Below are 288358 nucleotides of genomic sequence, written 5' to 3'. Positions count from 1 at the left end.
TCGTTAATAATTTATCTTCTGTATTTGTTTTAACTTGTTTTTTCGTTAAAAACTTGTTTTTCGCCCTCTTTCGTTATCCTTCTATTTTCTATCTCTTTGTTCATTTAAATCATCAACTGAACATACTGAACGTATTTTATAATCTTACTTTCTAGATATGTCTCTTAATACGGAACATGGTTGTCATCTCCTGATTACTTTGCGCTGTCATATTTTAATGACAGTGGCAATAATGGAGACAGGGCAAAATTAATTTATGTAAAGAAATGAGCTTATAATAGATTTATTTTATTTCAACAAATTTTCTCTTGGGGTACTAATTCTAATTATTATATTCATTATATTCTTACATATATACCAAGTTTATTTATAATCATTTTTTCGTATCTAACCTACAAATCTCCACCTAAGTTGTCTCGATATTTTAATTTTCAATATTTTATTGTACCTACTTAATTAATAATATGCATGTCGTAGTGATTAAGTCATTTTAACCAGTAATGATCCATTAATAATTTCATTTATTTTACCCCTTGCTATAGCTAGTTTTTAAATATTTTTTGGCAAGGTACTTTATCTTTTTCTTTATGTCAAACTGACACACATTTTTTCTTCTAGTTTTTAGATAGACATCACTTTTCCCCCTTCGGGAGCCTCCAGCCTTCATCACCGGTGATGCCACTATAAGGCCGACAACATGACAAGATGCATCTCTACTAGACTGCAGCGACCAACACCACCAACATTGTAGCTGCAGGGGCCTGAGGCCCTAACATCTGCCCAGGTCTACAAGTCAACAACGGCACCATTCGACATTAAGAAGTTACAATCGAACCAATACCAAAAGCCATATATAGTGTAATGTATAAATTGGCAAGAATTGTTTTTGGCAAGAATTTGAATATATGTATTTGTTATTACATTTAATAAGTCATATTTTGTTATTAGACCGGGCAGTATCGTCGCCCCGCTAGCGCAATTATTCCGATTCGATTTTTTTGCACAAACTTACTCAAAAAGAGGTCCTTATATCCACAGGGTGCCGGGCGGTGCCGTGGTCGAAAAATTTTTTAAACAATTTTTTTTAAACAAATGCACAAAAATAATTTTTTTATTTCAAACAATTTTTTTTAGATAATTTGGATCATTCTGAGCAAAAAAGGTCTCCTGTCATTTTTCTCTAGAATTGATTGTTGTCGAGTTATACGCGATTAAAAATTTGAAAAATGCGAAAATGGCGATTTTCAAAGCTTCATAACTCGATTAAAAATGATTATAATGAAATAAAAGAAGTGACAAAATCAAGATTCAAATACCTTCTTCAGCGTCCTGAAGAGATTTTTGTCATTATTTTATTACAAAGCTGTTATTTTTAGTTATTAAAAATTAGCGGTATAGTCAAACTGTATCGTCGCCCCCGTTAGCGGAACTATTTCGATTAGATTTTTTTGCACAAACTTACTCAAAAAGAGGTCTTTATAACATATTCACAGGGTGCCGGGCGGTGCCGTGGTCGAAAAATGTTTTAAACAATTTTGTTTAAACAAATTCACAAAAATAATATTTTTATTTCCAACAATTTTTTTTTAGATAATTTGGGTCATTCTGAGCAAAAAAGGTCACCCATCATTTTTCTCTAAAATTTACTGTTGTCGAGTTATACGCGATTAAAAATTTGAAAAATGCGAAAATGGCCATTTTCAAGGCTTCATAACTCGATTAAAAATGATTATTATGAAATTCAAAAAGTGACAAAATCAAGATTCAAATACATTATTTAGCGTCCTGAAGAGATTTTTGTCATTATTTTATTACAAAGCTGTTATTTTTAGTTATTAACAATTAGCGCTATAGTCTAACTGTATCGTCGCCCCAGTTAGCGGAACTATTTCGATTAGATTTTTTTGCACAAACTTACTCAAAAAGAGGTCTTTATAACATATCCACAGGGTGCCGGGCGGTGCCGTGGTCGAAAACTGTTTTAAACAATTTTTTTTAAACAAATTCACAAAAATAATTTTTTCATTTCCAATAATTTTTTTTTAGATAAATTGGGTCATTGTGAGTAAAAAACGTATCTGGTTATTTTTCTCTAAACTTGACTGTTGTCGAGTTATGCGCGAATAAAAATTTGAAAAATGCGAAAATTGCCATTTTCAAGGCTTCATAACTCGATTAAAAATGATTATTATGAAATTCAAAAAGTGACAATCAATTTTAGAGAAAAATTACAAGAGACATTTTTTGCTCAGAATGACCCAAGTTATCTAAAAAAAATTGTTGGAAATGAAAAAATTATTTTTGTGAATTTGTTTAAAAAAAATTGTTTAAAAAATTTTTCGACCACAGCACCGCAAGGCACCCTGTGGATATGTTATGAGGACCCCTTTTTGAGTAAGTTTGTGCAAAAAATCTGATCGAAATTGTTCCGCTAACGGGGGCGACGATACAGTTAGACTATAGCGCTAATTGTTAATAACTAAAAATAACAGCTTTGTAATAAATTAATGACAAAAATCTCTTCAGAACGCTGAAGAAGGTATTTGAATCTTGATTTTGTCACTTTTTGAATTTCATAATAATCATTTTTGATCGAGTTATGAAGCCTTGAAAATGGCATTTTCGCATTTTTCAAAATTTAATCGCGTATAACTCGACAACAGTCAATTTTAGAGAAAAATAACAAGAGACCTTTTTTGCTCAGAATGACCCAAGTTATCTAAAAAAAATTGTTGGAAATAAAAAAAAAATTTTTGTGAATTCGTTTAAAAAAAATTTTTTTTTTAATTTTTCGACCACGGCACCGCCCGGCACCCTGCGGATATGTTATAAGGACCTCTTTTTGAGTAAGTTTGTGCAAAAAAATCTAATTGAAATAGTTCCGTTAACGGGGGCGACGATACAGTTGCACTATAGCGCTAATTGTTAATAACTAAAAATATCGGCTTTGTAATAAATTAATGACAAAAATCTCTTCAGAACTCTGAAGAAGGTATTTAAATCTTGATTCTTTCACTTTTTGAATTTCATAATAATCATTTTTGATCGAGTTATGAAGCCTTGAAAATGGCTATTTTCGCATTTTTCAAATTTTTAATCGCGTATAACTCGACAACAGTCAATTTTAGAGAAAAATGACAAGAGACCTTTTTTGCTCAGAATGACCCAGATTATCTAAAAAAAATTGTTGGAAATAAAAAAATTATTTTTGTGAATTTTTTTAGAAAAAAATTGTTTAAAAAATTTTTCGACCACGGCACCGCCCGGCACCCTGTGGATATGTTATAAGGACCTCTTTTTGAGTAAGTGTGCAAAAAAATCGAATCGGAATAATTGCGCTAGCGGGGGCGACGATACTGCCCGGTCTATATATCTTTATTGAACAATAAACATGATTAGTTAAAATATTGTTTTGTTTGCTTTCAATCCATTTCTTCATTGTTCATATTTTTGATGAGGACAAGACGAACACACACCTTGGGAGACTGAGCTAGGCTAGGGTCAACGATAGCTATCATGGATGACTGAAGTATTATTATTCAATATTATTTTGATTATCTGGGGTAGTTTATCGTATCGCTTCACTTTGGCGCCCAACGTATCGTTTCAAGTTTTTTAAGATTTTCGTCAATATTTGTAAACCTAAGCGGTTTAGCGTGAACAATGTTCTATACAAAAACCTTTTACATTAAATTTGAAATGAAAAAGGTCCTATATGTTATAATCCTTCTAAAATGAACGGTTCCAAAGTTACGGAGGGTTGTACAGCTGGTTCAAAAAAAAACTGATACGACTCTTAAAGCGTATTTTGTAGAAAATTGAGCAGTGTACTTTCTTCTTCTTCTTCTTTTTGTTTTTGGTCTCGCTGCAATGCAATTACCAGCACGATTTATAGGCGATCTTGATGTAGTCTGGCTCTAAGCCACATCAAAATCGCTGACGATGTTCTTGTAAAAAGCTTTTGATGAGGTGTGATATAGTGAATATATTAATTATATTTAATTTATTATATTTTGAAGGATAAATACTTATTATTTACATACTGTCACTGTTACTGCCAAATCTTAAAATTGGTCAGATAACTTGAACCTCAAAAAATGGCTGTTTGTTTGTTTATTTTATTATTTGTCTGTCATAATAAATATAATATAATGTCAGATCAATCATACACTGCTCAAAATGATCAAATCTTACTGAGTCGTATCAGCTTTTTAAGGAACCAGCTGTACATGTAGACATTATTGTAATTTTTAGATTTTTCCGTAAATTAAAGCTGAACATAAAAAATAATGGATTTTATGAAACATCCATATTGTGCAATAATATTTTTATCCAATGCAATAAAGGATAAAATACACAACAGATGGTTAGCAGCGTATTATTTGAAATAGCTACTGGGACCAGCGCTGCTGTCAGACAAGCTGTGGTCGCCGTCAACAGCTAGCCTCTGTAACTAGGTCGATGACAATAACGCCACCAACCACCACGGTACGGTATGTTTAAACAGAAACACTCTATTACATCGGATGGTGTGCGCAGTAAGGAGTGATGAGAGACTTGAGGAAATATTTTAATATGTACTATGTGTATGTCCAACTTTGTTCGACGAAGCTGGTTTGATGAGAAAGGAAGCAAATTTTCATGTCAAAGAATCATCACGTACTCTAGATTTCGCGAAATTGGCATACATCATTAATGAATATCACCTTCTTCATCGTGTTGTCTGACGACGCCCAGCTCTCTTCAAACTACAGAGATTTGCGAGCAATACAGAGATTAATTATTTATATGGGAAATAAGCCACAATTAAAATGAAAAAATTTATTTTATTAACGTTTCGACGCCCAAATCGGGTGCCGTTGTCAAAATACAAAATATTACTAAAATAAACAAAAGTGTTGTTCCTAAGCAAAAAAATTCTTCTAATAATTTATTTAATGTCACTCATTTATATTGGCAATTCAGACATATATTATACATTTTAAAGTAGAAGACTTTAAAATGATATTGCCGATATTTATGAGTTGCGTTCCTGGGACGACTTACTGAAAGATAGTTCATTCGATTACATGAAATCAACCCCAACTCAAGAATATCCGTCATAAAAAATTATAGCATGTGATCTGTCTTTAAAAAGACAACCAAATGCAACGACAGTAAAATTCTCGTGTTAGAGACTTCATAGTAAATCACAAGGGAAAACCAGGAAAAACCCTGTGATACTATCCCGACATCGTAAGTATTTGGTTTTACATTAATTTACTCTCAAGAAATTATACCAAATTCTGACTTGTAATATGTTTAAATTATAAATAATATTAATAATACTAGATATATAAGTAATACTAAAATATAAAATATGTACTAGCTCGATATTATTGACTTACTAATCTTGGTATTTTCTTTCTATCGACTTCCTCTTTCAGTATGGGTAACCATATCCTACTGCATTCTATCGAGGAATTTGCGACACAATTGGTTTCATTTAGCATAATTAGAGCCGCTTCTTTGATTTTTCTCTTTTTACTATCTGATTCTTTCAGGACTATACTTGAATCTCTCCACTGAACTCTATGTTCATTATCCCATGCGTGTTGACATATTTGAGATCTCTCAAATTCTCTATTTTTAGTATAAGATTGATGTTCACTTATTCTAACGTCTAATGGTCTTGATGTCTCACCTAAATAAAATTGTTCGCATTCACAAGGTATTTTATAAATGCAATTCTTTGTTCTTTCTTGATCATTGTTAGGTTTAGTTTTAAATAGAATAGATTTCAATGTGTTTGTTGTTTTGAATGTTGTTGAAATGTTGAATTTATTTCCTATTGTTTTAAGTTTCTCGGATAGTCCTTTTATATATGGTATTGATATATTCCTCGTATTATTTCTGGTGAATGTTGTAGGATCCCGTTCTAAGTTGTTCTGTTCCATTCGATCCAATCTTGACAATTCCTTATTTCGAGGGTTTAGTGTCAAACAACGTTATCTACATTTTTTGTGAAATTGAGATATATCTATAATCGAGTTCACCGTTTTCGAATTCATATAGTAACAAAAACCTGTATCTCTGTCTGCAGCAGATTACAAAATACGTTAAACGTTAACTACCAATTGTGAAAAAATTGTTCATATCAAAAACATCGAAGAGGTGATAACGTTATTTCACAGTGAATTTCGTGATACATCAAAAACAGTTATCGACTGTTAACGTTTATTGACACTAATATTTTAAGCTGTAATTGTAGACAGCGTTATTATTATAATTCGTATTTGTTTGAAAAACGTCATTTTGATACTGGATAGCTAAATACATTTGTTTATTTTCGATATTGTTCGATTCTACCATCTGATTACTCATTACATGATTACATGATTACAATAATCTGATTACTCATTACATTTTTAGTTTTGCCGAAGTTAAAAGAAAACATATATGTTATTTTTTATTGCCGGTTACGTATATATTTGTCGTAATTATTTAATATTTTGATTTTGTCAGTGTTTAACAGAAAAATGTCCAGTCGTAGCACAAAACTTTGACTGACACGAAGCACTAGCGGGTCGTGGATCCTCTGAAGTAGCCTCTTGCCTTACAAATACAGTGAAAAATGAAGTTACTAGGAAAGGCTTCGCTTTTGTGTCTGAAAGTTGTTCGGGCCAAAATGTTTCTGTTTGCTGTTAAAACACTAAATATTTCAAAAATCGACCAGTTATTTTTTGAGCCCGGATATTCCCAAATGAAACGTGATATGGTCCATGCCCACATCGAAAACGCGAGTAAAGGCTTGGAAATTTATGATCCATCGGGATGGTATAGGTACAGTGATTAAAATGGCTTTAAAGAAATCAAAATAGGAAGTAGTTAAAATAGATCAGGAAAACATTTTGAATTTTAAAGAACTTCAAATTCAAATGATTAAAAATGAAAGAACTGACATTGAAGGAAATGTTGGCAAATGGTTGAACATAGTTTGGCTACAACATACATATTATAAAAGAAGACACTGCACACAGTTATTTCAAATATAATTTTAAATCAGACAACTTTACGAAATTAAAAATACAGAGAAGGCAACTTCGAACATTTTCAATTAAAAACTTGTGCCAAGAAGAAAATATGACAAACCGTTAACGATTAATAATAAAAAATTAAAAGGTTTAGTAGAACTCTGTGAGCAAAAATTAAAGACCAATATCACTTCTTTTACTAGAATCTTCAAGGAAGGGGTGATGATCATAATGAAAATGTTTCAGAAGATGAAGACGTTTAAAGATGGTACCTATAAGTATTTAGACATTTCATAAGTTTAATATTTGTGTGTTATTACAAAAATAAAGTTTTTTATTTAAATACACTTATAACATTTTTTATAATACAGGGTTAGTGCTGCATTAGATATCCTGAAAATTTTGAAAATATCAGCGAATTTAAGTTAAAGGATATCCTGAAAAAAGAGGAAATATCAGTGAAATTTTCTCAACATTTTAGGGAAATTACATTTTAATATTTTCACCCAGCAGTGCTAACCCTGTAGTAAAACTATTATTATCAGGTGCGAAGTTAACGGTTACAAAAAATATATATATCGGTAATATCAAAAAGCGTTATCAGGTCATTATTAGAAAAAAATTCTATTTTTTTTCTCTGTACAATAACAATAAACTGTAATAATTTTTACCACATGTCAAAGAAACCATAATAATACTATACAAATTTACAGATTTCTATTGTAATGTATTTTGCCTCCGTAATCACAAATTTGTTGGCTGATATTAAGTTTCAACACAGTTTTTCGCATTTTCTGCCACTTTATGTTTTTGTAATTAACGTTGTTTGATACTAAACCCTCCATTTATAAACGATAAAGGGTAATAATTTTTTAATAAAACAGATGTTAACAATTGTTTTTCTGCTAAAAAGGAAGTTTCGTTAGAACAAGTAATTTTGGCTCTATCATATAAGGATTTAATGATTCCCTTTTTAACGTTGATGTTGTGATTTGACTTGTAATTGAGATATCTGTTGGTGTGTGTTGGTTTTCTATACACTTGAGTCTCATATCCAATATCCTTCTTTGAGATCAAAACATCGAGGAAAGGTAGGCTGTTATTGTATTCCTTTTCCATTGTAAATTTTATTGTCTCTTCTTGATCGTTTATAATATTCAGGAACGTATCCAACAATTCTGATCTATGAGGCCATATTGAAAACACATCATCTACATATCTCCACCATACTGTGGGTTTTAAATTTTGTTTAGAAATAATATTAGTTTCGAAATCCTCCATAAATATATTAGCCAATAATGGAGATAAAGAAGAGCCCATTGCTAGACCAAAATTTTGTTTATAGAATTCATTGTTTAGTTGAAAATAGGTATTATTGGTACATAATGTCAATAACTCCATTATACCTAGCTGATACATTTAGTCTTGTCCCAGTTGCCAATGTATTATCATTCTCTAATTTCGTTTTGATTATGTTTAAAGTTTTATCTAATGGTACATTTGTAAATAAACTGTTTATGTCAAAACTTACTAAAATATTATTTGGATTAAATTCAATAGTTGATAATTTGTTTAAAAAATGTTTTGTATTTTTTATAAAAGTGTCATCATTATTAGCAAATGGTTTTAGAATGTTTAATAAGAATTTTGATAGTTCACTACAAGGAGAATTGATGGTACTACAAATGGGTCTAGGTGGTATGTTCGCTTTATGAATTTTCGGCACTCCATAAAAATGTGGTGTCTTACTGTAGTGAGGTGTCATTAATTTTCTTTGATAGTATGTTAGATCATTTTAAAATTTGAATAAAGTTCTATATATTTTGTTTTTCAGTGTCTTCGTTTAGTTTTTTATTTTTTAGCAGAAAAACAATTGTTAACATCTGTTTTATTAAAAAATGATTATCCTTTATCGTTTATAAATAAGGAATTGTCAAGATTGGATCGAATGAAACAGAACAACTTAGAACGGGATGCTACAACATTCACCAGAAATAATACGAGGAAAATATCAATACCATATATAAAAGGACTATCCGAGAAACTTAAAACAATAGGAAATAAATTCAACATTTCAACAACATTCAAAACAACAAACACATTGAGATCTATTCTATCTAAAACTAAACCTAACAATGATCAAGAAAGAACAAAGAATTGCATTTATAAAATACCTTGTGAATGCGAACAATTTTATTTAGGTGAGACATCAAGACCATTAGACTTTAGAATAAGTGAACATCAATCTTATATTAAAAATAGAGAATTTGAGAGATCTCAAATATGTCAACACGCATGGGATAATGAACATAGAGTTCAGTGGAGAGATTCAAGTATAGTCCTGAAAGAATCAGATAGTAAAAAGAGAAAAATCAAAGAAGCGGCTCTAATTATGCTAAATGAAACCAATTGTGTCGCAAATTCCTCGGTAGAATGCAGTAGGATGTGGTTACCCATACTGAAAGAGGAAGTCGATAGAAAGAAAATACCAAGATTAGTAAGTCAATAATATCGAGCTAGTACATATTTTATATTTTAGTATTACTTATATATCTAGTATTATTAATATCATTTATAATTTAAACATGTTACAAGTCAGAATTTGGTATAATTTTTTGAGAGTAAATTAATGTAAAACCAAATACTTACGATGTCGGGATAGTATCACAGGGTTTTTCCTGGTTTTCCCTTGTGATTTACGATGAAGTCTCTAAGACGAGAATTTTACTGTCGTTGCATTTGGTTGTCTTTTTAAAGACAGATCACATGCTATAATTTTTTATGACGGATATTCTTGAGTTGGGGTTGATTTCATGTAATCGAATGAACTATCTTTCAGTAAGTCGTCCCAGGAACGCAACTCATAAATATCGGCAATATCATTTTAAAGTCTTCTACTTTAATATGTCTGAATTGCCAATGTCTAATATATGTCTGAATTGCCAATATAAATGAGTGAGATTAAATAAATTATTAGAAGAATTTTTTTGCTTAGGAACAACACTTTTGTTTATTTTAGTAATATTTTGTATTTTGACAACGGCACCCGATTTGCGCGTCGAAACGTTAATAAAATAATTTTTTTCATTTTAATTGTGGCTTATTTCCCATATAAATAATTAATCATAAAAATGCCACAAGGAAATAGCTTCAGAACAACAATACAGAGATCATGTAATTACCCATTACGGAACAGCGACTGTTGTATTTGATGGATACCAGCAAGGAAATATTAAGATGAAAAGCATCTACTCAGGCCATGTTCTAGCACTGAAGTAAAAGTTGAAGACTTAATTCATTTAAATATAAACCAAAGTGAATTTTTAGCTAACGCTAACAACAAAATGGGCTTTATTTCATTTGTTACAGCGCAGTTGGAATGATTTGGTTGCAGAGTTCATCAAGCATCGGGTGACGCTGACATATTAATAGATTTAACAGCTATTGATGAAGCTTAGAAAGACTGTCTTGATCTTATGAATTCAGCCGGAAATGTTTACACTATTGCTGACATTCAGCGAGTCATTGGGAATATGAAAGATGTACTCCTTGCAATATACTACTTTAAAAGATGTAACACGGTATCCGCTATCTACAAGAAGGGGAAAATTACACTGTATAGGAAAGCCCAAACTAACGACGATTTCATCTACGATTTCATCATAGAAAACTTCTAGTCTTCAATGACCCCAAAGCCGACTCCAGTGCAGTAGCTAAAGCCGGAAAGCATTTTCTTTTTGCGATATTTGATGGAACATGGAAGATCTAAATTGTTTTCACAACCAGTCTTACTTAAAGGCTATTGCAAATCAGCCTATACACTCTTTGCTTAAGTTGGCTGCACAATCCCCCACTTCAGGAGTTACCAGCCAGCATTAGTTCAGAAGCTACCACCAGGTACAGCACTGGCTGAAGGAGAAGAAAAATCAGCTCCAGTCGGTTTGAAAGAAGAGTAACGAACACGTGAGACCAATTACAACAGTAAGTGCTGCAGCTCCCGAGGGAGAAATTACTTTCCCTCATAGTATGTACTTGCAAAGAAGAATGCATCCGTAACTATGAGTGTCGAAAGAGTGGTCTAAACTGTTCAAGAATACTTAGAAATTTCTCAGGCCTAGAATTTAATAATAGGGACACAACCATCATAAACTAAGATGTAGAATACGAGAATGTTGAATTTTAAGACGACTGAAACTGATGATTAAGTTTACTTGAAACTCATTATAATCATAATTATTATACAAGAAATATTTTTGGTATTTAAAATTATTTTGTTTGAATGTACTGTTGGAAAGATAGTCATACGACACTGTCCTTAGAAAGTTCAGAGTGGGTTTCTCCGTACCACAGATTTATATGGTCTATGCCTGTAGAAGCCTCTTGAAGGTGGTGAGGCTGACGTTCTTTCATGGGCTTATCAGTAACACACCACCGGCCACTAAAATAGCAAATTATATTTATAAAACACAATCCTGTTAAAACAAATAGTTTCTTCAGTAATAATAATATAATTTGGCCAAAAAATAAAAAAAAAATATGTAAAACCTCCACTTAACACCCTCCGTAACTCCGAAACCGTTGATTTTAGAATTATGCATTAGACTTTTTTTGTATAAAACATTGTTCACACTAAACCGCATAGTTTTAGAAATATTGATGAAAAACGTAAAAAACTACTAATTTACCGACTTCTCCCCGAACTCCTCCCCAAACCCGACGCTCAAAATGGTGTAACTTTTTACTGAACAATATGTGGACCGTATAGAATAATTCGGTTTTGGAGGAAAACTGTCACTTTGGATGTCTGGGATATGCCTTTTTTTATCAATTTTATTATACTATGATCTAATTTTGTAGTTATAAAAATAATCCCAAACTGTTCCTTTCATGGAACGCCATTGAAAGAAAGTATTGGTTGTAGATTCAAGTGACCGCAGTTCCAGAAAATTTATCTGCCTCTTGTTGAATCAGTTATTTTCCCGAAAGCTTTCCAGAAAGAAAGCAATTTAGGGTGGCAGCCGGCAACCACCCCTGCATTGAAAATAAACCGAATTTAGTACCTACTCACAACGGACACGTTTAATTTACCCCTTCGGCTTATTGACAGTCCAAACGGAAACTAGTTGAAGGGCTTTAAGTTATTAAACTAGTTAAATACTAGTCATTTCTATTATAGAGGGTAGCGAAAAAGTATGGAAACATGGTAATTTTTCTGAAACCAATGAATATATAGGGTGTAACAAAAAGGCAGGTCCTAAATAAAATTAAATCACATATTCTGGGAGCAAAAATAGTTCGATTGAACCTAACTCAACTTAGTACAAATATGCACGTAAAAAAGTTACACCCCTTTGAAGTTACAAAATGAAAATCTATTTTTGCCAATGTATCGAAAACTATTAGTGATATTTTATTGAGAATGCACATGTGGCATTTCTGTGGCAGGAACATCTTAAAAAAATAACAGTGAAATTTGTACACCCCATAAAAATTTTATGAGTGTTTTGTTCTTTTACACCCCTCAAACTTTTGTGTACGTTCCAATTAAATTATTATTGTGATAACATCAGTTAAACACAATGATTTTAAAACTTTCTTGCCTCTTAGCATATTTTCGATAAGCCAGTTTTTATCGAGATATTTCGAACATTTTTGTAAAATGCATACATATATTTGCATAAAACACATATTTTTAATCATTATGACAACTTATTTATGATTTATATTTTTTAGGTATACATATTTTGAAACATATTAAAAAAGAAGCCATATCTCGATAAAAAATACCTTATCTAAAAAACACTCAGAACCACAAAAATTTTAAAGACATTGTGTTTAACCCGGCATTGCACACAACTTTTTCCTTTGTAAATTACACACGCTGTAGTTCCTTCTAGTCTCCTAATTATCCTTCCTCTACAATCGAATAGAGTCGTCTGCTCAGATGGTGGTTCAGTAAGTAGTGTACAAAGCATTATTTTATTTTTTTATTTACATTATTTAAAAAAAATGTCAAAAATGAATTTTTTGAAATGTCACTTATAAGTGTTAAATTTGCAAAAATTATTGTAAAAATAGATAAAACACATTAAAAAAGTAATGATTATGCTCATAAAAAACGAAGTCCCACCAGAGAAGTCCCATTGAAAACGTTTTGCAATCATTTCTTGAATTTTATGAGAAATTTTCGTAGGTCCGAAAAACAGCATGTAATAGTAACTAAATTAGTGAGAAAAGGAGCCCAAATTTCGAGACAGATGAACGAAAAAAACTTTATTTGATTCCTTTTTGTAAATTTTAAAATTAATTAGTGTTGTTTAAGATAATCAAAATTGAACCCTCACGCACAAGTTGTACGCGTACCACTTCAGTGAGGAACTGAGTTTATTATATGTATAATTTATTTTCTACGAATAAACTCCATTATTATTATTATTATGAATCTAAAATCGAGAATTTTAGAACTTGGCCTGTTATAGGAATCACAAGAGAAGAATAAAGGTAATATGTTGTACAAATTCAAAATTTATATTGAAATAATAAAATTAATATTATTTCTACATTTTTAGATCAAAATGATCAAGCGCATCAACAGTCACATTGTACATAAAGCTATTCATTATCATTCTTATCATTAGTTAATAAATAGTATATTGTACAACAAGAGAGAAAAAATACCTATTTCTCACGAGCGCAGAAGTTTGTTGGCACGAGCCGAGGCACGAGGCGAGTGCCGCAAATCAAGCGAGAGAGAAATATGTCATTTTCTCTCGTGTTGTACACTGTAGTTTTTCTATGGATGCGTTTTTGTTAAGAGTTAAAACTTCAAAATTAAATAATTTAGGTGCTTTTAGGTATATTATATGCCTAAATTGAAATAAAATACATATATACACATAGGTATTTAATATTCTTAATATTTATATATTTAGCATTATAATTCACAGTTGAACAGTGTTATAAAAGGTAATTTTTGATCAGTTTTGACAAGTGTCAACACATTTTGTTTGACAAAAATAATTGTGTTTGTATTGTGCATGTTACCATGGAAATGGCGATCATATGTATCTAAACGGGCAGTGAACCCTTGAGAAAAAATATTTCTCACTGAAATGGCCGACTTTTCTCACTGCCTGAGAAATTGTTCGTTTTGAATGTATGTAAGTAGTGAGAGAAGTTGCATATTTTATAGCATCCATAGAAAAAAAAAAGTTTAAAATCTTTATTAAAAATTTTATTTCGTAAAAAATGGCAAAAGTTGAATATGTGAGACAATATCTCACGCGCGACCACTCACGTGAAAACCAACCTAGCGACCAGTGCCGGGTTAACTAATGGTACCACCACAATAATATAATTTGGACGTACACAAAAGTTTGGAGTGGTTTAAGGAAACAAAATTTCCATAAAATTTTTATTGGGTGTACAAATTTCACTGCTATTTTTGAAGTTATACTTCTTTAGGCGCGATTTCATTGAAGGTGAAATTTTATTGATCTGCGCGCATGCGCACAGCGACAGTATGGTATTAGTCGTTATACGGGCTCTGATTGGGTGTTGAAATGATCTGTCAATATTTGTTCAATATGGAGGTTATCGGTAAACAAAAGTATTGTATATATTAGTTTTGATTGTTGTGAGGACGGAAATAAAATCAAATTTATAATTATAGTGACTTTTTAAATAGTTTTGAAAAGCCACAGGTACGTAATTCTAAATGTTTCAGTTGTATTCCAATAAAAAATTATCTTCATACCTATCTATTTGGAAAATGTAAAAAAATAATGTAGTTACCTATTAGTAGGCAATGCTTTAATTTATATAATCTGATTACGAACAAACTTTCTACAAATCTTCATCTAATATATCGTTTTCAAAAGACAAAAATCAAACTAATAATTTCATTAAATTCATATAAAGAAAATGTCAAAAAGTTTATGGTGTAAACGTTTAGTTTGTGTATATTCCCACATGACGTATTAGCGAAGGTGGTGCAGTTTGAAATCGCTTTAACTTTCGTACGGCGGAATAGACCTGAAGTGGGTTCAAGTGCCAAGCAAGTTGTTATTTTTTATTTTTTTTATAGATTTTATGATTGTAAGTACAGTAGAACCCCGCAAATCCGAACTAATTGGGGACAGCCTGTTCGGATTCCGAAAAGTTCGGATTATCCGAAAGTTAGCCTTAACTAGTAGTTCAAAGCTTTCATTGTGATTGAGTAGCCAAACGTTCTCGCAAGAGTGTGGACAATATTTTTGGACTCACGTTGACTACGAGAGAACCAAAGTAAGTTTGTGTTTAACCTTTATAAACACTTTATAAACCTATATATTAAAGTATAATATTTATTTTTAAGAAATTTTAAATGTCAAAGTCCTAGTAATCCTACATTGTCCAATTTTCTGGCTTTACTCTGTATAATAAACATGTTTAAGTTTGTGTCTTGAATTTTTAAATTTTTTTCACTTTCCGTTGGTTCGGATTTGCCGAAAGTTCGGATTCGCGGGGTTCGGATTTACGGGGTTCTACTGTATATTATTATATAATTTTTTCAGAAAATACGTATTTAATTAAAATTTTTGGCAACAATTATTGTTCAGAAATCATTTGTGGCATTTTTCAATGTGTTTGTGTGTGTTTTATTCTATTATTTTTTTAATTTTTGGTATTGTTTTAATAAAAATTTTTGGAAAGTAGTAGAGAAACTGTTTAAAGTATATTGATTTCGTTGAAATCATATAATAGAAGTATAACTTCTTACGTGCGTACAAAGTACACACATAATTTTTTTAAGAGGTTTCTGCCCTAATATTGCCAAGTGTTCATTTTCAATAATAAATCTCTAATAATTTTGGATATATTGGAAAAAAATATTTTCATTTTATAATATCAAAGGGTTGTAAGTTTTTTTATGAGGACGTTATTTGTACTAAGGTAAGTTAATCGAACAATCAAACTATTTTTGGTCCCAGAATGTGTCATTTAATTTATTACCTGCCTTTTTGTTACACCCTGTATATTTATGAAATTCTAGGATCATTATTGAAATTATGATATTCTGCATTTTATAGAGAACATTTCAAAATATGACGTCAGCGTTTGGAGTATCGCCGCCATCTTGATTTTTTTAATGAGACACTAGGTCAAGTGATACATTATAGAAAAGCTTAGTTGTTGTATTTTTTAGGAATACCAAAAAAATACCATATTATGACATATGAACAAATATATTATATCTTAATCTCTATATCTCTATTATATCTCTCTATAGAAAATCTAAAACTAAAACCAGTTGTAGGCACTGACAAAATGTCAAAAAACATTTATCAATTTTAATCTTGAAAGACCTCCTATAAATACATCAACGGTTTCTAAAAGTTTTAATACATTTAATGAAACCGGTAATGTACAAGATCGCCCAAAGTCTGACAGACCAAAAACTGCAACTAATGAAGTGTGTAGAGGCTATCTAGACGTTCAAGAAAATCCTAAAATTCGTGTACAGGGTGTTTGGTAAAGAATGGGCCATAGCTTAACCTTAAATTCCTGAAGTTGATAATACCGAAATACTGTCAAACTTAAACTTTGACACACTTTAACAAAGTTAAACAACACAAAGTTTGGTAAGCGGGGTTTTTTGGGACAAGAAATCTAAATTCGTCACCAAAAATTATGTATTACCCAGAGGACGCCACATATCTCTTTCAGTGCTCATTTAATAGGTTCAATTATTTTATTACCCACTCTACATACTTTTTTAATCAAAACTTTTAGTCTCTTAATATTTTTACTTAAAAAAGGTATACTACATTCATCTTGCTAAACTCATCCGTGTTCGAAATAAACGCATTTTAAATCTGCGAGGTAGCATAATTTTTTGCATAATATCACTGTAGTTACACCCGAAAAACAACTTAAAACCATAAAAATTTACAAAAATGTATTGCAGATTTCTTCAACTGGAATTTGCGATGCAATGACATAAATACGGGAACTGGCACAATTATTATTGTTTCAAGTTGATTTTTCGGGTGCAACTAGAATAAGAATAAAAAACCGCTAAACGCCGTAAAAATAAGTGGCGCATACAATATTCCAGCTGCAAAAGAGCTGATATGAATATTACTTGTCGCGAAAATGTATTCTCATTTTGATGGAAAATAAAATTCTAGTTTTATTTTGAAAAATTTGTTCAATAATATTTGCTAAATTTGAAGTAAAACGCGCCACATATGAGTAACTTTGATACAGTTTGCATTTTGGGGCTCTTTTGTGGCGCGCTCTACTTCAAATTTAGCAAATATTATGGAAACCAACTTTTAAAATAAAACTAAAATTTTATTTTCCATCAAAATGAAAATACATTTTCGGGCCACGTAATATTCATATCAGCTTTTTGTAGCTGGAATATTGTATGCGCCACTTATTTTTACGGCGTTTAGCGGTTTTTTATTCTTGTACCAGGAGTTATTCAAAGTTTTTTATAAATTAAATGTATGAAGTTGAATGTAACGTTTTTCGATTACACGTTAAGAGTTATAAATGGTCCCCTTTGTCGCATTCTCTCACAAATGATCTAGTAGTTACGACACTAAACTTGTGATAAGTCAATCCGAGATAAGACATCGTAATATCAAACTTAGTGTCGTAACCACTACAAATACATAAACCATTTCGGCGATAATGGTTAAATGGTTTATACCTTTGGAGCTCGATAGCTCTTGAATGGCTTAGCCGATTTTGATCATTAAACATGAGTTTGAAACGTATTGACAAGTAGGGTCTAATGCATCTAAGGTCAAGTATGATAACTAAAAGTATTACAAGAATTATTGAGCTTAAAAACCCGTTTTCCCTTAAGAAATTGATTTGATCATATTTATGAAGCCTATAACTTAAAAATTCGAATTTTCTCAAATATAAGGTATACACAGTTAGACGCGTCGAGAGTAATTCTACAAACGCTCAATTATTGGCGCAATTCGTAGGTTGAAATTTTGAGTAATTGTCGAAAAACCAAAATTTTCATAGTCTAATTTTTCAGTTTTTCGGCTATACTGAGCCATGTTTAGATATGATCTTGACCGATTAGGCACCACATGAAAGATTAAATCAACGCTATTGATTTGGTATATTTGCAGTTTTCTGGTTTCTCCATGAACCTAAGATATAAACGATCAAAAAATGTGCCATTTTGTATCTACTTAGCCCTATAGCTGGCTTGTGGTTGGTCAAAAGTCATACTTCTGAGCTTGGTAACTTTTGAATAGTATAACCGATTTTCAAAATTAAACATGCATTGGAAAGGTAATGATCAGTACTAAAATATAATTTAATAAACATAGTTTAGTAGTTTGTACAATACTTATACTTCCTGCCAAGTATGAAATGGATACGCCGAATAGTTTTAAAATGCTGAGCAAAAATACTTTTTAAATTTTTAGATAAAACACCCTCTAACTCAGTAAGGAACCGCATTTTATTTAAGTGTTTTAGGTTAAATCTTCGTATTTTGTGCTAAGGTTTCTCCAGTTAGTATATGGATAATTATTAATGAAACACCCTGTATATAGTGTCGCATGTAGGGGTATTGTGCGCCACTGGCGAGAACTGCCGTTCTCTGGTAATGATATAATTCAAAAAATGATGTTGTATCGCAGATTTAAAATGCGTTTATCTTGAAAACAGTTGAGTTTCGCGAGATGAATGTAGTACACCTTTTTTAAGTAAAAATATTAAGAGAATAAAAGTTTTGATTCAAAAAGTATGTAGAGTGTGGGATAAAAAAAATTTAACGTATTAAGTAAACACTGAAAGACGTATGTGGCGCCCTCTGCGGATATATCACTTTTGGTGGCGAATTTAGATTTCTCATCCCAAAAAACCCCCGCTCACCAAATTTCGTGTTATTACCCCATGCTTGTCAGGAAATATCCAAGAATAAATAAAATAAAAGTTTAACTTAGACACCCAGTATTTTGTTTATTATCAACTTTCGTACTAAAGTAAGTTAGCTTAAATCGACCTATTTTAAACTCATAAATCTAAGGTTCTGCTATGGCTCATTCGTTACCAAACACCCTGTATATAGTATTTTTACTACAAAAGCGATATTACGTAGGTCAAAATTTTTGACGTAGGCGAACTGTCAAAATATTAGAATGTGACTTTTCATTATTGCCATGTTTATAATAAACATGGCAATAATGAAAAGTCACATTATAATGTTTTGACAGTTCTCTTACGTCAAAAATTTTGACCTACGTAATATCGCTTTTGTAGTAAAAATACTATACGTATAAACTATCTAGAAATCATAGTATTTGCAGTAAAACAGTAAAAAATATTTTACAACAAAATAAATTTCACTTTTATAAAATTCAAAACCACCAAGAAATATCAGAAGTTGATTTTGACCGATAATTAGAGTTTTTTAAAATAGTTTTAAATAAATGTTTGGTAATCTACAATAAAATTGTAAGAAATATTGAAATGAGAAAAACGGTAAGTAAATTCTTTCTCAACGTAATTAAGTTTAGTGAATGAGTATTTATTTTAACTCCATTTTACTTAACTAAGTATAATATATTAGTCAATCTAGTAGTCAAATACGATTAGAAGACCTTTCAAATAAGTATCCCGTGACCTCAGTTTAAATTTAAAAAAATCTTTCGAATACGTCATTACGCCTAAACTGATGACGTCCTGTCGATTACATAATATATAGCAATTTATGGCCATTCAAATATTAAAAGAGTAAACATTAAAATAAAGTAAGCAAGTACATAGATAAGGAAAATTATTGGCAAAAGCTCAAATAACTCAACATCAATTATTTAATAACATTATGGATTTCCATTTCCTCAGGTAGCTTTACCTCCTTGGCAGCGTTATTTGCCTTCTTGTAGATAGCAGGGTCTTCTAACAATATGACTTCTGTAGTGATCCTTTCCCAACTTAACATATTCCTTGACTACCTGGGCTACACTGTACTGAAGATGAACCAATAATTCCGAAATACATATATACAGTTGCCCTCCAGTTAAACCTTATATTTTAGTATTGTAGTGAAATGATATTTTATGGTACTTTTTTATTTCTTAAGCATTTCCTATACCTAACTGCTTTAATTTGTGCTTAATTGTTAATTGCACCAACAATCTTAACTACGTAGGTATTTTGGTAGCTTAACCATTATTGACAATTTTAAGCATCAGTCTAGATTAATATGTATTTATGTCTGAAAAATTATTTGTGATTGAATATTTTCACGGTCAACCCAATAAAATTTCACGTATTTTTTGTTGAAATTAATGTTTGCCTTAAATCACCAATAACTCACAAATTAAAGTGGTTAGGTGTAGGGAATGAATGCGTAAGAAATAAAAAAGTACCGTAAAATGTGATTCCGTTATGTTGAAACTTCATTAAATAAACTAATTTATTTTGCTTTATTATGCCCTTAAAATTATATCACATATACACGCTTAAGAGGAAACAGTAGATTGAAGAAACGCGTTCCAAGACTGCGACTGTAATTTTGAATATTTTTTCGAGATATTTGGCACACGTATACGTAATATAATAAAGAATGGCGGTACAGAGCCCAATTTAAAAAATATATTAATATGTGGAAATTACTCTGTAATTAAATACAATATTAAAAAAACGAGCCTGTACCGCCATTAAGAAGAACAAAAAAATACACTTTCTTCAAATAAACTTTTTTATCCGATGCCTAGATTTTGTGTCATTTTGGAGATACTAATGAACTAAAAAATTTTAGTAGTTCCAAAATAACACAAAATCTAGGCATAAGAAAAAAATTTATTTGAAGAAAGTGTATTTTTTTTTCTTCTTAATTGCGGTACAGGCTCGTTTTTTTAATATTGTACTTAATTACAGAGTAATTTCCACATATTAATATATTTTTTAAATTGGGCTCTGTACCGCCATCCTTTGTTATATTACGAATACGTGTGCCAAATATCTCTAAAAAATATTCAAAATTATAGCCGTAATCTTGCAACGCGTTATTGCTACCTGTTGATAGCTACTGTATCACCTTAAGGCCTTCTACAAAAATGAATAAAAAAATGACAGTGACTTTATCACGAAAAAATATTTGTCAACTTGACACACATTTAAAAACGAACATTTTCTTTTTCATTATTGTGATATACTAGGTTCAGGTTATTCGTATTTCGCGCGGTGTCACTGCCCATTTTGACATCAGTGATCATCCCACTACACTGTAGTAGTATGAAAGGCAATTTTGTAACCTATATCGACCTCTTTTATGTTACTTCAACTGTACAATAAAACTAGTCTGTTAAATGTCCGGCTTTTATTTAAAGTTGTAACGTCTCGAGCACGTGTGTGTGTTAGCAGAATAGCTAGGGCTAATACAGTACAATTATATATTATATAAAAAACCAATACAGAATTAAAAACTTCGAGATGTATTCTGGTATAAAATCGTTTATTTAAAACTATAAAATCTGATGGATTGCAAAACGTTTTCGTTCTATACAGAACATCTTCAGTGCATCCTGCCGAGTAGTTTGAAACTAGCACACTGTAAATAGTGTTAACCTCATCGTATATAGTTTACATAATATAATATATTAAAATTTTATGACTACAAGTCGATGTTGATAGATAAAGTGGAACACATGCTAAAAGGCGGCCATGGTTCCCTGCTCGAAGATGCTAGGTACTTGCCAATTCAATGGGCACAGACCAACTGGAGTGCCAGTCCAGTTGGTATATTATTGAATAGAGAATTACATACTATTTCAAATGAGCTATTACATAACCCTAATTCTCATTTAAAAAAATCATCGATTACGTCATCACGCCCAGATGGATGATGTCACTAGTATGATATGTATGCCAAAAAATCGTAATTTAAAAATAAAAATCGACCTGTTTCGTGATTTTTCCTTAAAGTCTCCGGTTTACGAAATAATGAATTTATGCGTTACTTTATGGACGCACTGTATAATCGTGGCGTACATTGTCGACCACCGGAAACAACAAATAATAAACTGTAAATTACGATCTTCCCAGAAATACGATTATAACGAAACTAAAACCAAATTGTAAAGCACATTCCAGTGATAGGTTAAAGAGATAAATAAGGTCAAAAATTAAATTTTTAAATATATTTGCAGTAGAATTCTTATATCTGGCGTACAAAATACGCCGGCGCGTGTAGTTAAAAGTTAAGGAATAAAGAAGTTCTTTTTCTTCAACTAAGAGATGGAGAAACGCTTTGGGAATCAAAACCAAAGCGGACGTTCTCCACATTCTTCTTTTTTTAGTGTCTATTCGTTTCAAATATTGGCGATCATTCTGGCTATAATTATTTTATTAACTGATGATTTAAGTAGATTAGTTGTTGTTGTGGAGAACCATTTCCTCAGGTTCCCCATTTTAACCATGATATTCTTTTTCTTCCAATTCCTCGCTTTCCGAATACTTTACCTTAAAAGATTACCTTCAGTAATCTGTATTTAGTGCAGTTTCTCATGTGCCCAAGATATTCTAACTTTCTCCTTTTAATGGTATACATCACCTCTCATTCTTTGCCCACTCTTCGTAATACGGTCTCGTTGGTTATCTTGTCCACATTACACGTGGATATATTCTGCACATTACAGTACTAAAATACAGGGTGTTCTGTTTAAAAATACTCATTCCGAATTTCGATCAACCCTGAATACTAAAATTAAAAATTTAGCTATAATAACAATCCTTAACAATAGTAGACTGTATTAAAAATCATTTGAACATAGAGTTTTTGATGTCAAACTACTACAATTTTACAGGGTCTGAATATTGCTACGAAATTAAGAAAATAAACTTAATTATCTTTTAAACTACCCTGTATAACATTACAAAACATCGTATTTTAAAAATGAAGACATCGTGGAGAATCCATAAATGCAAAAATATACAGGGTATCCGATTAACAAAAAAACGAAATATATATTCCGGGTATAACCGGAAAGTTGAAAGAAGCTGAAAGTATTTTTATTAAATAGGCCACTCTTCAAAACCCCTTCATTTCAATTTTCATTATTCTGTTGCGTTTGGTTCTCGAGATATTTTTAATAGGCCGTTTATCTGCCTCACCCTGTATATAGATACATATATCTGTATTTATTATAACATATATTCAAATTCACACCGGCTACTCAGTAAAGTTTATAATAGTTTCCAGCTAATCCTTAACCACACTTGGAGTGTATCAATTTGAATTTACAAAATGAAGTTTCGTATGTCGAATTCAACCTGGCAAAGTTTGCAACCTGTAATCATGCCGGGCTGGAACTATTAGAGCACTCTAACTTCAGTTGTTTGAATATTTGATTCAAACCGCAGAATTCTCTTTTACTTTCAAAACTATTCCTGGAGCATGCGATGGAGATTTTGAGCATTAATTGACAATAATTTTCCTACATAATTATTGTCAAATAAATAAAATATAATAAAGACATACTAATATTCTGAGAGTTTCATTAATATGTACCTTATTTTAGAAAGTAAAAGAACTTGGTGGTTAGAAGTCGAACAAGTCAGACAGTTTAAATACTTGGGTCGACTGCTAAACGAGAGTTAAGACTCTGTGACTGAAATAGTCCAGAGAAATAAGGTTTTTACTCTCCAAGACCGCTTGACCGATGTTTATGAAATTATATATTATTATGTATATTCGGTAGGTCTTAGAATCGGTCGTAATCTATTTTTCATGTCCCTGAGTGATAAGGGAAGTTCCCCCTAACATTTTGTAATGTTAGGCAGGGCTGTGTGTACATAACGTACTCTATAAGACAACGAGTACATACAAATTAAAAATATTATGATCAAAATCCATCAACAAGTTCCAGCGATATTAATTGCAGCATATGTTTGCAGAATCAGTTTTTTGAGTGCACGTATTTTAGTAATTCCGCTCCACCGATCACGAACTAATTCCGTTCGGACGCCATTTTTAAAGCTTTATTGACCACTCTGTTCAGGTACAAAGTTTACTCAAACTTTTACACATAACCTATATATCTTCAACTTCAAAATGGCTCTAGTTAGGTTGCTTAATTTTTATTAACAAAGTAGCCGTCAGTTAAATAAAAAAAGTGGCTAACTTTGACCGTAATTAACCTAGGTGAAAAGTTTTTTTTGAAAATTCGTATAAAAATACCAATTTTTCAAATTCTACTGTAGTTTTAGCTTTCAGTCAATATTAACAAAGTTATTCAAATTGTTTATAAGCCAAAAATGACTCTATTTTAGTAAAATGTTTTCTGAGTGATAAAAATAACTTTTTATTGATTTTTTTAAATGCGTTGAAAACATAACTATTCTTATTTCATGTTGTTTTCACAGAATTGCTGTATCATTATTATTTTCTGAACAGTAACATTGCGAAAAAAAAAGCTCTTTGGGAAAAACAAAGTGAATAAAATTTAAACTAATTGACGCATCGTCTTAAAATTTGTTGTGCATTGTATGGACTGCTTGACTCGACTTTTCATGCAATATGAAAGTCCTAAATTCATTCTCGCAAAAGTTATAGCAAATTTTTTATTTTCGAAATTTTAGTTTTATTTTGCAATATCCGAAGCAACAAATAATCGGACCAAAATTCAAAAAACTCTATTTTAAACCTTGGCTCATCTTTTTTTTTTTTTTTTTTTTTTTTTGGAGGTCGTCTGACATATGTCTCCGATGGCACTGCAGCCTCATGGGCTTATTGTGCCAACCATCCTACCTTTTATGTCACCCAATCCACAAGCTTGGTTCCACGTACCAAATTGTACATCCCTAGCATGGGTTGGGTGGCATATTCTGCTGGACTTAATTTTGGTTGTCCATAAATAGCCTGCCTTTTGTGATCCAAAGCCTCACACTCGTACAGTACATGATGTGCTGTTTCAGTTCCCCTATTGCACAGTCTGCAGTTAAGGTTCCCTTCGTACAGCCCAATTCTATTCAGGTGTCCTTTTAGGGCACAGTGACCCGTGAGAAGACCTGTAATTATGCGGAGCTGACTCCTATGTAATTTTATTAGTTCCTCAGCTCTCCGTTTTGAGGGTTCCCTTATTAAGGGCCTCCCGTGTCGCTGACCAGGTACGTTCCCCCAGTATTCTTTGTGTTTGTTTTTGACCCATTCCCTGACTTGTCCCCTAATTATTGTTTTAGGTACTCCTAGAGCAGGTTCTGGGCCAAAATATAAAGTTGATGAACCGTTCCTTGCCAGCTCATCTGCTTTCTCATTACCGTCTATCCCGGTGTGTCCTGGCACCCAGAATAGAGTTACACTATTTCTTTCGGCCAGTTCTTCCAGTTCTTGCCGGCATTCCCATACCAGCCTTGACGTCACTTTCGGGCTCATTAGTGCCTTCAGTGATGCTTGGCTGTCTGTGAGTATATTGATCCGTCTATTTTCATAGGCCCTCAAGTTGTTCATTGCGACACACTGCAGAATTGCGTACATTTCCGCTTGAAACACAGTTGTGTATGTTCCTAGTGAGAAACTGAGTCCTACATTCTCTGTTTCACTAAAAATACCGGCTCCAGTGCCTTCATCGGTTTTTGATCCGTCTGTATACCAGATCGATCCTCTGATTTTGCTACTGATGCTGTTCCATTCCCTTCGGTCATTGATTTCTATTCCGAAGTTCCTATTAAATGTGTATTTTGGTACCATGTGGTCAGTGTATGTATCAGATATACTTACCCCACCATAGTTCCAAATCTGATTATGGCCAAGGTTCTCGTATTTATCCCTTGGTTTTCCTTGCAGCCTGTATGCTCCCATCCTCGCTTCCCCTTTGATAAATATATCAAGAGGGGGTAGGTCTAACAGGGTTTCCAGTGCCGCCGTCGGTGTTGTTTTTATTGCTCCCGTTATTCCCAAGCATGCAAGTCTTTGTATCCTGCTTATCTTGTTTATAGCGGTTCTTTGCTGCATCTTTGTCCACCATACCAAGGATGCATATGTTATCATGGGTCTCACTATCGTTGTATATGTCCAGTACGCCATTTTCGGACAGAGTCCCCATGTTTTTCCATGTGTGCGTCTGGTCAGCATTAATGTCGCCTCCGCTCTTTTAATTACTCTTTCAAGCTGTCGGTTCCAGGTAAGTTCTGGGTCCAGTATAACCCCTAGATACTTTACCTCTTTAGACAGCTCCAATTGTTCACCATTAAGGATCAGAGGCCCTAAGTCCTCCAGCTTCCTTCTTCTGGTGAACGCAATTGTGACTGTTTTGGAAGGACTGACTCTCAGCCCTTCTTCCTCAGTCCATTTGGTGACAATATTAAGGGCCTGTTGCATGCGTTCCCTTACTATGTTTTGGAATTTTCCCTGAACAAGGACTACCAAGTCGTCTGCATAGCCCAGGGTTTCATGACCGTTCAATTCCAGGGACTCAAGCAAATCGTCCATGACAAGGTTCCATATTAGCGGGGACAGAACACCTCCCTGCGGACACCCTCGTCGGACCTGGGCGATAATGCTCTCCCCTAGAATGGACGTATATACGAGTCTCTGTTGTAGCATGTGGTCTATCCACTTGCAACAAATTTCATCGATCCCTTTTCTCCTCGATGCTCTTGAGATTGTTTCTAAGGATATGTTATTGAACGCTCCTTCTATGTCCAAAAAGGTCGCTAATAGTACCTCTTTGTGCTTGAGAGCATATTCAGCTTTTTCTACAAGCTGATGTAATGCTGTCTCTGTTGACATTCCTGCTCTATATGCATACTGGTTCTTATGTATCGGTCTGTTTTCCAATACGCCATCCCGTATATGCCTATCTAGCAGTTTTTCTAGCGTCTTAAGCAGAAAAGACATAAGACTTATTGGTCTCAGAGACTTTGCCCCATCCTGTCCAGTTTTTCCAGGTTTTGGTATAAAAGTTACTCTGATCATTCTCCATGCCTTTGGAATATATCCTAGAGCTAAACTGCTCCGAAGCACTGTACATATTCTATTTGCCAGAAGGTCGGATCCCTTCTGCAACAGTACTGGATAAATCCCATCTAATCCTGGCGATTTATAAGGTTCGAATGAGTGTAGTGCCCATTTTACTTTTTCCCCAGTTACTACTTTCTTTGCTGCCTGCCATTTCTCCTTGGATGCCCACAGAGGGGTATCTAGTTCTGATTTCTGGCAGTTCTCCAAAGTTAAGTCTGTAACTTGGGAACCGGGGAAGTGGACTTTCAGCAGTTCTCTAATAGTTCCTTCCCCTGTTTCTGTGTACTCTCCGTTTTCTGTTTGGAGAGTATATATCGGGCTCTGAGGTCCTTTTGAGAGAATCTTATGGAGTCTGGCGTATTCTGGAGTTCTTTCTATATCCTCACAGTACCTTCTCCATGATTCTCTTTTCTGCTTCCTCAGAGTTTTATTGTACTCAGTTAGGGCCTTTCTGTATTCATCCCAACTGATATTCTTGTTCATTGCGTTGTTGAATTTTTTACGAACTTTCCTTCTTAATTCTTTAAGTCCCTCATTCCACCAGGGCACTTTCCTGTTGGATTCCTTATTGATTGAAGGACAGTTGTCATTATACGCCGAGATGATTGTGTCTTGCAGCTGCTCCACAACCATTTCGAGGTCTGTTGTATTTCTTATCGTATCCTTAGTCTGTTTTAAACTATATTCCAGGTCTGCTTTATAAGCCTCCCAGTTAGTTTTCCTAGGGTTACGATAGGTTTCTAGGGTACATGTTTTTTCCCCTACTTCAAATTGTATGTGTCTGTGATCCGAGCAACTCGCATCATCAGACACACGCCAATTTGTAATTTTATTGCTAACGTAGTTGGTGGCTATCGTTATGTCTATGACCTCCTTTCGAGCCCTAGTCACAAAAGTCGGTTTATTACCTGAATTTATTATGTTCAGCTCGTTTTCCATGACAAATTCGAGTATAGATTCACCTCTTACATTCGTGTTCGTACTTCCCCACGTTGTATGATGTGCATTAGCATCACAGCCGATGATCAGCTGGGTTCTGGATCCCCTGCAGTCTCTTACCAGCTGCTCCACTTCCTTAGTTGGAGGAGAACCAGGTGCATCATATGGAAGGTACGCCGATGCGAGCGTAATCGCTCTTGACACCCTTCCCTTCCCCGGCCTTATCTTGACTGCCGTCAAGTCTCTAAAACAAAAATTTGTTAACGGCAGTATGTTAAATTTCTTTTTGATAATAATGCAGGTTCGAGGGACCTCGGAGGTTCTGTCATATATGAGTTCCCCTCCAACTCCCCCTAACCCCATAATATTTCCCCTGTTCACCCAGGGTTCCTGAATAAGGGCCACATCGAATTCCCTTTTTGCAGCCGTAAGGGCAGCCGAAGCAGCCTTACTGTGCTGCAAGTTAATTTGAAGGATTCTGATTCTCCCCTCCATCTTTTGCTCCAAGGACTCTAAAGATGACCATTCCGAGTCTGTAATAAGCTCGGAAACGGTTCCTCTCGAGGGCCCTGAAGGACACTTCGTCTATAGAGAAGGCCAGGAGTACTCCTTCCTTCTCTACTTTTTTATTTAGAAGGAGCCACCCTCCCACTCTTAATTCTGGGTTCTGTAGCCCCAGTCGTGTTCGGATAACTCCCTCTTCTTGTGTCTGGCCTGGTATAAACACAAGAACTTTGGGTCTTTTGGGAAGATCTTTGGATTCGACAGCCGTCAAATCCGCGTTCTCCCACAAACGGCCCAGCCGTTCCACTGCACCTACCAGCCAGTTTTTGGTGTGTTCATTAGCGGGGGTAATCCATAAGACGCCTCCGCTAAAGGTAGTTCTGGCGAACTGCAGTGGATTACTGCTCCCCGAAGGAGCTTCATCCATTGCATCCGCAATCCTACTCTGGATCAGGTCAGCTTGAGCCTGATCCAGTGTTACCTCCGGATGTCGTCGATCTATGATCGCCATCCTGAGTCTTTGTGCGGCCTCTGTATAAGAGTCAGCAGGTCTGGGAGCCTGCTTCGTCTTTTTGGAGACCTGGGGTGGTGTAGCAGAGTACTCTCGGGGTCTCTTCTTACTTTCTTTATCGGGTCCTTTGTCTGTCCCGATAGCAGGTCTAGAAGAGCCCTCTTTCCTCTGCATCCTTTTCCGTGGTCGTTGTTCCCACGTCCCTTCTGCCATTTTTCTTTCCTTTGTCTGTTTCCTCTTCTGAGCCCCAGACAAACGTTTTTTGTCTGACAGGTCCATTCTTTCAGCCCCTGTCGTGATTGTATCAGCGGTTCCTTGAGTTCCCGCTGATGCTTCACTGTCGTGTTCTATTGTGTCCACGACAGTGCTTGAGCTGGAGGACTCGTCCGAGTCCGAGATCACTCCAGCCTCTTTTTTTTTATTTTGTTTTTGTTGGTCCATGTTTTATCCCACGAGTAGCTAGGGAAGTTTTGGTCACCTGTGCCAGAGCCCCGCATTAACACAGGAAGGCTAATAAAACCAGGGATTCGCCCATTTCCCGGAGTTCGCATAATAGCGGCTTAGCAACCCCTAAGTCCCGTAGGAGCATCCTCTACTACGCCAAACCTTCGGCTTATGCTGTTCCACCTTAGCTTGAGGGGATTTTTATTGTGGTTACCTTCCACTTGGCCGGCCGGTTAAGGCAAGCCCCCACACCTGGCAAACATTTCCTCAACAACCACCCGTCTGCCAGGCACGGTATGATAGCAGTCATTCACTCTCTCATGGAAGGGCTCATGTGTCGCACGATTTGAGCTGATACCAGGTCCTTCCTCCCGCGACACACGGGTCCTCGTCATTCATCCTCTCAAAGCACAGGTCAGCTGCCTCCCCTAAACTGTGCTACCACATGATCCGCGGTGCCTATTCTGTGGAAGCCCACATTATTTAGCAATCTTACCAGCGAGTGTGCGAGGAGCGTCATGCTCTCCGACAAGTCCGGAACTTCATGTCGCACCTCCCCCTCTCACTGGCTCACCCTATCAGCCATTGGGACGCGCCAGATGGGTCGTGGTCAACCCCCCGTGGGTTTGCAATCCGCAGGAGGAGGGAACTAGTCCCAACTACCGCAGACTACAATCCCCGGCTGGGGGTTCATCTTGGCTCATCTACTAAAAGAAAAATATTATAAATAAGATATTTAATTACCCTATTTTTACCTGTAGCTGGTCTAAACGAAAAAACTCTCATTTTTGACTCTTATTTGTTAATAACTAAAATTCTCGCCCGAGCTGTGACGGGCATTTTTGTATTTATAATGTATTAGGTATATAGTACGCAAAAAACCCATTTGCAACCTGGCTGCTGAAGTGTCCCAAACATGGTATATTTTTGCCTTATTTCCCTGGTGTAAAATAAAGAGAAGAAGATAACAAGCCAGAAATGATTTTTTTAAACACCGTTAATTTCTGACTGATCGCAAGTAGGATTTTAACTAGAGATATAAGATGCTAAAGTGTTTGACGTTTGACCTGTTCTCTTGTACGGAATGGAAGCATGGATGTTAATGGTCAGCCCCATTAACAAACTTATAAGTTTTTGTAATGTGGTTCATGCGCCCAATGTTTAGAATATCATGAACGGGTAGTCAAAAAAGCTTACCTAAAATAAAGGCCAACTACGACAAAAGAGGAATACGATAATTATAAGGTAATTATATTATATAAGAAGTATATTAACAAATATATTATATATAAGAAATTTATTATACTTATATAAGAAATATATTATATAAGAAACGAAACACATTCACTCGCAAGAAAAATAAAAAATGATTACTGTGAACGGTTTTTGAAAAAAATGAAACATGTTTGTCTGCAAAAGAAAATATCGTTGGCTTACTGCAAAAATCCGTTAAGTCCATGTTTGGTCAATTTTCGGGTTTGTTCATAGAGAATATTGGAAAGAGAGAACTTATCAACTGGTACAACCCGTTTAGTAAAAGCACTTATCTAAACGTTAATACTGTGTGACCAAAATATACTATTCTACATTCATAATCAAGATGCAGTAGAAGTAAACAAACCGAGACACGGTCACTGTTACAAGGAGCACTCCTGGATCATGATTTACAATGTATAAAATTTGTAATTCCATCATATGTGATTTACAATGTATACACATTTTAAATCATGATTCAGAAGTGCCCCTTGTAACAGTTAACGTGTCTCGGTTTGTTTACTTCTACTGCATCTTGAGTGTGAATATAGAGTAACTATCTTATAACACAATCATATACAAGCAATATACTTTAAGTTGCTTTAAATGGATTTTATTTTAATTATTTTTATAACCAAAAAAAAAATTCTTGTACAAAATTACTTTATGTTTATTTGGTTTACATTGTAAAATAATAGCGACCTAGAATGCAAAAGCTATTACAAAAATCAGTTAAGAGCACATAGCCGATATTGCAGAAATATATTTAACAAAATGATGCAATGGTTATACATTCTACTATAAAAAAAATGCAGCCAGGTGTATCAATTTGCTAAATACTACCCTAAAACTTGCAACTAAAATTTTGCAAGAACTAATGAATCAGAGGATACGTTTAGCAGATGAAAAACAGGGTTTTTGTACTGGAAGATCGTATACAGATGCAATATTCGTCATAAAGCAAATTACTGAGAAATCTTTAGAATACAATGGACCAGCACCTCTATGTCTGATTAGCTTAAAGAAAGCATTTGATAGGGTGAGACTTATGATATGTTCGTTAAATATATTTTATTTAATGATACTGACAATCAACAAAACTGAATTAACCTAAGTACATAGCATAAATTTAAATATATATTAACTAAAACTATAATATTCCTTCACCTCCCTCTTTAGTGTTTTGCTATCAGAAACACTTTTTAAGAAATCTTCTGTTTCTTATAAGAAGTCTACCACTTGGCGTTTTTATGATGTATTTTCTGTTTTCTCCTATTTCGATTATTTCACCTATCCTGTTCCATAGTTTATTTATCTTATCTTGAATCCTTACTTTAGTACCTATTTTAATTGGATCTAAATGTTTAGCATGTTGGTTATAATACACAACTGCTTTTTCTTTTTCCATTTCTCGGTGTTCCATGTCTTTGACTTTCGTGTGCCACTTCTTTGAAAAAGCTTATAATAAATGGGTACTAAGGATCGTATTGGATGTCCATATGAAATCTCGGCTGGTGAGTGGAAATCAGATTTTGGGGTATTACACCCTCCAAGTAAACCAGAACAGAATTTATGTTCGTCAAGGTTGCCATTTACCATGCATTTTTATATCAAATGCTTCATAGCTTTTACTCCAGCTTCTGCATGACCCATACTCTGAGGATAGTGTGGACTAGACGTGCAATGTAGAAAATTCCATTTCTTAAGGAAATAATTAAATTCGAAAGAATTAAATTGTGACTCATTGTCCGAGGGTAATCGTACGGGCATACCGGTGTCTGCAAAGATTTTCCTTAAGTCTTTAATTATTCCCGCACTATTTGGATCTCGGTTACCATAATGGCATACTAGTGGCCACCCAGATAATCTATCTACGTATACTAAATATTTTTTTCCATAACAAGAAAAAAGATCTGCTGAGACATCTTGAAATGGCAGTGATGGTAGAGGATCGCTCAAATAAGTTTCTTTAGGTAGCGAAGCCTAATAATCTGACATGCTTCACACATCTCTAATCTCTATGGTATTTTTTATGGCATTATTCATATTCGGCCAGTAAACTGTTTGTCGGGCTCGTCGTTTTGTACGTTCTATCCCTTAAAGAGAGTCATGTAGCCTCTCTAGGATCATTTTTCTAGCAGATAGGGGAATGATAATTTGGCAGTCTTTTAAAATTAGTCCATCATCACAACTAAACTCGTTTCTAATGTTCCAGTAAGGTGTCAGTGAAGGATGAACTTCTTTTTTTACCTCAGTAAACCCATTTTTGATTGAATCTTTTAGCATTTGGTATACTTTATCATTTTCTGATACCTTAATTAAGTCAGTTAATAACGAATCTTGCAGATGTGAGTTTTTTATTAGTTCTTCAGTACCATCAACTAGAGCAATTTGTTGAATATTAAAGGATTTCAGCTGTGTAGCTGCTTCTTCTCCCTCTAACTCGTCTTCACATGGAACATCTAATGGTGCTCTTGAGAGTGCGTCTGGGATTCCATGGTCTTTGCCTTTCGTCCACTCAGCTACAAAATTATACCCTGTTAATTTTTCTTTTAGACGTTGTAGCCTTGGATTTTCAATCATGTCCAGGGTGTAACTATTTAATATCGGTAAGAGCGGTTTGTGATCTGTTACAATCTTAAATTCATTCAAACCTAGCAAATATAGCCTACACTTCTTTACTGCCCATACTATAGAAAGAAGTTCTATCTCGATCATAGCATATCGGGTTTCTGTATCTGACAGAAATCTTGACCCACACTGTATAAGCTTCCAGTTTTCGTCGTGTTTTTGCAGAAGCACATAATCAAGGCCATTTGATCGAGAAGCATCTGTATGAAGCGCGGTTGGTAATAATGGACTGAAGTGTGCTAAGATTGGAGGTTTAGTCAAAGCCTCACGAATTTTATCAAAAGCTTCATCATGTACTGAACACCAAACAAAATGGTTTTTTGTTTTTAATAAGTCTCTTAATGATGATGCCAGCTTAGATATTTTGCTAGAAAAATTTCCCAGCTGATTTGCCATAACCATAAATGAGCGTAATTCAGTTAAACATGTTGATGTTGGAAAATTTTGGATGGCACATATTTTTTGTGATCTGCTTCTATTCCATTTCTTCCTACGATGTATCCGACATATTCAACTTCTTTCTGGGGAAAAACAAACTTATCAGGGTTAAGAGTTATCTTTTTTCTCTACATGTATCAAGAAGTTTTATAATTCTATTGCAGTGTTCACGAAATATTTCACTGTATATTAGAATGTCTTCTACGACCTTCTCCAAATTCTTAAAGCCTGCTAAGGCCTCATCACCTCTACGAAAGAATTCATCTCCAGAACTTGCAAGACCCATTGAGCTCTTAAAAACATATATCGTCCCCAAAGAGTAAGAAATGTAGTGAGCTTTTGGCTTTCCTCATCGAGTAACACTTGCCAATAACCACTAGTAGTATCTAGCGTACTGAAGTACTGTGGATAGCCGGATATGTTCGAAACTGCTTCACAGGGGTACTTAAAAGGATGGACTGGTCGTTGTATGAAAAAATTGAGCTTAGTAAAGTCTACACATACTTTTATTTTATCATTTTGCTTCTGTACAATTACTAAGGGACTAACGAAAGCTGAAGGTACCTCATCAGCTGGTTTAATGATGTTTTTCTTAACTAGGCTATCTAATTCAGCTTTTGCATAAGCTCTTCAAGCAAATGGAATCCTTCTAGAACAGGTTACAGTATACGGACACTATTTTCTTTCAAATAGATATGCATTGGCGTACTATTCATAGGTTGCAAGATGTCGTTTAAGTTAAATATATCTTTGTACATGCCTAAAATTTTATTTCTTATGTCTTCGCAAATTGCTAATGAAGGATTTTCAGGAATTTCATTAACATTGAAAGAAGTAACACTGAAGATTGGCTTTGGGAACTCTGAATGGATTATACCCAAATGGATCATGGACATTCTGTCGATTAACAGCTCTTTAACTCCACTACAAATGTATAGTGTGATGTTAACAGAACGATTTTCATAGATTATTTGACACTGCAAACTTCCAATTACGTTAAGTTTCGATCTGTCTGCGGATTCCAGGGCCAAAGTAGAGCATTTTAAATCAGAGCTTGTATATTTAAGCAAACGCATAAGCTCTTCACCTGCCGCACAGAATTCTGCGCCTGTGTCAGGGGTGGCTTTATAAGAAAATGTTATGTTTTTGTTTAAAATTGAATTTATTTTTACTTTAAGTTGTCGGTTTCTAGCTTTATTAGTAGCATAATCGATAGATGTAATTTTTAAACACCATATATTGACAGGTTCTTCTATGGATCCAGTTGCAATATCTACGGAACGAATCTCTTTTGATAAACAGAATTTTGTATAATGCCCCTTTCTGTTACATTTTTTACAAGTTGCATTGCTAGCTGGGCACTTGTAATTATTGTGCTTTGAAAAACCGCACTTTAAGCATTTCTTTTTATTTAAATTGCTACTAGGCTGATTAACTTTTATTTTTGCAATGATTTGGTTGCACATATTTTCTTTAGTTAAGGCTGCTTCTTCAGCTTCGCATAATTTGATAATGTCTTTAATCTTTGATGAATCTGGGAGAGTTTTGCATTTTTTTCTCATTTTAGCATCAAAAAGTGACTCTATGACATGATCGGCTAGAAACTGATCGTAACAACTTGAGCATGGATCTGTAAGTTTGAAAAATTTGACTTTTTCTCTAAAAAAAGAGGAAAAAATTCTCCTTGCTCTTGCTTTCTGTTCATGAAGTGACTTCTTCTAAAGCGACCCTACTCCTTCTTTTTAGAATATTCTTCCAATTTATTTAGTAGATTTATGTAATTTGAGCCAGTTTCTTTATCAAATTTTATTACTAACCGGACCATATCTGATATATCTTGATTGAAATATGATTCAAGAAGAGCTAATAATTTCTTATTGGGAGCATCTTCTACGTTTTGAAAGGACATATAATTCTCAAATTTTCGTCTCCAGTCCTTGAACTGTAAGTAAGTTTAGCTTTCTACCAATTTTTCAGGACCAGCCATGGCATTTGATAAAGGTACTTAAGTTGTATTTTATACTGTTAGTCAACGTTTTTGAACTCTCAGCCTCTTTTACTATTGAAGATGTTGCTGCGGGGTTATCAGTCGAGACAACAGTAGTTTTTGATAAAAGTACTTGCATCATATCTTGCAAAGATTTGATGCTATCTTGTGTGGAACTTACAAAATGTTCGAGATTTGTAATCCGATCATTAGAACTCTTTTCTTCATTAAAAGACATACTGGTTTTGGTCTATCTTTTTGGCATCTTCTATTTTGTATGTTTTAGAACTGCGCCATGATATGTTCGTTAAATATATTTTATTTAATGACACTGACAATCAACAAAACTAAACTAACCTAAGTACATTGTATAAATCTAAATATACAGGGTGTCCCGAAAAGAATGGTCATAAATTATATCACAGATTCTGAGGTCAAAAATATGTTGATTGAACTTCACTTACTTATATACAATAGTGCACACAAAAAAAGGTACAGCCCTTTGAAGTTACAAAATGAAAATCGATTTTTTTTCATATATCGAAGACCCTTCGAGATTTTTCATTGAAAATGGACATGTGGCATTTTTATGGCAGCAAAATCTTAAAAAAAAATTAAAGTGAAATTTGTGCACCCCTTAAAATTTTTAGGGGGTTTTGTTCCTTTAAACCCCCCAAACTTTTGTGTACGTTCCAATTAAATTATTATTGTGACACCATTAGTTAAACAAAATGTTTTTAAAACTTTTTTGCCTCTTAGTACTTTTTTGATAAGCCAGTGTTTATCGAGCTATTTTGAATATTTTTCGAATCCACCATATATTTGTATATGGTTAAGTAGGATTATAGAGACCTGTTAATAATCTGAAAATGTATTTATAATTTACATTTTTAGGTATATTTTGAAAAAGAAGCCATATCTCGATAAAAGGTGATTTGTCAAAAAAAGACTAAGAGGCAAAAAAGTTTTAAAAACACTGTGTTTAACTAATGGTATCACAATAATAGTGCAATTGGAACGTACACAAACATGTGGGGGGTTTAAAGGAACAAAACCCCCATAAAATTTTTATGTAAATATATTTAAAAAGAAGCCGCATCTCGATAAAAACTTGCTTATTGAAAAAATACTAAAAGGCAAAAAAGTTTTAAGAACGTTGTGTTTAACTAACTATACCACAATAATGAATTAATTGGAACGTATACAAAAGTACTGGGGGGTTTAAGGGAACAAATCCCCATAAAATTTTTATGGGGTGGACAAACTTCACTATAATTTTGTTTTAAGATGTTACTGCTATAAGAATGTGTTTTGGCTTTTAGGAAAACCAAATGGAAAAAATTTAATAATAATAACTTACCGACATTTTTTCTTAGATTTTCGTCGTGTTGTTAAATGTTGAAGCACTGTTTTCGGTGGCATTAAGGAAAATGAAGGATGGGATAAAAGAAGGGAACTTACCGAAAATATGTTGTCTGGTATCGTCAATTTGTCTCACGGAAAACACACACAAAATCAAATTAAAATTGTCAAAGTGTACTATATGTTCCGACCGTATGTCTGTTAACGACTGACTGACTTAACATAAAGGACAGAAGATTATGCTTACTTAGAACTGTGTTGCCACGACATTCCCGAATTAAAATAAATGAAATATATATTCATATTGGCGCAAACATAGCCCCCCCCCCCTGAAAAACCCATTTTTCAGCCAAATCTGTATGCAATTTGTGCCGAAAACACAATAAAAAAACTAGTCCCAAATAAATGCTCAAAGGACCAGGCATAAATTAATATACCAAAATTTTCAGAGTTAATTACCGTAACTCAAAAAAAAATAATCGAAAAAATAAATAAATTCTAATGAAAAATACCTATAACTATATACAAAAGATATTACTGTAAATTTATTGATTCGGAAGAGGGCATAACTTAAAAACTGGTCGTGTAAATGTCCCTTTCGAAGTTTTTACAGTAACATTTCTAACAACTCCGTCTTTACCCGGATGAACCTCAGTAACAATGGCCAACGGCCAACAAAGTGTAGGTACATTGTCTACCTTTAAAATAAACCGTTCCGATTTTAACATTAGGCAAATCTATATTCCATTTTTCTCTAGTTTGTAAGGTAGTCAAATATTCCAAACGCCACCTTTTCCAGAAATCTTGCACCATTCGATCGATTAACTGGAACCTATCTAACCGGTTTATATTTAAATCTGTTAAATCGTCGGCCGGCAAACTTCCTAACGGTGTTAAATTTAAAAAATGTGATGGAGTTAATACCGATATTTGAGATGAATCAGTTGGTCGACGACAAAGAGGTCTCGAATTTAAGATTGCCTCTATTTGAATTAATAGAGTATTTAACTCTTCATATGTTAACAACTGATCCCCTATGACCTTACAGAGATGCGACTTAGCGCTCTTTACATTACTTTCCCAAAGACTCCCGTGACTCGGACTTTGTGGACTTATAAATTTCCATTCCACACCGTTCAAATTTAATTCACATAACAGTGCATTTTGATATTCTTCCGAACTAGCAAACCGATTAATTTCACTTAAAACCGTTTTCGCACAAACAAAAGATGATCCCTGATCAGAATACAAAACCTTGCATGGGCCCCTTCTTGCTAAAAGTCTTTTAAGTGCTTGCATAAAATGTGGTGTGCTTAAAGAACTCACCAATTCTAAATGAACCGCTTTTGTGCTTAAACAAACCGCTAATAAACAATACGATTTATGAACCGCCGCATTACGTTTTTTACCTAATGTAATATTTATTGGCCCAAAATAGTCAACCCCTACGTGTAAAAAGGGTTTAGTAGCAGTAACCCTCGATACTGGTAAATCTGCCATGAGCGGTGTAAAAATTTTCGGTTTATTTCTAAAACAACGATTGCATTTAAAAACCCGATTTCTTATAAGATTTCTTGCCCCAAGAATCCAATACTTTTGATGCAATAAAGCTTCAAGCAAATATGCCCCCGTATGCATATAAATTATATGATAAAAATCAACAATCCGTTCAACTAACGTTTCTTTTCCCGGTAAAATTAGTGGATGTTTTCCCGAAAAACTAAGGGATGAATTATTAAGTCGTCCCCCCACCATAAGTAAACCGTCTTGTAAAAATGGCCGTAATTTCTTAAGCTGTGTTTTACATTGTTTGTTTTCTTTTATCATTTTTATTTCAGTTTCAAAATGTTTTAACTGAATTAACTGAATTAAATAACATTCTGCTGTTCTTAGCGCAGTAGCCGTAATTAATTTTTGCACAGGAATTAATTTTAACAACATTAAAACCCGAACCGTAATCCGTAAAATTTTATGCCAGCTAGAATGACGTTCAACCAATTCAAGTAAGGGATGAATTTTTTCACCCTGCTTCTCCTCCTCAATAACCAAAACCTTAACCTCCGAAATATCCGATTCTAATATTGAAGAAGGCCAGTCCGATTCCCGTAATTTTATCCAACTAGGACCTTGTAACCAAAGTTCATGATTTATTAATTGTGAGGGTGTCAACCCTCTTGACAAGCAGTCCGCGGGATTATTTTTACCTTCAATATGTTGCCATGCAATATTAGGAAGGTTTTCTTTAATTTGCTGCACTCGATTAGCTACAAAAATATCTTTGGTATTTGCCGAAGTTAACCAACTCACCACCGTGGTCGAATCAGAATACGCAACTAGTTGTGAAATATGAGTAAGTTTGCTATAATTTTCAAATATTAATTTCAGCAAAGATGATAACAACAAAGCCGCGCATAATTCTAGCTTCGGAATGGTCATGGTCTTTTTTAAAGGTGCACATCTCGATTTTGCAGCAACCAGTCTCACATTCACTTCACCGCTAGAATTTACAACCCTTAAATAAACTACCCCACCGTAACCGTCTTGACTTGCATCCGCAAACCCCAAAATCATAATCGGAACATCCCTCATGGCTCCTACATGTCTAGGGACCTCAAATTTTGAAAAATCTTGCCATTCATTGCATACCTTTTTCCATGATTTTTTAATCGTTTCCGGGGGTGAGTCATCCCAACCCAATTTTAGTTGCCATAACTCCCTGATCATTAACTTTAAATGCAAAATAAATGGAGCAATCAGACCAATAGGATCATAACATTTTGCAGTAAGAGATAAAATCTTACGTTTTGTACAATTTTTATCGGGGGTGGTTAACCTATAGTTCAAAACATCCCTCTGCGGATCCCATTGCATCCCTAAAACTTTAGTCTCCGATTTAAATGTAACCGAATTTTGTAAACGTTTTTCCAGCGGAATTTCTGATAACAAATTTTCCAAATTAGTCGACCATTTAACTAAGTCAAAACAACCACCTTTGAAGAGCTTTACCGATTGATTATATAATTCTTTAGCTTCAATTTCGTCCGGAACACTCGTTAAAAAATCATCCATATATAGCCCCGAAGAAATATATTTTTTAGCTAAAGGATAATCTTTGCCATCTTCATTTATCAATTGCTGAACCGTCCGTAGCGCTAAAAAAGGTGACGACCTTAAACCGAACGCAACTACCGTAAATTCATACGTTTTTATTTCCTCGTTTGGATCAAATCTCCATAATATTCTTTGAAACCGCCAGTGATCTTGTACTAATTTTATTTGTAAAAACATCTTTTTTAAATCCGAACTCAATGCTACTGGAAAAAGCCGAAAATTTATTAATAAAGTGCATATGTCCGCCTGCAGTTTAGGCCCGCTATGCAATAAATCATTCAAGGAGACATCACTGTCTGAAGGGCAAGATGCATCCAATACGATACGTATAGGTGTACTTAAACTCTCTAATTTTATTACAGGGTGATGACTAATATAATAGGATAAGTCACAATCTTCTTTTTCCAATAATTTTAAGTATCCTTGATCCAAAAAATCCTGCATAATTTTATTGTAATCCGCACGCAAGCTGTCCGATTTTGTTAACCGTTTTTCCAAGGTTTTTAACCGATTTTCCGCCGAAACCCTTGAATTTCCCAAATTTTTTGGTGAACTTTTAAAAGGTAATGCAACAGTAAACCGGCCCGATATATCCCTGGAAACCGTGGTTTTATAAATATTTTCACATTCTATAGCGTCTAAATCCGGAATTTCCCGTTTTGGAACCTGCTCTAATTCCCAAAATTTTGTCAAAATTTGTTCAATCGATGTTTCTTCCCTTAAAGTGAGCAAATTTATGGGAGTGGAATATTCCGTATCCAACTGACCTATAATAACATACCCGAACGTTGTTTCTAAAGCCGCCCCTAAACCTGAAGAACTCAAAATCCGATTACCGCCGAAAAGAATAGGAAAAAACTGCGCACCGATTATGCCATCGATTGATTTAGGTTCAAAAAACTTATCGTCCGCTAATTGTAAATTTTTAAATTCCGATAAAGTTTGCAAATTTAATTTCGTTTTTGGCAATTTATCTGTAATATGATCAATAACTAAAGCTTGAACATCGTATTTTTTAGTCTGATCAAAACGCGAAGCGATAATAATGTCCGTTACTCCCCTTACCGACTGAGAGTTTTGTCCCAAACCTTGTACCGAAGAATTAATTTTTGTATATATCTAAGACCTAGTTTTTTACAACATTCCGTGGTCAAAAGATTACACTGACTACCGTTGTCCAAAATAAACCGCGCCGTTGCATTTTGTAAAGGACTATTTAACACACATACCGTTACCGTTGCTAATAGAACCGTTTTTTCCTGATTTCTACTCAAAAAACTAGAATTTTGAAACGCACAGTTAACTGAACCCGAATTGTGGTTATTGGAACCCGTTTCTGGAATACCGACACCAGAATTTGGTTGATTATTTTGATTATTTTCCTTCGCACCCCTTATTTCCGGTTTTCCTGCGCATAAAAGAAAATGATGATTCTTGGCACACTGGGCACACGGTCTTTTTAAGCACTGTCTTACACCATGTGACTGGGAAAAACACAGAAAGCATAAATTATTATTTTTTACCAAATCGTACCTTTGTGTAGGATTCATAGCCTTAAATTTATCACACCTACCCAAAAATTGTGACGATTTTTTACATAAAACACAAAAAGGCATTCTGTTATTGTTTTTACTCTCATGCTGGCTTACAAAAAATGATTTTGAATTTTTATTTTTATGATAGCCACCGGAGCTAGCCTCTTGTGAGTCACTATTATGCAAAATTTTTGTTTGATCCTTAACAAATTTAATTAAATCCGTGTAAGTAGGAATAACCGTTCGGCGCATGTGATTTTCAAAAGATTTTACCGTTTCCCTGTCCAGTTTTGAGAGTGCATGATAAAGTAAAATAAAATCCGTTCAATCAGGGACATCCAACTTTTTTAAGGCATTAACCGAGGCGTCAAAGATTTCTAAAAAACTGTTTAGATTTTTTTCAGATTCCGATTGCAAGGATTTAAAATTAAAAATTTGTTGTAAATAAGTGTTTGCTAACAACCTTTTATTATATTTTTCTAAAAGTGCTTTCCATAACGTGTCATAATTATCCCCAGAAGTAGCTATTCCCGCACAAATACTAAGGGCCGATCCCTTTAAATGTGAAACCAAAAGCCGAGCCTTATCTGCATCCGTCAGCTGGAAATTATCGTGTACCAATGGTTTGTAAATCGAATAAAAAGTTTCCCATTCCTTTGGTTCTCCGTGGAAATCTGGAATAGTGATTTTTGGCAAAAGACTGTGTACATTACACTGTTGTTGTGTACTTTGCTGTAAAGTTGGATTTACAATATTGGTGCTTGGGTTTAATTTTGTATAAGCCGCCCTTGCTTCACAACACATTTCGTTAATAACAGACATCACCTGAAAATCTGGTTTATAGTTTTCATCAACGTCAAACCCGACTGCGTTGATTTCATCCAAAATTTTGAGAATTTCTGTCCTTGTCGAATCCATCGACTGATACAAGTTTGTGAATTTTTTAATGGTGTTATCCGTAGTTAAGTTTTTCGATAAGTCATATAAAGTCTGAATGATTGTATAAAGCGTTTCTTTTTTAGCCGTTAATATTTTAAATTGCCTTTCGTAAGTAGTCATTGTTACTGAAATCAATCCGCAAAATCAGAAAAAAAACAAAGTCTACTTTAAGAAAACTGTAGCATATAACAAACCAGGTCTGAGTATAAATTTTGAATAAAATTAATTAATTATAGAGATTTGTTAAAAAACAAGCCTTCCGGGCAGTTATTATGCAAACTCTTTATTTTGTTTAGAACCGTGAATCATATTTAGTATTTGTTTACAAAATAATTTTTATTCATACATCCGAATTTTTCCGTAACCGATTGAGTCGAAAAGTATTCACGTTTGACAACACCGCAAATATTTAAAAACCTAACTTCTTTCACGCCCGAAGCCCAAGTTGTTCCGAAAAACAAAAACGATACAAATACAAAATCAGCAAAAAGTTGTCACAGAGTTTTTTTTTTCGATACGTGCCGACATTAAATTTTACCGAACAATTTGTTTCTAAATAAGAATATTATTATTTAATAATACAAAACTAAGCAAAGCAAGCTGTAAACCTACGCTGAATATCCGAGCTCGAAATTGACCAATTATGTTTTGGCTTTTAGGAAAACCAAATGGAAAAAATTTAATAATAATAACTTACCGAGATTTTCTTAGATTTTCTTCGTGTTGTTAAATGTTGAAGCACTATTTTCGGTGGCATTAAGGAAAATGAAGGATGGGATAAAAGAAGGGAACTTACCGAAAATATGTTGTCTGGTATCGTCAATTTGTCTCACTGAAAACACACACAAAATCAAATTAAAATTGTCAAAGTGTACTATATGTTCCGACCGTATGTCTGTTAACGACTGACTGACTTAACATAAAGGACAGAAGATTATGCTTACTTAGAACTGTGTTGCCAAGACATTCCCGAATTAAAATAAATGAAATATATATTCATATTGGCGCAAACAGAATGATACATGTCAATTTTCAATAAATAATCTCCAATAGTTTTCGATATATTGAAAAAAATCGATTTTCATTTTGTAACTTCAAAGGGCTGTAACTTTTTTTTATGAGCACATTTGTACTAAGGTAAGTTTGGTTCAATCGAAATATTTTGACCGTAGAATGTGTGCTATAATTTATGACCAATCTTTTCGGGACACCCTGTATATTAACTCTAACAATATTCCTACAACTTAAATATGAAATCCATCTTCTGTATAATCTTCTGTCCCCTTAGATATCATAAAGCCTATTAAAAACATTATACAAAACAACAAAATGGAAGACAGAATAGATGGAAAACTTATATAACCTATAGATATGGACAGCGGAATAAGACAGGGAGACTCATTGAGTCCTATGCTCTTTAATTTAATCATGGATGTAATCATCAAAAGCATCAACAAAGGAAGAAGATAGAGAGGATACAGACGATGCAATATTGATAGCGTAAGATAAAGATAGTCCACAGATCTAACATAACTGCAAAAGAATTCGATACGATAATTTAATCTTAGAAAATAAAACAATAATATTCAGTAAAGAACTAAATGTAAAATATAAATTGATAGTTATTATTTATTATAATAATACCCCTTCTACCATATAATGGTGTAGGGTTACAACTTTAACCGGTCAATTGCTCGAATGTAATTGCTCGAAATCAATTGCTCGAAATCAATTGCTCGAAAACGAATTGCTTGACATGAAAATTGCTCGAAATACAAATTGCTCGAATAAAAAAGAAAATAATATATCTGAATATTTATTCATAATAATACAAAATATAGACATAATAGTGGTATTTTAAATAGGACAAATTATGTGATATTCAACGAATATAATCGTATATTAATTACAAGATTAAAAAACCGCTAAACGTCGTAAAATATTCCAGCTACAAAAGATCTGATATGAATATTAGGTGGCGCGAAAATGTATTTTCATTTTGATGCAAAACAAAATTCTAGTTTTATTTTAAAAGGTTTTTCCATTATATTTGCTAAATTTGAAGTAAAGCGCGCCAAAAAAAAAATAACTTTAAAACAGTTTGAAATTTGAAACTCTTTTGTGGCTCGTTTACTTCAAATTTAGCAAATATTTTGGAAAAATCTTTTAAAATGAAACTAGAATTTTGTTTTGCATCAAAATGAAAATACATTTTCGCGCCCCGTAAATATTCATATCAGATCTTTTGTAGCTGGAATATTGTATGCGCCACTCATTTTTACGGCGTTTAGCGGTTTTTTATTCTTGTATCAGGAGTTTTTCAAAGTTATTTATAAATTAAATGTATGAAGTTGAATGTAATGTTTCTCGATTATACGTTAAGCTTTATAAATCTTTATAAGCTTTATAGGTCTTCGTCGCATTATCTCCCAAATGATCTAGTGTCCATCGAAAGTACAATAGATTTTTTTCTATTCGAAACAGATTGAAAAAAAAATATTGAGATGGCCGGTAAATTAACTCGGATTGCCCGTTGCCAGATCAAATTTAGCGTCGTAATCACGACAACTACATAGACCATTTCGTAAATAATCGTTAATTTGATTATACATTTATAGCTCGATAACTTCTAAACGGGTTAACCGATTTTGATCACTAAACATGAGTTTGAAACGTAATGACAAGTAGTATCTGAAGCATCTAAGGTCAAGTATAATAACTGAAGGTATTATAGGATTTATTGAGTTTGAAAAACCGTTTTTTCCATTGGAAATAGATTTGTTCATATGTATGAAGCCTATAACTAAAAATTCAAATTTTACTGGATATGAGACATACACCGTTAGATTCGTCTAGAGCCCTTCTATAAACGCTCAGTTATTTGCGCAATTCGTTGGTTGAAATTTTGAGTAATTGTCGAAAAACCAAAATTTTCAAAGTTTAGTTTTTCACATTTTCGGCTATACTGAACCGTGTGTATGTCTGATCCTGACGGCTTATAAACACCATTTGAAAGCTTAACTCAACACTATTGATTTGGTTTATTTGCTGTTCTCTTGTCTCTTCTTAAACCGAAAGTATATACTCCCAAAAATATGCCGTCTTGTACTTACCAAGCCCTATAGCTGGCTTATAGGTGGTCAAAAGTCACAAACTACACCGGTTCTGAATTGGCCATCACCCCCTCTTCAAACACAGAAAAAAACTCAGATTGGTTTAACTTTTCCACATACATACATACATACATTATACATATCCACAAATATTTTCCCCTTTTTAAATAAAAATTGAGTCATATTTTCTGAGCTCGGTAACTTTTGAATGGTGTAATGATCAGTACTATCAAAGGCCGTAAAGGTCGGACTTAAATTTTCGAAATTTTTTGGGAGTTTTGGGAACGAGAACGAAAAACAGACCCTAAATAGAAAGGGCCGTAAAATCCACAGCCTTTGACCAAAATGGATAGTTGATATATGGATGGGTGAGTCTTTTCCTGAACTTTAAGATGGGAGCTACCCCAATTTTTAGTTCAGTCAGATTTAGGAAATCGACAATTGCTGTATATATAGTGTCTTGTGTAGGGGGCTGTGCGCCACTGGCGAAAACTGCCACTCTCTGGTAATTTGTTCTGAAAAAATATTTCTTACAAATAGGAAAAAGGTCAAGGAGAAAAAGAGAAACTAGAGAAGGTTTTTTTAGGAAAAACAATAATGTAAAATGGATCATTAGCTGCACACAAAAAAATTTCTGGATTATTGAAGTCTTGACCTTGACAAAAATGTATGTGACAATTTCACATTACAGACACACGAGTGTAGAATTTAAATACAGAATAGATATGACCTCTTTAAAATAATTATTGGTTATTTATTAATGATGTTAGAAGACTTAAAAAGAAATTTTTGACTTAATTTTAACCAAAAATGAAGACTATTAGAATTTTCTCTGAATGAATTATCTGTAGATATTGGATGTGCAAATTGGATTATTTCTAACATTAATTTCGAAATTCATATGTTTGGTTATGTTAAAAAAATATTAGAAAAAGAATATAGAATTTTCCTGGACGGAATCTTAAATAAACATCGATTAATCTATATAAAATCCAAATTGAAATTGATTTGAGTCCAACAATGAGAATCCAATATTTTACAAAAACAATATAAGCAGTACCATATAAAAACCTGACTATATAAAAAGTGAATAATTACCGCGAATAAACTCCTAGTGGACTGCCATTTTCCCTGGTTCAAGACACAGCTGGGTACTATAATATTATTTATATAACGAAAAACTGAGAACCTGTAGACAAAACTTAATTAATTTCTGGAGATATTCTCCGCCATTTTGGGTACTGGTACTACACTATTCCGGCTCACGAGTCAAGTGACGAGCGAAATGTGCTTCTCCGCCAAGGTAAACGTCAAATTCTCTCAGAACACGAAAGAATATTCACCAATACCAACCCACGAAACTAACAGGTAGTTCTAGTGTGTTGAGGTATGGCGTCATTTTACAAATCAAATAGTGAGACCACACATAATTAGATGTAGCATCGTTGCGAGAAATTTTTAACTATAAAAGATAATAACAAGGAATGGTTAATTACGCGGAAATTAGAGAAATTAATTAAGAGATCAAGAGAAAATAATCATAAAAATAATTAACGAGCTAATTTCGTAACGTGAACCGTTACAAAATGAAACATGAAGGTGGAAGAATCAATAATGAAAATGAGTACAAATTTTGTTTATGTTTTTTGGTAAAAAAATTCTTCCAATAATTAACCCTTTAACCCTTTGCGGACCGAATTAAGTATTAAACAAAAAACTGCAAAATTATTACAAGTTAGGGATACAGTGATACAAAAGATAACGTCAAGTGTCAATTGAATTTTTTTTATATAAGGGGTGGTTTAGTTTGGAGGTGGTTCCATGGTGGAACCACTGGTACTGATTAGTACTATCTCAATTTTTATAAAATGATAATAAATATTCATAAAGGAGGTAAGTTCACTTTATTTTTTATGATATTCTAAAAAACAATTGATTTTTTCAGATAAACATAGTCCCACCTTACATACAGTGCAATGCCACCTCGTTCGATGAGGTTGGTTTCTTATACTGCATCGAGCACATCTTACTTTGGTTCCATGTATTGGCATATGCTCCGATTTGTTGGTGCGTATTTCAATAGGAACGCAGATTTTAAATTTATTTACCTCAGAACCGGACGATTTTCTTCCTTTCTGCTAACTGCTAACCAAAATTCTTTTAGAGAAAGTGTTGATGCACCTCCAGATCGTTCTTTAAAAATAATGAAGGCATTAACAACCGTTAAGTCAACCAGGATTTCCTGGCTGAAAAATCTACGAACGTGGTTCAACACAACCACTACAAATCTTTTCAGAGCAGCAGTGTGCAAAGTGCAGATTGCCATGATGGTCGCCAACATCCGAAACGGATAGGCACTACAAGAAGAAGAAGTCAACAAAATGCCAGAATATTCTAGGCCACCATTTCTTGGATTTGCGGTTAATTTCGTAACAAGATTTGATCATATCTGACTTGTCCACATAACCCATATGCTCGTTGTAATCTTGGACCAAATTTTGGCAAGTAACATTTTCTTTGGAGCCATCCTTTTGTTTTCTTGAAATAAGTTTAACATCAGTAGGATCATGAAAATTACTCATAAAATAAACTGCTCTGTTATCCATCCATTTCACAGCAAGTACACCAACATCACTTATCTTCCATTGAGTGTCTTCCCTTTCCATGGTTTTGTCCTCTAGAAAATTACATTCTGACAAATATTTAGTATTAGCTTTTACTGTTCCACATCCATATATATACTTGGATCTAAGTTGTTCCAAAAGATCATACGAAGTAAAATAATTGTCATTAAATATTTTATGGCATTTTCCAGCAAGACTGCTTGTGAGGTCTTTTACAACCCGTGCACCTAAGCCTTTTTCAGGTAAGTTGTTAACTTTACCAGTGTAGATTTGAAATTCTGAAACAAAACCAGATTCATTAGCACGAATCCAAACTTTGTAGCCCCGTTTTACAGGCTTCTTAGGCATATACTGGCGTAAAATGCTTCTACCTTTGAATCTAATCATTGACTCATCTACTGACTGGCATTCACTTGGCTTATAATATCGAATGAAATTGTCAGATAACCTATCGAGCATTGGTCGCACTTTATACAATTTGTCGTAGCCAACTTCACCTTTTTTCGGTTCAAGACTGTTATCATTTAAATGAATATGTCCCAGTAACCAACTGAATCGATTGCGAGACATATAAGATGCAATAAAACCATCACGTAGATCTGTCCTCGAAGACCAGTAATCCTTGTAGCTTGGTAAATGCTTTATTCCCATCAGAATGTTTATCCCCAGGAAACACTTCATTTCTTCGCGATTAGTGGGAGTAAATTTGTTAGCATTTCCCTGATTCATTTGGGTTGCATAGAGATCTGTTTGAAACACTAATATATCTAACAGCTCCTCTGAAAATAACAACATGAACAACTCCAACGGATCTTCAAGTAAATCCGGTATGTCAGGACCCACTTCTTCAACAAAAGATGAAGGTGTCTTGTAATAAGTTTGAATATTTTCTGACCATTTGACAATCTCATTTTTCTTTGCATGTACATTATTATTTTTTTTCCTTGCAGTTTGTTTTTGTTTTGTAAGCTTTCTTTTCCTTTTCCCAAAAACAGATAGCGGCGTACAATCATCCGAATCACTGAAAACACTTTCGTTATTTTCTTTTTCATGTTCACCTTCATCAACCATTTGATTCATTTCTTCCAATAAATGTTGAGTGCCCGGGATGCCGTTATCTGGTTCACTATTTCCAAGATCCTCAACATCAGAATCAATATCTGACGATTCTGACTCTCCGTCAGATGGTATTTCCTCAATCAAAGCAAATACACCATCATTACCCATAGCTTCTAAATTATTTATTGTCCATTGTTTTCTTTCTGTAATAAAAATGAAAAAAATGTTCAGGAACTGTAAAGTCTTTCAAATCCCGTATCAATATATTACCCCTCCCCAACCTTTAGTCCTACAAGCCATCCTGCAAGGAAAAATATTTGGAAAGCGAGGTCCAGGAAGAAGAAGAACATCCTGGTTAAAATAAATATTGCCATGATGATCGCCAACATTCGTCACGGATAGGCACATCAAAAAGAAGAAGAACCTTTAGTTTAATTTTTAGACAGCCACGGTACACAAAGTATTTAGACCTTCTGCCTTCGTTGTCTGTCCCAAAATAAAAAACAACAACAAAAAATAATAAAAAGTACTTGTGGGTCCATACGGAACCACACCTTTTAGACGACTTGAAAATATAAAATATACAAAAATATCAGAATAAATTGTATACGATCTCTTTAAAACCATCAAAATTACCTAATTTAGCTGTTCTTACCTGCCATTATCAATTTGTTTACGTTCAGTAGAAATTTTAGTAGTTGGCGCGCAAAATAGCGAAAAACGTGTCACATCAATCACCTACTAGAACACACTAAAGCGCTCCAAAACCAGGGCCCGGATTACGTACACTCTATACGCATCGTATCCGCCATGTTTTCCCATAAGGCGCTACAGTAAAACATGGCGGATACGATGCGTATCGAGTGTACGTAATCCGGGCCCTGATCGTATGCATGGCCGATAGTGTAAGAGAGAGGATTAAAGAATTTGTCTGTGGTTCCGGCCGACGCTTACCGGGACAGTAGGATAAAAATTCTTGAAATTGTGGTTCCACTATGGGACCACTGGCCCACAAAGGGGGCAGAACTATTGTTTTTGTAAAACTATACTTTTGAATGGTAAAAGTAGTTCATTATGCATCGTTAATAAGACAAAAAATGTTTAAAAAAAAATTTTCTGTGCCAGAAGGGCTGGAAAGGGTGGTAGATATAGCTACCAGTGTGCATTTTGACAAACAACTAATACTTAGTGGGCAATAAGTATATATAACGACCAGTAAAAACAATTACAAAAATTTATAAAAAAAATACTTTATTTTGAAAATTTAATAAAACTAAATGCAGTAATATTTTAAATTTATTATCTAAGAACTTTCTATCTACTATGGTAGGGTGCAAAACAGTCTTTTCATAGAGCAACGTTACAAACTTGACAAATCAAATTGCTGCGCGTTTGTTTTTTTTTAGATGAAGCACAAAGGGCACAGCGCCTATAAGTTCCTTTAGTGGATAAGTGTGAACCACCATTCAAAGTTGAGTTTGATGGTGGTCCAGATTTTTTTCTGAAAGTAAAAGTGCTAATAAAATTATCAGCTAATTCACTGCGGAACTGTTACGCAGTCATAGGCTTACACTTGAGTTTTTTTTTTCAGAGTCTCCTTATATAAAATATAGCTGTTTACTATTGCTGCGTCTAAAAGGTAGATAATTTGTTGCTTGAGGTAATGTTAACAGTTGTTAATCCTCGTCGTCTTCACCAGAAAAAATATTTTTAGGAAATAACCTTGCCAGCTTGTTGTGCTTGAAACCAAATCCGTCATCTGGATCAAACTGAGGATCTTGATCGGAATTATCAAAATCTTCGTTTCCGCTAGAATTATTTGTCTTTCTTGTAAGAGTACATTGGCGCATCCTTTTCAAGTGCTGTACTGAAGTACTGGAACATGTCGGCTAGCTGTCGATACTTAGTCCATTTGGTGAGACCGCCCCCGTCTGGAAAAATTTCTGATTCGGTTTCTTTGTGGATTCCTATTCAAAAATGTCCCCTTTAAACAAATCTGAAGGGTGCCGGGCGGAATTTTTGGGCAGAAATTGTTTAAACAATTTTTTTAAACAAATACAAAAGATCACGTTTTTTTGCTCCGGAACATATATTTTTGACTTTTGTGGGTCAATCTGAACAATAAAGGTATAGTTTTCGAGTTATAGTCGATTTAAAATCTGAAAAATGCGAAAACACGCATTTTCGAGGCTTAAAAACTCATATTCAAATTAGTATTTTTGAGGTTGTCAGATACCTAAATTGAAGACTAAATATTCAGCTTCAAGATTCTGAAGAGTGATCGCGTCTAACTTTAATTTATACCGTTGGTTTTTAATTGTTAAATATGCGTGTTTATCCGATTTTTTTGCCAATGCGGCGCGCTCCGTTTCAAAAACTTCCTATTTTCCACCGAAAAATATTTTTTCTAGATTCTTTGGGACATTCTAAATGAAATAAGTTTCTTGACATTTTTCTCAAAAGTTAATAGTTTTAAAGTTATAGGCGATTTAAAATCCGAAAATGCGTGTTTTTGTCATCTTTCGGATTTTAAATCGCTTATAACTTAAAAACTTATAACTTAAGATATTTATTTCATTTAGAATATCACAAAGAATCTACAAAAATATTTTTCGAAGGAAAATAGGAGATTTTTGAAATTGAGCGCGCCGCAACGGCAAAAAAATCGGATAAACACGCCTATTTAACAATTAAAAAACAACGGTGTAAGTTAAAGTTAGTCGCAATCAGTCTTTGGAATCTTGAAGCTGAATGATCAGTCTTCAATCTAAGTATCTGGCAACCTCAAAAATACTAATTTAAATATGAGTTTTTAAGCCTCAAAAATGCGTATTTTCGCATTTTTCAGATTTTAAATCGCCTATAACTTCAAAACTATCAATTTTTGAGAAAAATTACAAGATACCTTTCTTGTTTAGATTGACCCAAAAAATGTAAAAATATATGTTTTAGAGCAAAAAAACATGATCTTTTGTATTTGTTTAAAAAAATTGTTTAAACAATTGCTGCCCAAAAATTCCGCCCGGCACCCTTCAGATTTGTTTAAAGGGGATATTTTTGAATAAAAAATCCACAAAGAAACCGAATCAGAAATTTTTTTTAGACGGGAGCGGTCTCACCACATGGACTAACTAGTAGTCGAGGATTGTGACGGAGTTCTGGAAATTGAGCTTGTCTCAGGGAAATTGTCATGTCGTCCGCATCCTCATCGCCATTATATTCGGAAAGACAATACTCTTCATCACTTAGATGGTCTACTATACTGGAGTTCAGACATCTAAAAAAACATAGGAGTAATGTACTGGAAAAATCTAACCAAACCTAAATAATGTACTGGAAAAATTGTAATGACAAATAGGTCTAATAAATAATCTAAAGTCTTATAGAACCTTGTCTAGCAAATAAATACTAAACTTTGCTTTAATGTATCCGTAAAAATTTTATATTAGTATTGGGCGTAAACTACGATCTCGAGATTTTTTGGTTTAGTATGTGAAAAAATAAACTCTTATTTGGTACAATCCTCAAAATGAGTAATAGCTATTTGTATAACAAGGGAGGAAAGTGTAACTTTTCCTCCCGAGAATGAAGTTTACTGCCCGACGCGTAGCGGAGGGCAGTAATCATTCAAGGGAGGAAAAGGCACTTTACTCCCATGTTATACATATGATTTTTCCACCTTCCTCAAATAACAAGTCATTTTTTCATTTTTACTTAATTTATTTATGTAACTAACCAACAAAATTTATTAGAACTAAAACAACAAGTAGGTACAATATAACTGTCAACTGTCAAATATAAGTCAAATTATTAATGTAAACATTGTTAAATCAAAATAACAATTTACTGTTTTTTACCATTCTGCAAAATACAGGATGTTTTATAAATAAACGTTAAAATGTATAGATACTTTGTAATAGAAAATAGATATTATACAGGGCGTCAATAAGTTATATTTCATGAATGAAATACCATGACGTCACTTTTACTTTTCCTCCCTAGGGAGGAAAAGTACAACTTTGCTCCCTAAAATCAGGTCCGAAAAAGTATACTTTCGGTAGAGGTAGGTGGAAATAGCTATTTGTATAACAAGGGAGGAAAGTGCTACTTTTCCTCCCGAGAATGAAGTTTACTCTCCTCCGCTACGCGTCGGGCAGTAATCATTCAAGGGAGGAAAAGGCACTTTACTCCCATGTTATACATATGGTTTTTCCACCTTCCTCAAATAACAAGTCATTTTTTCATTTTTACTTAATTTATTTATGTAACTAACCAACAAAATTTATTAGAACTAAAACTAACAAGTACGTACAATATAACTGTCAACTGTCAAATATAAGTCAAGTTAATAATGTAAATTTTGTTAAATCAAAATAACAATTTACTGTTTTTTACCATTCTGCAAAATACAGAGTGTTTTATAAATAAACGTTAAAATGTATAGAAACTTACGTAATAGAAAATAGATATTGTACAGGGCGTCAATAAGTTACATTTCATGAATGAAATACCATGACGTCACTTTTACTTTCCTCCCTAGGGAGGAAAAATATTTTCCTCCCTAGGGAGGAAAAGTACAACTTTGCTCCCTACAATCAGGTCCGGAAAAGTATACTTTCAGTAGAGGTAGGTGGAAAAAATATTTTCCTATCGCTAATGTCAAAGAACAAGATTTTTACAGAAATTTGTTGCCACAATGTTGTTTAATAACTGGCATAAGTTTCAAAACGAAAAAATAAAAATTGTTTGTATGCCGGTATAAATAAAAACAATGAATTTTGGGGTTACAATTCTCATAAAACATATTTATTATTGCAATAACTGTCCCAGTGCTTTTAAAGAATTATCTGCTAGTTAAAAATAATGAAAAAAGTACACTTGACACTTACCTTCAATTTTTGTCGAAGTAGTTTATTCCAAATGACACTTGTGCAAAAAACAAAAATAAAATTGAACGATTTTTTACGTAGACTTTTGTAGAAAGGGGCACTGGTAGCTTATTATAACAGTTTTGTGAAAAGCACGTGGTTGCCACGCCGCATACAGGTTTTCGGTATTCACACCTACCAGCAAGCATTCAGTGTATCGACTTCGCCTATAAAAATTGTTTTCATCGCCACTCTGACGACAAATTACGCCGTAATAGCTTATGGTATATATAGCTACCATAGAGCGTTAAAGGGTTAAGTTAAATTTGAATTCTTGTAATCGAATGAACTATTTTTCAATAAACTCGTCCGTGGAACGCAACTCATAAATAATATTAGCAATATCATTTCAAAGTCGTATACTTGAAAATGTATAATATTATGTCTGAGTTGTCAATATGAATGTGACAGATTAAATTAAATTATTAGGATTTTTTTACCAAGCAACCTAAACACGATTTGTTTAACTTATTTATATTTTGTATTTCGCTAACGCTTTCCGAATGGAAGTCGAAATGTCAATAAATTATTTTCAACTTAAATTGTGGCTCATTTATCAAGTAAAATAGTAAAATGCATAAGATGTCACAAAGAAATAGCTTCAGAAAAATATCTTTTATAGCTCAACAAACATTTAAACAATTAACGTATTAAAATGTGAAGAATAAGTTATTAGGGATTTTCAATAAATTTTCTATTAAGGATATTCCGAAGTAGAAAAACAAAATTGTTACTAAGAGCGTAGATAAATTTTGACTAAGTAGAGCAAGAACGAAGAAACGTTTTTTAGATTCCACCTTTTTCCTTAAAATGAAACATTATATTCAATTAGGCCGTAACAGCCCCCAGTGCTAAAGTAAACTGTCTCCCAAAGTGATGGGTAACTATTACGGGAAATGTGTTTGCTAATTCTAACTGACTGACACACATGTATTTTGCGACGCGTCTAAAAGGTCCTGGTTAAATATGAGACTCACTTTCACGCTAATGCTAAATCCTTTTACCTAAAAAACTTTCAAGGGAGAGTCCGACATATGTAGGATTTGTGTAGAGTGTCAAAAGTTGGGGCATAACCAAGACGTGGTTAGGTGCTCTTTTGTACATAATAAATGATAATGTGTTTTACTAAGGACATTACTCTTTAATTTTAAATAGAATATTATTTTGCGTAGGTAATACTTTATGTAATAATACTTTATTTGATACATATAAGGATAATACTTACATTAGAAAAAATTTTATATATTTAAAAAATTTTTGTGTTGGATACCCTATTGTAAAAAACCTCATACTATTGGTGCGGTTTGGATATAAATATATACAGAGTGGAGCATTAGTGGGAGGAAGTCAAATTAGTCGTTTGACAGGGCCATCCGTTTTGACAGGGTGATATACACTATACACATTAAAAAGATCTTAAAAATCTTCGTAAAAACATGAATTAGCAGCAGTTAAAAAAGTAAATTATAAGCAGAAATTGCCAATTTTTAATTATTTAAACAATTAGACCTGGATCCCGCGTAACAAAAAAAAGTTGAATAATAGTAAGCTAAAAATCTTTTAATAGCTTAATGGTGTCTAATCAGACAAACTTTGATATATGAGAACACTGGAACAGGGGAAGTTTTAATTGTGGAACAGTTTAAAAATTTGTAACGTCAAATTACGAAAACGTCCCATGTATTTTGTCGGACAGAACATCCAATTGATTTGTTACCCTTTCATTAAACTCTCATGCAAATATCAGACTGCTATTACTAACCAACATGATTCTTGTCATTTGACATATTCTTCGTGTTCCACTCATTAAAATGCCCAGTTGGTGATAAACACCAGTCTGATTTTTGCATGAGAGTTTAATGAAATGGTAACAAATCAATTGGAAGTTCAGTTCGATAAAATACATGGAACGTTTTCGTAGTCTAACGTTCCAAATTTTTAACCTGTTCCACAATTAAAACTTCTCCTGTTCTAGTGTTCCCATACATCAAAGTTAATCCGACTAGACACCGTTCTATTAACAAATTTTCAGCTTGCTACTAATCAACTTTTTTTTGGTACGCGGGATCCAGGTCTAAATGATCCCCTCATATGAATCATATACCTTCTTGGAAATATCATTTGTTTTGACCTAAACTTTGATAAAAAATTGATTCCAACCTGTACGGAATTTACATGTCTCTCTCGTTCCATCCCTCCTTGTGGAGTATTGGACGCTTATGCGTTTCTTGGCCAAAAGTGTAAGATTTCTGTCTGGCCAGGACAGCGCATCTTCTTTTGTTTTTATTCTCTGGATAAATTGTGAACTAATTCCCTCCACTCTCTTCTATCTTTTGCTCTCTTTTTGACTTCGCCCCATCTTAGTCCAATTTTTTCGAGTTCTCTCGTGGTTGTTCTTTTCCAGCTGCTGTCTGGTCTGCCCCTCATTCTTTTCCCCTCTGGTTGGTATTAAAGTGCTTGTCTTGCTATGCTGCTTTGGTCTTTCCTCAAAGTGTGGCCGATCCATTTCCATTTTTTTTCCTTAACTGTAGTAGATATGTTAGTTTGCTTTGTCCTTTCCCATAATTCTGTATTAGTTATTTTGTTTGGCCAGTATATTTTCAGGATTTTTCTTAGAGATTTGTTTACAAATGTTTGTAGTTTTTTAGTTGTATTTTCATCCTGTTTCCATGTTTCTGCTCCATAGAGCAGTATACTTTTTATGCAACTATTAAAGATTTTAATTTTTGTTGTTTCTGATATTTCGTTTGTTTGCCAAATTCTATCTAAAGCGTTGAATGCGTGTTGCGCCTTTGTTATTCTCGTCTGTATATCCTTTTTGCTCCCCCCCGCTCCTTTCCATGATCGATCCCAGATATGTGAACTTGTCTACCTCTTCTACTTCTTTACCGTTTATCATTATTTTATTATTTGGATGGTTATTATTTTTTAGAAGTTTAGTTTTTTCTGTGTTTATTCGAAGTCCGATCGTGTCGGAGTACTGTGCCAATTTGTCAATTTTTACTTGCATATGATTTCGGTGTTCAGTTATCAGGCAGATGTGATCTGCAAATTCTAGATCTTCTAACTGTTTGAAAAGGTTCCACCTGATGCCTGTTCGATCGTCGATTACTTTTCTCATTACCCGATCTATCATAATAAGGAATAGGGTAGGGGATAGTACACAACCCTGTTTGACTCCACTTTCTATGGATATTTCTTCTGTTACTTCACCTGAATATTCTAGTTTGGCTTTGTATCCTTCGTAGAAGAGTTTAACAAAGTTTATGATTTTTAGTGGTATCCCATATTAATCTAAGGATTTTCCACATCTGTGCCCTATTCACACGGTCAAAAGCCTTTTCGAAGTCGATAAAACTCACATCTATATCTTTGTTCCATTCATTTGTTTGTTCCAAGATAATTCTAAGGGTGCAGATGTGATCAATAGTGGAATTGTTGGAACGGAAGCCTGCTTGTTTGTTTTTCAGTTTTTTATCTAGTTCCGGCTTCAATCTTTCCAATATGATTTTGGTCAGTACTTTGGATGTGGCACTTAGTAGTGTTATTGCACGCCAATTGCTGCATTTGCTCAGGTATCCTTTTTTGTGTATTTTTATAATAAATCCCTCTTTCCACTCCTTTGGCAATTCTTCGTCCGTCCATATTTTATTCAAAAGTGTAGCATCTCTACTGACTGCTCGGTGTCTGCTTTTATTATGTCAATGGGTATATTGTCGATTACTGCGGCGTTGCGATTTTTTAGTAGTTTTAGGGTGTTTCCAATTTCATCCCTTGTAATTTCTCCAGTATTCACTTCTGGCTCTGGTGCTTCTACTTCATCTTCTATGATTTGAGTTATTTCATGCTTAGCATATATCTCTTCGAAGTATTCCTTCCATCTTTGTATTATTTCTTTCTCATTTTATATTCTATTTACTTGTTTATCCTTCGTTCTATATTTCGTTGTGATTTTCCTGTTAAGTTTCGTATGATTGTATATTGTGTTCGTAAGTCGTTTTCTTTCGCTGCTTCTTCTGATATATTTAGCATCTAATTTATATAGTTTCTTTTATCTTTTCTGGCTTGTTTTTTTACTTCTGCGTTTTTTGCCTTGTATTTCCTTTCAAGTGCCCTCTCTTCTTCCGATCCTTCCTTTTGTAGAATACGGAATTTACATGTAGTGTAATTTTATTTTATCGGTCTATAAACCATCTACAAATTCTCAAATAACTGAAGAAGGTCCAAAAAATAACCAAAGAAGAGGTTATTCATTCAGTACAAGCTCATAAAGACGGAAAAGCCACCCGTCCAGACAATATCAATGTCGAAATATTTAAGCATGGACTTAGTAATGACGCGACAGTTGTATTCAATAAGATATATATTTTTATTGATGTGCCTATCCGTGACGAATGTTGGCGATCATCATGCCAGTCTTTACCTTATCTTCAGCAACTCGGAAAAGCGGCACAGATGTTGTGTTGAACCAGGTTCTGAGGTTCTTTAACCAGGATGTTCTTCTTCTTCCTGGACCTCGCTTTCCAAATATTTTTCCTTGCAGGATGGCTTGTAGGAGGCCATACCTGGATTCATTTCGCACAATGTGTCCAAAGTATTCCAACTTTCGAGATTTGATAGTGGTCAGTACCTCTCGATTCTTCCCCATTCTTCTAAGGACCTCCTCATTTGTGACACGATCAGTCCATGGGATTTTAAGAATTCTCCGATATAGCCACATTTCAAATTCTTCCAACTTTCGGCACATATCCTCGTTCAAGGTCCATGATTCAACACCATAAAAAAGGACAGAGAAGACGTAACATCTCAACATTTTTACTTTTATACCAAGAGAAAGGTTGTGGCTCTTGAAAAACATGCAAATACGATTGAAGATTGATCTAGCTATTCCAATTCGCGCTCTTATCTCTTGGTTGTTGGTCCATTCTTCATTTATTATGGTGCCAAGGTAGCTGTAGTGCCTCACTCTTTCTACAAGGGTTTGGTTGATATAGAGTTGACCTTCTGTTATCTTTTTCTTGCTGACGGTCATAAGCCTTGTTTTCTTTACGTTTATATTGAGTCTATTATAGTCTATTTTGACTATAATACGTGATTTTGTTCATGAGGACTTGTAGGTCTTCTAGCTTGTCCGCAAATACTATGGTGTCATCTGCATACCTGATGTTATTTAGCCGGTACCCGTTTAGAAGAATACCTTTTTCAGTTTTGTGCAAAGCTTCGATAACTATTTTTTTCAGAGCAAAGATTGAAAATTAGGAGGGGGAAAATGCAGCCCTGCCTCACTCCACGCATGATTTTCACATATTCGGTGTGTTCACCGTTAACTCTGAGTTTTGCACTCTGATTTCAGTAAAGGTTTCTAATTATTTTCAGATCTTGGGTATTAACTCCTGCTTCTTTTAGTATTTGCATCATCTTGGCGTGTTGTACTCGATCAAACGCCTTCTCGTAATCAACCAGGCATGCGTATACGTCGCAATTGGCGTCTCTGCACCTCTGGAATAAGACTTGTATTGAAAACAAAGTCTCTCTCGTACCAACAGCATTTATGAACCCGAACTGGTTGGGCGAAATTTGACTTTCATATAGCTGTAAATTCTCGTATGGATTACCTTTAGGAACAATTTTAGGAGATGACTCATCAGACTTATCTTACGGTATTTTTCGAATTTTTTGGCTCCTCGTTTTTTTGGAAGTGCAATAAACTCAGACTTCAGCCATTCTATTGGTATTTCTCCAGAGTTGTGTATGTTATTGAATAAATATCTTTGTGATTATTTCTATTAATTCGTTGTCCATCAGTTTAAGTAGTTCTGCTTGTATGTTATCGGGACCTGCTGCTTTGCCATCCTTTAGCTGTGTTATGGCAGAATAAACTTCCTGCTGTAATATTCTTGGTCCGTCATTTACCTCTTCTTCTAACCTAACTCAAAGGTGTTATCTCTTTGGTCTTCAAATAGTTTTTCTAGATATTCTTTCCACGTTCTAATTTTCTCTGTTTGTTTAAGATGATGTTTCCATCAGAATCAGTTAGATTTCCTATGTACATTGTGACTATCGTACTTTGACTGTAGAGTCTCAATTTCTTGGCATCTCTCCATCTCTCCATTAATAAGATATATGACATAGGTAAAATACCATCAAACTGGTTAAAATCAATATTGGTGACATTACCAAAAAATCAAATTCTTCACAATGCGATGATTACCGAATATTAAACTTGATGTCTAATGTCCTTAAAACTTCTCTCAGAATCATCCATACACGAATTGACAAGAATTGTGAGCTCCATATGAGTGATACTCAATTCGGATTTCGAAACGGATTGGGAACACCAGAAGCTCTTTTTTCCGTAAATGTGTTAACATAACAACGATGCAGAGACATGAATGTAGATGTGTATGCATATTTTATTGTTTATCAAAAAGCATTTGGCTACTTTAACCATCAAAAGATGATCGAAATTATAAGAACAACTGGAATTGACGTACAAGACCTGAGAGTTATCTCCTAGAATAGAACACACAATATCCGAAGATATACAAATCCGACGAGGAATGTGATAGTCTATATTCAGAGAAGCATAAGACGAGGTCCAAGGTGAAATAAAGATTAACGGAAGCAGCATAGACATCAGGTACGCTGATGATTCCATTCTAATAACAAGCAATGCACAAGAACTAAACATAATAAATGCGATAGTTCGTCATAGCGAAATGTTTGGTTTCCACTTAAACGTTTCCAAAACTTAAATTTTAGTATTCTCAAAGACACCAATAAACGTACATTTGTATGCTAAGGGACAAAAAATAATAGAGCAGTAACGTGCATAAAATATTTGGAAGCAAATGTCAATAGGAGTGTAACCAAAAAAAAGAAATCCTATCATGAATCCAACAAGCGAGAAAAGCACTTTTGATCGGAATGGTCCTAAGTGTTTTCTGTCTTGCTGTGTGGTTGTGAAAGGTGGACAGAAAGAAAAATACAATACTTGGCCCATGTGTTGAGAGGGGAAAGATATGAACTACTTCAACTTACATTGGAAGCAAAGTAGAGGGCAAAAGATCAGCAGCAGGACGCCAGAACTCGTGGCTGAAGGACCTAAGAAGATGGGTTGACCGTTCATCCGCAGAAATTTTTCTTGTAGCAGTTTCCAAAGCTACAATTGCCATTTTGGTCGCCAACCTTCAATAGGAGACGGCGCAATAAGAAGAACATGTTAAGTATTTAATCATAATACACTGATCCAAACCAAAAAGGAGCCCCTTATAAAGATTTTCTTAGTTTTAAACTAATTCTTCTTATTGTTTTTATTGAATTATTTCTAAGGCTTTTCTTCATGAATATAGCAAAGTTTTGTTACTGAACCATAAATTTTTTTGCGAAAAAGTAATAAAAATGATAAATCTGAAAAAGTTTATTTATTCTTTTAAATAACAGCGTTACTAAAAATTATTTTAAAACAAAATAATAGCGTGTATCTACGAGCAAAAAAGAAAGGAAAGCAACAAAGTAATAAGACAACATAAGAGAAAATTCATGGAAAGTCAGTTGGAGGAAATTGAGGCGGAAAGTAAGACTCAGAACACCAAGAAATTCTACACAAAAATCAGAGAAGAGAACAGAGGTTTCAAACCAAAAGTAAATGGAGTTAAAAATAAACAAGGGCAAATAGTAACACAAGATCAACCATATATGGAAGTCTGCATGGAACACTTCAAGGAGTTACTGGCAGAAAATCAAACAGAAGAGATTACAGAAATGGAGGAAGAGTGGGAAAATAATAAAACGATTGAGCCAAAACTCGAAGAAGTAATTGAAATAATTAAGAATAACAAAAACGAAAGAGCACCCGGGAAAGATAACATAAACAGCGGACTCATAAAACTAGGAGGGAAACCGTTGCATAGGGAAATATACCAACTGATAGCAAACATCTGGAAAGAAGAAAAAATGCCAAAATAATGACAAAAAGACCAAATAATAACGATACATAAAAAGGGAAACCAACAAGATTGTCAAAATTACAGGGGAATAACATTACTGAATACAGTATAATATAAGGTATTGTCAACCATAATACAAAGAAGATTACAGGCAGCAGCGGACAATAAGATAGGTCAATATCAATGTAGATTCAGGAAAGGAAAATCAAAAATAGATGCGATATACATACTAAAACAAATAATGGAGAACGCGAACGAAGCTAACATAAACTTAGAAATACTTTTCGTAGATTTTAGACAAGCTTTTGATTCCATCAAACGAAACCAACTATTGTAAATATTAAAAACGCTACAGGTACCGCTTAAATTAAGAAAACTTATAAAAATGACGATGAGCCATACCAGAGCGAGTGTAAAAACGCAAATAGGGGAAACAGAAGAGTTCGAAACAAATAAAGGAGTGAGGCAGGGTGATAGTTTATCCACAACACTATTCAACATGGCAATAGAATATTTATTACCAGAAAAATGAACAAAGGTACTCTCAGAAATAGAGGAGGTCAAATTGTAGAATATGCCGATGACGTTGTGATAATGGCAAAGAGAAGATATATATTGACGCAAATGGTAGAGGAACTCATTCAAGAAAGAAAAACAGTGGGTCTGAGTATTAACGAAAACAAAACAAAAATGTTAAGATTAGGAAAAAATCCTACTAATAGAGAGGTCAAACTGCGAAGATACAAATTTGAAGAAATAAGTAAATATAAGTACCTAGGGATCATGCTGTCAAGTGATGGAACAAGAGAAATCGAAATAAAAGAGAAAACATTAGCAATAAATAGAGCATTCCAAGACAACAACAGAATGATAAGAAGCAAAATATTAGCAAAAACAACTAAATTAAGGCTCTATGAAACGTTAATTAGACCGACATTAATGTATGGAGCAGAAGTGATGACAATGACCAAGAGAGACGATGAAAATTTGAGAAGAACTGAGAGAAAAATAATTCGGGCAATATTAGGACCAATAAAAACAGCAGAGGGTGAATACAGGAGTCGAAGAAATAACGAAATGAATGAGGAATTGATGGGGCAAGATATAGTCAGGAGAATAAAGAGACAAATATTGAGATGGCTTGGGCATGTATGGAGAGCAGGAGAAGATGCAATAATAAACATAGTGACAAAATGGTCTCCGGCCGGAAGGAGACGAAGAGGAAGACCGAGGTACAAATGGCTGGAAGAGGTGAAGCGAGATCTAGAGAGCATGGGAGTTAGAAATGCAGAAGAAAAAGCAAGATACAGAAGGAGCTGGAACCGGATATGTAATACAGTTTAAGAAAGAGAAGAATGGCGGACTGATCCACCTAGAAAACATAGATCTAGAGAGCCTGTAAAGGCGGCGCTACCCCCACGGGTGTGTTTTAGCCAATATATATTATATAATAGCGTGTATCATCATAATCATATCTTTTTCCTATATCAGCCTTTTTTTCTTATTTCATATCTTGCGCGTATGCGATCCTCTAACTCGTCGAACTTCTGCACAACGTCCAGGCATACTTTCAGTCACATTTCGAATAGTTTCTTCATCTAGTTGTTCCCGTTATTCCACTAGAACTTCTGCGACATTTTGTATGTTTTTTAGTGAATGACGATCGTTCAAGCGTTTCCGGATTTTATCCCAGATGTGTTCAATGGGATTTAAATCGGGACTCATCGCTGGTCACTACATATCCTGAAAATTATGGGCAGTCAAATAATGTACTATCCTGGTCACGTGCAGTCTCGCATTATCTTGCTGAAGGATAAATTCTAGATCCATATTTTTGGCAAATGGGAAAATTTGTGATTCAATAACTTCGTTAATGTACCGCTCTGCCATCATCGTCCCTCGCCGAATAACTGCTAGGTCAGAGCGGTTTAAAGTTATCCTACTCGGAACTATTATTGAACATTCGCCAAAAGGCTGGTTTTCTTAAATTGTGGGATCCAAAAACCGCTCGCCTGACCTTCTCCTAACTCTAATACGTCCATCAACATGATTTAACCTTCGGATGACCAAGCGGAGGAAATTGTGACCCCAGCGTATGTTTTTCTTTAATAAATTCAAAAGTATTTTCAATTTTTAACTCATTATTTTTTATTTGACTTTAATATCATTCTAGATATCCTCATATTTTGAAATAAAAAAATCCATATATTTTACGAATAAAAAATATATTCTGAAGTTGATGTTTAGTAAAATACTGTCTATTATGTGTAATTCCAAGTAGTTTTAGGCTAATGACGTCGACTTTGCAAAGTAACAAGACACTTACTCAACCTACACACTACACATGACACTAATATTCATGTTGTGACTGGCTGAATGACATAAAGTCCATGCCATAAAAAAAACTTCATTTTTTTGTTAATAGTCATTTTTGACATTTTTGACCTGGGGTCGTTTCCCCCCCCCCCCCCCCAACCCCTTGGTCATCCGTGTAACAAAAAAAGGTTGGTCATCGGAAGGTTAATAGAAATCTGGACTCATCAGTACCTACACATTACGTTATTCCATTGTGCTATGGTCCAATTCAAGTGAAACGTACGCCGATATGTGTAGTATATAGTATACAGTATACAAAATGTATATTAGACCAGGGCGCATCTGTAAAAATATTAGTACATTTGGACGTTGAAAGGTGACTCTTTTTTTTGCAGAAATTGGTTGAAAATAACTCAAATGATAATATTTGAGTTATCCTCCCTCTCAAAAAGGTCCAGAACATTGTTTAAATAATCAAAATATCAAAAAATTAAGGAAAATTCGAATTTTTTCTTCGTTTTTGATTATAGCTTTAAAAGTATTCATTTTCGAGAAAAGTTGTACTAACATAAAAGTTGCGTACTTAAATTTCCTACAAAGAAAATTAGATAGAAATTTAAAAAATAGTCACCCTTGTTGCAAAATAGCAATAATTGCGAAAAAAACATACAAAAACAAGTATTCGCATTGTACGTTTTTCAGCCATTTATGCTACACTTAGGACCGTCATATTTCACCTAGAAAAACTTTGTAATACGGAAAAACAATACTGTAAATTTCATTAGGTTCGGTTTAATAGATTTTTCAAAATAAATTTTACAATCCAGCTTTCGCAAAAAAAATTAATTTCTTCAAAATGTTACAGGACTAAAAATAAAGCAGATAGCAAGTTGAATTTTTTTTTTTCATATAGAAGTGTACTGTACCTTTCATTTGCAATTTGTAAAATTAAAATCGGTTAACTACCACGGCGTCAGGATTTTTTTTAAATAAACATTAATTATTGGTGCTACGCGCAGGACAGCGGATAGTTTGCTCTGATTGGGCATTCCAATGACTTTTGATAATAATTGATACATTTTAATTTTTATTACATTTCGATATAAATAAATAAATTTGTTTATTGCAAAATAAAAACAAATACTCTCTCCTTTGAAATAACACTTTTTTAGCAAAAACTTTCTTTGTTCATATATTTTAACTTAGAGAATAAAAGTTTAATATTTTTAAACATACGCAATTGTTTAAATAATTTTTCACAAACAATAATAAAATTAGTTTGATTTTGGTGGAATTAAAATATTAAAATACAACAAAATATAGAGTAAGAAAATAATATATTAGATAAAGATTAGAAGAAATTAGAAGAAAGAAACACCGCTGTCCTGCGCGTAGCACAAAAAACTAATGTTTATTTAAAAAATTTCCTGACAGCATGGTAATTAATCGATTTTAATCTTACAAATTGAAAATAAAATGTACAGTTCACTTCTATAAGCAAAAAAAATTCAACTTGCTATCTGCTTTATTTTTAGTCCTGCAACATTTTAAATAAATGAATTTTTTTTGCGAAAGCTGGATTGCAAATTTTATTTTGCAAAATCTGTGAAACCGATCTTAATGAAATTTGCAGTGTTGTTTTACTATATTATAAAGTTTTTTTGGGTAAAATATGAAGGTCCTAAGTATAGCATAAATGGTTGAAAAACGTAAAATGCGAATACTTGTTTTTGTATGGTTTTTTCGCAATTATTGCTATTTTGCAACAAGGGTGACTATTTTTTAAATTTTTAACTAATTCTGTATTGCAGGAAATTTAATTACGCAACTTTTATGTTAGTACAACTTTTCTCAGAAATGAATGGTTTTAAAGTTATAATCAAAAAACCCACAAAAAAATCAAATTTTTCCTTCATATTTTGACATTTTGATTATTTAAACAATGTTCCGGACCATTTTGAGTGGGAGGATAACTCACATATTATTATTTGAGTTCTTCTCAACCAATTTCTGCAAAAAAATTGAGTCACCTCTCAACGTCCATCTCAAAACAGATGCGCCCTGGACTATATACACATCGACGTTCGTTTGTAAAATCTACATACAAAATGAATCGTACCGCATGGGAAAAGTTATAGCGGACGGACTATAATATATTATGTTCTTCTGTCAACAAGCGTCTGTAAACTCTACGATGTGCAGGGGTTAACGGAGGTACTCTAGTTGGCCTTCTTGCATTCGACCCATGTTCATAAAGCTGATTACATATAGTTTGATTATTTTTTACTTTTTTAATCGTAATTTCCACCAACTCATTTTGTAGCGTTCGCGCAGTACTTCACGATCTCTGACGGTCCAGAGTTGTAAAAGTCGATACTCTTTAGTAGGTGTGGATCACGCGTAGCAAAAAAAAGTAGCTAGATAACAGCAAGCTGAAAATTGGTTACTTGCGTAACGGTGTCTAGTCGGACAAGCTTTGATGTATGGGAACACTGGAACAGGGAAAGGTTTAATTGTGGAACGTGATTTTAATACCACGTATAGAAATAAAAATTGCAAGAGGTGCGTTTATGAAACTTAGATCTATTCTGAGCAACTCTCAGCTGAACTTACAACTAAAAATCAAGTTCCTAAAATGTTATGCGTATCTTGTATTACTATATGGATGTGAAACCTGGATCACGAAGGTTAACCTGATGAACAAATTAGAAGCCTTTGAGATGTGGTCGTATCGTAGAATGCTCAGAATATCTTAGGTTCAACGCATTTCAAACAGAGAAGTCTTAAACAGAGTAGGTCAAGGCGAAGGTGACTTAATGAAGATGATAAAAAAGAGAAAACTTGAATATCTGGGGCATATAATGAGAGGTAGCAGATACAGGATGCTGCCGTTAATACTGAATGGAAAGATCGACGGAAAAAGAGGAATTGGTCGAAAGAAATATTCATGGCTCCGAAACCTTCGTCAATGGACTGGCTTACCAGCAGATCAATTGTTACATGCCGCACAAGATCCGACATCGGCAAATTGTTATGGAAGCTACCCACGCCTAAAAATTTGGGCACGGTACTTAAAGAAGAAGAAGAAGTGATTTTAATTGTGGAACGTGTCATCCTGACAAGTTTATGATTGTGAAAACAAGCAGATTGTTTATAAGTTTATTCAACAGCAAAATTTATATAATATAAGAAAAAGTGTTTGCCCGACAGATATGTTAGGCATTTTAATAAGGCCGACACGTAGAATATGTCAAATTGATGATAAGAATTTTAATGGTGGTAAATAGAAGTCTGATTTTTTCATCAGAATTTAATGAAATAATAACAAATCAATTGGACGTTCTGTCCGACAAAATACATGGGACGTTTTCGTAGTCTGACGTTAGAAACCTGTAACCTGTTCCCCAATTAAACCTTCCCCTATTTTAATGTTCCCGTATATCAAAGTTTGTCCGACTAGACACCGTTAAGCTATTAACGCGCTGACGGACACAACGTCCATAGACGTCTAATTTTCATTGATGTAATGTGACACAATGTCTATAGACGTTGCATATTTCCTATTCTACTTTGCAAAATACATATAGTGTCACAACACTTGCTTATACATTTGACGCACTGTCCGTCAACGTGTTAACAAATTTTGAGCCTGTTATTAATCAACTTTTGCACGCTGCGTATCAGGATGTGGTCTAATACCTCCATACATTTTATGTGTGGTCCAGACACTATATTTCTGCTGTACGACGTCTTGAGTAACCTTATTCAATTAAAGTTATCGCCCTAGCAATTTGAATTTCTGTGAGATACATTCTGCGTCTTCGGAGCCTTCCAATCACATCAAGATCCATCATTAATTATCAACAACTTTAACCACAATATCGACAGAAATTCAATAACAGAATAAATGTGATTCCAAGGTATTATTAAGTTTTGTTTTTTATTGAATACAAGAGAAGTAAAGATAAGACACTTGTTTGTTTCTTTCATTTATAAAAACTATATATGTGTCTAAATGGTACTACTAAAAAGCGCACACAATAGCACAAACTATATAATGTGTCTATATTAGTGCACAAAAAATTACAGAAGAAGATACAGAGCAGTGAGATACAGATTTCCGTGAGAGTTGTGTATATATATCTAAGACTAAATAAGAAGAGATACAATCTAAAAATAATAAATAATTCAGGCGTACACCCCCCTCCCGGCCGGAAAAAGGACGCACAAAAGTTGGTAATCGGAGATTTTGGAATAGGAGTAAGAAACGAAAGAGGCGAAATGCTTTCAAACTTTCTACCACAACACAAACTGTATGTAATGAACACTTTTTTTTAAGAAGAAACAGAATAGGAAATGAACGTGGGTTAGTCCAGATGGAAAGACTAAAAGCGAATATCATTATAATAACAAATACCGAATTATTCAAGATGTATCTGTACTCAACCAACTTTCAGTAGGAAGCGATCACAGACCAGTAAGACCCAGAGTAACGGCAAACCTACAAAAAGAAAGAGCAACGATAATAAACAGTTGACCAAATCGGCCAAAAGAATGCATAAAAATATAGCCGAAACTTTACAGAGAAATATTCCCAACCCCTAAGTATCAGCAGAAATTAGAAAACATTTAATTATGATTACGAGAAATCTTTTGATTCTGTGGAGTTGGAAACAATACTGGAAGCCCTAAAGCAAAGCCGAATAGATTACAGGTACACGTCACTAAGCAAAAACATCTATACGAAGATACAGAAAAATTCAGGTTAAGTCGAGGAGTGTGACAAGGAGACAATGTTTCACCAAAATTCTTCACAGCAGTCCTATACTAAATTTACAATCAAGATGCAGTCGAATTAAATAAACCAAGACACGTTAAATGCTACTAGGAGCACTCCCAAATCATAATTTACAAGGTATAATTAATATACCTATATATTTAATATAGCTCATTTTGAAGGTCTTTTGAAGCACTACAAAAGGTATTGGTAGCATTATACATCTTAAATCTACCGTTTCTCTGTTACTTCAAGTTGAACACACCAATTTGAGAATGTACCAAAAAACAAACTTTTTCCACCTACCATATCTCTTTTTGTATTATAACTAGAAGATTTATGAAGGAACGAGCCTCTTTGTTTTTTAATAAGTTACAAAAATATTTTATATATATTTTTTAAGTAGATGCATAGTTATTAAGATCGCAAAAAACCGTTCGAAAAGTTGTTATGTTTTAAAGAAAATAACCAATTTTCAACCACGAATAACTCAAAGAGCATTGAGTTGTTAAAAAAATATATAGAACGGGTTTTGCTTAGAATTAGGTTCTCTAGCTACTTCCGTAGTTATTTTAACCAAAAAATTCTCCACGCCCGAGAAGGGGTGGGAACCAACCCCAAGATAAAAGCGCACATCGGCATAGGGTAGACTTTGAATTAGGAGACAAGTAAAGGCTATTCCCAAAATGTCATTAAAATCCATGCAGTAGGATAGAATTCGGAGGTACAGTTGAACCTCGATAACTCGGATTATTCGGGATCGCGCCCGATCCGGGTTGTCGAAAATCCGGGTTAGCCGGAGAATATGGTAAAAATTAATAAAATATGGTATACTTACAGATAAACTCCGTTAGAATTGAAATAACATGAAATATAATATAAGTATGCACAGTACCTACACATCCAAATTACTAAAAATACGCAAACACAAACCTAAGCAAACGGAAGCGAACAATACAATACTGCCGTGCTTAGCTTAAAAGTGGTATCTCCAATTTTGTGCCAAATGGAGTTATGATGTTATACATATAAACCTTTACATTCTACATTATTTTTCTTAACTTAAAAGTTGTAAAAGCTTATAAAAATAAAAATATATTGTTAAAAAAATTGTGGTATGTACAACAAAACAGCGCAGTAATAGTCTTAAACGTGGTATCTACTATTCCTTAGCTAGTAAGTGGTATGTTCTCAAAATTCTGTACATACCACTTTTAAGTCAAGTAATTGACCAGCGTATGAATGCGCGCCTAAAAATGCAATGTTTGTTTTCATTTGATTTAAATCAAAGCAACAAATGTGTTAGTGTTTCATTCCACATAGTAAATTTGCTTATTATAGTTTTGTTTTTACCTAGAAATGGGCACAATTTAGGTAAGTGTAGTTCTGGGAAAAAAGTACAAGTACGCAAACAAGTACTGTATTCATACAGTCACAATCGGAACGATGTTTTGTTATTATGTATTAAGAACAGTGGAAACTAAGACCATTGATTAAAAAGAATTTTTTAAATACTCTTTCTTAACAATACTAACACAATTTGAAATAAAAAATAAAGAAATACTACAGACAGGTGCCTGTTGTTTCTGCCGGCGTGTGCCATGAGTCATTTTTACTATCGTATAGTTCAAATTACACAAATACACATTATCTCTCAAATATTATATTACATACATACATTTTTATTGTTGAAATGTTTATCTGATAATTAACTATTTTTATGGGAAATAAGCCACAATTAAATTGAAAAAATAATTTTATTAACATTTCGACGCCCAGATCGGGTGTCGTTGTCAAAATAGAAAATATGTACTGAAAATCAAAAAGTTTATCTGATGAAAATCGGTCCGGGTTAGCCGGACTTCCGGGTTATCGGGGGCCGACTTATCGGGGTTCCACGGTAATATCCTATTTTTGCTCCCATTGACTAGTTAACGTAAAAGGCTCGGAAAGGTCGATTTTTAAAATAATCATAGTATATTTGTATATTATATGGGAAAGTGCATCACGTGATACCTCAGATAAAAGCTTTTGAAACTGTGATTTCAGAAATTATAATACTTTGGTTCGAAAATTTACAGAATTTAAATTATGAGAAAAAGAAGTTTAATACGTACCTACCTTTCAACAGTTTAATGATTTTTTGTTCGTTTGAGTTAATTTTTGTATTAGTCTAGTAAAATAAAATTACACTACATGTAAATCAAAATGTAAATTCGTACAGGTTGAAACAAATTTTATATCAAAGTTTAGGTGGGTACAAAAGATATTTTCAAGAAAGTATCCAAATCACACAAGGGGATCATTGTTTAAATAATTAAAAAGGGGTCATTTTTGCAAAAAAATTACTTTTTTATCTGCTGAGGTCATTAAATTGCTAATGAAGGTCTATAGGATTATTTTCTGCAAAGCTGAAGGGTAAATCTTTCCCATAAGTCTTACTAAATTAAATTTGACCCCCTATTTATTTAAATAATAATACATAAAACTTTAAAAACAAATTTGCAAAAAATGATTTTTAGCGTTTTAAATAAGCACTATAAAATATCATGTTTTACAGGATAAGTTGTACTAGTTATCAATATTAAGCAAAAAAAAATTGGTCGAAAAATATTTAATATTTTTTGAGATATTGAATGTGTTTATTAAATGTTACTATATTTTCAATTGCAAAAACGCGGTTGTTGCCAAAGAAATATTCACCTGTATTAAATCTTATTATTTTTATTTTTACGTATATTTTCGGTAAATGTATTGATAAATTCAAATTTCAATTAAACTGCCCCCTAAAATTGCATTTGAATATAATTCAAATTTGTTTATAATTTTTATTTAATAACGTCGTGGTGATTAAATATTTTAAAATGCCGTTTCGATAATTGGGTTCCTGGGAATTTTTCACTAATTAACAAACTTTTTTGTCTTTTTTTCCTCTTCTTTTTTTTTCTTGGCATTGTATTACTACGGGCTCTTTTTGGGGTAATTTTCATTAAGAATGTCGAATCTCTAAGTTGTAGATTCTAGACCTAAAAATATCAAGATTGGTCTAAAATCACTTAAATAAAATGTGGCTACTTACTGAGCTACAGGGTGTTTTATTTAAAAATTTAAAAATTATTTTTACCAAGTACTTTCAAACTATTTGACGTATCCTTATCATACTTTACAGAAAGTGTGGGTACTATACAGTCTACTAAATTGTGATAAATAAAAGTTTCTAGCTACCACCAGAGGCGTACGACAGGGGCCAGTTAATGGTTGACCTTTCCCAAATTCTACGCCACTGAGGGAATTACTATTTTAGCGAAATTTTTTGAAATACTTTCTATGTAAATAATATACTCTTTACTGGTAATGATTAAGTCATTAGTTTTCGAGCTATTGGACGTCAAAAATGAAACGGCATAGTTATTTTGATTCATTTATTCATTCACTTTCAACTTCCAATATTTCTCACACTGATGACTTTATCAATACCAATAAAGTTATTTACATACAAAGTACTGGAGAATCGAAAAATTTCGCTACAATAGTAATTCACTCAGTGGCGTAGAATTTGGGAAGGGTCAATCATTCACTATCCCCTGTCGTACGCCTCTGGCACTAGCTAGAAACGTTTATTAATCACAATTTAATAGGGTGTATAATAGCCACACTTACTGCCAAGTATGATAAGGATACATCAAATAGTTTTCAAGTACTTGGTAACAATAATTTTTAAATTTTTAAATAAATCACTCTGTAACTCAGTAAGTAGCCACATTTTATTTAAAAGATTTTAGTTAAATGTTAATATTTTTAGGTCTAGAATCTACAACTCAAAAATTCGACATTCTTAATAAAATTTAACCCTAAAATGGCCCGTAGTAATATAACTCCAAGAAGAAAAAGAAGAAGAAAAAACGACAAAAAAATTTTGTTAATTAGTAAAAAAATCCCAGGAACCCAATGATGGAAACGGCATTTCAAAATACTAAATCCCGCGACGTAATAAAAAAAAAAACAAATTATAAACAAATTTGAATAATTTTCAAATGCCATTTTAGGGGGGAGTTTAACAGAAATTTGAATTTATCAATACATTTATCGAAAATATACATAAAAATAAAAATAATGAGATCTTAAGCAGGTGAATATTTCTTTGGCAACAACCGCGTTTTTGCAATTGAAAATATAGTAACATTTAATAAACAAATTCAATATTTCAAAAAATATTAAATATTTGTCGACCAATTTTTTTTTGCTTAATATTGGTAACATAGCACAACTTAGTCTGTAAAATAAGATATTTTATAGTGCTTATTTAAAATGCTAAAAATATTTTTTTGCAAATTTGTTTTTAAAGTTTTATATATAATTATTTTAATAAATAGGGGGTCAAATTTAATTTAGTAAGTATTATGAGAAATATTTACACTTCAACTTTGCAGAAAAAAATCCTATAGACCTTCATTGGTAATTGAATGACCTCAGCAGTTAAAAAAGTAATTTTTTTGCAAAAATTACCACTTTTTAATTATTTAAACAATGATCCCCTTGCATGATTTGGATACTTTCTTGAAAATATCTTTTGTACCCACCTAAACTTTGATATAAAATTTGTTTTAACCTGTACGAATTTACATATTGACTTTTTTTTATTTTATTAGGCTATATAGCAATGTTTACCAATTATAGTTTAGTTGCTATGCAACGAAAGAAGATCATTAGGTAAGTTTTTTGACCATATCTAGAGGTACGTAAGTATGTAGGTACATTGAAATTCTTTCTCGCATAATTTAGATTCTTTAAATTCTCGAACCAAAGTATTATACATTTTGAAAATCAGTATTTAAAAAAGCTTTTAAATGAGGTGTCACATGATGCACTTTCCCATTTAAAAAAATCAAATTTATGGAGGGATCGCGTAAAATTCGAAATATTGATGCCATATAATATGATTATTTTAAAAATCGATCTGTCCGACGTTTTGCTTATGTGATAAAAATAAATAAGTTATTAGGGAAGATAACACTTATTCCAGCGCACTGTATTTAAGTTCCTACCTAATGCAATGGACAATTTCTCAAATTAAGTTAGTGGCTTCTTTTTCGTTATAATAATCTAACAACATATTATTTTTATCCTTTTGGGTTATTAGTAAACTTTAGATACGCAAATATCTCTTAGGTATAAAATGCATTAGCAGCATGCTTCCGAATATGCCTGCAGCGAGCGCAGATGTGTAGAAGACCCCGGAAACTTCTCGTGTTAACTGAAGTAAAACATGGCCTACTATGCATGTCTTGGAAACTTACGTTTTATGGCAAAAGTGGCCAAATGTTACATCCTTTATTTGTTTAAGCCATTATCATTTATTTTTGAAAAATGAAACATTTCTTAAAGGGGTGAATAGTGAAGTTATTCTTGTGCGTATGGTTAAAGTGGATTGTACATACACCACGTACACATAGTTTTAAAAGTTATGCATCACATAAAATGATGCTCATTTTTGTAGTTCATTTGTTAGTAAACAAATTAACGGATTCCGCAATTTCTTTGTTATTTTATATTTTTCTTTGGTATTTACACATTTAAGCAAATATTTACTCAAACTTTTTCTTGAAGTTATACCGCGTGGAAGAAAAGAAAAGTTTGAAACTTCCTGCAAGCCTGTAAGTAGCAGGTAGAACAAGGTGCGAGTGTGGGTATATATCGAAACCGTATTGTAGTTTTATGTTTTGTGAATATTTTTTTAATGTCCCAGATATCCTCAGGAACAAAGAAAATATACTGTTTTTCTTAATATGTTTTTCAACTGAAACAAAATTTTCCATACAAAATGAAAGTTACTAACACTTTAAAAACAAAAAGGGACATACCGTAAACAGTTCTCATCGACACCTATAAAAGTTACTTGTCGACCAGTTAGGCGGTATGCACAGCGCAACATAAGAGAGACGAAACTGTTTAATGGAGGCTCTGTGATGTTTTGGAGTAAAATTTCCTTAAGGGGCTATCCTAGTGTAAAAGTACGAAATTCATATACTTTTTTGGTAATTTGTAAAATAAAAAGTACTATACCAATTGTTTTGAAAATTTTCATGAGCATTTATTAAAAAAAGAAACATGTAAAACAATTTTTATAAAAAAAAAACATTGAAAATTAAACGATTTATGCGCCATATACTGGCACCGTGAAAATAAAAACATGGCTCCACTGCTGCAGTGATTTGGACCTTAGACCATAAAAACTGATAGACACGCCGTAATACTATTCACTCGTCTCGAGGAGTGAAGCCAACATAAAACGATTCACACAGCTGTGTGTAACGTCAGTTTACGGCAGAAAACGTTAGAGATTAAAAGTGTTTATAGGCATTGTGAATTAAAATAAAGTATATTTTCGACATCCTGTAACAAATCTCAAAATATGTATTATTTGACCCTCCACATATGTTAAGACTTATTTGCAATACTTAAGGTTATTTAGGTCAACAAGCATGTTCATGCTTTTAAGACTTTTTTTACGTTCATTTCATTGTAAGTAAACTGAAATTGTAAATTATTGTAATAACTATTGATTTGAATAAACGTATATTATATTACAAAATTTTGTTGACGGGAATAATAAAGCGATTAAATGGAAATATTTGCAAGAATTAGTAGACATTCAACAAAAGGAAGGCCTTCATCTTGCAACTAGGATAACCCGAAGGCATTTTAATTGGTATAAGGAAAAAATGAAGGTGAAATTAGCTGCCCAAACATTCAGCCAAAAAGTTGCTAAGGCAATACATTATTTGAGAAATAAAAGCTCAAAAGAATTTGTACGTAGCGAAGCTACTCAAAATTTCATTGAACGTATCAATGGTATTTGTCATATTTTAAATAGCCGAAATTGATTGGCAAAACACCTGAAATCCAGTTTACAGCAGCACAATAAACAAGCGATCGATTTTTCAAAAAATTGAAGAATCTATAAAATAGCTTAGATCACTTAAATGTTCCAACAATGGTGAACCACTATAATATCCAAACCAAAGAAAAACGGGTTTTATTGGTATGATCATTAGTTTAAAGTCACTAATGGTAATTTAAAAAAATTACTTCGAGGGTATGGATGGAGGTCTGAAGTTCTTTCGGCCTATAAACTTTCTCAAGATCACTTAGAAGTTTTCTTTATTTCTATTAGGAGTCATGGAGGTTACAACAACAACCCAACGGCAAAACAATTTAAAGCTGCATATAAAAGACTCTTAATGCACACAAGTGTTACAGGATCTACCCAGGTTAATTGTATAGGACAGACATCTTCCATAATTTTAGCAATGAGCACAGCAAATACTGTGAAAATGAAAACAGATGATCATCAACTCATTGACAACTTTATAACTAATGAAAATAATAGGGAAACAATAACTAGTAACCATGATTATACTGTAAATAATTTAAGTTTTTCAAAAACATTGTCATCATATGTTTTTTATGTTGTTGACTATATCGCTGGGTTTGTAGTTAAGAAAGTTGAGAAAACAACCTTCTAAAGACGTCATTCGTATTTGCAAAATTGCTGAAAGCGAAATTAGATTTATGATTTATGTACAATTCAAAAAAATTGAACGATTCTAAATTAATGAGAAGATATGTACATACAAAGAACATATGTTTGATCATGATTTTGAAAGAAACCATTTGTTTAATCTAATAAAGATAATTTGTTTCCTTTAGATTGCAACATTGCAACAAGTTTCCATTGCAACATCAGATTGTACCACGAAGGTGAAAAACTAAATAATGTAATAAGAGTTAGAAGTAATTTAACAAAAGCTATTTTGTTTTGTGGTCAATAAATTAATAGATTCCCTACATATTTTTTCACCTAATCTGAAACTTCCACCCAAAAGAAAATTACTCTCCTTCAAATGTATTTTTGATTATCAAACAAGAAGAGATATACCAACGATATAATGTACCTACTTTTAAATAAAACATTTATTTTTACAAAATTACTGTAAGTCAAAAATATTTATTAATTACTTTGCTCAATTATTTATCTTCCATATTTTTTACAAAATATTGAAGTTATATTAAAATAAATCTAAAATTGGGTAATTTTATTAGTGCTTTGCTAAGGATCCAAACGAGTTCTTGCCGTATTGTGACGTCACTTTTGCGGAAGGTGTTTGCTTCAACGGTTCGGTACAAGGCGTGTCTATCAGTTTTTATGGTCTAAGATTTGGACTAATAGAGATCCTGAAACATAAAATTTCAAAGTTATTATTGAAACATAAGTTATTTTTTATACCATCAACTAGGGGTTTTTTGATCGGAAAAAAAATTTGCGGGTTTTGAAATTGAAAATGTTTTAGCTAATTTTAAAAATATTTTTCAACACTTGGTCATTTTTCAAAATTTTAATATTTTTCAAAATTCCTAGTTGATGGTATAAGAAATAACTGTGAAACTTTATTTTTCAGGATCTCTATTAGTCCCAATCACTGCAGCAGTGGAGCGATGTTTTTATTTTCACGGTGCCAGTGGATGGTGCATAAATCGTTGAATTTTCAATATTTTGTTATGAAAATTTTTTTTGTATGTACTTCTTTTTATAAAAAATGGTCATCAAAATTTTGGAAACAATTCGTACAGTACTTTTTATTTTAGAAATTCCCAAAAAATGTATATGAATTTCGTACTTTTACTCTAGGATAGCCCCTTAAGAGTAAGTTACGGATTTGGTGTCTTTACTTGGAGATTGTTTAAATAGCGAAAGGTACTTCTTTTTTTTAAGGTGCCATGCATTTCTGCGTAGGCGTTCACCGTACATTGTTTTGGAAGTTGAGACGTTCGATACCGTAAAATGGGGTGAATAGAAACCTTTCTCAACTTTGAACATAAATATCGTAAAGTATTATGAGATGTAAGAAATCGAACCGATTGAAGATGCCACAGAAGAAGAAAAAGATGAATTATACGAACAATTGGAAAGAGAATATGATAAATTACCAGGGTTTGATACCAAAATAATAATGGGAGACTGCAACGCCAAAGTCGGAAGAGAGAATATATACGAGCATATAATAGGGAAATATAGTAAGCATGAGGTGTCGAACGATAATGGCCAAAGAATAATAGGCTTTGCAACAGCAAGGCTAATGGTGATAAGAAGCACACAATTACGCCGAAAAGATATATATAAAGGAACGTGGATTTCCCCTGATAAAAAGACAGTAAATCAGATAGACCATATTTTAATAGAGAAGAAACATGCAAACAATGTAATAAATGTAAAGAGCATGAGAGGAGCAAACTGTAACTCGAACCACTACTTGGTGAGAGCAGAGTACAAAATCGAGCATAACATAAAGGAAAACAATAAAACAAAAGAAAAAATTGGAAAACAATTCAATATAGGACTACTAAAAGATAACAACACACAGAAGAAGTATGAACAGGGAATAACCAACAGACTAATCAGGGAACAAGAAACGTCAAACCCAGACAAACAATGGGGAAATATAAAAGAAGCAATCTTGAACACAAATAAAGCAATCCTAGCGAAAACCAAAAGAAAACACAAAACAAAAGATTGGTATGATGAAGAATGTGAAGAAGTAGCAGAAGCAATAAGAAAGGTAAGACGCAAAAATCTCACAAATGGCGAAGAAAACACTAGAGAAGAATACAGAGAATTGAGAAAAATCATGAAAAGAAAATGTAGAAGCAAACAGAGAAAATACAACGAGAACAAACTGAAGGAAATAGAAGAAAAATTTCAAAAAAAAGAAATAAGATCATTCTACCAGGAAGCAAAAAAAAATGAAAAGAGGATATCAAAAAAACAACCCATATATGAGAGATGATAAAGGGATGTTGATAAATGAGCCGGAAAAAATAATGGGAAACTGGCAAAACTATTTCACAGAACTGCTAAATAAAAGCGAAGTACAAAATGAAACAAACCATGAAATTGAAGATGATCAGATAGAAATAGAAATACCCACAGAACAAGAAATAAAGAACGAAATAAGGAGCTTGAAAAATAACAAAAGCCCAGGAATAACAGAAATATCGGCGGAAATGATAAAATCAGGAGGGAAAAGACTACAGAAAGAGATATATGACCTGATAAAAAGAATATGGGAAGGATTTTTATGACCTATACATAAAAAAGGTGATAGAATGCTATGCGAAAACTACAGAAGCATCGCACTATTAGAAATAGTTTACAAAATCTTGGCACAAAGTATAAGAAAAAGGCTAAGTCAATATTCGGAAAAAAATACTGGGAGAATACCAGGCAGGTTTTAGAAACAACAAATCAACGACTGACCAAATATTTGCCTTAAAAGAAATACAGACCACCTGTTACGAACGTGAAACAATACTATATGTTTTATTCATAGACTTTAAGCAGGCTTACGACACAGTAAACAGACAGCAGCTGTACGAACTGATGAAAGAATTGGGGATACCAAGTAAAATTGTCAGGATGGTAAAGATGACGATGGAAAACACAACAAACGAAATAGCTTGGAAAGGGTATATATCCAAAAAGTTTGAAACCAAGGAAGGATTACGACAAGGAGATCCACTATCAACAACGGCATTCAATCTAACATTGGAAGGAATAATCAGGAAAAGGAGAATAAACATGCAAGAAACTATATTTAAAAACGGCCACCAATGCATAGCATTTGCAGATGATCTGATGCTATTAGCAACAAGCAAAAAAGAACTACAAAAGTTAATGAAAAACATAATAACAGAAGCCAAAAAATTCGGACTTAAAGTAAATGAAGAGAAGACAAATTATATGATCATGGGAGAGATCCAAAAAGAAAAAGAGAATAACATCATAGTACAAATAGATGGAGAAATAACATACTCGTTCATAAGAGCCAAAGAAATTATTTACCTGGGAGCCAAAATCGATGAAAATGGTCATGAAGAATGGGAGATAAAGGCAAGAATAGTCAAGGGAAATAAAAAATATGAAGCATTACGCACATTATTGAAATCCAAATATGTATCAAGAAAAACAAAAATAAGAATTTATAAGACTGTTATCAGACCTGCAGTAACATACGCATGCGAAACATGGGTGCTCAAAAAGTCAGAAACAGACCTTTTAGAAAGATGGGAGAGAAAAATGCAAAGAGCAATATATGGAGATGGGAAAATAGAAGGTCAGTGGAGAAGAAGAACCAATAAAGAATTGGAAGAACTATATCAAGAGCCAACGATCACGACGACGATCAAAGCACAGAGAATACGATACTTGTGGCACATCTAGAGAATGGAAAGTAAACGAATGTCAAAAATGGTACTTTCACGAAGACCAATACAAAAGAGGAGGAAAGGCAGGCCAAGGAAAAGATGGAAGGACAGTGTGTATGAAGACTTGAAGAAAAGTAACATTGAGAGATGGAAAGAACTAGCATTGGACAGAAGGAGATGGAGCGAGGTGGTGAAGGAGTGTATGAAAAGACTGAAGTGTAACTAAATAAAATTTATAAGTTTTATAAGTTATGTAAGTTATATTAAATTATTTATTATATTATTTATGTAACCAGAAATGTAAACATTTTAGCCTTAGGCCTACAAGGCCTGTTGCGCTTAATAAATAATAAGAAATCGAAGCCTACCTTGGTTTATCGGACATGCAGTCCTCTACAAACCTCCACCATTGTTTTTTCTCTTAAGTACAAGGACAAAAATTACAACATGCTGTTTCCGTTCCCCACATTGAGTAGGGTGAGTAGAAACAGACACGGTTTTCCAAGTATAATATTTCAACTGCCGAACCTGTGGGGCTTATAGAAACAGTCAGCACTGTCATGGGGTGAAAAAAAAACAACACTTCTTTTGATAAAAAAATGTATGTATTGTAAATATCAAATTATAAATGACCAAATATCAAATTACAAACGACAAAATAAAACATTGCTGGTCAAGTTAATTTAATTAACCTACTTATGGTAAAGTTACTGAGATTATCAAGGAAATTAATGGTAGGGAAGCAAAGTATGCTAAATGTGCAGTCACTCGAGCGTTTTGAAGACCTATTGGGTTGTGAAGAGTAGGTCCTAAAACTAAAAAAAGCTAAATAACGTTTTCCATTTTAGTGGGGACTTGTCCATTTTTAATTTAGTTTTCCATTCAAAACAATCGTTTTTTAGATTATAGCTCCATCTCTCCATAATTCGAAAAAATGTCTCGAATAAAAGTTACTTATTTTTACGTAAGGAATCCCAATTTGCGATAAAAAATGGGGGCTCTCATTTAAGATTTTAAAGTAACCCCCCACCCCACCTCTGTGGGGGGTCGTGTTTGGTGCCATTCGATAGATTTTAGTCACGGAAGGTTAATCCATCTGTGTGGGAAATCATAAAACAAGACACAGCACATAGTTCTAAATTATAATTTCTGCAGTAATACCCCATTTACTTCCCTTTTGTTTGCTTTTCTATCCATTTTTTTGTAGTAAATAGTGAAGGTCCTACATGGAGCAGCTTTTTTTTTCGTAGGTGGTACATATTCTGGAAAATGGCGCTCTGTCAGTCTATTAAAGGTCTAGCTTGATTGCTAGGTCGTCGTTTCTCCGTCCTGTGGTGGAACTTTTCAATACTTTTTAGATTTATTACCTGGCAAAATTTAAAGTCCTTAAGTTTTTTACTTTTGGCATTGGCCACCACTTTTCTTATAAAAAAAAACATTCCACACCACTATATCTTTTAAATGAAAGAATACGTTTTATTATATTTCCCCCCTCTTTCTAGAGATGGATTAGGATGAGAATGATTATGGAGGTGTTGATTTAGCCTATCAACACCACTCATTGTGTCATTGGCTTTTTGCTAGATTTTTTCCTCTGTCTTTTGTTTGTTCGTTGATATACTAAAGTACAGTTACGGTTAAAAATAACAATAAATTCGTCATGAATTGGTCAGAAACGGTCATAAAACAATTGAATGGCGTTGTATGTACTACGATAGAACGTGTGAGATACAAATTTGCCGGCAAGCCGATAGATGTTAAGGAACGTCTCCATACGATGGTGCTACGTGCTCGGTGTAGCTGCCCAAATGGATACGGCATGCGCTCCCCTACATATAAACCGCAAAACGGTTGAATCGAAGAGGGTGAGCGCCGAGAGGCTACACCGAGCACGGAGCACCCTCGTATGGATACGTATCTTTAGACATGGGATAATGCATTAAATGATTAACTACAGTAAAAATGGTAACTATGCATATCTATGCCAAAGTGGCAAAATGTTAGCTCAAACATGCATATATATATAAATGTGTATGGGAATGATTGTTACAAAGAGCACAAATTGTAATAGATAAGGAACCCAGTCCGGAAACTGAACTCAGGAGAGGAGTTAAGCAGGGATGTATCATGTCTCCACTACTCTTTAATGTCTAAAGTGAAGCCATTTTTGAACAACCATTGCTATCTCAAAGTGAAGGAATAATAATTAACGGAAGATCTGTTAACAACATAACAAATATGCAGATGACACAGAGTAACTATGGCAAGCTCTGCTGAACAACTTCAACTACTACTAAAACAGACAAACAGTTTCTGTGAAGAATATAGACTCAAAATTAATATAACAAAGACCAAATACATAATAATAACTAAGAAAACAAACATACAAACAAGCGTACATTTGGGAAATGTACCGATAGAAATAGTATATTAAGTATGGAGAACGGTAAGGGTTTTGTGCCGATCGAAGACAATTGATCTGAGATCGGTTACCCTTAACGTTCGACATGCTTTTAACGTTTTTTGCACGATTGATACCATTATAAATTATAAAATTAAACATTTTCGTCATATTGACTAGTTTCATTCATTTTATCAAGATAGATACTTTGGTTGTTAGGTAGTAACTAGGGTGCATAACAACAATGGAGAATTGAGTTTTTATTTAGTTGTCAATAATTTTAAGTACAATTTTGATTATTATAAATTAAAATATGAGCGAAAGTGAATTTAAAGAAATTGAACGGGCTTGGGAAGAAAAGTGTTCCGCAATTATTCCCGAAAAATCCAAAATCCGTTATCAAAATACCTACCAAAGTTTTAAAAAATGGTGCGAAGGCAAGAATTTAAGAATCAAAGAAAAGGCTCTATTGGCATATTTCGTTCAAAGACATATGCAGTTGAAAGCGGCTGGAAGCCTCTGGGTAGAATATTCAATGATTAAATCCACCGTTTTTCTTTATGATGGCATTGATATTTCCAAGTTTTCAACTATGATCGCGTATTTGAAGAGAAAAAATGTTGGCTATAGGCCCAAGAAAGCGAGCATTTTTACACAGGAGCAATTTGAAAAATTTCTGATGGAAGCACCGGATGAAGAATTTCTAGTTCACAAGGTAATATAAGCTAGATTAGGTAAAAGAAATACTCTGATGAAGATTTTTTCATAATTTGTAGGTCGCAATGATATTGGGAATATCTGGTGCCTGCAGAAGAGAAGAATTATATAATATTACTATGAATGACATCCAACAAATCGATGGTTTAATGATTGTAAAAGTACCCAATACAAAAACGAACATCCAGCGTACTTTTACAGTCGTTAATAAACCAGACGATAAAATTCCATATTTAGAAATTCTGCAAAAGTATATAAAACTTCGTCCATTACAAGTAAAATCAAATCATTTGTTCTTAAGATACGCCAAAGGAAAATGTTGTGCTCAAGTAATAGGGAAAGAGACAATCGGGGGCTGGCCTTCTCAAATTGCCAAATTCTTAAATTTGCCTAATCCCGAGAACTATTATACTGGCCATTCGTTCAGGAGGACATCAGCAACGCTTTTGGCTAATAAAGGTGTTGATGTCCTCGGATTAAAGCGTCATGGAGGTTGGCGTTCTGACAGTGGCAGAAAGCTATGTAGAAGATTCTCTTCAAAATAAAATAGATTTTGCCGAAAAAATATTGTGCAATACTAGTAATACTACTAATGTATGCGATTCTGCAGGAGTTTCTGTTAGAAGTGAAACCACAGCCCAAACAAGTGGGATTTCATTAAATAATTTAACAAATTGTACCATAAGTTTCAATATTAATAAATAATTCGTTAGTTTTCTTTATTCTTTCAAAAAATAAATTAAAATTAAGAGATTTTTTAACTCGACGGTAAGTGAATTACTTACCGTCGAGTTGGAGTGCTTACCGTCGAGTTGGATTACTTACCGTCGAGTTGCTAGTAAATGTCACCTACTGACGTAAAATCTGTTACGGTAAACAGTCAAAAATGATCAATCGTGTAAAAAGGTTGATAAATACAAATACATAGGAACCTGTATTTCAGAGAAAAATGATCAAACAACAGAAATAAGGACAAGGATAGATATAGCAAGAAATGCGTTCGTAAAAATTAAAACAATTCTCTGCAACAAAGATCTTGGATTGGAACTGAGAGTAAGAGCTTTGAGATGCTACGTGTTCTCGATATTGCAATATGGACTTGAAAGCTGGACATTGAAGTAAGAACACATAAATAAGTTACAGTCATTTGAAATTTGGCGTTACAGAGGGGTGCTTAGAATAGCGTGGATACAGAAGAAAACGAACACATAAGTATTGAGATAAATGGGCAAAGAATGCGAAATAGTTAACACAATAAAAAATAAGCAAGTTACAATATCTGGGACACGTAATGAGGATACAGCGATATGAAATACTAAGACTAAGACTCATAACACAGGAAAAGATAAGAGGTGGAATGAGTATAGGAAGAAGGAGAGAGCCATGGTTGAGGAATTTAAGGGACTGGTTTGAATGCAGTTCTATAGAACTCTTCAGAGCAGCGGTAGTTAAAGTAAAAATAGTGATGATGATATCCAAGCTCCGATTGGGAGACGGCACTTAAAGAAGAAGAACAATAATCTAATGTTAAATATGAAATGTCAAATTAGAATTTCCCTCGTTATTAAGCTTTTAGTTTTTTATAATAGAATTGTTAGTAATTGATTAATTTTTCTCTTATCGAAAATCTTTTCTCAGTTTTATTTTATTGAGAACTTCTTCTTGTTACTCTTTTATACAGACAGTACTGCCTGTTTTTATTCAACGGTACCTTTTATTCTGCCCCTAAATTGTCGTTGCATCTTTTCTTTGCGCGTTCTATACTTTTTTTGCCTAACGGTGACTTGTCCTTGGCTATTCTTAATATCCTTGACACCGACATCCTGCTTATGTGTGGATTCCTCTCTTCGTTTCTGTATTTACCCAGGTATTTATATTGTCAACTCCACATAATATGCGTCTGTCTGATTTCCTCACTTCTTTCCCTGTCTTATAGTTCTTTTCCAGCAATAGGGAACTTGCATAAAATTTTAAATTCGAAAAAAATATTATAAATCACAACAGAACATAATTCAAAATATACATCTAAGAAAACGAAGTTGGTTTTTTCTTTCGTTGGGACCGTAAAGACGATTCTAAATTCAATTTATGGCAGCCAGCCCAAAACGCGTCGTGACGTCATGTGATTATAATATTTACACTCCGCACCAACAAAGTAAACAAAATTGTATATAATTTTAAATGAGATGTTCCGTGGTGTGGTTAAGTTGCGTGCGATAACCTTATTGTCCACGGAAACAAATAAAAAAATAATAATAAATGTAAAAACAACAAACTGTCTGTCAATATTATGTTTATTTATTTCGGTAAAAAGAGCGTAAATATGTCTCGAAAGAGATTTTGTTTTTCTTTGCGAGTGTGGGGTTGTGACCGACCGGGGAGCCAGCTGTGACTGAAATGAACTTCAAACAGTAGTTTGTCATTATGTGGTTTTAAGAAGTTGATGGTTCGAATGCATTTAAAAAGTGATTTATTGACATAAAGAGGCTAGCTGGTCTGATATGGTAATTTATTAAATGTGAAATTTTTGTTTCCCATACATAAACTGAACCTGCCTTTATAAGCAGTGGACATTTAAAGAGAGACATTATAACCGTCAGTAGAAAATACAATGATGTGACGTCACAAGTGTTTTTGATCGTTTGAAATGGTTTAAATACATAGAAGATTTTAATTTGTAGTTCTAAGATTATGAGGTTTTAAGGCGTGAAATTTTGAAAATACTATTTTTAAACGAAGCTGAACATTATTATGTAATAAAACAAAAATGTGCAAGTTCCCTATCCTTTTTAAGATCATCATTTCGTTGGTATCCAAATGTCTTTGTGTTTTGCTTGTGTCTGGTCTTGTTTCGGCTGTGTAAATTATAACGGGCCTAATAACTAACTTATAAATTCTGGCCTTTTTTCCACTTTTACGTGTTTGTTTTCCAAATTTTGTGGTTTTGCATCCAGCCGTTCTACTGGCTTTAGTCATTTGGTCTTTTACCTCTTTTTCGATATTGTTGTCGGCTGATAGATCAACTCCCAGGTAAGTCATTACTTGTTGTGTAATTTGATTGTCAATTTGCATCTTATTGGTTCTTTGGGTATTACCAAGCTTTTTGTTTTTTGGGATGATATTTTCATATTGATTTTTTTGCATTAATATTGAATTCGTGCAGTAATATTTTATCAAAATAGAGCCGCGCCAGCAATAAACTCTCAAGCTTTCAGTCGCAATTTGAAACATTGAAATCGGTTAACTGGGACAAACTAGGAAATTTTTTTAAATTGTGGTGATGAGAGTGGCCACTCTGTGCACAAAGCAGATTAAATTTTTGCTGCGCGCGCATGTGGCTACTCCTCACCGTCATAACTTTAAAAGATTCGCTAGGTTCTCCTAGTTGATTGATTTAATTTTTCAAAGTCCTTTTGAAAGATGGAGCGTTTTTTTATATATGAAAAAAAATAAAAATCTTTTATAGGTATATTTATACAAAAATAGACCCTTTCGAGCTATATTGCAGAACTTTTTCGGAATAACAATTCCATCATCAGTGCTACTTACGAGATATACATGGTTACGAGGTATGTGATATTTGAACTTTTACTTGATTTACATCACGGATATGCAGTACTCCCAAGTAGGTGATTTTCTGACCCTCAGGGGGCTTTTCTAAAATTTTAAATAGCAACTGATTTGTATGGATACGTATGTATATAATAATGTATATCAGTCATAAAGGATTTTTAATACATTTTCACTCCCTTAACCCTCTTTGTTTTCATCGTATACATTTTTATACGTCTGGGTTTAACGGTTTAAATCTGTATTGTGTTCTTATAGACCAGGGCGGATCTGTAAAAATATTAGTACATTTGGACGTTGAGAGGTGACTCAAATTTTTTTGCAGAAATTGCTTGAAAATAAATCAAATAATAATATTTGAGTTATCCTCCCTATCAAAAAGGTCCGGAACATTGTTTAAATAAACAAAATGTCAAAAAATTAAGGAAAAATTCGATTTTTTTCTTGGTTTTTTGATTATAACTTTAAAAGTATTCATTTCCGAGAAAAGTTGTACTGACATAAAAGTTGCGTAATTAAATTTCCTATAATATAGAATTAGTTAAAAATTTAAGAAATACTCACAATTGTTGCAAAATAGCAATAATTTTGAAAAAAACATACAAAAACAAGTATTCGCATTTTACGATTTATGCTACACATTTATGCTACACTTAGGACCTCATATTTCACCTTGAAAAATTTTATGATACAGTAAAACAATACTGTAAATTTCATTAAGCTCGGTTCAATAAATTTTGCAAAATAAATTTTGCAATCCAGCTTTCGTAAAAAAAATTCATTTTTTCAAAATGTTACAGGACTGAAAATAAAGCAGATAGCAAGTTGAAAATTTTTTTGCACATAGAAGTGTACTGTACCATTCATTTGCAATTTTGCAAAATTAAAATCGCTTAACACCACGGCGTCAGGAATTTTTTTAAATAAGCATTAATTATTGGTGCTACGCGCAGGACAGCGGATAGGTTGCTCTGATTGGGCATTTCAATGACCTTCTATAATGATTGATACATTTTAATTTTTATGACATTTTGATATAAATAAATAAATTTGTTTATTGCAAAATAAAAACACATACTCTATCCTTTGAAATAACACTTTTATTAGCAAAAACTTTGTTTGTTCATATATTTGAACTTAAATAATAAAAGTTTATTATTTTTAAACATATTCAATTGTTTAAACAATATTTCACAAACAATAATAAAATTAGTTTGATTTTTGTGGAATTAAAATATTAAAATACAACAAAATATAGAGTAAGAAAGTAATATATTAGATAAAGATTAGAAGAAATTTTGGTGGAAATCAACCTGTGTGAATCGAACAGAGCTGTCCTGCGCGTAGCACCAAAAATTATTGTTTATTTCAAAAATTTTCTGACGCCGTGGTAATTAATCGATTTTAATTTTGAAAATTGCAAATGAAAGATAGAGTACATTTGTATAAGCAAAAAGAATTCAACTTGCTATCTGCTTTACTTTCAGTCCTGTAACATTTTGAAAAAATGAATTTTTTTTTGCGAAAGCTGTATTGCAAAATTTATTTTGCAGAATCTATTGAGCCGATCTTAATGAAATTTACAGTATTGTTTTACTGTATCATAAAGTTTTTCAGGGAGAAATATGAAGCTCCTAAGTGTAGCATAAATGGTTGAAAAACGTAAAATGCGAATACTTGTTTTTGTATGGTTTTTTCGCAATTATTGCTATTTCGCAACTAGGGTTACTATTTTTTAAATTTTTAACCAATTCTATATTGTAGCAAATTGAATTACGCAACTTTTATGTTAGTACAACTTTTCTCGGAAATGAATACTTTTAAAGTTATAATCAAAAAACAAAGAAAAAAATCGAATTTTTCCTTCAATTTTTGACATTTTGATTATTTAAACAATGTTCCGGACCTTTTTGAGAGGGAGGATAACCCAAATATTATTATTTGATTTATTTTCAAGCAATTTCTGCAAAAAAATTTGAGTCACCTCTCAACGTCCATCTCAAAACAGATCCGCCCTGAACTATTATGAAAATAAACTTTTTTTTGTGTATGTTTGTTGCTAGTAAGAGTAACATGTAATAATTAATGAATGAAAATAGCATTTTAATTAAACAAACCAATTCAATTATACTATTTAGGTGAAAGCATATTTAGTCGTATAACAGATTAATCCAGATGTTATTTGTGTTATTTGATGGCTTTGTTGGTAATGTGTGAAGGAAGGAAATCAATATGGCTTTAATACATTATCAGCGGGTTATTTGTAGAGAATGCTTTCAGTAAGTTGAAATAGTCGATGTGAAAAATTTATTTAATTAAATTATTGTATTTGTTTTGTATTGGTGTTTACTTATTGATTTGTGATGTACCAATTTTAGGAGCGAATGGAATTTTTATAGAAGAGATGCAATTTAAATTATTGTTAAATATCGCAACATTTATATGAAGTAGGTAGCTGGATAAGACAGGGAGATATTTTCTTTAATTTAGTCATGGATGATCAATAGTGTCATCAAAGGAACATGAGGGTAATGTGAAACAAAATATAATAGTACAAGATGGTTTTTCTTCTTTTCGATTCAGAGGGGTGCACAATAGAGTTCATCGAAAAACTAAAAATTGGAAATGTTATATCTAATAGCGTGAAAAAGTTGCTAGTGTTATTTTTTAACATATTAGTATTTTTAATTTTTTTCTAAGTGAATTTTCTGCACCCCCAACGACCTTGAATTTTATTAAATATCTGATTTTAATGGAAATTTGAATTTATATTATTTGGAATAAGATTTGTGCTAACTCGATCTAAGATCAATTAAAGAAAACCTAAAATGTTGTCAATAACAAATTTAAACGATATTTAAAGTTTTATTTGTTTTTTCAGTCTCCCCAACCCCTTTGAAATGTCCCATTTCATGAGTCCGTGCGTGTAATTTTCACTTATGTTTGGTGCGATGCCTTACTTTTTTATTATTGTTGTTTGTAAATTAAAGATTTTTAAAATAGATAAACCAGGACCATTGGGAATAAAATCAAAATGTGCTGTGGACCGCCCCATTTTTGGGCAACCACCAAATATACCTGAAAATGTTTTACCGCAATACAAACAAGCGATGAAGTTTTTTGCTTGCAACAGGATAAAAAAGTCAGCAAAACAGAGCCAGTATTTTCTGGTATTGCCGAATATGTTGCAATTAAATTGGAGGAAATATGGAAAAATGCTTTAATTCCAATAATTTAACATACAAGAATTAGTCAGCTTTTAAAAGCCTATCATGACAAATACATGAAATTATGAAACCATTTTAGAACAGGCAAAACAGTGAATTTTACAAAAATAAAATTCAATGCTATAAGAACAAAAGTAACACTACACGTTTCGATCTTGCAGCATGCAAATGTGACACTCTGACTAATTGTCTTTGTAGTAAATCTCAAAAAGTGGCTCTGGATGAGCGCGAATTTCTATTAAATCTAAGAGGTCCCAGAAAAATGGTGATAAGCTCGATTGATAGGGAAAACAAAAACAAATATAATCAGAGAAATCAAAGGTAAAAGAAGAAAGTTACCGACGCAAAGACAAAACTTTAGCTCAAGTAAAAAACAGTACCAAGTTTTATGGTCAATCGATCGTGGAAGAACACATATTACACTTGTGCATGAGCCAGGGTGCAAATATTTCGGATATGGGTATCCGCTGTCTGGTATATCAGAAAGTATCAAATTTAGCTATTGCATGTGACGAAATAGTCGTAAATACTGGCGTTAAGGGTAATGTAATTCGGCTGTTAGAAAAACATCTTAAAAAACCGCTTCAGTGGTTTGTATGTCTGCGACATTCAAATGATCTACCCCTTGGACATCAAAGAAGTTTGCCAGTAACCAAATCAAAAAACGTGAGGGTCTTCAAACTTTCTCCTATAAAAATATTGATTCAAAAGACTGCTTTGATTTAATTAACTAACAAGAATATCACCTTACAGAACCACCTATATTCTCTAGATTTTCGAGTAAAAATCTGCGAGATTTTATTAAGAATCCTAACAAGACCCTTTTAACATTGAGATTGAGAAATATCACTGCCACAAACAATGTGTAGAACGATGTGTCAAGCTTGTGACACGAGCTCCTCTAGCAGTTTTTGGAGCGTATTCAAGGGATGGATTTATAAAAACTCGAATTGATTCCAGAAAAACTATGCCTCACTTTAATGCTAAATCGGAAGACATCTTCGAATAGAATGCTTTTACCATATTTTTTTGTAATATTTATATACGTAATTTTGTAATTTGCTTTATATTTATTTTAGTATTAAAAAACTTGGGTGACGTCATGGAGACGGATAAGTTAGGGTATTTCGTTATAAAAAGAATGTTTTAGTATACTTTTCTTAAGTAAAATTTTTAATTGATTTGTGAAACCAGAAAATATTTTCCAATTTAAACCGAATTTATTTATTCAAGTTCTATAAGGTATTACATTTCCCTTACAAAAGAAATTCGCATATTAACGTATTTTTTCTAATTTTTAGTTGCCGTGGGGGGCAGAAAAATTTTTTTTAGTTCAACGCAATTTTACTAAAATTCTTAATAGTGTGTTAGGAAAATTTTGTGAACTATTACATTTTCGTTTCGAAATAAATTTTTTTTTCGTCTGATATTTTTTTTTAAATGTTTAATTGTCTTGAGGCGGCAGAAGATATTTTCTAATTTCAAAAAAATTTTACCAAAATGCTAAACAGTTTACTGGCAACTTTGGTTAGGTATTACTTTTCCATCGCAAAAAAATTTTTTTTCGCCTTTTTCGATGCACGTTAGTGCACAATCCCTGGAAAGCTCTTTCTGCCATTGCAGGCTTCCTCAACAGAGCTGGCGTGTACACCTCTGAAGCGAAAACCAGCTAGCGCATCTATTTAAGGGAAATTTTAAAGATCATTGAAATCCCCATTGGGACGCAATCCAGCGACATCTCTTAAACAAACTGAAAAGTCTCACATGCAGATTTCACCATTGTAATAAAATTAAAATGGTAAATAGTTATTTAAATCTCAAACTTTTTTGTTGAAATTTCTTTCTGGTACATCCTGAATATGCGACTTTTATCATTTATAAGACAGCAGAGGACGAATATAGAAAACAAAAAGGACTCTACTAATTGCAGTCACATTCCGTTTTCATTCTTCTAGGAAAAGGACACAAAGAAACTTCCTAGTACTCAAATCTGAAATATAATAATAATATCGTATGCCTTTTTGCCAGGTAGATCATTTCGGTCAGGTTCTGTTTAAAGTAGATGGTGTCGATGATCACACTAGCCCTGGGGGACCGAATGCTTAACGTACCCTCCGAAGCACGGTGAATGGCTCGTATCATTTTTAGAAATGAAAATGTCGTTGTTTTTGTCGTAGTAGTGTACATTTAAAATCGCGACATCTTGCCGCCATCTTGATTTTAAAGGAGAGCCGTGTTTGTTCAATATCTACGCTATTTTCAACTTTTCGACAAAAAGTGTAAGAACTGAAAATTATTGAAAATGCGGTTTTCTATAATTTCTTTTATTGTGATTTTTTTCGTGCGGTCGATATTTTCTCAGTTTTGGGGGAAAATTGACAGTTAGAGCATAATTATTGCACTATCTTGTTTATTATCAGTTGATGTCAAAAATGTACCTATACGCTGTGAGCTCGTACGTAGAAGGGATATTTACAAATTCGCGAGAGTAGTAGTGACAAGTCTGTAAACGATTACTGGAAATTTGACATAAATGTCAAAGTGATTAATTTAAAATTAAAATTAAAAACATTAATTATAAAAAATATTAGTTTGTCAAAGCTGTGGTATATATTTTTACCTTAAATATACTTACGTTTTAAATACTGAATTTAAGTTTTTTTAATGTTCCGTAATATCTAATTATAAATTAATATATTAATCTTAGCGCCATCTACACGATAATTGTGAAAGTATCCGAAGTAAGAAATTCATATTTTATCAATAGAACGTCAAAATGATTAGCAAAATCTTAAAAAAATCGATTACAATTTAATTACTTTTTTGCGTTGTAAATATTAAGCCATAACAATTAAATAATAAATTTAAAAATTACCAGTGAAAGTTGATTAGTAATCCGCTAGGAGCGACACCAGCGAAGCTCACAACGTATACATATACAAAAATAGAAAGAATGAAATTTTATACAAATTTAATATCTTTCATTTTTTGCTAAAATAAATAGATATTTAAAGTACCTAGTGTGTATATGGTAAAAGCGCCAAGGTAAGATCTGATTGGTTTTATAGCAACTGTTTTTATTCAATATCTTCGCCATTTTCAAAATTAGGACAACAAGTGTACGAAATTGTTGCAATTACAATTTACTGCAATTCATTTCTTACAGATTTGTTCATGCGGTCGATATTTTCCGAGTTAAGGGAAAAATAGTGACTAATAATAACGATTGAATTATCTTATTTATTATTAACTTTGTGACTTAAACGAATAACAAAAATAAAGAGAATGAAATTTTATACGATTTTAATTTCTTGCATTTTTTGAGCTATGATCAACATTTAAATACCTACGTGTATGACAACCATAACGACACGCAAGCGATTAACGAACAATAGACGCTGACGTCATCAGCAGCACACCATAAGCAGAAACGAACCGAAAAGCTTAAATGTTGATTTTAGCAAAAGAATTAAAGACATCAAAATTATATAAAATATAATTCTCCCCATTTTTGTTTACGTATAATTATGACGTAAAGTTAATAATAAACGACAAGTTCAATAATTATGGTTCCCCAACCCTTCCACTATTTCGCTCTTAACTCGAAAAATGTTGACCGCACAAAAAAAATTTTAAAGGGAAATTATAGAAAATTGTATTTGAAACAATTTCAGTTCCTACCATTTTTGTCGAAAACTTGAAAATGGCGGATATATTGAGCAACAGCGTTTCTCCTTTAAAATCCAGATGGCGGCTAATGCAACGGCGTGTAAAGGTTTATCAACATCCAAAATGGAGGTCAAGACATATTCATTTAATTCTTAAATGTACTAGAAACAAAACTAAAACATACACATTTGTTTACATTTTAGTAGGTGACCTAGATTTGCTAGAAGCACCAGTCGAAAATAATGCATAGTCAACTAATTCATATTGTCGTATGTCATGGTCAAGCTGAATCCGCAATATAAACAAACTACATGTTACAAGTTTGTTTATATACTTATACATAAAGGCACCGTGATTCATTCTAATTGATTCGTTAATTAAATATCATTCTTAATCCAGATGCACTCGCAGATGGTTTTACTTTAAGCACACCAACTTGTTACTGATAATAATTAGTAGTGTTCAATAAATAAACTATGGACAAATAGTGTATTCCTAACAACCAACCCTCTTTTCAGAGTAACTACCCCATTACGACAACGTATTCTTTTATATGGCGACCTGAGTGACGAACTGGACTTCTGAGGTAGGGAGAAACCAGAAAGATGGCAACAAAAAATTGGAAGAGACGAAAAAAATGGGTAGATGGAGTATGAGATAGTTTTGGAGAGGCGTAGCCGCAGGTTAGATGACGTAAGGAACGAGTTTTGGAGAAATGGGAGCCACGCCCAACGTCAAGAGGACCAGACTTCATGGACAATTAATAGTGGACAATGACAATAGTGTACGCGTGAGTAACTTTTGAGCTATTTTTTTCATTGCATACAGTCTCACATACACGAAATTTTTTTTTTCATTAATATAACTTAAATGTGTAAAATATCTTGGAAATTATTAGAATTAATTTTTATTGAAAATCGATAAATTATTACAAGTTTTCGTTTTTTAAATTTTAGAGGTATATTCAATAATCTAGTTTATAGTTTATATTTTTCATTGTACATACAGATAATTATTGATACTAAGTTTATTTTTTAATGAAAACAAATGCATTTTGTTTATAATTCTAATAGAGAGAATATCAAAGCATTATTTGCAGTCTAAAATTACATAATACTTTTAATTTAAGGAAACGCTATATCAGGCTTTTATTTTGCGTAAAGTATATTATATTGTTGTTAGTTACCTGACCCTGAACGAGTCAGAAATAGATACATCAGGAATTTGCTGAATAGAGTTTTACGCATCACATAAGACATACAAAATTATTGAAATTATACACTAGGAAAGGTGAATTAGAAATATTTTTAATGGAATTACGATAATGAAGAATTTTGAGAATATATTGAAATAATATTATTGAGAATTTAAGAAACGGCAAAGAAATAAACGGTTTAAAGAAGAAAAAGGAAATACAAACATAATGGACGAGAATAAGTTTCACGGAAAATATGAGTTCCGATATATGGGACCGATGAATCAAGATTTAGAGAATTTTTTTTACCAATAACAAGACAAAGAAACACTAAACACGAAAATTAAAAATATGACTATGGAAAAGAAATTAAATTGTTTATATACAAGAATTTTTATACAATGAATTTATGAAGAAATGATAAAATTATGTAAAAGTAATGATGTAAGAAGAAAAATGAAGACTTATAAGTTATAATGACGTAAGGAAGTTTATATATTAACAAGAAAATCCCATTGGAGGGAAAAGGCCAAAAAAAAGATTGACAAATAAGACCTATCATAATATCATAATGATAGACATGTTATTAAGATTAAGGTAAAGAAGATTTAATGACAAAGATATGGAAAACGGAATAATTGAAGAGACTTTTGTACAGTAAAAAGTACTATTTAAGAAGAATACTTTGTATTGCTTCAGGTAACATAGAGACAATTAGTATAATATAAAGTTACTTTAAATTTTTATTATGTAAACTAACTTTAAATTTCTATAATGCTAATATACTTATTTAAGTCAAATGAGGTCATGTAAGACTGTATTTCAATCAGATAAATAGAGACTTTTTCGTTGTGACGGTATATAAAGTGACTAATTGCGCGAACTAAGTGAGAAAAAACTATTATTGAGTAGATAGCAAAAACTCACATTATGTATTGAGCTTTTCTAGTTCGTAATTTTTAGGTAAATTTTATAGGTAGTACGTGCACGTAGTATAGGGCCCTAGCTAAGAAAACTAACCCTAGCTAGATAGATGTTAGATAGATAGGTGTTAGATGTTAGATAGATAGATAGGATTGAAAAAGAATAGTCCTAGCTAGAGAGAATAATGTTAAGTAAATAGATTTTTCGTGATTTTTATATAAAATATAGTCTATTTTTATTACCACTTTCTTTCAAATTTTTATTGAATGTGGAAGTTTTGATACCGACAATAAGATTTTTGATTTTACGTTTTTAATATCGGTTGAATCAAGTAGACCATTGATTTTTTTTCAATATATTAGAACCAAAATTAAGTAAAGACAATTCAGGGAGAAAAATGACTCTTGTCAAGAAAAAGGTACAAAATGAACATCAGAAAATTTTAGCATGCTCATTTCGTGTTTTGAAGCTAACCGACTCTCATCAAGACTGAGCAGTTCGGATCAGACAGGAATTTAGGGATGCAAAATGTAGAAGATTTTTTTTAAAGTGCACAACTATCCATTTTGTCTTTTTGGAACAAACCTTCCCACGACTAAGGACGTGGAGAAAGGACCGGAAGCAAATACAAGGATTTAAAGCTGCGAAAATCCCGCCGAGTAGGTAAGGGTTAGAAAAGGAAGAATATGTGAAGTAAATACGAGTTTAATGAAGAAATATGAAGAAGAAGAAATATGTTTAATAGTACACTATGAAGAAAGTACTAAGTATAAAGAAAATTAAAATATGTATTGTAAAGTACCAGACAAGAAGAAGAGGAAAAAAGGAGAAATTTTTTTAATTGAAGAATATGTAAAAGGTCAGAAAATCAAATAATTATTTTAAAAGTGAAAGAAGTAAAATTAAAAAGTAAGTTCAAATGTAAGAATTAAAGCTATAATTTTATTTTAAATCGGGAAAAGGTAAAATATACATTACAATTTCTGAGTGTAGCATTTCGCGAGATATAAGGAAGTAATAAGTAAGAATAGATGATGTTTGATGGCAATTTTTGTTATAGGGTAATAAGCTGTATATTTTTGTAGATAATACTATATTTGTATTTTGTATTTGTATATATTTGTATAAATCTTTTAAAGTAATCAGTTGGTGGAGCAAAACAATTTTCTTCCTTGCATGTAGTCAGAAAATTTCCCGAAGGGAATGGATGTAAAGGTTTATCAACATCCAAAATTGAGATCAAGACATATTCATTTAATTCTTAAATGTACTAGAAACAAAACCAAAACATACACATTTGTTTACATTTTAGTAGGTGACCTAGATTTGTTAGAAGCACCGGTCGATAATAATGCATAGTCAACTAATTCATATTGTCGTATGTCATGGTCAAGCTGAATCGGCAATATAAACAAACTACATGTTACAAGTTTGTTTATATACTTATACATGAAGGCACCGTGATTCATTCTAATTGATTCGTAAATAAATATCATTCTTAATCCAGATGCACTCGCAGATGGTTCTACTTTAAGCACACCAACTTGTTACTGATAATAATTAGTAGTGTTCAATAAATAAACTATGGACAAATAGTGTATTCCTAACAACCAACCCTCTTCTCAGAGTAACTACCCCATTACGACAACGTATTCTTTTATAGGCGGAATTCAGTCACGATTTTAAATTTACACTAATATTGACCTCAAAGGTTAGAATTAAAAAATTTGGGGCAGCTCAAAAACGATATTAAATTCAATATCTATATTCCCCCCGTTCTACTATTTTCCCCTTATCGAAAAATATCGATATAACGAAAAAATTGTTAGAAAAAATTGTTAAAAAAATTGTAAGAGATTGCATTTGGAACAAAGAAGTAAAAGTACTCTGTTACGCAGAAGACGCAATATTCAGCCGTGTGATGAATCACTCACGTTAAATATAACGTAAAGTTATCCTGTAGTTAAGTTATAATCCTCGAATTGGTGTGATGTATCATATTTAACTTAACTACTTGCGTTATTTCTTGGCAGTTCTTGAGTTATGTGATATATCAACTGTCACTTTATAACGCGACGTTAAACCTCTAGTTATGAGATAACTCTGTAGTTAGGTTAAGGATTGTAAGGTTAGGTTTATATTTTGACTTGTCATTTGGAGAACATCAAGTGAATTTAGAAGCTAATAATTTAATAATTAAGAATCGAAAAGTAATAAAATTTTAAAAATTATACAAAAATCAAATCGAGAGATATAAGATGAAATTTTATTAACATAGAGATCTTATTTTTAGTAGGCATTTTTCTTTCTATCCAGAGTTGCCAGATGAGATTATATAAATCCCCCACTTGTAAACTGAAATTGACTCAAATTTAAGCTCAAATCACCCAAATTTAAATTTTTGCCGCATTTTAATAAATCAGTTGTCAAATGGAGAGAACAGTAAACCAAAATTATACTACTTATCAACGATGGGCCTGGAAATAATTCATAGTTCATATATCGTCTTCGATTATATGGGAGTATAATATACAGTTTTATGTACATTCGCAAATTTAATTTCTTTTTCTTTTTCTTCCTCTTTATAAGCAATTCTGCTTGTTCATTGGCGGATTGATACCTCTATGGAAGGTTGTCACTCCATCTTTTGCGCGGTCGGCCGATACTTCTTCTGCCGATTGGTGATTTATCTCGTGCTATTTTGACCTCACTTGTCTCCCCCATTCTGGTTATGTGGTCGTTCCATTCTTTTTTTCTATTTAGTGTCCATTCGTTTATACACTGTACGTTACATTGTCTTCTAATATCTTCGCTCCTCTTTCGATCTCTCAGTGTATTTCCTATAATTCTTCTCAGTACTCTCATCTCTGCCGTTTCCAGTAGTCTTTGTGTTGTGGCTGTATCGTGTCTTGTTTCTGATGCATATGTCATTATTGGTCTTACACTGGCTTTATAAATTTTTGACTTCATCTCAGTGTTAATATGTCGGTTTCGCCATATAGTGTTATTAAGGCATCCTGCCAATCTATTTGCTTTTTGTACTTGATTTCTTACTTCTTTGTCTAGGTCTCCGTAACTTGACAATGTAATTTCAAGGTATTTTACTTCCATTACTTGTTCAATACTGATACCATCAATTTTTATTTTGCATCTGATTGGTTCTTTACTGATTACTATTGTTTTGGTTTTCTGAGATGAAATTGTCATATTGAATTCTTTTGCTTTTTATAATTAGTGTAAAAGTCAAACTGGATGTCAAACCTCTGAACGTGATAGCGATCTACGCACCTGAGAACAACAGGGACGCCACCATAAGAGAAAACTTCTATGAACACCTTCAGACTGTAATAAACGTGATCCCAAATGATGAATATATAATCATTATGGGTGACTTTAATGCCCGTGTTGGCAATGACACAGTTCCGGGAATAAAACAGCGATATAATGAAAATATCAGAAATGAAAACGGAGACCTTCTGACGGACCTCTGCAGCATAAATGAAATACGAATTAACAATACATTTTTCCCTCACAAAGAACAATACAAATACACTTTTGAAAACACTAGAGGACAAAGATCTATGATAGACTATATTCTGTCGAATAGAGAGTTACACCCGTTCCTAATCTTGGATGTAAGAGCACTAACATCAGCAGAAATAGGAAGCGATCATAAATTGGTATTGTGCAAAATCACAATGAAAACACATATATGTGATAACAAAACAGCAGAATACACCACCAAGATTAAAGTCGAAAGCTTACAGGATGACTCCACAAGATACCTATTTCAAAAAAGACTAACGGAAAAAAGCAGCAACATGTATATCACAGAAAGTGACGGAGTCGAAGAAAGCTGGGCAAAAATTAAGTCCAATATCTTAGCCTCAGCCAAGGAAGTTCTTGGTGAAATGAAACATTAATAAAAATAAATCGCTTCCAAGACGAAAAACTCCATGGTTTTATACGGAAGTGAAGGAAAAATGTAAAGAGAAGAAAAAAGGTTGCCTAGAATACATGTCAACTAAAACACAAGAGGCATACGATAATTATAAGACTATAAGAAACGAAACACATTCAGTAGTAAGAAGAATAAAAAATTATCACTGGGAACGTTTTTCAAAAGAAATGGAACATGATTTTTATGGTCTCCAAAAGGAAATATGGCGCTTTATAAGAGGTCAAAGAACGGAGGTAAAGGAACTAATAGAACCAAAACACATACAGTGCGGTGGAATAAGTGTTGTCCCCCCCCCTGTTAACTTGTTTATTTTAAGAATATAAGCAAAACGCTTGGACAGGTTGATTTTTAAACTAACCATAGTATATTATAGCATCAACGTTTCGAACTTTACGCGATACCTCTTCAGGTGACAGGCATAATTTGATTTTTTTAAATGGTAAAGTACATCATGTGACACTTCATTTAACAGCTTTTAAAATACTGATTTCAAAAATGTATAATACTTTTATCCTTTTTGAGATCGCAGGCCCAATATTTCGGTCGAACTCTTTTTAAACGCTTTTTTTTTTTTCGAATTCTGAGAAAACTAATAAGTATTTTTGAAAAATTTAAACGCAGAATGAAAGATTAGATTTTTACCGAGGGCTGACAGTCCCTTAGAATAAACAAAAAGTTTCTTTTGAATGATATATTTGAAATTAAAAATCACACTAAATTTTCTCTTTTTTCCACCACTGTGACTTATTAAAATAAACATTATAGGAGTTCCTAGGGACTTTGGACCATCGAGAATACTGTAATATTTCATTCTGCGTTTAAATTTTTCAAAAATATTTATTAACAGAATACCAAGAAAAACGGAAACTAATTAACCTTCCGATGACCAACCTTTTTTTGTTACACGGATGACCAAGGGGAGGAAAATGACCCCAGGTCAAAAATATCAAAAATATTAACAAAAAATAAAGTTTTTTTTTAATTTTTTTTTAAATTTTTTTTATGGCATGGACTTTATGTCATCAGTCAGTCACAACATGAGTATTAGTGTCATGTGTAGTGTGTATGTTGATTAAGTGTCTTGTTACTTTGCAAAGTCGACGTCATTAGCGTAAAACTACTTGGAATTACACATAATAGACGCTATTTTACTAAACATCAACTTCAGAATATATTTTTTATTCGTAAAATATAGGCAATTTTTTTAATTCAAAATATGAGGATATCTAGAGTGATGTTAAAGTCAAATAAAAAAATAATGAGTTTTTTTTTTCTTTGGAGTTGTATGACTACGGGCCCTTCAAGGCTCATTCGCCGATTCACCAATTTTGCTCATTTATTTTACAATATATTTTCCTATACCTATGTACTTAACATTTTCTTTCCTACTTATTCTACATGCTTTATAAGGAATGACCACTGGTCAGTGGGAATACCACATCAGGCAAAAACACAGGTTTACTTATATATTATAATAGATTTTAATTTCGGTCTTTACGTTAGTTAGTTTATAATTAATTCTTATATTTTTAATATGTTCTATAAATAATTGCATTAATGAGTTAAATAATGAGTTAAAAATTGAAAATACTTTTGCATTTATTAAATAAAAACATACGCTGGGGTCACAATTTCCCCCGCTTGGTGATCCGAAGGTTAAACAAAAAATGAAGGTAGCTAAAGAAAAATGGATGGAGGATAAATGCAAGGAATTAGAAAAGTTGAATGAAAAACATGATACGTTTAATATGTTTACAAAAGTTAGAGAAATAGCTGGTCTTTACCATAAGAAAACTCCACATACTATAACCGATTCGTCGGGAAAAATGATAATAGACGAACACGAAATTCGAACTACCTGGTATAATTATATAAATGAACTGTATAATGTTGATAGACCCGAAGAACTGGAGACTTTAGATGAAGGTGAAGGACCAGAAATACTAAAATCAGAAATACAACATGGTATAAAATTGGCAAAAAAAAAACAAGAAAGCCGTTGGTCTTGACAATATACCCACAGAAATGTTAAAGCTCATAATTGAGGAAAACATTGGAATACTAGTCAAACTTTTCAATGATGTTTGACTGGTTAAAGTTCGAATTCATAACCCTACCAAAAAAACAACGTCCGAAAAACTGTAGCGATTATAGAATGTTAAGCCTTATGAGCCACACCTTGAAATTCTTTCTACGTATCCTCCACAGTAGGATCAGAGATATTTGAAGAAGACCAGGATGAAACACAATTTGCCTTCAGAAATGGACTGGGAACCCGGGACGCACTCTTTGCACTAAATGTGTTATTGCAGACATGCCGAGATCAAAGGAAAGACGTCCTTGCTGTATTTATTGACTATGAGAAGGCCTTTGATCGAGTACAACATCACAAATTAATTGAAATATTAAAGAATAAAGGAGTTGATAGTCAAGATGTACGAATCATAGAAAAATTATACTGGCGTCAAACAGCGAGAGCTTGCATAAGTGTCAGGTGTCAGACAGGGTTGTATACTGTCCCCACTGTTATTCAATTTATATTCAGATAGAATATTTGAGGAAGCGCTGCATAATTTGGAATGGGGTGTGAAAGTTAATGGAATTCTGATAAATACAATCAGATATGCAAACGACAGTTATTTTAAGTGATGATATGAATGGACTACAACACCTTTTAAATGCCGTTGACACAGTGGGCGTTTGGAGAGTTTGGCCTAAATATAAACTGTTCAAAAACAAAATATATGGTATTTATCCGTTTGGCCCATCAAGATTCACGGAGTACCCAGTTTTAAATATCTTGGTTGCCATATTACTGAACAACTAGATCCAGATAAAGAGATAAAATGTAGAATAGAGATAGCCCGCACGACATTTTTAAAAATGAGGTCATTATTCTGTAATGATACCTTGTAACTTCAACTTCGAAAGCGCATGATTAAATGCTACATTTAGTCAGTCCCTTGTATGGTGTCGAAGTTTGGAGGCCTTTGAAATGTGGCTGCACAGACGTATTCTGAAAATACCATGGACGGCTATGCTGACAAATAATGTGGCAGTCCTTAAGAGAGCAAATGCTACCCGCGAGCTGCTTGATAACATCAAATACAGAAAGATGGCCTATTTTGGACACGTAGTAAGGGGAGACCGGTATAATATTCTTCAACTAATTATGATTGGTAAAATCGAAGGACGCAGAGGAATTGGTAGAAAGTAGGCCTCTTGGTTGAAGAATATCCGGGAGTGATGAATATCCGGGAGTGAATATAAAGAAAGCAGAACACCCATTCAGAATAGCTCGAGACAGAGACAGTTTCGCCATGTTAATCGCCAACGTCAAGGCGACTTGATAGGGCACGTTAAGAAGAAGAAGTTTAAAGTATGTATTATCTGGTCAACAAAATATGCAAAGACGTACATATACAACCTTTAATTAAAAACCTTAAAGATATTCAAATTCTCATTTGGGTTTTGAATATTTTCCTTTTGTTCTCATTTCTTGATGGAGCAGTATTCGTTTTTACGACTGGTGGGTTGCGAATCGCCCTCTACATCTTTTCCTGGCTTGGGACCGACTGTGGTAACCGCGCAGAGCTACTTGATCTACCATGCAATTACCCCAGGCCGTGGGGTAATAAAGTGAAGGTAGAATTTACAAAACAGTCGTAAGAACAATAATGACATACGCGGCAGAAACACCACCTGACACAGAGAGGACAAAAATAATGCTAGAAACAACAGAGATGGACAATCATCGGAAAATCAATGATAAGACAGTATGGGATAGCTAGAAGTACAGATATACGACGGAGATACAAGGTGAAAAACATTAATACCTGGGTAAGAAACAGACAAGTGGAACGGGACGATCACATAAGCCAGATGACAACAAATAGAGGAGTAAAGACAGCGAAAGAGTGTTCCCAATATAGGAAGACGATCAGAAAAAGGTATAAAAAAGGTACTAAAATGGTATAAAAATGAAATTTGGTAGGTTTTAAAAGTGTAATACGACCTGAGTGCGCGCTAGTGGAGAATATAGATTTCTTAGTTGCATGTCAAAAAATGCGCAATATGTATCTCTTAAAATCAACCAAATTTCATTTGAATATCTCAACCTATTTTAGAACAATAAATAAATCGTCAGTGTGTAAGAAAAAAGTGTCGACATTCCGTATCTCGGAAACGAAGCATTTGCAGACATATGTTTATAAAATAAACTGTCATCATATTTTCATGCAGAATTACCCCTTAAAGTTTGTCGCACTTATTTAGAAACACTTTAAATTAATGAATGGATGGCTAGTTGTTAAAATACCCAACTTTTTATTATCCAACATAAGCAAACGAATCAAAAAACAGAATGTTAAAAAAACGTGAGGCTATAGTTGGGTTTTAATTTCAGTATTTTATAAATGCTAGAATATTCCACAGTGTGTGGTGAACATTGAGAAAAAACACAGTTGGATTGGTACACCCGGTATATAGTAAAAATTTACCTTTCTAGCAACAATATTATTAGAGCGATATTGCTAAAGATTAAGGCTATAACATATTAAAAAGTCACTAAATCGGAAAACAGGTTTAGGAAATTCGAGACATCAAAAATGGCCCAGTTTTAAGGTGGTGCGTTAATTTCTTGGAGTAGTGTATAATTCTCGGTTTGGTATTCGATACTTAAGGTATTGGATATTAACGAGTCTAATATAACGAGTAGTTACTTTTTCGACATCATTAAACTTCATTCCCAATTGAGCTTTCCTTCGAATTAAATGTTTTTATCTAATTCTTAATATTATATATACACCGTTATTAGGCGTCAATGCCCTTCGGTAGGGATCTATGGAGGAGTATCACCAAGCCGTAAACCCTTATCCCTTGCCGTACCGCTTCTCCATAGACCGATCAGACACCAGTTTATTCCAGACCAAGTCAAAGATTCTATAGAATTTTATACTACGACGTTGGCCTTTTTATTTTTCAATAGCCGGGCTGGGGCTCGAACCTCGATAAATCCGCTAGATTTGTCGATCGAATGCGCCTCATCCCACCGAGCCGTTTGACCGAAGTCATAGATCTAAAAGCAAATTTGATGAATATTTCGAAATAATTCATGCATCCCAAATTGTTTTGTGTAAAAGGTTCAAAACCTAACCGGTGTCAGTTGTGTAGACATTTATTAATTTGGTCTGTCTTTATTATGGCCATGTTAATTCAAGCTTAAAATGTACCTACTAACTGCTAGACCTGCAAGACTCTGGCTGCTAGACCAAGACCGGGAACGCAATACCAAAACCATTCCAGTACCAAGACCAAGGGAACGCAATACCAAAACGCAATACCAGCACCAAGACCAAGACGAGGTGTATTGGCGCAAGACTAAGACCAAGTCTCGTCTTGTTCTTGAATTTGGGCAACACTTATATATCAATTATTTTAAATATGGTATGTATTGAAAAAATGTTGTATATGTCGCAAGTAGAACTTAAATGGTTGAAGGTACTTTATTTTTTATAAAATAGAAAGTGATTATACTTTTATTATCTACTTAAAGTTTTTTACTAGTATAATAAAGAATCAAAGGTCAATGTTATTTGTGTTATTTATGTAAATTATAATTAAAAATAATTACTTTTAATTACATTAATATTTGAACATATATTACTTTTTCCTGTCCACTGCTCATTGCAATGATATAATTATTAAAATAGTGCATATTCGCAATAGAGTTGAAGAAATGCAATAGAGTTTGGCAACTACCACTGTGACAGTGGTATAAAAATATAATGTGTATTATATAGGTTTCTATCGCTAAATTTCCCTCCTCTACTAGTTTCATCTCTTCTTATCTCACAACGTATAATGGTTTCTACCTTTTGCGTTATTTTGCCGGTTATTAGCGTGCCCATCTAGATGATAAAATTGTATTAGGATCTTCAAAAAAGACAGATGAAGATAACGTAAACATATTTTATATAAATGATAATTTCTTGTATTGAGAGGTTCGCGCGTGCGAATCTTTTCGCTGTGAGCCGATCACCCGTGTTGAGCTGCCCCCCCTCGCCCACTTGTAAAAATAAAAACAAATAGCCCTGATTTATGAGCTATTTATCAGCTCTCATATTCCGCAAATTAAAAATTTTGAGCTCGTTCCACTGAGCAGGAATTTAATATTATAGTGGGGGGGGCTGTGTCACCCCTTAACTACTTAAAAATAGGTATATTAAATCGATTTTGCGGCAAAATTAAGAGCTATTTATGAGCTCTTGAAATGATATAGTTTCGATTTTTGAGCTCCTCCCCTTCACCCCCAAACAACCCTTTAATTGATTTAACTTAACGACGTTCTACACCTTCGGCAAAGAATTAAGGATTTGCATGACATTTTAGTATGTTATAGTTTACTTTAAACTAAAAACTCAGACTTTATTTTTTTAAAATTGTTTTACCGTGCCGTTTAATTACTATTAAAGGTCAAAGTTAATACCTTTAATTAATTAAAGGAAGTTAATAACTTTTTACACAAATTTACGATTTTTAATTATTTGTGCTTAAATTAAAGGCTTTTTGTAAGGAATAACATATTAAAAAATAAGGATTGTTTACCGTACCATTTATTTTTAATTTATTTATTATAACTAATTCCGTAATTTATTCCGTAATTTCCGTAATTTATTATAATTTATTTTTATAAAGTATTCAATACTGAAACATATGATTTGAGTATTCTGCTAAAATGCATTGTTACCAACTTTCGCTTGTATATAAGTTTCCCCCCTTTCCTCTGAGAGGCATACCCTGCAACGAAGGTGTAGAACGTCGTTAAGAGAAAAATGCTGAGAAAACTTAAAATATATCGTATTGCGGATATACACACACCGGCAAAATTAGCCGAACACCTTAAAAATGGGACATGTTTGATGTCTTGAATTTCCTAAACCACTGGTCCGATTTGAATGACTCTTTTAGTATGTTATAGCCTTATTATTTAAGAATATCGTTGTAATAATATTGTTGCTAGACAGGTAAATAACATTTTATACCGGGTGTACCAATCATACTGTGTTTTTTTCTCAAAGTTTGGAACACCCTGTGGAATATTCTAAAACATGTAAAATATTAAAATTAATACTTAATTATAGACTTAGGCTTTCTTAACATTTTCCTTTTTGATTCATTTACTTATGTGAGATAATAAAAAAGTTATGTGCTTTAACAACTATCCATGTTTTTCATCAATAAATCCTCATAGTAGGGGAGGAAAGTATACTAAATTTGCAGTTACTCGAGCGTTATGGGGACCTACTGGATTGTGAAGAGTATGTGCTAAAATTAGAAAAAGGTTAAATTAAGTTTTCCATAAAGTGGGGGACTTTTCATTTTTTAATTTAATTTATCATTTGAAACAATCATTTTTCTCCGATTATAGAGCGCTATCTGTCCATAATTCGAAAAAATGTGTCGAATAAAAGTTGCTTATTTTTACGTAAAGAATCCAAATCTGCAATAAAAATTGGGACTCCTATTTAAGATTTTAAATAAAATCCCCCACCCCACCTCCGTGGGGGGCTCGTGACACCCCACGGAGGGGGTGGGGGGTAAATTAAAATTTTTAAATACGAACCCTGCGATATTTCGCGAAATGAACATCAGATCGTAAAACTGCAAAATACACCAATTCATTATTTTTCAAAAATCAACCGAATGGCACCAAACACGACCACCCACGGAGATGGGGTGGGGGTGTTACTTTAAAATCTTAAATAGGAGCCCCCAATTTTTATTGCAGATTTGGATCCTTGACGTAAAAATAAGCAACTTTTATTCGCAACATTTTTTCCAATTATGGATAGATGATGCTATAATCGGAAAAAAATTATATTAAAAAATGGAGAGTCCCACACTTTATGGAAAACTTAACTTAAATTTTTTTGGTTTTAGCATCCACTCTTCACTAATCGAATAGGTCCCCATAACGCTCGAGTAACTGCAAATTTAGCATACTTTCCTCCCCTACTATGAGGATTTATTGATAAAAAGCATGGTTAGTTGTTAAAGCACATAACTTTTTTATTTTCCAACACAAATGAATCAAAAACGAAAATGTTAAGAAAGCCTAAGTCTACAATCTAGTTTTAATTTTAATCTTTTATATATGCTACAATATTCCACAGGGTGTTCCGAACTTTAAGAAAAAACACAGTAATATTGTAACACCCGGTATAAAATGACATTTACCTGTCTAGCAACGATATTATTACACCAATATTCTTAACTAATAAAGCTATAACATACTAATAGTCGAGGAAATGAAGCATTTTGGCTCGCAATTTTTTCGTCCAGCATGGATTTACTTGAAATTTTCACAGAAGGTAGGAAATAGTCCACGGATCATTTTCTATATCATGCTGCTGTACGCTAAAACTTTAGTGGTAGTTGCCACCCCATCTCGGGGGTGGAAATTTTTCATTACATTTTAACCATGTTAATCTATGTAAAAAGTAATTTTAAGAAAAAAATGTTTTTTACATTTTCTTCGTAAAACTAATATTTTTCGAGTTATTCGTGGTTGAAAGTAACAGTTTTTCGACGGAAAAATCGACTTTTTAGAGGGTTTTTTGAGAATAACTCGAAAAATATTTATTTAATCAAAAAAATTGTAGATACCAAAATTGTATCTTTTAGTAACACAAACGAAACTGTTTTTCTATAATATTTTTACAGCCAATACAAACCGAGATACGGCATGTCAAAATTAGCTTTTTTCGTCAAATGCATAATTTGAAATAATCAAAGTCAAATAACGGGAAAACTTTGCATTTTTACAGAAAAACTTACATAATGTTTTTTCAAGTATATAATAAGATCTTTCAAAAAAAAATAATAAAAAGTTTCTAGCATAAAAATTGAACAACCTATGATCAAAAAAGGAGTCGGTACCTGTTTTTCTCTACGAAAAAAACAGTGAAAACAACCCCTAACTACCCTTGTAACTAAAAATTGATCTTCGCCTTTCTGTAATTCCTTTTATATTTATATTATCAATACACCCAAGAAGTTTGGCCTATTTAAAAGGTCTAATTTTAGAAAAATTGGAGTTTAAAAAAAAAATTGATTTTTTGAAATTTTGCATTTTTTATCATTTTCTTCAAAATATCTCCGAAAATACTGGAGATACGAAAAAAATGATAGACTACCAAATTGTAAATTTTTTAGAGCTAAAATTTTCTTATGCATAGATTTTCATTACAGTGAACAGTTAACGAGATATAGCTGTTTAAAACATCTATTTACGAGCAAACATCCCCTTATTCGAGCCATTTAAACCCACCTCAATTAAAAATTAAGGAATCTTACGGAATTTAATTTACACAGTCTTATTACTCTTCAAAAATCCTACAAAACTATTATTGAAAAAACTTTTTATCGCCAAAAATGAAGGAGCTATGTTTATAAAACTAATTTTTTTTTTTTCGAAAAATTCAAATAGTCCCCTTATAGAGCATTTTCAATGTACCTATATAATACCACAGAGCCGGTTCGTATACTGGATGACTAAAAAACTATTTGTATGTGTATTTTTTTTTTTTTTTTTTTTTTTATTGAGAAATTCGCATCAACCCGAGGGTTATTAGCGAGGAGCAGATTTACAATATTAAATATTATATATTTACAAAATTAATAGCTTTTAAATAGTTTAACATATTTGTGAACAAACAATTTGCACCAAGTGCTTTCTCTAAGTTTGTTGGAATACCGTAAATTCTTCTTGCTGTGGAGAAAACTGGACAGTCTACAATTATATGTTTTACCGAGAGTTTAACGTTACACTGATCACATTTCGGTTCAGGTTCTTTTGTTATTAAGAACTTGTGTGTGGCACTGGTATGGCCTAACCTAAGGCGGGTTATTGTCACTTGATCCCTTCTTTTGGTGGGGAAACATGTCCATGGTTTAATGTTCGGTTTAATATTCCAAAGATTGGACACTGAAAATTGCCACCGGTTTTGCCACTCACTTAGGATACGCGATTTGATAACACTTGAAACATCACTAGTTGTCACATATTGCACGATAGTAGAGTCAGCTGAGTTGACGGCTTCACGCGCACACTTATCTGCTTCTTCATTGCCTCTTATACCAATATGTGACGGGATCCAGATGAAGATTACCTCCTTATTACGATTTTGTATCTCGATCAGATTTTGTTTTATTTTTCCCAGAATGTAATTCTCTGGGTATATTTTTCCTATGGATTGTAGTGAGCTTAGTGAATCAGTCAAAACGATGTATTTCTGATTTGGTGAGGATATAATATATGTCAGTGCCCCGTATATGGCATATAATTCTGCATTAAAAGTACTGCAGTGTATTGGCAACTTATATTTTTGGCACATATTAGAGGATATAACTGCTGCTCCCACGCCATCTGTTGATTTTGAAGCATCTGTATATATTTGAGAGAAGTTTGTATACTTTGATAATAAGTTTTGCAGATTTTGATGTATTATACTATGGTTAGTAGTATGTTTGTCCAATGAAGTTAAGGTGGTAATTATTTTTGGTACTCCCAAATTCCATGGCGTAGCAGGTTCAAAACTAACAGGATAGCAAGGAGGTAAGGTGGTGTTAAGAGATGAGAGATCCATTTTGATTCGGTGGTAGAAAGGTTTGTGTAGACGTGGTTTATTGGAGAAAAATGTTGATAATCGGTTAAGGTGATCATATTTGAAGGTGTGGTTATTAGGATTTGCATTTGATTTTATTGCATAGGTTAACTTTAAGTACATTCTTCTGTAATACAGTGATGGTTCAGCTGCTTCACAATACAGGCTTTCTATTGGTGTGGTTCTGAAAGCTCCCAAGACAATGCGGAGTGCAGTATTGTGGATTGAATCTAAAATTTTAAGAGAAGACTCAGTAGCCGATGAATATGCTATCGCGCCATAGTCTAATTTAGATCTGATTAGAGTTCTGTAGAGAGAGAGCATAGTTTGTCTATCTGCTCCCCAGTCTTTTTTTGACAATGATTTAATGATATTAAGTCTTCCTTGGCATTCGATTGCCAGTTTCTTAATATGTTCTTTCCAATTTAGATGTTGGTCGAATGTCATTCCTAAAAATTTTACAGTATTTTTCCGAACTAACGAATTGTTATATAGTGAGAGTGAAGGGTGATTAGGGCAGCTTTTCTTTGAGAATAATATAAATTGTGTTTTTTCTGTAGAAAATTGAAACCCACAACTTTGCGACCATTTCTCTAGTTGATGTAAGAACGTTTGTAGCATATTCGTGATGTTTTCCATATTTTGACTTCTCGCATAGATAACAAGGTCGTCTGCGTATAAGAGACCTTTCAGTGGTAAGTTCATATTGGTTAGGACATCATTTATTGCTACTAAAAAAAGTGTAGGGCTTAACACTGATCCTTGTGGAATACCATTCTCTAGTTTTGTTTTTGGTGATAGCATACCATTAGTTTTAAGTTGGAATGATCTATTGGTAAGGAAATTGTTAATGAACGCTAGGCAGTGTCCCCTGATATTTAAATTATGTAGTTTCTTGACTATTAGGTGTTTCCAAGTGACATCATAGGCTCCCCCGATGTCAAAAAATATAGCGACGCATTTTTGATTGACAGCAAAAGCTTCAAGTATGTCATTTTCTAATGCTAAAATATTGTCTATTGTTGATCGATTTCTACGAAAACCACTTTGATTTGGAATGATTAGGTTTCGATTCTCAAGAGTCCATAAAAGCCTTTTATTTACAATTTTTTCCATTAATTTACCCATAGCACATGTCAAAGATATTGGTCTATATGAATTTGGATTACTTTTTGGATTGTTTGGTTTTAAAATTGGTATAATAATAGATTCTGACCATTTTGGTGGAAATTTATGTTGAGTCCAGATTAAATTAAATAACCTTAGTAAGTACTGGTGAGCGTTTGAAGGTAGATTTTTTATAAATTTTACCGGAATATCATCAGGTCCCGCTGCCGAATCTTTAAATGAGTTAAGGGCTTCGTTGTATTCTTCCATTAAAAAAGGAGAGTTTATAGGACTTTTATCTATCTCATCGAAGTTAATTAGATTACGTTCTTCATGTTGCTTAAGTGTAATAAAGCTTCGGTTATACTGGGTATTACTAGATCTGTGTTTATAAGTGTTAGCCATTTCTTCTGCGATTTCGTTGTCGGAGGTAATAACCTTATCTTGAATATTTAGTGAGTTGATTTTTAAATTTAAACTTTTTCCCGATATTCGTTTTATCTTCTTCCATATGTCACTCATAGGAGTAGAGCTGTTTATTTTAGAAACATAATCAATCCAGGATTGACGTTTAGCTGTCTTTATTGTCAATCTAGTTATGGCTCGAGTTCTCTTATATTCTAGTTGGTTTTCAAGTGATTTATTTCTTTTATATTTATTAAAGGCAGTTTTACTTTCTCTAATGACCTTTTTACAAGACTCGTTCCACCATGGAACTGGTGTTGAATGTTTCGTTGGAGCTGTTTTACCGATTGAGTTTTCAGCTGCCTTAATAATTATTTGGGTCAAATTGTCTAGACATTCTTCGACATTAATTATTGTTGTCGAGCACTTGTTTATATATGATTCTATCTGTTGGGCGAAATGCTTCCAATCGGCTTTATCTATTTTCCATTTGGGAGAGAAATGGGTTGTGCGTTTATGTTGATTGTTTTCTATAATTAATGGATAATGGTCACTGTTGTATGTGTACTGCATTGGATACCAAGACAAATGTGGGTAAAGATCACTGTCACATATTGTTAGATCAAGTGGTGTAGCTTCTCCAGTTCTTATATTAAATCTAGTCGGGCTTCCGTCATTTAAGAGAGACAAATTAAGATGATCTATAATTTCTTCAATGGCGGTACCCCGTTGATCTTTATATGCTGATCCCCAGATGTGATTATATGCGTTTAGGTCACCCAAAATGATTCGAGGAGTAGGAATTTGTTTAAAAAGATCTTCTAGTTCGTTTCTGGAAATTACTGCTCCAGGAGGTAGATATATGTTGCAAATGTTTATATTAGTTTTCCCAATAACGGTGACAGCAATGGCCTCTAAGTTAGTATTTAGAGGTATTCTTATCGAGTCATATGAATTATTAATTAAAATTGATACACCGCCACTAGCAATGTTTTGGTTAAGTCTTATTTGATTATGACAAACATAGTTTCTTAAGATTATATTTTGATTTGGTTTAAAATTGGTCTCTTGTAAACATACAAAATCTGGATTTTGTTCTGAAAGAATGATCTGTAGCATAGGTAAATTATTGAAATAGCCATTTATATTCCACTGTATTAATTTATTAAACTCCATTTTAATTTATTAAATTTATTTATTGATTTGTTTGTGAGGAGTCACTTTCTGTATCGGATACTAGGTCCTGTGGGATTTGCATCTGTAAGTGTTTTAGAAGAATTTTCCTTAATTTGGTATTTCGGGTCTTTGTAGATCTGTCTTGAGTATAGTGATATATTTTGTTTAACATATCGATGAGAGCTGTAAAGTTATCTGTATAGTTTTCAACGGTAATAAGTGGATCGGGTGAACTCTTTATGTTTTCGAATAGGTCTGTTATCTGAACATAGCTTAGAACAAATGGTGGCGACTGCTGGTTTATGAATGCTTCTAGAGATTTTCCTTTATTTTGTTTTTTCTTTTTCTTGGGATTAAGTGCTATTTCTGCTGGATTGGTAAACATCGGTTTATCAGTGGTATCATTAGGAGGCGGGGGAGGACTTAAGGTATCGTCAATCGTTCTTTTTGAACTATTTTGTGAAGACTCAATATTCATATGTAAGGTAGTTGATTCGCTCTCAGTTTCTTTGGGGTTCAGTTGATTGTTTGTAGTTGGGTTAGCTGATTGAATTGAAACAGATGCTGGTGTGATGGTTGATATTTCTGGAGGATTTAATATTGGGTTTTTTTCTGCTGTGGTTGGAGCAATAGGATTTGGTTTTGGATTGATAGGTTCTGGTATGCTGGTTGGCATTTCTGGAGGAGTGAATGTTGGAATGTTTTCTACTGAGGTCGAAGCGATAGGATTTGAGTTTGGATTGATAGGGTTTTTGCAGTTAGTTGCCGTATGACCATTTTGTTTACAGTTGTAACATGTCAAGTTGCCACTCGATAAGAATATTCTGTATGAAGTATTATCGTAGTTGATTAAAAACGATTCTGGAATTGTGAGGTCTGTTGGGCTGATAAAGATTTGCCTTCTGAAGCTCATTATATGACTAAATTCAGGTAACGGTGCACCAATTTTTAAAAAGGACATTGTAGATTGAATAACAAGTCCCATGGACTCGAGTTCTTTAATTAATACATCATGAGGAATTGATGGACAAACATTAGAGAGAATAATTCTTTCGGAAGGAGTTATATACCTTCGAGCTTGTATAATCTGATTGTTAACCACAATGTTGCCGTTATTTTCAGTCATGAATTTTTCTACGATATTTTCAGATGATAAATACAAACATATTCTATTGTTTGATAATCTAGAGCAGAATAGTATATTTTTTGGATGGATGATTTTTCCCAGCGGGAGGAGGTAATCTTGTATTTTCGCATCTTCAATGGAATTAAAAATGATTGCCTGGCGCTTAGAGGGATGTTTTTGTTGAATAAGGGCGGTAGAGTAACTTCTTGGTGTAGAATTATCCATTTGAGAATTTCCTGGTAAATTTATTTCACCGCTTTGTGACATCTTGATCGATTTTTAAACATTTCTAATTACGGACCTGTCCCCGGCTGGGAAAAAAGCCGAGTGGACACACAGGTCGATGGCAATTAAATGTTTTTGTTTAACGTCAAGCAGATTTCGATATAAAAATTTACAATAATGTTAAATACTAATTAGATGTTTTCTGTGGAAATTACAGTAAAACTGTACTTACAAATTTGGAAAGTTGAGATTCAATTGATCACTAATAACTTCACCAAGTTTGGTTAAATTTTGAAAACTTATTCTCACTTAAATTGATATATTTTGTAGAGCCAAAATAAACACACCGTTCCGACATACAGTCAGGATCGGCCTTGTGTATTTTTATATATTTGTAAATTCGTATTTTTGTGTAAATAAATGTTTTTGTAATTCTTTAATTCTACTTTTTTCTGTATAGATCTATTAAATTGTCTACTTATAAAAATTGCAATGTTATTAAGGGTGGTTTTTAAGGGTTGAAATATTATGATATTATATCCTAAAGCATAAAACAATCATTATTTAACCAGTCAAAACCAAATTTTACCTATATTAAAGTTTAAAATGTTTTTATATAATTTTTGACAATAAGGGTAGTTTACACCCCTAAAAATAATCAACGCCCTTGAGCATGATATAGAATATGAAGTACAGGGTAATATCATCCTAACCCCAAATTTTTATGTAAATTGATGCCATCCTAAATTATTCTTTTAGGATAAGTAAACTTTTCATATATAGCTCCAACAAGGGTGGTTTTAAGGGTTGAGATATTGTGATATTATATCTTAAAGCACAAAACAATCATTATGTAACTAATAAGAAGCAAATGTTATTGTCAACATTAAACTTTAAAATGTTATTTTATAATTTTTTACAATTAGGGGTGGTTTTCACCCTTAAAAAACCAAAAGCGTACAACGGCTCAATATAGAAAATGAACTAGAGAGTGAAATGAGCCTAATCCCAAATTATTGTACAAATCGATGCTGGACGAAAAAATTGCGAGGTTTTGCCATTTTTCCAGCTTCATTTCCTCGACTATAAAAGAATTACTCAAATCGGAAAACGGGTTTAGGAAATTCGAGACATCAAACATGTCCCATTTTTAAGGTGTTCGGCTAATTTTGCCGGTGTGTGTGTAATTCCTATAGCTTATTCTAAGAATAAACTATTAAGTCACGTGCATTTCGATTATTGAGCTACAACACCTTCGCAAGATATATCCGCAATACGATATATTTTAAGTTTTCTCAGCATTTTTCTCTTAAGTTAAATCAATTAAAGGGTTGTTTGAGGGTGAAGGGGATGAACTCAAAAATCGAAACTATATCATTTCAAGAGCTCATAAATAGCTCGTAATTCTGCCGCAAAAATCGATTCAATATTCCTATTTTCAAGTAGTTGGTTGGGCTGACTCAGCTCCCCCCCACTAAAATATTAAATTCCTGCTCAGTGGAACGAGCTCAAAATTTTTAATTTGCGGAATATGAGAGGTCATAAATAGCTCATAAATCAGGGCTATTTGTTTTTTAATTTTTGCAAGTGGGGGGGGGGGGCAGCTTAACACGGGTGAGCCGATCTTGTGCCTCAGAGCGCTTTGTTAATATACAGTAGCGCCACGTTACTAGATACATGGGTAGGTACCTAAATCCTACGATTATGGGCTAATCTGATCCGTTCTCAGATCTGACTTTCATCTCTGTCATGTTACTGTCAAGAAACTATTCAAAATAATTGTTTTTCCATACAAAAAATACATTGTTACTCTGCTTTAAAATAACTTTTTCTATTCTCATACTATAATATATCAATTATGATGTCACTGCCTGTATCATAATGAACTTCATTATGATACAGATTTATATTACGATACAGATTTTTAACCAATAAAATCGCGATATGGCATCCGCGATAAAGGTGGTACACGCGCAGCACGGTTGTTAGACATTACTAATAATCGTGCACGCGCAGTGACTAATTGCGGGTCTAATACATACGGTTCAACAGTTCTCAATATATTAACAAATTGTCAAACTGACAAACTACTTAATTTGTTTGCGTTACAAAATTAATAAATTTGAATATATTTTTTGTTGTGAATGATCTTAGAGAGAAATCGTGTATACAACTTGCATTTAATTATCATTATGAAGCTCGTACTCTATACGAAACTCGCCTATCCCTCATACTCGCTTCATAATGACCATCATTAAATGCTCGTTGCATAATATGCTATTATTTAAACACCAAGAATATTCCAATACTTTAAAACTTTTACAACTTTAACAAAATGACAACTATAAGCGTCAAATAGAGCTGATCTGACGTTCTAAACGTTACTAGACTTAAAAGTATAAGCATTGCAACAATAAAGTATATGCTCCCACAGCAGATAAATCGGATGAAGAACTCGAACAGTTTTATAACGAATTACAACAAGCTTTAGAAGTAACCAAGTCTAGAGACGTTACAATAGTAATGGGAGATCTAAATGCAAAAGTCGGTAGAGGAAGTCAAGATGATTTTATTGGAAACTTTGGACTGGGAACTCGTAACGAGAGAGGAGGAAGATTGGCTCAATTCTGCCAAGAGACCGATTTTATTGTCACGAATACTTATTATGATCTGTCGACCAGGAGACTCTATACATGGAAATCACCAGTAGACAACCAACATAACGTCATCCATCAGAAACCAAATTGACTACCTTCTCATCTGCAAACGATACCTAAATTCCATAAAATCAGTAAAATCATACCCTGGAGCTGATGTGAGATCAGATCACAATCCAGTTGTAGGAAGGTTTAGAATTAATCTAAAGAAGCCTGTGGTTAAAACTAAAGTAGAGACGATGCAAGTAGCTCGTTTGAGAGATCCATCAACAAATGAGCAAGTCACAATAAAAATTAAAGAAGAGCTCACCAAAATAGAAATTATTCCTACTGAAGATGCGAACAGGAAATGGCACATGTTAAAAGATGCTCTTACCCGTACGTGTGAGACAACACTAACACCTAAACTAATTAAGAATAAAAATGAATGGATGACCGAGGAGATTCTAGATCTCATGGAAGCTAGGCGATCTTATAAAACCAAAGACAAAAACATGTATAATATTATACACACAGAAATAAGGAGAAAGATCAGAGAGGCAAAGGAAAGATGGTATAGTGACAGATGCGCAGAGATTGAACAGTTGGTAGAGAAACATGATAACTTAAACCTTCATAAGAAAATTAAATAACAGGCACCAATATTAAGAAAAAATCAAACATACTGCTGGATAAAAACGGCAAAATAATTATAGACGTCGGTGAAAGGCTTAAAATATGGCAGGAATATATTCAAGAGCTATTTAAAGACGAACGGAATGAGTACTAAAGCAGGATAAGTTCGACAACGGCCCAGACATAACAGAAGATGAGGTATTAGAAGCGATAAAGCGAACAAAGTACAACAAGGCAACAGGTCCTGACCAAATACCTGTAGACATAATACGGTTAATAAAAGAACAGCAAATTGGAATATTGGTCGACTTATTTAATACAATATACAGTACAGGAATCATTCCCAGAGATTGGCTGCTGTCAACGTACATAACACTTGCAAAAAAAACCAAATGCAAAAAAATGCCAAGACCACCGGATAATAAGTTTAATGAGTCATAAACTCAAAATATTTTTAAAAATTAACACCGAAAAATACATAACAAACTTGAGCAGGACATAAGCGACACTCAATTTGGATTTAGAAATGCAATGGGAACGAGGGAAGCCCTGTTCGCTGTAAATGTACTTGTGCAAAGGTGCATGGATGTTAATCAGCCAGTATATATGTGTTTCTTGGATTACAACAAAGCCTTCGATAAGGTCAGACATGACCACCTTATCGAATTACTTGAAAAGAAAAACTTAGATATGAGGGACATCAGGATCATTAGTGCTATCTATTATAATCAGATCGCTGTGGTAAAAGAGATCAACGCCTTTTTAAATGAAATACAGATTGAGAGGGGCGTCAGACAGGGCTGTGTCCTGTCTCCTATTTTGTTCAATTTGTATTCAGAGGAAATAATCCAGGAAGCACTAGAAGACCTAACCACGGGAATAAAAGTAAATGGCCGACCAATTAATAATATACGGTTTGCCGACGACACTATTTTATTAGCCGAATGTCTTGAGGATTTACACCAAATGGTTGACAGAGTGGTAGAAGTCAGCCAAGAAGACGGACTGTCCCTAAACACAAAAAAGACACAATTTATTGTAATCACAAAAGCTCAACAGCGCCAAAAAAGCATAACAATACATGGAGAACAAATTCAAAAGGTTGAAAAATATAAATATTTGGGTACAATAATTAATGAAACTAATGAGTACACAGTCGAGATTAAAGCAAGAATAGGACAGTCAAGAAATGCTTTCAACAAACTGAAAAAAGTACTCTGTAGCAGGGACATTACAATTTCTTTAAAGATAAGACTTCTGAGATGCTAGGTGTTCTCCGTATTATTCTATGGGTTGGAGGCTTGGACATTAAAGAAGGATGTTTCAGACAGATTAGAAGCCTTCAAGTTATGGGCTTACAGAAGAATATTAAGAATAAGTTGGGTGGATAGAGTCACGAATATCGAGGTGTTGAGAAGAATGGGAAAAGATAAAGAAGTTTTAAATACAATTAAAGTCAGAAAACTGCAATATCTGCGACATTTTATGAGGGGCGAGCATTATAACTTGTTACAATTAATAATACAAGGAAGAATACAGGGTAGAAGGAGTCGCGGAAGAAGACGCATCTACTGGTTAAACAATTTGAGAGCTTGGTTTAATTGCACTTCTGCTGATCTCTTTAGAGCAGCGGTATCGAAAGTGCAAATTGCCGTGATGGTTGCCAAACTTCTTAGAGGAGATGGCACATGAAGAAGAAGAAGATTGCAACAATCGAAGTGTCCAGGAATGTAATAGATCCATATCCCTATGTGTCCAGTAGGGTGGCGGTTACTGTATATTTGTATCTTGGCCATAAAATAAACATACGAACATTTTGCTAAGATCGAAATATCTCTTTTGAGATCTTCTATCATTACTGTTAATTCAAGTATAAAAGTTTATTGCTCAAGTTTGCATCCTTATATACAAATTAATGTATAAAAGCATTAAGAAAATTATAAATTCAAACGGGTATATAGATAAGGTACTTTAGTAAACTTTAGTGGAAAGGCTATGAATTATGCTTTCAAATGAGGCTTTGTAAACATCATGTGTAAAAGCCGAGTTACGATCGAAAAAGCTTCTAAAAATACTTATTTTGCAATTTGCAGTTTGCATTTTGAACTAATTTGATAATATCTTGAGTTGTAATTATTTGACTTAAGTATAGTAAAGCTCCATTTTCTTTGTTTTTTATTAAGGAACAAATTTTAGTGAAAAAATTTTCTTTTATATATTTTAGTTCACGAGCTAGGGCCTCATAAAAAAATTATAAAAAATTAAATTGTTTATAACAATTTTTTGACCAGTCGGGTCGAAATCCACCCTCGGAGTTGGTAATCAGCAGCTGAAAATACATTAGAAATACTTGGATTTACTCATCAGAATTGAAAAGGCCACGGTGAGCTAGCTGTCGCCTAGACTAGATGTCATTGTGCAAAAAATAAAATTATTAACGTTTATTAATAATTACTGCAGCAATAATGGTTTTTTGCAATTATGTTTGTCAACTATTTATGTATTTCAATTTCCAAACTTAGGGGAGTCAATAGAGAACGAAAATATGCATTTTTTCGGAAAAATTCAAACAAGCTTATATTTTTCTAAAACTTTTTTTGTTAGTTTATATAGGTACTGTTAAGGTAAAAAGTTCTACTAACGGATTTAGCTGCTAATTGTTTATTATTGTTTAAAGACTAACAATTTGTATAAATGATTTTAAAAACATCGTTGAATTCATCATTTTACTTTAATAAAACATGTTTCTGTTTTATTTTTGATTATCCTGATTCCGAATATGGCATTACATTTTGAAAATTCAAAAATTTTTAGCTCTTTTACAGTATGTCTGCGTAACTAGGAACCATATGAAAAACTTTTAAAAACATAAAAACATACAGGAACATAAATTGTTCTGCATAGTCTAAAATCTAAAAGTCAACCACCAGATATCAAATTTTATCAATTTTATACGAGGTATATCAAAAATATGAATTTCGTTAGAAAATAATGTATACCAAATATACAGAATACCAAAAATTGTTATTATGAAAAGTTGTTTTTAATTAAAAACTATGTTTTAAAATACAATTACATCCTTATTATTAAAGAAAAATTTCTCAAATTACGGATACCCAACATTATTTTATTACAACTATGATAACTATTTTATTACCAATTTTACGAAACAAAGTTATTCTTCATAAAATAGGTACTCCACCTGGTCTAAAATCTAAGATGCAGCTATAAGTTAAGTACCTTTATATTTCACAATATTTCAATTAAAAGGATGTAATTGAATACTGAAACATAGTTTTTAATTCCAAACAACTTTTCTTAATAAAAATTTCCGATATTGTGAAATATATAGGTACTTTACTCTTGAGCGAAATTCATAATTTTTGACATACCTCGTATAAAATTAATAAAATTTGGCATCTGATCGTTGCATCTTACATGCAACTATACGATGCAAAGTATTTTATAAACAGTAACTTTTTCGTAAAACTGATAATAAAAAAGTTATCAATAGGTTCCAAGTTAGTCAGACATACCTACTGTATAAGAGCTCAAAAACTTTTTTTTAATATATATTATTTTTTAAGCTTGTTAATCAAATGTATTTTCGGTAAGTTGTACAAAAAAGTTTTGATGACTTTGTACAGACATTTTTTTAACTGATATTTTTCGGTTTTTTATTACATTTTTTTATCATTCTCAATTTTCTCAAAAAGAGTTTGCTTATTTTTGTCTAAAGTAAAATAATATAGTGAATTTCAAAGAAGGGAGGCGGTCCGACAAGTACTTAGCCTTCGAGAGAAAAACGAAAATTTTGGAAAAGTGGTGATATATTTTTGAACATAATTTCCTTTTTGCTCGATACACTTGACCCAGTAATGCTCCACCTTCTTTAACCCGTCTTAAAGTACCTTTTCCCGAGTTCTGCAAAGTAGGCTTCCGTGACAGTGATGAATTCCTGATTCGACTTAAATTTCTGCCCGTCGAGTGACTTTTTTAAGTTTGAAAATAAAGAGAAGTCATACAGGAACAAATCTGGAGAATACGTTGGATGGAACAGCAGTTTATATCCCAATTCGACCAATTTGGCTATGGCGATGGTGAAGGAGTGAGTCGAAGCGTTGTCATGGTGGAAAAATATTGTTTTCTTCGCCAATTGGGGCTATTTTTCCTGAAATTTGGAGTCAAATCGGGAAAATAATGTGGCATAGTTAAGTCTCGTGACCGTTTTGCCCTTTTCCATAAAGTAAATATAGATCACACCTTGTGAATTCCACAAAATGGTGGCCATCACCTTTCCGGCCGATTGGACAGTTTTCGCCCTCCTCGGAGCACGTTCGCAGGATGACGTCCAGTGTATCGACTGTTTTTTGGTCTTTGGTGTGTCCCAGTGGAACCATGTTTCGTCTACGTTTATGAAAGAACGTAGAAACTCATTTGTATTACTCTTGAACAGCATCGGATACTGCTGTCAAGTGATCTCATGGTTGCGTCTATTGTTCGGAGTTAAAAAATGCGGCAGCCATTGCGCCGACAGCTTTTTAGGTTCAAAATTTCATTAATGATATAACCAACGAGATCTTTTAAGATGCCTACTGTCTCAGCTATCCCACACAACTTCGGTCGGCGGTCTGCCAATACGAGATCGTGAATTTTCTTCACGTTAACTTTGACAGCTTCCATCGAAGGAGAAGAGTCACCGTTTATATCATTCAAGCGCTTTTTGATTTTGCTGCAGAATTTCCCTTCTAAAAACAAGAGTCGTATCACCGACTGGTATTGCTCTTTTTTGATTTTTCTAAAATCCCCAAACACCAAAATACGCCGTCCACAAGCATATATTACACGATGGTAGATTTCTCTTGCGATAGTGGCGCGCCATCGGACGGAGAGGCTAAGTACTTATCGGATCACCCAGACATCGTATGATTTAAAAAAAGCACCTATAAAATTGTAATATATCTTTTGAAATATGAGTAATACCCTCTTAAAGTGGTAGTGATTCTGTAAAACTACGAAGTTTTCAAAAACTACATATTTTTTGAGACGTCGTCGTATCATTTGCATTCAATTTTTAGACTTTTTTAATGTAAAATCATTTATTAGTATGTTTGAAAAGTAAGTTGTGCAAATTTGAGAGTTATATAAGTAAAATTGTATTAGTTACACTAGTCCTGTCGCCAGGGGGGTACAACGGCCTCCTGTATTCAGATGAACTTAACCAAGTTTTTTTATGTATTTTGACCTGTAGAACACGAATTTTTTGGGTAACAGTTGATCCGCATGTCGATAAGATTGTTATAAACCAAGAAGTTGAGGAATCACATAAGAGCGATTTCTCGCAAAACAAAACATTTTTTTGTATTTTTTCGGCCATTCTAACCAAAAAATGTTCCTACAAATTTTTTCGTAGGATGCATAGTTTTCGAGATAAACGCGGTTGAACTTTAAAAAAATCGAAAAATTGCAATTTTTGAACCCAAATAGCCTTTGATTAAAAAATAAAATAGCAATTCTGCTTACCGCATTTGAAAGTTCAAGTCAAATTATATCGGTTTTAATTATTTGTATCGCTAAAAATTTATTATTTTATTGTTAAAAAAAGCTATAAACCCCTAGTGCTTGAGTGATGTTTTCAATGATTTCTCATTTAAAATCGACCGAGTAGGTAGAAGAGGTAAAAGTGCGAGCGGGGCTATTTCTACGTAGCATGCATTAAAACGCATGTATTAGGCACGGGAAACACTATGTGTTTATAGCTTTTTTTAACAATCAAAAAATAAATTTTTAGCAATGCAAATATTCAAAACAGATATTATTTGACTCAAACTTTTAAAGGCGGTAAGCAGAATTGCTATTTTATTTTTTATTCAAAGGTTATTCGGGTTCAAAAATTGCAATTTTTCGATTTTTTGAAAGTTCAACCGCGTTTATCTCGAAAACTATGCATCCTACGAAAAAACTTGTATTAACATTTTTTGGTTAGAATGACCCAAAAAATACAAAAAAAATGTTTTGTTTTGCGAGAAATCGCTGTTATGTAATTCCTCAACTTCTTTGTTTATAACAATCTTATCGACATCCGGATCAACTGTTACCCAAAAAATTCGTGTTCTACGAGCCAAAATACATAAAAAAAACTTGGGTAAGTCCATCTGAATTAAGAAGGCCGTTGTAACCCCCCTGGCGACAGGACTACATGTTTAAATCATTTTTAAACAAAATTCATGTATACCCCATTCCACGAATATACGACCTCTTGGATTATTATTCGACAACAAATATTTTACTGTGCAAAATATAAAGAACGTAAGTAAATTGCAAATTATATTGTTGTATATTGGAGTAATTATTAGAGCAAAATACTTTCGTACTTCTTATTTTGCACACTAAAATATTCGTTGTCGCGATAATCCAAAACAGTCGTATATTCGTGGAAGACACCATAAGTCACACTTTCCGCCCACACCGTACTTACGCCCATATATTTTATTTATTTTTATTATAATATACCTCATAGATAGCTTTAATTTTCTTCTTTCATGTCCACTTTGTAAAAATTCATTTGATCCATTAGTTAAAGAATTATATTAAACTAACTCAATCGTGCGATTCGCCGAACTCTAGTATACAGTGCGCCAATGTTTGTGAGAAGAGTGACTTTAGCGCTATAAATTAAAACATTATAGAAACTATAGATTGAGTTTTAGAAAAATCTTTATATAAGATTTTTTTTGTGTAAAATTTTCTGAATTTTTCAATGGTCCAATGGTTCCAATTTTTACGATCTTCTCAGTCTCCGTCTGCTAATCCTTTCTTTGCTATGGATTCGTTGATTTCATTTTTTTATGATTTTCTCGGTCGTCCTCTTCCTCTTGATCCTCTTGGGATCCACTCTGAAACCTTCTTAATCCATATGTTTTCTGCTCTGCGTACGTGGCCGTACTATTGTACTGTTCTCTCATCTACACAGGGTGTCCCAGACTAATTGATCCAGGCTCTTAAACGAATAGAGATTTTCGAATGGGACAAAAACTGATTTATTCCATTTGTAACACATTTTAATATGGCGTAGAAAAAATCATCCCTTAAATATTCATTCCTTAGTTACAATCCCTAACTTTAATTTTTTTAATAGCACCCTGTACAATTTTTTATTTTGTTTGCCTATGACCCAAATTTCTGCTGCATAAGTTATAATTGCATGAAATGCGACAAATATAGAACTATTTCTCTTATATCACATGCCAGTAAAATAGTGCTACATATAATCAATGATAGATTAAAAACATTCCTTCAGAGAGAAATTCCACAAGTCAAACTGGATTTACCAAAGGCAGAGGTACTCGAGAACACCTGTTGAATATAAGACAGATAATCGAAAAATCCAGGGAATTCAATATTCACTGTACATATGTTTTATAGATTATCGTATGGCGTTCGACAGGGTCAAGTGGAGACACTTATGGCGAATACTAAAAGAAGTAGGCGTACCACAATACCTTATTTCGCTTATAACTGAACTACATAAACACATTCCTTGATCAGTTAAAGTGCTTGACACACTTTCAAACGAATTTTACCCAGAACGGTGTGTTAGACAGGGATGTATACTATCTCCACAATTATTCAATATATATGGGGAACATATTATGAGAATAACACTTGAAGGATGAGAAAAAGTCATCTCAATAAGTGGTCATAAAATAAACAACCTACGTTTCGCAGATGACACAGCCCTTCTTGCAATTAGTCAAGCAGAGCGGATTGATCTTATACGACTGGTTGAAAACGAAAGCCAAATATTTGGTCTGCAATTAAACATATCAAAGACAAAGATCATGATAGTGAATAGACTGCATAACAATCATCCACACAGAACCAAAATTAACCGGTTTGAGGTTTGTGATCTCTACTTATATCTAGGATCATTAATCACAAACACATGGTCACTATAGGAAGAAATAAATCGTAGATGTGATCTAGCAAAAGAAGCCACAGCAAAAATGACCACAATATGGAAGGACTGTCAAATTTCAAGAGCGTTAAAAATGAGGTTACTCAACTGCTTAATATTCCCAATAGTCCAGTCGGGTTAGACGAATAACAGGCCTAACCTTGCATTAGGAGCTGCCCCAAATTTTATTTTTCTAATCTTTAGGGAGGGTCAATATTAGTATAAATTTAAAATCTCGACTGAATTCCACCGTTGCGTTAGCTGCCATCTTGATTTAAAACGAGAACCGTTTTTGCTCAATATCTCCGCCATTTTTAATTTTTTGACAAAAAGTGTAGAAACTGAAATTGTTGAAAATGCGATTTTCTATAATTTAATTTATTATAATTTTTTTCGTGCGGTCGATATTTTCCGAGTTATGAGGGGAAAATAGTGAGAGTTGGAGCATAATTATTGAATTATTGAATTAACTCGTTTATTATTAGTTTTAAAACAAATATGTACCTATACAAAAATGAAGGGAATTCAATTCTACACAATTTTGGTCTCTTTAATTTTTTTGCTAAAATTAATATTTAAGGTAGTACGTATACGGTAATAGCGCGAGCGTAAGACCGGATTGATTTTATAGCAATTGTTTTTGTTCAATATCTACGCCATTTTCAACTAGAATTGTTCAAAATATAATTTCCTACAATTTCTTTTTAACAGTTTTTCTCATGCGGTTGATATTTTCCGAGTTACATGGGAAATAGTAAAAAGTGGTGGGGGAGCATAATTATTGAACTGAATTTTGTTTCCGAGCTGCCCCAAATTTTATAATTCTATCCTTTTGGAGAGATCAATAGTAGTGTAAATTTAAAATCTCGACTGAATTCCGCGGTTGCATTAGCCGCGGAATTAGAATTTTATAATTCTATCCTTTTGGAGAGATCAATAGTAGTGTAAATTTAAAATCTCGACTGAATTCCGCGGTTGCATTAGCCGCCATATTGATTTTAAATGAGAACTGTTGTTGCTTAATATCTCCGCTATTTTCAACTTTTCGACATAAACGGTGGGAAAGAAAATTGTTGGAAATGCAATTTCCTACAATTTTTTTGGCACAATTTTTTTATACGATCAATATTCTCCGAGTTAAGGGGGAAAATAATGAAAGCGGAGGGGAGGCATAATTATTGAATTGTCTCATTTATTATTAACTTTACGATATAATTGTACATATACAAAAATAAAGAGAATTATATTTTATACAGTTTTTGAAACTTCCAATGAAACATCAACCAAACTAAATATATAAAAGACATACAAAGACATTATATGTATTAAGTTTCTTTAATTTAATAACTAGCGGGTTTTATTGATTGAATTTGTCTGTCGATATTTTAAGTTTTATGTCAGCTAATATATCGTGATGTTTCATCAATTTTTTTTTAAATTTTGGACCCTGTTGGGGGGAATTTTCCCATTTCCCCCCTTGTAGACCCGCCACTGGTTCTCTCGAAAAATTGTAGTAAATCGTAATTGCAACAGTTTCAGTTCTTACACTTTTTGTCGAAAAGTTGAAAATGGCGGAGATATTGAACAAAAACAATTGCTACAAAATCAATCAGGTCTTACGCTCGCACTTTTACCACATACGTACTACCTTAAATATTGATTTTATCAAAAAAATGAACGGCATCAAAATTATACAAAATTTAATTCTCTTCAGTTTTGTGTAGGTATATATTTGTTGTAAAACTAATAATAAGCGAGATAATTTAATAATTCAATAATTAGGCTACAACTGTCATTATTTTCCCCTCATAACTCGGAAAATATCGACCGCACGAAAAAAATTATAATATATGAAATTATAGAAAATTGCATTGGCAACAATTTCAGTTTGTACACTTTTTGTCAAAAAATTGAAAATGGCGGAGATATTAAGCAAAAACGGTTCTCGTTTAAAATCAAGATGGCGGCTAACACAACGGCGGAATTCAGTCGAGATTTTAAATTTATACTAATATTGACCCTCCCTAAAAATTAGAAAAATAAAATTTGGGGCAGCTCCTAATGCAAGGTCAAATGCTATCCCGACTGGGCTACAATACGACCTACGGATATGAATCTTGGACCCTGAGAAATTCGGAAAAAGAAAGATAGATGCCACTGAAATGTTCTATTGGAGACGAATGCTACGAATTCTTTGGACCGACCAACTAAAAATCACCCCAGTAAGGTGCATCTCCAACAATTAAAATACTTTGGACATGTTATAAGAGCAAACACAGAAAACATGGAAAGACTCATTATACAGGGAAAGGTGGAAGGCCGATTATCACGAAGAAAATCCCTTACAAGATGGATCCACCAAATTACAGGGATATGCAAAAGACTTATGCATGAGAAAAGAAATGACCAGAGACAGAAATCTTTGAAGACGGACAATACACGACATCACGTCGACCACTACACTCTCCTTCCTCGGGGGGATCATGATTGAAGAGAGAGATGTCAGGATACTTGGTGTTATTCTTTAGTATATCATTTTTTTTTAGTTTGCTTTGATATCTCTATTCCAGACACACTACGGTGTTGTCTTATTCATGATCTTGTTTGTCTCAATCTATTTTTTTATGTCGTCTTCTGTTGTTCTGTTTTTGGGTATTGTAAAACGTACATATTTAAATAACGATTTTTGAAGTGGAAATGGAAAACTAAACTTATTTTCAAGTAAGATTGTGGCTTTTTCCCAACAAAAATAATACACTGGAATATCGTATATTCTATCTAATTTAATTGTAATGTTTTTTTTTGTAAATTTCCTTATTTGCAAACGTGCGCAACGCTACTGCTTCTATCAGTGTGATAAAAAATATTTAAATACTGCAAGTATAATAATAAGTATCAGTAAGTACGTCGTGACATCAAAAGCAAATTTCTAATTTTAGTTCAGTCCAGTCTAATTAAGAAATTAACACTAATATGGTTGCTGAGGAAAATAGTTTTGTGCTTTATGGTCCAAAGACTGATATTCCTATACCAGAAGGATTATTGGGAAATTTTTTGTACAACTTAAAGACTGGCGAAAAATAACGGGGTAGGTTAATAACTACTTTTCCCATAGAAATAGAAAGGCAGTTGGTTGACCATTTAAAAATGATAGAGTCAAGGTTCTTTGGATTAACGAGACGGGATGTTTTAGAGTCAGACTATAATATAGCAACCAAAAATATGGTTGAACATCAGTTTAATAATCAGAAAGAGGCCACAGGAAATGACTGGTTACGAGAATTTCGCAAAAGAAATTCAGTTATAACACTGCTTAAACCGAAGCCACATCTGCAGCAAGGGCACAGGCTTTTAATAAACCTCAAATGGTTAAGTTGTTTAAAGTTTTAGACGACACTTTGAAAAGGGGAAATATTGATCCCATGAAGATATATAATGCAGACAAATCTGCATTATCTACCGTACAACGCCCGCAGAAAGTGTTTGCTACAGCCGATCGCAAACGATTCTTACGTGACAGTTATTTGTTGTATGTGCACTAACGGGAGGTATATTCAATCTACTTTAATATTTCCACGAAAAAATATGAAAAAGGAATTGGCTGACCATACACCAACAGGATTTTTAGTAGTGATATAGGTAGTGACCATTATCTACTACAAGGAGTATTCAAGAAAAACAACAAAGTCGAGGACCGAAAACAGATACAAAACAAAAACTATAGCGGAAGAATAAGAACCTATAAGCTGAGAAACTTGCAAACAAGAAATGAGTTTATAGAAAAAACAGTTTGCAAGGATTGAAAAGAGAAGACAAAGTAGAAATGTGGAAGAAAAGTGGATCAGATTTAAGGCAATACTATTAGAAACAGCAGGGCAAGTTTGCGGGTATACCAGAAGAAATAATCATAAAAAGCAGACAAGCTGGTGGAACAACGATATTAAAAAAGAAGTCAGAGAAAAGAAAAGGCTATGGAAAATGTACATACAAAAAAGAAATCAAGAGGCATACGATAAATACAAGGAACAGCGCAACAAAGTTAAAGTAAGGATAAAACAAGAAAAGCAGAACGCCTGGGAAGAATTTGGAAGGACTATGGAAGAAAATAGTACCCAAAATACAAAATTATTTTATAGAGTATTAAAGAATATGAGAAGTAAAACGGAAATTAAACTACAGCAGATAAAAGATAGAACTGGAAATATAATAACTGAGGATGAGCCCATTATAGAAAAGTGGAGAGAATATTTCAAGGAACTTTTAAACAATGAAAATACAACAGCAGAGAATCGCACACAGATAACAGACGAAACACCTGAAAGAGGGCAATAAGACGTTTATGAAACTAAAATAAAGATGGAAGAAGTTGAAGATGCACTAGAAAAACTAAAAGTTGGTAAAGCAGCAGGGATCGACGGAATAGATGCTGAATTATTGAAATATCTTGGACAACAGGGTTAACAAGAATTACATGACCTACTAAATTTAGCGTGGACAAACAAAAAAATCCCAGAGGATTGGAACATTTCAATAATACTGCCTATACACAAAAAGGGAGACACGAAAGAGTGCAGTAATTATAGGAGTATATCACTTCTCTGCTCAGCGCTGAAAATCTACGAAATTATCCTAGAAAAGAAACTACGAGAAATAGTTGAGCCTCGACTGGCGGATATACAAAGTGGATTTAGACCATCACACAGCGTACAAGATCATAATATTCACACTACAGCAAATTACTGAAAAAACACTGTTAAAAATCGATACACTGTACCTGGCGATTTTAGATATGAAAAAGGCGTTTGACATGGTCAATAGAGAAGGAATATGGCAAAGCGTGATAAACAAGGAAGTAGATGAAGAATTTGTAAGTGTAATAAAGAGTTTGTATGTCAACACAAAAAACCAGGTCAGGACAAGTAACTTATGATTTTATGATTAGATTTAGATTTTTATGTATTCTCCATGAGACTGGCTGGATGACGGGTTCAGTACAGTTACAATGGTTAGTTACATCATTTCCAAAAATATGCCAAGGCATCCAGTAGATGATCTAAACGGGTGTCACTACAGATATAGGGAATTCTGTGTGTTAGAGAGAGAGGTATGTGATGTCACAGCTGATATAGGAAAGTATGTGTGTTAGAGAGAGAAACATGGTATCTCTGCTGCTATTGGTCCGATTTAAACGTACGACGGCTCGTTGGAATGGGCGGGAGATAACGAATACAAAAAAACATGGCGGCATAGTGTCAAAAGGGCGCTTTCCGATGTGACGACGTCCGATGGGGCGCGTTCCGATGTGACGGCGTTCTAGCGCTGATCGATCGGTGCGCGATACCAGATGTGCGATCGGTACCTTAAGTTTTCGCGGAACGCGAAGCAGATGCGCGGTCGGTACCTTAAGTTTTTCGCGGATCTCGTAGATACGAAGCGCGCGGTAATTTTGGAATTTAAATAAAACAACAACATAATGCAATTTTTTTATTAAAAGAACTTAAAAGGAACACAGCGGCGCAGCGGTGCGCGATACCAGATGTGCGATCGGTACCTTAATTTTTCGCGGAACGCGAAGCAGATGCGCGGTCGGTACCTTAAGTTTTTCGCGGATCTCGTAGATACGAAGCGCGCGGCTGGTAATTTTGGAATTTAAATAAAACAACAACATAATGCAATTTTTTTATTAAAAGAACTAAAAAGGAACACAGCACGTCAACGCGTCACGTAAAAACGTCACATCAAAACGTCACGTAGGCTTGTGAAATGTCACGTGAAAACGTCACGTCAAAGCACGTCACGTAAAACGTCACGTCAAAGCACGTGAAAACGTCACGTCAAAACACGTCACGTAAAACGTCACGTCAAAGCACGTCACGTAAAACGTCACGTCAAAGCACGTAAAAACGTCACGTCAAACGTCACGTGGGCTCGTGAAATGTCGCGTAGGCCTTATTGTCATGGGGAGCTCAGTCGCAAGAACTTATTGTCACAGCGCGACGTGAGGTAGTAACATCATGTCTTTGAATGAGTATAGACGTAAATTAGCAGAATTTAGAGAAAAACTGACACAGTTAAGAAGTCAGGTTTTATTTTATGAGGATAAAAATAAGGTTATAAAACAAATAGAGAACCTAACACTGGGAAGCAGCATAGACTGGACACCTAAGGAATTTAGCCAGCAGCTGCGACAAGAATATTCAAGTGCTGCGGATTACTTATTTAGGGAAACTCCAACAAGGCGAATTCATCCAATTACTATTAATGATGTTATCGACGCCGGCGCCAACAACGATGAACAAAGAAAGCATGAAAAGTGAAATAGATAATGTTTTTGCAATGACTTGTGTAATATTAGCTTCAGTGTTTATTTTAATTATAAAGATTATATTTAAAATTGTTAAGAGAAAATTTGAATCATCATGTAATATAAGACTTGAACAATAAATAAGGCGTTTAAATAAAAAACCCATAACTCTAAAAAATATTTAGTTGAAAATAATGAAAATAAATGTTAGCAGATAATTTACATATCGCATAGGAAATAGCGGTTGAGGGTCTAATCGCATTACTATGCAATTTTCGTTATCATACCCACATTTTGTTATTGAGTTATATTTCTTATCATGTGCATAGAAAATGTTGGAATTTTTAAAACCAATGACAATGATAAAACTGAATATAATTTTGCACACGCACACTTTCTACAACACGTCATAGGGTGGGGCACGCAACCGTATAAATTTCAAAATGCACCTCAGGACGGTCTATTCCATAGTCTATTCCTTACTGTTAGTGTACTGTTGTGGTTCAACTAGTTTTGCAAGGTAAGTGTTCTCTTAATTATTTTTTGTTAAATATTTTTTATTTTTCTTGTTTGATTTTGAATAAAACTTAATGTTTTCTGCTCTGCTATTTATAAAATCTCTTCATTCCAGCTGAGATTTATTATTTCGACATTAAATAATTATCTAATTGTCGACATTTTGAATGACATTTATTTTTTATTTTCTCGTAATTATTCGTTGTTAAAATCTTTTCGGTTTTTCAAGTTTTTGGTTAGCTATTTATATATTATTTTAGCACCTGATTGTCTACAAGACCTCATGTCAGCATGACAATTATTTTTTATTTTCTCGTAATTATTCTTTGTTAAATCTGTTCGGTTTTTTCAAGTTTTTGGTCAGCTATTTATAAAATTCCTTCATTTCAGATGAGATTTATTATTTTAGCACCTGATTGTCTACAAAAAAGACATGCTAGCATGACAATTATTTTTTTATTTTCTCGTAATTATTCGTTGTTAAATCTGTTCGGTTTTTTGGTTAGCTATTTATAAAATTCCTTTATTCCAGATGAGATTTATTATTTTAGCACCTGATTGTCTACAAGACTTCATGCCAGCATGGCAATTATTCTTTTTTATTTTCTCGTAATTATTCTTTGTTAAATCTGTTCTGTTTTTCTTTGATTTTTTTAATTAATGTTTTCTACTCTGCTATTTATCCCTTTATTCCAGATGATAGTTATTATTTCGACATCTGATTGTCTACAAACAAAAAAGACTTAATGTTAGCATGCTGAATGTCAATTATTCGTCATTCTTCGTAATTATTCTTTGTTAAATCTTTTCGTGTTTTGATTTTGAATACAACTCAATGTTTTTTGCTTGGTTATTTATATCACTCCTTCATTTCAGATGGATTTATCAAAAATTAATGCCTCATCTGTCGTAGCGAGGAAACCCGTGAAGAAACTCAAAGAATTACCGATCGACATTCCAGTACCCATTACGGGAGCCAAAATTGTGAAGACAAAGTTTGGGCAAGCTGTTCTGTTAGATTTGGGGGAAGAGGTGGTGTTTCTACCGCCTAGAGTCACAGATACCTACAGCCCCGTCATTGAGGAGTTTTCGAGCGGGAAGTATTCGATAGTTTATCACGGCCTGGTGGACTGCGGCCAACAGTACCAGCCCATGACATCATTTAAAATTATCTAAGCGAAAATACTGAAAGAGAGAGGTAAGCAATATGGATATTGTTAAACAATGTAAAAATTTACTGTTATTCATCAAAAGAATCAGAAAGATAGTTTTTGATAAATTCACAGCTAAAGACAAAGAAATTTGGGTGAAACGCTTAACGAAACAAATCAAAACTTGTAATAAAGTAATAAAAAAACGCACTTTGCCTATAGGTACAATTAGAAAACTGCAAACGCATGTAGGACATTTTAAACATTTTAAACAGATTATTTTCAATAGACATGTCGGTATGGGGCTAGACAACAAACTAAAACATAGAGTTAAATGGGAAAATGTAGTTTCCGCGTTTAAAAGTCGAATTAAAACTGGAGTTATAGTTAATTTATGGCATAAGGACTTAGCACATTTCCTAAATGATTGTTATATTATTTTTAAAAATAAAATCAGAAAAATTTTAAAAGCAGATAAAGTTGTTAAAGTTAATGTTTGTTTTTGTGGAGAATTTATTAAAAAATCGGGGGAGGAGGAAATTGTAAATTTTAAATATTTTAATACAAAAAATGCTGTACTAGACGTATCTACCGATACAGAGCGGTGGTTTTTTGAGAATGTTAAAGATAAAATAAATCTTAAATTATCCGAGTTTCAGGAAAGGGACTCCGGTTTTGCATTAAATAGAATTGTATCTTTAGAAGTAAATATTAATCGATATGAAATTGGAAATGGTTCCTCGTATATTAAACTTCCTGAGAGTATTCAAAAAAAGCGTGCTTGTATTAATGTAAAAAATTCTGATCAAGCATGTTTTTATTGGGCAATAGTTAGTGCCCTCTATCCAGCTAAAGCACATAAAGAACTCCCATCCTCATACCCATGGTACAGTACAGTACTAAAAACAGAAGACCTAGAGGCACCAATGCCGTTACATCAAATTTCAAAATTTGAAAAATTAAATAATATATCAGTCAATGTATTTGCTTTAGAATTAATAGAAAATAATGAAAAGTCATTTTTCACAGTATATCCAGCTAGATTAACTAAAACAGTCGTTGCCAAACATGTAAATCTTCTTTTAATTCAGAATCACTATTTTCCTAAATTAAACGATTATGAAGCACCTCCAGTGGATAATGATAATTCAGAAATTAAGTACCACTACTGCCACATTACGGATATGTCTAAATTAGTTGCTGGTCAATTAAATAAAAGAAAGGCCAAATTATTTCTTTGCAATAGATGCTTAAATTATTTTTCAACTGAAGGGAAATTGTCGGAACATGAAAAAATGTGTGCAGATATGAATAATTGTAAAATGTCTTTTCCTAAATATGATGCTGTTAGTTTTAAAAATTATACTTATAAACAAACAACGCCATTTGTCATATATGCAGATTTTGAGTGCATGTTAGAAAAAGTTACAGACCTCCAAACATCCTGTTGTACTAAAAAATATCAAAAACATATTCCGTATAGTGCTGGATACTATGTAAAATGTAGCTATGATGAAAAGTTGTCTTTTTTTAAGAGTTATAGAGGCATTGACTGCATGGAGTGGTTTGCTAATGAATTACCAAATTTAGCTCAAAGTATTCATTCGAAAATTAAGAAAATTATACCAATGCAGGAAAACCCGAGTACCAGTAAAGCCACAAGGTGTCACATATGCGAAAAATGTTTTTCTCCTACAGATATCATTGTTAAAGACCACGACCATTTTACGGGGGAGTTCAGAAATTTCGCCCACCAAGCCTGTAATTTAAATTTCAAAAAATTGTTTGTCGTCCCAGTTATTTTTCACAATATGAGTGGCTACGACAGTCATTTTATAATTTCAGAGTTAAGCAAAAAAGGAGATATTAGTCTACTTCCAGTCAATAAAGAAAAATACATTTCATTTACACTTAACGATGCTGTTACTAATATAAAATTTCGATTTATTGATTCATTAAGATTTTTAGGAGCCTCTTTAGATGAATTGGTCTCAACATTAAATAAAAATGACTTTAAAATTTGCAAGCGAGAATTTAGCAGGTTAAGTGACGATGAATTTAAATTAATAACTAAAAAAGGGGTATTTTGCTATGATTTTATTGATTCTTGGGAAAAATTAAACATTACCGATTTACCTCCAATAGAGGCATTTTATAATAAGCTAAACGATACGAATCTTACAGATGAGAAGTATGCTCATGCTAAAATAGTTTGGGATACCTTTAACATTGAAAATTTAGGTCAATATTCAGATTTGTACTTAAAAACCGATATTGTGCTTTTAGCAGATGTTTTTGAAACTTTCCGCAAAAAATGTTTTATTACTTATGGGTTAGATCCAGCCTGGTACTACACAATGCCCGGTTATTCTTGGGATTGTATGTTGAAATACGTGGGGTGTAACCTCGAGTTATTGCGTGACGTTGACATGATACTATTTATGGAGAAAGCAATTCGTGGAGGAATTTCAGTATGTAGCGGTAGAATGTCGGAGGCCAATAATAAGTACATGTCTAATTATGACCCCGCACAGCCCTCAAAATACTTAATGTATTTTGATGTCAATAATTTATATGGGTGGGCTATGGGAGAACCCTTACCCTACGGAGGGTTCGAATGGATGGATGCCAAAGACATTGATGTTATGTCTGTACCTGATGACTCTCCCGTAGGGTACATGTTACAAGTTGACTTGGACTATCCTCGCCAATTACATGATCTGCACTCAGATTTTCCATTCGCTGCCGAACACCGCAAAGCTTTGGGTTCAAATCATACTAAACTAATGACAACACTTTATAATAAAAAAGAATATATCGTTCATTATAGAAATTTAAAACAAATGCTGGCTAATGGGTTAGTTTTAAAAAAGATTCATAAAATTTTGAAATTTAAGCAGTCTGCGTGGCTGCGACCCTACATAGAATTAAATACTCGACTTAGAGCTGCAGCTACGAACGATTTTGGAAGAAATTTATACAAATTGGCCAATAATAGTGTATTTGGAAAGACTATGGAGAATATAAGGAAACATAGAATAGTAAAACTAGTCAGATCATGGAATGGGCGATATGGTGCTAAAAATTTAATTTCTAGTGCCAGGTTTCATAGCAGAAAGATATTTAATGAAAATTTAGTAGCTATAGAACTGATTAAATCAGATCTAGTTTTTAATAAACCCTTATACATTGGCATGACTGTTTTAGATATATCAAAATTATGTATGTACCAATTTCATTACGACTATATGCTTCCAAAATTGGGCTCAGATAAATGTAATTTAATGTATATGGATACCGATAGCTTTATTTATGAACTGTACTGTCATGATGCATATGAGGAAGTAATAAAACAAGATCTATCAAAATTTGATACATCCGATTACGCTGTAGATAATATCTATAATATTCCTCGCGTAAATAAAAAAGTTTTAGGAGTAATGAAAGATGAAAATAAAGGAGAAATTATGACAAAATTTGTGGGATTACGATCAAAAATGTATACTTTTAAAGTTCAATCTGGTCGAATCACTAAAAAAGCAAAAGGGACTAAATATAATATAGTAAAAAATGTTATAAAATTCGATGATTATGTAAACTGTTTAAATGATTTTAAGGAACAAACTGCTACTCAACACTCCATTCGGTCATATAGCCATAACGTCTATAGTATAGAACAAACAAAAATTGCGCTAAGTCCTTATGACGATAAAAGATATTTAATTCCAAATAGTTTTAGAACCCTACCATTGGGACATTACAGTATTTTAGAATAGATTTTTTTTTGTAGATGAATGTTCCATCATTGACCGACCTGTCTATCAAAAAAATCTGTGAAACAACAGTATCAGCATCATATTTCATCGAGCAGTCCCCCTTGCCGTGGACATTAACAAAAATAATATTAAAAAAATTTCCTTTATATAAATGGGAAACGATGATAAGCAGTGCTAAAAATGATCCTATTCCTTCATATAAAGGAATAGAATTTATTGCTTGCTCTAAACACATACCGTCACATTTAAGAAATGTCGTATTAGGAAAGTCAGATTGGGGGAGTATATTTGAAGATGAACACTCCAGTTATTGTGTATGGGCTAATGGATATTATCTTAAGCAGCATCGCCTAAACGTATGTAAATCATGTTTTTTTGCATTCAAAAATGCTCATGAGACCTTAAATAAATTTTTACTGGTGCGTTACGACCATACTCACGAAGTTTATGATGCTGATGATATCGTTGAATGCGTATATCAGCAACCATATTATTGGTGCAATAGTTGCTTTACTCAAGTTTTATTCGATTTAAAAGATTACGAGTCTTGCGTTAATGCATTACATGAAATGCCTAGAAATAACAGGTTTGATGATTCTGAACCAGAAGTCTGAAGTAGGCAGTAATATTGATTCTTTTTTAAGGAACAAACTGCTACTCAACACTCCATTCGGTCATATAGCCATAACGTCTATAGTATAGAACAAACAAAAATTGCGCTAAGTCCTTATGACGATAAAAGATATTTAATTCCAAATAGTTTTAGAACCCTACCATTGGGACATTACAGTATTTTAGAATAGATTTTTATTGCAGAAGAACGTTGAAATGTCTCACAGATGTGTTACACCAGACCTATGGACCCCCGCTAATCTGCAACAAATAGCAGCCAATAAAATTTATTGGGATGTAGTTGATGCTAATACAAAGACATTTACGCTTCCAAGTGGAGAGCAACATCCTCTCCCTCAAGATGTGATTGGTATTGAACGATGGTACAGCAAGCAAGGATGTACCGCGAATTTTAAGATTCCCAAGCAAATACGATTCAGTTTAAACGTAAATTGTATAAGAGAATTAAAACTACAAATTGTGAAGAACTGTGAAAAAGTGATGTCATGCGGGTGTCGAAGATGCGGGGCTCCCTATGGATTCCCCCCAATTTACAAAAAATAGCGAATACAATCCTAAGTAAATTGTCTAAGAGAATTAAAACTACAAATTGCAAATATATAAAAATTGATTTTTGAGACGAATTATGTTCATAAGCTACTATCTCTCTTTTGTACTAAACGCATAACAATATCCACGTGCTATCTCTCTCTTTCTTGTATATATATTGTAAAATAGTTTGTAATATAGATATATTATGGTAAAATAAAAACTCTAAATTGATATTTTTTTTTTATTTATTCAAATCATTAATTACCCTAATTTTATAAAAATAAATGAACTCCCTAAGAGCATTGTTTGTCATATCATCTGACATTATAGAACAAAAAGCATACAATATTTGCAAGGGGTTTAAACTATCTGCAGCATTTTTACAAAAATCTAAAACATTATAATAATATTCACAAAAGTTCAAATTTTCTAACAACTGCATACGAGGCGATAGCACACTAGTGTTAAGTTCAACAATTTGCTTCACTTCTTCTTCATCCATATAGTACTCCACACCATGCTTCTTAACAATAATGAATTTACAATCATCGTAAACTATCGGGGTAACAGTGCAGTATTCTTCGCATGGAAAAGTTGGGTGCATGAGGTCATCAGTTGATTGGAAAAAATCAATTAGTTGTTGTGTAATGATTGAAATAAAGGAATACCATTCGTATGCGCTGAGTGATATTCTGGTTGGTTTATATTGCTGAGATAAAATCACTGCAGGCGAAAATGATCTTGCAGGGCTTATACCACATTGTACTTCATAGCCCGATAACGTGTATTTTGTTGCAAGCAGGTAGAAAACTTCTGATTTGGCGGCAGCCTCATAATTTTCCAAAGCTCTATCTAATTCTTGATTATAGTCTTCGTTGCTAGGCATATCGATGCTAAATTCACAACCACCTGAGGAATACCCACTATCTTGAGAGCCACCTGAAGAATACCCACTATCTTGAGAGCTCATGTTCACTTGTACTGACATTGATACTGAAGCATGAGTTCTTTTATATTCCCCTACTCCTTGTGGTAAAAACAACCTCTTTGCAAAAAATGTATTGCTACGCGGCGGATTAAAAGATAGATCCTCCTAAACTACGTCATTAACGTTAATCCAGCTGTTATGTTTGCTGTCCATACCGAGCCATTTCACATACATCTTATTGCCTTTTCGTCTAAGTACTTTTTCAACCAAGTAAATGTCAGGGTTTAATGTTTTCTGTAATTCTTCTTCGTAAAACCCCCCGCTAATCGGTATACCGTGCATGTCTTCAAGCAAATACGTTATAGGATTTGTTATCTTAACTTTTACAATTTTAAATAATTCCGTCGTCCAATTGGGCGTGTAGGCCTTTTCAAATAAATGTTTTGTCTTTGAGACACGCACAATGTCACCAATTTTATATTTTCTTGGACCAGCAATTTTTAAATGACTATAACTCTTGTTTAAAATAGCTTTTTCGTTGGATTTGTTGACCTGAGATGGTTTGTATCCCGTTTTACTGTGCCTTGTATTGTTGTATTCCTCGGTAATTACAGGTAGAGCTTCTAACCATTTGTATGATCCATGTAAACTGAAATACTTGTACAACTTTGCTTTTAACGTTCTAATGACTCTTTCACAAATGGCGGCTTTTTTAATCGTGTAGGTGCTGTAATGATTAATTTCGTGTTTTTTCATTAAATTTTGAAATTTTCTGTTATAAAATTCTGTTCCCTGATCGGATTGGAGGTTCTTCGGAAGTCGTCGAGTATGGGCGAGAATATCCGAAAATGCTTGAGTAATTTCCTCGCCAGTCTTGGTCTTTAGAGGGCGTGTCCACACATATTTTGAAAAACAATCAATTACGACTAGTATTAGTTTAAAATTTTTATTTTGGTGTGCGTAAGGACGCATTTCGGCCAAATCCATTTGCCACAAGTCATCGATTCCTTTGATTATTGTTCGTCGACGAGGATAGATTTTTCGTGCTGGTTTATGCAATTCGTTCACCACCTGTTTCTTTTCTGTAGACATTTTCTTATTAACGACTTCCAGCATCTACATCTACAACATGTGTGCGCAATAGATCAATATTACGTACTATATCCTGTAATGTTTGCTCCACTTGTTTTAACCTCTGTTCCATCTTCATATCGTGCATCGTATGGTTTGCAAGTGTTTCTGCAGCTTCTTTTATGCTTTTATCCGCATCCTTTTTTAGTGTATTCACATCATCTTTGATTATTTTTTTCAATTTTTGCTCGAGAAGTGGAACTGTGGTTTTATGAAGCTCTTCTCTTACTTGATTTAGTTCGATCGCTAAATGTGGAACTGTGGTTTTATGAATTTCTTTTTGTACTTCGTTTAGTCCGACGGCTAAATCCTGTATATCATTAGTTTTTTGTTGCAACAACTTATTTATATTGTTCTCCGTATCCTTTTTTAGTGTATTCATAGCATCTGCGATTATTTTTTGTAGCTTTTGCTCGAGCAGTGGAACTTCTTTTCTTACTTCGTTTAGTCCGATTGTTAAATCTTTTATATTAATGGATTTTTGATCTAATATCGCATCATGGGCTTTAATTATTGGAAAGTATACGCTACGCATCTCATTTATTAGATTATCAACGTATTTTTTCGTTGCAGCATCACTATATTCTGATGGGTCCTTAACATTACAAATTTTCACATTTTCGGCATTAATGTTTCCGGCAGGAGTATGTGGAAATGTAACTCGTACTGCCTTTTGGGTGATACTGTTACGAGAGTGATGACCGAATTTGTCGACACTCATAATGGAAATGATGCCATCATTCTCAGTTACTCTATTATATTGGCTTCTTTTAGTTCATTGATGATAGCCACGATTTCGTTGTCGTGAGATGTGTTGCCGGCGTCTTTCGAAGCCACCAAGAGTTTAAGACGATCAACTAACTCATTGACGTCATCCCAATAAATATACTCTAAGGGTGCAGCGTTGTATGTTAAACGAGAGTCATCCAACCCCGTTCCTTTGACCGTAGATGAAGATGCTGACCGAGCTGTTTTCGTTCTGTGGTCGAGTTCTTTTTGTGATCGAGTTGCATGCTTTTTCATTGTTGCATCAGATGGTTTGAATAGAGGTTTAATAATAGAATGATATTTTTCTCCGCTGGAACCTTTAAGGCGTCCTAAGGTATCCAGATGAATCTCTGTGTTAATCAGCAGTGTTTTATACTTTTGTAAATCCTCATCATTATACTGTTCTGGGTTTGGGTTGGCATAAAATAAAAGGTGATATAGGCCTGGCGTACCACTTAACCTACGTTCTTCAAAATCCCGTTCTCGAATTATTACTATGTCTCCATTGTCTTTGTCAAAGTTTATTCGACGTTTTCCCAATATCCAGCCACTAATACTATCGTAAAATGGACCATAGTTTTTATCGATTTTATCGTCTTTTATCAAATATTCTTTTATGTACTTGTGACTTATTGGAGGATAGTGGTCGATATATTCGTCTGTGGCGTCCATCGGAATCTCGTTAGAACCGGAGATTGGCTCTTGAATGTTTTCATCAGGTGCCTCGGGTGCATCAAGAAATACATCCTCATCCTCCTCCTTTTTCACCTCTTCTTTTTTAACATGTCCAAACTTGTTAGTGATAGTATGATGTAACGTTTTTGATGATTGAGCAATATCCTTGAGAGGCTTCGATATTGGTTTAAAAAGTTTATTTAGTGACTCATCTTGCTCTGTTCTACCTAACTTCAATGCCAAATATTTTTTGCGAATTGATCTAGCCAATTCGGTAACTTTCTTCTTGCGAAGGGCAATGGCGACCGTATCATCTGGCATTTTGCTGGCGACTAAACAAACACCTTACAATTTTATATATTTATCAAATCCTTTGCGATATCGTCCATTGTTGAGAGCAAAATCTTTCATAATTACCACAGTACCATACCTATCTCTCCAACATTCTGAACACATTTTTTTAAATTCATCAAATGACATGTCTGGCGATACGTGTTCATCAAATATATGTTTCAAATTTATCTCGTCTTGCTTGAACAGCACAATCATGTTACAATTGTCTCTTATTAGCTGCTTAGGTATTTTTGAATATGTTTGGCATAAGTAAGCCGCATCGATATCTTTATGTCTGCACATGGAATAATACTCACGAATCTTGTGTTGGCCATCACATGCGACATCGTCAAATAAAAACACAGAGTTTGGTTGAGCTTTGTTGGGATCAATAATTTCTTCATTGTCTTTAAATGGAAAATACCCTACACCTTTGACTTGCGCTAATGCATCTCGCAATAGTTGGTATTTCGGTTGAAAGAGGGATTTTGAATAAACATAGACATTTTTAAACTTGACGCCATTTGGACTAAATAAAAGTGATAGCATGGCGTTAGTTTTTCCACATCCACTTGGACCACAAATAATGGCTCTGAATGAGTTTGGTAATAATTTTCCATGTTTACTGTTGGTTGCTTTCTGTACAATATCCAGATTATCAATTGGTAACGTCTGCTCTTGTTGAATGACTCTCATCGTGTGTTAAACATAGTAAAAATATGAACAATATATTACCAATGTCACCAAATGCATGACCATCAGTCCAATGTTGGTGTTCAAAGGGGAAGGTCTTTTGAACTCTCTAATTAATAAACTTCCAGTTGAGCTTCATATTCCTGGTTATCAGTATTGTGGACCTGGAACAAAACTAAAAAAACGTCTTGCACGCGGAGATCCGGGAATTAATCCTTTAGACGCAGCTTGTAAACAACACGATATCGCTTATTCGCATCATACATCTCTCGAAGAACGTCACAAGGCCGATAAAGAATTGGAAGATAGGGCTTGGGAGCGATTCAAGTCTAAGGACGCTAGCTTTGGCGAAAAAAGTGCTGCTTTACTTGTAACCGGTGGAATGAAAACGAAAAGAAAGTTGGGAATGGGATGTCCTCGTCGTCGTGGAAGAAAGGGACGTTATTCTTTCAATCGGGATGTGGTACCTAAAATTGCAAAGTCCATGAAGAGAGGAGCATCGTTAAGAGATACTGCTTTGACAGCTGTACGAATAGCAAAATCGGTAATTAAAAAACTTGGTGGACGAAAAACAGTTGATCTTCCACGAGTGTTGCCACTAAAATCTGGAGGTTTCCTACCCCTCATACCCCTATTTGCAGGTCTTTCTGCATTGGGGGCTTTAGCCGGTGGTGCAGCAGGGGTGGCGAAGACTGTGGTTGACGCAAAGAACGCCCAAAAGAAATTGGAAGAGGATATGCGCCATAATAAGGCGATGGAACACATCGGCTCAGGTCTGTACTTGCGTAAGAAACCAAGAGGCGGATTCGGTTTGTATCTGAAAAAAAACTTCCAATAAAGCTACCCAATCGTCCGCTGTACGACTTAGAGATTGCGCATTACGCGAAAACACTTAAAATCCCACATTTTCGAGGTGTTTTCATGAATGACACTCTGCCTAGACACGGTCCTCGAAAACGTGAATGCGCAATAGTTAATCTAGATGCATCATCACACAGCGGAACACATTGGGTAGCATATAGAAAGATAAACAACGACGTAGAGTATTTCGATTCATTTGGTAATTTGAAGCCGACCAAAGAACTTGTTAAATATCTAGGTACACATACAAAAATTTTCTATAATAACCATCAGTATCAAACCTACAATCAAATCATTTGTGGACATTTATGCCTAAAGTTTTTATATAATGGAGCATATTAAAGGCATGGAACTGCTTCTGGACCATATGTTTCACAAAAAACGTTTTGAAGGATTCAGTGAAGAAGAACTAAAATTAATACCGCTAGATTATATTATACGAACTGTAGAACCTATAGAATTGTTATATATATGGCATAAATTGCCTGGGGAATATCGACAAGAATTTAACTTGCAGATACTACTTCCCTGCTTCGTGCATTACAACAGACCTGATTGGAGGACTCATTGTGATGGCCCACCCGGTTCTCAAGCATCTTGTCATTTATGTAAACTTGCTTTAGAACAAATAAAAAAAATGTGAATAAATTTGTTTTTTTACTGTATATAAACCTATTAATCTCTTGACCTGAATCAGTCATCATGTCGCAGTTGTTGAGAGTAAACAGCACGAATAACATATTCTCGTTTCAACCTCCCACACCGATCGTATTAGATCCGAAAAAAGATTACGAAATAGCTCTTCGATTTTTCCATTCTTACAACAGTATACCAAACATCGAAAATTGCAAGTTTTATTACTACGATGTCAATAACCGAGTGCAACATTTTGATTTCCCCGATGGATGTTATGAAATTATCGATATTGAGGAATACATACAAAAGAAATTGGGGGCTGCCAATACATCTAAACCTGACATGATATTTAGTCTAAAACCTAACCACAATACGTTGCAGTGCGAAATCTTCAGTCAATTTAAAATTTCATTTCAACCAAATGACAGTCTTGGTACAATATTAGGGTTTTCTCCCGTAATACTAAATCCTAGACAGACACATTCTTCAGATCTACCTGTTAGGATTATTAAAGTATCTAGCATACGCTTTGAATGCAACATTAGTACCGGAGCCTTTGACGGTAACAGACCTGCTCACACGCTCTACGAATTTGTCATACAATCAAATCCTGGGTACGCAATTGACGAAACCCCTCACAATTTGTTGTATTTACCTGTTGTGCCACAGCGTGAAATTACCAATATCACTGTGTTGGCTGTCGATCAAGAAGGACGACCTGTGAACTTTAGAGGAGAAGAGAGCACATTGGTGCTGGAACTTAGATCAAAAAGCAGATGGGATTAGTAATAGAACAATCTACCCAGAGAACGCCATTAGTTGTGCAACCATCTCAGCAGCAATATCTTAAACAATCTACCTACAGAACACCATTAGTTGTGCAACCATCTAAGCAGCAACATCTTACGTCCGCAAACAAATTGTTTTTACAAACGTTGGGTTTTAAACTGAAAAAATGACTACAATGTATGGAAAGAGAGCGCGTTCAAACAACATCACAATGCCTCCAATATTTGATATTTATCGTAAGCCAATATTTGATGAATCGATTCGAAAGGCTGAATACCGAACTTATGCACCATTCATCAAATCATTCAACTGCAATGATATTGTCGAATTTAGCATTAATCAAGTTGACTCGTTTTTTGCAATGAGCGAAACCTTGTTATGCATTAAAGGATCACTCGAAATAACTGGAAATGGTGGCGTCAAACTAGCAAATAATGTGGGTGCCTTCCTTTTCGATTCGTGTACGTACAGCGAAAGCGCAAGGGAGATGGAAACAGTGCGGGATCCTGGCATCGTAAGTGCTGTACGTGCCATGACATGTTATACGCAAGAAGATTCTAATTATATGGTTATGGCTGGATGGAATTACCCTAAGGATCCAATTCTAAACGCTGCAGATCATTCATTCAGCATACAGATGCCTCTTAAGCATGTTTTCAACATTTTTAATGATTATCCATTGATTACGTGTGGTCGTCAAACAATAAGACTAGTTCGAGCTCGAAATGATAACGATTGCATAGTTATTACAGAAAAACAAAACGCTGACAAAACTACAACTGTTACAACCGCTAAGATTAACATTACCAATATTGAGCTTAGAGTGAAGCACATATTCCCCAATGATGATATTAAATTGGAACTCATGAAATCTATTCAACAAGATCAACCTATAGTTATTCCGTTTAGAAAGTGGGAATTACATGAATTACCTGCTATTACGAGAGGTGCCAGACGTGAAGTTTGGGCTGTTAAAACTAGCACATCAGTTGAAAGACCTCGTTATGTCATTGTTTTCTTTCAAACCAACAAACGCGACAAGATTACAGCTGATCCTACTTTATTTGACAATGTCAACATCCAAAGTATTAGATTATCGTTAAATGGAGAATACTGGCCAAACGAGAGAATGCAATTGGATTTTAGCAAAACCGATTACAATGAAGCCTATTTTAACTATACCGAATTTTATCCTAGCTACATACATTCCCAACAAAAACTACCTCTACTCGATTTCTCAGCTTTTAAGAATCGTGCATTGTTCGTTATCGATTGTTCGAAACAAGAAGAAAGCATGAAAGCATCCACCGTTGACGTAAAACTCGATATTGAAGCGAATAACGGTTTTCCCGACAATACCAAGGCCTATTGTATTATTATTCACGACTGTGTAATGGAGTACTTCCCTCTCACCGAAATTGTAAAAAGTCTAAATTAGATGCATGAGGTGTCAGTAGTACACGAGCAATCATCATGAGAATAGCATTCGTAGATATTCAGGGATTCGTTGTGGATGGGTGGTTTGTTCCTAAAGAACTTTCCATTGAAATAGGTTATAAACGAAGTCATTACATCTTTTTGCCTCCGAAACCATTCAATGCGCTAAGTAATGTGGATAAGAAGACCGCATCATACGTGGAGAAGAATCTGCTAGGCATCCGGTACTCTGATGGAGAAGTTGAACTATCTGAAATAAATAAGATACTGCAAACCGAGTTGTTATATACAGCTGACTGTATCTACGTTCGAGGGAAACAAAAAGCAGAATATTTGGATAAGAAACGCCACGTTTTTGGAATTTTTCCTCATATTATTGATGTTTGCAAGTTCGATGGTACGCCTCGTGCTGCTGGAAATCTTGGTTTTACTGCAAACCCCCCATGTCATGCCGCTGGATTATTTTCATGTGCAGAAACAAATGTGAATCGCCTGCGTGACTGGTTTGTCAATAAAATAATGCCAATGTAATTTTTCTGTGTACAAAATAAATATTTTTTAAAGTTATGGGTTTTTTATTTAAACGCCTTATTTATTGATCAAGTCTTATATTACATGATGATTCAACCATGACAATAAGGCCTACGCGACATTTCACGAGCCCACGTGACGTTTTGACGTGACGTTTTTACGTGCTTTGACGTGACGTTTTACGTGACGTGCTTTGACGTGACGTTTTACGTGACGTGCTTTGACGTGACGTTTTCACGTGCTTTGACGTGACGTTTTACGTGACGTGCTTTGACGTGACGTTTTCACGTGACATTTCACAAGCCTACGTGACGTTTTGATGTGACGTTTTTACGTGACGCGTTGACGTGCTGTGTTCCTTTTTAGTTCTTTTAATAAAAAAATTGCATTATGTTGTTGTTTTATTTAAATTCCAAAATTACCAGCCGCGCGCTTCGTATCTACGAGATCCGCGAAAAACTTAAGGTACCGACCGCGCATCTGCTTCGCGTTCCGCGAAAAATTAAGGTACCGATCGCACATCTGGTATCGCGCACCGCTGCGCCGCTGTGTTCCTTTTAAGTTCTTTTAATAAAAAAATTGCATTATGTTGTTGTTTTATTTAAATTCCAAAATTACCGCGCGCTTCGTATCTACGAGATCCGCGAAAAACTTAAGGTACCGACCGCGCATCTGCTTCGCGTTCCGCGAAAACTTAAGGTACCGATCGCACATCTGGTATCGCGCACCGATCGATCAGCGCTAGAACGCCGTCACATCGGAACGCGCCCCATCGGACGTCGTCACATCGGAAAGCGCCCTTTTGACACTATGCCGCCATGTTTTTTTGTATTCGTTATCTCCCGCCCATTCCAACGAGCCGTCGTACGTTTAAATCGGACCAATAGCAGCAGAGATACCATGTTTCTCTCTCTAACACACATACTTTCCTATATCAGCTGTGACATCACATACCTCTCTCTCTAACACACAGAATTCCCTATATCTGTAGTGACACCCGTTTAGATCATCTACTGCATCCCCCACCGAGAAGGTTATGTTAATCGCGGATGGACATTCAAGTCATAAATATCTTGATGTTCTTCTATACGCCAAAGAAAATTGCATTGTACTTTAATGTTTGCCGGCTCACTGTACACATCAGATGCAACCTCTCGATGTAGCATCATTTGGTCCACTTAAAACTTATTATGACCAAGAACTAACCAAATGGCTCAAAGTCACCCTGTTCGAGTTATAACTCTGTTCCAAATTGGTGGTCTGTTAAATAAAGTGTATGGAAAAGTAACTACTGTCCAGAATGTTGCTCATGGATTTGCCAAAAGTGGCATATACCCAGCATCTGAACGTAAAAATATTGTAGTTGATAATAGTGTCCAACCAGCTGCAAAAGTTCATGATAATAATGAACAACCTGGACCTTCCTCTTCTACCATAGAGGTTCCTAATATAGCGACAGTTCAGTCAAACTTGCAAAATCCAACAAGTGGAATTTTACTAGTGATACTCCGTCAGATTTAAGTCCAGTTCCAGTCGGACCATTTGTTTAAGACCAGGGAAATGTTAAGGCACTTCTGTCCTAAACTCAACTCCAAATTTAGTGGAAGCAAAAGAAAAAATCAAACCGAAACTAGAGATTCCTGCAAAAAAAAATAGCTGTAACAAGGACAATTTTGATAAAATGTGAGTCGGAAACCGACAAAGATGATGATGCTGATTGCATTTATTGTAAATAACTGTACAAGTTATCTGAAAAAAATGAGCTGTGGCTATGCTGTTGTTCGTGTCAACAGTGGGCACATGCTAATTGTGCCGGACTAGAGAAGAATACAAAAATGTTTGTTTGCAAAGTTCGTACCGACTGAAAAATATTAATCGCTATTGATGTGTCATTTTGCCCCCCAGTTGAGATAAAATGAACTTTTCTTGTTTATTGTTATATGTTTGGGCAACAGTTTATATTTTGCCCTACTATGTTAAAAACTTGCCTGAAATGTTTCAAATGCTTTAGTTTGTGTTGCGTTTAAAAAATGCTTTGTTTAAAAAAAATGTTTCTTTAAATATAATTTTCAATTTTTTTTAATGTGTGTCATTTTGTACACCGCTCCCCCATTGTTCTTTATAGTCTAGGCGCCAGAAAGGTCACCGTGTCCTTTTCAATTCTGATGGACAAACTCAACGGTTTCTTATATATTTTTGGCTGCTTATTACGAATTTCGAGGGTGGATTTCGATTCGAGTGTTTAAAAAATTGTTATAAACAATTTAATTGTTTATAAATTGTTAATAAGGCTCTAGCTCATAAACTAAAAGAGGTAAAAAAGAATGTTTTAAATAAAATTTGTTCATTATTAAAAAACGAAGAAAAAAACGTTTACTAAACTTAAATCCAACAGTTAGAACTCAAAATATTGTAAAATTAGTGCACAATGCAAATTGCAAATTGCAAAATAAGTATTTTTCGAAGCTTTATCAACCGTAACTCAGCTTCTTCGCATTTAAATGAGCCTTAGAAGGTCTCATTTTAAAGCTTTATGAATAGGCTTCCAAACAAAGTTTGTTAAATTACTTTTTCTTCAATTGTTTTAAAGTTATATCCATTTAAAAATATAATTTTCCTAAAAAAATTGTACATTAATTTGTTTATAAGGGTTTTAAGTAAATTTGAGCTGTAAATATTTAGACTTTAATTAACAATAATGATAGAAGAACTGAGAAGGAATATTTTGAGCTTTTAAAATGTTTGTAAGTTTATTTTTGGTTAAGATATCGATATTTTAATGGCGCGCTATCAGGTGCAAAATCGGCTCACAGTCAAGTATGTAAGTATTTTTCGACGCTTTATCGATCGTAACTAGGCTTCTACGCATGCAAATGAGCCAATATATGATATCCATATAAAAAAGCATCGAGTTCTTTTACAGCATCATCATTGCATATAAAACGACCATTTATGTTGTGGCGGCATACACACAATTGATGTGCCTTGATGATGTTGCAAAAGAACTAGATTCACTTTATATGGATGTCATATAGATAATTAGACTCTGAAGCCCCAGAAAGTTTTAATTTTCTGCCTACAAGAACAGACTTAGTACCACCATGTAACTGTAAAAATTGCTCTAAGAACTTATTTAGATGTAAAAAAGCTGAGATTCTCTGTATATCTCGATGCAGATGCATGAAAGGTGATGTTTGTAAAAATAGTATTAATAAATAATATCAACCTACTTTTTAGTTATATTTCTGAAATATTAATTTTTAGTGTTTTTCTCTCATTTAGTACAAAAAATAGAAGACAAAGTAAATAGAATGAAAGGTGATACGAGGTAGAATATGATGATTTAATTACATATAAGAATTATATAATAAAATTTTATTATAATCTTCAAAAATGAAAAATGAAGATAATATATATATATATATATATATATATATATATATATATATATATATATACATACAAAATGTACATAGTAATTATAATTTGCATCGAGAAGTTAGCGCGTGCACCTTTACGCGGTGAGCCGATCTCGCGCCTCAGAGCGCGCTATTAAAATATCGATATCTTGGCCAAAAATAAACATAAGAACATTTTCTTAAGCTCAAAATGTTCTTTTTGAGTTCTTCTATCATTATTGTTAATTAAAGTATAAATGTTTATAGCTCAAATTTGCTTGAAACCCTTATAAACAAGTTAATGTACAATTTTTTTAAGAAAATTTTAACTTCAAACTGATATAACTTTAAGACCAATGAAGACAAGGTAATTTAACAAACTTTGTTTGGAAGCATATTCATTAACTTTAAAATGAGACCTTCTAAGGATTATTTGCATGCGTAGAAGACGAGTTACAATGGATTAAGCTTTAAAAATACTTATTTTGAAATTTGCAATTTGCAGTGTGCACTAATTTTACAATATCTTTAGTTATAATTGTTGGATTTAAGTTTAGTAAACGTTTTTTTCTTTGTTTTTGATTAACGAATAAATTTTATTTAATACATTATTTTTTTATCTCTTTTAGTTTATGACCCAGAGCCTTATAAACAATTTATAAACAATTAAATTGTTTATAACCATTTTTTGACCACTCGGATCGAATTCCACCCTCGAAATTTGTAATCAGCAGCCAAAAATCCATAAGAAACCGTTGAGTTTGTCTATCAGAATTGAAAAGGACACGGTGACCTCTATTTGGCGCCTAGACTATTATTGGTCTTTAGTTTTTCTGTATTTCCATAATATGATACATATTATATTTATTGAATCTTAGTCACTACCTACTTTACGCCTCTTGATTCCATTTGGAACATAGGGCCTTTCCAGTCCCCCTCCAGTCATCTCTCATGTTAACCCGTTGTCTTCTAGCTCTCTGGTAATATTTCTTTTCCAGGATGTTCTTGGTCTGCCTTGTTTTTATTTTCCAGTTGTTTGGTAATCCAGGGCTTCTTTGGTTATATCCTCTTTATTTTTCCTTAATGTGTGTCCAATAAACTTCCATTTGCGTCTATTTATCGTTTTGGCTATTAGCTCTTGATTAGTTTTTCTCCAAAGTTCCTTGTTACTTATCAGATTTGGCCAATATATTTGCAATATTCGTCTGAGACATCTAATAACAAATTTTTGAACCTTTTGTATAATCTTTTTCTCTAGTTTCGAAGTTTCTGCTGCATATAGCAAAATAATCTTTACATTTGTATTAAATATCCTAATTTTGGTTTTGATTGTTAGTTTATTGGACTCCCATGTTTTCTTCAGCCTATAGAACGCGGTCAGGGCTTTAGTTGCCTTCCATTAATTTCTTCTTGTATTTAACCGCTAGCGTCAATTATGCTTCCCAGATAGCAAAACTTCTGTACATTTTCTACTTCTTCTCCTTCAATGAATATCCCCATTTCTCTTTCCGTATTATCTTCATAAGTTTGGTTTTTCTTGTTTTAATCTCTCATCCTCTTTTTCTGTCTTTAGACCAGTAAGGATCTGCGAAAAACGTCTATTTTTGGATGTGAGAGGTGGCATTCGGATTTTTGCAGATAAAGTTAGGTGACACCTTCAGTAATAATAATTGACTTATTAGCCCAGTAAATGAACAGGAAATACGGCGATACCGTGTAATTTTAAGGGGCCGCACCGAATTGCAGGAAAATTAGGATTTAGGCTCTACTGACCCTCCACTTCAAAGTTGAATTTGTGTCGTCGGTTGCTTTTTATTTTTTAGGGGAGGAAACCACCCCTATTATAAAAAAATCGTATAATTGTAAATTAAAGCGGGTAATTGATTCAAATCATATTTTAACAAAATGAAGGAATGTCAATTAACATGAAATAACATAGTTTAAGATTTTGTCACAGTTTAACCCTTAAATTTCACCCCCTAGAATAGTTACAATTCAAACAAACAATGTAATTGAATACCATGTCGTTACTGATTTGCATTCAAATTTGGATTTAGGTTATATATACCTTTTATTTCAAAATGTGAATACTGCCGTTAGTTGATTTTAATTTTTTAGGGGTGAAAACTACCCCTACGATAAAAAAAATCATATAATTGTAAATTCAAGCAATTTGGAATTATCTAATTATACGGTCACATTAAACTTAGATTCCTTTACTGATTAAATTTTTTGCCACATAATTTCTACCGTTATAAAAATGACCCCTTGAGAAGAAATTCGAATAGTTACATTGTGTATACAGTGTGGGCCAAAGAAAACAGTCCACCTCGATATTTGGCAGTATTTATTAGATTTTAACGAAATGAAGAAACAGGTTGATTTTTGATCTAATGGGGACACATTTTTACGGTACATACATCTGTCATTTGTCAACCCCCTCCCTTCCACTTCCCCCACCCCTTATCTTTACATAGGGAATAGGACTCGTGTGGTAGCGCATTTGAAAGGTTATTCAACTCTCCATTCAGTAATGTAAACATTAACATAATTACGGAGTTCAATTGCTTGAACTATACATTATAAATTCGATGACTAAAATGGTACTACCAATATTTATGTGTTGCGTTGCTTCGACAACTTTATTGGAAGATAGTCCTTTCCTCTGTAAATCAACTTTAACTTTTGTAGTAAAAATTGTAGTATTTGATCAAAATTCTCGTGTTAGTGATCTCATAATAAGTCACGAGGGAAAAACCAGGAAAATAAACCTTATTATACTAACCCTGCATGGTAAGTATTTGGCCTTACATTTAGTTTACTCTCAAAATTCACTACAAACTCTGATTTTATATGTAAGTTATTTTAAAATATAAATGTATCCTAATATGTTATGGACTTACAACGAAATTACAAAAACCATGGATAAATATCTTTTAAACTATCTCATATAATAGTACAAAATCCTTTATTTTAAGAGAAAAGACATCAAGGAGAATCCAAAAATGCAAAAATATACAGAGTATTCCATTTAAAAAAACATAAGTTTGTGTCATCCTGTCAATACGAGTGGCCTTGTATATTTGAAAATATATTTAGGGTATGGTCCTATCTGTACCCCGACTTTATCTAAATAACTTTTTTCGTAGCTCTTACTACAAACGAGTAATTGGACTTTCTCGCACTAATGCCCCATCCTGTATGTTGTTGGTATTTTACTCATAACTAGGTTACTTTTTAAGCTATAAAGTGCTAAAAAAACCAATTTGTAGGTTTTTCTAAGAGCAATAAGAGTACGTAAATATATTTTTTTAATTCCTTATTTTTTAAAAGAGTTTGAGTTAAAAGGGCTTGAACGAGTTACTAATCACCAGTGTATGCAAATTTTGAACAGCCATATCTTACCCAATTTTTATCTTACATAACATTTAAAAAAAACGGAGTGTTTATGCAAGTAAAAACTATATTTTTTTACTGTTTGAGATTTTTCGTAACACTAATACTTTTGAAGTTATTTTGAAAAGGGTGTAATTTTTCCAAAATTAAAAAAAAGTTTTTTTAATATAAAACCAAATTTTTCCAAAAATAAGCACTTCAAACCGGTCAAACCTACAGATCGTATTAGGAATATATATATTAAATAAATGGTAAAGCAGTAACGATTAATTTCATTTAGCATGTTAAATAGGGGGAGATTTTCACGACTTATTATATATAAAAAAAACGGGCCAACTTTATTTTTTATTTTGAGCGCAACTCGCATAATTTTGATGCTACAAACTTTTATGAAAAATAAAAATAAATATATTTTTAGACGCTTTAAAAGAGTATTTATGAGTTTTCTGCGAAAAGTGCTTCATTTTTTGGTTACTTCAACTTGAAACATTCGATTCGGAATTTTACGAGTAAGAACGTATTTTTCATGATATACAACTTTGCTTCTTCTGGGTTTATAGTCCACGTGAATATACCAATTTATTCCTTTTTTTACAGGCTACATTTTTTCTAAGAATATTTTTTTCGATGAAGTTCTTAGTTTTTTAGTTATTTGCGAAACACTGCCAGAAAACGTGTTTTTTTTGTTGAAAAATGCACATTTTCACTCGCAAATAACTCGAAAAGTATTAAAGTAGTTAAAAAACCTTATAGAACCAAAGTTGCTTAGAATTAGTCAATTTATCCATTTTCAGACTTATTTTAAACATATGTTTTTTCACCCCCGAGAAGGGGTAAATTTCACCCTGCAAGTAAAAGCAACCAACGGCGCAATTTCAACTTTGAAATATAGGGTAAGTAGAACCTAAATCCAAATTTTCAAGCAAATCCGTCTTGCCCCTGAAAATTACACGCCAAACCGGTCATTTACTGGGCTACATGCTCCTTCTCAAATATGCCCGGAACATTAATAAAAAAATTAAAATATTTAAAAATTTCGAAAAACATCGATTTTTTCTGCTTTCTTTGCTTATAACTTTAAAACGATTCGTTTTGGAACGAAGTCGTAGAGAAATAAAATAAAGATAATTGAATTTTGTATGATATACGAGTGGTAAAAAATGTTTTAAGATATTACCTTTTCTGCAATATAGCAATAAATACAAAATAAGGGGGCAAAATAAGTCTGTTGCTATTCAATATTTTTTAACCACTTTGGTGGCACTTAGAACCTTAGCAATTCGCTTAGGAAATTCTTTGTAACATACTTAAATCGTGTACCAAATTTCATTAAAATCGACCTAATAAATTTTGCATAATAAATTTGCAATCTAAATGTTTTTAAAAAAGTTCAAATTTTTTAAAATCTTTCTGAACAAAAAGTAGACCATTTAGAAGTTGGCTAATTTTTTTACATATAAAGAAGTGCTCTACCTATCTAATACACTTTACAGAATTAAAATCGGATTATTTAAGGGGCCCCAGCAATGTTTTAAATTTATAAACAATTTTTTGGCTTATAGAAAAATATCTTTGTTTAATACTAAAAAAATTTATTTTTAGCAATGCAAATAATTAAAACCGGTATAATTTGACTTAAACTTTTAAATGCTGTCAGCAGAATTGCTATTTTATTTTTTAATCAAACGTTATTGTATAATCTAAATTGCAATTTCTCGATTTTTTGAAAGTTCCATCGCGTTTATCTCGAAAACTATGCATCCTTCGAAAAAATTTGTAAGAACATTTTTTGCTTAGAATTACCCAAGAAATACAAAAAAATGTTTTGTTTTGCAAAAAATCGATTTTATGTAATTCCTCAAGTTCTTTGTTTATAACAATCTTATCGACATCCGGATCAACTGTTACCCAAAAAATTTCGTGTTCTTCGAGTCAAAATACATAAAAAAAACTTGGGCAAGTCCATCTAAATAAAGGAGTCCGTAGCACCCCCTCCTGGCCACAGCACTAATTTGTTTATAAGCCAAAAAATTGTTTATAACTTTAAAACATTGCTGATGCTGCTTAAATAATCCGATTTCAATTCTGTAAAGAGCATTAGATAGGTGGAGTACTTTTTTATATGTAAAAAAATTGACAAATCTTTGCATGTTCTAGTTTTTGTTGTGCAAGAGTTTAAAAAATTTTAATTTTTTAAAAAAAGTTTAGATTTCAAAATTATTATGCAAAATCTAGTAAGTCAATTTTAATGAAATTTGGTGTACGGTTTTAGCACAATACAGAAATTTTCTAAGCGAATTAGGAAGGTTCCAAATGTAACGTAAGTGATGGAAATTCATTGAATAAAGACAGGCTTGTTTTGCCCCCTTATTGTATATTTATTGCTATTTTGAAGCAAGGGTGACAAATTAAGACATTTTTATTGTCTTTGTTTTATTTCTATAGCACTTTGTTCTAAAATGAATAGTTTTTAAGTTATAAGCATAAGTAGAAAAAAAACCTAATTTTTTGAAATTTTCAAATATTTTTTTTATTAATGTTCCGGGCATACTTGAAAAGGAACATAAATCAATTATTATTAAAGAAGTTATCACCTAACTCTATCCGCAAAAATCTGAATGCCACGTTTCACATCCACCTAAAAACATATCCTTACTATTCTACTTCTTTTGTCACCTTTTCTGTTTTTTTTTTCTGATATGTTGTCTTTTTTAGGACACCAGACATATATTATCCGCAAAGTCTAGATCTTCAAGCTGACCGAAAACCTTCCACCTAATGCCTGTTTTATTTTTCGTTTCTTCCTTCATGAACCAATCTATTGAATCTACTGCCTTCTAAATTAAATCTACATTCCTTATTTACAAACGTGCGCAACGCTACTGCTCCTATCAACGTGATAAAAAATATTTAAACACTTTAAGTATAATAATATCAGTAAGTACGTCGTGACATCAAAAACAAATTTGTAGTTTTAGTGCAGTCAAGACTAATTAAGAAACTAACGCTAATATGGTTGCCGAGGAAAATAGTTTTGTGCTTTATGGTCCAAAGACTGATATTCCCATACCGGAAGGATTATTGGGAAACTTTATGTACAACTCATTACTAAACACGGATGTCAATCATTATTGTATGGTAAGTGATTATTGATAATACGATAGCGATAACTAGCATTAAAAAGTTTGTGAATAAATAAAACACAGTTTGAAAAAAATAATAATCCAAGGTACATCGTCCTTTTTGGAAGATGATTAAGTAAGAAAGATTAAAAATGGTCTTAACTGCTTTGTTTTAGCGAGTTTATCACTTTTTGAAAAATTTTAGAGTGATAACATATTTACGTTGTCGGACTAACGAAATGCGGCTATAAATTTATCGGACAAGAGATGGACAATCTTTTTTAATTAAATTTAAGTACTTTAAATTGAAAATTAAGAGTTTTGTAATAACAAAACTACCGCGCTAGAGTGACATCTTGTGGGTATCAGACTCTACAAGTTTGTTATTACAAAACTCTTAATTTTCATTTTAAAATACTTACATTTAGTTAAAAAAGATTGTCGATCTTTTGTCCGACAAATTTACAGCCGCGTTTAGTTAGTCCGACAACGTAAATATGTTAATGATGCGGGACGCGGAAACGCGTCCAACTTGCACTCTAAAAGTTTTCAAAAAGTGGTAGACTCGCTCAAACTAAGCAGTTAAGACCATTTTTAAGACATTTGTAATCATGTTCCAAAAAGGAGCATGTACTTACTTACTTACTTACTTACTCCGTGGCGTTACAACCCTTCGTGGGTTTTAGCCGACTCGACAACATGCCTCCACTGTTTTCTGTCTTGAGCAACCTCCATCCAATTCTCCACCCCCATCATAGTGCTTAGGTCTCCTGCTATATTATCTCGCCACCGGAGTCGAGGGCGTCCGCGTGGTCTCCTTCCAGTTGGGACTTCCTCCCACACGAGTCTTACTGTTCTTTGGTCAGAATGTCTTCTGAGGTGTCCTGCCCATTGGAGTTTTCTGGACTCCATTTTTTTTATGATGTTGGCGTCTGGGTAAAGTTCTTCGAGCTCTTTGTTAGTTCTTATCCTATATTGTCCTGATGCTTCATCCAGCACAGGACCAAAGATCTTCCTTAGGATTTTTCTTTCCCAAACACATAGTCTCTCTTCGTTTGCCTTTGTTATCATCCACGTTTCGCTTCCATACATCACAACGGGTCGTATGATTGTTTTATAGACCTGTATGGACTATAACAACTGTTTGTAACTCAAAATGTTTTGTCTAAAGACTTAAACATAATAATATTCTAGGGGGTCTGGGCGCCAGATAGGGGTCACCGTCACCATGGCCTTTTCAATTCTGGTATAATACAGGTTTTTATGTACATTTTAAGTTTTCAAATTTCGAGGGTAAATTTCGATCCGAGTGGTCAAAAAATTGTAAACAATTTAATTGTTTGTAAATTGTTCATAAGACTCTAGCTCGCAAACTAAACCAGGCAAACACAATTTTTGAATAAAAATTTAAAATCCAATTTTATCTTTATTCAAGGAAAAAATTTTATTTGAAAAAATTTCAAATTCATTTAGTTTTCGAGCTAGAGGTTTACAAACAATGTATAAACAATAATTAAATTGTTTATAACAACTTTCTGACCACTCGGCTCGAAATCCACCATGGAAATTCGTATTGAGCAGTCAAAGATACATTGATAATAAGTATTGAAATGTTTGTAAATAAATAAAAAATACTGTTTGATAAAAATAACAAGTGTTTGTCAATAAATTGATTAAAATGTTTTGTCTAAAAATAATAATAATATAGGCGCCAAATAGGTGTCCCCGTGGACTATTAAATTTTTTTCAAAGTTTGGTTTATATATTTTTGGCTTCTGACTACGAATTTCGAGAGTGGATTTCTATCCGAGTGGTAAAAAAATTGTAAACAATTGCAAACAATTTAATTGCTAATACATTTTTTATAACGCTTTAGCTCGTAAACTGGACGAGATAAACAAAAACTTTTTAATAAAATTTAAACGCCATTTTCCTTATTATTATTTAAGGAAGAAATTTTATTTGAAAATGTTTTAAACTTCTTCTAGTTTACGAGCTGGAGTCTTATAAACAATTTATTTGTTTATAACAATTTTTTGACCACTTGGTTCAAAATCCAACCTCGAAACTCGTAATCAAAAACGGTTCACACACAGATATGGTGTCGGGATAATACCTACTAAACCAAAATATTGACGGGAGTTTGTTACGTTGATTTTGAAAAAACATTTGACAAAGTACACTCAAAAAAATTTAGTTCGTAATATTGATTAACAGTGATTATTGAATCGTATTTCGTTGTAACAACATTTTAATTTTTTGTTTCAACGAACATTTAGACATTGATCAGTGTATTTGGTTATTGTCACAATGATTGAATAATAATTGTGAAAATAACTACAGTACATTAATCAACAACACTTATTCTATTCAGACAATAAGTTAGTTTCGATTATTTAATAAATAATGGTAATTCTGACAGCAAACCACTTTCTCCATTTCGTAGATGATAAGCAATTACCTTGGTTTATCGTGACAATGTACAGATTTCATTAAAACAATGTACAAATCTTGTTATTGTACAGTAATATTTGATTATTCCATAGATGTAAACTGCTTGTTGTGACAACGAATGCATTAATCAATCTACTACTGCCTTTAATAACCACAATCAATGCGTTCATGGTAACAATAAACGAAGTTATTGAAAGAATAAATGTTTTGCTTGACCATTTGAAATGTAACGGCTTTTTCTTATCGTTCTTTGTTAAACAATGCTGTTACCTCTGCCAAAGTGCCGAATAATTTCATTTCGTTTGTGTAGTCCGTACTGGAAGGAAGTTTTCGTGTGTCTAATATCGTACTTTTTTTTTCAAATTCTGAGAAAACTAATTAGTATTTTTGAAAAATTTAAACGCAGAATAAAATATTACATTATTATCGAGGGTCTGAAGTCCCTGAGAACTTCTATAATGACTATTTTAATAAGTCACAGGTTTGAAAAAGAGAAAATTTAGTATGATTTTTATTTCAAATATACCGTTCAAAAGAAACTTTTTGTTTATTCTAAGGGACTTTAAGCCCTCGGTAATAATGTAATATTTTATTCTGCATTTAAATTTTTCAAAAATATTTATTAGTTTTTTCAGGATTCCAAAAAAATGAATGCGTTTAAAAAGAATTCGATCAAAATTTTGCACCTGCTCTCTCCAAAAGGAATAAAGTGTTATACATTTTTGGGATCACTCTTTCAACCGCTTTTAAATAAGCTGTCACGTGATGTACTTTCCCATTAAAAAAAAAACAAAGCTGTGGCTGTCGCCTGAAGAGGGATCGCTTAAAGTTCGAAACATTGATGTTATAATATATATATATATATATATATATATATATATATATATATATATATATATATATATATATATATATATATATCCAGCTCTTTCTGGGTCGGCCTCTTTTTCTCTTTCCATGTGGTGACCAATCTAGAATCTGTTTTGGCAGACGGTGTTCTGGCATTCTCTGCACATGTCCATACCACTTTAGTTGTTGTACTCTTATATCTTCGACAATCGTTTGTGTGACTCCCATAATCTCTCGTATACGTTCGTTATTAATTCTTTCGAGTTTTGATTTTCCTGTGGCACGTCTCCAGTAGTCCATCTCCGTGGCTTGTAGTGTTCTTTCAGTAGTTGTCTTTAACTGCCACACGTCACTTCCATACATTACTATGCTCTTTATAATAGTGTTGTATATTCGATGTTTATTTTTTTTGGATATATGTTGATCCCAAATAATACTATTTAGTTGAGATATGGCCCTTCTACCTTGAGTGTTTCGTTTTTTTATAGCCTGATCTGATTTGCCGTCGTCCGTGATTTCTACTCCTAAATAAGAATATTTATTGTTGTACTTAATGTGTTGTCCGTCGTTTAAAACTAGATTCTGTTCGTTACCACCGATGTTCATGTACATTGTTTTCTCTATGTTAACTTCTAATCCCCATTTTATGTACTCTTCGATTAATTTCCGAGTCATGTATTCCAGATCGTCATATTCGTTGGCAATCACAATTTGATCATCAGCAAAACATAGAGTGTACAGGTTGTTATTATTTAATTGTATACCCATGCCGCTGCACTTCCGCTTCCAAAGTTTTAATGCTTGTTCCAGATATATTTTGAAAAGTGTCGGCGATAGGCAGCATCCCTGCTTCAGTCCTTTGTCTACTACAAAACCTTTGGAAACATTCGTTCCTATTTTAACTTTGGCGTCGGCGTTATCATATAATTTTTCCACTGCTGTTATGAGATGTGAGTTGATGTTCGTTTGTCTTAGAGTGTTCCATAACTTGTTTTGGGGATGCTATCGTAGGCCTTTTTTAGATATTATAATATACTTTGATTATTTTAAAAATCGACCTGTCCGAGCGTTTTGCTTGTGAGCTAAAAATAAATAAGTTAATAAGGGAGCATCACTTTTTCCAGCGCACTGTGTAAGAGAAATCATATGAGAAATCACACAGTGTAAAGTCCATAAGGTTTAGGACAAAAAAAGGGGGATTTGCAAAATTATTATTAATCAATTACTATCATACATTGAGCTAATGCGTTCAGAAATTATCAATATAAAATACGTTCATAGTAGGAATGAACGAAACTGATTGTAGGGATGAATAGAATTGCTTGTAAGAATAACCGTATTTATTGTGGGAATGAGCGAAATTGATTGGAAGAATAAACGGAAATAATTGTAGAAATAAACGAAATACGTTAGGAGAAATATCACTGTAATTGACACAACGAATAGTCTTCGTCGGTCAATTAACGACGTTGTTGTTTCAATGAATATGAATAGTGTTCGTTGGCTCAGTGAACAGTGTTCGTAATATTAATAAATGGATGTTCATCCATTCAATAAACGTAATACATTGGATCAACTAACGAAAATAATGAATTGATGAACATCGCTTTGTTGTTCCAATGAAACCAAGAATTGGACGAATTTTAAGTATTGCTTTTGTGGTCTGAATTAACATTTTTATTAATATTACGTACCTTTTTCGTTGAGTGTAAGACATGAAAAATTAGTCCAAATTCTAAAGGAAAAAAAAAACATGGACAAAAGAGATGTACGAATAATAACACACCTCTACTAAAATCAAAGAGCACAAATTTTAGTAGATAACTAAACCAGTTCAGAAATTTAAATCGGGAGAGCAGTTAGGCAGGGATGTATTATGTCTCCCTTACTATTTAATGTATACAGTGAAGCCATTTTTGATGAAGCACTATTATCTCAAATTGAAGGAATAATAATTAACGGAAGATCTATTAACAACAAAAAATATGCAGGTTTCTGTGAAATATATGGACTAAAAATGAATATAAAAAAGACCAAATACATGATAATTACTAAGAAAACAAATATACAAACAAACATACATTTTGGGAATGTACCGATAGAAAGAGTCTTCTTCTTAAAGTTCCCTCTCCAATCGGAGGTTGGATATAATAATGGCTATGGTCACTTTGTTGGCTGCTGCTCTGAACAGTTATAGTGAACTACAGTTAAACCCTGCTCTAAGTTTCCTCAGCCAGGAGATGCGTCTTCTTCCTATGCTTCTTCTTCCTTGGATCCTTCCTTGCATAATAATTCTCAGCAACTCATATTTTTTTCCTCTGCTAATGTGACCCAAATATTCCACTTATCTAGTTTTTATACTCTTCATAACTTCTAACTCCTTATTTAAACGTCGTAGCACTTCAACATTGGTAATCCTTTGAACCCACTGAATTTTCAATATTCTTCTGTAACACCACATTTCGAACGCTTCTATTCTACTTATGTGCTGTCTCTTCAATGTCCAAACTTCCATTCCGTATAGCAATATATAAAATATGCAGCATATTAGAGCCCTCAATCTGAGAGGCAACTGAAGGTCTTTGTTTGTAAGTAGTGTCTTCATTTTATAAAAAATGCTTGCCTTGCAGTTTCAATTCGAACTTTAATTTCTTGGCTTTGGTCATTTTTGTCATCAACCTAGGTTTCCAGATATTTGTATGTCTTCACTTTTTCTATTTGGGTTTGCTCTGTCATTAACCTTTCATTTCCATATTCTGTTTTTGAGACAATCATAAATTTAGTTATTTTCTTGTTAATTTTTAGTAAATCGAATGCAATAATCGTTAATTCTATTTAGCAATTCTTGTAGCGACTCCAGGGTGTCTGCTATTATAAAGGTGTCATCAGCGAATCTTATGTTATGTATTTACTATTCTTCCGTTTATAGAGATTCCATCATTTAGCTCCGCTATCGCTTCCTGAAATATGGGTTCACTGTACAGGTTAAACAGTAGCGGCGGCAGAACACAACCCTGTCTTACTCTTCTCTTTATTTCAGTATTCTCGGTTTCTTGTTCTTCTATCTTTATATTGACATTTTGATTCCAATACAGATTGATGATAATTCGTAAATCTCGTCTGTCTATATCTCTGTTTTTCAATAATTCTATTAGTTTTTTATGTCGGACCCTCTCAAACGCTTTTTCGAAGTCGATGAAACAGGAATAAATATCCAGGTTCATATCTAAGCATCTTTGAGAGAGGACATTAAACGCAAACAATGCCTCTCTTGTTCCAATGCCTCTCTTGTTCCAATGCGGAACCCAAATTGGGTATCATCCATATCATATTCTAGGTTTCTGTATAATCTTCCATGAATCACCTTCAGAAATATTTTGAGGGTATGGCTTATTAGTGATATTGCCCTATAGTCCGAACAATCTTTGGCATATATTATTTTTGGTATTGTTACAAAGGTGGATACCAACCATTTCTGAGGGATTTTTCCGGTTTTATATACTTCATTAAACAGATCCAGTAGTACAGTTAGAGTTTCATCGTCTAGACATTTCAGTAATTCCGCAGGTATTTCGTCTGGATCTATAGTTTTTCCGTTTTTTGCGTTTCGTATTGCTTGTTCGATTTCCTCCATAATGATCTCTGGTCCCGTTTCGCTGTCGACTTCTTTAGGTTCTTGTCTATTATCCTCAAACAGATCTGTTATGTATGTCTTCCACTTTTTAAATTTTTCTTTGACTTCTATAATAATTTTTCCATTTATGTTTTTAAGAAGGCCATCTTTCTTTTTTCGCTGTGTATTTGTGATTTCCTTTATTTTCTTGTGCATGTTAAAGGTATCATACTTTTTAGAATATTCTTCTATTTCACTACATTGATTTGCCAGCCAGCTAGATTTGGCCTCTTTTATTCTTTCCTATTAATCTCTGTATTTAATTGTATTTTGCCTTACTCCTGCCTTTATGTTTCCTTTTTCCTCCATTAGATCTAGGATTTCTGAAGTCATCCATCTCTGTTTTTTTTATTATTTTTGTGGGCAATATCTTCTTTCATGCCTCTACTAACGTTTCGTTTATCATGTTCCATTTGCCATTAGCATATGTTGTTTTTATCACGTCTTGTTTGATTTTCTTTAAGTTATCATTTATTTCTTGTGTTAACCTCTGACGTACAGGTTCTTCTTTTATATTTGAGACATCTAATCGTGATATATTTGTTTGTTTTTAAATCTTTTCCAGTTTTATCTTCATTACGCCTACTAATGGATTATGATCTGAATTTTTGTCAGCTCCGGGGTATGTTGTATGTATGTATATAGAAAGAGTAGAAAAATACAAATACCTAGGTACCAGGATTTCAGACAATAATGATCAAACAACGGAAATTAGGGGTAGGATAGAAATAGCAAGAAATGTATTTGTAAAAATGAAAACAATTTTCTTCAACACAGACCTTAGATTAGAACTGAGAGTAAGAGCTTTGAGATACTACGTGTTTTCAATACTGCAATATGGAATTGAAAGCTGGACATTGAAGCAAGAACACATAAATAAGCTACAGTCGTTTGAAATGTGGTGTTACAGGAGGATGTTTAGAATAGCATGGACACAGAAAAAAACTAACACCGAAGGATTGCAAAAAATGGACAAAAAATACGAGATTACAACGACGATAAAAATAAGAAAGTTACAATATCTAGGACACGTAATAAGGGGACAACGATATGAACTACTAAGACTCATCATGCAGCGAGAGATAAGAGGAGGAAGGAGTATAGGAAGAAGGAGAGTGTCATGGTTGAAGAATTTAAGGGACTGGTTTAAGTGCAGTTCAATAGAACCCTTCAGAGCAGCGGTAGATAGAGTAAAGGTAAATAATTGATGGATTCGACCGTTACTTGATGGAAGTTCATTTTATCTAACAATAAAACACTGAAAACGTTTGTTTTCTATACTTCCACAAAATTTATTATAAATAAGTGACTACAGCTGTTTCGGCAGAGTGCCTTTCTCAAGTGATAGGTATAGTTTACAATGTGTTTGCCTTTTTAAGTCTTCAACTGAAGAGGTTGAGGAGTGGGGAGCTGTTTCTCTCGAGTTGGTCATTCAGAATTATATCTGTATTTTTCAGTTTATTAATTTCCATAGATTCTAAAAAAAGATAGCTTAAGGCCTTTATTTTGAATATGCAGAATTTGAAACCCTTCATTGAAAGAATGATTATGATCTAGAAGGTGAAGTGCGTATGTAGAAGTGTCTGTTTTTCTATTGTTGAATGCCCTTTTGTGTTCTGCTATCCGTTTGTCAAAAGTTCTGCCAGTTTGACCGATGTACGTTTTCGGACAGTCACCACAGTCAGTCTATGTATGAGTTCTCCGTAGAACAAACATGAGTTTTCCGTATATCATAAACCTACCCATACTGACACAACTATACACAATTCATCATCTCATCCTACACAACACAAATTAGCAGCCTACCATAGCATGATACATAGACTGACAGAAATTCCCATGACAAAAAATAACTTCGAGATAGAACTAAACATCATTAAACAAATAGCAGTAAACAACGGCTATAACGAACAAACAGTTAACAAAATTTTAAACCAAAAACTCCATAAGAAAGCCCTGAAATTAGTGTATCCACCGCCACAGAAAGAACCCAGTACCTTCTGCTCTCTCACATATACTGGCAAGATAACAACAAAAATAGCCAAATACATAAAAAAGAAAGGACTAACACCAGCTTTCAGAACTAACAACAACTTAAGCAAATATATTAAGAACAATAAAAGCCGGAAGAGAAAGCAACTACAGAGGGGTGTGTACAAACTAACTTGTGGTGACTGTCCGAAAACGTACATCGGTCAAACTGGCAGAACTTTTGACAAACGGATAGCAGAACACAAACGGGCATTTAACAATAGAAAAACAGACACTTCTACATACGCACTTCACCTTCTAGATCATAATCATTCTTTCAATGAAGAGTTTCAAATTCTGCATATTCAAAATAAAGGCCTTAAGCTATCTTTTTTAGAATCTATGAAAATTAATAAACTGAAAAATACAGATATAATTCTGAATGACCAACTCGAGACAAACAGCTCCCCACTCCTCAACCTCTTCAGTTGAAGACTTAAAAAGGCAAACACATTGTAAACTATATCACTTGAGAAAGGCACTCTGCCGAAACAGCTGTAGTCACTTAGTTATAATAAATTTTGTGGAAGTATAGAAAACAAACGTTTTCAGTGTTTTATTGTTAGAGTAAAGGTAGTGATAATGATATCCAACCTCCAGTTAGGAGACGGCACTTAACGAAGTACATATTTGGTTATACCTTATTCACATTTTGTCCTTTCTCCTCTCTACCGATAAAACTTTACTCCGCCCAGTATATCTGGTGTAGTATAGTAGACGTACTGAAAACCAAATTTAACTTAATTTTAATTGTTAAAACCATATTACTCCATAGCAATTTCCGTATGCCACTGATCTTTCAACCAGGTTTAATCTTACTGCTAATTAAAAGAATCAAATTCACAATTGAAGGAAATAGTATATCTAAACAAAAACATAAAGCTTATATAGACTCTTAATTTTATAGTATATGGAAATTCTATCATAAAATAAGGTAATATTAATACAATAAAACAGTAATTTATTTTTTGTCGTTAAACATAAAATATACCAAGTACATCAAGTTATTAAAAAGAGTCCTGTAGTAAGTACGCATTACCATTAAAATGAGATAGTTCCCGGGATTTGGCTGTGTACCAATAGTTAAAAAACTTATATATCGAAGTAAAAACTCCAGTTGTGATTGGTATATTTAATACAATTACATTTTAAAAATATAAATGGATACATATTCAGTGAACTTTGACGAACTTGCTAAATAGCCCCAAATTGAACTTATCAGTCCAACTTCAGTTAACTTTGAGGTACCTACTTACTTGCTAAATAGCCCTAGAATCAAACAGTGATTGGGTTTAAATCACTAGTTAGATTATACAACTAAACAAAAAATTCTACCCGACTTGAAGCCGATGAAACGCTGGTTTCAAAGTCAAAAAGCCGACGCCGAGTCGGTGTAACTAAACCCAATGGCGGAGGTTCCTAATCCATGATGTTAATCTGCGGCTGTCGCCGCGCTTTCCCTCTATCTTTCCATGGATAATTACATGTAGCATTTCATATTTCGGATTTTTCATCACGTGCACAAAGTGATCTAGTTTTCTTTTTTTTTTATGATATTCAGTACTTCTCTTTCTTTATTTAGCCGCTGCATTACCGCTTGATTTATTACTCTGTCCATCCACGATATCCTAAATATTCTGCGGTAAGCCCACATTTCAAAGGCCTTAATCATCTTGCACATTGTTTCCGTGAGGGTCCATGCTTCCATTCCATAGAACAAAATTCTGAACATATAGGGCGTAATAAACGTATTCTTAGCTTGATTTTTAGCTCTCTGTTGGTTAATACCTTTTGCATTTTCCTAAATGATGTTCTCGCTTGCTCTATTCTGTATTTATTTCCTGTAATAAGTCCCATTTTTCATTCACCCAGCAGCCTATATACTTGAATGCTTGTACTCTACGCACCATGTCTCCATTTATTCTAATAATTGCCAAGTTATTAGCTATATTTTTGTTTTAGCTGATGATCACCCATTAAGTTTTCTTCATATTTTTAGACCCCTTTTTTGGCTAGGGTTCGTCACTGAATGTAGGAGTGCCTGCAAACCATCTCTGTCTATTACTAGAAGAACTGTATCATCAGCGTATCTCAGATTATTGATGAATATTTCTTTGGAAATTATTTTCTCTGTTCTGTCTTCCACTGCTTCTCTGAAATTTTTTTGCATACAAATTAAACAGAAGCGGGGAGAGCACGCAACTTTGTCTAACTCCTCTAAGAAGAGGAATTTCTTCAGATGCCTGCTTGAAAATTCTGATGTCCGATGTTTGATTACAGTAAAAATTGGCTATTATTCCAATTTCTCGTCCATCCAGGCCTATCCCTTTCAGTGTAGCCATTAACTTATCGTGTTGGACAGTATCGAATGCTTTCTCATAGTCAACAAAGCAGCCATATATGTCGTTATTTACATCCCGACATCTCTGTGTAAGAACCTGAATGCTAAACAGCGCCTCTCTTGGCGTTGAGTATAGTATTCGGGTATATGCTTAGAGACTCTATGAGGCGCAAGCAAATATGTAACAAAAATGTGGAAAATTGGATTTACGCACATTACGAACAATACCATAAACATACATAACGAATCAAAATATCCATTAAAAGAACACTTGACACATTTGACACGTATCCAGTGGTCATAATTATAATGTAAAAATAAAATATTTTGTACATACTTTACCAGCAGACACTTCGTTGCTCTGCAATTAATTAATCGTATCGAATTTTTTTAAATTCTGTCACTTTAGCTGATAAAAATATAATAAGTTTAGCAAATCTACTGTTAAGGACATCCACTCAATAATTTTTTTTCTTAATAATTTGTAGGAATCTACCCACAAATTTTATCGGCCTAAGACCAAACATCGTGTTGCTGAGTGTGCGATGAAATCATTGGAATGGAATCCTAAATTCTAACAAAATTTGCTGAAAGAACGCGGCTAATATTCAAAATTAAGTAACGAGTAGTTACTTTTTCGACATCGTTAAACTTCATTGCCAATTGAGCTTTACTTCAAGTCTAATGTAATAATTATTGTTTTTTATCTAATCCTTGTTGTTCTCCTCTATATGTTTAGATATTTATTAATTTGGTCGGTCGTTACTATGGCTATGTTAATTCAAGATTTAAATGTACCTACTCTGTTACGTTGTTCCAAGATCCAAAATATCGTTTAATAAATAGCAATAGGCTAATGGGTAACTGCGAGACTTGTAACACTGTTTCTGCAAGACCGAGACCAATACCAGGTGTATTTGCGCAAGACCATGACCAAGACTGTCTATCTCTCGTCTTGTTTTTGCATTTGGGCAAAAATATTTTTGAGTATTTTTTTAATTCAAAAAGAATGTATTTGTTTATCTGTGGCAACAGTGTAATTACAATATGCAGTCAATAAAAATGGTATTAGGTTAGTCAAAAGTAAAGATTCATTTAATGAAGAATGGGTCATTATTAGTTGCAACGGGCTTAGCTAAACAATCCCACAAAACCGCTGTGAGTTTTTATGTTCTTTTTGATGAATCATAATAATAACTGTGCGAAATATTTATGGGTATATTTATGGATATTGAGTGCGCCTTTAGTTACGCTACTTTTGATTCAACATGTAATGCTGCTGAATAGCATGGGGTTGGTCGAAGCTTGGTCAGGTGGATATGGGCATTGCTTCCTCAAACGCATATAGCTGCGTACCGGAACGGTTGTTGTGTTCGGGCGTCGGCATATCGTGGTGTTGCCCTCAGGGAGAAGTTGTGTCGCCCCTACTGTGGTGCCTAGTAGCTGACGTCCTTTTTCAGCAACTGTTCCGAACAATGTATGTATATACAAGCTTACGCTGATGACGTAGTTTTACTTTAACTGATTGAGGGGCTCTTCCAGGAAACGCGATATATAAATATGTGTCAAATATAGTCAATATTAAGGACTAGATTTAAAAACGGGGTACACCACTGGAAGCCTGGAAGACATCAATTGTAAGCCCTATTACGTACTGTTGTCTATTATCTACCTAAAGATTTAGGTTGAGATTGTCTAAATTGTGATAAAATTCGGGTTAATAACGAAACGTATTGGATATCTCTTTTGTTCTTGGATAAATAATTTGAACTCATATGTATATTAAAATAAACAATAAGTATATTTTAAAAAATAGCTTAAAATGTGGTAAATATTATATCCTTAATTCATTATCTAGTCTTATCTAAAACACGAAGTAATAAATAAAAATAAAACTTTTCCGGACCTTTAATGAACTGTATATAATTGGCTATCATGCCAATGGTTTAATGATTTTTAACGCAAGAGCATAAAGTTCAATGTCTTTAATTAAATATTTTGTTGTTTACGGTTATCAGCTGTAAATGGAACTACACATAATAATTTAAATATTTTTCACTAGAAAATAGATAGTCTAATATTCGATATAAGGCCAACCTTCACCGATCTGTTTAATTTTATTTATACCTAAAAATTATTTGATAATATTTGTAATTTGGTATGTTAAAAATTATAAGCAAACAAGGGATGCCCGATATAATTTGGTCCCGACTATTTATGAATTATTAATAAAAAAATGAATAACCATTTTCAATTTCGTTGCAAAACGAAAATACAGCCGAACCATATTCTAGTCCAATCAGAGAGGGCAGCAAGCACCTCTACCGGTTTCGAAACTTATGAGTCTCTCATCAGGAGGCACATATGCTGCTCTCCCTGATCCAACCAAAACAAACCCCAGCGTGCAGTCCCGGATTGCAACTTACGAAATGGCATAGATGCCCTAGCGGCAACTGCTAGCAAAAAGGCTAAGTTTTCACTCTAATGTCATGAAAAACAACATAATGCTATTCCACACCCCACCAGAATAAAAACCATGGGATTAATTAATAATTAAAAAATAATAAGTTTTTTATAAGATGTAAAAAAAATCGATAAGGGTAGATATTATTTTAGATTTTTTAAATTATTAGAAATAAAAACGGTCTTTTGTAATTTTTTCAAGTTGATAGTTTTTGAGTTATACACAATTTAAAACTGACAAATAAAACCAAAGATGACGATTTTCAATGCTCAAAAATATAAGTAAAAAATATAATTTTAATCAAGTTTAGAATAAGTTAGAACCGTATTCTATCAGCTCTCGATAAGTATTTTGGACATAATATTTCATTTTACAACGTTTTTTTAGTTGTTAATACATCCCGGTCGCCCGTCTTCCCATAAGGATTTTTCTCTCGTTCACAATTAAAAAAAATATATTTTAGAATAAAACATGGCAAACATTATTATTGGAATCTGATACATAGAAATAAGTTTCAACTCGAATTTACCTACTTAATGATTACAAAAATAATATTTTTTACTTATGTTTGTAAGCCTTGAAAATTGTTATTTTTGTTTTTTTTTAGTTTTAAATGGTTTATACCTCGAATACGATCAACTTAGGAGAAAAAATACAAATGACCTTTTTTGTTTCGAATGATCCAAAAAATCTAAACTAATATATATCCGGATCGTAAAAATGTTTTATACATAAATACATTTGTAATATACATTACATAAAATATACATTATAAAATACATTTTTGTAATGTAACATCTATACATTAAAAATATAAACATAATCTCGGACCTCACACATTATATAGGTCACTTGTCCACTTGCAGGGGCTGTTCAAATGCCACATATTGGTTAATTCCAGACAGCAATATACCGTTGCACTAACCGTGAGTAAGGGACCAAGTCAAGTTGTCTCATTATTCACTAATAGATACACTGATATAGGCAGTACCAAAAGGAATATATTAACATATCCCTTTTTACACTAAATTTTATCTATTATTTTTTAAGTGGCTCTTTTGGAACAATCAATTTAACTTCCAATTTTAGCTACATTGACTTATCCCCTTTTACCCACAAATAAAACATCCATTGTTTAACACATATTTCAATTAATCCCGTTTTCGTCAAAAACTGACTTGTCCCCTTTTTCACGTCCAACAGCGTAATGTAAAAAAAAAATCGATAAATGCAGGTGACATTTTAGATTTTTGGGATCATTAGAAATAAAAACGGTCTTTTGTAATTTTTTCAAGTTGTTAGTTTTCGAGTTATACACAATTTAAAACTGACAAAGAAAACCAAAGATGACGATTTTCAAGGCTCAAAAATATAAGTAAAAAATATCATTTTAGTTAAGTTTAGAATGAGCTAAAACCGTATTTTATCAACTCTTGATAATAAGTATTTTGGACATAATATATTTAATTTTAAAACGTTTCTTTAGTTGTTAATACAGCCCGGTCGCGAATTTACAAAAGCTATACTAATTCAGTCATGGGGCCGACTGAATTCGAGTAGGTTTTGAATGCAGAATATTAGTTACATATTCTATACTCTATACTATTACGGTCTACAAATTAACTGTATTGGTGTAAGATTTGTAAGCGATTTTTTATTATTATTGAGTAAATTTCGATACTGTTTCAGTCATGTAAGTAAAATTAATCAAGTATTTACTTGTTGAAAATTAAAATGAATTATATAAATTATGAATAATATTATGATTGTTATTATATTATAATTATAATATTTATGTCCCTGTAAGTTGGAACCACATCGAAAACTTTTTTAATATTGATTTTACGAAAAAAAATTATTCTTCATAAATAAAAAGTTCTGCGTGGTTTAAAACATAAGATACAATCATCTGATATCAAGTTTTATCAGTGGGATACGAGGAATGTCAAAAAATATGAATTTATCTCAAGAGTAAAGTACTTTTATATATTTCGCAAGACTGAAAATTGTTATTACGAAGATTTGTTTGGACTTAAAAATAATGTTCTAATATGCAATTACATTCCTCTAATTGAAAGAAAAATTGAAATTATTTCTCAAATTACAGATACCCAACATCATTTTTAATTATGATAACTCCAATATTAGTTTTACGAAAAAAAGTTATTCCTTTTAAAAAGTTTTGTATCGACTGGAAACTAAGATTCAACCATAATTTATCAATTTTATACGAGGTTTGTCAAGCATTTCAATTAAAAAGATGTAATTGTGTACTCATACTTGATTTTTAATTCTGAACAACTTTTTTTAATACAATTTTTTAATATTGTGCAAAATAAAGGTACTTTATTCTTGAGCGAAATTCATTTTTTGACATATCCCATATAAAATTGATAAAATATGAAATATTATGATTGGCGCTTATTTTGTAGAATGTGGAAAACTTTTTATTAGGAATAACTTTTTTGGTAAAATTAATAAGTTCGGAGTTATAATACTTAAATCAAAATGATGTTTTGTATCTTCAAAAAAAATTTTCAATTATTAGAAGAATGTAATTGCGCATTAGAACATAATTTTTAATTCCAAACAACTTTCGATAATTCCTAACAATTTTCAATATTGTGGAATACAAAGGTGCTTTACTCTTGAGAGAAAATTATATTTTTCGACATATCTCGTATACTATATTAATAAAATTTGATATCTGATGATTGTATCTTAGGCTTTATATAAACGTATAAATCTTTATTTATACGGCCATGACTGAAACAGTATAGACATTTACTCAATATTAATCAACAATTTCGCTTACAAATCCTACACCAATACAGTTAATTTGTGGACCGTAATAGTATAGAATATGTAACTAATATTCTGCATACAAAACCTACTCGAATTCAGTCGCCCCCATGACTGAATTAGTATAGCTTTTGTAAATTGGCAGCCCGGAAGCCCGTCTTCCCACAAGGAACCTTCCCTCATTTGCAATTAAAAAAATATATTTTAGAATAAAACATGGCAAACGTTATTATTGGAACCTGATAGAATTAGGTTTTAACTCGAATTTAGGTACTTACTAATTGCAAAAATAATATTTTTTACTTATTATGTTTTTAAGCTTAGAAAATTAATATTTATGGTTTTTTTTTTTAGTTTTAAAATGGTTTGTACCTCGAATATTATCAACTTACGAGAAAAAATACAAAAGACCTTTTTTGTTTCGAATGATCCAAAAAATCTAATATCTATCCGGATCGTAAAAATGTCTTAAGATTTATAGTCCAGGTAATGAAGCTTAAAATAGGACAAATCCTCGCAATTTTTACAGAATGGATCGATTTGCTTGAAAATTTGAGAATAAGTAGTGGATAGTCCAAGGATCAAAATCTATATGATGCTCAATGGCGCTTTTACCATGGGGGTGGTTGCCACCCCATCTCAGGGGTGGAAATTTTTTATTATATTTTGACTACAAAAGTTAGTAAAAACATTCATTCTAAGCAAAAAATGTTCTATACTTTTTTTTGATAAAATTAATAGTTTTCGATTTATTCGCTATCGAAAGTGTTAGTTCTATATCGAAAAAATCAATGTTTATAATAAGTTTTCTGCTAATAACTCAAAAAGTTTTCGTTTTATCAAAACAAATTTTCTTAACAAAAATGTACCTTATAAAAAAATAAACAAAACTGGTTTTTAATTTTCTTTAAAACCTATAGTAATCGAGCTATACTTTATTATATGTTAGCTGTTCTTCGTCAAATGGTAAATATTGTAGTTTCAAAGTCAAAAAACCGGAAAACTGTGCATTTTTCGATAATAGCTTGTTTAAACTAATTTAAAGTTTTTAAAAATATCTATCTCCATATATAAAAAAGTCTCTAGCTCAAAAATTAAGTGACTTATATTGAAAAGAATGTCAGTCTCTATTTTTGTTTCAGCGAAAAAATGATCGGAAGCAACCCCTAATCACCACCCTAATTAAAAACAGTCATCGACCTTATTTTGTCTTCTTTATTTATGTATTATTAATAGGTTATAGAAGTTTGACCAGCTTAGAATAATTAGTTCTTAAAAAAATGGAGTAAAAACGAATAACGAATTTTTGTAGTTTGGAAATAAATGACCATTTCTTCAGAATAGATAGATTTCCTATCAGAGATACGAAAAAATGTTTAAAAATAAAATTGTAGCTTATTTATTTCCAAACAATTTCGTTTACAAAAAATTTTTCTACGGCAAAAATTGAGTGAGCTAGTGACAATTGAAATTTGTAAGAACATGCAAAAACCATCTTTACCAACCCTTTCAAAGTCACCTCTTTTTGCGACTGAGGATTTAAAAAAATATATTAACACTCTTATAGATCTTGTAAAAGCCTAGCAAATTCTTTTTTAACAAAGTTTCTAAGATAAAAAATAAAAAAGTTACGGTTGAAAAATCAATATATTTTTTTGAAAAAAAAAAGGAGAAATTCAATTGGAAGCATAATAATGTAAGTTAGCCGCGTTTTTAGTCATTGACCTCATTTATTCTTCTGTACTAATGTATTATTAATAGATTCTAGAAGTTTGACTGGCTTAGAATGATTAGTTTTTAAAAAACTGGAGTTAAAAGCGAATAACGAATTTTTGTAGTTTGGTAAAAAATGCCATTTTCTTAGAATAGAAAGATTAGCATCAGAGATACGAAAAAATGTTTAAATATGAAATTGTAGGTTATTTAATTCCCAAGAACTTGGTTTAAAAAAAATTTTTTTTACGGCAAAAATTGAGTGAATCGTAAATGAGTATACCATCGAAAAACATTGATATTTTAGATATAAAACTAACATTTTCGATAGCGGATAAATCTATTACTATTAATTTTATCAAAAAAATGTATAGAACGTTTTTTGTTTAGAATTAATGTTGTTACCAAATTTTGTGGTCAAAATATAATGAAAATTTTCCACCCCCGAGATGTCGTAGCAACCACGCCCATGGTAAAAGCGCCTTTCGGCGTCATATATATATATATATATATATATATATATATATATATATATATATATATATATATATATATATATATATATATATATATATATATATATATATATAAATATATATATATATATATATATATGTATAGATTTTGATCCTTGGACTATCCACTACTTATTCTCAAATTTTCAAGCAAATCGATCCATTCTGTAAAAATTGCGAGGTGAAAAGCTTCGGTTCCTAGACTATTATAAAAAAAACAATTTTTTAATTATTAATTCATTAGAGTTTGATCAAAATTATATCGGACATTCGACATCCCTTGTTTTTTGAAGAAGACATGAAACGAAGTATAGTTGAAGACAGCATAGCGGGCAAGATGTCCAGAGGACGATCTCCAGCACGATGGTCGTATCAAATAAAGCAGATAACTGGTTACTCATTCAGAAGCAAATTGCACATTCATTCAGAAGCACAGGAGAGAGACGATTTGACAGAAATAGTTAATCTGCCCAAGACTTATGGAATGAAGTTTCTTTTTCTATACTGAAACTATTAATATATTAAATAATATATAAATTATTTTTATAAATAGCCTGTACAATGTTAAATTACAGAACATGTTATGGCTGACGTAAAAAAAAGGAAATACTAATGAAGGGTACCCCCGTTAAGATAGGCAAAATGCCCTTACTCCCAGAATTAAATTTTTTCATTTTTTTACGTTCTATGCGATTAAAAAATGAGATAACGCTGAATTTTAGCTCGCCACCCTCCTTACCCTTCCTGCACAGCGAAAAACGTAAATTTTTAGATTTTATTCCATTTCCTCTACCGGAACGGTAATGGAAATAAAAACCTTGGAATTACATGGTCAAACACATGTACAAGTACAAAGAGCAAATAGACTGGCGGATGTCTTAGTAAGATTATATTATGGCGAAACAGACATAGTAACACTGAGAAGAACTTATAAAGCCAGTGTAAGACCAATAATGACATATGCATCAGAAACAGGACCCGATACAACCACAACACAAAGACTACTGGAAACGGCAGAGATGAGAGTACTAAGAAGAATTACAGGATATACGCTGAGAGGGCGAAAGAGGATTCCATAGAGATATCATTGAACAAGCAGAATTGCTTATAAAGAAGAAGAAAAATAAGAAGATACAAGTATTTCATTTCTTAAACAATTCTTTTACTTTTATTATCATTAGACGGCAATCACCATTTGGAATTATTTTTTCTTATCTATCTGCTTATCAAAATTATATCAATGAAATGATCCTTTTAACATTAGATATAATAGCGGGAAGCCTTAGAATGTTAAAGAAACATTGTGAATAGTTTAACAATAATGTCTGAATCGGCCTAGTGAATTGTGAAGTTTACCAAGAGTCAAATGGATGTAAACTTTATCTACAAGAATAACAAACCTGGATTTTAATTGTTATACACATAATATGAAATGTTTATTATTTCTTATCTTGGAATGCGTCAGTTTTGATGTGGAAGATTTGATTAAAATAATTACTGATAGTAGTTAGCAGAAAAATATACCGAAATATGTAATATATACAGGGTGGCCGTACAAAAACAAAATAGAAGTATTATCAGGAAATACCACAACATTTTTGAAAACCTCACTGACAGGTCAATTTTTGGTTAAAGGGGGACACATTTTCCCGGTATTTTTAATTATTTTTAAAGTACCGGTCCAGCACTTTTATAGTAAATTATTTGATTAGATCCAGTAAATTATTTAATTAGATACAGTAAATTATTTGATTTATTAGCAAAGTAAATAAATTTAGAAATCAATATTTTAGCTAGGACCGAAAAAAATTAATGAGCTGAAAACACGTAGTGTCTCGGCTCTTGATATTTTGCCTATTACCAGTGAAACTACTAGTTTTTAATTATAGTTAAAATGATCAAACTAACTTTAAACTGTAAGTTTTTTACCACATATATTATTTAATTGTATATTTGCGTATTTAAACCAGTTGTGTTAGTTTATTGTACAGTTATTATAAATAGACACAAGTTTATTTATTATAAACAATTTACCAGTTTGTTTTTTGCGGGAAACGAAAGTAATTAGTTTCGGTAGTACTGAAAATACCGTATCAATATGTCATCAGAATATCCCAGCGAATAAATCTTATTATACCGCAGCTGCACAGCAAAATTTCTTCCCAGAAGAAGAAAACGCAATACTTTTAACGCAATTAATAATACACCACTTCAAGATTACCTTATTTTTTTAGGTAATTTAATAAATCCCAAAAATATCTTATTCTCGTTTTATCTATCTAATAATCGAATATGCATGTATTTAAGTAGCAAGCAAGCTGTTGAGGATTTTATGACAAACTATGGTTCTATAGAGGTACATAGGGAAATAGTCAGGGCCAGAAGGCTCATAACGCCTGCAGAAAGAATAGTGCTATCAAATATTTCTATAAGTATCCCACACGAAGTAATCATCCAAGAATTAAAACATCTTGGCCTAAATTTAGTTTCTCCAATCTCTTTCTTAACGATCAGTGCCTCTCTTCCAGAATATAGCCATATAAAAAGTTTTAGAAGGCAAGTGTTTATTAGTCCGCATAGCACGACCATCCCAGATTCAATTCTTCTAAATTATGATAATACTAGTTATAGAATACTCATTTCGCAGGATAGTATGACATGCTATATCTGTAACCAAATAGGTCACATTGCTAGTAACTGTTCGAGCAATAAAAGTTCTTCTTCTCAGCCTTCAGCACCCTTAGCACCCCCTACTGTTCAATCTTCTGACTCTCCTACCAATGCTGGTAATCACTTAGACCAAACTCCTAATAATGATCAAAATAAAAATACCGAAATATTTCCACAAGTATCCACACAAAAAACCTCTAACTCTACATCAGTGGAAATTATACAGCCCGTTTCTGAACCAACCGAAGATTTAAAAACTAACGAAAATAATCCACTGAAATCTTCTGCTACAGCCAAAAATATAGAGATAATTTCACAAATTTCACTAGCGATCACGAAAGAATCACCCTGTCCCTCTACCAAACGAACCATAGAGAAAATATTATCTCCACCTGTCGAAAATATTGTTGATAATCAAACATTTCTTCTTCCTGCTCAGCCTCATAAAACCAAAACTCAAAAGAATAAAAAACCTAAACACTCATTACCTATCCCCGAATCGCTTGAATCTTTTCTAAGTAAACAATCAACACCGTCTATTTTAAGCTATGACCAATTAATGATGCTTATTGAAAATATTCAAGGCAGCCAATATTCTATCGAAATTGTTAAGGAATTCACATCTGATTTCCTTGGCCTCATAAATTTGCTTACCGTTTCTTATCAATATATTCCAGACAGAGCTACAAAACATCGCTTTACAAGGCTAAAAACCCTACTGCTACGTTTTCTCAGTCAAAACGCTACTACTGAGAGTGAACTCTCTTCAACTGAAACATAACGTTCAACTCAATTTTACAGTGGAATATTGATGGATTTTTCGAGTTTTTTGACTCCAAACTAGTTAATGATCCTCCCCCTTGATCCACCAATGTTCCATTATGTAATATTAGCCTAAGCTGCTATTCTTCTTCTTTTGCCCTTTAATTCGTCCAATTTTGAACATAGGCTTCCCCCAGTTTCCTCCATTCGCTTCTGTTTAGTGATTTCTGTTTCCAGTACGTTACTCCTATCTTTTTAATGTCGTCTCCCCATCTCATCTGGGGTCGGCCTCTTGGTCTCTTTCCTGTCCATGGTCTCCATTGTTGTATCGTGCTATTCCACCTATTGTCCGTTTGTCTAGCGTTATGACCTGCGAAACTCCATTTTAGCATGGCTATATGTTGGCCTGCGTCTTTGACTTTTGTTCTATTTCTGACCCAGTTGTTTTGCTTGTTGTCTGTCAATTTTACTCCTAACATTGCTCTCTCCATGGCTCTTTGTGTCTTCATTATTTTATCCATGTTTGCCTTGGTCAAGGTCCATGTTTGGCATGCGTATGTGAGAATTGGGAGTATGCACTGGTCAAACACTCTTGTTTTAAAGTATTGTTGTATTTTTTTATTCTTTATAACCCATTTTAATTTTCCAAATCCTGCCCAGGCCAATCTGACCGTACTTTTTACCTCCGATGTTTGGTTTTCCTTATTTATTTTTACCATCTGTCCCACATATATATAACCATTAACCGCTTCTATTGTGGTGTCGTTTAGTATTACGTTTCTATTGTCTTGTGTGTTTGTCATTGTTTTTGTTTTGGCAAAATTCATTTTTAGACCTATTTGTTCGGATTTATTTGCTAGTTCGGTTAGCATGGTTTGTAGTTCTTCAAAACTTGATGCTATGACTACTACATCGTCTGAATATCTTAGGTGGTTTAGTTTCTTTCCATTTATGTTTATTCCCATGTTTGTCCATTCCATTGTTTTGAAAACATCTTCCAGTGCTAATGTAAATAGTTTAGGAGAAATAACATCTCCCTGTGGCACTCCTCTATTAATTGGTATGGGTTTTGTGGTTTCTTCCAATTGTACTGTCATTGTTGCTTTCTTATATATATTATGTATTAGCATTCTGTATCTGGAATCTATTCTACAGTTGTTTATAGCTTTTTCTATTGGCCACATTTCCACGCTGTCAGATGCTTTTTCGTAGTCAACGAACGCTAAGTGCAGATCTATATGGTATTCGTTAGCTTTTTATATTAGTGTCCTAATTGTTAGAAGATGGTCAGTGGTGCTATATCCCTTTCGGAATCCTGCCTGCTCTACTGGTTGATACGAGTCCAATTTGTGTGTTAGCCTGTTGTTGATAATCCTTATGAATAGTTTATACGTTTGTGACAGCAGTGAGATGGGTCTGTAATTTTTTATGTCCTTTCTGTCGCCTTTCTTAAATAGCAGGATTGTAAGACTTTCGTTCCATTCTTCGGGTATTTTTCCTTTATGTAGACACTGATTAAACAGATTTCTTAATGTTTGTAAGATTTCTTCTTTCCCTTCTTTCAACATTTCAGCAAGGATTCCATCTGGTCCTGGTGCTTTGTTGTTCTTTAATTGTGATAGTGCTGCTTCTATTTCATAATTTTCTATTTTTGGTAATGTTTCTGAGTTTATATTCGTGATTGTTTTCTTGATATATTCCTGAGTGTTGAAGTTTGCGTCTTTTTTTGAGGTGTATAGTTCTTTATAAAACCTTTCTACTTCTTCTGATATCTTATCTTTTCTCCTCTCTTCCCGTCCTGTTTCATCCTTTATTGAAATGAGTAGTGGTTTCCCTAAATTTGGTCGTAAGCATTTTAGGCCCTTATTTCTCTCAATTACTTTCTCGATTTCATTTGCAGTGTGTTTTCTTAGATCCTCTCTGGTTTTTCTCCTAATAAGTTTGTTCAGTTCTACGTATTCTACTGTGTTTCTTTTGTTTTCGCTTATTACTTTTCGTCTACTTTCCATTAATTTAACTGTCCCGCTACTTAATCTATTTTCTTTTGTTGTTAGTTTTTTGGCAGTTTTCATTCCCGCTTCAAGAGTTTTTCTTTCATTTCTTCATTAATCTTATTAATTTCTGACTCTTCGTTTGCTACTTGTTGTTTATAGTTTTCCCTTAAAGTCTGTCTATATTCTTCTGCGTTTTGTCTTATTCTGCTATGGTCAATAGCCGTTGGTTTTCTTCTAGGTTTCTGCGTCTCTAGTTTGCTTATTTCTATTTTGGCTCGTAGTATGCGGTGGTCGCTGCCAGTTGAGAATTTATTAAGTGCAGTTACGTCTTCGAAGATTTGTTTATTTTGGCAGAGGAAGTAGTCTATTTCATTTTTTGTCACCCCATTTGGGAGACCCATGTCCATTTTCGGTTTGGCTTCTTATTAAAGTATGTATTTATTGCATGAAGGTTTTGTTGTTCCAAATATTCTAGTAGTCTTTCACCCCTAATATTCCTTGATCCAAGTCCGTAGTTTCCTATTTTGTTTTCTGAATCTTCCATTTTCTTTCCGATTTTTGCGTTAAAATCTCCCATAACGATTGTTGTTTTTATATTTTTGTCTTCCATTGCTGTGGTGATGTCATCATAAAAGTTATCAATTTCTTCCTCATCATATGTTGTTGTTGGAGCATATACTTCTATTTGTTTCATTCTTGTCTTCCTGTTAATTTCTAGTATGATATATCCTAATCTATCTGATATGCTCTTATACTCGATTAGGTTTTGTTTAATTTTCTCTTTGATCAAAAATCCTATTCCTCCATATGTTTCGTCCTCCTTTCCTTTGTAATAGAGGCGATTTCCTGATTCTAGTTCTATACACATTTCTCCTCTTCTTTTGACCTCTGACAATCCTACAATGTCCCATTTGATTATAGTTAATTCCTCTTCGACTTCGTACAGCTTTTCATCTTGAGCCATGGATCTGATATTATATGTCGCTATGTGTATTCTGTTGCATTCCTTCTTTTTCCGTTTTCTCTGATTCGTTCTTGTCGAGCTTTTACCTCCCCAGAATCCATGAGGCAGATCGGTTTCCCGATGTGGGACTCCGGATTTCCCCTACCCACCTGGGGTCCATTTCCGCTTTGTTGCAAGTTCGGCATTGTTATAATAAAGCTGCTATAATAAATAAAGCTGCTATAATAAAGCAGAAATACCTTCCTTACTCATTAAATCACATCTTTCAAATATATTGGAACCCTACCAGAACTTCTGTCATATATTTACAGATACTTCGAAGAACAATGAAGGAGTTGGTACGGTTTTCGTTACCAATTCAAATTAGCACTTACTTCGACTTTCTCCGCATTGCAATATATACACAGCCGAATTATTCGCTTTCTACAGAGCACTGAGTTTTCTAACGACAATAACATAAACTAGAGTAGTGATTATTTCTGATTCGCTTAGTGCGTTAACATCGGTACAAAAGATATATCCAAATCATCTAATTGAAAAAATGATCAAGATTGAGATTCACTTATCTCAACAAAATGGTAGAATATTCAACTTCATTTGGATTCCTTCCCACGTGGACATTAGTGGAAATGAAGATGCAGACTCAAGTGCGCGTAGTGCAGTGACTAGTGCGGATTCAGAAACGATATTAAATGTGCCCCTAATGAGTTGAAAGTGTTGTTAAAACAATAGGTGTTAAATGACTGGCTCTATGAATGGCAAAATTCAAATTCAAAACTCAGGCAAATTAAAGACACAGTAAAAAAAGTCAAACCAGTTTATAAAAGTTGTTATGAGTAAGCAGTTTTCAACGGCCTACGACTAGGCCATACCAGGCTTACTCACTCATATTTGTTCTCAAGATCTGAACCACCTATTTGTGAATCGTGTAACACACAACTAACTGTCAAACATATTCTCACTAAATGTCAAAAATATACACAAGAACCTATTGATTTTAATATCGTGTCAAATATGTCAGTTCTGGGTGACAATAATAAAGAACCAAAAAATTTAATTGACTTTTTAAAAACAATTGGTGTATTCAATAAAATCTAACAAGTTTTTGTAGATACTGTATGTAACCTTACCTTTGTACTATACTTATATTGTACCACATTTTTGTTTAACCATGTATTGTTCCGTCGCTAATAACCATGTAAGAACATAACAAGTAAGTCGAGGTGGATGTGTAGGTCGCGGTAGATGCCGCTAGTTAAGTCGTGATCGAAGTCGACAGCACGTAGCAAGGAGGTCACCTGCGCTGTCAGTCGAGCTAGAACCACTATCAACTGAAGTAGTTTAATGAAATTTGAATGACAAAAAGACTGTGCTTTTGCGATGTTGTGTCAGTCAAGTGATCATAGTGATGAAATGACACCTGTAAATAATCAGATCCTCCTTCATATTGCAAAAATTTACTGAATTTAATTACTTTAGAAATTCAAAAATAAACTGAATACAAAAAAGGGAATACATTATAAATGGTATCATCTCATATAGCGCAGTTAATGACAACTTGGCTTCGAACGGACCAATCACAGAAAAGCATCCTTGTAAGCCGCGCAGTAGACATCCATGTAAAACAAACTCATTTTATTTTCAAAAGCATCGATGTAAACCTCCTAGATGGCATCGCGCTAAACCTCCACCGCGACTTACTTGCTCTGTTCTCTTTGATTCAGTACAATGTGTTTGTTTTACATGGATGTCGACATCGACAGCGACCTCCACATCTAGCTCCACCTCGATTTACTTGTTATGTTCTTACCCTTAGGTGGATGCGACTTTTTCTTAATAAAAAAAAAAGAATTTTAGTTCGTTACGTATTTCTTAGTTGACTGAATGGAAATACTAATGACCTCCGGCATCCAAATAATAAAGGTTTGGTCGATACGTTTTTCTACATTCCGAAGCATTTCCGGAGTGATTCGTTGACAATTCATTGGCGTTAATCTTCTTCACCACCCTTAAAGATACGGGTGGTGTTGTATTAATTTTAATTTTTAGGTATCCTCACAAAAAAATCCAATAGAGACAAACCTGGTGACTGAAATGCCATTCACTGCTTCCGTCCCTGAATTAAGACACGTTGTTTATTCCCCGTTTAGGCCTAGGCTTCTTCTTCAGGGTACGGAGTGTCCCTTTTCGGAGCGTGGGGGTGGCATTCATGTGTAATACAAGTGGAGGAGCAAATGTGCTAGTGGAGTTGGGGCTTTATAAGGTGGTTGGAGTTATTGTTAGCGCAGAAGCTAAGGGTAAAGTGAAAGTAGAGAGAATGTTGTGAACAACCTTTTAGACAGAACAGCGGAGGATAATTGTTACTTGTTTTATTGGAACGGCTCATGGATTCAGCGTTTAGGGATGCAGCTTGTTATTATTTGTATGTATTAGGAATGTATGTTCTTGTATGTCGTAGTACTCATCAGGAAGTTCGTTTCTGGCCAATTATATAAGATTAACTGAAGGAAATGAAACTTTGTTCTTGGGTATCATGATGAGTCTATTTCCGCGCCTATTGCAAGGGGTTTTTAGGATGTTTTTGTCTCTAATCCAAAAGTTTGTTTTCGTCCCTCCCAATCGAATGTGGAGCAAAATTTTGGTTTAAATATTGTCCTGTTGAAAAACCAAACAATCTTCATCATATTATTGGCCATTCTATTGTTTTTCTCTCTGCTGCACTGATGACTTTTTTTTGCCTTTTTGTGAAGTGTTCTTAGTATCCGCTGAAGACTGTCTGTATATGTCTTTGACCGCTATACTGCCCTGTTAAGCATAAGAGTCGTATCTCCATATTTAAATATTTTGAGAAAATAAGGAAAAACCTCTTGTCTTTCTGCCATCCTAAGTACTAATATGATTTAAATTGTAATAACCTTAATGTATACATTTTTTAACGTAGAATTTTAAATACAAACTTGTTTTTTACAATCTAAGAGTTTAAAACATGTTTTTGTTAGTTACGACAAATTTGCCTAACAATCAGCAACTAAAATAGTAATGATGATTAGTTTAGCAAATCGTAAGTGACCATCTCTATAGAAAAACTACACTTAACAAAGGTTAAAATGTATATTATAACTTAAATTTTTTCATATAAATGTTTTACAAAAATATATATTTAATGCTCATGAGACGCTGAGCTGTAACTTACTAGTAAACTATACTGTTTAACTTAAACAACGTTTTACATAACTAAAAACAACTAAAAAACATTATTATAATTTGTATTTGTAACTAAAACGAAAACTCTAACTTATATCCAATAAATACAGAGCAATATTATGTCAACTGAAATTTTGATTATGATTAGTAATTTATTCATCTTCAGTTACAGGATTTTCGGATACCGGCAAATCATTCCAAAAGTTCATTCTGGTAATGGGAATAATTCCACGAAGTCGGTTTATAAGAGTGTCCTTCCTATTTTGACTTATGCCGCGATAGTCGATCTTGCTTTTAGGCTTTTCCAAAGCATTCTTTTGGTGCTTTGCTACTAAAAAATTCAATACTATAGCCTCTTGTTCATTAAATGTGCATTTGTACGACAATGACTGATTTCCTCTTTCAAAATCAACCTGTACCATATTGTTTAAATATGGTCGAGGATTTATTCTGCTTAATTTATACTTTTGTCTTCCCAGTTGAAAAAATTGTTAATTTTCATTTCAATTAATTTCACTTTGGACGAGTTAGCTTTTTGAACAGCATCTTTATAATCTTCGAAATCAAACACCTTTTTCATTTGCTTTAGGGTCTTTTCTACCTGGTGGTGAAATGAGTCTGCCGACAGAAATGTATGTCCCGGTTCAAAAAATTTTAGAGATAAAGATTTTAAAGCGACGTCAGATGAATTTACCAGATACACACAGAAACTAAAGAAAGCCCAGTTTTTATTTTGGGCTGCACAGTTGTCCAACCACAAAATAACATTTTCCACGTCTCTGTTATCCAGAAAAAAAGCATAGAAGGCACTAATAATGTCTTCTTTGGATCGTCCCGATATGGCTTCATGCCAAACTACTCCTGTGGGGAATTGCTTGTGTTTTCTTCCTATTGGAACAATACTTTCATTGAATGCTATAATACGAGGTACGAAAATCACCTCCTTAAACATTTCGCACCGCGGCAGCATAATGACCTAAAAAAATATTACTTTGGGGGAAGAAAACAATATAATGTGATTAAGGCTGTCACGACTAATATTAAGAAACATGTTATCGAAACGTCGCGTCAGGAAGAAATTCCAATTTTCTGTAACTAGCATCGGAGATGGTAGTTGCAGTAAATTGGAATTTACTGCAACTTCTAAAGTAGCCGCCAGCCGCCCATAAGCCCAAAAAATACGTTAAACATTATAATATTTTCTTACCTTCTGAAGATCTGCTGAACATGCCAATGTGTTGGGATTATCCGCTTCTGCATCAATTTGATATTGGTGTCGAGCTGAGTTTGCCTTTTCAATATGTTTATTCCATGAATCACACTCGGCGCAATCATTTTCAATATTTTCGGGACTATGGTTGGTGTTATTTTTATGGTTTTTGAATGCTGTACAAGAAAAGCACTCTTCATGTGCAAGTGCAGCGAATGAAATGTTCATTTTACTGACGACTTCCCTATATAAATAATAGGAAAAATTAATTGTTGGATGTTTCTGCTTGAAGTCCTTGTACATAATTACTATGGTGATATCACTTGGAAGGTATCTCCTATTTGGAGCGTGCTTCCTCCAGTAGTGTGAAATTGTAGGCTTGAACGACTCTATATGCTCTCTGATTATAGAGCGATCTATCTTTTTTGAGGAACTAGCGGTAACTCTTTGGGATTTTTTTGCCTTTAACTGAGATGTAGTAGTGGAAGAGCATGCACTTCTGATAATTCGATCATTGTTTGTCAAATATCCAAGGGTGGCCAAGAAAAATATTTTACATACTTCCTGTATTTTACCGTTATCATCTTTGAGCCTATAGGTAAAACTCATTGACCGTCTTGAATTTAAAGATACTTTTCTTTTCGCATTCTTCTTTTCCGTCATATTTAACACAAAAGTTTTTTGCTCTAAATTCGTTAATTACCAAAAACTTAAATGTATATTTGCACGTTGTGCTTCTGAAATTTTTTTAGTACAGCATTTTTTGCACTTGCTTCCACATGGATCTTTCAGTAAAAACTTATTTTTCTTGTCTTCTAATTTTTGTTTTTTTCTACTCTGTAAAGACATACTAAATCTTCTTCGTTTACGTAGCTGTCCAGATTTTGTATATAAACTGGCTTTTCGATTTTCGGATTGCTCAATTGCAGCGTCAATCATGTTATCGACAATTTCGTTAACGAAGTCGATAACATTATACTGGTTATTGTTATTTGAATTTGTATTTATAGTGTTTTCAGGACAAATAACTATGTTTTGTTGGATAATAATCGAAGGACGTCTAGGTTCCTCATTTTCTGATTCTGAAGTTGATGAACTAGGCGACGATGGAATCACAAAATCTAGATAATTTTTTCGCAATTTTTTGTTAAGCGGGTTTTAGCATTCTTTTCTTTAAATTCCTTTAATTTACTGACCAGTTCTTTATTCTGCTTTGCTAGCTGTAATATTCGCCTAGATCTGCTATTAAAATTAGGAGCCATTGCCCTAAAAAAGGCTAGTTTACCAAACGAAAAGGCTACGAGTAAAAAAATAATTTCCAAGAAAATAAGTGTTGGTATAGATCAAAATATATTCAAAATGGTTTTTCTAGTTATAAAGTGTCTGACATTAAATAATTGGTCACTAAATAATATGTTTTTTATTTTTTATGACAACATAGATCACAAGTATGGTAGCTACTAATTTACGTCAAAAAAATGTTCATACTGTGATATTATTTCTTGTTTTACATTGTAATTACAGTTAAAAAAAACATATCTTTTTGAAATGAAACCCCGTATCTCCATAAATTGCCAATTTATATAAGAAAATCATTAAACACAGTAGTAATTATAATAATTCCAAATATTCTAATATACACAAAGCTTTAAAGAGTTTTTAGCTTCTTCTGTAACATTTACAATTTTGGAGTTATGAGGTATTCGCGTAAGGCCGACGAAAGGACTAGCTATTTGGAATAACAATAAATTTACAATTTATTCACCTTCTTTTAAAGTCCTCCAAAGTCTGGGTATCACTTTAACACTATAAGGATAACGTTTATTTATTTCTAAGAGAACAATACCCACTGTCCCAACAGAAGCAACAAATGGCAAACAAATAGATTTTTTAGGTTATGTCAAGCGTCAAAATACTAGATTGCCCGCCAAAGCCGGTGTTAAATCAATTTGACGTATCTACTTCATTGTTAAGTAAATGTGTCGCATGTACGCTGTGTTAGGTTTATTTGTCGCATTTAAACTGCAAATACGACATATATACCTAAAAATATGCAGTTTGGACAATTTTGCTTAACAAAGTGAGCATAATTTCACATACGACAAACAAATAATATGGTTTAATTGGCCAGTAATGAATGTTTTACGACATTTTGATCTAAAAATAGATGTAAAACTTTAATATGATGTGAAATACCAGAAAATTTCAAAATTACCAAAAAGTGCAGATACGACTCTTATGCTTAACAGGGCAGTATAAGGTATATAATACCAAACGAGTATTAGCTAAGCGCGGAACCTGCGTACGTATTTAATAGTCTAGTAAAATAAAATTACACTACATGTAAATCAAAATGTAAATTCGTACAGGTTGAAACAAATTTTATATCAAAGTTTAGGTGGGTTCAAAAGATATTTTCAAGAAAGTATCCAAATCGTACAAGGGGTTCATTGTTTAAATAATTAAAAAGGGGTCATTTTGCAAAAAAAAAAACTTTTTTAACTGCTGAGGTAATTCGTTTATTAATGAAGGTCTACGGGATTTTCTTCTGCAAAGTTGAAGGGTGAATCTTTCACATAAGACTTACTAAATTAAATTTGACCCCCTATTTACTTAAATAATTGTATATAAAATTTCGCTAAAATAGTAATTCACTCAGTGGCGTAGAATTTGGGAAGTGTCAATCATTCACTATCCCCTGTCGTACGCCTCTGGCACTAGCCAGAAACGTTTATTAATCACAATTTATTAGGGTGTATAATAGCCACACTTTCTGCCAAGTATGATAAGGATATGTTAAATAGTTTTAAAGTACTTGGTAACAATAATTTTTAAATTTTTAAATAAAACACCCTGGAACTCAGTAAGTAGCCACATTCTATTTAAGACATTTTAATTAGTTCTTAATACTTTTAGGTATAGAATCTACAACTCAGAGATTAGGCATTCTTAATAAAATTTAACCCTAAAAGGGCCCGTAGTAATATAACTCCAAGAAAAAAAAGAAGAAAAAAAAACGACAAAAAATTTTGTTAATTAGTAAAAAATTCCCAGGAACCTAATTATTGAAACGGCATTTCAAAATATTTAATCCCCGCGACGGTATTAAAAAAAATTATAAACAAATTTGAATAATTTTCAAATACCATTTTAGGGGGGAGTTTAATTGAAATATGAATTTATCAATACATTTCTCGAAAATACACATAAAAATAAAGATAATGAGATCTTAAGCAGGTGAATATTTTTTTGGCAACAAGCGCGTTTTTGCAATTGAAAATATAGTAACATTTAATAAACAAATTCAATATCTCAAAAAATATTAAATATTTTTCGACTAATTTTTTTTTTGCCTAATACTGGTAACATAGTGCAACTAAGTCTGTAAAATAAGATATTTTATAGTGCTTATTTAAAGAGCTAAAAATATTTTTTTGCGAATTTGTTTTTAAAATTTTATATACAATTATTTAAATAAATAGGGGGTCAAATTTAATTTAGTAAGTCTTATGTGAAAGATTCACCCTTTAACTTTGCAGAAGAAAATCCCGTAGACCTTCATTAATAAACGAATTACCTCAGCAGTTAAATTTTTTTTTGCAAAAATGACCCCTTTTTAATTATTTAAACAATGATCCCCTTGTATGATTTGGATACTTTCTTGAAAATATCTTTTGTACCCACCTAAACTTTGATATAAAATTTGTTTTAACCTGTACGAATTTACATTTTGACTTTTTTATATTTTATTAGGCTATAATTCCTTAAACAAATTTTTACTGTAATTATCAGAACATTAGTATTAAAAATAAACTTGACTAGTTTTTTATATTATTATTAATTTCTTTTTTATAGAAAGTTAGTTCTGCTTGGTCGGATATCAAAACTAACTTCTTCCATATATTCCACGTGGTTAACAACAACAAGTAAACTTTTATGTAAAAGTCTACCGTTATCTAAACTACTAAATGACTACTGTTATCTACTAAACAATTATTTCCTATTTTATATTATGAATTGATAACTTTTAAATTGGTTTATCACTAGGTTGTTACGTTTTATATTAACGATGCAGTTAATTTTTTTTTATTATTACTCCATTTTAATCAGTTAAAGTTATGACTTTCTTAGATTATGACATGTAGGTAAGAAATCCAGAAAAAACTTTCCTTTCTAAATTATCAACTAATGTATAGATAGAACTACTAGTAAAATAAATTAGCACTTAAAATAGTTCTAATTTTTCTAAAATCTATTTGGTAAGTCAGTTGGTTTATAATGCTTTGGTTTATAATGCTTCGGTCTGCGAACTTCACCCTCCGTGTTTAATAATTCACTCGCGAATTTATTTGGATGCGCACTATTCTTCATACTTTTCTCCTTCGATGCTGGAAACTTTTAGGTCGCTCTCTAATATTGCGTTGGGAACGTACCATGGAGCGTCTACTATGGTTCTTAATGCCTTATTTTGAAAACGTTGTATGATTTCCAAGTTAGAGTTGCTGGCTGAGCCCCATAGCTGTATGCCATAGTTCCATATGGGTTTAAGTATGGCTTATGGGTTTAAGTACAACCTTATGCAATAGACCATTTTAAAGGTATATGACTTCTATTTCTAATAAGTTTACCACTGCGTATACCTAGAAATTCGTAGAAAAAGGTTATAGCACAATGTTTGCGAAATAATGGAGAAAATGGCCCAAAAATGCTGTAAACGGCAAACTTTAAAAAATCCTATTTCGGAAACTATAAATCCTAGAGACCTATTAGACCGGTCTAGTTAGACTCAAAAATAGGAGTGAGGCTACAATAATTACCATCAAGCTGAAAATTGGCAGGATTGTTCAAAATACCATCATAAATGAAATCTAAAAAGTCCTCATAAATCCGACCCCTGCTAAAAAATTTACGCGGGGTCAAAGGTCACAAATATGGTTTTTAGCGATTTTCAGCGAAACGGTAAGTTTTATCGTAAAATTAGTTATAACAAAAGATGTAGATTAGATAATTGTCCATAAAAAATATCTTAATAGTTTTTTTTCTAAGAGGCACTGTTTTTGAGATACAACGATTCAAAGAGTTGACAGACTTCTAATCGTCATAATATATATATGTATTAGTACACCAGGTATATACATCACTGAAGCTGTAATACAAGTAAACATAATATTCTACGGTAAACTTAACTTATATTACACATAATAATATTAGATTATAAATATGATAATGTTTCTACTATACAGCTTGCGGTCTACCGAGGGATGCAATCCATAAGCTGTATTATATTACAGTGCCAACAAAAAAATCTTTACAAAGTGAATGTAACGCGAAAATAATAAGAATTATTTGAATTTTACGGCTTAATCCTAACAAAAATACACAACAAATGACAAAGTATTAACTTATAATAATTCTTTTTATTTATGCGCCTTAGTTCAATTTGCAAAGATGGGTTTTGTCGGAATAAACACGTTCGTCAGCTAATCTAATCACCCTACCTATTCTCTTCTCAGAAGGGTTTGAACATAATAATGAAAGACAACTTTCTAGGCAAAATGTTTATTGCTAAGTACTAATAAATACTTATGCAAATTACACCGTAATTTTCCTGGGTGGCGAAATCCTTCAGGTAGATGACACCCTCGAGGTATTAATTAGTCTTGAGTACTACTCCGGAGTGAAAATACGTGTTAAACCTATATTTTGTTATCGTGTATTTCGTGTTATTTTCATTGTTATAACAAAAATGTCAGAATATTGTTTTATTTGCGCGTATCATTTGACGTAATGATAATTGAAACAGCCATAGAGCAATTCAATTTAACAAATACAACTATTGTTGTAGGTGAAGATGTAGACTTGCTCGTATTATTCACTGGTAGAACTCCAATCAAAAATACTATCTTTTTTTAAAACCTGAAAAAGCTCAACACCAATCGGAAATATATTCATCGAAAAGTTTATCTACTGTAACAAAAGAGAAATCTTGGCCGACCGCCGTATAACAGTAAACACCTCGAGAATGACATCATCGAATGATCTAAGCCTCGGCGGAAAGGAGGAGGAACTTCTCGAACGTACGACCCGTAGGCGGAACACGCTGATAGCTAGAGATGGGCGTCGATTGTTCCAGAATAACAACTGGGTATAAATACGGGTATATTTGTAAATAAAGTTTAGTCTTAAGCTAAAGTTTGTAAAGTAAACTTGTATAAATAAATAATAAAGTCGTATATAAATACCCGAACGCTCGTTTATTACAGTTGGTGTCAGGTGTGGGGTAAACTTAGTGCGATATAAATAAGTGAATTACAGAGAGACTTTAAAAGACTTTTGAACTTTATTCGTCGGGAATAACCGGAGTGCGTTAATTGTTCGATATTCGGAAAGACTTTAAAAGACTTTTGGACTTTATTCGTCGGGAATAGTTAAAGTGCGTTGACTGTTCGGTATTCGGAAAGACTGTTAAAAGACATTTTGGAAAGTACGTGTGTGCCGACCAAAGGTGTTGCTACAAGAACTTACAGTAAAACAGCTCCGTGAACAGCTAGAGGAACGGGATCTGGACAGCAGTGGGCTCAAGATAGTCCTACAAGCACGACTCGAGGATGTCCTCACGAAGAACGGAGAAGACCCAAAGACGTTCCACTTCCAGTCAGCAGAACAAGCAATCTTATCGAAATTAAAAACTGTTTCTGAAACGATCGATGAAACTTCTAGAAAAAGCGACGAGAAATTCGAAAACGTTGCTAAAAGATTCGACGAGACTTCTCAAAAGATTGATGAAACTTTTAAAGAGGTCTGTAGACAAAACAACGAAAAACTTGAAGAAGTTTGTAAACAGAACAATGAGAAATTTGAAGAAATTTCTAGAACATTCGATAAGATACAGAAAAGTGTAGACGACAATAAAGAAACGTTAGAAGAGAAGATCAAACAACTAGAGACTATGGTAACCAATACGAAAGTTCTACCTTCAGTTAATGCAGTAGTTTTGGCCGTAGAAGAGAAGATCAAAGAATTAGAAAGCATGATAACCGATACAAAAGTGCAACGGTCAGTTAATGCAGTAGCTTTAGATCCTGTAGTGAAAGATGAACTACCGAGAGACGAAATGTCGCATAATATGAGCTTCAAATTACCACCATTTGATGGAAAGTCCTCTTGGTCCATATACCTTAGACAATTCGAAGCTATTGCGACCGCCAATCATTGGACCGAACAGGAAAAGGCTGTTTCCTTGACTGCTGCTTTGCGAGGTGATGCTGCAGATATATTAAGATCAATTCCTAAGGGTCAAGAAAATTGTTACCAGACCTTGTTCACTCGTCTAGAAAAACGCTATGGAGATGCCCATCTACAACAAGTATACAAAGCACAACTGCGAAGTAGAAGTCAACGAGCAAGTGAGAATCTGCAAGAATTTGAAGCAGATGTGGCTCGTGTGGTGCGGTTAGCTTATCCAGAGGTGCCAGACAGCGTTTTAGAAGAAATTGCAGTAGATACCTTCGTCAATGGGCTGAAAGATAATGAACTACAGAAAGCTTTACGACTAGCAAGGCCGAAAGTTTTAGATGAAGCACTTGCTATTGCATTGGAACACGAAACGGCTAGTCAAACTTCACGAGGCCATAGAGTAAGAACCATTGAAGAAAGTGACGAACACAACGATGAACGTCTGGAGGAAATGATACGGAGAGTATTAAGTAATCAGATGCCAAAGAGACGCGAGTCTAGATGTTGGAATTGTGGAAACGTAGGCCACATTCGTCGTAATTGTAAGAAGATCGTACAGCCGTCGGAAAACTAGAGCGGGTCGACACCAAGGGGCAACTGCCGACCTCGAGAACTACAGCCCCCATAATAACTGTCAACCTTACGTCCTCCGGTGGAATCCACAACTTATACATCGAAGGTCGTATCAGTAATAGATGTAGATCATTTTTGGTGGATACAGGTGCAACGAGAACTATCGAACGTCCAGATGTAGTACGAGACCATAATAAATTATAACCTGCAACAGTAAAGCTTAGAACAGCGACTGGTGAGCTAATTAATACATATGGCGAGGCTAATATGTCAGTATCCATTGGCCAGACCACAGTTGAACATCAAGTATTAATTGCCGAGATCTCCGACGAATTCATATTGGGGATGGACGTACTAAGGAAAGTGGGGGCAATATTGGATTTTCAAAATGGAGTTCTCAAGATCAATGGTGAAGAGTTGCCCTTTCACGACGACAAAGAAGATGTCATCCGCTTACTTACTACATGCGACGTAACCATACCCGGTAATAGTGAGAAAATTCTGATGACCATGCTTGATGGACACTGCCGAGAGGGAAGTTTAAGGATGGTCGAAGATGTGGATAATGTCGAGTTCCTAACGGCGAAAACTTTGGTAAAAGTTCGAGATGTGATCCCTGTAAGAGTTATGAATTTAAGGGAAACTGCTATCAAGTTAAGTAGAGGAGCTTTGATCGGGCAGTGTGTTCCCGTGGCTTCAATTTGCTCTGTGAATACCAATGAGAAATCATCGAAGGCGAAGTATCCAAAGGAGCTTGTTGAGATGATTATTGAAAGATGCCAAGATCTTGATCATGAACGAACGGAAAAAGTGACGTCTATACTGATAGAGTATCAAGATGTTTTTGCTATTGACACGAAGGATAAGGGCAAAACAAGCATAGTAACGCATAAAATAAATACCGGAGACGCTCAGCCAATCAGACAACGGCCTAGACGACTTCCATTTGCGAAAAGAGATGAAGCCGAAGAGATTATTAAGGATATGGACAAACAAGGGGTAATTGAACCATCTAACAGTCCATGGACATCACCAGTAGTTCTGGTAAAGAAGAAAGATGGTTCAACGCGTTTTTGTATCGACTACCGCCAGCTCAATGCGGTAACAAAAAAAGATAGTTATCCTTTGCCCAGAATAGACGATACATTGGATACTCTCTCCGGTTCTCGTTGGTTTTCCACACTCGATTTAAAAAGTGGATATTGGCAAGTAGACATGGAGCCAGCCGATCGGGAGAAAACCGCATTTTCAATAGGATCAGGGCTTTGGCAGTTTACGGCTATGCCGTTTGGTTTATGTAATGCCCCTGCCACATTTGAAAGATTAATGGAGGCAGTTTTAAGAGGTCTAACATGGAAAACATTCCTGGTTTACTTGGATGATGTAATTGTGGTTGGAAGGTCCTTTGAGGAACATGCCAAGAATCTAATAGAAGTCTTTCAACGATTAAGGGCAGCGAACTTGAAGTTAAGTCCGAAGAAATGTCACATGTTTCGACGAGAAGTTAAGTATTTGGGACATATTGTATCGAGTAATGGTGTAACAGCTGATCCTGAAAAGATTGAAGTAATTAAAGATTGGCAAGTACCAAAAGATAAACATGAAATTAGAAGTTTCCTTGGCCTATGTACATATTACCGACGATTTGTCAAAGGATTTGCCAATATCTCCAAGCCCCTAACAAAGTTGACGGAGGAGGGCAAAGAATATACATGGAGTGAGGAGTGTCAAAAAGCTTTCGAACAACTACAAAGGGCTCTGATCAGTGCACCGATATTAAGCTACCCGGGACAGGCAGGAAAATTTGTTTTGGATACCGATGCTAGCAACAGTGCCATAGGAGCTGTTCTCTCACAAATCCAGGATGGACAGGAAAAAGTCATCGCTTATTTCAGCAAAGTCCTGTCGAAACCAGAAAGAAACTATTGCGTTACCAGAAGAGAACTGCTGGGTGTAGTGAAGGCTTGCGAACATTTCCATAAATACTTGTACGGCAGAAAGTTCCTTCTTCGAACAGATCACGCTGCTCTAAAATGGCTCATACAATTCCGTAATCCAGAGGGCCAGATGGCAAGATGGTTAGAACGACTGCAAGAATATGATTATGAGATAGAACACAGGGCCGGAAGAGTTCATTCAAATGCTGATGCCCTTTCGAGACGACCATGCAGTGCAAATTGTAATCACTGTGCCAAATTAGAGGAACGATTTTGCCCCGTGAGACGAACCACCGTAGTTAATGAGCAATGGCAGCCCCAACAGTTACAAAACGCCCAAGAAGATGATCCATGTATAAAAAGAGTATTGGATTGGATGCAGCAAGGTGAAAGACCTAGTTGGCAGGACATTAGTACATGTAGTCCAGAAGTCAAGGCCTACTGGAGCCAATGGAATTGCCTGGTACTAAAAGATGATCTTCTGTACAGAACCTTTGAGAACGATTATGGTACAGAATCTAAGCTGCAGTTGACTGTACCTAAAAGTAAAGTGTCAGAAGTATTGCGTCAGTTGCATGACGGTACATTAGGTGGACACTTTGGTATTACGAAGACTCTGCAAAAGGTTCGAGAACGGTTCTATTGGGTGAACTGTAAAGATGATGTAAGAAGATGGTGCCGGAAATGTGAACTGTGTGCATCCGGTAATGGTCCAGTTGGTAAAAAGAGAGCACCCATGAGACAGTACAATGTTGGAAGTCCTATGGAAAGAGTAGCAATCGACATTGCAGGTCCATTTCCAGAAACCGATGCTGGAAATAAATACATTCTGGTAGCCATGGACTATTTTACGAAATGGACCGAGGCCTATGCATTACCGAATCAAGAAGCTGCTACCGTTGCAGAAGTACTTGTTAAAGAATTCTTCAGCCGATTTGGTGTTCCCTTGGAGATCCACTCCGACCAAGGGCGAAACTTTGAGTCAGCTCTTTTCCAAAACGTTTGTAAATTGATTGGTGCCAATAAGACCAGAACAACACCCCTGCATCCTCAATCAGATGGAATGGTCGAGAGGATGAACCGAACGATGGGTAAACACTTGTCCAAAGTTGTATCTGAACATCAGCGAGATTGGGACCAACACATTCATTTATTCCTGATGGCCTACCGCTCGGCCGTGAATGAAACTACAGGTCAAACACCAACCTGCCTGATGTTGGGTCGTGAAGTTCGTTTGCCCTGCGACCTAGAGTTTGGCTGCAGACCTTCCGAGGAATATGTTGCAGGCGAAGAATACGTAGACCGCCTGAAGTTACGAATGAACAACATTCATGAACTTGCCCGACAACACATCCAGATAGCCAGTGACAGAATAAAAGATCAACATGATTCTCGCTGCAAGAATGAAAGCTTCGAAGTAGGTGATCTTGTCTGGCTTTATAATCCACAACGTCGTCGAGGCCTGTGTCCTAAACTGCAAAGACAATGGGAAGGTCCGTATGAAGTTAAGAAGAAAATAAATGACGTAATATACAGAATTAAGAAGTTACCAAACGGTAAACCAAAAGTTATTCACATAAATCGTCTTGCACCATATGCTGGCTCAAATGAAGCAGAGGAAGCCCGAGTCCTCCAACAGGAGATGAAAGATGCACCACAGCCAAGTTTTAAGGAATTTATGTCAAATTACGCAGAAAGAATGAGTGCTAGATTCGGCGTGACCACAGAAGTTCAGCAAGATCTGTTTGGTGTTCCAGAAAACGTCTCTCTAGCCCACTGTGTTGCCCAAGACCTCGAGATGACTAAAGGAATCTCGTCCGTATTCAATAGAAAGTTCGGCCGCCTGGACGAGTTAAGGAATCAACAACCTAAAATTGGAAGAGTATTGCGATTGGAAGATGGTCCTCGATCTTTGCTGTATATAGTGACCAGGAAGTCTTATACGGACACGCCAAGCTACGAGAACATATGGCGTGCTCTAACTAATTTGAAGAAAATCGTGTGTAATTATGACATCAAAGATTTGGCTATACCAAAAATAGGCCATGCAGTAGAAAATCTGGATTGGAAGATTGTGAGAAGCATGCCTGAAGTGATCTTCAGAGAAACTGGCGTACGAATTACTGTGTGTTGCATGAACCCGAAGATGTCATACCCTTCAAAGACAGTAGACTGCTATTTCTTCTTGAAGGGTGTATGCAGAGCTGGAGAGTCGTGTAGATTCCGCCATCCTGGGCCTTCATCTAGAGTTGCTGATCGGGACGCTCAGATCTTAAGAGGGGAGCAGTGTAACAAAAGAGAAATCTTGGCCGACCGCCGTATAACAGTAAACACCTCGAGAATGACGTCATCGAATGATCTAGGCCTCGGCGGAAAGGAGGAGGAACTTCTCGAACGTACGACCCGTAGGCGGAACACGCTGATAGCTAGAGATGGGCGTCGATTGTTCCAGAATAACAACTGGGTATAAATACGGGCATATTTGTAAATAAAGTTTAGTCTTAAGCTAAAGTTTGTAAAGTAAACTTGTATAAATAAATAATAAAGTCGTATATAAATACCCGAACGCTCGTTTATTACACTACTTTTGCAAAATGTCAAAATCATATACTATTTTTACACGCAATAACTGGCTGTGATACTGTAACAAAATGCTACTTTGCAGTAGTATTTGTAAAACAAAAATGATGAAATGAGTGAAGGAGGACAGATGATGAACTGATAATAGAAGTATGGGGAGACAGAGGCAAACTAAATAGAATTGGCTAGCAAGAAATGCAAGAGAACGACTTGACACTCAAGGATGGGTACGGCTCGTTTGCATGCCTGTCGAAGAACAGTAGCTTAAACTAAAGAGGGATGATGACTAGAACCAGAAATATGAATATAAAAAGAGAGGCTTATAAAATAGATAGAATAAATAATAATATAATAAAAATAGAAAAATATAAGAGATAAATAAAATAGACTAAATTGCGGGCGCCAGAATATCGGGATTGACCAACCTCCCAGGTATCTTACACTGCTGTAAAATATTCAATAAATTAAATCAATAAAGTCAAAAGTGAGGGAAAAGAAACAAAAAATAATTGATATGCAAAAACAAATTAATATTTATTAAATATAACTACTTAGATTTTAACAACCTCTGAGTTAGGAAAAATACAAACTACAGTAGGAAAAATGAAAGAATACCCATGAACGAACATATAAAACACGCTGTATTTTCCTGTCACCGAGTCACAACGAAAATTTTCCAGTGCAAGTACATGTAATAATTATTGTTACATGTACTTGCACTGGACAATTTTCTTTGTGATACGGTGACAGGAAAATACAGCGTGTTTTATATGTTCGTTCATGGGTATTCTTTCATTTTTCCGACTGTATGTAACTCTAAAATGACAATGGGAAATAATTACCTATCTGAAGATAAATATGAAAATATAAATCTGAAAACTATGATTACATTAGTACTGGAGTAGCTCTTATATGGAGCGTACCCCCAACTTACATTTAGGTTAAACAACAACCTTCACCAAATAATCGTACGATTGTAATACGTACAGCAATGTTAAATATTACAGGAAAATGACTAATCAAAATACCTACCTAAAATAAACAATATAAATATATAACTCAATGAGTTGGATGGCCAACCAGCCTATTTGAACCGACGTAGTCCTGGATGCAAAGATCCTTTTTCTGACTCTTGGTTCCTAAATTGAAAGAGTGAAACTAAAAGCTATCCTGAGGGGATAGTGATTAGGGATTGAATTTAATTTAATATGCAAATGAAGTTAAGTTACGCAAGCAAATTTATGAATTTAAATTACAAAGAACAAACTAATAATATTAAAATATATGGTTATCAAAAGAGAAAAAAAATGAGGACAAGCCTAATAATAATGCTAAAAAAACAATAAATGTAAGGAACTACTGTATGGAAAAAAGAGTTATTTGGGCCCAAATTATCTCCTTTTACATATAGTCATACAGGTGTAGGAAAGCTATTAAATTATATGTAGGTGATATTAAGAGATAAAAAAAATGAATACAAAATAAATATAGTCACGGTATATGACAGTGAATCAGGTAAATGTTCTGGATATTAATAAAAATGTGTAAAATGGTATCGGCGAATAACTATTGCACTGTAAATATATATGTTCCCAAACAAACCCACTAGACCAGATATGGCTCCCAAGAGTGTTCCTCACAGCGTACACCGAAAACCCTTATCGGTGAAGTTACCACAAAGGTGGTGCTAACTGCCAGCTAAGTTGCCCTCCTGGAGGTGCAAAAACTTCCTTATAAAAACTGGAGACTGGAGACTGGAGACCTTAGGCTTGCCTCTTGTGACTTCAGAGGGTTGGAGGTGGTTCCGCTCGGTGTTCTGAGAGTCTTATTTAAGCTTCATGGAAGGGCGAAGAATCCTCATAAACACATCTGTAATTTTAGTCTCCTTGGTTCACCAAACTTTCAATAACATAATTATCATATATTTAAATATATACAAAATATTGAACACTGAAACTTTTTAAAACGTAAATCATACGAGGAACTTCGCCCTTTCCTTAACCACACTCTAACCTTAAGTGCCAATTTCCAATCCTTTTCCGCTAGCCAAAAGCCAGACGTCAAGTTATTTCTTAGGTTCACCGCTAGAGCGCTACCAACTTTACGCCATTAAAGTTCCCAATATATTGTTCCCAATATATCCCCAAAAGATATATAATATATTAATTAGATATTGTTTTTAAGTATACTTCGATAAAACGGGTTTAAAAGTAAAAATGAAATACCTATAAAGATAATTAGAAGTTAACGGAACGTTACAATACGACATCTGCATTTTTCAGGAGGGGTAAAACGACTGTTTTTAAAATGTTTGAAAAACAAGATTTACTTGAATGTGCTGAAGTTTTTAAAAAAACTAATTCAACTCCACAAGAAGTTATTTCCAACGGAATTAGCTTTCTTCTCTTTATGTATGGAGCGCCTAAGAAGACTACGTGCTTAGATAAGTTTCGATATGCATGTTTTTTAAAAGTACTCGAAACAAAAAACAAGTGCAGTTATCTTGTCTTCCTCCAACCTCAGCGGCTGCTCATCAACAACTTTTTCGGGTATATTACCAAGTTCAAGTGTGGCTTGGTTATCAGCTAGATCCAAAAGACTGGGGATGGAAATTAGTCGACAGTTCATTAGAACCAATTCAAACTTTACTCCCCCCTGCGCCGGGAAAACTCCTGAACACAATTCTTTGCAACTGTAAAAAGGGATGTAGCGCTAAATGTGGTTGCAAAAAAGTTGGACTGTTTTGTTCGGTAGCATGCACTAATTGTCAAAACCGGTTGCTCCAATGTTGAATCACCAACAATAATTGAGGATTCATTTGACTCTATCGAGGAGCCATGCGATGTGTCATTATTGGGACAATTTACTTGCACCCAGGATGAACAAGAAGAAGAAGAAGAACAAGAAGAAGAAGAAGAACTAGAAGAGGAAGAAGAACAATGAGAAGAAGAACAAGGGAAGCAGAAGTATTAGAAAATTATGAACCAGTTTGATAAATTTCCCTTTTTTTTAATTTATACCGCTTTATATAAAGTTTAATCATTTTTAACCCTTGCCAATATCAATTATTAAATAGCTTTAAATTAAACAGAATCATAACAGATCTGTGGAATAGGCCTACTGGGGAAACCACGTTAAAAAAACGCGCTTACACTACCTCAAAGGTGGTGTGGAAACGTGTGCGCATATTATGACGATTACCACTTTTTGAATCGTTATATCTCAAAAACGGTGGCTCCCAGGAAAAAAAGTAATAAGTCATTTTCTATAGATAATTATCTAATATACATTTTTTGTTAGCACTAATTTTACCATAAAACTTACCGTTTTGCTGAAAATCGCTAAAAACCATATTTGGTGACCTTTGACCCCGCGTAAAATTTTTAGCAGGGGTCGGATTTATGAGAACTTTTTAGATTTTATTTATGATGGTATTTTTAACAATCCTGCCAATTTTCAGCTTGATGGTAATTTTTGTAGCCTCGGATGCGTAAGTTGACCGGAGTATATACCGAACGTCATTTTAACGAGGATGGATGGCAGTTATTTTTCGCTACAGCAATGCCTATACCTATATCCCTGTGGTAAAACGGTATGGGGCAAAAAACAAAATTGCTTTCTCTTGTGTTTTTTTCTTGTTATTCTTTTAAGTATATTTTTGTAAAAAAAAATATTTTTGACTTTAAAATGTAATATTTCGATAGTACATTTAACCTGGAAAAATTTTCCTGTAGACGTGTTTGTTCCAAACGTGCATAGAACTCACCACAAATTCACCCTGTGCCTAGAGACTAATTCACCCCTTTCTCAAAAACGCACCCATTTAAATGGTAGCACTCGGCGGGTTTTTCAAATTTAGAGGTCCGTTGACCATATGAGATAATAAAATCCCATTAACGTTGTAGTTCCTTTTAGCTCTCTTATTTTGAACATAATCAATAGCCTACTTCTATAAAACATTTTATTCTTTGTACTTTATATTATAACATAAACTTAATTAAAACGCAAAAATTTCGAATTGTGACACTAATCTTTTGCGATTAAACTTTGCAATTCAGAAATATTCACATTTTACTTTAAAAAATTCATAACATTTATTATAAGGCTGAAAGATTGAAACCGATCCCATTGTCTTAAGAAACGTGAGAAATATACTATAAGAATTTCAGAGAAAAATATAAAAACGGAACAGAGTTGTAGCGTGTTAAACGCAAAAAGATGTAATTTAGTTTTTTTTTTCATTTTTAGGGTAAAATTGCGATTTTGACTATGTTCCCCCACATAAAATTCAAAATAAATCTCATTCTTGTTTTCAGCACCATAAAAAAACATGAAGTATGACCAAAATTACCCATTCACTACACCGCGGTCATTATCTCGAGAAATAAGCGTTTTTTGGGGAAGTGGCACTCGTCTTTAAAGTAACATAACTTTTTTCCCATTGCATACTTTCACTTGAAATTTTCCAAAATCTTCTTCATCACTTATGTTTTAATATTGTGTTCGTTAAAATTATAAACTAAAAAGTTTGTCGCTCAACTATTTTAAGTAAACATGAAACAAACGAAATCTGACGACAAAATGTTTAAAAATTAACAACTCCACTTTTAATCTTTTTATTTCCTTCGGGCTTTCATTGTTATGCAAATACTTCAAAGATGATACAATAAAACATTCAATAGAAAATATTTTCAGGAACCAAAGATATAGCGACTTAAAGTTGAAAGAAAATCAACATTTATTTTTCAATAAAAATAAAAATGTATACCATTTTTATTCAGTTGCAATGCGAAGCCAAAACTGTCTTAATTTTTACCTAGATCAGAGAGTGCAGCCAGCACTCTTATCGACGATTTCACCTCTTGTTAGAGGTTCATCAGAGACTGCATAGGCTGCTTTCTCTGGTCCAGGTAAAAATTTTCGACATATTAATCCCCCATTGCAACTGACGAGAAGGTAGTAGATGCGTAGCGGCATCTGCTAAATAAAAGACTAAGTTTTTCAACCTAATGAAAATATTTGTAAATTAAATATTTTTAAAAGATTTTTAATTGAAAAACTTATTGGCCCATTTTCCTGGTGACACCTTGTCTTCACTGCAGCATCCATTTGGCTTGCATATTTTAGAAGCCTTGGAGGTGTCACCAGGAAGATGGGCCAATAAGTTTTTCAATTAAAAATCTTTTAAAATTGTTTAATTTACACATATTTCCATTAGGTTGAAAAACTTAGTCTTTTAGTCATTAATTTTTCACATTATTGCTTAAAATTTGGTTTTTGAATATGCTCCACCAATTCTAGATAAAAATAAACTTCATATTCGGATTCAGTGACCTCAAAACATAAAAAATAACCAAAATTCGTCATTCACCTGAAAGTTGATTTTCGTGGTCTGGGGTTGCTGCCGCTCGCCTATAGGTTTATAACGTTCTCCATCGTTTTTAGACTTTCAATCGCCAGTTCGTCCTGTTGTTGCATTGTTTCTTTTCTATATTTCTTTCTCTCAGCTCTTTGTCCATTCATTTCTTCTTCTCCTAGTGCCGTCTCCCCTATTGGTTGGCTATAATCAAATAACCATTGCAAATTCGCCTCTATCTTCTGCTTCTCTTAAAAGTAATCTGTGTGTTTAACCAGGTCCAGTTGCGACTCTTTTTCTGCAAGGATGTTTGTCGTCTACCAGGACCTCTTTTTCCTTCGATTTAATCCTTCATCATCAGATGCAGCAACTGTTATTTATTATTTCTAAGTATGTGCCCCAAATTAAAATGCTATCTTTCGGGTGCTCAAAAGTTCTCTGTCTCTTCATTTAGTTCGTAATACGCCGCAGCCGCCCGGTCCGAAACAAGAATGACGTAACCGCAAATTTTGTCAATTCCTGTTTATTGCATAATTACTGTCGCATACAAAAGCGACAGAACTCTAACTATGTGCTGAGCCACTACGGGGTAGTAGCGTCGTTATTGAAATACGCACCATTTTAGACCTTGGTTCAGATGAATAATGATGCAACTGTAAATAGGGCTGAAAATGAGGGAACTAAATTAAGATAATGAAATTCGGACCAATAGGGATGAAAATAAAAGCCATCGCTCTAAGAATATATGTACGGCGAGTCTACCCCAAAATCCCGACAGCCAAAATCTCGACAGCCACAATCCCGACGGCCAAAATCCCGACACGCCAGAATACCGACAGGCCAAAATCCCGACAGGCCAGAATCCCGACCGGTTTGATAAGTTTCTTTTTAACATATAATTACATTTAGTTCTTGTTTTTTGTTTATGGCCATCTGTTTTTAATTTTTGTTACTTAACCAAATATAGTGGTCTGAATTTTTACTTATGCTAGAATTGTTGCATGTCGGGATTATGGCCTGTCGGGATTCTGGCCTGTCGGGATTCTGGCGTGTCGGTGTTTTGGCCGTCGGGATTTTGGCTGTCGAGATTTTGGCTGTCGGGATTTTGGACGGCACCGATGTACGGCATACTAAATATTTAAAAATAGTTTTATTGTACAGAAAAAACTGAAGATTAAGAATGACACAATTGTGGATAGGGTTGAAAATGGGGGGATTAAATTAAGATAATGAAATTCGAACCAATAGAGATGTAACTAAAAGCCATAATTTTTGAATAAACGCCATACCGATGTTCCGGAGGGTTACTCTTTATTTATTCACTCTTTTAAATATTTAGAAAGTTTTAGATGAAGAATGACGCAACTGTAAAAAGAGATGAAAATGGGGGTATTAAATTAAGATAATGAAATTCGCACCAACAGGGATAAAAATAAAAGCCATCATTGTAAGAATAAACGCCATACCCATGCTCCTGGACGATTACTCCTCATTTAATCTCTATTTGAAATATTTAAAAATCGTTTTTTTACCCTCCTTTGAAAATCGGCTTTTTGCAGTTACGTCATACTTATTCCGTACCGGCGATATGATGATGTGATATGATTCATTTTCTCCAAATTTTTCTCGGTCTACCTCGTTTTCTAGCTGCCCTTTTTTCTGGTAGTGCAGCCGATATGTGAAACAACTGTGCATTTAATAATAGAAGTATATAATTTGGACCACATATACTACACATATAAAGGTTCAAATTTTGATATGAGGTCATCTCAGATTTTGCCTTTTACAAAAATTGCGGGCATTCAAAATTGCGGCTATACATATGTGACTAATAGCACGATAACTTTTGAACAAGACGTTAGATTTCAACCAAATTTAGTATATAGGTTCCTTTTTGATGTATAGGATCGACGTCTTGAACGGGTAGAACCGTTTTAACAAGAGTTGTGTTTTTCCTGGTTTTTATGTAAAAATTTATTGTTTTTTTTTTCAATTCTTTCACCCTGTATGTATTAATTTTCCAAAAAGTTAATACCGCCATTGAAAAGAGCGTAAACATATTTTTTAGGAAATATTTTGAACTTTTTAGTTTTATTAATTACCATTTAATAAATGCATAACGTATCTTCACATGTACCTATGTGCGGTAGTTTCGTGCAAATATTATAAAAATTATTGTGCATTTAATGGTAGAAGCATATAATTTGGACAACATATACTACACATATAATGGTTCAAATTTTGATATGAGGCCATCTCAGTTTTGGTTCCTTTTACAAAAATGGCGGGCATTCAAAATGGCGACTACACATATATGACTAATAGCGCGATAACTTTTAAACGAAAAGTTCCATTTCAGCCAAATTTGGCATCAAGTTTCTTTTTTTGATAAATAAGATTAAGATCTTGAACCGGAAGAATCGCTTTACCAGAAGTTATGTTTTTGCCGTTTTTTTTTATGTAAATATATGTTGTTCCTTTTTCAGTTCTTTAACCCTGTATATATTAATTTTTCAAAAACGTAATACAGCCACTGAAAAGAGTGTAAAAATATTTTTTATGAAATATTTGAACTTTTTAGTTATGATAATTACCATTTAATAAATGCATAACGTATATTCACATGTACCTTTGGGCAGCAGATTCATTTTGAATGCCCGCCATTTTTGTAAAAGACAAAATCTAAGATGGCTTCACATTTAAATTTAAATCTTTGTATGTGTAGTATGTGTGGTCCAAATTATATGCTTTTACCATTAAATGCACAATAATTCTTATATTATTATTTGCACGAATCTGCCGCACATAGGTACGTGTAGATACGTTATGCATTTATTAAATGGTAATTAAAATAACGAAAGAGCTGAAAATATTTCCCAAAAAAATGTTTTTACGCTCTTTTCAACGCCGATATTACCTTTTTGAAAAATTAATATATACAGGGTGAAAGAATTGAAAAAATAAACAACATATTTTTACAAAAAATTCAGGAAAAACACAATTTCTGGTAAACCAATTCTTCCGGTTCAAGAGCTCAATCTTATACATGAAAAAAAGGACCTATATATTAAATTTGGTTGAAATCGGACCTTTCGTTTAAAAGTTATTGTGCTATTAGTCACATATGTATAGTCGCCAATTTGAATGCCCGCTATTTTTGTAAAACGTAAAATCTGAGATGGTCTCATATGTAAATTTGAACCTTTGTATGTGCAGTATATGTGGTCGAAATTATATGCTTCTACCGTTAAATGCACAATAATTCTTATAAAATGTGCACAAATCTGCCGCACATAGGTACATGTGAAGATAAGTTAAGAATTTATTACAAGGTAATTAACATAACTAAAAAGTTCAAAATATTTCCTAAAAAGTATTTTTATGCTCTCTTCAATGCCGATATTAATTTTTTTAAGTTAATATATACAGGGTGAAAGAATTGAAAAAAAAAACACCACTTTTTACATAAAAAATCAGGAAAAACACAACTTCTGGTAAATGGATTCTTCCGGTTCAGGGGCTTGATCTTATACATCAAAAAAAGAATCCATATAACAAATTTGGTTGAAGTCGGACTTTTCGTTTAAAAACTATCGTGCTATTAGTCACATATGTATCGTCGCCATTTTGAATGCCCGCCATTTTTGTAAAAGGTCAAATCTGAAAACGCCGTATCTGCAGAGACATCACAATCAAGTAAAATCGATTTTAGTTTAAGAATTCGTATATATTTACACAGGATACGGCATAAGACGCTGTGTGTTTAATATGTTTTTGCTTAACTTACGTCATTTTTAGTAAGCAAATAAGATAGGTATGCACATTTGGGTTAGAAAGAAGTAAAAATTTCATTTTTTCAGATTATTGCAGATACGGCGTTTTTGCTAAGCACGGCAGAAATGGCCTCATATCTAATTTTGAACCTTTATATGTGTAGTATATGTGGTGCAAATTATATGCTTCTATCATTAAATGATCAATTCTTATAATATTTGCACGAATCTGCCGCACTATGGTTGCCGTTGTTGTTTTCCGTTGGTATTCCTTGTTCATCCATTCTTTGTGCATGTCTGAAGTAGATAAGTTTTTTTGTCGATAAGTCATCTGTGGCTGGTCGTTTGATTCCCGTTTTATCTCCAATGCATTCCTTGTTGTTCCTTGCTCTTCTATTCCTGTTGCTGTTCTTAAAAATCCATTTCTATTGCTCTCAGCGTTGCTAATCTTTTTTCTTTCAATAGCCATACCTAGCAGCTGTACAGAGTGAAACTTTTCACTATAGTCGCATGTACCATGTTTTTATTTCCTTTGCTGATGAATGGGTCCCATAAAATATTCTTTAATATTGTGATATCTTTTCTACCTACAGTATTTCTATGACTTTGTCTATGGCTACCGTATGGCTTTGTCGCATGTTCCATGGTACCAAAAATGGATACCTAGATACTGACGTAGTAGTAGGGATTTATCGTAGTCAGACTGTTTATTATAAAATCTATTTGTTATCTATCAATGCATAAATATTCGATCTCTTGGACCCCATATACCATACTCTTTAACTAATTTTCGTACCATAGGCCAAATAATTTAAATAGTCATAATCTTGAGCTATTCTTACTTAACTATCTGCAAAGTTGAGTGTGTATACTACAGTGTTATTCAGTGATATCTTTATTGTTCTGAATTTTTGTTTCTATCTTTTTAAAAGTACTTTCGAGGTATAATTAAAGTGAAGTGTTGGACAGACAATATCTTTGCTTCAATCCCTTTGATGTTACAAATCCGTTTGTTATTTGTATCCCTGTTTTATTTTCAATGCGTTAATTATTTACTTTGACGACTTATTAATTCTATACAGGGTGCAACAAAAATACAGGTCATAAATTAAACCACATATTTTGGGACCAAAATAGTTCGAACGGACCTAACTTACCTTAGTACAAATATGCACATAAAAAAAGTTACAGCCCTTTGAAATTACAAAATAAAAATCGATTTTTTCGAATATATCAAAAACTCTTAGAGATTTTTTATTGAAAATAGACGTGTGGCATTCTTATGGCAGGAGCATCTTAAAGAAAAATTATAGTGAAATTTGTGCACCCCATAAAAATTTTAGGGGGTTTTGTTCCCTTAAACCCCCCCAAACTTTTGTGTACGTTCCAATTATATTATTATTATGGTACCATTAGTTCAATTCAATGTTTCTAAAACTTTATTGGCTCTTGGTATTTTTTCGATAAGGCAGTTTTTATCGAGTTGCGGCTACTTTTTTAATATGTTTACATAAAGATTTTATGGGGGTGTTGTTCCTTTAAACCCCCCAAATGGTTGTGTCCGTTCCAATTAAACTATTGCGATACCATTAGTTAAACACAGTGTTTTTAAAACTTTTTTGCTTCTTTGTATTTTTTCTACAAGGCACCTTTTATCGAGATGTGGCTTCTTTTTTAATATGGTTCAAAATATACCTAAAAATGTAAATCATAAATAAATTTTCCTATTATTACTAAGTCTCCATCTTCGTACTTAACCATATACAAATATGTGGTAGATCTGACAAATATTCAAAATATCTCGATAAAAACTGACTTTTCGAAAAAGTCCTAATAAGCAAAAAAGTTTTTAAACAGTGTGTTTAACTAATGGTACTACAATAATAATTTAATTGGAACATACACAAAAGTTTGGGGGGGTTTAAAGGAACAAAACACCCATAAAATTTTTATGGGGTGTCTAAATTTTACTATAATTTTTTTTTAAATACTAATGCCATAAAAATGCCATAAAAATGCCACATGTCCATTTTCAAAAAAAAAATCTCTAATAGTTCTCGATATATTCGAAAGAATCGATTTTCATTTTGTAACTTCAAAGGGCTGTACCTTTTTTTATGTGCAAATTATGTACTAAGGTAAGTTAGGTTCAACCGAACTATTTTTGGTCCCAGAATATGTGATTAAATTTATGACCTGTATTTTCGTTACACCCTGTATTAATATCCATGCTATATCGTGCTATATGAATCGACCAGTATGAAATTCAATTTGTTCTTCTGCTTCAGAATCTAACTATTATTCCTTCTCGATTCGATTCTGCACAACCTTCTCATATTTCTATTCATAGATCCGGTTACAGCTATTCCTCGGTAATTTTCACAATTCGTTTTATCTTCCTTTTTATGTATAATACTAAGATATTCAGCCCTGTGATGTAACAAACCCGTTATACATAACGTGTACACGTTATGTTAACATAACGTTTGATTATAACAGCCTGTATAACGTGTTGCCAAAAATTAGATGTGATGTATCATGTTTTTAACGTGCACGTTATCCAGCATGTTATTTTCAAAACGTTAAAGTATCGTCTTGCGCGACAAGAATAACAGTATACAGAAATTGAATACGTTAGAGGAAGACAGACATAAACATGCAGCGTGCGGCGAAGTACGCATCTTGTTCATCAGTTCATCGCACTTGCACATCTGGGGCCGGATTACGTACACTCGATACGCATCGTATCCGCCATGTTTTACTGTAGCGCCTTATGGGAAAACATGGTGGATACGATGCGTATCGAGTGTACGTAATCCGGGCCCTGGCCTGGCCCTGGGCCTGGCACCAAAACCAAGATGTTATTTGAAATTCCCAGCCCTCGACCCGTGAGGTGTTTTTTCTATTGTGCGTTGTGCAGTTTATTTAATTTTTGTTTGTCGTGTTGTTTCAAGGATTGAAATAAACAACAAAACGAACATTCAAATGGATTTACCGAATCTGGCCAAACTGGTCTCTTATAGTCTGTATGTTTTCTTCATTTATATGAATAAAATGTTTTTGTTTACAAATAACATAACCTCAAAAATAATACACTATTTCTAAAAAATAACTTTACAGACCTTCTAATAGCATCATCTAATTATTTTAATAACCCTACGTTTACAATCTGACAAAATTCTGGACTAAATTGTCCATTTATTATATTTATTTATTCTTTATACTACACGTTATTTTATACCAAGAGGTTAAATAGGTGGCGTTAAGTTGAACCTGTTATGTTACCAGATAACGGCTACACGTTATGAGATAACGCTTTTGAGAAACGTTATCTGTCATACATCACATCAATTTGTAGAATTTAACGTAAATGCAGGATAACGTGCATGTTATTTATAACGTGTTTGATACATCACAGGTCAGAATAAATATAGTGTTTTCTATTCCATAGGAATTTCGCATCCTTTATACATTCTTGAAATAGTTGCCCGAGATGTTCGTATAATTTTTTCGTTTTGTTCTTAAACAACTCTCCGGGCATATCTCTTGGTCAAGTCCCTTTGTTGCTCTTTACCTGTTTACATACATTTTTTTAATTTCTTCTGTTCTTAATCATATTGTCGAGTGTGCTATTAAAATTCTGTCTTGGGTTTGGTTTATAAGTTCTTGAAATTCGACTCTATTCCCTTACAAAAGTACTTTGAGATACTCTTCCGAGTCTTCAGGTTTTATGCTCCATATCATGTCTCTATTCTTTTCTTTTCACAATTTTTTTTATCAATTTTCAGCAAGAATTTTAATATGTATTTATATTATCCTAGTTTATAGAAACTTAATATTATGTTGAATAAACTATATTTCTACTTCTTATAGGTAGACGTATTTACTGGAGAAACGCGTACATTCAGAAGACTACTGGAAGATTCCTGCACGTTAGCACAAGCGCTACCTAATTTTGGACTAAAACCCAACACAATTGTTTCAACTCCCATCTTAAAGTTTAGGAAACGACTCACCCATTCCTATGTCAACCATCCATTTTGGTCCAAGTGTGTGGATTTTACGGCCCTTCTTATTTAGGGTCTGATTTTCGTTCTCGTTCCCAAAACTCCCAAAAACTTCGAAAATTTAAGTCCGACCTTTACGGCTTCTAATAATACTGATACCTTTCCAACGCATGTCTAATTTTGAAAATCGGTTATACCATTCAAAAGTTACCGAGCTCAGAAATATGACTCAGTTTCTATTTAAAAAAGGGAAAATGTTTGTGGATATGTAACTATGTATGTAAACTGTGACTGGAAAAGTTAAACCGATCTAATTTTTTTTTCTGTGTTTGAAGGGGGTGTCAGGGCCGATTCAGAATCGGTGTAGTTTGTGACTTTTGACCACCCATAAGTCAGCTAAACGCTGTGAGCTCGTACGTAGAGGGGATATTTATAAATTTGTGACCGCCAGTAGTGTCAAGTCTGTAAACGTTTACCGGAAATTTGACATAAATGTCAAAGTGATTAATTTAAAATTAAAATTAAAAACATTAATTATAAAAAATATTAGTTGATCAAAGCTGTGGTATATATTTTTACCTTAAATATACTTACGTTTTAAATGCTGAATTTGCGTTATTTAATGTTCTGTAATATGTAATTATAAATTAATCTTGGCGCCATCTACATGATAATTGTGAAAGTATCCGAAGTAAGAAATTAATATTTCATCAATAGAACGTCAAAATGATTAGCAAAATCTTAAAAAAATCTATTACAATTTAATTACTTTTTAGCGTTGTAAATATTAAGCGATAACAATTAAATAATAAATTTAAAAATTACCGGTGAAAGTTGAATTAGTAACCGCTAGGAGCGACACCAGCGAGGCTCAGAGCGTATTGGACGTGGTAGGTACAAAACGGCATATTTTTGGGGGTATATATCTTCGGTTCAAGAAGAGACAGGAGAAACGCAAATACACCAAACCAATAGTGTTGAGTTAAGCTTTCAAATGGTTTGCAAGACGTCACAATCAGACATACACACAGCTCAGTATAGCTGAAAAACAGAAAAAATAAACTTTGAAAATTTGGTTTTTCGACAACTACTCAAAATTTCAACCTACTAGTTGCGCCAATAACTGAGCGTTTGTAGAAGAACTCTAGACGAATCTGACGGTGTATACCTCATGTCCGGGAAAATTCGAATTTTTAAGTTATAGGCTTCATAAATATGATCAAATCTATTATCAATGGAAAAAAGGGTTTTTCAAGCTCAATAATTCCTGTAATAGCTTCAGTTATCATACTTGACCTTAGATGCATCAGAGTAGTAACTTGTCCATACGTTTCAAACTCATGTTTAGTGATCAAAATCGATTAACCCGTTTAGAAGGTATTATGCTACAAAATTAAAATACAATTAACGATTATTCCCGAAATGGTTTATGTAGTTGTAGTGGTTACCGCTAAATTTGATCTGGCAACGGAAAAATTCGAATTTATTTACCGGCCATCCCAATATTTTTTTTCAATGTATTTCCAATAGAAAAAAATCTAGTGTACATTCAATGGACACTAGATCATTTGGGAGGTAGTGCGACAAAGGCGACCATTTATAAAACTTAACGTGTAATCAAGAAACATTGCATTCAACTTCATACGTTTAATTTATAAATTACTTTGAAAAACTCCTGATACAAGAATAAAAAACCGCTAAACGCCGTAAAATGAGTGGCGCATACATCATATTCCAGCTACAAAAGATCTGATATGAATATAACGTGGCGCGAAAATGTATTTTCATTTTGATGCAAAACAAAATATAGTTTTATATTAAAATATTTTTCCATATCATTTGCTAAATTTGAAGTAAACGCTCCACAAAAGAGTTTCAAAATTCAAACTGTATCGAAGTTAATCTTTTGTGACGCGTTTTACTTCAAATTGAGCAAATATTATGGAAAAATCTTTTAAAATAAAACAAAAATTTTCCTTTAACCAATAATATGTTGAATAAACCATATTTCTACTTCTTATAGGTAGACGTATTTACTGGAGAAACGCGTACATTCAGAAGACTACTGGAAGATTCCTGCACGTTAGCACAAGCGCTACGTAATTTTGGACTTAAACCCAACACAATTGTTTCAATATGTAGTGAGAACAACGTGAGGTTCTATGAAGCGGTTTTAGCTTCTCTGTACGTCGGAGCTACGATAGCACCCATTAATCATGTGTACACGGAAGATGAGTTAAGACATGCACTTACACTTTATCAGCCAGAGATTGTATTTTGCTCGAAAACAACTATTAACAAGTTTTTGAACTTTCAGAAGGAATTTAGTTTTATTAAAAAACTGATTATAATTTATGGTAGGTCACTTTAATTTTTAATTAACTGTTAGTTGATTAGTAGTTTTTTTGTATTTAGTTACTGTTTAGTATTTAGTAAAGGGTGATTCATTTAGAGGTACTTTTTCAAAAAGAAAAAACAGTGGAAAAAATTAATTTTATTTGAAAATTTTATTTGAAAATCTATTACCAGAGAACGGCAGTTCTCGCCAGTGGCGCACAATACCCCTACATGCGACACTATCTACAGGGTGAGGCAGATAAAGGGCCTATTAGAAATATCTCGAGAACTAAAGGTAAGACAATCATGAAAATTGGAATATAGGGGTTTTGAGGTATGAACTATTTAATGAAAATATTTTCATCTATTTGCTACTTCCGGTTATACCGGAAGTTGCTTATAACTTCCTTTTTTTAAATGGGAAACCCTGTATATTTTTACATTTGTAGATTTTGCTCGATGTCTTCTTTCTTAAAATATGAGGTTTTGTAGTATTATACAGGGTAGTTTAAAAGATAATTACGGTTGTTTATAAATTTTGTAGCAAACTTCACACCCTGTAGAATTGCACTGATTTGATATCAAAAACTCCATTTATATTCAAGTGATTTTTAATATAGTATCTTATTATTAAAAATTATTAATATAGCGAAATGTTTAATTTTAGTATACAGGGTTGGTCTAAACTCGGAATGAATATTATCTGAGTTTTCTTAAATGGAACAACTTGTATTTTAGTATTGTAATGAAATGATATTTTGTAGTACTTTTTTATTTCTTAAGCATTCCCTATACCTTACTGCTTTAATTTGTAAGTTATTCGTAGTTCTTTAAGCCAAACATTAATTGCAACAAAAATTAAGTAAAATTTTATTAGGTTTGCCGTAAAAATATTCAATTATAAATAATTTTTCGAAAATAAACACATATTAATCTCGACTGACCCTTAATTTATTAATACTGGTTGATATATCAAAATACCTACGTAGGTAGTTAAGATTGTCGGTGTGTTTAATATTAATAAAAACATACAATATTCTATCTAGCTGGCTATGACTGACAATAAATATGCTTAAACATTTGCTTTGCTTAAAAATTCTACTATTTTTGAAATTTCAGTTGCTTTGCTACCATTACTAATATGAATTTTTCTAATGAGGAACTGATTCAGATGTTTTTTTGTTCTAGGAGAGTATAACAAATAAAAATGTGCTACAAGCAATAAGAATTTATCATCAGCAATTCCATGATAGATGACAACCAAAAAGAGAAACTTTTCAAAATTTACTAGAGCGGTTTCAACATTTAGATTACGAGAAATCTGATCGAACAAAAACTATTTTAAATGATTAAAATGAATTAAATATTAGTGTCACTAAGAATCTGCATATTAGTATGAACGTTCTCGTAATCTAAGTGTCTAGTACGTCAGAACTATTCTACATCGTAAACTTTGAAAAGTTTCTCTTCTAAACTTTAAAAAGTTTCTTTTCTTGTCTGTCGTCTATCAGGGAGTTGCAGATGATAAATTTGTATTGCTAGTAGTACATTTTTGTTATACTTACTCTCCTAGAACAAAAACTTTACTAATCAGTCCCCATTCCAAAATTTTAGATTAGTAATGGTAACAAAGCAACTGGAACTATAAAAATAATATAATATCTAATGTTTAATCGAGTTTAGTGTCAAAGAGTCAAAGCCGTAGCCAACTGGGTACAATATGGTTTGTTTTTATTAATATTTTATGCACCAACAATCGTAACAACGTAGGCATCTTGGTATCTCATCCAATATTAATAAATTAAGGATCATTCTAGATTAACATGTACTTATTTTCAAAAAAATATTTATGATTGAACATTTTCACGGCAAACCTAATAAAATTTCACGTAATTTTTGTTGCAATTAATGTTTGGCTTAAAGAACTACGAATACCTTACAAATTAAAGCAGTTAGGTATAGGGAATGCTTAATAAATAAAAAAGTACTATAAAATATAATTTCATTACAATACTAAAATACAGGGAGTTCTATTTAAGAAAACTCAGATAATACTAATTCCTAGTTTCGACCAACCCTGTATACTAAAATTAAACATTTCGCTATATTAATAATTTTTAATAATAATAGACTATATTAAAAATCACTTGAACATAAATGGAGTTTTTGATATCAAATTATAACAAGTATATTTTATCAAGTTATAAATTTATAAAAAACGGTAATTATCTTTTAAACTACCCTGTATAATATTACAAAACCTCATATTTTAAGAAAGAAGACATCGAGCAGAATTCGAAAATGTAAAAATATACAGGGTGTCCCATTTAAAAAAACGAAGTTACAATCAACTTCCGGTATAACCGGAAGTAGCAAAGCGACCAAAATATTTTCATTAAATACTTCATACTTCAAAACTCCAATTTTCATGATTCTCTTACCTTTAGTTCTCGAGATATTTCTAATAGGTCCTTTCTGCCTCACCCTATATACACGAAATTTTCGATTTTCTAAATCTTACTAAATTGAAAATTTGTTCCAAATCCCATCTTAAAGTTTAGGAAAAGACTAGCCCATCCATATGTCAACTCTCATTTTGTTCCAAGGGTGTGAATTTTATGGCCCTTCCCATTTAGGGTCTGTTTTTCGTTCTCGTCCCCAAAACTCCCAAAAATTTCAAAAATTTAAGTCCGTCCTTTGCGGTTTCTAATAGCACTGATCATTATCTTTCCAACGCATGTCTAATTTTAAAAATAGGTTATACCATTCAAAAGTTACTGAGCTCAGAAGTATAACTCAATTATTAAAAAAGGGGAAAATGTTTGTGGATATATATATATATATATATATATATATATATATATATATATATATATATATATATATATATATATATATATATATATATATATATATATATATATATATATATATATGAGTATGTATGTGTGTATGTGTGTGGAAAAGTTACACCGATCTGAATTTTTTTTTCTGTGTTTCAAGAGAGGTCAGGGCCGATTGAGAACCGGTGTAGTTTGTGACTTTTGACTACCCATAAGCCAACTATAGGGATAGATAGACACAAAATGGCATATTTTTTGGGCGGATATATCTTATGTTCAAGGAGATACAGATAAACAGCAAATACACCAAATCAATACAGTTAAGTTAAGCTTTCAAGGGGTGCTTAAGCGGTCAAGATCATACCCACACACGGCTCAGTAGAGCTGAAAAACTGAAAAATTAAACTTTTAAAATTTTGGTTTTTTGACAATTACTCAAATTTTCAACCTACGAATTGCGCCAATAACTGAGAGTTTTTAGAAAAACTCGAGACGCGTCGAACGGTGTGTACCTTATATCTGGTAAAATTTTAATTTTAAAGTTACAGGCTTTAAAAGTATGATCAAATCTATTTCTTGTGGGAAAAACGGTTTTTCAAGCTCAAAAACTCCTGTAATACCTTCAGTTATCATACTTGATCTTGGATGCATCAAATACTACTTATCAATATTTTTCAAACTTATGTTTAATGATCAAAATCGGTTAAGCCCTTCAGAAGTTATCGAGCTCCAAAGGTATAATCCATTCAATCATTATCGCCGAAATGGTTTATGAAGTTGTAGTCGTTACGATGCCAAGTTTGATCGGGCAATCCGAGTTCGTTTGCCGGCCATAATAGTTATTAGGGTGGCTGGGATATGAACTCGGATTGTCTTATCACAAGTCTGGTGTAGTAACTACTATATCATTTGGGAGAGAATGCGACAAAGGCGACCATTTATAAAGCTTAACGTGTAATCGAGAAACATTACAAACTTTGAAAAACTCCTGATACAAGAATAAAAAACCGCCAAACGCCATAAAAATGAGTGGCGCATACAACATCCCAGTTACAAAAGAGCCGATATGAATATTACGTGGCGCAAGAATGTATTTTCATTTGATAGAAAATAAAATTCTTGTTTGATTTTGAAACATTTTTCCATAATATTTGCTAAATTTGAAGTAAAACGCGCCACAAAAGAGCCTCACAATGCAAACTGTGTCAAAGTTACTCTTTTGTGGTGCGTTTTACTTCAAATTTAGCAAAGATTATGGAAAAAATCTTTCAAAATAAAACGAGAATTTTATTTTCTATCAAAATGAAAATACATTTTCGCGCCACGTAATATTCAGATCAGCTCTTTTGTAGCTCGAATATTGTGTGCGCCACTCATTTTTACGGCGTTTAACAATTTTTTATTCTTGTAATATTATAAAAAAGAACCACTCCTTACAATTATGTCGTAAAGATAATTTCTTTCAAACGTTGACAGTGACTGCGGTTAAGATTCTGAAGTTTCAATTTTCAATGATAGACCGAGCTGTATCGTCGCCCCCGTTAGCGCAATTTTTCCGATTCGATTTTTTTGTACAAACTTACTCAAAAAGAGGTCCTTGTAACAAATCCACAGGGTGCCGAGAGGTGCCACGTTCGGAAAATTGTTAAACAATTTTTTTAAACAAATCCAAAAACTCAAAAACTGCGAGTGGAAAGCGATTAGCTGTATATAAAGTGCTCCTTAATCAAATCCACTTTTTGGAAGGTTATGAGTGTATTTTAATTCATTAGACCGATTATGTAGTTAAGTGCCATAGCATAGATTGCATGTAGGAAACAAAAGCGGTAAAAACTGTAAGTATAACTAATTTAATAGTTATTTATGATATAAGTGTTAAAAGTACACGTTTAAGGCACGCATGTGAAAGTTTGCAGAATGAGCGATAGCGAGTTCTGCAATTCACATGAGTGCCTTAAAAATGTACTTTTTAACACGCATCATACAATATTTTTTCTACAAACGTAATTACAGGACAATATCTACAAAAACTTTTACTTGAACTTGACTGACATTCCATTTTTATATTTTTTTGATTTTAACTATTTATAATGGGAAATAAGCCACAATATTATTAAAAAATGATTTTTATTAACGTTTCGACGCCCAAATCTGGTGCCGTTGTCAAAATACAAAATACTACTAACATAAACAAAAATGTTGTTGCTTAGTAAAAAAATTCTTCTAATAATTTATTTAGTTTGACTCATTTATATCGGCAATTCAGATACATATGATACATTTTAAAGTAGAAGACTTAAAAATGATATTGCCAATATTTATGAGTTGCGTTCCTGGGACGACTTTACTGAAAGATAGTTCATTCGATTACATGAAATCAACCCCAACTCAAGAATATCCATCACAAAAAAATCATAGCATGTATTCTGTCTTTAAAAAGACAACCATATGCAACGGTGACATTAAAATTCTCGCGTTAAATATAAATTGTTAGAAGTCAAATTAAATAAATTATTATAAGAATTTTTTTACTAAGCAACAACATTTTTGTTTGTTAGTAGTATTTTGTATTTTGACAACGGCACCCGATTTGGGCGTCGAAACGTAAATAAAAATCATTTTTTAATATTATTGTGGCTTATTTCCCATTATAAATAGTTAAAATTGTAAAAATGCCACAAGAAAATAGCTTCAGAACAACATTTTTTTGATATTACATCAAAATTGTCTATACGGTCAATACGAACTGCAGTGCCTTAAAAATATTTTAAAGCACTAGTGCTTTAAAGTAGCATTTTTAACGCTCGTATGGAGTGCTAAAAATTGCATTTTTAACACGGTTGTAGAAAAATACATTTAATTAATTTAGACAACAATAAACGCCGTCAGCTGAGCCAAAATAAAAAGCAGAAAAGCGACATCAGTACTGATAAGAAGCACATTATTTGGAAGCGGAAAGAAAACAGGGCCGGCCTAAGAGATATTTCAAATACGGCAGACAACATCAAAAATAGAGAAAATATTTTGAGGTTTTAGGAAGGTACACACCGGCCAGCTCGGAAGACAGGGAAGGGTGAGCTTGAATTAAGTAGGGTTTACGCCTTATGAACTGCACTCGAGACGCGGTGGATGCTTAACCTGATTCCATTAAAATAAAAATGGAGAAACAAATGAAGGCGTTGTTGGAGATGTTACAAGCTGTGCATCAAGAAATAAAAGATATAAAGGAGGTCAATAAGCAATATTTTAATGAGATGAAGGAAATAATGAAAGAGAATGAATTAATTAAAAAAGAAAACAAGATACTGAAAAATCATATAAACCTGATAAATAATAGATTAGAGAAATTAGAACACAAAGAAAGGAGAAATAACATCGTAATCCAAGGCATTAATGTCAAGACGGATGAACACAGCATTTTAAAAGAGGAAATGAAAACTTTCCTAGATAACGAGCTAGGACTGCAAGTAACAGTAGCACATGCTAAAAAGTTAGGCAGTAAAACCTGTTTGATCAAGCTAAGCAACGAGTCTGAAAAATATAATGTCATGAAAAATAAAATAAAACTAAGAGGGTACAGACAAAGAAAAATATATATTAACGAGGACATGAGCAAGAAGGAGAGGGATATACAAGGAAAAATAAGAATTAAGGCAAAAGAAGAAAGAAGCAAGGGGAAGAAAGTCAAAGTAAGGTTTCAAAAAATAATAATAGATAACGAAGAATGGATATGGGACAATGATGCGGATAAACTAATACCTGAGATAAGCAACAAATACCCAAGAACAATCTATCCAAAAAACTGATAAGCGAATTGGACGGAGAGACATTGATGACGACCAGGAAAGGACGTGGAACATCCAGTAATATGAAAGAGCAAACAACGAGGAAAACTAATAACAAGGAAGAAAAGAAAAATGAAAACAAATGTCAAACGAGAATAGGTACATGGAATATAACCTCATGGAAAGAAATGAATGGAAGGATAACCAAATTCAAACCAGTATCATCAAGAACCATTTACTTAAAAATAGAGGTAGAAGAAGAAGAATGTCACATAATACAGGTATATGCACCGGTAGAAGGAACAGAGCATGAAAAAACAGAACTATTCTATGATGAGATACAGAAACTTATTGATGAGATACAAGAGGAAAGCAAGAACATCATTTTACTAGGAGACTGAAATGCACGAATAGGAAATGATGAAAATATGGCATTAGGCTGCTTGGGAAGGTATGAAGAAGAGACGATAAATAGAAATGGTAGAAGAATGATAAGTTTCTGCCAAATAAATGACTTGTTAATAGGTATTTCTTTCTGGTATCAACCGAGAAACGAAAAATATACATACGTAGCAGAAGAAAGAAATGCGAGAAGCATAATTGACTACATAGTATATCCTCGAGACGCAGAACTAACGATACAAAATAAACAGAGAACGAAGCCGAACTCGGTACCCAACACAGACTAGTGACAGCAGAGATAAACATGAAACTAATGGAAATAATAGAGAGTCCTCAATATACATGAATAGCAATACATAAAATGAAAAATATGGAAATGAGAAAGTTATACCAAAGAGAGACAGATAAAATACTGGAAGAACATGAAAACAATGAGGAAATATGGAATATGGAAGAGAGATCGAAAAAATTGAGAGACACGTTATGGAACACTGCAAAACAAGTATGTGGAATAAGAAAGAATAGGAAGAATAATAAAAGAACTGGATGGTGGAATAACGAAATAAAGCAAGCTGTAAAAAAGAAGAAAGAAATGTGGAAGCGATACATAAACACAAATGAAGATCAAGACAGAGACGAATACAGAAGACAGAGGAATATAGTGAAAGAACTAGTAAAAGATGCGAAGAAGAAGAAGAGCTGGAAGGAATTCGGTGAAGAATTGAAGGAAGGTTTTGGGAATAACAATAAACAGTTTTGGAATAAAATAAGAAACATGAAAGGAACAAAAAGAAAGCAAATAAGAGGAATTAGAAATGAGCGAAATGAATTGAAAACAAACATACAAGACATACTAACTATATGGAATAAGCACTATAAAGAAAAATTCGAGGCTAGTAACCAACAAAATGAGGAGAGAAGACAGCAGGCAAGAGAAGTGGATAGAGACAATGGAGTAGACGAAATTCATATTAAAAATATTGAAGAAGGCTTGGCAAGAATAAAGATTGAAAAAGCGGGAGGTGCCGATGACATAGATCCGGAGATGATGAAGTACGTGGGAGAACGAGGCATGCTTTGGCTACTGGAAATAATGAGGGAAGCATGGAGAACAGAAAAGATACCGGAAGACTGGGAAGAAAATTTATTGATACCAATACACAAGAAAGAAGATGAAGCGGAATGTGATAACTATAGGGCTATATGCTTATCATCAGTGGCATATAAAGTCTGCACCGGGATAATAGAAAGGAAGCTCAGGAAAGAACTGGAAGGAAAACTAGAAGAAGAACAAGCGGCTTTTAGGAAAGAAAGAGGAACAACAGATAATATATACATACTGAGAAATATAATTGAAAGGAAAAACGAAATAGGAGAAGGCTTATATATTACGTTTATAGATATTAAAGCTGCTTTTGATTCTATAAATAGAGAAGTAATATGGTCAGTAATGGAAGATCTGCAAATCCCGCAAAAGATAGTAAGCGTGGCAAAAAGGTACGTATAAAAATGTACTTGCTAAAGTACAAATAAATGGAAACAGATTGCCAATAATAAACCTAAGGAGAGGAATAAAACAAGGGGACAGTCTCAGCCCATTTTTGTTTATATTAGTAATGGATAGAGTAATGAAGAGCGCTAAAAGAAGGTCAAGGCAATTACAGTCAATAATAGGGTACAGGAATTTAGTACCAGTGAGAATGGAGGGATTATTATTGCAGATGACTTAGTAATAATAGCAGACAATAAAGAGAAAATGCAAAAATTAATCAATATATGGGTGGAGGAAATAGAAAATTTGAAAATGGAGGTAAATGTAAAGAAAACGAAGACCATGATAGTAACCCAAAAGAAAAGGGAAGAAATAAACCAAACGATATTTAGGTGCAAAAACGAAATAATAGATACTGTCTCGACGTTTGAATACCTTGGAGTAATAATATCAGAGGATGGAAAGATATATCAAGAAATCTCATACAGAGCGAAAAAAGTAAATAAGATCTACTACGCACTAAATAAAACAATATTTGGAAAGGAAGAAATCGATAAAGAAATAAAACTGAAGGTATACAACGCAATCTCTGTACCAACTTTAATATATGCAAGTGAGACATGGGTAAACAATGCAAAAATAGACAGTACAATAAACGCAGCGGAGATGAAGCAGCTAAGAAAAATAGCAGGAAAAACGAAATTGGACAGAATAAAAAATGAAGATATTAGACAAAGACTGAAACAGGAATCGATAATAACCAAGATTCAAAAAAGAAAATTAAAATGGTATGGACACATTAACAGAATGGACCAGGGAAGACTACCCAAGCAGGTGATGGAATCGAAAAGATATGGTAAAATAAGGAAAGGGAGAGAGGAAAGAGTTAGCAAAGGACCGCAAGAAATGGAAGAGATGGATAGAAGATGAATAAAACCTCCGACGCCCCTGAGGGGCATAAGGAGTTTCGAGAAAGAAGAAGACGAAACTCTCTTTTAAGTTTTTGACTAGCATTGTTTAAATTTGTTTTATCTTGGGGTGCTCTGGTTTGTTGCCACTTCCTTCTAAGTTTTATTTTTTTTTTAATTAACTTTTTAATTTATTTCCGATAGTTGTTTCCTTTGACGTTTGATCTTATAGTAGGAGTACTTGCCCATGCTGATTTTTGTATATTTTGTACAAGCAACTCAACTTCCTCATCTAGTTGTTCAGGTTTTTTTAATGGTACTGCTAATTCAATTCTATCTTCAAGGATCGATCTAAAACTTTCCCAGTCTGTTAGTTTATTTGTAAGTATTGGGTTACAATCCTTTCTGATAATCGTGTCACTCACAGTGAGCATTATGGGTGAATGATCTGAATTCATATTCCAACCTTCATTAATATCTTCATAGTTGGACGAAATAATTTTAATAACAAAGAAATCAATTAAGTCCGGTATTTTGTTAGTATCTGTTGGCCAATAAGTCGGTCGACCTGTTGATATTACTTCACATTTCTGTTCTTCTATGACTGCCAGTAACTCTTTTCCTTTAGTTGTTGTTAATCTTGATCCCCATTGGGTGTGCTTTGCATTAAAGTCACCTCCAATGATATATCTTTTTCGCAAACTTTTCAAATATTCTACATACTGTTCTTTTTTAATGGAATGCCTAGGAGGGCTATAAATTGAGCTTACATTAATTTCGCAATTAGTTTTGAGTTTGACACATACCGTAGTTGCTTGTATGTGTTCTGTTTCATATTTTAGCTCCCCATAATGTTCAATGTTATCTTTTATTATTAGTGCGCTGCCTCCTTTTTCTGCATTGTCAGGATGTATAGTATGGTATTCCCTGTATCCTCTAAACTTTATAAAAGATTGTTTCGTGAAATGTGTCTCAGCTATGAGACATAAATCAACTTCTTCTGTATCTAGGATAGTTTGCAGTTCATTTTTATGTTGTAGAAGCCCATTGGCATTCCATTCCATGATTCGTAGTTGCTTAGCCATTTCGAATATTCGGTATAGCTCCTTTAGCGCTATGTTCCAATCTAGTAACTTGTATATCTATTTGTGTTATCTTATCATCTATCTTGATGAGTTTTTCTAATATTATTTTTAATGTATTCTCGGTTTCCAATTCTTGGTCCGTTTGTTTTACATTATTAACTACATCACTGTATTTTCTATTTGCAGTCACGTTTTGTGCTTTTGGCTTTTCCTTCTCATTGATCCTTTGTGGTGGTTTTGGTAGACTAGCCTTATTTGTTCTCTGATTTCTCAGCTTAGATAATAAAGTATCCATTTTGCGATTTTTGGTCCTGCTGTTCTCTTGTCTTATCCACTCCGTTTCGTTGGCTAAATCTTCTTCATCTCTAAAATATTATAATAATTAAAATAATTATTAGTAAATATCTCAATTATTATTATGCTATATTTCAATACCTGCAAATTTCTATGTATTCTTTTGCTTTATATTGGCGTGTAAGGTACGATGTTTTATTGTGTATACGTGTAGCATACGTTATAACACCACAAATAAATTACTTTTTAACAATCTTGTCTTAACCCACTGGCTTATTTCAGGTGATGAAGCTTTTGGAATAGAAAATATACAATCATTTACAAAACGACTTTTAAGATCTGAAATTGTTCGTCCAGAAGTGTTTAAGCCTTATAATGAAGAAGATCCCGTGGATCATGTTGCTTTTATAATGAGTTCTTCTGGAACGACCGGTCTTCCTAAAGGAGTAATGCTGACTGACCGAAATTTCTTGGTTAGAGTTGCTCAATCAAGGTAAGCTAAACTTTCATCATCATCATCATCATCAATGGCGTTACAACCCTTCGTGAGTCTTTGCCGCGTTTACTATTGCCTTCCATATTATTTGTCGGTCCTGTTCCATAAATTCCCACTGTCTCACTCCCATTTTCTCCAGATCTCCTTTGACTTCATCTTTCCACCTTCTTATTGGCCGTCCTACAGAACTTCTTCCATCTCGTCTTTCCCAGAACACATTGTTTAAAAGGTGATGGTCGTTACTGCGTATCACATGCCCTGCCCATCTGAGTATATTGGCCTTTATATATCTGACTAGATTATTCTTTCCGAATAGAGACCCTAACTCGTTATTGTATCTCTGCCTCCATTCGTTTGTCACACTGTCTCTGCAAGGGCCATATATCATTCGAAGGATTTTACGCTCCCACAACAGTTATTTATTTATTTCTCTTTTTATTAGCGTCCATGTTTCGCTTCCATACACGACTGATGGTCGTATTATGGTCTTACATAGGGTGTCCCAAAAGTAGCGGAACGGTCGAATAATTCGCGAACTAAACATCGGAATGAAAAACTGAAAAATACGTTTTCAATAATTTTTAAAACTCAACTATGCAACTACATCAAATATGATCCCCCACTCCATTTTCTAGAGGTGGGGTGGGGGTTAACTTTGAAATCTTAAATGGACACCTTAAGTTTTTATTTCATATTTGGATTCCTTTCGTAAAAGTTAGTAACTTTTATTCGAGACATTTTTTCGAATTACGGATAGATGGCGCTATAATCGGAAAAAACAATTTAACAATCGTAATGCCATAGGTAAATTATAGAAACAGTCTAATATCTCGAGAAATACCTTTCCAAATGAAAAACCAACAAACATGTAGGTATTTAATATTTTTTAAAACCTATCGAATAACGCTAAACACGACCCTTCATCTCACCCCCTAGAGGTGGGGTGGGGGTTAACTTTAAAATCTAAAATAGCTACATCCATTTTTTATTGCAGATTTGGATTCGTCATGAAAAATTAAGCAACATTTATTCGAAACATTTTTTAGAATGGCTATCGGATATTTCTTTTAATTATAGCGCCATCTATCAACAATTCTAAAAAATGTTTCGAAAAAATGTTGCTTAATTTTTCACGACGAATCCAAATATGCAATAAAAAATGGAGGTTGCTATTTAAGATTTTAAATTTACACCCAGCCCACCTCTAGGGGGTGAGGTGGAGGGTCATGTTTAGCGTTAGTCGATAAGGTTTTGAAAAATATTTCATACATATTTTTTGGTTTTTCATTTCGAAGTGTATTTCTCGAGATATTAGACCGTTTCTTTAATTTACCTATGGTATCGCGATAAATTGTTTTTTCCAGCCAATCCAATTTCCAATTATAGCGCCATCTATCCGTAATTCGAAAAAAGTCTTGAATAAAAGTTAATTACTTTTACATAATCCGAAAATCCAAATCCAAATCTGAAATAAAAACTCGGGGTTTCCATTTAAGATTTCAAAGTTAACGCCCACCCCACCTCTAGGGAATAAAGTAGAGGATCGTATTTGATGTCGTTGGATAGATTTTTAAAAATTATTGAAAATGTATTTTTCAGTTTTTCGATCCAATGTTTAGTTCGCAAAATATTCGACCGTTCCACTACTTTTGGGGCACCTTGTATATCTGGATTTTTGCACCTTGTGAAAGAAGTTTTGACTTCATTAGATGTTGCATTACAAAGAAAGATCTGTTTCCTGCCATTGTTCGCGTTTCAACTTCTCGCACTCTTTTATTGTCATTTGTGATTGTTTTTCCTAGATATTTAAATTCTTTACCCACCTCGAAGGTATGATCGTTTTTATAGTAATATTTTGCCTTATTCGCCGTCGTTCTTGTTTTGAGACGACCATGTATTTTGTTTTGTCTTCATTTATAGGCCTGGATACCACGTACCATAAAAAAGTTTATTAATAGCACGCTGAAAATTTAATTATAGCTTAACGGTGTCTAGTCGGACAAACTTTGATGTACGGGAACACTGGAACAGGGGAAGTTTTAATTGTGAAACAGTTTAAAAATTTGGAACGTCATATTACGAAAACGTCCCATGTATTTTGTCGGACAGAACATCCAATTGATTTGTTACCCTTTCACTAAACTCTCATGCAAAAATCAGACTGCTATTACTAACCAACCCGATTCCTGTCATTTGACATATTCTTCGTATTCCACTCATTAAAATGCCCAGTTGGTGATAAAAACCAGTCTGATTTTTGCACGACAGTTTAATGAAACGGTAACAAATCAATTGGATGTTCTGTCCGACAAAATACATGGGACGTTTTCGTAATCTGACGTTTCAAATTTTTAAACTGTTTCACAATTAAAACTTTCCCTGTTTCAGTGTTCCCGTACATCAAAGTTTGTCCGACTAGACACCGTTAAGCTATTAAGAAATTTTCAGCTTCCTAATAATCAACTGTTTTTTGATATGCGGGATCCTTGTCTATTATTTTTAGACTGATGTTTAATACAGCTTCCTCAAAACTTGAGGAGATATCCTTAACTTCTAGTATTGATTGTGCCACTGCACTTACGTCATCGGCAAAGGCGAGTACCATTTTTTCTCCCCGAGCGCAGTTGTGTCTGGTTTGATTTTTGAATAAATTTTTCGCATGGCATATTCTAAGGCCAGATTAAACAACAATGGGAATAACTTATATCCTTGTCTCAGTCCAGAATTTACGCAGAAAGCATTTGATATTTTACCCCCTATTCTAACTTGTGCAATGGAGTTACACACATTTGTGTTACCGCAGTTAGTATGTAAGTTACTATTTTGCACCAGTTAGAATAGGGCGAAAATATCAAATGCTTTCTGCGTAAATTCTGCACCGAGACAGGGAGATCAGGTAGCTAAACTGTTATTAGCTAAAAAAATTCTTTTGTGTATTTCATTTATTGTATATTTGATCTATAAGGATGCTATCCATGGACCAAATGGACCATTACGGCGAAGAGCATGCAGGATTCCGAAAAGCCAGATTGTCTAGATAGTCATGTGCCGTTGAGAGCGAAAATAGCAAACTCATAATAGTAAAAAGCCGACAGAGAAAAAGAAATAAGTTAATTACTTGGCCTAATTGTGTCTTTCTAACTCACCACGGTACACCTTGCTGCTCAAGTTGGCCTGCCTTAGCTTGCGAGATCACGTCACTACGGTGACTCGGAACTCAGGTCGGCAGCTCTGGGCTCCACTACCAGCCAAGCGAGGTGAGATAGGCAGGCGGATTCAAGACTGGCGGATCCCTGCTTGTGGCCTGCTTATATATCCTTCTGCCTGTGCTGTTTCGGTGAAGTGGAACTGAGTGGGGATTTCTGCGCGGACTGTAGAACTCGTACGGTTCTAGTGTTGGTGCGTGTTCGAGGCGTATCATTACAGTGGCGTTTCTGGTCTCTTCAGATTTACTCTTGTATTGTCCTATATCATTTGTGTTGCATGTGTCTGCTTCTTTTGGCCTTTATCTTTTAACGAACAAAAAAATATAATTTGGTTTTGGCATATCCTCTTAATTGCTCTTTTGTTTCTTAATTAATTCGATAATTTCCTTTTGACTAATGTCTTTCTGTAATCCAATTTCTGATAATTCACTGTTTCTTTATATTATATAAGTAATGGATTCAGCCATTACAAGTGGCAGTTCGTTTTACCTTACAACTAGTGGTTTTGCCCGCCGCCATGCGACGGGGGATTCAATCAATTTAGAGCGGGTTGTGTCTGTATCGTCACTCCCGTTAGCGAAATTATTCCGATTCGATTTTTTTACACAATCTTGCTCAAAGAGAGGTCCTTATAACAAATACACAGGGTGCCAGAAATAACGCGGTGGCGTGGTCGAAAAATTGTTTTAACAATTTTTTTTAAACAAATTCACAAAAATAATTTTTTCGTTATGAATACAGTTTATTTAAATAACCTGAGTTATTCTAAACAAAAAAGGTATCTTGTCATTATTCTCTAAAATTGATTGTTGTCGAAAAATTTGAAAAATTCGAAAATGGCTATTTTCAAGGCTTAATAACACGATTAAAAATTAGTACTATGAAGTAGAAGTAGGTTGAATGGTCGAATATATGGAATCTATAGGAATAAAAGAAAGGTTTCGAGCATCTAGTTTATTAAATCTGGCCCAAGTATACTTTCGCTAACTTAGCATCATCAGGGGCATCTAAAATAAACCAAAAAAAAAACACGCCATGGTAGTAAAAGTAGTAGGTGGAAAAAACTTTGACAAAAAATCGAAGTTGAAGTTAAACAAAAAATTACAATAGTGTAGACTTACTTCGTCAAATTAGGAAGATATCCCAGCAAAGTGCAACATTGGCAAGGAATTTAAAAAATTTGAAACTAATAGATACATACAACACACACTGAACAAACGACAAACAGATCAAAATTAATTAAATAAAAATTATGCTACATCTTAGTAAGTCAAAATCTAAGAACAATGAATGACAGTTCCTTATTATGGCGCTAGTGTTCAAGTAAGTGACAAATTACAACTGATGTGACTTTGACAAATATTGTGTACAGTCAATACATTGACTGCATATTACAATAGTTTAGTGTAAATTGAACGCTGAACCCAAGTACAACGAAACAAGACCTCGATTTTTGACCCTTCGCTTCGTTATCGATCATTCGCTATCTGTACACTAAACAGATACGAAGCGAATACGTTCGATAACGAAGCGAAGGGTCAAAAATCGAGGTCCAGTAGCACAACGTAAGCCAGAGAATAAAATTAGGTGTAACTAAAAAAAATATATAAATTTGATGATGATTGGATTGTGTAATCCAGTTCAAACTTGTCAAAAAAATAAATTTAGTTGTTAATTGGTGACAAATGTAGTTGACATGGAATGGATGTGAGAACTGGATAGAAGACAAGTTATATGGTTGGTTGTAGCAAATGTATTGTATAAAGAAGAAGAAAATTAAACTACGAATTTGGGTTAAATAATACTTAAAAATTAAAATTAGAAATTACTGAAATATTAAATATTGTACCACTGCTTAGTCAAACATGCATAGGGATTACGAACACTCGATACGAATCGTATCCGCCATGTTTTCCCATAAGGCGCTATGGTAAAACATGGCGGATACGATGCGTATCGAGTGTACGTAATCCGGGCCCTGAACTCAATGAGCAAAACAAATTAAAGTGTCAGGCGTTATCTAAGGTCAAAATGACAAACAGCGAGGGTTATGAAAATATGTTGTGTGAGTGAAATGTTTAAATTTTAAAGAGGATAATATGGAAAGTTTAGTTTGTGCCAGCAGTAAAACAATTAACCACAAATAAGCCTGTCTAACAAGTTGTATGTCACTGATGATATAGAAAGTTTTAAATGCGGAACAAATTTGAAAATTGTGAAGGAATATATAACTATTGATGTATCTATATAGACTCAGTGCAGGAAGACTACACAGCCGAGCTGGTTCCCCTGCAAGGTAAAACTGTAATACAATTTTTGAATATTAAATTTGGTATAATTTAAATTAATCTGAGTATCAAGACAATGAGAGTTTTCATTTGTTTCCCCTGTAATCTCTAAATCCTCTAACAAGTCTAACTCGAGTTAGTAGTTTTTCTTTCTACTAATATCGTGTAAAATGGATGAACCTGTATTGATGTTGAAATTATGTTTGCTGGACTGTAAGTGTTGACCGAAACTTGAAGAGTTTGGTCTTTTCAAATGTTCTGTAATTCTAGTAGACAGCTTGCGAATGGTTCTACCTACATAGGAAGCATCATAATCATCACATCTTAATTTATATATACCACTCTGATCCAAGGTGTGCATCCTATTTCTGGTGTTAATTAGAAATGAGCCTAAAGTATTGTGCGACTTGAAAGATATTTTGGTGTTGTCAATTACTATAAAAGCAAAAACTGACTAAATCAAAGTTAAAAATCCCTCCTTTAAGATCCTGAAGAAATTTTTGTCAATATTTTATTACAAAGTTGTTATTTTTAATTAAGAATAATTAGCGGTATAGTCCAGGCTATATCGCAGACCCCGTTAGCGAAATTATTCCGATTCGATTTTTTTGCAAAAACTTAAAGGAGAAGGTGGGAATACGGCCCCCTAATTTGTTTTTCGACTAGAGATTATAAACAATCAACATTTTTAAACTTTAATTTTCGTCCACATAACTATTAGTTTAATACTAATACAGTAATATTAAAAAAAAATTAAAAAAATCAAGATCTAACATAAAAAAAATTATTCTTGTCAGTATCTAGGATGCTGTGAAAAACAAAAACGTCACTCTAATATAGCCCCCAGGGGGCTATATTAAAGAAATACAAAAATCTATCGGCAGAAATCGCAGACATAATGTTCAGTTTCTGCACCGGCACATTCATTGTGTGCCCACAAAAGACAGCTCTGACATTGTATCTAAGTTTCTCCTCTGCTATTACTGGAATAAGACTCTTCGCAAAAGTTGCACACGGAGTCGTCGTTATCAGGAATTGAACCCCGTGAACTTAGTTCGGAATCTGTATCCTGTTCAATATTGGAAAGATCACTTTCTTCTGTGTCAGAATCTTCGACGGTAATACGTTTCCGAACTTTCTCTTGGGCTTTTTTGCAAATTTGATCTCAACCTCGTCCCCTTCCGCGTCCACAACTCTGTTTACGGTCTTCAGTTTTCTTAAGAGATTGTTCTAATTCAAATCTATAAGGCGATAATCGGATGTAATTACAGTGGCTTTTGTTGATTTTCTTCCTTGATTTTAGTTTTTTATTTTAGGCTTGGGTATTGGTGAAATTTGATGGGGTAGTATAAGCGAAGGGTTTACAGCTGATGATGTTCCTGGTTTTGAATAGAAGACAGAAGGCTTTATAGTTAGCAGTCTTCAAAATGAACAAAGTTAGCCATGTGTTTTTTTAATTCACAGCTAATTTGTTTATAATAATTAAGGAATTTCATTGATGCCATTTTAAATAATGGGGTTTATATTTTTCGTTAAAAAAATTGCATAAACATGGTATCTTCACAGCACCCTCTACGATTTTTCAAAATTGTAGTTCAAACGGTTACTAGGGGGCACCTACGAATCTACTTAGTTAAAATACCGAAAAAGCAATTTCAAACTAATACAATTTTCTGTATCTCCTGATCAACTCAATGGATTTTCATCTTTCTCTTTTTAATTTGTATGTAATTTCTACGTACATTACAAATATGCAATTTGTTTATAAATTTATTAATTAATAATCAGTCTAATTTATTTAAACCATTCTTGAAAAATATTTTGTTACCAAAATCTATTTTTTTATTCATAGTATCATTAATGATGATACAAAAAGTTGAAGTTAACTTTAATAAATAAATTATTTTTATTAGATAATTATTTATTGAAGATAATTTATTTATTAAAGTATACCTTAACTGTTTGTATGATTATTAATTATAGTCTGATTGACAACATGGATTTTTGGGAAAAAATTATTTTTCAAAAATTACTTAAACAAATTAAACGTTTTATTAATTAATAAATGTCAAAATTCAAATAGACAAATTACATATTTGTAATCTACAGCAAAACTACATACAAATTAAAAAAAGAAAGATCAAAATATATTCAGTACATCCCGAGAATTAGGAAATGATAGTTTTAAGTTGCCTTTTTTAGTTTTTGAACTCGTGCATTTGTCGGCTCCCAGCTCCCCCTTCACTTACCACGACTGCACGATTAGTCACCAACTGAACAACATTTTTAAAAATTCATGTAAAATACCAACTTTTCAAATATGTACAATGATTTTTTCTACGGACAATATTTTTAAAGTTGTTCTAAATGTTTATAAACTACAAAATTTCAAAAATTTGGCATCAGTATTTTTGACTATATTAGATAATTTTTTATCTTTTTTAGAACATTTTGATAGTATCACTTTTTTACTTTCATTTGACATACGCAGAATTGCCTTATCTTCATTATTTTTTGTCTTATGTTATTGCAAAATAAAGGTCTCTGGGATAAACAAATAGAATAACTTTTAAAATAATCAATGGATCGGTCTCAAATTTTGAGAGTTTGTTAAGTACCTCAATACACAACTTTGGGTGAAACACTAAAGTTCTAAAGTAGTTTTAGTAAAAGTTATTAACAAATAACAATTTTCACTTATTTTGCAGTTTGCGTAGCAACAAATTAATTTTTAACTTTCAAAAATCAGCATTTTGAAGGTTTTTCAATGTTCTAAGAAATTCAATTTTGTAGTTTTATGTGAACTGTTTAGCTTTTGAATGGGGTGCAAGAAATCGAAAAAATCGCGATTTTTGCACTAAATTGTTAATAATTAAAAAACGGACGCGAACTCTAGGCAGGAAACAGGTAGGTTTACTTCCTATAGGTCTACAATAACTAAAAAAGTAGTCAGCTACCTGGATCTTTAATTTATAGCAACAATCATATTGGGCATTTTAATAAGTCCGACACGTAGAACATGTACAATCACAGGAATTATTATTTTGGTGGTAAATAGCAGTTTGATTTTTAGAAGTTTAGCAGTTTTTGGGAGTTTAATGAAAGGGTGCCAAATCAATTGGAAGTTCTGTTCGACAAAATACATGGGACATATTTTCGTTGTCTGACGTTCGAAACCTGTAACCTGTTCCACAACTAAAACTTCCCCTGATCCAGTGTTCCCTTGCATCCAAGCTTGTCCGACTAGACACCGTTAAGCTATTAACAGATTTTCAGCTTGCTATTAATAAACTTTTTTTTGGTATGCGGGATCCAAGCTTATACAGGTGAAAGTCAGAATTAGTTTCCGACCTAATAAACCTTTTTGATTTTTATTTATTTTAATTTAAAAATGAAAGTTTTTTACGTTTCGCCTCTCTTTTTTAAATTTGCTTTTACTCCAACAGATTAATAATAGTTTTAATGGATGGTTTCAGGGACAAAGATTTTAACATAGGACCAATTCATGGTCATGCCACCTTAGGACTAATGCCCTTCTTCCACGGATTTGGTCTAAATGTTGGGATAAATGGACTTGCAAACAAAGAACAATTAATGGTTTTCAAACATTTTGATGAAGATATTTTTTTAAAGGCGGTGCAAGATTATAAAATAAGCACTTTATTGGTAGCGCCACCGTTAGCTGTCCTTCTAGCTAAAAGTCCGAAGGTCGATAAGTATGATCTGAGAAGTGTTAAGGAAATAATAAGTGGGGCAGCTCCAATGTCCAAGGAAACAGAAGGTGCATTACGTAATAGGTACGTACCTATATCTTTAACAAATATTGTAATGCAATTTATTTTATTTATATTTTAAACACTTATGTTTAATTAAAAACACTTAATTTAAATTCTATTAATTACACACACTTATTATTTGAATAATTTAATACATATTTACAATAATAGGTCTTGGGCCCACATATACAATTATTATTTATAACCACAACGTTGAAACTTTTTGTACTTGTTATTTGGGAAGAGTCGAACAAATTAGGAGCTTGGCGCATTATGGTAGTGGGGCGTTTGGTCATTTTATTTTAATCAATGGTTTTTATCACATAAACAGCGAAAACAATTTCGGACACGCTAAATATGTCAAATTTATGAAAATAATAAATTTATTACCACATGGATAATTTTAACGGAATCTACATTAAAATATTTTTACAATAATGTGGTACCCTTTTCGGACAATTTTCACGGGGCATATGCGCAGTCGCATGCGCCGAAGATGTCAATTTCCTGAAATTTTTTTATTTACAACCATTTTTCCGACAAAAATATAGGCAATTGATTATGTACTATAGAAAGGAACTACAACGTTAACGGGATTTTATTATTTCATATGGTCAATGAATCTCTATATATGAAAAAACCGCAGAGTGCTACCATTTAAAGGGGTGCGTTTTTGAGAAATGGGTGAATTAGTCCCTGGGCACAGGTTACATTAGGGTGAGTTCTATGCACTTTTGGTACAAACACGTCTACATAAAATTGTTCCTGGTTAAATTTCCTATCTAAATATAACTTTTTATAGTCAAAGATACTTTTTTTTACAAAAATATATTCAAAAGAAAAAGCACAAAGAAACCCAAAAGAAATAAATTTTGATTTTTGTCCCATAACTTTTGTCCACGGGGATATAGGTATAGACATTGCTTCACAGAAAAAAAACTTACGTATTTTCTCTTTAAAATTATGTTTAGTAGAGGTCATTAGGATTTACAGTTATCGAAATATAATTTTTCAAAGTTCGCCACTCACAGCAATTTTGGGCAATTTTCGTTGTTATTTCGCAAATATTGTTCTGTAACTTTTTTCTACGCAACTTTAGGCATATGCAATGATACATGTAAGAGGAATAGAAATCAATTACCTTTAAAATTTTCTACTGTATAACGTTGTACGACTTCTTTTAAAGGGGTTATCTTTTCAAGATTTTATACTTTTAACGAGTTTTTATATTTTTTACGAATATTTTTTAAATTTCACATTATAATTTTTTTTTACATTTCGGTATATATCACAAAAAATAAAGCTTATTCTGTTTACTTTAAAATGGTGTATTATAAAACATTCTAGGATTACTTTTTAATAAGATATGCTTTTTCAAAATGTAATAAGTACTTGCAACGATTTTTGATTTTGTGATTATTTTTTAAATTTCTCATTATAACTTTTTTATGTGATTGTGTGCTATGATTGAATCTTATTTTTTATAGGTAATACTTTGGATAAACTTGACTCGGCCTGGCAAACTTCAAAATATGGAATAATTCCAATATTAAATATTACTGTAAACAGTAAATTTTAGACAGTAGACAGTAAATTTTACTGTCAAAGCTCCTGCACCACAAGCTTTGCTTGAAAAAATAGCATGTAAATGTACCAAAGGATGTACAAAAAACTGCGGTTGTAGGAAGATAAGAAGTAGTTGTTCAATATTCTGCAAAGGGTGTATGTGCATGGGTACTAATTGAGGGAACTCTAAGATAACTGAGGTGTCAGAGGAAGATATTGAACCTAATGCTAACGAAGAGATGGACTTTGATTTTGAAAATTTTTTAAATGTCAACGTTTATATAATTTTAACTATAGTGATGTTTTCTTATACTAATATTTATGTAATTTTTGTAAAAGAAATAATTTTAAATAATACAGTTAAAAAATATCAAAGAATCACTCGGTTTCCATTATTTAAATATAGATGATACACCATTTAAAAGAACAGAAAGTAAGCCCTCTTTATTGAGCAATATTATAGTATATTTATGTACAAGAAAAGAAAGTTATAATGACAAATTTAAAAAATAATCCTCAAATCAAAAATCGTTGCAAGTACTTATTACATTTTGAAAAATAATATCTTATTCAAAAATAATCCTAGAATTTTTTGTAATACACCATTTAAAGTAAACAAAATATACTTTTTTATAATATCATATAATATATAATATATTATATTATATATACTATATACAATATAATATTATATGATATATGATATATTATATAATAATATTATTTTATTTTTATATTATATAAAAAATCGTTAAAAGTATAAAAGCTTGAAAAACCATAATCTCTTAAAAAAAAGTAGTACAACGTTATACAGTAGACCATTTTAAAGGTAATTGATTTCTACTATTATGTGTACCATTGCATATACCTAAAATTACGTAGAAAAAAGTTACAGAACAATATTTGCGAAATAACAAAGAAAATTGCACAAAATTGCTGTGAGTGTCGAACTTTGAAAAATCATATTTCGAAAACTATAAATCCTAATTACCTTTACTAAACAATATTTTAAAGAAAAAATATGTAGGTTTGTTTTCTGTAAAGCAATGTCTATACCTATATCCCCGTGGACAAAAGTTATGGGACAAAAAACAAAATTTCTTTCTTTTGGGTTTCTTTGTGCGTTTTCTTTTGAATATATTTTTGTAAAAAAAAGTATCATTGACTTTAAAAAGTTATATTTAGATAGGAAATTTAACCTGGAACAATTTTTATGTAGACGTGTTTGTACCAAAAGTGCATAGAACTCACCCTAATGTAACCTGTGCCCAGGGACTAATTCACCCATTTCTCAAAAACGCACCACTTTAAATGGTAGCACTCCGCGGTTTTTTCATATATAGAGATTCATTGACCATATGAAAGAATAAAACCCCGTTAACGTTGTAGTTCCTTTAGCTATCTTATTTTGAATATAATCAATAGCCTAATAGGAGGTTATAAGTAATTATATTCTAAATCAAAAAATCTAAGTGTCGGACAAAAATATTGGGGCAAATCGACAGTGGGACACAAAATTTAATTTTTATTAGTAAACTATACTTTTAAACTATGCTGGGTTCGTGCATCCCTTATCTTCACAACCATTTTTTCGACAAAAGTAGTAGGTTACAAATAATTATATTCTTAAACAAAAAATGTAATTGTCTGACAAAAATTTTGGGGCAAACGAACAGAAAACCTAATTCTTTTAGGCCATCGACGAAGAAGTATCGTCAAAAAAAATTTAAAACAGTTTTTCTCGGTTATTTTTGAATCGATTTAGCTGAAAATTGGTACACACACGATGTACAACTTTTAAAAGGGCATGACGTAGAGCTGTACCCAAAATTTTCCAAAAGGGGGAAAATTTTGGAAAAATTGTGATCTGGAAATTTGTGTACATGCTCCTTGAACAATGACAAACATCGTTCTGTAGTTTTTTTCCCGAATTTAAAAAAAAATTCTGACGAAAGTAGGAGGTTATAAGTAATGATATTCTAAATAAAAAAATCTAAGTGTCCGAAAAAAATATTGGGGCCAATCAACAGTCGAACAAAAAATTTAATTTGTATTAGTAAACTATACTTTTAAACTATGCTGGGTTCGTGCAGCCCTTATCTTCACAACCATTTTTCCGACAAAAGTAGTAGTTACAAGTAATTATATTCGCAAACAAAAAATGTAATTGTCTGACAAAAATGTTGGGGCAAACGAACAGAAAACTTAATTCTTTTAGGCTATCGACGAGGAGCTATTGTAAAAAAATTTTTAAAGCAGTTTTCCTTGGGTACTTTTAAATCGATTTAGCTGAACATTGGTACACACACTAAGTACAATATTTAAAAGGGCATGACGTAGAGCTGTACCAAAAATTAAAAAAAAAAATTTCCGACAAGAGGGAATATTTTGGAAAAATAGTGATCTGAAAATTTGTGCACATACTCCTCGAACAATGACAAACATCGTTCTGTAGTTTCTGTTTTCGAATTTAAAAAAAAATTCCGACAAGAGGAAAAATTTCGGAAAATTCTTCAAAATTTTGGAAAGTACTCTACATTACGCCCTTATAAATATTATAAGGAGTGTTTCTACAAATTTTCAGTTTGATCATTGTAGAGCTAACCGAGAAAAATTGTTTATAGTTGGCTTTGGCCTCCTTGATGCTTTTTGAAATTCGTTTAATTTTGAAAATTGGTTATACCAATCAAAAGTTACCGATCTCAGAAACTTTATTCAATTTCTATTTAAAAAGGGGAAAATGTTTTGTATGTGTGTATGTTTGTGGAAAAGTTACACCGTTCTGAATTTTTTTTCTGTTTCAAGAGGGGGTCAGGGCCGATTCAGAACCGGTGTAGCTTGTGACTTTCGACCCCCCATAAGCCAGCTATAGGACTTGGTAGGTACAAAACAGCATATTTTTTGGGGGTATATATCTTAGGTTCAAGGAGAGACAGGAAACCCGCAAATACACCAAATTAATAGCATTGAGTTAAGAATTCAAATAGTGCCCAAGTGGTTAGGATCAGAGACACACATGACTCAGTATAACCGAAAAACTGAAAAACTAAACTTTGAAAATTTTGGTTTCTGGACAATTGCTCAAAATTGCAACCTACGAATTGCGCCAATAACTGAGGTGGACTCTAGACGCGTCTAACGGTGTATACGATTTATTTATTGCTTTAAAACCGGTTGAGATATGCAAATGAAATTTGGTATTAAGTTTTGGGTTTTAAGAGGTAGTTATTGCACATTTTTTAACTACAGTTAAGAATTTAATATTCACTATTGGCGCGCATACGGGTAATATGAGCCGAAACTACGAAATATATTATGAAGTCAAAAATGTATAAAAATTACTTTTTTTAATTGTAGCAAAACGCCCCATTATTTTTGTCCGATAAGTGATCCAATATGCATTACACATGTAAAAAACAGGATAAAATAAAAATGACATCTGTGGTAATAAATAAAAAAAATCCAGGAAATTGACATCTTCGGTGCATCCGACTGCGCATATGCCCCGTGAAAATTGTCCGACAAGGTTACCACATTATTGTAAAAATGTTTTATGGTAGATACCGTTAAAATTATCTATGTGGTAATATATTTATTATTTTCATAAATTTGACATATTTAGCGTGTCCGACGCGTCACATGCCCCAATATTTTTGTCCGAGAAAATTGTTTTCGCTGTTTATATGATAAAAACCATTGATTAAAATAAAATGACCAATGTGGTTATAAATTTTTTTCTTGCATAAAATTTACAGCTTCGTGACCGCTTGACAGACAAACGCCCCACCTACCATAACGCGCTAAGCTCCAAATTTGTCCGACTCTACCCAAATAACAAGTACAAAAAGTTTCAACGTTTCAAGTTCATTTTTTTATATAAAGGTCCTCTCTCTTTTATATAAAGTTTTTCTAAAATTGACACGTTGGTTCTGTACTCTGTCAAGGATATGGATAGAATTTTTCTGTAGACCCGTATTTCGAAGGCTTTGACCTTAGTTCTATCGGTTCTTTTGAGAGTTTATGTTCCAGCTGTGCATGCAGTGATGAGCGCCCTAATGACCGGCAAAATAACGCAAAGGATGGAAAATATAATGCGTTGTGAAATATAAAAAGAGATGAAACTAGTAGAGGTGGAAAATTATCGGTATAAACCTATAAAACATAACCACTTACAATAGTTTCCCACCTTTAGACGTTAGCTTTTTTACCATAATTTTCCACCTTTACTATTTTCATTTCTTTTTATTCCATGACGCATTATGTTGTCCATCTTTTGTGTTATTTTGCCGGTTATTAGCGCGATCATCACTGTATAGCAATGGAAAAAAAGGCATTGACCAACCTCAATTTAGTGTTGCTTGTTTTTGTTCGATCTTTCCATATTTTAATTAATTTAGCCGTTGTGGTTCGGCTTATTGCTAGTCTATGCTTGATTGCTGAGAAACCATCGCCATTATACAATGATGAGCGCGCTAATAACCGGCAAAATAACGCAACAGATGGACAACATAATGCCTTGTGAAATAAAAATAGATGAAACTATTCATCATCCTCACGTAGCGCTACAACCCTGGATGGGTCCTAGCTGACTGTACAACTTTCTTCCAATTTGTTCGGTCTTCCATCAACCTAGGGTCAAATTGAATGTTAATTTTCCGGAGACCTGCTTGGATGTTTTCTCTCCATCGCATTCTGGGGCGTCCGAGTGTTGATGATCAGAGTCAATATACAGTGATAGGCGCGCTAATAACCGGCAAAATAACGCAAGAGATGGACAACACAATGCGTTGTGACTTAAAAAGAGATGAAAATATTCATCATCATCACGTAGCGCTACAACCCTAACCCTGGGTGGGTCCTGGCTTGGCTAGGGATAGGAAAAACCTACCGGTTTTAAATTAAAACCGGTTTTTTACTTCGCAATAACCGGTCTCACCAGTTGTTTTTTGTCCCGGATATAACCGGTTTTTTGCTCTTTAAAGTAATAACCTGTGAAAAACTGGAAAATTTACCTCTGGATAAAATAATTCATTCAGAGAACAAATGAAGAGATTTCTATATATTGTCGATGCCAATCAGATATAAATCATATCCTAAATAATGATTACAAACAACCATAATTCAAATTTTAATAAATAAACAACGGAACCAAAGTGCCACATCATGAAATAATTAAGTTTTTTATAGTTTGGAAAAAGGGATTTAGATAATAATATTTAAGTGATCTGGTTGGAATAGGTAGATCATCGAGTATAATTTTTTATATTTGAGTACTTGAAACTCTTGTATGTTATTTAGTCCAGAAAGCCACTGCGGATCCGCTAGGAAAAATATTCTTATTCGGATTTTTTGCACAATCTTACTCAAAAAGGACTCCTTTTAACAAATTTGCATGTTGCCAGGACCAAAAAGTGGTCAAAAATTTTTTAAGCGTTTTTTTTTGTTTTTTTCCTAAAATTATTTTTTTTGCATGGAAAAAAGTTTTTTTAGGTTTTTTGGATCATTCCAAACAAAAAAGGTCTTTAGTGACTTTTCTCTAAAAATGATACTTTTTGACATATAAGCGATTAAAAATTGAAAAATTGCGAAATCGGCCATTTTTAACTCTCAAAAACTATGTGAAAAGCTGAAAATTTAGATGTTGCCAAGATAGGTAGATATTCTTTAAACATCGATTGATGAAATCCCGAAGAGGTTTTTGCAATACAATATTTAAAACTCCTTTGTTTTTTAGTTGCTAATCAAGCGTGCGCGACACTATTTTCCACCGACAGTATGGTGCAAATGAAAGGAATAAATTCGTTATTTCCTAAACCGGCGACTTTAGGGAAAAATCCCGAAACAGGTCGATTTTTATTTTTAAGTTATGATATTGTGGCATATATGGTATACTAGTGACGTAATCCATCTGGACGTGATGACGTAATCGATGATTTTTTTAAATGAGAATAGGGGTCATGTGCTAGCTCATTTGAAAGGTTCTTTAATTCTCTATTCAGTAATATAAACATTTACATAATTATTTATACAGGGTGTCCAAAAAATTTTTATTAAATTAAATTATTTGACAAAAAAAGAAGTAAAAGGACACGCTGTATAAAGAATTATGTAAATATTTACATTACTGAATAGAGAATTGAAGAACCTTTCAAATGAGCTACCACACGACCCCTATTCTCATTTAAAAAAATCATCGATTACGTCATCACGCCCAGACGGATGACGTCACTAGTATACCATATATGCCACAATATCATAACTTAAAAATAAAAATCCACCTGTTTCGGGATTTTTCCTTAAAGTTGCCGGTTTACGAAATAATGAATTTATTCCTTTCATTTGCACCATACTGTCGGTGGAAAATAGTGTCGCGCACGCTTGATTAGCAATTAAAAAACAAAGGAGTTTTGAATATTGTATTGCAAAAAACTCTTCGGGGTTTCATCAATCAATGTTTAAAGAATATCTACCTACCTTGGCAAAATTCAAATTTTCAGTTTTTCACATAGTTTTTGAGGGTTAAAAATGGCCGATTTCGCAATTTTTCAATTTTTAATCGCTTATATGTCAAAAACTATCATTTTTAGAGAAAAGTCACTAAAGACCTTTTCTGTTTGGAATGATCCAAAAAACCTAAACAACTTTTTTCCGTGCAAAAAAAATAATTTTAGGAAAAAAACAAAAAAAAAAACGTTTAAGAAATTTTTGACCACCTTTTGGTTCTGGCAACATGCAAATTTGTTAAAAGGAGTCCTTTTTGAGTAAGATTGTGCAAAAAATCCGAATTAGAATATTTTTCCTAGCGGATGCGCAGTGGCTTTCTGGACGTTATGATTATGAATACCGAAATACGATTAGGAATTTAAACAATACATAATTCTTGGTATTTTATTATAAAAACGTATGAACATACTATGTACTGACATTTTTCCGATGGTAATAGAAAAGTAAAAGATAATTTGGGCTGTCAAATTTATTTTTAAGTAGAATATAATAAGTGCATTTTGATATTTTTTTAAGCTCGGTAGATCCAAGGGGAACTTCGGTAGATCGGTAGATAGGTATCAAATTTGGTAGATCTACCGAGTAATCGATAAAATGGAACATCACTTTTGGAAATTTCCCCATTGACACAACGCAATACAAGGTGTTTTGTGCTATTTTAGACCAATTTTAGGGTAATTTGAAAGAATCTGGGAAAATTTTTAAGTTGAAATAGTTAGGGAATTCTTCGGGAGGAAAATTGGGCAAACTAAAATGCAATATAAATGTAACGTTTTAATCTATTGAGTATTGGCTATTGGTTAAAAAAACCGAATACTGGTTTTTAAAATAACCGGTTTTTTTTAAACGGTTATAACCGCCAGGTTGAACCGTAAGTAAAAAACACCGGTATAACCGAGAACTGGTTTTTTTGTCAACAATCGCCATCCCTAGTCCTGGCTGACTGTACAACTTTTTTCCAATTTTTTCGGTCTTCCATCAACCTAATGCAAATGGAATGTTCATTTTCCGGAGATCTCCTTGGATGGTATCTCTCAGTGGCGACGCGTGATTTTTTCTGAAGTGTTACCAAAACCACATGCAAAAATCTTATTTAAAAAAATGAAGATATGGCTAAATGTATATATATATTGATGTGATCTTGATTTTTGATATGAGATAATATTCTTATATGTCACTTAATTTAATCAATGTATTAATACTAATCTAATTAATTAACCAGATCACATATCAATATGTTTTCAATCTCAGGGCGAATTATAAATTAATTACTTACTTTCGTGGCTTCTAAATATTTCTTAATGGTTCCTAATCGGGATAGAAAAGAAAAAAGTAAAAAAAATACACATATGGGTTACAATTATAATCAAAATATTTTTTATTTTATTTAAAAGGCAATCAATGCTTAATATTTGCTATTTCTTATTATTCTTAAACATAACATTTACAAATGGGAATCTTATTTCCTTTTGGTTTTCAATTGAAAGTTTTTATTAACATTTAACTATTAGGAGTTATTAGGAACAACTCTATTCAAGTTTGATGAAGCTTTTCTGATATAATTGATTATGTTATTCAATTTTTTATGTGGAATTTAATACGAAAAACCCATACATTCATGTCCAAACAAATGAGACTGACCTTTTCCTGGTGAACTGAAAATGTCCTCACACAAAACCCGTTCCTGCTATCCTTGGCTGCGATCAAACCTCGTCCTGGCTTCCAGTAATGTACTCCTTTGAAAAACTAGCTCGAATAGCTCTCGTTCCTGCTTCGGTCGTGATGCTGTGTTCTACCTTTTTCGAAACTGCTATCAGCTACCGGGACACTCTTGGCTCAAGGAGGTTCTTTTACTCTCGACCTGGCCTACTTCTCGTTCCACGATAGATACTCCACACTCACGGAACTACCGGCTTTCTCACTCTCCGTACACTACCGTCTACTACTCGACTTCACTTCTCCACAGCTCAAAACATTCTGATCTCTATTTGTCATTCATTCCCCTACTTTCTAAATATCCCTTCCAGATTCACAAATCAAACTTCCACCACCAACTCTCATTCGCAGTATTCCTCAAAACCAATTTTTAAACTTTCTAAATATGCTTAATGGATTTCAAAAGAAAAATAGTTAATTCCCATTCTAAAATTACTTTCTACTAATTACAAAATTTTAATGACCTATTCTCTATTTCTACTAAGTCTTATTTAGCATAGGCTAATGATCGAAACCTTCCGCGAAAAACGATAATGAACTATCATCTATTTCACTGAGTTTTATTTAGCATAGGCTAATGATCGACCTTCCGAGAAGAACGATAATGGTACGCGTCATTCACTTTGTTTATCTAAGCACATTGTTCCGAGTTTCGTACGCTTATTCTAATCACTTCTTAAAATTACATATAACAATTTGTTGTATACAGGTTGTTTTAAATTTATATGCCCGTGGTTGAGAAAATTGAAAATATTTTATATTAAATTGAATTTTGTTTATAATTATCAAAATTTAATTTTCATATCAAATAGAAATATAACAATATATACACTCACCGGCACAAAATTCCGCCATTGCACGAGTTTGTTGGTACATGTATTGATGTCAATTGCTATTATTCCGGTAACAAAAATTGTTTGATTAGATGGCATTATACGGCGGTAAATGTAAGCGTTGTTTTTTCTCCTAACTTTAAAAAATTATGTGGAAAAATTGGAGGGCTGATTTTGTTTCATACTCCTTTTGTATTATCCTGGAGGTATCACTAAGGTCTTGTTTTTTGAATTATCTGAATATCTCTTTTCTTGTAAGAACTGTAATTAAAAACACTGCTTTGAAGGTTTATTTAATTAAAAATATCAAATGCACTAAAATTAACAAAACAAAACAATTCAATAGCGGTTATGTCCACCTCTTGCATCAACGACTGCTCGCAATCTGTTTAGCATCTAAGAAATATGTGTTTTCCTTGCCTGGGGAATAGCCCGATATTCCTCTACCAGGTCCATAACTGTACCAAATTTTCTGGAGGCCTAGGATGACGGCAAATAGCTTTTTTTATTCATCTCATAAATGCTCAATATGATTGAGATCTGGGCTGCATGCGGGCCATTCTAATCTTATCAATCCAACCTCAATTGTATGAATCAATCAGTGTTTTTATTTACAAAAAATGGTACAGCTCTTACAAGAAAAAAGATATTCGGATAATTCAAAAAACAAAATGTTGGTGATGCCTCCCCCATCAGCTATTCCATTTTTCTACAGAATTTTTTAAAATTAGAAGAAAATACAACGCTTCCTTTCACCCCTGTACCATGACATGCAAGCAAAATTTTTTGTTACTGGAATAATACCAAACAATTGGAATACATGTACCTACAAACTTGTGCAAGAATCTTGAAAATCGAAGCACAAATAATAAAGTTATAAATTGTCAAACTTAATCAAAAATTTTGGGTGGCGGAATTTTGTGCCGGTGAGTGTAGCTTCAATAATATCATTTTGTATATCACTTGAAACTCTCGAAAAAACAGATGTTTCTAGATGTTGACAAAATTTTTGATCTTTTTCGGCAATTAATGTTAACAATTCCCTGTAATTGCCTGAATTGTCAGAGTCGTCGCACTCAAAATGACCACGAGACGCTAGTTCTTTTTTTTTATTTAGACAAAGTCGCATCCACCCGAAGGTTATTAGCGACATTTCTGTAACATTTGTAACAATATTAAATCGAAAATTGGTGAAAATGAATTACAATTTGTAGACAATTAAACCTTTGGAACAATAATTGGATTCCACGCACTAACACTTTATTTTTGAAATGTACTTTTAGATCGCTAGCAACACTCTCTTTCTGATGCATCATTAGTGATAGCGTTACGCGCACTAGTATCTGCTTGTTCATATTTCCTTCTATGACTATGTGGGATGGTATCCACAGGAAGTGGATTCTTCTGAAACTTTCTTGAGCTTCCATTAGTTCGGCCTTGGTTCTTTTCTCATTGGGGTGTTTATGGTATATATTTTGCATAGCTTTGACTGTGCTAAAAGTCGGAAAGGACTGGACAACAAGAGAGGTTTTTAATATATATATATGTTTGATGGCTTTAAACAAACCAAAGAGCTCTGCAGTATAGATGCTGGAATTCATAGAAAGATGTAGGAACATAGCATGGCGATGAACAAAATCCATGAATATTATTTTGAAGTAGAAACTTGAATATTAATCTTGGCTTAATTGAGATGTGTCACTTTCCCAGTCCGATGCCTCACTGCCAAGATAACTATTGATTTTTTTCTTTATGGACGTAAATTTTCGTTTTATGGATCTTTCCTTTAAATGGGGGTAAACTCGGCTGAGCATATGGGACAAAGCTGATAGGTCTGTGGTATATTCTTGAATTGTGGTTATAGGATCTGTTGATCCAGTGATATTCGTTAGGAGCACGTTAAGTTGAACAAAGTTTAGAGGGAAAGGTAGAGGGGGATTTTCTATGAAGTTTTTAGCAGGGTCAAGTAAGAGAGAAAATGAGCATTCAGAAGTGCTTGCTGAACTAATTTTAGATTTTTTAAATTTTGCTTGGACTTTAGGTGGTGGAAAAATGTTATATTCTTTTGAAGATGGATCTGCTTCAGGTGAAATAATTTCATCAAAGTTACGTTTTGGTTGATTATTTATGTGACTGTCCTTATTTAATGCATCTACTTGGCTCGGTATCTCCGGGACATTAAAAATAGACATTTGTTCACACTGAGAAGGGTTTGTATCATTGGGTGCTTGCAAAGATATATTTGTTGCGCTGGATACCGACGCTTCATTGTTTTGGTTGTAGTTTAATTGAGCTAGTGTTTCGGAGCACTGTGATGCAATGTGACCTGGCTTCTTGCATCTAAAGCAAACTAAACTGTCTTGAGAAATGAATATTCTATATATCGTGTTGTCAAAAACAAGAGTAAATGACTCTGGTAGTGTTAGACTGTGAGGACTGATATAGATTTGTCTTCGAAAACTAAGGATGTGATTGTACTCAGGCATAGAAGCACTAATTTTGAGAAATGTCATGGGGGAGACAGGAACTATGCCGATTTTTTGTAACTCATTGATTAGCAAGTCGTGCGGTATTGAAGGACATACGCCGGAGAGTACAAGTCGTTCCGCTGGTGTAACTAACCTTCTTGCTCTGACAATTTCACCATGTATTTCTATTTGACCATGATTATTCATAAAATCATCCACTATTTGTTTATTGGATAAATACATACATATGCGATTATTAGATAATCTAGAAGAGAAGATTATATTTTTCGGTTGAATTACATTTCCAAGTGGGAGAAGGTAGTCTTGAAGTTTGGTGTTTTCTAAGGCACTAAAGATAATTGCTTGGGACTTTAAAGGAAATTGCACTCTCGACGCTGCCAAAGAGTATGACTGTGATGCGTTTCTTTGACTTTGATGGTCTTGTGTTGTAGAACTGTTGTGTGATTCCATGTTTGAATCCATTTCGATAAACGTTAAGTGAAAAGTAAGTCCGACCCTGTACACCTGCTAAAACAGGTGTATCGGTCTTTACTAAAAGCGGTTATTTTGCTGGTAAAACTGGATTCGTTTATTGACAACAATAACAATTAATTGCAATTTGCTGACTTTAATGCTAATTTAACTGGAGATTATATAAAGAGTTTGTACACTTACAGTTTATTTCAATATATCACTGACATTCACAATTTATAACTTATTTTAAACTTTGTTAATATTAAAAATATTCGGAGCACACGTTGAATACAACATTATAGTTATCGATGCAGGACCGGTCTCCCCGACGCTAGTTCTTGTTTGGCCCAAAAACATATAGTATCTATTATAAGTGTACTAAGGATATACCTATGTATTTTTCTAGCAAACTCATTATGTTTAGCAATATTTGCTTTAAAAGCTTGGTTAAGAGAACTTTTGATTTTAGTTTTGCCAAACTGAATCAAATTGGGTATACATCTTACATGTAGGTAACGGAGAAATTTCATGTCTCCTTTTTAAAAATCTAACACTATTTAAATCGTGAACCTGGTCCACCTATTTTTCTGTAGAAACCAAAAGACATGGCCAACAATACAGTATATTTTTCTTGCAACCATAATATAACCAAGGATTTTCACTGTATCAACTAAATTAAAAATATCGAACTACTTTTGTTGATTCTTTTTTTAAATTGTTTAAAATAGGTCTTTCATTTTTAGTCTCATTTTTTTCTTCAAAATTATACAAGGAGAATTACTTTTCAAGTAGTTGATCGATTAAGAAGCGACACTCATCCATGCACGCACACTTTTTATAGGTACTGTCACCAATTTTAAATTTGGTAACAGCACTACTGATACACAGCGCGCTTATGCCGTCGCTTCTTCAAAATTGTCAGTCACTAGCCGGTCCCGAGCGCCAGTGTGGGTATATAACCATTGTAACCAGAAATGAGTCTTGTAACAGAGTATAATAAAGTGCAACTGAGTCACATAAACTCGCCAATATTTTCGTGTCTACGAGTAGTTGGCTGTTTACTGAGTTAGGTACTATTACCACATAATATAATAATATATATCTATTGGTAAAAATATTGGTAAATAGAATTATTCATCGTCATCAAATATTTATTTGCAAGATTTTTAACTGTTACCAATGGTAACAGTGGTTACATGGACGCTTCGCCAGTGGTATCTCTCCATCGCATTCTGGGGCGTCCGAGTGGTCTTTTGCCTGTAGGAATCTCCTCCCATACCAGTTTTACAAGTATCTCGTTATGAAGTCTGTGCACGTGGCCTGCCCATCTTAGTCGCTGTGAATTAATTTCTTGGACAATATCGGTGTTATCGTAGAGTGCTTTTAATTCGATATTGGTTCTGATCATATACTGGTTTGTGTTAATATCGTGGTGAGGTCCTTAAAAGTATTTTTCCTTTAAACCGTCTGAGCTATTCTTCGTTTGCTTTGGTCATTGTCCACGTTTCGCATCCATATGTTAGTACACGTCTGACGATGGATTTATAGATTTTGATCTTGGAACTTCTTGTAAGATTTTTTTATTTTATAAGCTTATTTAGTGCGAATAGACAGAGATTTCCCGTATAGATTATGTCTTTTATTTCTTCAGTAACAACATTGTTAGCCATGATTACGGCCCCCAGATACTTAAAACGTTGTACTCTTTCGAAATTGAAGGTGTTGGCCGTCGAATTTTGTCCTATCCTGTCTCTTCGTGTCGTTCTATTTATACACATATTTCGTCTTCTCTTTATTAATCTTCAGCCCTACATCACTTCTTGCTCCTTTCACCTTGTTGAAAATGTCTTTTGTGGATAGGATGGAGTCTTCAACGAGATCAATGTCATCTACTTATGCTAGTAATAGCTTGGGGCCTTGAACCGATAGCAGTTCTGTTTTTATTTCGGTTGACGTCATGGCTTTTTTTAATACAGGGTTAAAAAGAAGTGGAGATAACGCATCAACCTTTTTGAGTCCACTGTTGATTTCAAAACTGCCAAACAGTTTATTATTTACACGTACTTTAGATATTCCCCTTCCATACAGACTTTGGTCATCCGAATGAATTTCTTTGGTATTGAGAACTCTGTCATGGCATTTCATACTTGACTTCTTTCTACGCTATTATATGCCTGTCGAATGTCTATGAAGAGATTATGTATGGGTCTGTTATACTCCCGTCCCTTTTCTAGAAGCTGCCTCAGTGTGAATAGTTGATCTATTGTTGATCTGTTTGCCCTAAAACCGGCTTGATATTCTACTAGGACATTTTCCGCATAAGGGGTTAGTCTAATAAAAATTATGTTTGGGGGATTTTATATTCAATGAGAAAAAAGCCACAATTTTATCAAAAAAATTATTTTATTAACGTTTCGATTCTCAAGTCAGGTGTCGTTGTCAAAATACAAAAAATACTAAATTAAACAAAAATGTTGTTGCTTAGTAAAAAATTATTCTAATAATTTATTTAATCTGACTCATCTATATCAGCAATTCAGACATGTATTATACATTTTAAAGTAGAAGACTATATTAAAGAAATAGCTTCAGAACAACATTAGGATTTTATATACCATATTTGGGAGTGAAATTCCTCTATAATTCACGCATTTTGTTTTGTCCCCTTTTTGTGGATGGGTGTTCCTTCCATCTTACTGGGATCCTTTCTTCTGACCATATTTCTGTTATTACCTGGTGGATTTGGCGATGTAGTTCGTCTCTACCATATTTCAGAAATGCTGCTGCTATCTCGTTCGTACCCAGCACTTCGTGATTTTTCAACTTATTTTAGGCTTTTTGGGTTTCTTTAAAAGAGTGATTTTTGACGGGCATGTCCGCTGTGATATAGATCTCTTCTTTATACTGTTCTTCCTGTATGATTTTTAGAAGGCCACTGAAATATCCTTTCCATTCTTCAGTTAGTTCTTTATCATCGATTATCATTTGGCATTGATTGTCTCTCAGTGTAGGGAAAGAATTGTTTATATGTCTCATTATTATTATCTTAACATTATTTTTAAATTTGAAAAAACGGGTTGTGTCAAGAATTGTAGAAAATGCACGGATAGTGATGACAATTTAATTTAAAATAGTTAAAATTATAAAATTGTTATTTTTTAGAATAAATTGTCTTAGTTTATGCTATTAAGAATGTATTAGATATATTATTTTTCATGAACTGTGAATAAAAAAACTGTTGATTTAATCTAAGAGATGAACCTGCTTTTATAATCTTGTAATTACATCGTTGAAATATTTCCCCATACCATCTAAAAAATAAACTTTCTTTCGACAAAAATATAGAGACAAGATTGGCCATAGAGCTTACTGATCTATACAGACATGTGGTTACATGTTATTCTCTCAGGCATACAAACCTATATAATATTTTTTCTCAGTTCGTTGCGTTGTCTTGCCCTATGGTCTGATCATTTTTTCTGGGAACGTCAGTGATCGCGGGTTAGTAAGTAATTTCTTAAGGAATTAACGAAGACGTAATTTACAGTGCCGAATTTACCACTAGGCCGACTAGGCCGCGGGGCCGCAGCGTTTTGTAAAAAAAACTTTTCTGGTGAAAGAATTGATTTTTTATTTTCCACAAATTAATTAATAGTTACCGCTACTGTAAATCGAGTATATTACTTTTGTATATAAACAATACAATCTAATTAAAATAACCAACGTTCATATCAAAAACAAATATTAACGCTTGCCAGGGTATAGGAGGCTAAAGATTGCAGGTCGATTGTGGAAAGTTCTAGGAAAGAGAACATAACAATTTAGTTGAAAATGTTTCATGTACCGCTCATGCATTAAATCTAATAGGCACATATGCGACTGATTGTTGTTTGGCAGTAAAAAAACTATTTATGTTTATTCAAGAATTTTACGTTTTCATAAGTGCATTTACTTCAAGATAAGCCGTGTTGGAAAACATTGTCAAAAATATCAATAACGAAAAGGAACTTCTTTCAAAAAGAGTAAACGTTACAATATGGGATGCCAAGTGACATGCTATAAAAGCTATTTTACTACTACTGGAGCTATTACGATGCAGTGAAAAGTATCAGCCGATACAGAGAAAACAAATGTGAGCCAAGCTGAAGCTAATGGAATCAGTAAACAAATTTTCAAATTAGAGAATGCTATTCTATTAAACATGTGGTACGATATTTTAAAACATTTTGACAAGAGTAGCAAAACATTGCAAAAGCAGTGTTGCCAATCGCATTTCTCTAGATTATCCGATGATCGCTCGAAAAATATCCGATTTGTCACGAAAAGGTACGCTAGGTCCAAAATTATTCTGTTATTAAAATCAATGTTGCCAATGTTATTCTTTTAGTCCCCTTAACAACCATCAAATAACAAAATCTGTTGTTCGTACGCCAATCAGTTGATTGTAATCAATTATCATTATGATAATTAACATAATTAATTTTTTTTTTATTAACTCCATTGAGTACAACAATCTGCCCATTGGGCATTAAGCATTTGTTATGGTAAAAAATATAGACATGTAGAGAGTTACTCCAGTGAGTAACCTCTTTAACATAATTAATTGATTAATTATGTTAATCAATATGATTAATTATGTTATGTTAATATATCAATTAACGTAACAATTATTAACATAATTGATTAATTGATCAATTAATCTCATAATTGTAATCAATTATGTTTTCAGCAACCCAATCAAAGTTGACATTGACAGTAATTAAATATTTGATAATGATCAGTTGATTCCATTTCTGATTAGCGTTCGAACAAGCGGCCCTTTAATCTGCTGGATTCTCTGTTTCACAGTTTAAAAAATTTCGTTTATAGATGAAAATCTCGTATCCTAGCTGTTTACCTAATTCATGTATGTAAAAACTATTTACTTACTATTATTATATTATTCGTATTTTGTATTATCGTAAGTGTTAAATTCTAGATAAATAAATAAATCTAAATATTTCATTATTTGGATCGTTATATTTATTATAATTATTTAAGTAAAAAAAAACACTCTTAAATATTATTTTATTAAAACGTAATAACTACCTAAAACTAGGTACTAGAAAAATAAATAATAAATAATAAATAATAAATAATAAATAATAAATAATAAATAATAAATAATAAATAATAAATAATAAATAATAAATAATAAATAATAAATAATAAATAATAAATAATAAATAATAAATAATAAATAATAAATATTAAATAATAAATAATAAATAATAAATAATAAATAAATCAATACAAAAAAAACTACAGCTACATTAATAGCATAGGCGAAAAATTTCTGGTCAATGCTTTTAAAATGAATTATTTTTTTCGAGTCCTGATAAAGCTAATAAGTAGTACTATTTAAAAATTTAAACGCAGAATCAAATATTACATTATTACCGAGAGCCGAAAATCCCTGAAGATAATTTTTATTATAATAAGTTACAGGGGTGAAAGAAAAAGAGAATATTGAGTGTGATTTTTAATTTTAAATATCTCATTCAAAAGAAACATTTTGTGTATTCTAAGGGACTTTCGGCCCTCGGTAATAATGTAATATTTCATTCTGCATTCAAATTTTCCAAAAATATTTATTAGTTTTCTCAGGATTCGAAAAAAATGAATACGTTTAAAGATTATTTCAAACAGACGTTTACTTAATAGGCTGTTGATTATATTCAAAATAAGATAGCTAAAAGGAACTACAACGTTAACGGGGTTTTATTATTTCATATGGTCAATGGGTATCAAATGCACTTTTCGTACAAACATATCTACATAAAAATTGTTCCCGGTTAAATTTCCTATGTAAGTATCACTTTTTAAAGTCAATGATGCTTTTTTTACAAAAATATATTCCAAAGAAAAAGCACAAAGAAACCCAAAAGAAAGAAATTTTGTTTTTTGTCCCATAATTTTTGTCCACGAGGATATAGGTATGGACATTGCTTTACAAAAAAAAGCCTACATATTTCTTCTTTAAAATGTTTTTTAGTATAGGTTATTAGGATTTACAGTTTTCGAAATATGATTTTTCAAAATTCGTCACTCACAGCAATTTTGGGCAATTTTCCTTGTTATTTCGCAAATATTGTTCTGTAACTTTTTTTTACGTAACTTTAGGTATATGCAATGGTACACGTAATAGGAATAGAAATTAATTACCTTTAAAATGGTCTACTGTATAACGTTCTACGACTTTTTTTAAAGAGATTATGGTTATTCAAGGTTTTATACTTTTAACGATTTTTTATAATATAATATAATATATTATATAGTATATAATATTACATTATATAATATATATTATATAATACCTAATATAAAAAAATATTATTTTTTACATTTTTTACGATTATTTTTAAAATTTCTCAATATAACTTTTTTTTCTTGTACATGAATATACTATTATATTGCTCAATAAAGAGGGCTTACTTTCTGTTCTTTAAAATGGTGTATCATCTATATTTAAATATGTAATGGAAACCGAGTGATTCTTAGATATTTTTTTACCTGTATTATTTAAAATTATTTCTTTTACAAAAATTACATAAACATTAGTCTTAGAAAACATCACTTTAGTTAAAATTATTTAAACGGTGACATTTAAAAAATTTTCAAAATCAAAGTACATCTCTTCGTTAGCATTAGCTTCAATATCTTCCTCTGACACCTCAGTTATCTTAGAGTTCCCACAAATAGTACTCATGCACATTTGCACATGCACCCTTTGCAGAATATTGAACAACTAATTCCTATCTTCCTACAACCGCAGTTTTTTGTACATGCTTTGTTGCATGTACATGCTAATTTTTCAAGCAAAGCCTGTGGTGCAGGAGCTTTTACAGTAAATATTGGAATTAATCCATATTTTGAAGCTTGACCGGCTGAGTCAAGTGGATCCAAAGTATTACCTATAAAAAATAAGATTCAATCATAAAACACAATCACATAATAAAGTTATAATGAGGAATTTAAAAAATAATCCTTAAATCAAAAATCGTTGCAAGTACTTATTACATTTTGAAAAAGCATATCATATTCAAAAATAATCATAGAATTTTTTATAATACACCATTTTAAAGTAAAGAGAATAAGCTTTCTTTTTTATTATATAATATATACCTAAATGTAGAAAAAAAAGTTATAATGGGAAATTTAAAAAATAATCGTAAAAAATATAAAAACTCGTTAAAAGTATAAAGTCTTGAAAAAGATAACCTCTTTAAAAGAAGTCGTACAACATTAGACAGCAGAACATTTTAAAGGTATTGATTTCTATTCCTCTTACATGTACCATTGCATATGCCTAAAGTTACAGAACAATATTTGCGAAATAACAAGGAAAATTGCCCAAAATTGCTGTGAGTGGTGAACTTTGAAAAATCATATTTCGAAAACTGTAAATCCTAATGACCTCTACCAAACATCATTTTAAAGAAAAAATATGTAAGTTTTTGTTCTGTATAGCAATGTCTATACCTATATCCCGGTGGACAAAAGTTATGGGACAAAAAACAAAATTTCTTTCTTTTGGGTTTCTTTGTGCTTTTTCTTTTGAATATATTTTTGTAAAAAAAAGTATCTTTGACTTTAAAAAGTTATATTTAGATAAAAAATTTAACCAGGAATAATTTTATGTAGACGTATTTGTACCAAAAGTGCATAGAACTCACCCTAATGTAACCTGTGCCCAGGGACTAATTCACCCATTTCTCTAAAACGCACCCCTTTAAATGGTAGCACTCCGCGGTTTTTTCATATATAGAGATTTACTGACCATATGAAATAATAAAACCCCGTTAACGTTGTAGTTCCTTTCTATAGTACATAATCAATAGCCTATAAGCACTGCACTACATAAAATGAAAATAAAACTAAATCGTGCGTGAATTAGCTTTTATAAGTTTAAAGACTAAAAACTAAAAACTCATAAATAATATCGGAGGGCAGACGGTTTCTGAAATTTGAATTGGATTAGTATGCCTGAAGTGGAGGCACTTGTGCATTTAAATTCTAAACAAAAGAATTGGCACATTTCCCTTTTGTCAAAAGATGAAAAGTATCGGATGTCGGATGTCACTAACATTCATCCAATATAAAAATTTGGGTGGAATCAAAGAAAATTAATGTGTTGTTGGTGTTGGCAATACATATATGGATGAGAAAGATTTAGTAGGTGGTAGATACACTGAAAAATATACGCAAATATCCGATTTATTTAAAGGTATGAAGAAGATACGACAACTCTCAAAACGGTACGCAAATCGGATAATTATCCGCCGATTGGCAACACTGCAAAAGACTGCTACAGACTTGAATGTGACTTGCAACATATACAAATCTCTAAAGGAGTACTTACGTATGGAGTCTGAGAGACAACTTTGATTCCAACGAAAAAAGATGAAAAGAGTTTTCTAAACATGAAACCTATATTCTTGAAATAAAAAGACGTTCGAAAAGAAAAGCTCTCCCTGGCGAAGACAAAGAAGATGAATCCACTAAACTCCACTTTAATGCCAAAGAAGACTTAAAAGATTTTTAATCAATGTTGTAGTTGACAGGCTTTATTCAGAATTGAATGAAAGGTCCGAAGTTTATTTCAGTCTTAATGAAGAATTTGAATTTTTAAACAACTTATCGTCAATTTTCGGGTTGAAAAGAATCAAAAACTACTTGAGGAACTCGACTTCTGATGAAGATTCTAGATTGTCTAGTTTGGCTAGTTTTGTTTCACATGCTGAGCTTTTTCAAGCCTTGGACTTTAACGATTTGATTAAAGATTATACAGCCAAAAAGCTAGAAAAGAGAGTGTATAGGGTTTAGATATGAGATTTATTATGAGTATGGAGTGGAGGGAGTGTCAACGTTAATCACTAATCCAACTTTATCCAAATTAAGAACATGATATTGACGTTTTTCAGTAAGTATAAGAGAATAATGTGAGAATTGAATGATCTAGAAGTTTATTTGTTGTATTCTTAATATTTTTATTTTTCAGTGCCGTAGCGTAGCCTATTACTTTTATAGTTCATACAGTCGGAAAAATGAAAGAATACCCATGAACGAACATATAAAACACGCTGTATTTTCCTGTCACCGTGTCACAAAGAAAATTGTCCAGTACAAGTACATGTAACAATAATTATTAAATGTACTTGCGCTGACCAATTTTTGTGTGACACGGTGACAAGAAAATACAGAGTGTTTTATATGTTCGTTCATGGGTATTCTTTCATTTTTCCTACTGTATATAATATTATTTTGCTTGTTCTTTTACTTATAATGTCTTTTCAACTCAGCTTTTTTAAGTCTTTTGTTGTCACCTGTACTTTCCCCCCGAATGAAACAAATGCTATTTAATTTTAACAAATAACTACAATACTAATGTATATTTTACAAATAACTGCTGTTTGCTAACTTTTTGAATTATATATTTTCAGCAAATATAGAAATTGTTGTTATAGCCGTTTTGGGGTTTTAGCCAAATTTGTAAACCAAGATTATTTAATTAGTGAATAAAACATTTCAGCTTATTTTATGTAGGTACCGTATTCAAAGAGAACATTAGTGGCATTTCTATGCATCTATGTTATGCTTTGTGTATTGTACCAATTTTAAAAAGTAAAATTAAAATAAACGTTATGTATTAATATGAAATGTGCTTTATGCTTTAATTACATAATCGTGAAGTTGTCGGGGGCCGCTCGGGGTAATTTGGCCTAGGGCCGCAAGTACCCTAAATCCGGCACTGGTAATTTCCAAATTTTTGTGAACCTTAGCTTCATTTGGCGTGTGATAAACTGTATAGAAATAAAAAACAAATAAAACCATTTGTTTGATTTCAGATTACAAAACTTAAATTCCGTGCGACAAGCTTACGGCCTAACCGAAGCAACTTTAGCCGTGACTGCCGGAAGAAGATTTGACAAAGTAAAACCTGGTTGTAGTGGATGTGTAATTACGTATATGGCCATAACAATTAGGGATCCCGAATCCGGTAAATCTTTAGGACCTAATCAAGTTGGCGAAGTTTGTATAAAGGGCCCAATGGTAATGAAAGGGTATTACAGAAATCCCGAAGCCACTAGACAGACATTCACTTCTGATGGGTGGTTGAAATCTGGCGATTTGGGATATTATGATGAGGAGAAATATGTTTTTATTGTGGATAGATTAAAAGAATTGATCAAATATAAAGGATTTCAGGTAAATTCTTAGCATCGACCGCTTATACGCTCTGAGCTTCGCTGGTGTCGCTCCTGGCGGATTACTAATTCAACTTTTACCGGTAATTTTTAAATTTATTATTTAATTGTTATCGCTTAATATTTACAACGCTAAAAAGTAATTAAATTCTAACAGATTTTTTTAAGATTTTGCTAATCATTTTGACGTTCTATTGATGAAATATTAATTTCTTACTTCGGATACTTTCACAATTATCGTGTAGATGGCGCTAAGATTAATAGATTAATTTATAATTACATATTACGAAACATTAGAAATGCATAAATTCAGTATTTAAAACGTAAGTATATTTAAGGTAAAAATATATACCACAGCTTTGACCAACAAATATTTTTTATAATTAATGTTTTTAATTTTAACTTTAAATTAATCAATTTGACATTTATGTCAAATTTCCGGTAAAAGTTTACAGACTTGCCACTACTGGCGCTCGCGAATTTATAAATATCCCCTCTACGTACGAGCTCACAGCGTATACAATAATCATGCCTATTCTGTAACTCATTTCGATGATAGGAAAATCGAATAGAAGTGGCCAAGCCGAATAGAAATAGTCAAAATCGGTATTCCATAACTCCCTCGGAATCTCTACAATCGGAATAGTGAATAGAAATGACTTCGACACCATTTAAGGCCCATTTATAAATACCCGGGCCGTGTCGGTTCCGGGTCAGTGCCGAGTCCGGGTATTTTTAATGCAATATTTACATACAACCGGGTTGTGGCAGTGTGCGAACCGGGCCGAATAAGAGAGGAAAACGTTATTACATATCACTGTGTAACAGATAGTTGAAAATATTTCGACTTGGATAGAAGATCTCACCTCACAATATCTATTGCTTGTCTGTTTTCCAGCAGTCGCGTTCAGAAAACAATAAAATCGTGTTTATACAAGTCCCTGCGATCCGTGTCATTTTCATGCATCGCCAGTGCCGACAGCAAAAATATCGGCTGGGATCAATTTCAGACCGGGCCCGGACGGGCCCCGTCCGGTAAACGCCAATGTATAAATATACTCATAAGAGTACATATTGTTTTTTCTTTGACCGGGCCCTGTCTTAACACGGAACGGACACGGCCCTGATATGTATAAATTGACCTTTAAGGCCCATTTAAGGCAATATTATTGTTTTGTGAACGAGACTGCTGGAAAACAGACAAGCAATAGATATTGTGAGGTGAGATCTTCTATCCAAGCCGAAATATTTTCAACTATCTTTTACACAGAGATATGTAATAACATTTTCCACTCTTATTCGGCCCGGTACGCACACTGCCACAACCCGGTTGTATGTGAATATCGCAATAAAAATACCCGGACTCGGCACTGACCCGGAACAGACACGGCCCGGGTATGTATAAATGGGCCTTTACCCTGTCGAAATTGGATTTCGATAATCGGAATTGTGTTTGACGCAAGCGCATTGTATTTTGTGTTGACGTTTATATTTTATATCTACTAAAAATAATTTTTTTATTACTTATTTATTATTATTTATAGTATTTTACCTTTTGTATCTGCTTAATTTTTAGTCTGTGGTGGTATTTACTTAGGAAATTGTATATTTAGTTTAGACATGTACGAGTATGCATCAAACCTAACTTTAAAATTGATTTGGCATCCGAAATAAGGCATTCCAATGAATTGTCAAACATGGCCGGGTGAGGGCAAAATCTAATGTTTACATCGACATTAATTTATAAAGAAAATTCTGTTTGGTTTTCTTTTTTGCTAATTGTGTAGGGAAATCTGCGAAATTGTGATAACAAATTAAATATGAAGTGCTTTATCGCCTACAGAACTGAATTATCCCATAGTAGTTACCAGTTTGTGTCAATAACTACTATGATTTATACTACTTTATATTGATTTGCTATCACAATTTCGCTGCACAGTTAACATTAAAAAACAAAACAAAACAGGATATTCTTTACAAAAACTAATGTAGACCCTATATTATTAAATTTTTGCCCTCACCCCGCCATATTATATCACGTGATTAGGAATGGTCAATTCAGATTCTGAATGCTGAATGTTTGCCGGCCACAATGTTGCCAAGCATTTTTTGTTAATTTCTTGTATAATTTCAATCAATGGCATAATGTACAAGAATAGATTGTACAAGAACGTTTAAAATATAAAGATAGACTTATAACGTTGATTGATAAATATATTATACCAGTTTACTTGTATTTGTATTAATTAACGCTTATAGAAAAGAAAATAATTATAGAAAAGACGCCGTTTTTGGGAAAAGTTGTCTATCAGTTATTTTAGCTGGAATCAAATCTTAAGATTGTATATATTAGTACCTAATATCTTACATTATACATCTTAGCTTCATTTATCTTTTTATTTATCAGTTTATCTTCTTTTCTATATAAATTTTTATTAACCTTGATCTAAAATCATTTATCATCTTTTGAGGTTTTTGTGTCCAATATTTACACTAACATTTTATTGTTTACTTTTCAAAACTTTTCACTTTTGTTATTTCAAAACTATTTTTAAAAAAGCAACTGTACGTAATGTGATTATATGAAAAATTGAAGATATGGCAACGGTAACAACGGCAACTAGTAACAAACGGGTCACAGAACACTAATTTCGCTTTACAATGCAGGGTTGCCACCCCGCTTGTCCGCGTGAAATAGACATTGCCGATTTCGATTTAACTTGCTTACGATGTGAGTTACAGAATACCAATCTAAACACGAAAATGACGCGATAGATATCAAACATTCCGATTTCGGGTAATTACGATTCGACTTGGTCATTTCTATTCGATTTTTTAAAAGTTACAGAATAGGGCTGTATATTATTAAATATTAGCGAATATTTTCACTATTTTTAAATTTTGATTTCAATTTTATTCAGTTATATTTAAACTCCATTAGCAAGCAAATAAACTGGTCGTCAAAAGTTAGGGATATAGAAAATTATGCTCATTTTTATGGTTGATTTTTTCGTGAACAGATTAACTGATTCCGCTATTTATTATTTATTATTTTAGATTTTTCTTTATTATTTACACAGTTGTGTAAAGATTTACTCAAACTTCTTTTTTGTACTTATACCAGGTGGAAGAAAAGAAATGTTTCTCTTATGTTAATTCAAGACTCCCTGTAGGGAGAACCACGCACAAAAATATGAGTACGCATCAGAATCGTATTGTAGTCTTATATTTTGTGAACATTTTGTTTTTTTAATGTCTCTGATTTCTTTAGAAACAAGGAAAATATACGGTTTTTAGCTTAACATGTGTTTTAACCGAAATAAGAGTTTGAGACAGCTTGTAGGGAGGTAAAGGTACAAAGTTGGATATACATCGATATTATGTTGTAATCTCATATTTGCGAATATTTTTTTTTATAATTTCTCTGATATCCTTAATAACAAAAAAAACTAGACTGTTTTACTCTTTAATAATATGTGTTTTAACTGGTGACATGTGAAGAGGTCGTGTCTTATCATACCAATAAGATGAAATTATTTCCTACGGATAGTGCGAAAGAAACAGAGTGTTTAAAGAAAAAAAGCTCTGTCCGCTATTTAAAGCGCCTCCACGTAGACACCAAATCCGTACTTCCGTATTCTCAAGAAAATTCCACTCCAAAACTTGTCACTCTTATGTTGCGCTCTATATACCGCTTACCTGGTCGACAAATAACTATTTGAGGTGTTAAAGTTTTGGTAACTGTTATATTTTATTGTTAATTTAGTTTATTTTCCGTTAAAACACATGTTAAAGACTAAAACTCCTACCTTCTTTGTTTCTAAAGATATCAGCGACATTCAAAAAACAAAATATTCACAAAATATAAGACTACAATACGATTCCCATGTATACTCATATTTATGTACCTCCTCCTCCCTACAAAGTGTCACAAACTTAACATAAGAAAAACAGTTCTTTTCTTTCACCCCGTAAAAGTACAAAGAAAGAAGTTTGAGTAAATTTTTGCACAACTGTGTAAATATTAAAGAAAAAACTGAAACAATAAAAAATTAGCGGAATCCGTTAATCTGTTCACGAAAAAATCATCTATGAAAATAATCATAATTTTCTATATTCCTAACTCACTTGATGAATTGTGTTTATGCTTAGTAATTTCATGATGTCTTCTTTGAATTAAAACAACTAATGCAAAAAATATTTTCTTTATAGGACTGTCTTTATAGAGATTTTAGATTGTATATTATAGAGCTTCCAGAAAAATAATTGTCTTATAGTCCAGAAAGCCACTGCGCATCCGCTAGGAAAAATATTCCCATTCGGATTTTTTGCACAATCTTACTCAAAAAGGACCCTTTTTAACAAATTTGCATGTTGCCAGAACCAAAAGTGGGTCAAAAATTTGTTTTTTGTTTTTTTCCTAAAATTATTTTTTTTTGCATGAACCAAAGTTTTTTTAGCTTTTTTGGATGATTCCAAACAGAAAAGGTCTTTAGTGACTTTTCTCTAAAGTTGACAGTTTTTGACATAAAAGCGATTAAAAATTGAAAAATTGCGAAATCGGATATTTTTAACCCTTAAAAACTATGTGAAAAACTGAAAATTTGAATGTTGCCAAGTTAGGTGGATATCCTTTAAGCATCGATTGATGAAATCCCGAACAGTTTTTTGCAATACAATATTCAAAACTCCTTTGTTTTTTAATTGCTAATCAAGCGTGCGCGACACTATTTTCCACCGTTGCATGTGTATACAGTATGGTGCAAATGAAAGGAATAAATTCGTTATTTCGTAAAACGGCGACTTTAAGGAGAAATCCCGAAACAGGTTGATTTTTATTTTTAAGTTTTGATATTGTGGCATATGGTATACTAGTGACGTTATCCATCTGGGCGTGATGACGTAATCGATGATTTTTGAAGTTATACTTCTTTACGCGCGATATGAGGGTGAATTTTTATATGTTAAAACCTACGATCCCGGCGCATGCGCATTATAACTTTGTTCTGATTGGATGTTCAAATGACATGTCAAAAATTATCCAATATGGCAGCTGTAGCGCAGCTGTGGTTTGGACGGTTGACGGTTTGGTTATGTATGGTTGTTGCGTTTTAAAATTTGTGGAAAGAGAAACAAAAAAGGTTATTTAATAGTTATACTGCCTTTTTAAATAGTTTTCATATTATATTTTTGAAGTTATACTTCAAAATGTTTTAATTTATGTATGTATCAGTCCAGAAAAGGTGTGGAAAGAATATTATTAGTGTTTTTAAATATATTTTTCTACAAACGTGTTAAAAATGCAATTTCTAGGACTCCATAGGAGCTTTAAAAATGCTACTTTAAGGCACTAGTGCTTTAAAATTTTTAAGGTACTGCAGTTAAAAGTGAATTGTCAAATTGTGAAACGTCAAAATATTTATTAACACATTTATTAACATTAATATTAATAATACAACTTGCGCAATTTCAAAAAGGTGGTTTAAAAGGTTTTTTATTATAATTTTGTGTCTTTGGATTTGTCTTCCTTGGGCGTAAAATAATAAAACATCTATTTTTATATTTCACTTGTCACCGTGATGTATAATTATGTATATCTGAAAGGTAACTAGCATGCGGCTTGATGGCCTTGTTGGTAGAGCATTGGACCAGAGATCAAAAAATCGCGAGATTGCGGGTTCAAATCCCGGACTATTCATATGTTTTTCTTTTTTTTTTCTTTTTTAATATTTGGCATTTTTAAGTTTTGGTTCATTTTTGGCAATTATTGTTAATTTTTTGTATTGTAACTGTTAAGTAGGTATATTTTTTTCGTTCATATTATATTATAATAGAAGTATAACTTCTTACGTGCGTACAAAGTACACACACATTCTTTTTTTTTTAATGAAAATAGGTGTCGTGTGCTAGCTCATTTGAAAGTTTCTTTAATTCTCTATTCAGTAATATAAACATTTATATAATTATTTATACAGGGTATCCAAAAAAATTTTATTAAATTAAATTATTTGACAAAAAAGAAGAATGTATGTAATTTATTTAATTTAAAATACATTTTACTGCTTTCACAAATCAGAAAACAAAGTTTATTTCACAAATTAACATTGCGTTTCGCTTAAATTAAATGTTTAAACTTCCAAGAGACAGGTGGCTGATGGGAGCTGGCTTGAACATTGAATTTAATCGACAAGCAATGTTTATTTGTGAATTAAACATTTCTTAGTTTTCGGATAACAGTAAAATATTTTGAATCAAATAAATTACATACTTACTACATTCTTCTTTTTTTTTCAAATACAGTGGAACCTCGATAACTCGGATTAATCGGGACCGCGGAGGATCCGGGTTACCGATAATGCGGGTTAGCCGGAGAATATGGTAAAAATTAATAAAATACGGTATATGTACTTACAGATAAATTCCGTTATAATTCAAATAACATGAAATCTATGAATGCACAGCACCTACACATCTAAATTACTAAAATCACGAAAACACAAAAAAACACAAACGTAAGCAAACGGAAGCGAACAATAATACAAGATCTTGAATGGGTTGCATGTGAGAGTTCATTTTAAATGAAGTAAAAGTCAGACTTACTCTCAATCTTTATTATAACTTCCGACGACCGGTTTCGCTCTTTAAAATTTGCACAAATTTTAAAGAGCGAAACCGGTCGTCGGAAGTTATAATAAAGATTGAGAGTAAGTCTGACTTTTACTTCATTTAATAATACAAGACTGTACCACACACAATACAGTCATAATCGGAACGATGTTATGTTATTTAAAGAACAGTGAAAACCAAGACCATTGTTTAAAAAAAAAAATTTTAAATAGAATTTTAGTCTTTTTTAAACAATACTAAGACAGTTTGAAATAAATAAAGGAATATTACAAACAGGTGCCTGTTGTTTTTGATAATCCCAGACAATGAACGTCCGTCGCTCTGCCACCGGCGCCGTGTGCCATCAGTCATTTTTACTATCGTATAGTTCAAATTACACAAACACACATTATCTCTCAAATATTATATTACATACATTTTTATTGTTGATGTATGTTTGTCGGATGAAAATCGGTCCGGGTTAGCCGGACTTCCGGGTAATCGGGGGCCGACTTATCGGGGTTCCACTGTATTTTAATTAAAAACTTTTTTTGGACACCCTCTATAAATAATTATATAAATGCATATATGACTGAATAGAGAAGTGAAGAACCTTTCGAATAAGCTAGCACACGACTCCTATTCCCATTTAAAAAAAGCATCGATTACGTCATCACTCCCAGATGGGTGACGTCACTAGTATATACATATGCTACAATATCATAACTTAAAAATAAAAATCGACCTGTATCGGGGATTTTCCTCAGAGTCACCGTTTTACGAAATAACGAATTTATTCCTTTCATTTGCACCATACTGTATACACAAACAACGGTGGAAAATAGTGTCGCGCACGCTTGATTAGCAATTAAAAAACAAACGATTTTTGAATATTATTGCAAAAAACTCTTCGGGATTTCATCAATCGATGTTTAAAGAATATCTACCTACCTTGGCAACATTCAAATTATTAGTTTTTGAAGTTATATTTCTTTAGGCGCGATTGAGAGTAAAATTTCATAATTCTGCGCGCATGCGCACACAGACAGTATGTACTTAGTTGCAATGAATTGTTCAGAATTAAAAAACGGCTCCGAACTCTGGAGAGAAAACAGATAAGAGGTAGTTCATTGAACTAGAGATCGAGAGGTCGCGGGTTCAAATCCCGGACGATTCACGTTTTTTTTTAATTTTTGGTAGTTTTAATAAAAAAGAATATGAAAGTGGTAGGTAAGAAAGTTAGTTTAATATTTAAATAAAATGCAAATATAAACAGTTAAGTATATTTATTTCGTTGAAATTATATAATAGAAGTATGTATAACTTCTTACGTGCGTACAAAGTACACACACATTCTTTTTTTACATACTTTTTGAGGGAAAAAATGGCTGATAAAAAAACTGTCAACTTTAGAGAAAAGTCACTAAATACCTTTTCTGTTTGGAATGATCCAAAAAACCTAAAAAAACTTTGGTTCATGCAAAAAAAACTAATTTTAGGAAAAAAAAACGTTTAAAAAAATTGTGACTCACTTTTGGACCTGGCAACAGGCAAATCTGTTAAAAGGGGTCCTTCTTGAGTAAGATTGTGCAAAAAATCCGAATCGGAATATTTTTCCTAGCGGATGCGCAGTGGCTTTCTGGACTATTATGCAAATTAACAACGTGTTTTAAAATTTCCCTGGTTCTGTATGGCAAAGGGAATGCAGCAAACATTGCAACGGGAAGGTTCTACGCAATTTAGAGCTCTATGAATTTGCCGGTGGTCGTCTCAGTCGCTTTTCAAACGTTCACGTGTGTGTACCAGGACAAAGATTCGATACAGCCACAACACAAAGACTACTGGAAACGGCAGATATGAGAGTACAGAGAAGAATTACAGGAAATAAGCTGAGAGTTCGAAAGAGGAGTGAAGACATTAGAAGACAATGTAACTTACAGGGTGTAAACAAATAGACACTAAATAGAAAAAAGAATGGAATAACCACATTAGCAGAGTGGGGGACACACGCGTGGTCAAAATAGCAAGAGACAATTCACCAATCGGTAGAAGAAAATTCGGCCAACCGCAATGAAGTCTTCCAATCCGCCAGTTTCAATCCACCAATGAACAACCAGAATTTCTTATAAATAGGAAAAAGGAGAAGACGAAATTTCGTTGCCAAAAAATAGAAGAGTAAAAGAGTTAAACTCAGTTTTTGTGCTATTTTCAAATATGTCGCCGCCTTTTGAAAATTTCAATACACACGATATTGTTTCAAGGTCACAATGAATTTGCATTTTCTGTTAATCCGAACCTGGATTTTTCTTACGATTAGCAGTTATTTGGTTTGGATTCTAAATGAGAAATATATGTACAAAATATCAAAAAATATATACAAGGTGGTTCTATAGTTATGTGTCCAGAAAGAAATGGGCAAAATCGTTTAAACACCCTGTAGCTCGCTATAAAAATCGGTGGGGCAATAAATGTAGTTCTTATATCCAGAACCGCCTCATTGACAGGCATTCACCATTCACGTATTTCCGTTTCCCAGTAAAACACCCTGTATAGGTAAATAATTTATATTAGAAATAACGAAAACCTTTTTCTCTAAATTGCAGGTAGCTCCAGCAGAACTAGAAGCTGTGATATTAAATCATCCGAAAGTTTTAGACGTAGGAGTAGTGGGAGTTCCAGACGAACTCGCAGGTGAACTCCCGCTCGCGTTTGTTGTTAAAAGACCTGGCGTAGAGTTAACAGAGAAAGAACTACAAACATTTGTTTCTAGTGAGTATGAACTTTTGTTTTTCAATTATTTACCAAAAGTTTTTAGTTAAGTGCAGAAAATATTTTCAGGATAAAATGGTTTTGCCATTATTTTTAGTGTAGTCTGGGCAGATTATCGGAAAATAGGCAATTTTTTGGGAAATTTATTTACCAGCAATTTTATTACTGGAATCGAATACTATGATCCTCTATATTAATAATATAGGTATGCCAAGTCCGCAGATATTGTGCTATTTTTGTTTTTATAAACAAATTTGAGCTCCGAAATCGTGTTTTTTTTTAGTTATTGCTCTGTAACTCAGAAGATTTTAACTTACCAAAGATACTCAAATAAATATTCACCGTAATTCAATTCTGCATAGATATACATAGTACGTTGTTCCCGATTTGCTTAAATGAAAATTTTCCTCGAAAAATACGAGTTTTTCCAACAAAGTCTTTGAGATTTTCAATTCAAATTTTAAATAATTTAATGACATATAAGCTTTTTTGATAAGATTGTATTTCCAGAAGCCGGTGGAAATTAAGCAAATAGTTTAGCAACAACTAAATTGTTAATTAACAATTTACAGTAGTAATAATAACAATAATAATTATAGTACGCCAAAAGAACTACGATTTTCGTATAAAAAGGCGCTGCACATGCCTAACATACTTTACAAAATTGAGATGGGACATTTGAGCGGCCTCAGGAATGTTTTAAATTTATAAACAATTTTTTGGCTTATAGCCCGATCAAAGAACAATCTGACCCCAATAAAAAATAAAGGAAGGATGACAATTTGGGAATAGGTAGTTGAAATTTTCTATTATTGTATAAGAAAAAGTTTATAATTCTACATCCTCTCCACCTTTCAAAAATAGAGGGGAATACCCCCCTCTCGAAGGTGAAAAATATACATTCAAAATAAGTCCGGAATTGGATAAAATGATTAATTCTAAGCAACTTTTGTTCTATAGAGGTTTTTCCCTAAGTCAATACTTTTCGAGTTATTTGCAAGTTAATATTTTCATTTTTAACAGAAAAAAACATGTTTTTGGACGATTTTTCGGAGATAACTCAAAAAGTAAGTTTGTCAGCGAAAAAAATATTCTTAGGAAAAATATAGCTTATAAAAACTAAATAAAATGGTGTATGCTTCAGGTCCGTAGAACCAGTAGAAGCAGAGTTGTAGCTAATGAAAAGTAGGTTGTTCTTCATAAAATTCCAAATCGAAGATTTCAATTCGAAATAACCCAAAAATGGAGCACTTTTCAGGGAAATTAATTTCAACTTTTTTAAAGTGTTTAAAAAAAAGGATTATTTTTGTTTTTTTTTTAAATACTTGTAACATAAAAGTAAGTGAGTTACGCTCAAAATATTGATATTCGCGATAATCACCCCCTAATTAGCATCACAAATAAATTTTATAACTACCACTTCAGAAGTTACTTTGCTTATGTGCTATTTAAATGATCTGTAAGTTTCATCGGTTCAAAGTGATTATTTTTGAAAAAGTTGTAGTTCAAATGGCTTGAACGAGTAACAAATCACGAGTTTGGGCAAATTTTGAACAGCCATAGCATAATCAATTTTAGTATAACAAGAAAACAAAAAGGGAAAACTATTCAGAAAAGCAAAACGTACATTTTATTACTCTTTAAGATTTTTGGTATTACTTATAATTTTTAAGTTAATTCCATGAACAATTCCATTTTTTTTTCAAAATTAAAAAAAAATGTTTTATTTTAAACCCAATTTTCTTCAAAACTTAGCACTTTGAACCAATGAAACTTATAGATAATATAAACAATATATAAGTAAAGTCACTTGTGAAGCGGTTACGATTAATTTTATTTGGGAAGCTAATTAGGGGGCGATTTTCGCGATTTTTGTAATAAAAAATAAAAGAGACCAACAATATTTTGAGCGTAACTCACTTATTATTAATGTTAGAATTTTTTTTAAAACAAAAATAAACCTTTTTTAAACATTTTAAAAATGTTGAAATGAGTTTTCTCCGAGAAATGCTCTGTTTTTTGTTTATTTCACATTGAAATATTCGATTTGGAATTTTACGAAGAAGAACCTACCTTTCATTAGCTACAACTCTGCTTATGCTGGGTCTGCAGACCTCACGCGTACACCATTTTTTTTTAAATTTGTTATAAGCTATATTTTTACTAAGAATATTTTTTTCGCTGGAGTACTTAGTTTTTGAGTTATCTGCGAAAAACCGTTCATAAACATGTTTTTTTTTGTTAAAACTGAACATATTCACTCGAAAACAACCCGAAAAGTATTGAATTATTGAAAAACCTCTATAGACCAAAAGTTACTTAGATTTAGTCATTCTATCCAATTCCGGGCCTATTTTGAACGTATATTTTTTCACTCACGAGAAAATATTTTTCACCCCGTATTTCACAATTTTTGTAAAATGGAGGGGATGTAGAATTGTAAACTTTTTCTTATATAATAATAGACAATTTCAACTACCTATTTCATACTTTCATCCTTCCTTTATTTTTTTTTTGAGGTTTTCGTAAAATTTTGTGTTCCCTGATCGGGCTATTATAAGCCAATAGAATATCTCGGCAACTGCTAGATTAAATTAAATTAAGAAAACGGTATTGGAAAGGACGCGGTAGTAAGCTTATTTTAAAAGAAGAAAAAAGTTTAATTGCGATGAGTGGTTCCTGAGATACAGTCGATCAAAATTGACCGGCATTTGCGACGAAGTTATAAACGATACGATGGTAATTTTCGAAACATTACCTTTTTATTTCGGTCCTCTTTCTGCATACAAATTTTTTGTATATTCAAGAGACGCCTTACATATCTTATAATAATGAAAAATATCGGTATTACTCGTAAAAAATACCATAAATGCCAAAATCCCAATTAAAAACTGGGTTGAGTAAAATAAAATCTTAAATTTCAAAATCGGTATTTGTTAAAAGAATCTATTTTTCGGTCGTCCATGGAGCAATTTTCTTCATTTTTTTATTTCCAAATAACTCGTGTAGAACCACCAAACTAACGCACTACTAAATGCCAAAGATGCTAGTTTTTTTAACATATTTTTGTACTAAACAAAATAAAACTACACATTTTTTCAAATTGTAGACATTTTTTAGAAAAACTTATCACACTTGTACCTTTTAACGTTCAAAATACGATAATTCTAATTTAAAAACTGTATATAATTTAATACAAAAACAAATTAAAAATTTTGGTAATCGAAATAAAAAGATAATGGTTCGAAAATTATCATCCTATTGTTTATAAAGTCGTCGCAAATATCGGTCATCTTTGACCGACTGTATCTCAGGAATCATCATCATCATCATGTAGCACTACAACCCTGGGTGGGTCCTGGCTGACTGTACAATTTTCTTCCAATTCGTTCGGTCTTCCATCAACCTAGGGTCAAATGGAATGTTCATTTTTCGGAGATCTACTTGCGTGGTATCTCTCCATCGCATTCTTGCCTGTAACAATCTCCTCCCATACCAGTCTTACAATTATTTCATTAAAACATTAAAAGGGTAAACCCTGTAGTTGGCTGTATACCTTTGTTAAGACAACGTAGAATGAAGTAAACACTTCTGTTGTATATAGGTATATTATAAATTTATTAAAAAATTTTTAAAATTCATCCACAAGGGAGTGGTTGTACAAAACGTTTTCGGTCAAACTGACCATCCTCAGTGTAAACCTGGAAATAAGTGAACCACTTAGATTGAAATGCAAAAGGGTGAAATTTTGACAGTTAAAAAAGAAAATGTGGTTACTTACGTCCAGTGTACAAGTAATTGAAACTAGCCACTTGAATAGGTGTAAAACCTCAAAATAACATTATTGCTACATTATGAGCTGTATAGTAATCGACAATAAGTCGATGTCTTAAGATTAAAAATGTATCACATGTGGATGTATTCTAATGGATGCTAATTCCGAGCAAGGATGACATACATCCACATGTGATACATTTTTAATCTTAAGACATCGACTTATTGTCGATTACTATACAGCTCATAATGTAGCAATAATGTTATTTTGAGGTTTTACACCTATTCAAGTGGCTAGTTTCAATTACTTGTACACTGGACGTAAGTAACCACATTTTCTTTTTTAACTGTCAAAATTTCACCCTTTTGCATTTCAATCTAAGTGGTTCACTTATTTCCAGGTTTACACTGAGGATGGTCAGTTTGACCGAAAACGTTTTGTACAACCACTCCCTTGTGGATGAATTTTAAAAATTTTTTAATAAATTTATAATATACCTATATACAACAGAAGTGTTTACTTCATTCTACGTTGAATTATTTCATTATGAAGTCTGTGCACGTGGCCTGCCTGTCTTAGTCGCTGTGATTTAATTTTTTGGACAATATCTTTTCTTTTAATTCAACGTTGGTTTTTTTTTATTTAATTAACGTATCTCGATTACAATGATCATTGACACAGGTACAATTATACAGGGTGTCCCGAAAATATTGGTCATAAATTATACCACACATTCTGGGGTCAAAAATAGTTCGATTGAACCTAACTTACCTTAGTACAAATGTGCTCATAAACAAAGTTACAGCCCTTTGAAGTTACTAAATGAAAATCGATTTTTTTCAATATATCGAAAACTATTAGAGATTTTTTATTGAAAATGGACAGGCATCATTCTTATGGCAGGAACATCTTAAAACAAAAGTATAATGAAATTTGTCCATCTCATAAAAAATTTATGGGGATTTTGCTCCCTTAAACCCCCCCAAACTGTTGTGTACGTTCCAATTAATTCATTATTGTGGTACCATTAGTTAAACACAACGTTTCTAAAACTTTTTTGTCTTTTAATATTTTTTCGATAAGCCAGTTTTTATTGAGATGCGGCTTCTTTTTCAATATATTTCCGTAAAAATTTTATGGGGGTTTTGTTCCTTTAAACCCCCCAAATGTTTGTGTACGTTCCAATTAAACTATTATTGTAGTACCATTAGTTAAACACAGTGTTTTTAAAACTTTTGCCTCTTAGTCTTTTTTCATAAGTCGCCTTTTATCGAGATGTATCTTCGTTTTCAAAATATACCTAAAATGTAAATTATAAATAAATTTTCAGATTATTAACAGGTCTCTAATAATATAATCGTACTTAACCATATACAAATATGTGGTGGATTAGACAAATATTCAAAATATCTCGATAAACACTGGCTTATCGAAAAAGTACCTAAAGGCAAAAAAGTTTTAAAAACAATGTGTTTAACTAATGGTGCCACAATAATAATTTAATTAGAACGTACACAAAAGTTTGGGGGGGGGGGTTTAAGGGAACAAAACCCCCATAAAATTTTTATGGGGTGCACAAATTTTACTTAATTTTTTTTAAGATGTTGCTGCCATAAAAATGCCACATGTCCATTTTCAATAAAAAATCTCTGAGAGTTTTCGATATATGAAAAAAAAATCGATTTTCAGTTTGTAATTTCAAAGGGCTGTAACTTTTTTGTGTGCACTATTGTATAAAGATAAGTGAGGTTCAATTAACCTATTTTTGACCCCAGAATCTGTGATATAATTTATAACCAATCTTTTCGGGACACCCTGTATATTAATAAACAATACATACATACAATAAATACATAGATTCGGGTGATTTACATTACATGAACATTTATATTTTATTAAAAATATTTATATTTCGTAGGTAGCTTATGGTGTGGAGAATATCAGTTGGCGAGTTTAGTGCTTCATTTAAGCTACTCTTGAGTCCATGAAATCGTCGTGCATGTTGATATTTTGGACAATCGAATAGGATATGTTTCACTGACAGCTGACATTGGCAATATTGGCACATACGAGGGTCTTCAGAAGCCATTAAATATCCGTGGGTTAGTCTGGTATGCCCAATTCTTAGTCTTCTAAGTACTACGGTTGATTTTCTGCAGATATTCGGCGATGTAAATGTACCAATATTCGGTTGAATTTCTTTCAGTTTCGAAGGCAGCCTATTCCAATGGGTTTGCCAGCAGTTGCCTGTTAAATGTTTAAAATGACGTTTTAGATCTTTGTCTATTTGGATACATTCAGGATCACTGGTTGATGATAGTGCTGATGTGGCTGCGGCGTCTGCTCTTTCATTTCCCTGAATACCTACATGGGAGGGTACCCAGATGATTGTCGAAATTACTCCTTGAGAGGTCAGTAATTTAATTAAGTCATGGATGGCTTTAACAATTGGATGTCTGGTGAAAATATTTTTTATGGAATTGATAGATGCTAAGGAGTCAATGCAAATTGCTGGAGATGCGTAATTGTGTGATAAAGAGTTTATTGCGTGAAGTATTCCTACTAATTCAGCTGTATGAATGCTGCAAAATGATGGAAGGGTCGATGTTTTGATGATTTCTGTTGACGTTGTGACTGCACAACTAACTCTGTCATTATTCTTGGAGTCATCAGTGTAGACTATTAGGTCAGAGTGTAATTAGCTAACAATTATTATCAGCATCATTTTCTCTTCTGCTCCCCATTGATGATGTGCAAGTGTTTGCAAGATGTTTAGTTTACCAGCACAGTTGTCTTTTAGATTTTTAAAGTGTATTTTCCAGTTTAACTGCTGATCTAATACTAGCCCCAATATTTTATGATGATTTAATGTAGGTAAAGCAACATCGTTTAGATATATTTCCGGGTTATGTGCACTTGATTGCTGTCTGGTAAATCTTAATATTTTAGATTTTGAGTTGGAAAGTTTGATGCCATGTTGAGTGGACCAGGAATATACGTTGTTTACATCATTTTGAATAAGATTTGATGTACTGGATATGCTTGCTCCACTACAGTAAATTAGTAGATCATCAGCGTACAGTAGAGCTTTAACCGGTTGATTAACTTCTTCTGGAATATCATTAATTGTTAAGTTGAACAGAGTTGGACTTAAAACAGAGCCTTGAAGTACACCATTGAGTTGTTCGGGAACATGCGACTCACTTCCATTAATTCTAACTTTAAATTTACGATGATTTAAAAAGTTATCTACGAATGCGTAAATATTGCCTGTAATACAGTAGACTCGCGATTATCCGAGTCTCGGTTATCCGAGCCCCTCGGTTAACCGAGGCAAAACTCATAACTGGTGAGTTACAACTTTCAACCTTGGCGCAACATCGTCGCCTCAAAAAAGGGGAATGAAGCTTACACAAAAATCAGTCAGACTTTTTTAAACAGTAATATTGGTAAGGCAAATGTTTTTATCTTTTATAGACAGTACTGTATCAGTTTTGTCATTAAAAAGTCCACAGTTATGGTCATTTACGTGTTTTTCTATCAATATAACCAAGCTCAGTGTTAACAGAGTTTTTCCGTATCCGAGGTAGTCACGGTCCCAATTACCTCGGATAATCGCGAGTCTACTGTATTACTATCGATGAGTTTCTGTAATATTACATTCTTTGGAATACTGTGGAAGGCGCTTTCAATATCGAAGGCTGCCACAACTGTATTATGTTTCTTATTGAAATTCTCGGTTATATGATTTTGTAGTAATACTAAATTGTTCATTGCGCTTCGTTGTGGTCTGACTGAATCCCGATTGAACCGAGGTAATTATATTATTCTTTTCAGAAAACCAGATAAGTCTATTTTTGATTAATTTTTCTATTAATTTGCACATGCAACAAGTTAATGAGATGGGTATATAAGAGGATGGCTCTATTGAAGGTTTGTCGGGTTTTTTAATTGGAAGAATGATTGGTTGCTTCCATAGGTTTGGAAACTTTTCGTTGATCCAAAGAGAATTATAAAATGAAAGTAATTTTGTTAGTCCATTGATAGCTAAATTTTTAAGGAATATGGATGGTATATTGTCAGTTCCTGCCGCAGAATTTTTTAGCGTGGATATCGCAAAAGTAAGCTCTTGAAAGGTGAAAGGTGAATTTAAAGCGTGAAGGTCATCTGAAAGATCTGTAGTAGAAGAAATATCTTTATGGGGAATTAGAGTATTTTTGTAGTGGTCATTTTTGCTTTTATTGTGAAAATGAGTTGCCATGATGTTAGCGATTTTGTCATCTTCCGTTACTATTGAATTATGAAAACTAAGGGCTGAAATTGACAAGCGTGTTGTTTTCCCGTGCATTTGTTTGATTTTCTTCCAAACTTGACCGGAAGAGCGTCAACAGATATGGAGGATATATATTTATTCCAACAGTCTTTTTTACTTTGTTTTGTGACTCGTCGCGCTATAGCTTTTAGTTGTTTGAATTTGATCGGCAAATAATGCCGGATAATGCCGTTTTGCTTTCTCGGATAGCGTTCTTATATTCAGTAACCCACCAGGGTACAGTTTTTCGAGAAGCCGATATTGTGCATGTCCCAATGAGTGTTTCAGCGGCTAGGGTGATTAAACTCACTAAGGAGTCTAGTGCTGTATCAGGATCTTCCGACAGTTGTAGCTGGTTGATCTTGTTTTCAATAAGGTCTGAAAAATTTTTCCAGTTAGGTTGAGATAATTTCCATCTTGAAATTTTTGCTCTGGATTTGCTAATAGAATTAGAAATTAAGATAGGAAAGTGGTTACTATCATAAAGGCAATCCATTGTGGTCCAAGTTAGAAGTGGTGTTAACCTTGGATCACATAAGCTGAGATCAAATGAGGAGAAAGTACCACTAGAAATGTTGAAGTGTGTTTTGGATCCAGTATTCAAGATGCAGATGTACGAGGAGTTTAGAACATTTTCCACGACTTTTCCTCTACCAAATGTTATTTCCGATCCCCAAAGTGAATTATGGGCATTAAAATCACCTACTAAAATAAAGGGGGCTGGAAGTTGATTAATTAAATTTATTAGTTCAGATTCAGTAAGATTGTGGGAAGGTGGTATATAAATTCTACAGACAGTAATTATATTTGGGCACCAATAAGTAACCGCAATGGCTTCTATTGTGGTAGTTAAGTGTACTTCTTGACAATAGTAGTCTTTAGAAATATATATAGAAGTGCCTCCGCTAGCTCTAATGTAATTTGTTGTTAAACAGTGATGTGATTCAAAACCATTAAGATAACCCTTGTCCGTTTGCTCCAAGTTTGTTTCTTATAGGCAGATGATGTCAGCATTCGTGTCCATAATTAATTGTTGAATACGTTCTAGACGGGGGTAAAACAAGTCGCAGTTCCATTGGATTAAATTGAAAATGATTACTTTATATTTCTGATGTGGCTGGACCTTCAGAGAAATGGTCTTCTTCGAAATTGTCCTGTGAGGATACCGAGATTATGCTTTCTACGTCAGAATTACTTGTGCCTAGTTTCATTTTAATTTTTTTACTAATTCTAGTGAGTCGATTTTTGAGAGATCTATATGTTAGTAATTTGTGGATTTTGGAAATGTCAGAGAGGAGATCTTCTATATTTTTTGTAAACAGAAGTGCTTCACTCAGTGGGCTGGATTTACCGTAACAATTCTCTAAAAAAGCTATGAAGTTATCGACCGGTAACATAAAAGAATATTTTTGGTAGTGGTCTCTGATTGCATTCTTGGATTCCAAAGATATTTTGCAGTCAGCGTGAATTGAAGAGTCCCTTTTGAGTTTCTTTTTGGGTTGAGTTGCTTTTTTTGTGGCTTGCTCTGGTATGAATTAATTGGGTGTCAACTCTGAATTAATTGGGTGTTCTATTTCTGACGAGTCCGTTGACTTTGGTCTCTTTGCACATTTTGAATCTACATCAATTTTTTGCGTGTCATTGGGAGTTTCCGAATTATGGTCTTGTGGAGCTACCGGTAGTGTGTTTAGACTTGCAACTTGGGAAATATCAGAAGGAAGGAAAGGTGTTCTGTTAGAATTTTCTGATTGATTAGATTCAGGAGTGGGGCAATTTGACGCAGTGTGGCCAGGTTTTTTACATAAGAAGCAAATCATTTTATCTGTGGATAAAAACATTCTATGATCAAGATTGTCAAATGGAATAATCAGGGATGTTTCAACTTCAGGATTATCATGGGGTGGCACAAAATATACTTGCCTACGGAAGGACAAAATATGGTTGAATTCATCTCCTGGGATACCAGCTCGTAGAAATGATATTGGAGAAACAAGCTGAAGTCCTATACTTTTCAGGGCGGTCTCTAACATTTCATGTGGTATTGAGGGACTTATATTCGATATGATCAGTCGTTTTGCTGGTGTGACTAATTTTCTTACTGACAGGATATGGCTTCCGATGTTAATAGTAGGGTTTGTGAAAATAAGCTGCTCAACTAGGTCGATTTTGGATAAATAAATACATACTCTGCTGTTTGAGATCCTTGAGGCGAAGCATATATTCCTTGGTCCGATAATGTCTCCTATGGATTTGACGTAGTCATATAAATTTAGGTCTTCTTCAGAGTGCATCACTATGGCTTGCTGTTTGCTCGGGAAGGATGCTTTCGGAGACATGTTTTTCTTTACTGCTGCTGTGTAAGAAGTGTAAGGCTGTGAGGTGTTTGTCAATATGGTGTTATTTTCGGTTGGTGTACTCATATTTTTATTTAGGGTGCCCTCGTAGTCAAAAGCAACCCTGGAGATTATCTTTTATTTATAGCTTCTCTTTGTATATATTCCGTTCAGCAACCAGTAATTACTCATCGTAATTCTGGCTGCCTATCGACAGGTGATTAGTTGTTCCAATAATAGGTTTGTTGTGAATATTGATAAGAGCAGCAAAAAGTTGTTTAATAAACAAGGTGTTGTGAATGTGTATATTTAGTGCCAGTAAGTGCAGTAAAACTAAATTTCACTCACCAAAATATTACCAGCAGGTGCACAACACACTAAAACTTCACTGTGATTCCTATCAATTAATAACAACTTTTTCTCTATTAAAACTACAAAATATTACAGCGTAGTCCAATGCGAACTAACTCGTTCTAGCTCGATTAGGCCAGTCCGATCCGGCCTTTTTGCTTACTTTATCCGGCCCGCTGAGAAATCCAGCAAATTTTTTTAAGAGCATAGGCGCAATACTTTTTAATGCATTCATTTGTTTTAATTCTGAGAAAACTAATAAGTATTTTTGAAAAATTTGAACGCTGAGTGAAATATTAAATTATTGCCGAGGGCCGAAAGTCCCTGAAAACTTCCTATGTTTATTTTAATAAGTCACAGGGGTGAAAAAAAGAGAAAATTTAATGTGTTTTTTAATTTCAAATATCTCATTCAAAGGAAACTGTTTTTTTTTATTCCAAGGAATTTTCGGCCCTCGGTAATAATGTAATCTTTCATTCTACTTTTAAATTTTTCAAAAATATTTTTTAGTTTTCTCAGGATTCGAAAAAAAGGAATGCATTTAAAAAGCATTGGTCCGAAATTTTGCGCCTACGCTCTTCATCTCTTTTATGCGATTTTGTTGAAATCAACAGTATTAGTGTTCGTAATGTTCAATGAAATGAATCTCTATCTTCTGCTTTTCTTAAAAGATTTTCTGCATCTATGTTTAACACGGTCCAGGCGCGAATATTTTTCGGCCAGGGTATTTGTCGTCTACCAGGACCCTTTTCTTTCGATTTTACCCTTTATAATCAGCTGATGCAACAACTTACAACAACGTACTTATATTTCTAAGTATGTGCCCTTTCTCCTTGCTGTCTTTCTCCTTTTAATGATTTCTCACCATTTCGTTCATAATATGATCGGTCCATGGTATTTTCAAAATTCTCCTAAAAAGCCACATCTCAAAAGCTTCCAGCTTTCTCAGCATTAACAATCCAATAAACGAGAATAGAGTGGACATACTATTTTTATTATTATCCCAGTTTTTATAGGGTCCCCTGCCTTCCGGTTCCCAGTTTCCAGCTTCGTTCGTCCGTCGTTGCGTTCGCCAGAGGCCAGGGTGAAGGTTCCTTTTTGACATTACCTTCTGAATGCCACAGAGCTAGAATTGTTCCGGCCCTCCTCTCTTTAATTTATTTTGGCAGCCTGTCGTCCATTCTTTCTACATGACCATACCAGATCAGCTGAAAGAGCAGCTGTCTCCTTTGAATTTCGTCGATGATGGTTGACTTGACATAACGTTTTACCATTCGATATCATATTTGCAGATTGAATCTTTGGTTACTCAGAACTTTCCTTATATTCATAAAGGCTGCTCTTGAATTTCTGAATTTCATTTTTTATCTGGATCCCTGTTATCGCTTAAAATAATGGACCACAGTAGAAATTTCGTGGTTTTCCTGGCAACAAATGGTTCGCATATACACCCACACCTAACTATGCAATTTATTATAGTCTGTTCGCTAAACTCAGACACAACTGGCTAGCGATTTTAGTCGGTAATTTTTTTGTTTTTGGCCAATTTTGCTAAAATTGTCAAAATTACTAACTAATTAGTAATTATTAACTATTTAGTAATTATTTTTTTGGCAATTTTACCAAATTGGCAAAATTACTTACTAATATCACTAGCCAGTTGTGTCCGAGTTTAGCGAACCGACTATATTAGTATTATCTATTATCAACAGTCAAATGTCTTTGTCCACATTCTTTAAAATGGTACTTATAGTTTTGTTGTCAAAAAAATTTCTTTGGCAGAGAAAAACATCCACCAAAAACATTACCGTGTGCGAAGCGTACATACTGGGTATGGTATAGGTCTCCGGCCCGGGAGAAATTTTGAAAATTTCATTTTGGCCCGCGTTTAAATGTATTTGCCCATCCCTGCCATATAGTATAGTATAGTTGATCCAAAAGATGGCATAACCCAGACATCCAAAGTGAAAGTTATCCTTCAACACCAAATTATTCTATATGGTCCACACAATGTCCAGAAAAAAGTCACACCATTTTGAGCGTCGGGTTTGGGAGGGAGAGGGGGAAGAAATCGGTAAATTCGTAGTTTTTTAAGTTTTTCGCCAATATTTCTAAAACTATGCGGTTAATCATGAACAACCCTCTATGCAAAATTGTTTTACATTAAATTTGAAATAAAAAAGGCCCTATGCATAATCTTTCTAAAATGAATGGTTCCAAAGTTACGGAGCTAGTATAGTATAATTTATCCAAAAAAAGGCCTATCCCAAACATCCAAAGTAAAAGTTTTCCTCCAACACCATGTTCTATATGGTCCACATATTGTTCAGTAAAAAGTTACACCATTTTGAGCGTCCGGTTTGGGAGGGAGATGGGAGAGAAGCCGGTAAATTAGTAGTTTTTTTAAGTTTTTCGTCAATATTTCTAAAACTATGCTTTAGCGTAAACAATGTTATATACAAAAATGTTCTAAATGAAATTTAAAACAAAAAATGTTCTATACATAATTGTTATAAAATCAACGATTCCAGAGTTACGGTGGGTGAAAAGTCGAGGCTTTCGATACTTTTTATATTTTTTGGGCAATATTTATGATATAAATATACCAAAAACCCAGACATCCAAAGTGAAAGTTATCCTCCAACACCAAATTGTTCTATATGGTCCACATAATGTTCAGAAAAAAGTCGCACCATTTTGAGCGTCGGGTTTGGGGGGGAGAGGGGGAGAAATCGGTAAATATAAAAAGTATCGAAAACCTTCACTTTTCACCCTCGGTAACTCTGGAACCGTTGATTTTATAACAATTATGTATAGAAACTTTTTTGTTTTAAATTTTATGTAGAACATTTTTCTATAGAATATTCCTTACGCTAAAGCATAGTTTTAGAAATATTGACGAAAAACTTAAAAAAACTACTAATTTACTGAATTCTCCCCCATCTCCCCCCCCCCAAACCGGGCGCTCAAAATGGTGTAACTTTTTACTGAACAATATGTGGACCATATAGAACAATTTGGTGTTGAAGGAAAACTTTTACTGTGGATGTCTGGGTTAGGCCTTTTTTTGGACCAATTATACTATACTACCTCCGTAACTTTGGAACCGTTCATTTTAGAAGGGTTATGCATAGAGCCTTTTTTATTTCAAATTTAATGTAGAACAGTTTTGTGCAGAGGGTTGTTCATGCTAAACCGCTTAGTTTTAGAAATATTGACGAAAAACGTAAAAAACTACGAATTTGCAGATTTCTCCCCCCTCTCTCCCCCAAACCCGACGCTCAAAATGGTGTGACTTTTTTCTCAACATTATGTGGACCATATAGAACAATTTGGTGTTGGAGGATAACTTTCACTTTGGATGTCTGGGTTTGGGTCTAACTATACCATACTAATACTGGTTTGTGTTAACGTCGTGGTGAGGTCCGAAAATTTTTCTAAGTATTTTTTATTCAAACCGTCTGAGCTTTTCCTCCAGGTTCATTTTTTTATAGCCTCTCTCTTTTATATAAAGTTCTTCTAGAATTAGCAATGCCAAATTGGCGTCTAGCAAAGGTGCAGTTTTCATAACTCGCTTCTTTTTCCGAGGGTGTGTAGTTAACCCTCCGCTTTTATCCGGGCTTGGGACCGGCTGCAGTAAGGTGATTTCCGAGCTACTCAGTCCACCCGTTTCTCACCCTACCAGAGGCAGGATTCTCAGGAATCACTCACCGCAAATAAACGCGTCCTGCCGCGTCCTTTCCAATGCAGTTTTCTTAATCGAATTTAATCTAACAGTTAACGAAATAATCTATTTGTTTATAAGCCAATTTTTTTTATAATTTTAAAACATTCCTGAGGCCGCTCAAATAAACCAATTTTGATTCTGTAAAATACGTTAGAAAAGTATACCGCCTTTTTTATACGAAAATCATATTTCTGCAGTGTTTTGGAAATAGTTGATATAGACTAGTAAGGATCTGTTTTTAGGTGGATATGAGAGGTGGCATTCATTCAGATTTTTGCGGATAAAGTTAGGTGATAACTTCGTTAATAATAATTGATTTATGCTCCTTCTCAAATATGCCCGGAACATTAATAAAAAAATAAATTATTTAAAAATTTCAAAAAATTTCTTTTTTTTTTTCTACTTTTTTTGCTTATAACTTTAAAACGATTCATTTTGTAACAAAGTCGTATAGGAATAAAACAAAGATAATTAAATTTTATATCAGATGCGATTGGTTAAAATTGTCTTAATTTATCACCCTTGCTGCAGAATAGCAATAAATATAAAATAAGGGGGCAAAACAAGCCTGTCTTTATTCAATGATTTTCCATCACTTAGGTTACACTTGGACCCTCCATAATTCGCTTAGACAATTTTTGTAATGTGCTTAAACCGTATAGGTCTGGATGCCGCCTATGAAAAAAAAGTTGATTAATAGCATGCTGAAAATTTGTTAATAGCTTAAGGGTGTCTAGTCGGATAAACTTTGACATATGGGAACACTGGAACAGGGGCAGTTTTAATTGGGGAACATGTTAAAAATTTGGAACGTTCAGACCACCAAAAAGGCACATTTATTTTGTCCGACAGAACAGACTTAAACTCTCCGAACAGAGATTAAACTCTCATGCAAAAATCAGACTGCTATTTATCACCTGTCATATGTCCTGTCATTTGATATATTCTACATGTTCCACTCATTAAAACGTCCATTTGGTGATAAATAGCAGTCTGATTTTTGCATGAGAGTTTAATCTCTGTTCGGAGAGTTTAAGTCTGTTCTGTCGGACAAAATACATGTGCCGTTTTCGTGGTCTGACCGTTCCAAATTTTTAACCTGTTCCACAATTAAAACTTCCCCTATTCCAGTGTTCCTATATATCAAAGTTTGTCCGACTAGACACCCTTAAGCTATTAACAAATTTTAAGCTTGCTATTAATCAACTTCTTTTTCATACGCGGGATCCAGACCTAGTACACCAAATTTCATTAAAATTGACTTACTTAATTTTGCATAATAATATTGCAATCTAAACTTTTTTTAAAAAATTAAAATTTTTTTAAAATCTTGCACAACAAAAACTAGAACATACAAAGATTTGTCAATTTTTTTACATATAAAGAAGCACGAAGCCTATCTAACGCACTTTACAGAATTGAAATCGGATTATTTGAGCAGCCTCAGCAATGTTTTAAAGTTATAAACAATTTTTTGGCTTATAAACAAATTAGTCCTATGGCCAGGAGGGGGTGCTACGGGCTCCTTTATTTAGATGGACTTAGCCAAGATTTTTATGTTTTTTTTTGACCCGTACAACACGATTTTTTTGGGTAACAGTTGATCCGGATGTCGATAAGATTGTTATAAACAAAGAACTTGAGGAATTACATAACATCGATTTTTCGCAAAATAAAACATTTTTTTGTATTTCTTGGGTAATTATAAGCAAAAAATGTTCTTACAAGTTTTTTCGTAGAATGCAGATATTTCGAGTTAAACGCAGTGGAACTTTCAAAAATTCCAAAAATTGCAATTTTTGAACGCGAATAACTTTTGATTAAAAAATAAAATAGCAATTCTGGTGACAGCATTTGAAACTTTAAGTCAAATTATACCGATTTTAATTATTTGCATTGCTAAAAATTTTTTGCCTCACAGGCGTATTTTGCCCCCTTATTTTGTATTTATTGCTATATTGCAGAAAAGGTAATACGTTAAGACATTTTTGACCAGTCGTATATCATACAAAATTCAATTGTCTTTATTTTATTTCTGTACGACTTTGTTCCAAAACGAATCGTTTTAAAGTCATAAGCAAAGAAAACAGAAAAAAATCGACGTTTTTCGAAATTTTTAAATATTTTAATTGTTTTATTAATGTTCCGGGCATATTTGAGAAGGAGCATAAGTCAATTATTATTACTGAAGGTGTCACCTAACTTTATCTGCAAAAATCCGAATGCCACCTTTCACATCCAAAAACAGACGTTTTTCACAACTCCTTACTGGTCTAATATGCATCTAACCTAATTTTTCAGTAGAACATTTTTAAAGTTTGAAAGGCCCTCTAAATTCTTGAAATTTTTAAAACGAGTTGCCAATGTGATTTTCAACTTACCACATTACCAATGTAGTGAAATTTATTAACTGGTATTAGATAATTGTTTAATTTATACTTCTTTTTTAATTATTTTCTTTAGAATACACACAAAAACAGGATACATATCATATTTTACCAACCCAAAAAAGAAAAGTAAATGAACATATCAATAACTGTCAACATAACAAATCCAATTAGAAACCAAGTTCTCCCTACCTAATAAGTAAAGCAGCAGACATATACCTATCATATATTTTTTATACCATACTCTGTATTAGAGTACAAAAATGATAACAGTTGTGATGGGTTATCTCAGATGCATTGTTGGAATATTTTCCTAAGCGTCGTCCGTTTGATATTTTCGTGCCTGGGTATACAGATTACTTGGATCGTTGTCGACACTCATTTCATCGTTGCCCGTTAGAGGGCGCTGTAACCATACTCCGGTACTTGGTACAAATATTTCATTATTTATACCGAGCAGTCTGGCGTTTTGATCCAGATCGGTTTTCTTGCAAAACCTCCTTGATAACAGGTAAACTTAGAAACACGTGTCGGGGAAGGCAGGAGACCCGATTTGAATCAAAACGAAACCGTCTATTCTCATTTTATATCATATATAGGGTTTTACCTTCATCATAGACATACCAAATTCAATCAACATGAAGAAATGTTACTAAATAACACATAAAAGCAAAAAATCTCACTTTGGCAAAAGTCGGTGTTATCAGTATCATAAGTTTTGCCATAACACTACAGAGTTATTCTGGTGTATCGTAATAATTATGGTTATTATTGCTATTGTTCGTCCCATGCATCACGATTCATTTTCAAAAAAATTAAGTCAAAACATAAAGTGAAACGAACGTCGATGTTTATATACATTTTGTATACTGTATAATATATGTATATACTACACACATCGGCGTATGTTTCACTGTATGTTTTGATTTAATTTGTTTGAAAATGAATCGTGACGCATGGGAAAAGTTATAGCGGACAAACAATACTAGAAATTGTTAATTCACAAAAATGAATAACCATTTTCAATTTCGTTGCAACACGAAACTACAGCCGCATTATATTCTAGTTCAATCAGAGAGTACAGCAAGCACCTCCATCGGTTTCGAAACTTATTAGTCGCCCATCAGGAGGCACATAAATATGCTGCTCTCTCTGACTCAACCAGGACAAACCTCGGCGTTCAGTTACGGATTTCAACGAACGAGATGGCAGGGATGTCCTAGCGGCAACTGCTAGCAAAAGACTAAGTTTTTAATCTAATAGCGTATAACATAACATTCAAAATATTACTCTACACCCCACCAGATTGAAAACAATGAAAAACTTCCCAATACTTCGCAATAAGTAACAGTTTAATTATTATTGCTAAACTATTCGTTCAACTTCCACCCGCTTTTGGAAATAATATCTTCAGAACATTATACTATATTCTATACAAAAAATCTTTTATATCACCAAGTTATTTAATTATTAATAAATAATTATTATTTACTTACCTAATATTTTAGTTGAAAATCAAAGATTTTGTTAGGAAAACATGTAATTTCCAAGGCAAATTTCCGTTGAAGCAAATCGAGAAAAAAATAGTTCCATGCAGAATTAAATTACGGTAAATTTCTATTTACAGAGCAATAATTGCAAAAAACACGATGTTGAAGCTCTAGTTTGTTTATAAAAAAATAGCATATTATCTGCGAACTTTGCATACCTATGTTATTAATACAATCATAAGATTCGATTCTAGCAATAAAATTATTGGTACATAAATAACGTTTCCTTGTTTTTTCCTAGTTTGACCAGAGTAGTGATATAAGATTGTTTGGTATGACAGTTTCATCTGATCGTAATAATAAATATATCTCCTGATAATTAAAATTTTATTATTCGTTGTTTTGTTTTTAGAAAAAGTTTCACCTCAAAAAAGACTACGTGGGGGAATAATTTTCATAGATGCTATACCCAAGAATCCAAGTGGTAAAATTTTAAGAAGAGAATTGAGAAAACTGGTATCCAAACACAAAGTCCACCGTGAATCCAAATTGTAATAATTATTTTAGAACTAAATTTTGTACTTTTAATGAGATGGTTTTTTAATAAAATTGTAAAAAACTTGTTTTATTAAAAATCTGAAATAATCTTACAATTATGAAAAAATTTAATATAATATAATCGAACTCTCTGATAAATGGATCTAGGAGTACCTATCTTTAATTTCATCGTCATCATCATTATGGCTTTATAACCATTTATGATATAAAAAGTAATGAATCCCTCTCTCATTGGCTATATAGCATAATAAAAATTACTCAAGAAGGAAAAATCTTTCCTTGTAGATGATATATAATTTATTTAAAGATTTTAAAGAAGATCCAAGTTGGA

General features: G+C 33.2%; 5 protein-coding genes across 5 annotated transcripts; all 5 read left to right on the top strand.

Moving 5' to 3' along the window:
* Positions 1 to 134160: 134160 nt before the first annotated feature.
* Positions 134161 to 139373, top strand: LOC126889395 (uncharacterized). The gene is made up of 2 exons (XM_050657656.1): positions 134161 to 134300; positions 138044 to 139373. Exon 2 carries the CDS (start codon positions 138044 to 138046, stop codon positions 138641 to 138643), a length of 600 nt encoding a protein of 199 aa, XP_050513613.1. The 5' UTR covers positions 134161 to 134300; the 3' UTR covers positions 138644 to 139373.
* Positions 134310 to 138029, top strand: LOC126889430 (uncharacterized). Its single transcript, XM_050657736.1, has 4 exons — positions 134310 to 134447; positions 134913 to 135903; positions 136099 to 137072; positions 137151 to 138029. The coding sequence occupies exons 1-4, from the start codon at positions 134310 to 134312 to the stop codon at positions 138027 to 138029; spliced, it is 2982 nt and encodes a 993-aa protein (XP_050513693.1).
* Positions 139374 to 143698: 4325 nt separating the features above from the next.
* Positions 143699 to 145087, top strand: LOC126890049 (uncharacterized). The gene has a single exon (XM_050658877.1). The coding sequence runs from the start codon at positions 143780 to 143782 to the stop codon at positions 144557 to 144559; it is 780 nt and encodes a 259-aa protein (XP_050514834.1). The 5' UTR covers positions 143699 to 143779; the 3' UTR covers positions 144560 to 145087.
* A 1095-nt stretch (positions 145088 to 146182) lies between these two features.
* LOC126889428 (uncharacterized) lies at positions 146183 to 147445 on the top strand. Its single transcript, XM_050657733.1, has one exon. It carries the CDS (start codon positions 146183 to 146185, stop codon positions 147443 to 147445), a length of 1263 nt encoding a protein of 420 aa, XP_050513690.1.
* Positions 147446 to 157690: 10245 nt separating this feature from the next.
* LOC114340025 (uncharacterized) lies at positions 157691 to 288091 on the top strand. The gene is made up of 7 exons (XM_050659906.1): positions 157691 to 157907; positions 215023 to 215356; positions 226428 to 226638; positions 235612 to 235932; positions 259360 to 259720; positions 268929 to 269094; positions 287882 to 288091. Exons 1-7 carry the CDS (start codon positions 157782 to 157784, stop codon positions 288022 to 288024), a joined length of 1662 nt encoding a protein of 553 aa, XP_050515863.1. The 5' UTR covers positions 157691 to 157781; the 3' UTR covers positions 288025 to 288091.
* The last annotated feature ends 267 nt before the right edge of the window (positions 288092 to 288358 follow it).

This window comes from Diabrotica virgifera, chromosome 8 (assembly GCF_917563875.1).
Source record: "Diabrotica virgifera virgifera chromosome 8, PGI_DIABVI_V3a".
In the NCBI taxonomy this organism is placed as follows: domain Eukaryota; kingdom Metazoa; phylum Arthropoda; class Insecta; order Coleoptera; family Chrysomelidae; genus Diabrotica; species Diabrotica virgifera.
The sequence above is the reverse complement of the archived record's forward strand: the minus strand, read 5'-3'. Positions and strand labels throughout refer to the sequence as shown.

Excerpts from the sequence above, each read along its gene's own strand:
- LOC126889430 (XM_050657736.1), top strand. The coding sequence starts at position 134,310 with ATGGATATTGTTAAACAATGTAAAAATTTACTGTTATTCATCAAAAGA. Across the intron at positions 135,904-136,098 it reads GCAGGAAAACCCGAGTACCA|AGTTAAGCAAAAAAGGAGAT; the intron begins GTAAAGCCACAA and ends TTATAATTTCAG. Across the intron at positions 137,073-137,150 it reads ATAATAAAAAAGAATATATC|CAGTCTGCGTGGCTGCGACC; the intron begins GTTCATTATAGA and ends TTGAAATTTAAG.
- LOC126889395 (XM_050657656.1), top strand. The coding sequence starts at position 138,044 with ATGAATGTTCCATCATTGACCGACCTGTCTATCAAAAAAATCTGTGAA.
- LOC126890049 (XM_050658877.1), top strand. The coding sequence starts at position 143,780 with ATGACCATCAGTCCAATGTTGGTGTTCAAAGGGGAAGGTCTTTTGAAC.
- LOC126889428 (XM_050657733.1), top strand. The coding sequence starts at position 146,183 with ATGTATGGAAAGAGAGCGCGTTCAAACAACATCACAATGCCTCCAATA.
- LOC114340025 (XM_050659906.1), top strand. The coding sequence starts at position 157,782 with ATGGTTGCCGAGGAAAATAGTTTTGTGCTTTATGGTCCAAAGACTGAT. Across the intron at positions 226,639-235,611 it reads GTTAGAGTTGCTCAATCAAG|GGACAAAGATTTTAACATAG; the intron begins GTAAGCTAAACT and ends GGATGGTTTCAG. Across the intron at positions 269,095-287,881 it reads ACTACAAACATTTGTTTCTA|AAAAAGTTTCACCTCAAAAA; the intron begins GTGAGTATGAAC and ends TTTTGTTTTTAG.